The 288,358-nt window shown below is 43.8% G+C and overlaps 5 protein-coding genes and 1 long non-coding RNA gene across 19 annotated transcripts; 3 read left to right on the forward strand and 3 right to left on the reverse strand.

Annotated features, from left to right (window-relative positions):
* Positions 1-8,802: 8,802 nt before the first annotated feature.
* On the reverse strand, positions 8,803-21,849 carry SPRTN (SprT-like N-terminal domain). Of its 2 annotated transcripts, none has more exons than XM_086381295.1 (6): positions 21,737-21,849; positions 21,271-21,665; positions 19,940-20,039; positions 15,808-15,936; positions 12,235-12,502; positions 8,803-11,083 (listed from the first exon to the last, which is right to left on the reverse strand). In XM_086381295.1, exons 2-6 carry the CDS (start codon positions 21,489-21,491, stop codon positions 10,338-10,340), a joined length of 1,464 nt encoding a protein of 487 aa, XP_086237421.1. In that variant the 5' UTR covers positions 21,492-21,665; positions 21,737-21,849; the 3' UTR covers positions 8,803-10,337. The 2 variants fall into 2 exon arrangements, with proteins under 2 accessions (XP_086237421.1, XP_086237422.1); XM_086381296.1 differs by having other exon boundaries at positions 20,727-21,665.
* Positions 21,850-21,985: 136 nt separating this feature from the next.
* On the forward strand, positions 21,986-26,556 carry EXOC8 (exocyst complex component 8). The gene has a single exon (XM_086381294.1). It carries the CDS (start codon positions 22,087-22,089, stop codon positions 24,262-24,264), a length of 2,178 nt encoding a protein of 725 aa, XP_086237420.1. The 5' UTR covers positions 21,986-22,086; the 3' UTR covers positions 24,265-26,556.
* A 14,990-nt stretch (positions 26,557-41,546) lies between these two features.
* GNPAT (glyceronephosphate O-acyltransferase) lies at positions 41,547-82,217 on the reverse strand. Of its 10 annotated transcripts, XM_086381300.1 has the most exons (17): positions 81,969-82,217; positions 70,275-70,457; positions 69,485-69,587; positions 62,437-62,613; positions 60,138-60,267; positions 56,449-56,576; positions 56,061-56,136; positions 55,644-55,795; positions 55,395-55,525; positions 53,763-53,986; positions 50,301-50,543; positions 48,437-48,516; positions 47,423-47,563; positions 47,059-47,158; positions 46,882-46,975; positions 46,212-46,273; positions 41,547-41,842 (listed from the first exon to the last, which is right to left on the reverse strand). In XM_086381300.1, exons 4-17 carry the CDS (start codon positions 62,545-62,547, stop codon positions 41,799-41,801), a joined length of 1,716 nt encoding a protein of 571 aa, XP_086237426.1. In that variant the 5' UTR covers positions 62,548-62,613; positions 69,485-69,587; positions 70,275-70,457; positions 81,969-82,217; the 3' UTR covers positions 41,547-41,798. The 10 variants fall into 10 exon arrangements, with proteins under 10 accessions (XP_086237426.1, XP_086237424.1, XP_086237427.1 ...); XM_086381298.1 differs by lacking the exon at positions 69,485-69,587; XM_086381301.1 differs by lacking the exon at positions 69,485-69,587 and having other exon boundaries at positions 62,192-62,613.
* Positions 82,218-82,266: 49 nt separating this feature from the next.
* On the forward strand, positions 82,267-114,683 carry FSAF1 (40S small subunit processome assembly factor 1). 2 transcript variants are annotated; one of them, XM_086381311.1, is made up of 8 exons: positions 82,267-82,414; positions 86,962-87,305; positions 95,553-95,667; positions 102,364-102,429; positions 111,901-111,996; positions 112,127-112,213; positions 112,797-112,849; positions 114,047-114,683. In XM_086381311.1, the coding sequence occupies exons 3-8, from the start codon at positions 95,554-95,556 to the stop codon at positions 114,183-114,185; spliced, it is 555 nt and encodes a 184-aa protein (XP_086237437.1). In that variant the 5' UTR covers positions 82,267-82,414; positions 86,962-87,305; position 95,553; the 3' UTR covers positions 114,186-114,683. The 2 variants fall into 2 exon arrangements, with proteins under 2 accessions (XP_086237437.1, XP_086237436.1); XM_086381310.1 differs by lacking the exon at positions 95,553-95,667.
* A 4,365-nt stretch (positions 114,684-119,048) lies between these two features.
* Positions 119,049-137,470, forward strand: LOC147343207 (uncharacterized). 2 transcript variants are annotated; one of them, XR_015156619.1, is made up of 3 exons: positions 119,049-119,183; positions 128,253-128,350; positions 137,160-137,470. It is a non-coding gene; the product is annotated as an uncharacterized LOC147343207 (long non-coding RNA). The 2 variants fall into 2 exon arrangements; XR_015156620.1 differs by lacking the exon at positions 119,049-119,183 and adding an exon at positions 127,804-127,946.
* On the reverse strand, positions 122,326-184,534 carry TRIM67 (tripartite motif containing 67). Of its 2 annotated transcripts, none has more exons than XM_086381313.1 (10): positions 183,371-184,534; positions 146,149-146,244; positions 144,491-144,613; positions 143,448-143,558; positions 141,845-141,998; positions 139,064-139,209; positions 128,871-129,009; positions 127,224-127,527; positions 125,264-125,426; positions 122,326-123,676 (listed from the first exon to the last, which is right to left on the reverse strand). In XM_086381313.1, exons 1-10 carry the CDS (start codon positions 184,409-184,411, stop codon positions 123,611-123,613), a joined length of 2,343 nt encoding a protein of 780 aa, XP_086237439.1. In that variant the 5' UTR covers positions 184,412-184,534; the 3' UTR covers positions 122,326-123,610. The 2 variants fall into 2 exon arrangements, with proteins under 2 accessions (XP_086237439.1, XP_086237438.1); XM_086381312.1 differs by having other exon boundaries at positions 141,839-141,998.
* Between the last annotated feature and the right edge of the window lie 103,824 nt (positions 184,535-288,358).

The following is a 288,358-nucleotide window of genomic DNA, read 5'->3' on the forward strand; positions in this document are numbered from 1 at the left end:
TGTGTATATATGCAGAAAAGTATAATCGGTGTGGTCATGAACTAAAGAGCTGTTTACAACATGAGGTCAATATACATATTCATTTACCTCTTATTTAAAATATTTTTTGGTATGGTGTTTTTGTTATGTTTGAACCTATCTTAGGGCTTCCCTCAATAGCTCAGTTGGTAAAGAATCCGCCTGCAGTGCAAGAGACCCTGGTTTGATTCCTGGGTCAAGAAGATCCACTGGAGAAGGGAAAGGAACCCCACTCCAGTATTCTGGCCTGAAGAAGTCCATGGGGTCACAAAGAGTCAGACACAACTGATCGACTTTCCCTTAGGGCATTTGTAAAATTCTACTGAAATATAGCTGAATGGATTAAAGGGGAGGGCCAGTGTGAGTTAGGGATGAAAACTGATTATTTTTGGTGTTGTGGCAAAAAGAGCACAGACAGGATTGACAGATCTGTTTAGTTCTGATGCAACCACTGAATTGTGTGACCTTCGGAGCCTTTTGCATCTGAAAATAAACACAGTGGCTCCAGTCTTACAGAGAGTTAGTTGTGCACAACCCAAGTGAAACACAGAGTATTCTCAAGATGCAGAGGGTCTGAGAACGTGAGCTCTATCTTGGTTGTGGATGGCAATTATATGTAGTTATGCCATATATTTAATAATCGTACCTGGGTTTTTAGAAGTACCCAGTCTCCACTGCTTCAGGAATAGGCTCTTAGGCCTCTTACTGTCAAGAATGCACTCCCCAGATTCTGCTGTTGATTTTATGGCAGAGTCTTTTCATGATCAGTTCAGTTCAGTCGCTCAGTCATGTCCGACTCTTTGTGACTCCATGAACTGCAGCACTCCAGGCTTCCCTGTCCATCACCAACTCCCAGAGTTTACCTAGACTCATGTCCATTGAGTCAGTGATGCCATCTAACCATCTCATCCTCTGTCATCCCCTTCTCCTCCTGCCTTCAATCTTTACCAACATCAGGGTCTTTTCAAATGAGTCAGCTCTTCGCATCAGGTGGCCAAAGTATTGGAGTTTCAGCTTCAACGTCAGTCTTTACAATGAACACCCAGGACTGATTTCCTTTAGGATGGACTGGTTGGATCTCCTTGCAGTCCAAGGGACTCTCAAGAGTCTTCTCCAACACCACAGTTCAAAAGCATCAATTCTTTGGAGCTCAGCTTTCTTTATCGTCCAACCGTCACATCCATACATGACCACTGGGAACACCATCGCCTTGACTAGTTGGACCTTTGTTGACAAAGTAATGTCTCTGCTTTTTAATATGCTGTCTAGGTTGGTCAGAACTTTCCTTCCAAGGAGTAAGCGTCTTTTAATTTCATGGCTGCAGTCACCATCTGCAGTGATTTTGGAGCCCCCAAAATCAGCCACTGTTTCCACTGTTTCCCCATCTATTTCCCATGAAGTAATGGGACCAGATGTCATGATAGTTTTCTGAATGTTGAGCTTTAAGCCAACTTTTTCACTCTCCTCTTTCACTTTCATCAAGAGGCTCTTTAGTTTTTCACTTTCTGCCATAAGTGTAGTGTCTGCATATCTGAGGTTATTGATATTTCTCCAGGCAATCTTGATTCCAGCTTATGCTTCCTCCAGCCCAGCATTTCTCATGAGGTACTCTGCATATAAGTTAAATAAGCAGGGTGACAATATACAGCCTTGACATACTCCTTTTCCTATTTGGAACCAGTCTGTTGTTCCATGTCCAGTTCTAACTGTTGCTTCCTGACCTGCATACAGATTTCTCAAGAGGCAGCTCAGGTGGTCTGGTATTCCCATCTATTGAAGAATTTCCCACAGTTTATTGTGATCCACACAGTCAAAGGCTTTGGCATAGTCAATAAAGCAGAAATAGATGTTTCTCCGCCACTCTCTTGCTTTTTCATGATCACCAGAAAGTAAATTTCACCTGGAACATGGCAGTGCTCAAGGACACACCATTGGACCAATGATATGTATAAAGGGCCTGGCCTCATGAGCTGGGAAGAGTTTTACAAGTAGAAAACACTTAAATATAAACCAGGTCATAAGACACAGAGGGCCTGAACAGCTGCAGGCAGCTTCTTATCAAATGGATCATTTCTGAGCTCTGAACAGGTGTTATAGACGTTACTGGATAAGAAGTTACTGGATGAGGTCTATATTTATTGAGATAGGCCTTTTTCTGCCAAAATTGTCTTATTTCTATGGTCTTCTATAGAATAGCATTACAGTTTTTTTTAAGTCAAAGTTACAGTGCACTTGTAGGTTAAGTCAGCTTGTTTTATGTGAGGCTTGGTAAGAAAAACAGCCCCTTGTGTTCTTCCCCTGAGAAAAGATTTTAACTCTTTTAAGTGATTTTTTGGGTATGTGCCCAATTGCTGTGCTTAGTCACTCAGTGGTATCTGTCTCTTGTGACCACATGGACTGTAGCCCGCCAGCCTCCTGTGTCCATGGGATTTTTCAGACAAGAATAGTGGAGTGGGTTGCCATTTCCTTCTCCATTTGTGCCCAGTTAGTTCTAAATAACACAGTTGCATTGCCACATTCTAGATTATTCATTGTCTCTGAACTTCCATACGTGGGAGGTAAGAATACAGGTGTCTCTCCAGCCCTCCTCCTCTGCCTCTACCATACCTCCCTGACCTCCGTACATAACTATCTTGTAACTTTAGATCACATGAATAGTCCAAGACTATTTGGGACATCCCTGGTGATCCTTCCCTGGTGGTCCAGTGATGAAGAATCTGTGCTTCCGCTGCAGGGGGAAAGAGTTCCATTCCTGGTTTAGGAACTAGATCCCGCATGCCATGTGACACAGCCAAAGCAAAAGAAAAAAAGTATTTGTGCTATTCAAAGGTGAGATGTAGAATAAATCATGATGACTTTTATAGTTTACTTTTTTCTTAAAGTCTTGCATGATCTTCCGTTTCAAACCCCCAAGGCCTCCAACCTGCAGGAGCCTCGTGTGGTGGGGCTGTCTGCCTGGAGCACAGCTGTCTCCCCTGACCTCCTGCCACGTTGTTTTGGAGGTCCTGTCGCTCCTTTCTGTGGGGTCTTCGCTTCCTGGGTCCTGCGTCTTCTACTCTCTTGGCTTACTTCCTCAATCTGGTGTAGCATGTCCTTCAGTACTTTCTGTGAAAGAGTACCTGGGAGGTAAATTTTCTTTTTTTTAACTCTCACATTTAATTGGTAATTTGCCTGAGTTTAGAATTCCAGCTCGGAAATAATTATCCTTGAGAATTTTGAAGGCATTGCCTAGGTTCCACGTTGCAGTGTGGATGCTGAGAAATCTGAGCCATTCCTATTTCTGCTTTTCCTATGTGGACACTCACAGAATAGTTTCGTGTCCCCAGGGCTGTGACAGCATGCCTGTTCTCAGCCACTACGAGAGGCATGCGAACTGTAAACTCATGCCCTACATTTGGGGACATTTTCTTAAATTATTTCTCCCCTCCATCTTCTCTGCTCTTTCTGAACTCCTGTTGTCCAGACAGGGACAGGGAAGCCTGGTGTGCTGCAGTTTATGGGGTCGTGAAGAGTTGGACATGACTGAGCAACTGAACTGAACGGTTGTCCAAACAGTCCACCTCAGGTGTGAGCCTGCCGCTGTCAGCTACCACTGTGTGCCTTTGTCCTTTGCTTTGAAGATACTTCATTGCCAGTTCTCCAAGGGTTTCACATGTGCTGTCACATTTTTAATTTTCAAGAACTCTTTTTTCCTCGAAATTTTTAAAATATATGAAAACCTGTTCCATTTAGTAGATACAGTATTTAACATTTTTAAAATTTTTGTTTTAATTTTTTGTCAGGTTAGAAGTTTTCCTCCCAGGTCTGACCATTCTTGCTTGTGTGTTCATACTTAAGGGGAAGTACTTGAGCCTCTGGCTTTCCAAGGAATCTTAGTTGCTGCCTAATCTGAATCTCTTTCATTATCTTCCCAACAAAGTCACCCATAACCTGTAGCTATAGCTTAACTGTGAGACACAGAAAAAAGTTCAACTTATATGCAGAGAAATAAGCATCTGAAACTAGAGCCAACACCAGAATTCCTGCGTAGGCCAGGAGTCAGGTGGAAACTGTACGTTAAAGAGAAGGGCAGTGGGTGCCTAGTGGTGGCAGTGTCCGGGGGAAGCAGGGAGCCCAGCACAAGCGTTGGAAATGCCGATACATCACACCACTGCGTCACCAGTGCTGGCCGCTGGGGCATCAGGGGGAGGCTTAAAGTTCATGAGAGCGAAGGAGGCTGCTTGAGGGAGGCACCATGTCAGAGACGGGGAGATGGCTCCTGGAGGCTTGAAGGTAAAATGGAAGGAGGAGGGAAGCAAGGGTCTTAGAAAAATAAAATTATAGAATCAAATGAGATTGCAAATCCCTCCCATCTCACAAATATGTCCTCTCTGAGAAACACTGGTTTTCACTATTCCAGCAGAAGAAAACACTCTTGATTTAGAAGCCTCTCATCTTTGCCTATATTAAACCAACTGTTTTTGCAAGTCAAGGAAAATTATACCTTTGAAAATGAGCAGAATGGGGAAGAAAAATAGCTACAAACAGTACTATCTAAAAGGAAAAAACATGAGAATTATAGCTGAAGAAAATACTTAACCATAAGGCAACTGCAGTGTGAATGAAATATCTTTAAAAACAGGACTTTGCAGGAACAAAAATTAAAACCTGAAATTTGAAATTCAAAATCTCAGAACAAAAATGGACCAAAAGAAGAAATCCCTCAGGAAGCTGTGAAACAAGAATTGATGTAACTCCAGCAAAGAAACTGAAGATGACAGAATTATCTGAAATTAAGATTAAGTTGTAAGATACCCCAGGAAAAATAAAATCAACTGAAGATATAATCACTGTCATTGGGAAAAAAAAAAAAGTAGGAAAGCAGACCACAGTGCAATATAAAATAGTCAAAACGGGTTAGAAAGCAGAAGGGGACACACGAGCATATGTGTTGTTTAGTCGCTAAGTCATGTCCAACTGTTTTGTGACCCCATGGACTGTAACCCACCAGTCCCCCTGTCCATGGGGTTCTTCAAGCCAGAATACTGGAGTAGGTTTCCATTTCCTTCTCCAGGGGATCTTCCCAACCCAGTGATCAAACCCCTATCTCCTGCTTGGCAGGCTGATTTTTGACCAATGAGCCACCTGGAAAGCCCCTGTGTTGCAGTATGCTTACATGAAATAGCAACTAGAATGAACAGTTTACAAATAACAACATGGGTGACTCACAGACATGATAAGAAGCTAGACTCCATCCTACCATCAGGGATCCTGTGAAACTGAAAGTCACTCAGTTGTGTCCAACTCTTTGCGACCCCATGGACTATACAGTCCATGGAATTCTCCAGGCCAGAATACTGGAGTGGGTAGCCTTTCCCTTCTCCAGGGGTATCTTCCCAACCCAGGGGTTGAACCCAGGTGTTCCGCATTGCAGGCAGATTCTTTACCAGATGAGCCACAGAGGAAGTATTTGAATATCTTGATATTAAGAATGCAACTGAACAAGTGTCTGCATGTATCTTACTGAATTATTTTAAATGTATACAAATACATATGAGGAATCTTGTTAAAAAGGAAATCGTTTTCTTTCATGTTTAGTTTGCAAGAAATGCTTATAACCTGGAATGATTTGGGTCTCAAGAATATGTCTTGAAAATACACACATTTGATTCTTTGGAGAAGTATGGAGAAGAATCAGTATTAAGATGTTTTTGCAAAAGCAGGTAACAGTGAAAGTTGAGAAGTGCCTAGCCATTTGATGCACTTAACACAGAATTTAACAGGCTCCTCTTTGTTCTACTGGACCTCTGATACAGGGGCAAACGACATTACATCCTAGGAAGCTTTCAGACTAATCATAAGAGAGCAGAATAATAAGTACTAGACATTCAAAGGAAGAGTACTATGATTTTGAAAATAGTAGGAAATATAGGTCCCACCTTGTCTGGAAGACTTCCTGTTGGGGGTTACTGTGTTTTGTCATATTGGGTACTGGTGTCTTGCAGAAGACTGTACATTAGTGTTCAGTAAAAGGTGAAATATAAACAAGTTTAGGAAGATTAAGGTAGATCAGTAGATCTACCTTAGGTAGACCTGTAGATCAGTCTTTGTTTGAACAAGCACATTCTCTTGACCATGCTGTGTCCCCTCTCCCAGGACTTGAGATTATAACCTGTCTTTTCCCTTTATGTGTCAGAACTAGTGATTATTATTCCTGTTGCTGAAGTTCCTCTTTCTCTCTTTGGCTTTGCTTTGCCTTCAGTTTTTGAGAGAAATTTAATGTACTAAGGTGGTTCAGATGGTAAAGAATCTGCCTGCAATGCGAGAGACCTGGGTTCAGTCCCTGGGTCGGGAAGATCCCCTGGAGGAGGGCATGGCAACCCACTCTAGTATTCTTGCCTGGAGAACCCCCATGGACAGAGGAGCCTGGCGGGCTACCGCCATGGGGTCAGAGGCGGACATCAGTGAACAACTAAGCACAAGAGCGCCATCTGGTGTTCAGTAAGCAAGAGGGTAAATCTTTTGGTAGGTTTAGCACTAGAACCGAAGAAAGCAAACTTCAGCTTGTTTCTGTATTACAGTCTACAGCATTGTAAAGTTTGATAATGAGATGATTACTGAATCACTAAAGAACAAGTTTTTAACTTTTCATATCAAAAGATATGAGATGATGTGTATATAACTAACAGTGGAATGTTAGAAATAAAAAGCCAGAGAAAAAGCCAGAGCTAATCACCTGCCTACAATGCGGGAGACCTGGGTTCGTTCCCTGGGTCAGGACAATCCCCTGGAGAAGGAAATGGCAACCCACTCCAGCACTCTTGCCTGGAGAACCCCATGGACAGAGGAGCCTGGTAGGTTATAGTCCATGGAGTCACAAAGAGTCTGGACACGACTGAGTGACTTCACTTTCAGAGAATTTAATCTGTAATAATAATTGTCTAATAGAGTTTTACTTCATCTGGTGGATATGCTACTCATTTCAGTTCAGTTCAGTTGCTCAGTCGTGTCGGACTCTTTGTCACCCCATGAATTGCAGCACAAGAGGCCTCCCTGTCCATCACCAACTCCTGGAATCCACCCAAACCCATGTACTTTGAGTTGGTGATGCCATCCAGCCATCTCATCCTCTGTCGTCCCCTTCTCCTCCTGCCCTCAATCCCTTCCAGCATCAGAGTCTTTTCCAATGAGTCAACTCTTTGCATGAGGTGGCCAAAGTACTGGAGTTTCAGCTTTAGCATCATTCCTTCCAAAGAAATCCCAGGGCTGATCTCCTTCAGAATGGACTGGTTGCATCTCCTTGTAGTCCAAGGGACTCTCAAGAGTCTTCTCCAACACCACAGTTCAAAAGCATCAATTCTTCGGCGCTCAGCCTTCTTCACAGTCCAACTCTCACATCCATACATGACCACAGGAAAAACCATAGCCTTGACTAGACGGACCTTTGTTGGCAAAGTAATGTCTCTGCTTTTGAATATCTAGGTTGGTCATAACTTTCCTTCCAAGGAGTAAGCGTCTTTTAATTTCATTGCTAGTGATATGCTACTAGTCAACAACAAATACAACAAATTTCCAAAAAGGCATCAATAATCTCAAGGATAAAAAAACAACAGGAACCCACTGCCCCTCAATAAGGATTAACTGCAAAGAGCTCAGCTTCTTTTCAAGGCAGCCCAGTGAGGAGATCCTGCAGGTATCCCAGGTATAGGATCCCAGCTGGGTACTAAGTCTGAGGAAAGTTACAGCTCCTGCTTCTTTCACTGTGACGTTCTTATTTAAAACTCCCATAAACTTTGGAAAGAAATAAAATCTCAGAGCTTTTGGACCATGGGGTAAAGTGTGCTTCCCTTCTCTCCTTCCCCATTTCTTCAAATGAAGGGCAATAACATTTAAAAGTTGACCCCTGATTTTTAAAAGTGAAAAACCAACAGAACGTAAAACTGATTTTTTTTCCCTAATATAAAACAGCAGATTTGGGAGTATCAGAATTCTTAGATATTGACGTCTTAATTCCAAATTTTAAATTAACTTCAACTTTCTTGCCAGTTAACATATTCCCATCATGCCTTAAAACTGACCAATTCTTATTTTACAACCTAAATTATTTCTGGAAGCCATCTTCTCTCCATCCCAGCCATTGCCCTTCCCCCCTCTTGCCACCCCCACCCCCACCGTGAACCCCTCAAAACACTTCTCAGATGTTCTTGGCTGGTGTATAAGCCTTCCCGATCCCCATAGCCCCACCCCAACGTGAATCAACAGATGTGTATTAACAAGGACCATACAAACGATTTAAGTGGAGAATGCAATAGATGGGTTTTTCAGCCTCAAAGGTTTACTTGAATCTGTCCTATCTGCAGTCTTTCTCCTACCAGTTCACCCATCACATTTTACTCTGTTCATCTGGAAGAGCTCAGTTCTCCTAGTAGAATGTGCTGGGCTGCTGCCAGACCTTAGTGTTCCTTCTCTCTGGAAGGCCCTTTCTCTCCATCCTGCTCTGGACTAACTTGACTTGCCCTAGAACACCCAACTTTGGTATAGAGTTTGTCTCCTCCATCTCCTGAAGCCCTGGGCTGGGCTGATTGTCCTTTCCAGTTCCCACAGCACTTAACTATTTTGAAATTAATCTGCTTTTGTTTCACTCCCTGATAGGTTGTACTACTCCTTGAGGCCATGGGTGGGCTATCATATACTTCATAGAACCAGAGCTTTGTATGGTTTTGGCACACAAAAAAATGTTTCCTAAATATAATTTGTTAAATGATCTTGTATGAGTATAAATGTATATATTCAACATAATACACATTTTAAGTCATTTATAAATATTTATTAAATACTATGGTTTAACTTCATGCTTCAGAAGAATCAAAACTCATAAACACTCACTGAGATAGGCTAAAAATGAAAAGGACAGAACAATAATGTCTCATACATTGCTGGTAGGTAAACTGGCAGGATTTACTGAAGCTAAACAGAAGCTGGTGACCTGGTGACCCTGCATTTCCAGTCTGGGGATATGCTCAACAGAAACGAATAAGAATGTTCTTAGCAGCTCTGTTCACCAATGGCCAGCCCTGAACAGATGATGCCAATGTTCATTAATATTAGAATGATAAATTGGCATATTCATACAAGCAGTACAGAGCAATGAAAAGAAGGAACTTCTGCTACCCAAAGCAACAAAGATACGACTTCATGAAGTTCAAAAACTAACGAGGTGACAGATGAAAACAGTGGTTACTTGGGGGCTGTGGGTTTTGACTACAAGAGACGCCCATGAGGACACCTTCTAGGGTAACTTCTAGTGATCACATAGAGGGGAGCCCAGCTGCACCTATGTATGTAAAAGTCATGTTGCAACAAAGAAAAAGAAAAAACTTATGAACTAAGGCCTTGAAAATATGCCAACAGGCTGGCGTTATAGCCATGAGACAACAAAGTAAATTTCATCAAACTATCTTTGTCCCTTTGTTGTAACATAAAAAAGAATGTTTTTTAAAAGAAATACTTGGCGTAGGCAAAATGGTATTCCTAAATGGTTTCAACTTTGGCTTAAGGTTCATAATACTGTTTCCAGATGATGTTTCACTTGTACATAAACTAGGCAACTTTGTTATGTTAGCATCTAAAATTTTGAGAAAACAGCTAAGCTCTGGCCTACAGAATTACAGTAGCTATTTGTTACTAGCGATATTCCAAAAGAAATTTATTTTACTATACTTATCTATAAGTAGATACTATAAGTATCAATATATAGAATACATATCTATATAATATTTACTATAAATATCTATTTACTATAAAATCTGCCACCTTTTAGTGAAACAGAAAAATAAAAATCTTTATAATACAGAAAATGTTAAAATTTGGAAGAAAAAAACCCAAAAACCTTGAGTACCCTAAAACAACTAGTTTGTAATTTTGGTCAATATGTCTGACACTATGGATACTGGCAGTTCTGGGAATGAATTTTAATATTAATAATGAAATACTCAATCTAACCAAATACCTGACAGAATTCCTCACTGAATGTTTTAAGGAAAATAAATAAAAAGATTAACAGATTTACATACTTTTAAAAGCCAGAAAGAAGTATCTAAAAATTATACATGAATGCATCCAGAAGAAATTCTGGGCTCCAGTGTACATAAAACAAGAGTATAGCACCTCTAGGCAAAATACTTTTTAATTACAATCTCATATGTTTATATAAAGTAGAACATTTAATATTGATGAACTAGATTATAGCCTGCAAATCTTATTAATCAGGAATTCCTGAGTGTAGTAGTGAGGCAATAAAGGTGGACATTGGAGGCCCGTTCATTTTTCAGAGATTTTTTTCAGCTTTTGACTTGGGTGCTATCACGTTCAAGGCACCAGTCCAAGTGCTCATTAATCTGTGTCTCCGAAACCTCGTCCTGACACACGGGACAGTGCACCACCCTGCTCTGACCGGATGCACCGCTGGGACTCTGCGCTGCAGCTGGAGGATGCGAACTACTCGTCACATCACCACCACCACTCTGCGCTTGCTCCTTCTTGATAAAAAAGAGGTCAAAAAAAGTCTTGTCTTCTATCCTGGGTCGTTTACTTGGGAGTTTACCTTCAGGCCCACCTGCATCCTGGGGCACAGTGACATATGTCGATTCCATGGCTTTTAAGGAATTTCTTAGAGATGTCCTAGAAGATGTAACCCTCCTTTGAGAACCGGCAGAGACCGACTTTGTAGTGCTGTCGCCCACTGTGAGGCTCTTCACTGGAGACCCACTCACACTTCTGAAAGCCTTGCTGCTGGCAACGGACACTTTAGAGAAGTAGTTGCTTAAGACATTCTGATGACTGGTACTGAGAACAGGGGATGCTACGGAAGTCTTTTTACTTGGACCATTCTGTTCAAATTTCACCTCAGTTTTAGAATGAGGTCTCAGGGCATTTGCTGAATGGTCTTGACTTAAAGGCTCTTGGCTTTCATTAATAGCATGTGAAGTGATACATTTCCCAGATGAAAAATTGCTGGTTTCCCCTAGGACATAACCTTTCCCGGTAAAGGGGATTAACAGCTGTTTCTCCCCTCTGTTCGGTTTGTCTGCAAAAGAAGCAAGATTTTTCCTTGATTCAAAATTTATACCATAACAAGTATTAAGCTAATGGATAGTTTTTCCAAATGAAGAAATACTGTTTTGTTCTAACTTAGAACTATACTGTAATTCTCTATTAACAGGAGGACAACCTTCAGCAGTCAGACAGCTCTGATATCAAGAACACATAAAGGACAAAAACACCCTCTCTTCAAAACAAAACACCATCTCATACTTAGATAAGCATTTCTATCATGCAAATATCAATAGCACAATAACTTTTATCAAGAAAACCATGTCCCAGATGGGGAAAATCTGCTACTGCATTATCTTCCCAGCTCACAAAACAGGATATAATCTTTCGACATAAATTCTTCTATAGTTTCTCAACTTAGTAAACGTTTCAGATTTGAGAAAGCTTATGTCCATGAATCCTTATCACATCCAATCAACAACTTCCCAAGGGAAGAAACATTAACTTTAGTAACCTGGTTACCCCTTCAAAGGGCAGTAACTATGAACTGCAGAGCAAAGGGGTAAATCTTGAAGTGTTAGCATATACGTGCCATATCCTTTTCCCATTCTTCTAATGAAAATACATACATCAACAGAAGTTGCTTGGATGGACTCCAACTGATAGGAAGGGGTGTAGCTAGGACTTACATTCCGGGCATTGTTATTTGAATTACTGTTTTTACCTTGACAATCTTTTTTTTGCCTTCTGTTTCCTAATGACCCAGTGAGTCAGGAGAGGGAAAGGGACTTTACCCTTAAATTTTAGCAGTGGAAACTATTCCCACTTTTTCTCACAAATATATAGAGCAAAATATATTTTTCTACCACTGTTTTATGGACAATGGGATTTTTTTCCACTTTAAGTCCACACTTGAAAACATCTACACAAGAAACACTCTTTAAGCTTTATCTTTTTCTTTTCTTCAAAAAATGTTTGTGTCTTCAAAAAAGGGTTTTATGTCTAACGAGAAAAATAATTAAAAAAAAATTAAAATGGGCTTCAGTTGAAACCAAGTTTCTTGTTTTGCCTTTTTCTCTTTTGAATAAATTAATTTAAGCTTTATCTTAATGCCAGTTCTCTGAAGTGTCCTTCAGAGAACTAGCCACGGTAGTGGAAAAGCAGGAAGACTATAAGCAGACTTACCTTTATTCTCTGCTTCTGATACTGGCTGCTTTCTCAGTTTTGTCTTTCCTTTGCCCTTTTTTGAGTAGTTCTCTGGTTCCTTGATTTTGATGTAAGTGCCTCCACAGGTTTTCTGGTGTTCAGCCCACCAGTAGTCATGGGCGGAGGGTGCCCTGTTGGTGGCACGCTTCACATAGCCGTAATACGGCTTACTGTTCTGACACGGCCCGTTGCAGCGCCACCAGTGTCGACGGTACTCGTCTACCTCTTCATGGAAAGTATGGTACACCTGGGCCGAGACACAGTTCTTAGCATTAAGTAGGCGAGTTAACAATTTTAAGAAAATATATGTAATAAATAAGCAGCCACAACTTTTTTAAAACTTTCCAACTTCTCAAGGGTTTTCTGAAGTTATGTTTTGGGAAAGATAGTAACTATATTTAGCTTCTCTTCAAAAGTTCATTTTAATGGGAATTAGCAGATTCCCATAATTTAGTGCTACATAACCTATGTAAAGATAGAAAAATGTGAGACTAGAAGACAAATTTAAAAAAACAAAAAGCTTCTATACATGGTACAAGTCTTAGAAACCCACTTTCTAAATGATGAAAAACTAGGATAAAGATTTTATAGAATGTCATAATCAGTAAGTGTTCCCACTGCTTAGGTTGAAATTTCCCCTATAGGTAACCATACCAAAGGACTCCGGAGGACTCTTCCCTATCAACTCTGGGCCCACACACAAGCACCTGGTCTCAGGCTGCCTCTGCCAAATCCATTCTCCACATTCGCCCAGCTCTGCTCATTTCCTCACAACAAGCTTTCTGGGGTACCACTGTATCTGTTTATAGGTGAAAAGCTCTCCAGGGTTTGAATGTTCTCATCCTTGTATCCGTAGTGGTTATTACCAGCTTGGCATAAGGAAGGTGCTCAGTAAGTGTTTGGTGATTGAGTGAATGAGAAACTTCACTGAGACAAATTCTCTTTAAATGTGCTTTTCAGTCCTTAAACAGGATCCCTCTGTTTCACGCTCTAGATGAACTCTTACTTATAACCTAAGCAGCAGACAGACAGAGAAGAGTTCAGGCTGAAAGGAAGGTGAGCCCTCCCACATGGTGGCACTGAGGCTGGCACGGCACCATTTTACAAATGATACTTCCAAATGACTGAGGAACTTTTCCTCCTGTCCTCTCAGTGGAACGTTATTAGTTATATAAGGTAAGGAGCAACAGCAGCATATGAGGTTTGTTTTTTTTAAGCTCTTAATAAATTCCCCTTGTGGGAAACAATACTAAGCTTTTTGTAACTCTACAGATAGTTTTATATTCACTATCTCTCTACTATAAGCAAACAAATTCTATTATTTGGCAAGCATGCAAGCAATGCAAATTATAGTAAGTGCAGAAGAGACTGTGAGGACAGAGGTTTGGGAACAAGGAGGCTTTTAAGACCCTGCCTTCTCTCTTATGTTGAGAACACCTCGCCTAGTAATTCAGTGGTAAAAAAGACAGGGAATTGGATCTATTCTGATTCCAACTTCTGTAATTTCTATAGCCTGGGGCTGTAACTTTAACAATGTAGTTAACTAAAAACTGTCCTCAATGTGGATGCCCCATGGAGTCTGCTATAACAGAATGTAACCTGGGAAAGCAAGAGCTGTCTACCTGATAAAAACCTCCTGAATTCTCTTCCAACTGAACAACAGGAAGTACACTAGAATTTTGCTTAAAGTGTGAAAGTCTTTTATGCTAGCAACTGCGTAATTCCTTTGCTAATCTGGATTTTATGTGACTGTGTTAAAGCAAGCCACTTATTTGATGTTAAAGGACCTTAGTCCAGTAATGAAGTGAGCTCTCTAGAAAATTAAACTGACAGCTAGAAAATAATATATGGAGGGTGAGTACTCTCCCTTTCCATCACACTGGCTTTTACTGCTTTTTAAAATAAGGAAATTTCTAAACACTAAACACACCAAGGCATTTAATCTCTGTAGGAATTAATATTTGTTTTGGTTCAGTTAAATTCAGTACTTGCTAAGTGATCTAACCAGTCCATTCTAAAGGAGATCAGTCCTGGGTGTTCACTGGAAGGACTGATGCTAAAGCTGAAACTCCAATACTTTGGCCACCTCATGCAAAGAGTTGACTCGTTGGAAAAGACTGATGCTGGGAGGGATTCGGGCCAGGAGGAGAAGGGGACAACAGAGGATGAGATGGCTGGATGGCATCACCGACTCAATGGACATGAGTTTGGGTGAACTCCGGGGAGTTGGTGATGGACAGGGAGGCGGGGCCACTCCAGTACTCTTGCCTGGAAAATCCCATGGATGGAGGAGCCTGGTGGGCTGCAGACCATGGGGTCGCTAAGAGTCGGACACGACTGAGAGACTTCCCTTTCACTTTTCACTTTCATGCATTGGAGAAGGAAATGGCAACCCACTCCAGTGTTCTTGCCTGGAGAATCCCAGGGACGGGGGAGGCTGGTGGGCTGCCGTCTATGGGGTCGCACAGAGTCGGACACGACTGAAGCGACTTGGCGGCGGCGGCAGCAGCAGCAGCAGCAAAGAGGCTTGGCGTTCTGTGATTCACGGGGTAGCAAAGAGTCGGACACAACTGAGCAACTGAACTGAACTGAAGTGCTTGTAGAGGCACTATGTCACACATCTTGTGCAGGTGTGTATAAAGACACACAGGTGTGTATAGATAGGTAAGAGCCACCCTATTGGGGTATGAAAGCAGAATATAACATTGTAAAAGGCTACATATCTGCTGAGGAGGTTAAAAGGAGGGAGAAGTTATATCCCACTGTAAAGATGAAGATCATTTTGACAGAAAATAGAAGAGGCACATTTTAGGGAGAGACTATATGAGGAAAGGCAGAGATGAAAAGTTCCGTTAGAAACATAGGCAGGGGAGTTGTGGAAAGTAAAAAAAAAAAGGAACAGTAAGGTTACTGGATAAATGAATGTATAATAACAAAGACAACTAATATTTAATTAGTACCCAAACTGCACTAAAATGTTTTTGGTTGCGTTTTCTCTAGCCCTCACAAGGATCCAGTAGCCTAAGAATTGTTATCATCCTCCTTTTAGTGCGAGTAAACCAAAGCATGGAAGAGTTTAAGTAGGTCCCACCATCAGTGGCGCCAGCATCGGGAAGTAGGCAACCTGACTCTTCCTGCTTTCTGACCCCAGGCTCTCCCACCTCCCACATTATGCAGAAATGCAAGTCACAGACTTCTGATGAAGGGAGTAACATATAATAGCAGCAGAATATAGGACAGATTGAAGGAAGAGACAATGAGGAAACGTAATTAGGAGATGTTAGTAATAGTCCAGAAGAGAGGTACTCAGGCCTGCAATAACTCTGCACAAGCTGCTCCCAGAGGTTAGAGATCTCAGGGATGTCACTAGAACTGCTGTCTTCTACTATGGGGTCCCAGATAAGCCGGTCTGCTTCTCTGGGCCCCTCATTTGCCCTGGGAAATCCTCAAACACAGTATTTGTTTCTACCCAGTTCTCTATTTTTAATTAAATCCCAAGAAATACTGAATAAATAACTACTAAATATGATAAATGTGTGTGGCTTTATATACCGTTATATTGGCTCCTGTCAGGCGATTGATGCGATGCATATGCTTACAAAACTCTGGACCATGCCCTTCCCGATCTTTATCATTATTAGTGACAAATAAATAGGCATGTATCATTTCATGCAAGAGGGTCTGAAACAAAAAACAATCACATTAATTTGTTATGGTGCTTCTGAAAATAAAAATGCATTTTCTGACTCTACCTGGAGTCTTAACCTTCTTTGGATCACAGGCTCCTTTCACATACTGACAGAAGTCATGAACCATCTTTCTAGAAAAATTATATAAGCACACATTCCCAAAACTTCGCATATAATATCCAAAGTCCTGTAGATCACAGGTTAATTCCCTGTTCAAAGGAAGCCTTTTTAATTGTTAACCAAAATCCAGTAGAAAAGACTGATAAATTCAGCTACATGAAAATTTTAAAATTCTGTATGGGGAAAAAAATGTTATCAGTAAAGTGAAAAAAACAAACTCAGGAAAATATATGTGCAACTATCTCACAGGCTATTAACTCCTAAATTATAAAGCACTCCTAAAAATCAACAGGAAAATGATCAACAATCTGATTTTAAAATAGGCAAATGTCATGGACAGATCACAGAAGATGAAATATAAATGATCTATAAACATATGAAAAAATGCTCAACTTCATTCGTAAAAACAGATATGTGAGTTATTAGATAAGTATATAACTTCTTGCTTATTGAGACTGGTAAAACTAAAGTTTGACTCTATTAGTAAAGCTAAGGGAAAATAAGCATTCCCATATATCACTGATTGTTGTTGCTGTTGTTTAGTCAGGAAGTCATGTCTCACTCTTTGCAACCCCATGGACCACAGCCCGCCATGCTCCACTGTCTGTAGGATTTCCCAGGCAAGAATACTAGAGTGGCTTGCCATTTCCTCCTCCAGGGGATCTTCCCAACCCCAGTTGAACCCCAGTTTTTTGCACTGACAAGCAGATTCTTTACCAAAATCTGGTAGATTTAGCCAGATTTAGCCAGAATCTGGCTCAGTAGCCACCAGGGATCACTGGTAGGAATGCAAAATAGTACAACCCTTGTGGAAAATTTGGTAACATCTAACATATTTACAAACACATTTATTGTTAGACTCAGCAACACCTAGACTAAAATGAAAGGCCACGTGTGTGAGGTATTTCATTGTGGCACTGCTTACGATAGTGAAAGAGTGCAAACAATGTTCAGTAATAGGGGCCTCATTGAAAGAACTATGGCACAGCCACATAATGGAATTCTATGTAGCCATAAAAAAGAATGAAAAGTATCTCTATGAAATGATATGGAGGAGGCTATAGAATGTATTGTTTTAACAGAAAAAGGCAAGGTACAGAAGAGTGTACTCAGCATTTTATATAAGAAGTATGCTATGTGGTGGGGAGTAGATAAGAGTGGATATAAATACTGGCCAAAGAGAATGATAGGAAAAAAAACTAACAACAGTATCCTTTATAGGTGAAAAGGTCAGAATAGAGGCATGGGGGAGACCAAGATTTCTCTGTGTATAGTCTTCTGTAGTTTGAGGACTTTAAATCATGTAAAATTTTAAAACAAACAATAAAACTTACTGCTCATTCCATACCAAGGATGGAATAATTTAGGTATAAAGTTTACAAAAGCATTTATAGCTGATATTTCATAATCTATTCTAAAAAAAGTGAAAATCATAAAGGTCCTCAAAAGCATAGCTTTTTTCATAATCCTCCATAATTTTTTTTTAAATTTTCATCAGAAACACTAGATTGGCATTAATGAATTTTAGTTGTATAGAATTATATGAATAAAGAAATGCAAGAATCAAACATTTACCAATTCTCATCTTTTCAAGACAATGCCACTCTATTGAGACTCAAATTTAAAGGTCATTCTACATTTCAGATGTTTTTCAACATTCTAAAATAATAACTATTCTCATTAAAGAGAAACAACTTAGGTTCCTAATTTTTGGTTCAATTCAAACACATCTTAAAAATGGTACATGGCATTTTACTGAACATTTCCATTTTTATTTATCTACCATTTCCCACATTTAGGCTCTATCTATACATCATTGTCCCCAAACACCTCAATTTCCCACCACTGTAATATAAATGGTCAAAAACAACTACTTCTAGACCTAAATATGCCATAAGCCTAGTGGCCTCACTTTTGTCCACAGCATACCCATTCCTTCTGCCAAAAGTAGTCTCCTCTACTATGTCTACATGTCAGAATTCAATTCTGTCCTGTTAGGCTCGCCTCCTGGAGAAGGAAATGACAACCCACTCGTGTTCTTGCCTGGGAAATCCCATGGACAGAGGAGCCTGGAGGGCTGCAGTCACAAAGAGTTGGACATGACTTAGCAACTGAACAACAACAAACATCAAAAGCAAATTCTAGAATAACTAGATTAGTCTGGCACACAGTAGGTACTCAACACAGTGAGTGGTAGGCGTGCTGATGTTAGTAGTAATGAAATCCAGATCTGTAAAACTTTTCTTTACCTCCTTAACCAGTTAAAGTTTTTTCCTTTTCTGAATTCTATTCATTATAATTTAGGAAGCTACTTCAAATACAGACCAGTCCCTCTATTCTTCCTCCATCCATCTTATTCCTGATTTTACATTATAACTTTCTGCCAACAGCAAATGCTCACTTGAAGCATTACCACATAGTTCCCATTTTCTTCTTGCCTATTACCTTAAGAAAAAAATCATTCATGTGTTATTTAAGCCAACATTGTTTATGCAACAAATTCAGTTTTCAATTAGGGCTGTTCCAATTAGGGCTCCTTGTAAGGTTGATTTGGTTAATCATATTGTTTAATTTTTTTAAATGCTTTACTGTTTTTTTCCTGCTTCTTCACTGAATTACTAACTCAGTTGTGTTTTTATCTACAACTATGACTGTAGATTGCTTATTTCTCTTATTCATTTCTGCTGATTGATGCTTCATGTTTAAAGCTTAAACCTATGCTATTACTTTTACGGTCATTATGTGTCTGTATTTAATAGGTTATTTTATCATTTTAAAATGTCTCCCTTTTTTCTAGTAAAACTTCTTCCCTTAAAATCTTTATATTAATACTAGATAGCCGTAACAATTTTCTGTTGTCTAATATTTGGAAGATATGCTTTTTCTCATCCTTTTATATTTAACATATATGTGTCTTTGTTTTAATCACATCTCGGTTAATGTCATATGCCATTCCATGTCTTTAACTGGAATGTTTAGTCCATTTACATTTAATATAATAGCTGATATTGTTTTTATGTCCACCTTTCTATTTCATCTGGGTTTTGACCCTTTATTAGTTTCTTTTTTTATTGAGTATTTCTGTTGTACGACTTTAACATTTAGTAGTGTTTAAAAAAAAATTGTGATTACAAAAAAGTAACAAAAAATGTACCATCTTAACTATTTTAAGTGTACAGTTCAGTGGTGCTAAGTACATTCACATTGTTGTGAAACCCACTACTTTTTGTTATCCTTACACAACATATTTCCAGGCATATTTTAACTTATTTCCCATCCAACCTCTACCACCTATGCTCTCTTGTGCATACATTTCAAGTGATACAACTGAGGCAAGATAACTCACACCAGATATATCTTGAGGATTTCCAGGCAACTACTGGACTCAACTAAACACAGCTGAGGGCTCCTACTGCTTCATTCAGCTATTAGAAGTGATCACCATCTCTAGATATGAAGTGTGCCCTCACAGTGGTTTGTTCTGCCAGCTCAGCTATATGTCATGGGAGGACACCATGGTGGCTGAACAGAAGAGAATCAAAATTTGTGTGTCTCAATAAAAAGATCTGGATCTTAACTTTCTGGCTGCTTCTAAACCAACTACTTTGTCTATCTGAACCTTATTTATAAAAATAAGGATAACACATACTGAACATAAACAGGATTGTTGTAAAAATCAAAGTAGCTAACATACCTGAAAGCCTCCAACTTTGAAACACTGTAAGAATATAAGGTAATCATTATTTGCCCCACAATAAAAGTTTGCAGTGAGGGAAAACTGATTTTCCCCCCACATGTACAGGTTAATTTACAGCAGTCTAATAATAACTGTTTCTAAATTACTGAGCTAAGAATCAGGTTTATGCAAAGAATACCTCCACAAGATCTTTTCTTGGTCTCAGCTTTAAAAGGGGTTCACTGAGACGGATGGAACACATTCCACCCCTCCCTTCATAGCTGCATATCCCAGCACACCTGGAAAACAACCACCACAAAAATTGTTAATCACCAAATATACACAAAAGGAAAATAGAAACGAAAGCGCAAAATCCTTATTCACTGTTCTTGGACAGTTCAGACTGAGAGAACTCTATGAAGGATAGCTTTCTTGAGAGTATACCCACTCTGTTGGGAGATACTTGTATTTCATCCGAGTAGTGGCTTCCCTTACCCTTACCAGGCTATAACAGCTTGAAGAAGATAATCCTATTTTGCTGCTCCCTGTCTCCTCCCTACAAGCTATGCTCAATCAGTTATAGTGGTAATAGCAGGCCAGATCTCCATTAGCATATGTCCAAAATTATAATGGAATCCTATATGAAAGAGATCGATACTTTAAACACACAACTTTGTATCAGATCTTCTCTCTTATTTTAGATGCTTTGATATCAATTCAAAAACAAGTAGTGGTACACAACGACTTCTTAGACTTACTTGTTAACTCCGTTCATATACCGGGTACATTATCTCAAATCAGAATTTCTCAAACCTGGAGTGTCAGAAAGGGATCCTTTTAAAGGCATCCCTTTAGATCCCCTGGATCCAGAAATATGAGAAGATGAGCCCCTTCCCCACTCTGACTCCCGAGCTCACTGCTAAGTACACCAACACAGTGTGTCCCTGGCACTCTCTCTTGGGGCAGATTCTGGCTGTTTCTCTTACCTGGGTCCTAAAGCACACCCATAAGACAAATCAGATAAGCGTTAACTCGCTTTTTAGTAACCGTTAAGGGCCTTTGGACTGTGCTGTGTGCTTAGTCGCTCAGCTGTGTCCGACTCTGAGACCCCACGGACTGTATGTAGCCCTCCAGGCTCCTCTGTCCATGGGATTCTCCAGGCAAGAATACTGGAATGGGTTGCCATGCCCTCCTCCATGGGATCTTCCCGACCTAGGGATCAAACACAGGTCTCCCAGGTCTCAGGCGGATTCTTTAACGTCTGAGCCACCAGGGAAGCCCTTTCTAGTGAAGTGAGATTCAAAGAAACACACTTTTCTCTCACTGCGCCCCTTACAAGTCAAACCGTCGCGGGATGGGCCACGGGCTTTCTTAAAGTCGTTTAAGGTGAGAAGGGAAGGGGCTGGAAGGAAGATAATCCCTGTGGGGCCGCCTGCCCCAAATCCAGAGCCGGAGCTAACGCCGCCGGGACCGCGAGGGGAGACAGAAGGGCCGCCGGCGGCCCCGTCCCCAGCAGGGCTCGGGACTCACAGCGTCATCCGCACGCTCCACTTCACCTCGACCGCCTCCAGTTGGCCCCAGAAGAAACGGTCGTTGAACAGAACAAACAGGCCCTGTAAGTCAGGGGTAGGGTCCACCAACTCCCAAGACGCGTCCACCAGAGACAGGGGCTCCTGGGCGGGTTCGCGCTCCGAGACCTGCAAGTTCCACTCCTCCTGAAGCTGTAGTGCCAAAACCAGGTCCTCATCCATGGCTGCCGAGGTACAGAAGGGGTAACTCCACGTCCTGGGGGGTCTGAGGGCCCAGTCGCGCGCCTAGGAGATACCGGCTGTCTGGTCAGTTCGCCGATCTCGCGAGACTCAGGGAAAACGGGCTCGAGAACGAGAGCTTAGCTTGTTCCAAACGCCGAAGTCAAGATTCTGGGCCTTAAAAAAAAAAAGAACTCAGCATGACACCACCTAGTAGGCTCAAAACTAGGGTTGAAGGTTTCAGATACCTGGTTACCGTCCTCACGGTTCACGAATAACGTCAAACACCAACGACACACTCCGCCCAGGCGTAGCACCTCGTAGTACGTACATCGCTCTGCCCCGCGCTCCACTCACTTCCGCTGTAGCTTCTCCAGCGTAGGAGTCCTAGGCCTCTGAAGTTCCTGCGCAGGCGCATCGCCGGCACTCGGCCTCTTGCGCAGGCGCAGTGACTGAAGTTCAGACCGGGCGCAGGCGTATTCGTCTCTCTTCCATCCTGCTTCCTTAGCCCTGGAGTTTGTCCCGGCTTGGGTGGGCCTCCACAGCGGCGGCACCGGCCACGGCGGTAGTGACAGGGGCTGCGTGAGTCCGGGCGGCAATGGCGATGGCTATGTCAGACAGTGGGGCTAGCCGTCTGAGGCGGCAGCTCGAGTCGGGCGGCTTCGAGGCGCGGCTGTACGTGAAGCAGCTCTCACAGCAGTCGGACGGGGACCGGGACTTGCAGGAGCACCGACAGCGCATCCAGGCGCTGGCGGAGGAGACGGCGCAGAACCTGAAGCGCAACGTCTACCAGAACTACCGGCAGTTCATAGAGACGGCCCGTGAGATCTCCTACCTGGAGAGCGAGATGTATCAGCTCAGCCACCTGCTGACGGAGCAGAAGAGCAGCCTGGAGAGCATCCCGCTTACCCTGCTGCCTGCTGCCGCTGCCGCGGGCGCCGCCGCCGCCTCTGGAGGGGAGGAAGGAGGAGGTGGCGCGGGGGGCCGTGACCAGCTCCGGGGCCAGACCGGCTTTTTCCCCAGCCCCGGGGGCGCCTCCCGGGACGGTTCTGGGCCAGGCGAGGAAGGAAAGCAGCGAACCCTCACCACCCTGCTTGAGAAGGTGGAAGGCTGCAGGCACCTGCTGGAGACGCCGGGACAGTACCTAGTGTACAATGGTGACCTGGTGGAATACGAGGCGGACCACATGGCCCAGCTGCAGCGGGTGCACGGCTTTCTCATGAACGATTGTTTGCTGGTGGCCACCTGGCTGCCACAGCGGCGGGGAATGTATCGCTACAACGCCCTTTATCCCCTGGATGGTTTGGCTGTGGTCAATGTCAAGGACAACCCACCCATGAAGGACATGTTCAAGCTGTTAATGTTTCCCGAGAGCCGTATTTTTCAGGCAGAAAATGCAAAAATCAAACGGGAGTGGCTGGAAGTGCTGGAGGAAACCAAGAGGGCCCTCAGTGAAAAAAGACGCAGGGAACAGGAGGAGGCAGCGGCCCCTCGAGGGCCACCCCAAGTGACCCCCAAGGCCAGTAACCCGTTTGAGGACGAAGACGATGACGAACCAACTGTTCCCGAGATAGAAGAAGAGAAGGTGGACCTCTCAATGGAATGGATCCAAGAATTGCCTGAAGACCTGGATGTCTGTATTGCCCAGAGGGACTTTGAAGGTGCCGTTGACCTCCTGGATAAATTGAACCATTACCTAGAAGACAAGCCCAGCCCACCTCCTGTGAAAGAACTAAGGGCGAGAGTGGATGAGCGTGTCCGCCAGCTCACCGAGGTACTAGTTTTTGAACTCTCCCCGGATCGGTCCCTGAGAGGTGGTCCCAAGGCGACCCGCAGGGCAGTTTCTCAACTAATCCGGCTTGGCCAGTGCACGAAGGCTTGTGAGCTGTTTTTGAGAAACAGGGCGGCAGCTGTACACACTGCAATACGCCAGCTTCGCATTGAAGGGGCCACCTTACTCTACATTCATAAGCTGTGCCACGTCTTCTTTACCAGCCTTCTGGAGACGGCCAGGGAATTTGAGACCGACTTTGCAGGCACCGACAGTGGCTGCTACTCTGCCTTTGTCGTCTGGGCGAGGTCAGCCATGGGCATGTTCGTGGATGCTTTCAGCAAGCAGGTGTTCGACAGTAAGGAGAGCCTCTCCACGGCAGCCGAGTGCGTCAGAGTGGCGAAGGAGCATTGTCAACAGCTGGGCGACATCGGACTCGACCTCACCTTCATCGTCCACGCCCTTCTGGTGAAAGACATCCAAGGAGCCTTGCATAGTTACAAAGAAATCATCATCGAAGCCACTAAGCATCGCAACTCAGAGGAGATGTGGAGGAGGATGAATTTGATGACTCCGGAGGCCCTGGGGAAACTCAAAGAGGAAATGAAGAGCTGCGGGGTGAGTAACTTTGAGCAATACACGGGGGATGACTGCTGGGTGAACCTGAGTTACACGGTGGTTGCGTTCACCAAGCAGACCATGGGCTTCTTAGAAGAGGCACTGAAGCTGTATTTCCCAGAGCTGCACATGGTGCTTTTGGAGAGCCTGGTGGAGATCATTCTGGTTGCTGTTCAGCATGTGGATTACAGCCTTCGGTGTGAGCAAGATCCAGAGAAGAAGGCTTTTATCAGACAGAATGCATCTTTTCTGTATGAAACAGTCCTCCCCGTGGTGGAAAAAAGGTTTGAGGAGGGTGTGGGGAAACCTGCCAAGCAACTCCAGGACCTGAGAAATGCCTCCAGACTGATTCGAGTGAATCCCGAAAGTACAACGTCAGTGGTCTGACACCTGGACCTGTTTATGTGTAGCCGTATAGATTGCTTATATATTATTTATATTTATATTAAGTTGTATTAGCATATTCTTTATACTCTCAAGCACATCTTAAAAATAAAAGATGCTCTCTCAGATAGAAATGCAAAATCAAAAGAAAAGAAAAAAAAATGTTAAGCCCATACAACAAAAACAGTGGAATTACTAAAATAACTAATATGCCTTCCTTTTAAGTTATGCTAACTCTCTAGTGAATATATTGTCACAGTATAGCGTTTCAGCTTATCCTTTGACTCAACACACTTGCTCACAGTATAGATTATGCGGCGCAGATAGAACAGTACCTGTAAATACACAGAGTATGTGGCGAAAGTCTCCCAGTTCACTGAAATGTTAGGTTTCTGAAAGGATACAGTGCCATATAAAACACCCTGCTTCATATTCTTCTGGACCATAAAATGTGTTTGAACAATTTGGGGGAGAGGAAGGAGTTGAGAAAATTGGCTTTAGGGTAAACTTTGGTCAACAGAATTCCTTCATGAACGTAGCTAGTGTGTGGAGTCTAATACTCCAGTCCTTACAGTTCTCAAGAAGAAGCTTTTGTAAACACAGTTTAGCAAGCATTTACAACCTGATTTAAATGGTTCATTAGTTGTAGCTGCTAGTTAGCAGCTTGATAACACTTGATTTGGGTGCATTTACTTGAAAATCTAAAGAACTGTGTTAAAAAAATTTTTGTACATATTTCTGAGTTGTCTGAAGTTCAGCTGGAGCTTTTTTCCTTGTCATGTTAAGAATAATAAAGATAACAAGACACATTGTTAAGATAACCCACTTTTAGTGTGGGTTACATAAAGTGACTCAGACTTCATGCAAATGAGAGAAAAGTTTTCATTGAAATACTTACTTGGATTTCAGGGTCTGAGTGGTTAGGAAATTAGGGAAAATCATATGCAGACCCCATAGCATTCTCAAGTGTGACTGCTTTGAGCAGAGATTTGTTTTTTTGTGGCTAAGAGGGAAACAGAAAAGTGCCCATTAAACTATTGTATCTATTGTATATTGATTATATGGCCTTCCTCATACTTGGAGAGAAACTGCTAAGACCTGTTTTCCCTCAGCTTCTAGTTATCATTCTTGTCCATAAGTGTCATTTCTGATGTCAGTGACTTCAAAAGGTCATTTCTTTTATCTGAATGAAAATAGTGGTATTAAGACTGTGGAAATTATGTAAAACCTGAAATAGTTTCTAATAGCAGCTGAGGGTTGTAAAGCTCCTTGACGTTAATTACGCATATGCCAGACAAACCTCTTATTTTCTGTTTAGCTGTGCATATTTAAAAGGTTGAAAATCATTTCTTTGACTAAATTTTTTCACATAACATTAGCATTTTCTAGATAATAACTATGACTGGATATTTCAGTTGATCAAAAACAGTTGTAACCTGCCTTTTGTTTTTTTTAAAATCACTGGAAACTTGAATTTGATAAAAATTTTATGCCACTTGAAGTTTCTAAAATAATATTGTATGAAACATGTATTGTGTAAATATTTGATGCTGGGTTCATGAAATGATACTTCTGAAATCAAAACTTCTCTTACGGCACGAAGTTGCAGAAACCTCAGTGTGTATACTCAGATATTCAAATGGTTGCCTCCATAGAATTGTCTGCTTTTTAAAACTGGAAGTACAGAATGTTCTTCTGGTAAAAGTTGTGTGTTCCTCAAAGTTGTAGCTGGAGGAAGTATGCTGTTGGAGAATCAGTTAGCTGATTGATTGAAGAGCGTCAATGTTGTAACGTGCCTTGTGCCAAGACAAGGCAATTTCACTGCATTCCTCCAAGTGGGGTCAGAGCTCTAGTTCTTGTTTAATTAGACTCCAAAACAAGGTCTAAAAATTGAATGCAGTTAGAGATTGCCCCCAATTCTAGTACATACTGTATTATACCACTTACATGTTGATTGCCTTTTCTCAATTGCTTCAAACATAACACTGTCACTTGAGCTTGAAATCAGACTTGAATGAATTAATTACTGTTGAAAAAAGACGCCCTGTGGAATTAAGTCTCTTTTTGATTAAAGCCTCATTTCACTTAAGTGCTGAAAACTCATTTATTTTTGTTTCAAATACTACCTGTAGTTGTTATCAGCACTAGTATTCTGCAGCTTGCTTTCCTGGGATTGGGAATTCAGGACTTGACATGTAGTATAAAATCAGTATGTGTATGTTTTGCTTATTGGTATGCTGTGATCTGAGGGAATCTGAAATGTCTTACCAAAATAAAGCTTACATTTTTTTCTTACACTGGGTAAAATTGATTGATGTTACATTGTTATATATTCATTTCTTTAATGATTTAATATTCTTATGTTCATGTTACTAAAATGTTTTAAATGCCTAGGTTTTTATGTTTTGTTTTTCTATATGGGGATAATAGGTACAAAACCATTAGCTAATTTAAGTAAGTGGTCTGCTACTATCAGAACTGTGAATTGTCAAATCGCACATTTTTAGGATTCCCCTGAATGGGAGTCAGATATACATAATATGAATTTACTCAAAGTGGGTTTTGTAGCTTCTGCACATCTTTAAATGAAGAAAGTATAATGTGGGCTATATGACCTAAGAACTTGGGTCACAAATGACAAAAATCTCCTTTTTAAAAAAAATAATACGTGGATACTGCAGGAACTATCACATATAATTGACTTAACAGTATTTATCAAGTAACAAGTATTTGTTAAGTATTAAGTATTTATCAAATACTGTGCCTCACATTGACTAAAATATGGGGTGGGGAGGACAGGATAAAGTTAAGTGTGTTTTCTCTTAATGTGTTTAAAAACTGAAGAAAATAGAGAATAAAAACATTGAAACAATAAATTAGTAAATTAAAGGCAAAATTGTTGCAAGCTAAATTAAGCAAAATTAATTTGAATAATTGCAAACTGTTAAAAAAAGACTGAAAAACCTGTCTGTTGTAGTTTAAGTGCCATGGGAGTGCTAAGAAGGAAGAGTGCAGTGTTATTCTGAGGAGTCTGGAAAGGCCTCGTGGAGTCGTTGGCTTTAGAGTCGGTCCTGGAAGGGACAAGGTTTAGGTGTGCAAGGAAGATGGGCATGCAAGCATGAACAGAGACGGGCATGCAAGCATGAACAGAGACACACAGCGGACAGTCCTGTGAAGTAACGTGCCACCGCCATTGCAGACGGGCTAGATTCAAGGTGAGGAAAGCTGTGTCTGTAATTCACCCCTACTAACATCCCTGCAGAAGGTATGGAGTAAGAAGTCCACATCATCACGCCCGGACCCCTAGTGACCCTCCTCAGCAGAGGTGCCACCGCGTAAGAGTTTCTCCTAATGTTTTCCCCAGAAATTGGAGCATGCGGCACCTACTGTTTATCTTGCTCTCACGTGAGTGTTACCAGTTCAGTGCTTCTCAGATCTCAGTGCAGCTCTCCAGGTTGGGCTTTTCTGCGACTGAACAGCACTCTGTCACATGAATGGGTCTGTCAGGCTTGTGCATTTTCTGAGTACTGTGCTGTCTTCAGGGTATTTTCAGAATTACCAGAAATCCTGGAAAAAGCTCCCTGGGCATGTATCTTTGCTTACTTGTGTGATTATGTCTTAGGAAAGATTTATCGAAATTGCTCAGCCAAACCATACATTTTAAATTTAGGTAAAACTTGTCAGATTGCTGGTCAGGCAGCTCGCACCATTGTACCTTCTCAGCAGTGTGGGAGAACACCTGCTTCCCCAAATGTCACTATTTACTCACTACTTTTCGTCGTTCACTGTTTAATAAGATGATTCTGATTAGTAATAACATTTATTCTTTACTAATCTGTGAAAAATCTTACTGTGTTTTCTTTGTAATTTTTATGAGTGAGTTTCAGCAACCTTGTATATCTGTCTTTCTTAAGCTCTGTAAATGTCTTTTGCCATTCTTTTCTTTGATGATCTTTGTATTATGATTTTGTAGTTTATAGTATAGTGAAGAAATTAATTTTCATGTATACTGTGTTACAGATTTCCCCCTAGTTTGTCATTTATTCATCTATGTATTCATTCATGTATTTATTTTCAGAGTATAGTAAATGTTAATTTCTTATGAAGCCACATTTATCTGAGTTTTTTTCTGTGTGATTTGTAAGGTTTCTATTAGGTTTTGAAAGGCCTTACCCACTTTCAGATTCCAAAAACATTCATGCTTTTCTTTTAGTAATTATATTTTAATACTTGAAATTTTGCTCCATCTATCATTTGTTTTAGAGTGAAGAATGATGTAAGAATCCCATTTCCTCACAAATAATTAGCAAATTGTTGCAGTAATTTTGAATCATCCTTCTTTTCCCCCCACTTACCTGAAATGCTATTTTAATAACATATTACATTTATTAGATGTGGATCTGAGTATACTTTTAGGCTCTATATTCTGTTTTACTGATACAGTAAATTCACTTAATAAGTCAGTTAATAGCACTGATTTCTGTGCTATTAACAATCTTAATTGTAGATTTATAATTTGACAAAAAAGAATTTAACTGGTCTCATTCTTTTGCTGTTTCAGTTTTTTTCTAAGTATTCTCACATATTTATTATCCAATTTTAAGTAATTTAATAACATTCCTTATCATCCTGCCAAACAGTTGGCATTTTCATTGAAATAATCTCAAATGTAATTTAGGGAAGTCTGACATCTTTATAATTTTGAATCTTCCTATTTTTTATTTATTTATTTTATTCCTATTTTATTTATGCAAGGGTACTTTTATATCTCAGTAGCATTTTCAAATTTTCTTCAAGTAGATCTTGTACATTTGTTGGTGAATTTATTCCTTGGTACTTCATCTGTTAATACTTTTGTGAATGAATCCATTATGTTTTCTGATTGTAAGAAATGTACTGATTTTAGTTTCCTGGGGTTTCTTTTTTAGAGTTTTCCAGTGTGTAATCATATCACCCAAGATGTGATTCTAAAGATAATTTTGCCTCTTAAATTTTTATACATCTTATGTAGTTCTCTTAATATCCTGTATTAAATTGAACACCTAAAACTATATTAAATCATAGTTTTTGCTTGATGTTAATATAAAGGAATTAGGAATTATAGTAGATACGTATCTACTGAAAGTTTTTTTTTCCTGTTGTTCTCAAAGCATGATGTTGGCTTTTGGTCATTATGTTAAGGAAGTGATCATGTATTTCAGTGAACTAAGAGTTGCGGATTTTAATTTTTTAATGTCAAGAATGCATGTTGAATTATCAAATGAATCTCAGCATCTATTTAGAGTTTTTTTCTCCTTTTTCATATTAATTTGGTAAGTTTTTAGGAAGGATTTCCTAGCACTGAATCATACTTCACTCTATGAATTAATTCTATCCTGTTGTAACATAATTCTTTTAATATACTGCCTGATTCTAGTGAATATATCATTAGCATTTTTGCATTGATATCCAATGCTCACGTCATTCATGAGGTGAGTGCAGCATGATAATAATGATGGTGACATAATGAGACACATCCCCATTCCTTTTGATTCCTGAACAATAAGAATGAAAAATCATACAGTGTGACACAGTGAAGTGACATGTGAAGTGTGTCACTTCAAGTATGAGCCTCCCTAAGCTGCTGGGACGGTCAGAGCTCTTAAAAGGAGTAAAGGATCCCATTGAATCTCATCCCCATTTCCAACTGTGTCAGCAATATACAGGATATGTAAATATATGCATGTTAAAAACATTATATATTGAGAAACAGATATGTTTCATTTAGCACAGAATATTTGCATTTCATTTTTTTGCCATCAACTTGCCTAGAGCAGTGTTGGGCATAACATTAATGATAAAAGCTTAGTAAATAAATGCTATTGAGTGCATTCTTTAATAACTAATGACAGTTATAATTTATGAGGTTTCTAGTTTGCACAACCTTTTGTTACATGCTTGATCTCATTTGATCCTGACAATAACCTAGAAAATAGGTATCATTATACTGCTTGTACCGATGACTTAGGGATAGCCAGACACCTGGCCGAGGTGTTTCCCCACTGAGTGGCGGGCCATGCTCAAGACCAGGTCCCGGGCCCAGTTTTTTCATTCTGTCATGAACCAGACCATTACTTATAACAGAATCATTTCAAATTTGTATTTCTAAGTAAACTTTCGAAGACAAAATTATTTGAGGCATGTGTCTGAATCAATAAGAATGACAATATTTGTGTGAAAAAAATTCAAGTATGACAAGCAATGTGTGAACCTGCCTTTGGAGGACCATTGATCAACAATTACTATGTTCCAGGCTGTGTGGTAAGCCCCCTTAACAGATGATTTATTCTTCACATCAGTCTATGAAGGAATTTCAATTTTTTGAAGTTAAATAATTGGCAAGTAATCCACTCTACAAGGGGTTCCCTAACTAAGTGGGACTTGAACTCGGAGGACATTCCTCTAAGCTCTAAGTCAGAGGGCCCTGACTTTTTTGGCACCAGGGACTGTCTTCATGGAAGACAATTCCATGGACTAGAGTAGGGGCGTGGGGTAGCAGAGATGGTTTGGGAATGATTCAAGCTCGTTACATTTATTAAGCAGTTTATTTATTACATTGTGATATATAACGAAATAATTACACAACTCACTGTCATGCGGAATCAGTGCATCACTGCCTCAGCTCTACCTCCGATCGTCAGACATTAGATTCTCGTAAGACACATGCAACCTAGATCCCTCTCATGTGCAGTTTACAGTAGGGTCCGAGCTCCTATTAGAATCTAATGCCACCGCGAATCTGACAGGAGGCAGGATGCAGGCAGTAATGTGAGTAACGGGGAGCGACAGTGACAGGTGAAGAAGCTTCAGTTGCTCACCTGCCACTCATCCCCTACTATGCAGCCCAGTTCCTAAGAGGCCGGACCAGTACTGCTCTGTGGCCCAGGGGTTGGGGACCCCTGCGCTAAGTCATTGAGCTGTGTGATTGGATTCTGTCTGATGTTGACATCTCACCAGGATAGGTTGCCCTTTTTCCAAAGGCTTATCTGTACACATTTTGGGTACTCTGTTAAAATTATAGGTACTCCGTTATGTCAGAGGATATTTTTTTAACTTCCTTCAAAGAATTAAGTTGCAGGTTTGAGTTAATGAGATAGTTACAATAAGACTATTTCCACTAATCACAAAATGTACATTGTTAAGTTCTGAGTGAAAGAAAGTGAAGTCGCTCAGTCGTGTCCAACTCTTTGGGACCCCATGGACTGTAGCCTACAAGGCTCCTCCGTCCTTGGGATTTTCCAGGCAAGAGTACTGGAGTGGGTTGCCATTCCCTTCTCCAGGGGATCTTCCCAACCCAGGGATCGAACCCAGGTCTCCTGCACTATAAGCAGACGCTTGACCATCTGAGCCACCAAGGAAGTCCAAAAAGGTTGTAGGGGCACTCGTCCCTAGAGGAGGACTGGTCTTCAGTTAAGGGTATACGAGTAGCTGTGCTCCCCTGCTAGAACCTCCAAACAAGCTCTCAAGTTCTGAGTAAGAGTGATATTAAACAGTCTCAGACACACAGAAACTGTCTTGAGGATTAAAATGCTTGTGACTGCTCCCTGCAGAGGTGAGGGAAGCTCCTAAGCCACTGGGTAGGTGTCATTTAAGTAGGAAAGAGCTTCCCTTGTAGCTCAGTTGGTAAAGAAGCTGCCTGCAATATAGGAGAAGAAGAAGTGAAGTCGCTCAGTCATGTGTGACTCTTTGTGACCCCATGGACTGTAGCCTACCAGGCTCCTCCATCCATAGGATTTTCCAGGCAAGAGTATTGGAGTGGGTTGCCATTTCCTTCTCCAGGGGATCTTCCTGACCCAGGGATTGAACCCAGGTCTCCTGCATTGCTGGTAGATGCTTTACCATATGAGCCACAATACCTTCTCAATACAGGAGACCTGGGTTCAATTCCTGGGCAGGAAAATCCCTTGGAGAAGGAAATGGCAACCCACTCTAGTATTCTCGGCTGGAGAATCCCATGGACAGAGGAGCCTGGCGGGCTACAGTCAATGGGGTCTCAAAGAGCCGGACACGACTTAGGGACTAAACCTCCAAGTAGGAAAGTTGCAGGAAAAGAGCTGTATTTCTCATGTCACACTTCATTAGTTTTGCCTGATAAGTTGATTTCAGACTATTATACCAGCTAAACATATGAAGCAAAGTTACATAAGCCAAGCCAGAATTAATAATTACCATAAACTGATTCACTGGATAATTTGAAATTACAGAATTATTCCAGGGCTTCCCAGGTGTCTCAGTGGGTGAGGAATTTGCCTGTAACACAGGAGACACAGGAGACGCGGGTTCAATCCCTGTATTGGGAAGATCCCCCAGAGGAGGGCAAACCCACTCCAGTATTCTTGCCTGGAGAATCTCACGGACAGAGAGGCCTAGTGGGCTACAGTCCTAGGGTCACAAAGAGTCGGACACGACTGAGCAACTGAGTACGCATGCACGAGCCCTTTAACCTAGCAATAATACACTTCTTTGCCTACTTTCTGAAGCAGATTTACCCATTAAACAAATGTATGTGATTTATGAACTTTTTAAAATTTTTAATTGGAGGATAATTGCCTTAAATTGTTGTGTTGTTTTCTGCCATACATCAACATGAACCAATCACCATAGGCTTTTAGGATTGGAACCCTGAAAGTCAAAGAAAAACCAGAAATAAGAGAGGCTGTCAAGGGACAGAAGCTGAGGATGGACTCATCATAAACCATAGATGAAGGGGATTTGTGGTTGCTAGTTCCTCCAGTGAACAGCCAGAAGCAAATGCCAAGTCTTTCACTGAGGATATAAAATTCTCAAATAGTCTGTAACTTTTTTATATACAGTGTTCAGTCCTCAAATAAAAATAGTGAGATCTATGAAAGAGATTGTTTGATTAAAATGAAAGAGAAACAATAAACAATAGAAACAGACTTAACAGAGGATCCAGATAAAAGAGTTATCAGGCACAACTTTAATATGTTCTCAGAAATAAGTGACAAAATTCAGTTTCTCAGAACCGGAAATGAAAAAGCCAACACACAAAATAATGAAATGGAGAGCCTAGAGCTGTAACTCAAAACCTGAAATTGATAACCAATAGATTGAGTTAAGAGAAAATCAGATGCAGCATTATTGAACTGGAAGATAGGTTAAAGTGAAAGAAGGTGAAGTTGCTCAGTCGTGTCCGACTCTGCGACCCTGTGGACTGTAGCCTACCAGGCCCCTCTGTCCATGGGATTCTCCAGGCAAGAATACTGGAATGGATTTCCGTTCCCTTTTCCAGGGGATCTTCCTGACCCAGGGATCAAACCCAGGTCTCCTACACTTTAAGGCAGATGCCTTACCCTCTGAGCCACCAGGGAAGACAGATTAGAAGAAGGTATTGTGGCTCAGACAGTAAAGCGTCTACCCGCAATGTGGGAGACCTGGGTTCAATCCCTGGGTCAGGAAGATCCCCTGGAGAAGGAAATGGCAACCCACTCGAGTACTCTTGCCTGGAAAATCCCATGGATGGAGAAGCCTGGTAGGCTACAGTCCACGGGGTTGCAAAGAGTCGGACACGACTTAGCGACTTCACTTCAATTCAGACACAAGGTATTCAGCACTAAGGAAATTTTACAAGGGGGCATCAACAACATTTAGAATATGGATAATTAGAACCTCAGAGGGAAAGATTACTTTCCAATTTTCATCTTTGTATTTCTTTTTGCCCTAATTTATGAGAAATGTCTCATCTTCCAAACTTCTGCTGAGTTTTTGATTTCCAATCTGTTTTCATGTTTATTTTTCCTGAGCTTGCTTTTTGTCTGACTGTCCCTTTATATGGATTTCCCTGATGGCTCAGATGGTAAAGAATCTGCTTGCAATGTGGAAGACCTGGGTTCAATCCCTGGGTTGGGAAGACCATCTTTTACCTCACAGAGGACATTAAGGATATCAGGTTTTATTGTTACAGTGAACCCCAGGGTCTGGGTTCTCTGTGCCAACACTCCTCACCCTGCCCTGCTTGCTGCCCTCCCCATAACCCAGCACCCCACTGTTGATTTCTGGATTCAACAGTAGATTGAATCCTGTAGAACAAACCCCTCCCCACCCCACCAGCCCCAAGGCCATCTTTCTTTCTGAAGAACTCCGGGACCAGGTGGAGGAGACAAGAGGTGGTGGTCAGGGGGAGGTGTCTTTCCTTCTCACTTCTTTCTTGGAGCCTTGCTTCTTCCTGCAAAGCCTATCTTCTGCCTCAGGTTTATTTAATTTTTTTTAATGTTGATTTGTGTTTTATTTATAAATCTCAGCTGTTTTGGATTATGATGTGTTTACAAGGCTACACAGGTAATATGGAAGGGAAAATGGAAAAATACAAACGGCAGAAAATGTCTTACAGTAATAAATTTTTTTTTTGCAAGCAGCAACCTTTTCTCAGTCTTTTTTATGTATGTATATACATGTATTCTTTTAAAAATATTCTTTTCCATTAGAGTTTTATCATAGGATTTGTTTTTAAATTGGAGGATAATTGCTTTATAATGTTGTGTTAGTTTCTGCTGTACAACAATGTGAATCAGCTCTAAGTATATTATATATATATAATATACTTATGTATATGTCCCCTCCCTCTTGAAATGCCCTCCCACCCCACCCCGCACCCCACTCCCCTAGGTTGGCACACAACACCAAGCTGAGCCTCCTGTGTTATACAACAGCTTCCCGCTAGCTAGCTATTTTACACACGGTAGTTTATATACGTCAGGCTACTCTCTCAATTCATCCCAACCTTTCCTTCCGTGCTGTGTCCACAAGTCCATCCTCTACATCTGGTTTCTATGCCTTCCCTACACTAGCTTCATCAGTCTCATTTTTCTAGATTCCTTATATATGTGTATTCCTATATACGTATTCCTTATATATGATATTTGTTTTTCTCTTTATGACTTGACTTCACTCTGTGTGAAACAGACTCTAGGTTCATCCACCTCACTACAAATGACCTGATGCTGGGAAAGGCTGAGGGCAGGAGGAGAAGGGGACGACAGAGGATGAGATGGTTGGATGGGATTACCGACTCAGTGGACATGGGTTTGAGCAAACTCCAGGAGATAGCGAAGGCCAGGGAAGCCTGGTGTGCTGCAATCCATGGAGTCACAAACAGCTGGACACGACTTAGTAACTGATCGACAACAACAAATGACACAATTTTGTTCCTTTTTATGGCTGAGTAATGTTCCATTGTATATATGTACCACATCTTTATCCATTCATCTGTCAATGGCCATTTAGGTTGCTTCCATATCCTGGCTATTGTAAATCGTGCTCCAATGGACATGTGTCATCTTGAATTACGATTTTCTCAGGATAAATGCCCAGTAGTGGAATTGCTGAATCATATGGTAGTTTTATCCCTAGTTTCTTGAAAAGGAGAAGGCAATGGCACCCCACTCCAGTACTCTTGCCTGGAAAATCCCATGGACGGAGGAGCCTGGTGGGCTGAAGTCCATGGGGTCGCTGCGAGTCGGACACGACTGAGTGACTTCACTTTCACTTTTCACTTTCATGCACTGGAGAAGGAAATGGCAACCCACTCCAGTGCTCTTGCCTGGAGAATCCCAGGGATGGGGAGCCTGGTGGGCTGCTGTCTATGGGGTCGCACAGAGTCAGACACGACTGAAGAGACTTAGCAGCAGCAGCAGCAGCAGTTTCTTGAAAACAAGTCTAAAAGCCTAAGAGGGAAACATTTTGCTGGCAATTCTTTTTGCCTTCCATCCCACTGCTATTAATAATTTCCCCTAAGACAAAGAAAAGGAAGCTTAATTGAACTGTGAAAAAGGAAAAGAAAAAACAAAGAGAAAAGTGGAAACATCAAGAAAGAAATATTCATCCACATATTTGAATGGTGATTTTAAATAAAGAATTAGAGACAGAGAGAGAGGAAGGAGGTGGTGGGGCTCAGTGATGACAGCAAAGCTGATACCCCAGCAGGAAGACGTAGTGGCCTCAAGGTGGGAGCCTGTCTCCACTCCAGGAAGATTCTGTCCTCAGCTGAGTTCCAGGGCAGCTCAAGTGACCACCCCCACCCCTTGGACCGGCACTTTTGCTTCCCCAGGTCCTGCCCTGAACAGCTCTGGGCCATGGCCTGGGCTCCTGCAACTCCATCCCTTTGGCCTCTGGCCTGTGATTGAACATTATATAGTCCTGTTGGCAGTGGTTGTTTCACCAAAAGCATTCATGAAATGGAAACAGTAAATGGAAATAATTTAAATCATGTCATAGAACGTCCATGCAGCTCGATTTCTTGTGGATAAAAGGATTAACCTAAAGGTAACAACCTCACAGTTGTCCTGAGGATCAAATGAGCTATTAGGGCTCTTCTGAGGGCGCGTGGCACAGAGCTGGCCCCGTCTGGCCTTGGGTGCACCCTGGGAGACGGCCCACTGAGGCCTTGCCTGCATCCCCAACCTTAAGCTCTTTAGTTCAGAGGCTGCCACACCTGACAACTTGCACAATGGGAAGCTTCAGTTTTTCAGGCAGAGTGGTAACCTTCGATTTCAACTCATGAATTTTACATGTAAAGAGTGTAATTTCCTCCTCTCAAGCTAAGGACAGACTGAGCCAGTGGAGATCCCATGAGCATCCCACCACCAGGGTGACTGACACCCACCCCTGGGAAGTGATCTGTGGCCGCAAGGGCCACTACCCACAGGACAAGCTGGGGACTCGGGGCATGCAGCCTCTGCATGCCCATGTGTGAGGATGGGTAAGAGCCAGCGATGATCTGATCTTTACTGGATGCTTCCTGTGGGCTAAGTCGCTTCAGTGTTTGATTCTTTGCCACCCTATGGACTATAGCCCGCCAGGCTCCTCTGTCTATGGAATTCTCCAGGCAAGAATGCTGGAGTGGGTTATCATATCCCTCCAGGGGATCTTCCTAACCCAGGGATCAAACCAGGGTCTCATGTCTCCTGCATTGGCAGCAAGTTCTTTACCACTAGTGCCACCTGGGAAGCCCTAGTCTTAATAGCTGAGACATAAAAGCAACCTAAATGTCCATCAATAAATGAATGGATAGAGAAATTATGGTATTTATATACAGCAGAATACTTCTCAGTCATAAAAAAGGAAGGAAATCTTGCCATTTATGACAGTCTGGATGGACCCTGAGGGCATTATGTTAAGGGAAGTAAGTCACACAAGAAAAGATAAATACCATACAATCTCACTTACACGTGGAATCTAAAGGGAAAAAAAAAAATTGAGTTCCCGGATATAGAGAACAGATTGGTGGTTGCCTGAGGCAGCAGGTCTGGACGTGGATGAAATAGGTCCGGGGGTGGGGTGGGTCGAAAGGAACAAGCTTCCAGTTACAGAATGAGTTAAGTCCTAGGGATGTGATGTACAGGATGGTGACTCTAATTAATACTACTTGATTATTATTATAATACAATATACAATAATAATACAATAATACAATATTGCATACTTGACAGTTGTTGAGAATAGGTCTTAAAAGTTTCCATGACAGGAAAAAAGAATTCTGTAACCATATTTGGTGACAAATAATAACTGGACTTATTGTGGGGATCATTTTGCAATGTATACAAATACTGAATTACGACATTTATACCTGAAACTAATATAATGCTATTTCAATTATACCATTTTTTTTAAAAAGTGGAAAAGAGAGAGAAGAGAGAAGCAGGAAGAGGCAGTGTGAAGACTCAGCTGGACACCGTGGCTTTGAGGGGACCCAGGAGCTGAGGCACATGGTGGTCTTTGGAAGCTGGAAAAGGCGAGGAAATACACCCATGTCATACACCCATGACAGCCTCAGAAGGAAGGCTGCCCACTGAGATTCCCTTTCAGACTTCTGACCTAAACAGTAAGATAATAAATTTGCTTGAGCCACAAACAGAAACTCACTGAGAACAAAGCACATCACTTGAAATTTCAGAAGGGAGATCCTAAAGATTTTCTGACAAAGCAAATGTTCATATTCAGGAATCAGAATGTTCTAATCAACTTTAGAAAACAGAAGATAAAGGAGAAACGCTTTTCAAAATTCTGAAGGAAAATTATCTCTAACTTAGAACTCTATACCCAGCTAAGCCATCAGACAACTGTGACTGTGGAAAGATTTTTAGGCAGGTGAAACCTAAAATATTAACCCCTCATACCCCTGGAACATGTACTTCACTAAAATTAAACAGATAAAAGGAAAGATATGGGATCCAAGAGAGAGGGGAATCCAATGCAGAAAAGTGAAGGAAAATGTTAAGGTAACAGTTTCCCAGTGATGGGAAACCCCTGGTTGACAGCTACATGCAGGCCTAGAAAGCAACCAGTCCAGGGTGGGCTCTAGAAAAATGTGTTTGAACTTACTGAAGGGGGAGTCATACTTCTGTCAGAGTTGATAACTTTAATCAGGAAAAACAAAAAAGTAAAGATATGAACGGAGTCAAGTAACACATCAAAATCTGTTTTCTACCCCACACTGAAGGATTTGATCCCACTGGTGAGAGGAAGAAGGGATATCTGGAAAGCTGTGACTTCCACCATGGCCCAGCTGACCTTGGAGGATGGCAGGTGTCTGCGAGAGACAGCCCAGTGAGGCACATGTAACGCTCTTGGGCTAAACAGCTCAACTGAGGCTGGCTCCTAAGGTTGTCAGTCAGGGATGCAAGCGCCTATGGCCATACTGAGCACTCTGGAAGCGTCCAATCTCATTTACTCTGGAAGCCAAGCAGGGTGGGTCCCAGTCATTAGTCACAGTAACAGGTTATACTCACTGCCAAGGACTGGATCTAACATTTTACTGACACTATTTCTTACAACTCAAGAGGTACTCTCATCATCCCCATTTTATGGATAAGGAAGTTGAGGCTTTAAGATGTTAAGCAAATGACACAGGGCTCACGTATGGTTGCTGGACTTCACAGCCAGTTGGGCTTCAGACTCTGCATTCTTGGCTGCTACACTGTGTGGTGTTAGGATAGGAGACTATCCTGGAAAACCAGATGCTATGGGTCCTTCTTTTACTAACTTCAAAGCAAGGGCAGCTCCACAGTTTATAGATGGGATGGGGGGCAGGGGCAGTTTAGGGACAGCAGTGTGGCTTGTAACTGCAGGTGAGTGCAAGAGCTTGTGTGGGGCAGGGTACAGGATACCCACTTGAAGCCCCATCAGCATAGGAAGCACGCTGTCCTTTGACTAAGACTTCAGGTTGACTTGGGAGGGTCCGAGAAGACCGAGAGAGAAAAAGCCCCACCTACCCACTCACCCCCCACAGCTGCCCCTACACCAAGACCTCAACTGCTTGGGCTGCAGCCCATTTCCTGCCTCTCCACTATGGGCTTACCTGCCTGGCTCTAATGCCGGAACTGGCCGGGAGAGAAGTCTATAGCCATTTGCACCCAAGTAGCTTTGTCCCCAAACTGGAAATGCATTACAAACACATCAAAAAGTAAATAAAAGTCATCTTACTCAGTCTTCAACACATACATAGCAGGAGAAAACAAGTAACCAGATTGGGTGCACACCCACTCAGCAAGGACTGGCCAGGGCCCCAGCTTCCCCACTGCTCTGGACTACCTGGAGGGCAGCAGCTCAGTGCCGTTTAGCTGGCAAGCCATACGATCCATACAAGCCAAGAACTGTTCAACTGACTCCTCAGCTCTTAGTGAGTCTTCTCTGGCTTTCCAACAAGCAGAGCCACATAGAGGGCCCCTCTGCCCCCAGTGCACGGGCCAGGGGAGTGACTCTCCAATCCGGATGTGCAGCACAAACAGCTGGGCCTCTGGGGAATGAACACACATTCCAGGGATTTGGATACAGACAGTCCTACAAGCAAATGCTGAAACCACGTTTCAGCATTTCCCATGGGACTTATATTCCTATTCAAACGTTTTACAAGAAGTCTCTAAGGCACTGCAGAAATTGAGCCTTGTTGCTATGGACTGAATGGTGGTCCCCAAATTCAGACTGTTATTGTTGTTCAGTCGCTCAGTTGTGTCTGACTCTTTGCGACCCCATGGACTACAGCACACCAGGCTTCTCTGCCCTTCTCCCATCTCCCAGAGCTTGCTTAAACTCATGTCCATTGAGTTGATGATGCCTTCCAACCATCTCGTCCTCTGTTGCCCCCTTCTCCTCTTGCCCTCAATCTTTCCTAGTATCAGGATCTTTTCCAATAAGTCGGCTCTTCATACCAGGTGGCCAAAGTATTGGAGCTTTAGCCATCAGTCCCTCCAATGAATGTTCAGGATTGATTTCCTTTAGGATTGACTGGTTTGATTTCCCTGCTGTCCAAGGGACTCTCAACAGTCTTCTCCAGCACCACAGTTCGAAATTCAGATATTGATGCCCTAATTCCCAATGTGACATGTCTGGAGCCGTTGGCAGTAATCAGGGCTAGATTGGGCAAATGGGGTGGGGCCCTAGTCTGATGGGGTAACGCCCTTCTAAGAAGAGATACCAGAGACTGTTGTCTTCAGACGCATAGAGAAGTAAGGTGAGCACATTGCAAGATGGTGGCCTCCTACAAGCCCAGGAAAGAGGCTTCAGAATGAAACCTACCTTGCTGGCACCTTGGTCTTGGACTTTGAGCCTCCAGAGCTGTAAAAAACCAAATTTCTGCTGTTTAAGCTGCCCACTCTGTGGTATTTCATTATGGCAGCCCAAGCAGATGAATATACCTGCGTTTCTTTTTAATTTCATTTTCCATGGCTCTTGTTTCAGTTACATTGGTCTTCCAGGTCCTTCAGAACCAACCCCAGGACATTCTGATTACAGTTCTCTCTGCACACTCACCCCTTGCCCCCTCCTCTGTCACCTGAGCCCCACATTTCGAGGACTGGCTGATCTCATCCAAATTCTCAGCTTAAATGCCCTTCCAGAAGCGGCGAGAGGTTTGCTATTTGCCCATCTTATTTCAAACTTTTCTTCCTTTGAAATGTTAAGCCTATTTATGATACATCGCATAACTTCTCTCTGTCACATGTACTTTCTCTAATTCAGTTTTACTGATTAAGGCCCTTGGGTGGCAAAGTTTAATGGAAGCTAGCTACTTTATTATATATCTTTGTCAAATGTGTACTTGTTTGAGGCAACCTGAATTAAAGAAAGTCACGAGAAGCGTAAGACATGCCCTTTCTAGTAGTTCTCTTTTGATAGCCAGAGCCTTTATAAAGTTGATGCTGCATTTTAATTCAGAAGTCAACATAACAGTTAAATACATGTAGTAAGTTGAACGTGTTAGTGAAATAGGAGCTAGGCTTTGTATTTCCAAACATGTTTCCAAAAGCCTGTTTTATTTTAAAACACACACAGCGTTGGACACAAACGTCTTTTTAACCATTGTGGAGCAAATTTCACTGACTGCTTAAATTGATAGCTCTCCCTCTGTACTGAGTCCACTGTTCTCGAAGCCTTATAAAGGATGAGAAGATGGGTCGCTTCCTTTACTTCCCTCTTTGTTGTAATACGAGTCCATGAATGACAGAAATTACACGACCAATTTTTCCGTAACCATTTGGCAATCATTAAAGCTTCGCAGTTGCTGGTTTTCCTACTGGTGTTTTACAACCTAAGGTAAAAACAGAGAGATGGCTCATGAAATCATACAACACTTGGGCACTGGCGAAAGAAAAACACACGACATCTGTGCAGAGTTTTACAGACTGAAAAACAATCAGTGGAGACAGCAGCACCGTTAATAGAAGCAGCAGTGTCTCAAAGAGGCGATGGGCATGGCCATGGTGCCCCCAGCCACGTTTCCTGAACTTCAAGGCGAGCATGTTCCAGTATGTTCACTCTCACACCGTTGACTTCTGAGATTAAGAAATCAACTCCATCATCCTCAGAATGAGGGTTTTGGTGTCTATTTTAGCTTTATGCCTCTCTCACCAAATTCCGAAGAAGAGCAGGGAGATAAAAAAAAAAAACATCTTAAATGAACAATGCAAAGAAATAGCAGAAAACAAACGAATGGGAAAGACTAGAGATCTCCTCAAGAAAATTAGAGACACCAAGGGAATGTATCATGCAAAAGACAGACACAACAAAGGACAGGAGTGGTGTGGACCTAACAGAGCAGAAGATAGTAAGAGGTGGCAAGAGCACACAGAAGAACTGTACAAAAAAGGTCTTCAGTTCAGTTCAGTTGCTCAGTCGTGTCCGACTCTTTGCGACCCCATGAATTGCAGCACACCAGGCCTCCCTGTCCATCATCAACTCCCGGAGTTCACCCAAACCCATGTCCATCGAGTCGGTGATGCTATCCAGCCATCTCATCCTCTGTCGTCCCCTTCTCCTCCTGCCCCTAATCCCTCCCAGCATCAGAGTCTTTTCCAATGAGTCAACTTTTCACATGAGGTGGCCAAAGTACTGGAGTTTCAGCTTTAGCATCAGTCCTTCCAAAGAACACCCAGGACTGATCTCGGTTAGGATGGACTGGTTGGACCTCCTTACAGTCCAAGGGACTCTCAAGAGTCTTCTCCAACACCACAGTTCAAAAGCATCAATTCATCCCACCCTCTCCCTCTCCCACAGAGTCCACTGAAACATGTATAATATCATAGATGAAACGAGTCGCCAGTCCAGGTTCGATGCACGATACTGGATGCTTGGGGCTGGTGCACTGGGACAACCCAGAGGGATGGTACGGGGAGGGAGGAGGGAGGAGGGTTCAGGATGGGGAACATGTGTACACCTGTGGCGGATTCATGTTGATATATGGCAAAACCAATACAATATTGTAAAGTTAAAAAATAAAATAAATAAATAAATAAAAAGCATCAATTCTTAGGTGCTCAGCCTTCTTCACAGTCCAACTCTCACATCCATACGTGACCACTGGGAAAACCACAGCCTTGACTAGATGCACCTTTGTTGGCAAAGTAATGTCTCTGCTTCTGAATATGCTGTCTTGGTTGGTCATAACTTTCCTTCCAAGGAGTAAGCGTCTTTTAATTTCATGGCTGCAATCACCATCTGCAGTGATTTTGGAGCCCAAAAAAATAAAGTCTGACACTGTTTTCACTGTTTCCCCATCTATTTCCCATGAAGTGATGGGGCCAGATGCCATGATCTTCGTTTTCTAAATGTTGAGCTTTAAGCCAAATTTTTCACTCTCCTCTTTCACTTTCATCAAGAGGCTTTTTAGTTCCTCTTCACTTTCTGCCCTAAGGGTGGTATCATCTGCATATCTGATATTATTGATATTTCTCCCAGCAATCTTGATTCCAGCTTATGCTTCATCCAGCCCAGCGTTTCTCTTGATGTACTCTGCATATAAGTTAAATAAGCAGGGTGACAATATACAGCCTTGACATACTCCTTTTCCTATTTGGAACCAGTCTTTTGTTCCATGTCCAGTTCTAACTGTTGCTTCCTGACCTGCATATAGGTTTCTCAAGAGGCAGGTCAGGTGTTCTGGTATTCCCATCTCTTGAAGAATTTTCCACAGTTTATTGTGATCCACACAGTCAAAGGCTTTGGCATAGTCAACAAAGCAGAAATAGATGTTTTCTCTTGCTTTTTCGATGATCGAGTGGATGTTGGCAATTTGATCTCTGGTTCCTCTGCCTTTTCTAAAACCAGCTTGAATATCTGGAAGTTCACGATTCACATATTGCTGAAGTCTGGCTTGGAGAATTTTGAGCATTACTTTACTAGCATGTGAGATGAGTGCAATTGTGTGGTGGTTTGAGCATTCTTTGGCATTGCCTTTCTTTGGGATTGGAATGAAAAAAGGTCTTAATGACCCAGATAACCACAATGGTGTGGTCACTCACCTAGAGTCAGACATCCTACAGTGTGAAGTCAAGTGGGCCTTAGGAAGCATTACTATGAACAAAGCTAGTAGAGGTGACAGAATTCCAGTTGAGCTATTTCAAATCCTGAAAGATGATGCTGTTAAAGTGCTGCACTCAATATGCCAGCAAATTTGGGAATCTCAACAGTGGCCACAGGACTGGAAAAGGTCAGTTTTCATTCCAATCCCAAAGGAAGGCAATGCCAAAGAATGCTCAAACTACCATACAATTGCGTTCATTTCGCATGTTGGCAAGTTAATGCTCAAAATCCTTCAAGCTAGGCTTCAACAGTATGTGAACTGAGAACTTCCAGATGTAGACACTGGATTTAGAAAAGGCAGAGGAACCAGAGATCAAATTGCCAACATCCACTGTCTCAGAGAAAAAGCAAGAGAATTCCATGAACCATCTACTTCTGCTTCACTGACTATGCTAAAGCCTTTGACTTTGTGGATCATAACCAACTGTGGAAAATTCTTAAAGAGATGGGAATACTGGACCAACTTACCTGCCTCCTGAGAAACCTGTATGCAGGTCAAGAAGAAACAGAACCAGATATGGAATAAACATACAGGCTCAAAACTGGAAAAGGAGTACGTCAAGGCTGTATATTGTCACCCTGTTTATTTAACTTATATACAGTGTAGGTCATGCGAAATGCTGGGCTAGATGAAGCACCACTGGAATCAAGATTGCCAGGAGAAATATCAACAACCTCAAATATGCATACGATACCACCCTAATGGCAGAAAGCAAAGAGGAACTAAAGAGCCTCTTGATGAAGGTGAAAGAGGAGAGTGAAAAAGTTGGCTTAAAACTCAACATTCAGAAAGCTAAGATTATGGCACCTGGTCCCATCACTTCACAGCAAATAGCTGGGGAAACGATGGAAACAGTGACACACTTAATTTTAGTGGTCTCTGTGGATGGTGACTGCAGCTATGAAATTTTAAAAGACACTTGCTTCTTGGAAGAAAACCTATGAAAAATCTGGACAACATATTAAAAAGCAGAGATGTCACTTTGCTAACAAAGATCCACGTAGTCAAAGCTATAGTTTTTCCAGTAGCCATGGATGTGAGAGTTGGACCATAAAGAAGGCTGAGCGCCGCAGAACTGATGCTTTTGAATTGTGGTATTGGAAAAGACTGTTGAGAGTCCCTTGGACAGTAAGGAGATCAAACCAGTGAATCCTAAGGAAATCAACCCTAAATATTCATTGAAAGGACTGATGCTGAAGCTAAAGCTCCAATACTCTGGCCACCTGATGTGTAAAGTTGACTCACTGGAAAAGACCCTGATGCTGAGAAAGACTGAAGGCAGAAAGAGAAGGGGACGACTGAGGATGAGATGGTTGGATGGCATCACCAACTTAATGGACATGAGTTTGAGCAAACTCTGGGAGATGGTGAAAGACAGGGAAGCCTGGCATGCTGCAGTCCACGGGTCGCAGAGGCAGACACGACTTAGGAACTGAACACCACCACCACAAAATTCAAAATCGAATTTCAAGGTTATGTATTCTGAAATTTCAGACATACTATAAATAGAAGACTATTTTAGTCCTAAGCAGGCAGTCCAGTGGTTAGGACTCCATGCTTTCATTGCTAAGGCCTGGCTTCAGGCCCCATTCAAGAAACTAAGGTCCTTGGCAATGAAATGGGAGCTAATGAATCCAAACTAGAAGGAGAGGCATCTTCTTGATGTCACCAGGACTAGATCATGCACCCTGGTTAGTATGTTAGGAGCGGATCATTTTTATGCTGTATAAGACTGCCTATTTTATGCCTGGTGTGTTTTCTGTTAGTTTTCTTCTTAGTTCCTTAAGAAAACTCTAGATGATAGAAATAGTTCTTTGCCTAAAGGGAAGGACAAAATTCTGTTGTTTGATAAATTTTAACGCCTTTGGAAAAACTTTTTCCTAATTAACATCAACTCATTTTTATGTAGACATTGGAATAAAGCTTATCCATGAATATAAAAAAAAAAACAAAAATAAAACAAAAATAGTTCTTTGCGTGTATTAAAGCTTGACTGCTGTTCATTTTGATAAATTATTTAGTACCGTACTTTCCTGTTTTACTATATGTTGCTAAATGCAATGTGAAAACCCATCACATTTTATTAAATGGTACTTACCAAGCATTTCCTCTAACTTTGTTGTGGCAGGTTCGTTCACGTTAAATATATAATCATTATTTCTAGGAGAAAAAATAATAAGCTTTCTTACTGCATAAATTAGGACAAAAAGACAACATTCATTTTTTATATAGTAAGAATGTTTAAATAGTCTTCCTCAAGGGTAGTTTTAAATAGCTGAAAGTTGTGTGTATATTAACATATATGTAAGGATACACACACACACGACATGCCCCCCACTCGGATTTTCTTATAATTAACCAATATGTGTGCACGTGTACTCAATCGCTCGGTCGTGTCCAATTCTTTGCTCCCAATGGACTGCGCCCACCAGGCTCCTCTGTCCAGGGAATATTTCAGGCAATAAAGGAGTGGGTTGCCATTTCCTACTCCAGAATTAACCTATACATTTCAATAATTAGGTCAAAGCCAAAATGCTGGCCTAAAGCAAATTTTTTCTTTGCTTCAGTGTAATGTTTATTCATAGCCACATAAAATCTGCATGGGAACGCAGAGTGGCTTCACTACTCAGAACGTGCAGAAGTGAAGCATGACGTGATGCTTCCTAGACCACATGCATCTCCACAGCTCTCTCTATGGACTTGCTGTTCGACTGCTTTGAGCTGTCGCCGCCCCGAGCCCACCCTGGGCATCATGCTCTGTTACTTACACCTTCTTCTTCTCCACCACACCGAGCCTCACAAAAGCTGCTAAGGCATTTTTCTGTACGTCGGAGGATAATACATCGTAACACTGTGAGGCCCCTAAAACACAGGGATGAGGGAGTGAGTGACCTCCTGTTTGTTCTCAGCTGACAGAAAGCACCGCCTTCAGGGTTGTGACTCACCTTGATCGAGAAGCTGACTTGTGAATTTTCTAACTCTTATGAAGTACTGTTTCTCAGTGAAGTAGTCTTCTTCTTCATTCAAGAGGTATTTGCAAATTATCTGATTTTTAAGAGGGGGGATAAGAGGAACAGAAAGTGAAAAAGGGAAGCCAACTACAATAGAACAGTAAAAATTTTACACTGACCCTCTTAATTGTATTCTGCCCCTCTATGGCAGAATAAAGACCCCTCCCCTTGCAAAAAAAAAGTTCTCTTCCCTTGGGGAAGACACTTGCTCTTCAGACCGGAAATAAGTACAGGGTAGGACAGTCTCAGTTATATTTGTTATGGGAGGATGAAGGAGAACTTGCAAAGATTTACACACCTGATAAGATTCCACAAAAGGTTTAAAAAGTCCTATTAAAAACTCTAACACAGAATTTCCTTTTTCTGTAACTAGGATGTCCCTCGTCATCACTTGTATGGCCTCACTTTTACAAAGCAAGTAACAGCCTTCTTCAAAGTCCTGGAAGGGGAGGGGAAAAGACAGAATTCATCCACAAATTTATAATTTAGGTCAATGATCCACTGCTGGGCTCAGTGTATGCAGCCATGCACCCTTGAAACAAGAGAAACACTAGCTAATTCTGCAACCCTTCCCAGACCCATGGTTGTGGTTGTTAGGAGCCAGAGCAGCACTGTTTCGACGCTCAGAATATTGATCCTCAAATACAGTAAACACTGAAAACCTGATAAGCCTCAGAAACCATTACCTGGGCAACAGATCTTCTTTCACTTTGTATACAGCCATACTCTCCTCACATTTAAACAAAAGTGCATGCGGCAAGTCCGAAAAACACTGAGAATCATGTTATGCTCAAAATGGCTGCCCTCACTTCCTACTGAACAAAACCTGTGTCCCTCAGCGTAACGGACAGACCCGAGACCCACTTGCCAGTGCTGCTTCCACGCCTGCAAGCCAGCGGTCCAGCTCTGGGGGCCCGATCCTTCACCAGCTGTCCACACCACCAGGCAGGACCACTGTTCTCCACTGTCTCTAAGCAAAAGACCCTAATCATTCCAGTAAGTTGTGCTGGAAAACGCGTCCTGATTGGTAAATTTTCTAACAGAATAGTTGGCTATTAGTTATTTTTACAGTGGCTGCACTAACAGTTCAATGATTTGGTTCCTCTCACCAAATAATCCCCAAATTATTGATTAAATGTGAAGAATTAAAACCGAGTTTGTTGAACTATAAGTGTCCATGTTTCCCTTTTGCACGTCTCTTTCTCTGCTGCATGTAGCCTTGAAGGAAGGGAAGACACACCTGTGAATCCAAGCCTAATATTTTCAGAACTCACACCATAAACACACAGCTTTTCTGCAGTTAAGGATTTACCTTTAGTGCATTTCCTGGAAGAAAGATGAACTCATCTGAAAAAACACTGCATAGGAAGCGAAAGCAACTGTAGACATCCTCTGGAAATAAATTCATTACACAAAATTACAACTCAGCTTTTTAAACAGGCAGGGAGTACCAAGCAGTTCATGATACTCCAAAATGTAGTATTTTTTTTAATTTATTTATTTTTAATTGAAGAATAATTGCTTTACAATAGCTTTGGTTTCTGCCATGAGTCAGCCATAGGTATACATATGTCCTGTTCCTCTTGAAGCTCAAAATGTAGTATTTTAAAGGCATATTATTCATATTCCAGGGGCAAGGAAGCTATGCTGTGTGCTTAGTTGCTCAGTTGTGTCTAACTCTTGCGACCCCAAGGACTGTAGCCTGCCAGGCTCCTCTGCCCATGGGGATTCTACAGGCAAGAACACTGGAGTGGGTTGCCATGCTCTCCCTCTAGGGGATCTTCCCACCCAGGGATTGAACCCAGGTCTCCCACATTGCAGGCGGATTCTTTATCATCTGAGTCACCAGGGAAGCCCATGAATATTGGAGTGGGTAGCCTATCCCTTTTCCAGGGGACTTTCCCGACCCAGGAATAGAACTGGGGTCTCCTGCATTGCAGGCGGATTCTTTACCAGCTGAGCTACCGGGGAAGGAAGCTATAAACAATCTAAATTTTACCCACAAGTAAACTACAGTCTAGTATGATTTCAATGGTTGAAGCTGAATTACAATCAGGCTTCTAATCAGTCAGTGTGGAAATGAGCAAGTGGCCTTAAAGCCAGGGCACTTCACTTCACCTGTGCATGGTTTCCTAGCAGAGAAGGAAAGGAATGGCTTCCTCCCTTCCTTCCACATTAACATCTGCCGATGTCTCTATCCCATCTTTGGCACTAGAACACACTGGCACACAACACTAGAAACTACTGTCTTACCCCTCAGATGTGTGGGTCTTCCTGGCCCATCAAATACAGACATTGATCTTTCTGGCATGACTTTTCTCATCATAAAAATATACCTCCATGCGGACACAAACGGTCGCCTCCAATTTCACACTGAAATACTCCAGAAGACTACGTATGTGCCCCTCAGCTGTGGATGAATCCCAACGTGAGAAGCCTCAGGGAGAACTAGGATCAAGGTCTGAGTTTCCTTTGTCCTGAGCTAAGCTGTCTGACCCCTCTGGGCCCCAGTTTCCTCATTCACAAAATGACATTTCCTTCCAAGGCTAAAGGTCTGTAGCTGAGCCCAGTGTACCTCCACTCTGGCTTTTCCTTAAAATGATCTACAGAGCTCTGGATGACAAACACAAAGACAACCAACTGAATCAGAGGCCTTCGGGGAAGGAACTCAGCCTCCAAAAATTCTACAGTGCAGCCCTGACTACAGGTTTCTGTGAAAAACACGGCTCCACTTGTTGTTATACTCCTCGGTGCGACCAGCACGCTCCTGTATATGAGCACTCACACACCGCTGGGACTGTTCACCCACCCCGTCTGCTTCTGTCGGCTGAGGGAAGTGACATCAGAGAAAGCGCATCAGACCAGGCAATGGAGAGCTGTGCTCTCGTCCCATACCCTCAAGTAGTCAGAAATTTCTAGGCCTAGTGTTCCTCATTTATAAAAGGAGATGTTTAGATTAGATCATTTTTTTAGGTCCTTTGCAATTCCCGAGTTTTAGGCAGTTAGTCATGTATTTAGGAGGAAAACCTGACTAATTCTGAGTACAGGCCCTTCCCTTGCTGGGGTGTGGGCTGCACACACGTGGCACGGCATTTAAAGCTTCAAACGTTGCTCCCTACATGGGACTGAATGGCCAGGTCTCTTCCAGAATTCAAGACCATGGTACCAAAAGTTACCTTTCCTGAACCCAGGTGTCATCTGCAATGCCATAGCGACTAAGGACGGACGGACAAAAATGTTGAGCAGTTGGTTCCTGTATGCCAAGCACATGAGGAGGGTGATATGCTGGAAAATGAGTCCATCCACCAGTTCCGAGTCTCCGCACTCCATTTTCAGAATCACCCGGTCTTTGACGAGGCTGACGATGTTGGAATGCAGAAGAATGCTGGACTGGATAACTGCTTCAGCAGGTTCATTATCTACATAGGCAAGGACAATTCATTCAGGGAAATGGCAAAGAAACGGGCTGGGTCACTGCTGGGGGTCTTACCCCTAGTATGAATTAACGCTAGTGAAATGACACATTTACTGTGAAGTACAGGTACTGGTTTTAGACCCCACCAAATGAGGTAATGATACTACATGGGAAGGATATTTTAAAAGCAGTATATCATAAATCAACTCTTTTTAAGGACATATAACATACTTTTTCATCTACCCCAAATCTGTTAGCCATTCTGAAATGCACATCAACTCCCATTTTGAAAGCCAACACTTTCTCAGGAATCACATTTTTGTAATATCAAGTTACATGACAAGAAAATCACATATGTGAATCTAAGAATACTAAGACAAGAATACATGCTAGGGACTTCCCTGGGGAGGGGAGGGGGGTCCAGTGATTAAGAACATGCCTTCTAATGGGTGGTTCTACCCTTCTAACGTGGGTTCAACCCTGGTCAGGGAACTAAAATTCCACATACTACACGTCAGTTAAGCCTGCAGCCTCAACTAAGACCCAATGCAGCCAAAAATAAATAAATTAAATTTTTTTTTTTTTTTAAAGAAGATATGCGACACACCTAAATTCCAAGATGGCAAGAATATCACTTTACAACTTTGGAGGTAAACCAAAGGGCAACCCGAAAAGGCACCCTCCAAGCTTCACATCTCCCTGAGTACAAAGGGACACCAAGGAGACTTTTCTGGTTTTCCTGTATCAAAGGTAACTGAAGAAGTAGGTTCATAACAATTTCTGGTACGTCAGCACCCGACACTCCACCGGCCAAGAGATAGCTGAGGAGTTAGAATTATAAGCATGATAAAAGAGATGGGAGTATTTAACAATATTCTTAATAAGGGAACTCATTTTATTCTTACCCTGAGACAAAGAGCTGGCTGCTGCTGCTGCTAAGTCGCTTCAGTCGTGTCCGACTCTGTGCCACCCCATAGACGGAAGCCCACCAGCCTCCCCCGTCCCTGGGATTCTCCAGGCAAGAACACTGGAGTGGGTTGCCATTTCCTTCTCCAATGCATGAAAGTGAAAAGTGAAAGTGAAGTTGCTCAGTCATGTCTGACTCTTAGCGACCCCATGGACTGCAGCCCACCAGGCTCCTCCGTCCATGGGAGTTTCCAGGCAAGAGTACTGGAGTGGGGTGCCACTGCCTTCTCCGAAGAGCTGGCTGACAGGTGTGTAAAGGAGACACGCTGCTCAAGCGGGACAACAGGTTCTGAATGCTTCATGGAAGGGTCAAGTGGGAGGCGAAGTTTTTCCTTCCAGACTCAATCACATTCACTCTGGACTAATCTGCCTTGTCTCAGGTTGTTCATGTAATGATACAGTGCGTGACACTATATATACAATACAATACGATTTATTTTACATATATAATATAATAATATGCATATCATAGCCTAGGCATGAGAATGCTTAAGAATATGAAATAATCTGGGTAAAAAAGCAAAAAAGGAACCAAATATACACACCACGTTCTAAATTAGAAACTGTGTTTGATCATTTCTGGTACCTGACTTCTGGAACTTACCAACCGACTCTCACTTTGTATTAATGACAACTACAGCTGTCATGGTGGCTGCACAGATACTTTTAGCTATGGATTAGCCACATATTTATCCCCTCTGGAAAAAGCAAAACACCTCAGAAAGACAGGTGCCTCCATTTTCATATGTTTCTGGGTATTCCTCTTTCACAACTTTACGCCTTATATTACAATCAACATGTCCTGTGCCTCCTATCAGACCATTACAATACTGGGAAGAGATGTATGATTTATCCTTACTTCCCTACTGGTGATCAACACTCGGCTGACCAGCACTCCTGTGAGTAATGCCTCCAGGCCTCTGTCAGCCACGCTGCCCTCTGCGGCTGCCTGGCTCTGCTGCCTGAGTGCTCATCTCTGAATGGCAGTCTTCCTGCTTGTCTCCCTGACTCCAGTCCCTCCCCACCGTGGTCCATCTTTAAACTGAAATCTGGCTACTTCCCAAGGCCAATCCGCCATACTTCCCTGCCTAAATCCACGGCTGCATTCTGTGACCTCCAACTCTAGTCCAGACTCCAAGATAGCAGGCCTCTGGGATCCAGCCTTTGTCCACATGTCCATCTCCATCACTCCTTCCCCAAAGCCAGTGCTCTAACGTCACCCGTCACCAGCGGGTCAAGAGACGCCCAGTGCTGTCGCCCCCTCACTGCGTGTTCCTACTCCCTGCATTAGCCATGCTCCTCCCCAGCTGTCTTCCTGAAGGGCTCCTAGTGCCCTTCAAGGCTGGTTTACAAGTCACACCTTGCTGAGTGTGGGCCCTTTCCCACGCACTATTCTCAGTAACCTCAGCAGTCTGTCCATAGCTCTCTGTCTTTATGTCAACGAATGACTAGTTTACACGTCACCAACCACCCTGCCTTCTATCCAGAACAGGGTTTACATCTTGTTCATCTTTGTACCCCTGGTACTCCCCAGGTTTAATGAGTGAACAGTCAGTAAGTATCTGACTATATATAATTGTATGGTCTTAAAAAGACTGCATTCTGGGACTTCCCTAGAGGTCCAGTGGTTAAAACTCTACGCTTCCAATGTAGGGGCGTAGGTTTGATCCTCGGTTGGGGAACTAAGATCCTGTATGTTATGGGTGTGCCCCCCTCAAAAGATTGCATTTTCAATTGCAGTCTCTACAATTTTAAATCAAAGAGATTGAAAGTAACTTAAGCTAACTACTGTCATATATATTCCAAACTCTGAGCATAGTACTCACAACTCCAATGAGGTTTTCAAAGCTGTTATTATCAGAGAATTGTATACAGTTCTGCAAGACTAGCCCTTTAATCCTTACAATCCAGTAAGGCAAAGGGTTGCAAATATGTGATAAAAAGAGGTCGGTGTAGCGGGAAGAATATGTGGAGTACGAAGAGTCATAATTTATTCCCCACTCCACTGGATACAAAGGAGGGTGTTCTAGTCCTCTATCTACTTGGAGTCTCACAGTGAGACATGACATATAGACAATTATTCTCAAGTAATCAACAAGCTATGGTCAATGTCCTATAGTATAAAAACAGACTAAGCTTTCTTTCTCTGAGCAATGCTTTGCTCAAAGTCCGATATGGGTTTTTTTCATGTTTAGCTTTCCAAATTTAATAAATAAAAAAAGCAAGCATTCTCACCACATATGTCCCACATACGTACCAGGCCAAGTAAGAAACCCCCCGAAGGCCTGGGTTAAGCCTTTCAGCCATAAAGTTTTTTCCAACAGGGCATCAAAGTCCATGGATGGCCGGTTCTGAAGCAGGACAGCAACTATTAGCGGCCACGGGCTCAGGACCAGGTTTTGAATTTGGAGAAGCTGCATTTTATAGGCAACTTCGGTCACAAAGGTGTGCATCTCCTCTGACTGTTTCTGAGGAATATATCTAAAAGGAAGAATACAGAACAAGCAATCACAGTTCTGCTACTGAGACAACGTGAGAGGAGAAGGGAACGGGAGAAGACAGACCCTTTAGAGGATTCTCATGCTTTATGCCAACTGAATTCTCTCAGGTCACATTGAAAAAATATACCTGCACTTTACTAAAGTGTGATCTGTCTGTTCACCTTGAGAGCATGCTCTTGACAGGTGATTAAAAATACTCAAGCTAACAGGGTTCTATTATCCCTGATTTCAGGCAAAACAACACTTCTGCTGCTCTGTAAGTGGGACAGATCACTTCTTTTGTGAAAACTGATGCCTCCTCCACTGGACTGAACTACTATGCCTCGTTCAAATCCATAGTCTTTTGAACGTGTCTCTTGTAGAACACACCAATCAGGTTATGACAGGTATATGTTCTGTTGACAACTGCTCATGTCTGCATTGCTAGGCTGTACAGTGGGCCTGACTGCCACACCGTCCTTCTGAGAAGTTTCAGGGCACCTGCCCGGTGTTGCCAGGGTCCTCACCTTACACTCCTCATGCCTGGATCACTAAACACTGCACTGCATGATATCAGGAACCCACTCAGCTGGTTGGACCGTGGCTATGCATATGACCTGACAGCAGTCACATAATAACCCACAAAATAATGTGAAAGCTGTAGCCAATGAGAACTCCCTGGTAATGGATACAATTGGCCAATTTGAGACTGAAAGAGTGAAGCTTGTGGCCACAAAAATCTAACTATCTGCTTCTGATAGCTAATGAAGCTGGAGCTGCTGTGGGACCACTGGCACTGCAGATAAATTATGAACGATGCTGCAGTCACGTGAGGCCTGGCTGAGCAGGTGGTCTGTCTCCTTTACTCCCGCAGGTGTACTTCTCTGCATTAAGAAAACCCCCAAATGTGCGTTTGCAGCTGCATCCTGAGAGAACCTAACATGTTTCCTTGCCCATAAAACTATAACCTTCTTGAGAACAGGGACTCACTCGCATTCACTATTACTAAACAGTCCTTTTCAGGATCAAAAATAAATACTCTGGCTGGCCTACCAAAAGTGCTCAACAATTCCCACACACGTGCTTGTTAACACACTTTTCTCGTTTGTGCTTTTAAGTTTGTAGGTTACTGGGGAGGGAGCCTGGGGAGAGGGAATCAGAAGAAACATCTGTCACTTTGAGAGCAGGCAATGGCGTCTTGTGTTTGTTTTAGCACTGTCTGGCTTGGCACGTTTAATATGCACAATGCAGCTAACTGTCTGGAAAACACATTAATTGAAGCTTTCTCTTCTTATCATCTCAGAAAAGCGAGTTTCAGTTCTGCAAGTGGTCAACTCGAGAATTACAATTTACACTTTTAGATTTTTGTCCTTGTTTCTATGTCAGTTAGGAAAACACAGGCCTTGCACCTGGGAACCAAGTTATACGGGCTCCGCCCCATCCTCCCAGCGGCCAGAGATCGAAGCGACACAGGGTCTCCAAAGTACACATGAATGTTTCCAAACTTCTCAGAGAGGATTCTCCTGGCTTTCAACAATCCCTATGAATGTCACAACAGGGGGGAAAAATAGGAATAAATACAGAAATTAGTTGACATATAAACTAGCATTTTCTATAAATTCCAGTAAAGTCAAGCTTGGCTATCAAGCTTTACGTACAGTTGTAGATTCTTTTGGCTTAGGAACCCCTAGAAGCTCATATGCATACAGAGTTTCTTCCAATATCCTATCGTAACTGATGCTGATTGGAACAAGGTAGGTATCAAAAACTTCTCTTTTAAAAAATGGTTCCATCACAATATTTAGAAGACCTGTAAACACAGGGAGAAAGAGCTTTTCATACATATTGAAAAGGAGAGCAAACAAGGGCATGGAAAGATACTAAGAGTATACATTATATACCAAGCCCATAAATACAATATAGACAGTTGCACTTATAAAGAAACACTTGTACTTATAAGGTAAAGAATATCTTGAAAAAAAAAAAAAAGTGTCATGTTCTATTAAGCAGCTATGATAGCACCACACCTGAAGTCTTTGGGTTTGCATTTTTCCTTCAATCTGTAAGGAACCTACCAAATTTTGGAGTCAATGTCTTGGCAGAGCGGCTTCTTGTCCCTTCGAGGAAAAATTCAACAGGAGCATAACCATTCTTTAAAGAGAAAACACAAACAAACAAAACAAAACACAAAACCCGTTGCCTACTCTCAAAGTGATAAATGCTTCTTTTGATTCCTTTTCCCGAGTTCCCTCCCCAGCCCTCTGAGCAAACACTGCTCACAGTGAAACTTAAACAAGGGAGCCACGCAGAGTAAACAGATTGCTGAGGTTACACACATTCCTCAAGGGGAAAGAAACAGCTAAGTGGTCCACTCGGAAGTTAAGAATTTAAATAAGACCTTACAGCAAACGTCAGTGAAAAGAAAGCACAGCTTGAAAGTACTGGGTAGTTATCTGCATTTACCCGTAACATGGTTTTCACATATTCGGAGAACACGGCCCAGTAGAGCTTATTGCCACCAAAGGTGCGCCGCATGAAGAAAGCCCCCGACATCCGCAGCAGCTCACCAACCATCTTCATTCCCAGGAAGTCTACCAAAGAAAGGCTGGTTAATATTTATCCACAGAGTGCAACTTCCTATAAATACCTCAAGTCAAATTCTATTAAGACAGGTTTTATGTATGTAAGACACTCCTTATCTTAAGAAGAAACATGTAATGGGATTATGGGAAAGAACGGCCTCGGTGGGCAGGTGCTGGTAAGGGGGTTACCTTGTGCACCCTCCTTCCCATGCACCTCTGCTTTTACAACCAGACCAGCAAGAGACAGGGGCAGCAGCCTCAACTGTGGCATCATGCCAACCTTTTTAGTCAGTACTGCTGCTGACCTCAAGACGTGAGTGCTCAGTTGTTTGTGTCCAACTCTTTAAGACCCTATGGACTGTAGCTGGCCAGGTTCCTCTATCCATGGGATTCTCCAGGAAAGAATATTGGAGTGGGATGCCATGCCCTCCTCCAGGGGATCAAACCGGCATCTCCTGCATTGGCAGGCAGATTCTTTACCCACTGAGCCACCTGGGAAGCCTGGCCCTGACGACAGATCAACACATCCTTCATGCTCTGGACAAGCAGGCCAAACTCACTCACTCTCTCCTTTCCTTTTTACCCATCAGGTAAAAATATTGATATTCTTTTAGAAGCACAGATTAGAAAAGAAAATTCAACAATGAAAAGAAAGAGTTCACTATCAGTTTTTAAAAAGTTCTTTTCATTTTATCCTAATTTTCAAATAACTTTTTCACATGTCTATATAGATGGAAATGCTTTTAAAGTGCTTAGGTTCCTGGCAGTTTTAATTTTACTGTTAGTGCTCAGTTGTGTCTGACTCTTTGCGACCTCATGGACTGTAGCTCACCAGGCTCCTCTGTCCACGGAATTTTCCAGGCAAGAATACTGGAGTGGGTTGCCATTTCCTCTTCCAGGGGATCATCCCGGCCCAGGGATCAAACTCATATCTCTTTAGTCCCCTACTTTGGCAGGCAGATTATTGACCACTGTGCCACCTGGGTTTATTAACAAAGGTGTTGATTAAATCCAGGTGGCTCAGATGGTAAAGAATCTGCCTGCAATGCAGGAGACCCAGGTTTGATCCCTGGGTTGGGAAGATCCCCTGGAGAAGGAAATGGCAAATCACCCCTCCAGTATTTGTCTGGAGAATCCTAGAGACAGAGAAGCCTGGTGGGCTACAGTCCATGGGGTCACAAAGGGTCAGACATGACTGAGCACGCGCATACATGGTTGAATCCCAGCTTTCCTGGCTACCTATAAGGGAGATAAAAAACAATTTCTTCACCTTGGTAATCCTACTTCTTGGAATCAATTCTACAGAAATAAAAGCACTAATATGAAAATAAACTGAAGAGTTGTTTGTTACAGCAAAACTACTACATTATGATACATACACACTGCTGAATATTATGTAGCAATAAAAATCTTAGACATGAAGTTAGAATCTTACCAGAAAAGTCACACCACATACAAAGATTAAACCAAAACACATCAAGGACCTAAATACAAAACCTAAGTCTATAGAACTTTTAGAAGAAAATATAGGGAGAAAGCTTTATAACATTGGATTTGACAATGATTTCTTGGATATGAGACCAAAAGCACAGAAAATAAAAGAAACAACAGACAAACTGGACTACAGTTGTCCTTGGGTTGGGAGAAGTCCGTGGGGGACTGGTTCTGGGACTCTTTGTGGGTACCAAAACACTTGGATGTTCAAATCCCTTATATAAAAGGGCAGAGTATTTGCATACAACCTAGCACACCTTAGTACACTTTAAATCAGCTCCAGATTACTTATAATTCTTAATACAACTGCTTGTAAATAGTTGCAAGTATACTGTAAATGCTATGCAAATAGTTCCCTGTGGATGGCAAGTTCAATTATTGCTTTTTGGAACTTTCTGGAGTTTTTATTCCAAATATTTTTGATCTATGGCTGGTTAAATCCATGGATACAGAACTTGTGGATACAGACCACTGACTGTAAATCAAAATGAAAAACTTCCATTCATCAAAGGATACAATCAACAGAGTGAAAAGGGATAAAATATTTACAATCACATATCTGATACAGAATATATAAAAAATTCCTACAACTCATCAACAAAGAAAACAAACAATCCAAAAGACTTAAAATACTCCTCTGAAGAGGATATAGAACTGGCCAACAAGCATATGAAAAGATGCTTAACATAACTAATCACCAGGGAAATACAAATACTCATGACGAGATATCACTTCAAACCCATTATGAAGACTATTATTAACAACAAAAGAAAAAAATCTAAAAAACCAGAAAATAATCAGTGTTGGTTGGATGTGGAGAAAGTGAACCTGCATGCACTGCTGGGGTGCAGCCACTACAGAAAACAAAACGGCAGTTCCTCAAAAAATTAAAAATAAAATTACCATCTAACCCAGCAATTCTACTTCTGGGTACATATCTGGAAGAACTGAAAGCAGAGCCTCAAAGAGGTATTTATCCATCTACACTCACTGCAGCACCATTCACAACAGCCACAAAGTGGAAGCATCCCGAGTCTCCAGGGATAGATGAATGAGTAAACCAAATCCGGTCTATACAAACAGTGAAGGGCAGGGAAGCGTGGCATGCCGCAGGCCCTGGGGCTGCGAAGAGGTGGACACGACTTAGCAACCGCATAACAATACACTGGGTATTATTTAGCCTTAAAAAAAAAAAGAAAATTCTGACGGATACTACAATACGGATGAACCTCGAGAACACTATGCTGTGTGAAACAGGCTGGCAAGAGAAGGACAAATCCTGTGTAATTCCACTTGCAGAAGGTAGTGCATAGTCAAATTTGTACAGATAGAAAGCATTAACAGAACAGTGGCTGCCAGGGGATGCAGGGAGAATAGAATGAGAGGTTAAGTGTTAAATGAAGACAGAATTTCATTTTTGCAAGATGAGAATACTTCAGTGGATAGACTGTAGTACCACAGTGTGAACTTTATGTCACTGAAGTGTGCACTGAAAAATGATGAAGATGGCAAATTTTATGCTTTATGCATTTTAACACAATTGAAAAATAGTAAAAAGAGTTTAGACCTATTTTTTTTTTTTAGATTTAAAATATTTATTTTACGGCTGTACTGCATGGCATGTGGGATCTTAGTTCCCTGACCAGGGACTGAACCTGCATCCCTGCATTAGAAATGTGAAGTCTTAATCAACAGATCGCCATGAAGTCCCTTCAGATTTTTAAAAATTTTTTTACTTTTTTAAAAAAGTTTAGATCTATTTATTGACCTATAGAGATAGTCACCAATGCACCATCGGGGGGAAAAAAAAAACCACCAGTAGGGGAGTATACTCTCCTTTTTCAACCTAAACCAAAAGCCCTACGTGCACATACGCTTGCTTATGTCTGCCCAGGCCAGTAGAGCACAACACGGAGGACTCAATCCAACCATTACACCTGGAACCAGAAGGAAGGAGGGACAGGCTATTATATTTTCATCATTTTCTTCAACTTCCTTGGACTTGTTAAAATTGTTCCAGTGAACACTTTAATTTTTATAAGAACAAAAAAAAGAAAGTAGAAGACCGAAGCATACCCATTCCTGCTGCTATGACCGGCACGGGTAAGTCATAGTTGTACAAAAGGAAAGACAACATCAGAAAGTCGATGTAGCTCCGATGACTGGGCAGCAGGACAACTGGATGCTCCTGGATGGCTCGCTGGAGCTTTAAGACAAAGGTTACACTTGGAACACTTTCAGCTTTCACGCTTATTAAAACTGTACCTTATATCAGAAAGTGGAAGAATGTGCTACCGGGAGAACACTAACAATGTTTTTCTGCCTCTCTGACCACATACACAAAACTTATTTCTGAGTTCTAGCTAAATAATCTCACATAATGCAAGAATATTAAAAATTTAAAATTTACAGATCATAATAATAGTAATGGTGATGATCACTAACATACATTAGTTGAGCAGCAATTAAGCATTTTACATGCATTGTTTGATATTACACACATAAATTTGTAAATAAGGCCTAAGCCTTATTCAGCTTCCTTGGTTGTGACATAGTCATGCCACTAATGTTCACGGGGAACTGGGAACAAATCTGAAGTCAGATTGAGTTAAGAAGTCAACAGTTAGTTGTTGTACTAGACTGACTGGTGGTCTGTAGGAAGAGAGAGCAAGAAATTCTCTCTCAGAGATTTAAAAAAAAATTACACATTGTTAGGACCAAGAAAAGGAATGGTACTTTTCTATTTATACACTGGACTCAGGGGAGAGTGGATGCCCGGTAGTAGGGCACCCCACTCCAGTACTCTTGCCTGGAAAATCCCATGGATGGAGGAGCCTGGTAGGCTGCAGTCCATGGGGTCGCTAAGAGTCAGACACGACTGAGCGACTTCACTTTCACTTTTCACTTTCACGCATTGGAGAAGGAAATGGCAACCCACTCCAGTGTTCTTGCCTGGAGAATCCCAGGGACGGCGGAGCCTGATGGGCTGCCATCTATGGGGTCGCACAGAGTCGGACACGACTGAAGTGACTTAGCAGCAGCAGCAGCAGGGACAAATGCAAATGAACTTCCCAATACATTTCTCAGGCTAGCAACCTCAAAAATACCCAATGTGTCAACATACAGTCTGTTCTTCTGAAATCTAAGTACACAATCAACTGAGGTAAGGTAGTTTGTTATCAGTTAGGATCTAGCCAGCAACATCCCCTGCCCCAGCACTGTACCAAACACCCTCCCGCAGAGATCCAAATAGTAAGTCAGCAATTTAGAAATTAGTCACAGGAGGAAAAAGAAGAAATACTTGGAAGCAAAGTAGATGACTGAATAAAAACACAGCATTAAAAGGCATGAGCAGGAAGTCCAATGAAGGTAAGAGCTTTCAAGTAAATTAAAAAATGTATTAAAAAATAAATAGATAAAATAATCTTCATAGAGAAAGCTCTTGTTCCCAGAAAAAAAGTATTAAATGACAGGAGTGATGCAATTAGAAAAACCAGCATTTGGCAATCATAAGAGTAATAACTGGATTCAAGCAAAAATCATCAGTGGGTATAAAGACTAACAGAGGAAAGTATGATGAAAAACAGGAACCTGAAGCACTCCCCAAGACGTGTATTCATTACAAGGGGACAGAGAGTAACTGAGTGGAGAAACATGGCAGAGCGAGGTGACCAACTGGTGAGCGTGAACATTACCAGGAACAAGCACACAGAGGCCACGTGCTTGCAGGCTGACACACGGAGGACGCGGCCTTAGCCTGCGTGAGAAAGCAGCTCCAATCCAGATCAAGGGGCAGCGGGAAACACCTGGTCTGTTTCTTCAAAAGTAGTTTCATGAAACACAAACAAAGACTAAGGAATTGGTCTAGATTAAAATTCCAAAGAGATATGGAAGCTGACTGTGACATATGACATAGGGCTTTCCTTGCCTGTATGTGACAGAGCTGGGACAGCTGGTGAAACATGAAAAAGATCTGTATTACCAGCGTTGTGTCCATGTTAATTTGCTTATTTTGATAATTATACCACAAGAGAATGTCTTTGTTTACAGGAAAAACACGCCAGAAAGGTGTGTGAGTAACAAGAAAATGTTGTAGAACCTCGGAGAAACATACACAGAAACTCTCTTACTACTCAGTGAACATCTGACGTTAGCCTAGTCTGTCAAGTCTGTGAGTAAGTCGGTTTGTCTGAAGCCTGCAGGTCTGAAGGGAAGAGGGAGAAACACCCATCAGAGAGGCAGAGCTGCTTTCTGCTCAGGCTGGATGCCACTTGATAACCAGGAGCTGCTCATCCAGTGCAAAGTGGGACGCCTCTGAGTTGAAGAAACTGTGAGGGGTTGAAGAAGAGATTGTTTTTTAACAAGCAATACTCACTTTCTGAATCCCTTCTTCATTTACACGCACTTTTGAGAAAATCTGTTTAAATATTTTACTCAGGGCAAAGGCAAAAAACCGAATGGCTCCTAGACGCAGCTTGTGGCTCATTTCATCCAGGATCTCACAGGCTTCCTCTCGGAGGACCTCGACAGGTTGAAGGGATTCCTTGGAAAGCTAAAAGGGAAAGCAGGGATAAATCTCTGGGGAGGAAAAAAAAAAGTCCAAATTCTTTTTGCTCAAATCAGCAGGACCAGTTCCAAACGGACTAATGTTATATAACTCACAAATGGCATGTTTTCTTCCTAATTTAAATGGATATGATTTAAGCTTATATCCAAATTCTCTAAGTTGCTGCTCAAAATCTAGTGTCTGAGAGCATATACTTTGAGAGTTACTTTCAGTAGATTATTGTATCTCTTCATCTAATTGCTTAGTGCTATTACAAGGTAACAACATACAAGGTGAAAATATAAGATTCTATTGAAATAACCACTCACTGCATCAGATATGCAGGACACTGGTACAAAAATCTCTGAACTATCAAAGGATAACTAGTGAAATTCATGACCTCACAATGGAATGCTCTTCATTCATATGGCATGCCACATCTTTCTGTACAGAGAACAAAATGCTGGCTGTGTGCTGGGACTGTCAAGTGCCTGGAGACGAACAAGTCACAGCTTCTACCCTCAAAGAAGCCTAATCTGTTCCTTTAACTTCTCCCTAAAAAAGCACTTTGAAAAAGACTGAAATCTATGTAATAAATTATATTTGTTCTTACTAAAAGAGAATGCTCTTAAAGACAAGGATGGGATGTTAGAGCCCCAATCTCCCCAGTTACATGCAATGAAGGAGTTTCACTTTTTGAAAAAACTGAGGTGAATTTAACACACAAATTGCCATATCAAAGGAAATAAGTCAGTGGCATTTAGTACTTTCACAAGTGTATAATTATCCTCTACTTCGGAGAAGGCAATGGCACCCCACTCCAGTACTTTTGCCTGGAAAATCCCATGGATGGAGGAGCCTGGTAGGCTGCAGTCCATGGGGTCGCTGGGAGTTGGACATGACTGAGCGACTTCGCTTTCACTTTTCACTTTCATGCACTGGAGAGGGAAATGGCAACCCACTCCAGTGTTCTTGCCTGGAGAATCCCAGGGACGGGGGAGCCTGGTGGCTGCCGTCTATGGGGTCACACAGAGTCGGACACGACTGAAGTGACTTAGCATAGCATAGCATAGCTCCATATCTCAGCTTTTCTCTAACATTTTAAGATTTTTTTTAAATGTGTACCATTTTTAAAGTCTTCATCAATTTGTTACAATATTACTTTTGTTTTATGTTCTGGTTTTTGGCTGTGAGGCATATGGGATCTTAAGCCCTCAACCAGGGATCGTAGCCCCTGCACTGGATGGCAAAGTCTTAAGCACTGGATCACCAGCAAGTCCCTGTATCTGAGTTTTTGAGGAGCCAGTTCAACAGGCCCAAGACTGTGGGACCAAGATAAATTGCTTCCTCTTAACTGGCACTCCCTTATTTTACTCAGAGCTTATCCTTACACTATATCCTTATACTCAGAAAAGTGATGAAGCAAGAAAGGTTCAGTGATATGATCAGAACACAACCAACACTGAATATAAACAGGCCGGAGACTGAATGAACAGGAGGTGGGAAAGTGAAGACAGTGGCCACAGAGTGAATAACTGAAAAGTCTGAATGAGGAGAATAGAGAGGACAACAGTTACAGTAAAAATGTTTCCAAACTTGGAAAAGCCTTAGCCCTGTTTCTTGTCTTTATATCATCATTGCATTTAAAAAACTATGATAAAATATAATACCATGAAATTTACCATTTTAACTATTTTTAAGTGTAAAGTTTGGTGGCATTGGACCTGTTGTCAGATTAAGGGAAGAATCAACAGAGAAAGAAAGGCTGAAGATAGAGACAGGGAGAGGCTTCTGCTAGAAGTCTCAGAAGAGATTAACGTGTGCTCATCTTGGCCCGGAACACAGAGGCCTTGTCACCGAGCCCAGACTAAAGCACACATGGAGAGGGTGCAGATAGAGACACACCTCAAGATAAGGAACAGGAATTTGAGGAAAATAATTTCTAATCTTTTTCATTATTCCAAAGTAAAAATATGATTGTTTGCTAATGGCAAGAAGGGTAGAGTCTAATAAGAGCTTAAGGTTTGGCAGATTTAGGGGACGGGAAGGGACTGATGTAAGAAGGGATCTCAAGTCTGGAGATCACTGATGTGCACGACTCTGCCCATCCACCCAGGAGCAGCCCGGTACCTGGTGACATGAGAGAGCTACACTGACACAGATCCTGGGCAGTCTGGAAGGCAGACTGGGGTACATGAGAATTAAAGTTACTGGTGACATAATTAAGCACGTAATCCTAGGAAAGGCTAATGAGGACGAGAGGACAGAAAGGCAGAATTAGAAAAAGGGAAAAAGGAGGACTCAAGGATTTGGTGGGAGTGGATTTCAGGAAATGAGCCTAGGAAAGGGACTACACTTGGAAAACTATCAAGATAGTTCAGACCAGAGACAGAAGAGCCCCAAAGGTGATAATGGGTGCTGAAGAGAAGGGTGAGGGCAGTGTGACGCTCAGTTTTAGGCAAAAGAATGGGTAGTAGGGCCATCCTCTGAATAGAGGATGCAGACCGGGGACACTGCAGGGGTTAAAAAGGTAGATATACTGATTTTGAGGTATTTGTGAGACACAGAACTTAGATATCCAGCAGGGAATAGGGCTGTCGGAGATAAAATTCTGAATGCCAATAATATAGCCAAGGGTAGAGATATCGTTTGGATATCATCAGACTATAGATGAAAACTGAAATGATGAGAATGGATAAAATCGATCAGGGAGACTATAGACAGGAAGAGAAAGAGGTTGTTAAGATTCAATTCTGAGAAACATTGGCAGATGTAAAAACACATAAAATAGATTAACAAGGAAGATGTAAGAAGAGAACCATTTGTGTGATGTCACAGACGTCCAGGTAAGACAGCCTGAAGAAGAGTGTCCAACGACAGGGACACAGCAATAACTGACCAAGTGGGGACTAAGTGGGTCCCTGGGATCGGGTTACTTGGAGACTCAGAGTAACTTTTACTGGATGAATTTCAGCAAATGAACTTCTGAAACTGGGATGTGAGGAGGGCATCTGGTCCCATCACTTCATGGCAAATAGATGGGGAAACAATGGAAACAGTGACAGACTTTATTTTGGGGGGCTCCAAAATCACTGCAGATGGTGACTGAAGCCATGAAATTAAAAGACGCTTGCTCCTTGGGAGAAAAGTTATGACCAACCTAGACAGCATATTAAAAAGCAGAGACATTACTTTCAGTGACAAAGGTCTGTTTAGTCAAAGCTATGGTTTTTCCAGTAGTCATGTATGCATATGAGAGTTGGACTATAAAGAAAGCTGAGCACCAAAGAATTGATGCTTTTGAACTGTGGTGTTGGAGAAGACTCTTGTGAGTCCCTGCAAGGAGATCCAACCTTGCAAGGACTGCAAGGAGATCCAACCAGTCAGTCCTAAAGGAAATCAATCCTGAATATTCATTGGAAGGACTGATGCTGAAGCTGAAACTCCAGTACTTTGGCCACCTAAAGCAAAGAACCAACTCATTGGAAAAGACCCTGATGCTGAGAAAAATTGATGGCAGGAAGAGAAGGGGACAACAGAGGATGAGATGGTTAGATGGCATTACCAACCCGACGGACATGAGTTTGAGTAAGCTCCGGGAGTTGGTGATGGACAGGGAAGCCCGGCATGCCTCAGTCCATGAGGTCACAAAGAGTCAGACACAACTGAGCGACTGAACTGAACTGAAGAGGGCAGCCTATACTTCTAAGGAGTCAGGATAAGAGGGGAAAGAGAAATGGAGATTTAAAAGAAAGAATACAAGGCCAGGAGGGGACCTTCCTCCAGATAGGAAATGTACATGCCAGTTTGAGCCAGCAAAGAAAGCTGGGAGCAGGCAAGACAAGACACCTGGAGACAGGAAGGATGTGAATAGATGAAGAACACAAGTTAACAGGCTTGTTGTTCAGGAGGAATGACTTCTTGAAGGCACTGGAGGAAACCAGAGGAGCAGAGAATGACCTGCTCTCTTATTCTGTGCAGCTGTGCTTCTTATTTGCCCAACAGATATGCCATCCCGACAGAGCCCTCTTCCTGGAAACCTAAAAGAAGCTAGTCTTCCAACTGCTTGTGCCCAGTGTGGCCCCTCTTCAGTCTATTCTACATCTCACAAACCTGAATGGTCTCTTAAATGCAGACATAATCACTTCATGCTACCGCACTCTGTGAGATAAAGGGAGCCTGAGGTGGAGAAGTGGCAGCAGAGATGGAAAGAAAAGAGACAAGTGCTATTTTTAGGAGAGCACCTCACTGTTCGGAGAGCACATCAGCAGCTCTCAGTGACTGACAGCGTATGAGAGGAAAGAAAGAAGTGGAAGATGGCATCCAGAGTTTTGGTTTGCGCAACTAACACATGGTGGGGAGCATTCTTGGAGACAGGGTAATCTGGGGTGGGGGATGGGGTGGGAGCATATCCATGGCATGAGGGTGAGGTGGATCAAAGACTTTGATTTATACATCTTGAATACGAGGTGCTTTTGGAACTTCCAAGAGGATATCCAATAAACTACAAAAATACACATATGAAACTCCAGAGAGATCTGGGCTGAAGCAATAGATACTAATTATCTATATTATTTATAATATACTATTTTTATATAGTAATATTATAATCAAGATTGCTGGGAAAAATATCAATAACCTCAGATACACAGATGACACCACCCTTTTGGCAGAAAGAAAAGAAAAACTAAAGAGCTCTTGATGAAAGTGAAAGAGCAGAGTGAAAAAGTAGGCTTAAAACTCAACATTCAGAAAACTAAGATCATAGCATCAGGTCCCATCACTTCATGACAAATAGATGGGGAAACAATGGAAACAGTGACAGACTTTATTTTGGGGGGCTCCAAAATCACTGCAGATGGTGACTGAAGCCATGAAATTAAAAGATGCTTGCTTCTTGGAAGAAAAGCCATGACCAACTTCGACAGCATATTAAAAAGCAGAGACATTACTTTCAGTGACAAAGGTCTGTTTAGTCAAAGCTATGGTTTTTCCAGTAGTCATGTATGGCTGGGAGAGTTGGACTATAAAGAAAGCTGAGTACCGAAGAATTGATACTTTTGAACTGTGGTGTTGGAGAAGACTCTTGTGGTCCCTTGGACTGCAAGGAGATTCAACCAGTCAGTCCTAAAGGAAATCAGTCCTGAATATTCATTGGAACGATTGATGCTGAAGCTGAAGCTCCAATACTTTGGCCACCTGGTGCGAAGAACTGACTCACTGGAAAAGACCCTGATGCTAGGAAAGATAGAAGGCAGGAGGAGAAGGGGACGACAGAGGATGATATGGCTGGATGGCATCACTGACGCAACAGACATGAGTTTGAGTAAGCTCCGGAAGTTGGTGATGGACAGGGAAGCCTGGCATGCTGCAGTCCATGGGGTCGCAAAGAGTCGGACACGACTGAGCAACTAAACTGAACTGAACTGAATATTATAATATGGAGACATTAGTATAAGGAAGGTACTTAAAATTCTGGCAATAAATAAAACTGTCCAGTGAGTGAGTAGAATAAGAAGGGGAGAAAACAAAATCTTGAGGAACAGCAGTATTTAAAGAGATAGGTTAAAAAAAAAAAGAAGCCTGTAAAGACAACTGAGGAATAATAAAACAGATGCGGTGGGTAAGCGGAAGAGTATGGTGTCATGGAAAGAAAGAGAAAGCATGTGCCAAAAGTTAGCCAGGATTTGAACTAGGTTGATTTTAGTCACAAGGAAGGAAGTCATTCACAGCCTTGGGAAGAACTACTACAAGGGGTTGGAAGCCACTCCATGAAGGGTGAGAAAGTAGGGCAAGAGGCATAGAAACCAGCCAACTTCTTCAAAGGGGAGAGAAGTGGGAAAGGAAGGGAGGGGTACTAAGGAGAAAAGGAACGTGGTCAAAGGGGGTCTATTTAAGCTGGAAGAGCAGTGAGCATATTAAACGCTGATGGTAAAGAGCTGATAAAGAGGAAGAAGCTGAGACATCTGACTGGACAGGCAAGAGAGCCAAGTCCCTGAGGATGAGGAGGAGGAGGAGGAGGAGGAGGGATCCAGAGTGAAGGAGTAGGGTAGGGACTAAACTCAAACAGAAGGGGCTCCATTTAAGAAAATGATGTATATTAGGTGCAGGTAAATTAGAAGCCTGATCACAGCCAAGTTCAAAGAGTTCTCACATAATGGCTTAAATTTTCTTTGTGAAGTAGGAAGAAAAGTCATCTGTCGCGAGTATGTGGAGATAGATTTGGAGGTTCAAGGAGAATGGGGCAATTAAAAAGTGCCATTTAGGAGAAAGGGAGGAGACAAAGAAAAGAGAAGAACGCCTGGGTCCAAACCTAGACCAATTAGGCCAGAATCCCTATGGATGGGATCAAAGTATTTTTTTTCCATTAACTCAAGAAGTATTTATTGAACGTGCACTATGTGCTAGGTACCATATAGCAATTTAAAAAAGAGAAAGAGACAAAAAAATTCTTGCCTTCACAGAGTTTACATACGTGTGGAAAACTGTGTTTAACTTCTGCAGAAGTTCTCCAGGTGATTCTCACAAAGAGTCAGTATTGAGAACAATTGTCTTTATCTTCTAACAGATGAGGAAACCTGACTTCACTTACGTGAAGTGAGAGAAGATTAATAATTTCCCCAAGACAGATCACGCTAGATGAAAACAATATGATTAACAGCATAGGTCCTAAGTCTAAATCAGAGGAAAACAGACAGCAAAAAATAGATAATAAAGAGTTTTCCTAAGAATTCCCTGGCAGATCAGTGGTTAGGACTCTGTGGTTTCACTGCCATAGGCCCAGGTTCAATACCTTGGTCAGAGAATTAAGATTTCGCAAGCTATGTGGTGTAGCCAAAAAAAAAAAAATTAAGAATTTTCCATAAACCTGACTCACCTCCACTTAAATGTCAAAGAAGCAGGATCTCTCCATGAACATCAGGGTGTAGAAGCTCACTACCACGTGAAGGGCCGCCACAGTGAAGCTCCGATTGCGCCAGCTAGGACATCGACCTGGACAGCTCAAGTGACGCGTCCAGAGCAGGAGCACAGCCTCTCTCTCCAGCCCTCTTCTCACCCCTCCTCTAAGCCCCTAACTCATGAATGGCTCCATCAGCCTTGATTCTGCCTTCCCTTCACTTCATTCACCCAAATGTGAGATGTAGGTACAGGGACTTTTCAAGGCTCCCTGAATAATTTTGATGTGCCACGAGGTTTGAAAACCACAAGAAAGAAGTTATTTGTTCTGCTAGAACACTCTTCTTCATCCATTTCACATGGCAAGTCCCTACACATCTTTCGAGCCTCATTTAAAAAATAACTTCTCTTACTCCCTGCACAAAATTAATTGCCCTCACGCTTAATTAACGTCCTGTACACTGGCCTCCCACTGGCATGTCTTGTGTATGTATTTCACTGTAACTGACTGCACACCGGTCATCATTTCCTATGAGACTAAACACTCAGGAGGTCAAGGACTCTGCTCAACTAGCTCACTATTAGACACAATGTCTAGCAAAGAGGCTAGCATGCATTATAGGTAAAAAAATATTGGATGAATGTGCTGAATATAGTGAAATCCAAAAAGATACATTAAAAATAGCAAAATAAATTCACAGAATCAAGAAGAGAAAGAAACTTGTACACAATGAATGAATCTGGCTATGGCTGAAGATGGACTCACTTACCTGTTTAATGACATAATGAATCTCTTCAGAATTGAGAACACTACATTTAATATCACTTGGCTTACAAGGAGTAATTCCCTTATAGACAAGAGGTGTGTAGCATTTCATTGCAAACTTCAAGTCACTGACATGCCTCCTCTCCTCTAAAACATCTTCAAACTCATCCCACTTTTTGAGCTCTTTCTGTAGACAAGGCAAAGGAAAGAAAGTCATGCACATGCTGTAAAATAAGTTAAGACAGGTTAGGAACTACATTGGTAAGGTTTCATCTTTGTCAAAATTTTTATTCTGACATAGAGTAAGAACAGAATGCCCTGGAGAAGGAAATGGCAACTCACTCCAGTATTCTTGCCTGGGACATCCCATGGACAGGGGAGCCTGGCTGCAGTTCATGGAGTTGAAAGAGTTCGAAACAATTTAGTGACTAAACTGTTACCACCACCACCCTCACCACCATATGTATCTGAGAAAATTCCATACATGAAATGAGTGGGTCTAAATAAATTTTTGCCTAAAAAAGAAAAGCAAAAAAAAGAACAGGGTGTTCTGATTAGATTTTCACATAGTAAGAAAAAAAAATGTAGCTATTATTAGGATCAATGAATTGATATTAAACTGTAATATTTTATTTTTGATTGCTATCTTTATACAGCCAGTGTCCCTATGCCAAAGTTAACAGGTACAGTCACAGTGGGGCACTAAGGTCTAAAGCAAATCTGATCTATTTCACAGGTTTCATCCATCACCCTTGTTTTGTCTGCCTCTTTTAGTTGTTTAAAAAATTTTTCATTTAAAATTTGGCTGTGCCAGGCTTTACTTGCAGCATGCAAACTCAGTTGTGGCATGTGGAATCTAGTTCCCTGACCAGGGATCCAACCTGGGCCCCCTGCATTGGGAGCGCAGAGTCCTAGCCACTGGACTACCGGGGAAGTCCCTTCACTTAGTCTTAAAAATTAAATCAGAGCATACATTAGAAAGTTACCATTGTGTCAAATAAATTAAGAGTACAAGGGCGCAAACTCAAGACACAAGTGCTCCCATATAAGCTCTCTGGGGCAGTTCATATTTTGTTGTACTAATTTCTTATCTCCTTTCAACCACTGCAAATCAGCTTCTAGCCAACCCACCCCCGAAACTGCTTGTTATTAGGCTTCTAAATCGTTAAATGACTTCTAAATTGTTAATTCTTAAAAGTTTGTTTTTCTGATGATAAAATAGTAGTAACAGTCAGTACAGCTAACATGCATCACTGCTTCTTAAGTGTCAGGCAGTGTTCTAAGAACTTTACCTCCAAGAAGGGGCAGTCCTCACAACAACCCTGTAAGGGAGTCAGCAGCACTACCCCGTTCCACAGCGGGGAGCCTGAGGCACAGAGAAGTGAAGTCACTTAGCCAGGGCTCCACAGCTCTCCAAGGGCAGAGACAGGACTCAAGCTTGAGCCTTATCTAGGCACAGACCTTGTTTCTAACCACTATCCTACACTACTCAGCATGTTAATTATGGAAAATTTGGAAACACAGAAACACACAAGCAAAGACAAACTGCCCACTACTCTTAACTTTTACTCAAACTACTCTCAACTTTTACTACTAGTTTCCTTATTTGTTTCATTCATAGATAAAAAAGTACATATTTTTAAATTTAAAGCACAGACCATACCAAATATGGTTTATCTTGGTTTAAACCAAATATGGTTTACCTTATCAACTGTATTCTGAGTACTTCTTTACATTATTAATAAATATTGTTTTAAAATATTTTAGGGGCTGCATAATCACCTTTATATTCCTTAATTTCTTAATATATTTTGTTCTAATTACCAAAGTGATACATGTTCATTATAAAAATTCAGAGGATACAAAAAAGCACAAAGAAAACTAAAATCGACACCCAATAAGCCAGATACTATTTCAGCGAATGCTTGTCTCTATGCCTGTGGACTTGGTCTCTTCCTCAATCACACACATATTTTTGTCACCTGATTTTTAAAAACTTAATGTTAAAAACACTCTTCCATGTCAATTTAAGTTTCTCCCATATAACTTCAAATGCCGGACGTTTGCACTATTTTTCATTCCTTGCTACTATAAAAGGTGTAACAAACACTAATATTTCTTTCCAATCTAACGACTAGACCTGGCCTCTTTCCAGTCTTCCTCCTCCTAAACCTCCGCACAGTGTGACACCACTCTCAAGCATGCCCTCCTGTCCTTAGCTACAATTCTGAAACGTTCCTACTTTGGTTTTTAATTCTCAATTCTTGTCAAGTAGAAAATTCATCTCATTTCTCTAATTCAGAGATTCTCAACCTGGGGGAAATTTTCTCCCTAAACTACAAATACGTCTTTTTCCCTCCCACTTCCTTTAGTATGTGTTAACCTCTCCAGCCCTCTTCTCCTCACTCCACACAGCATTGAGCACTCTCACCTACTCAACTGCTTTCAAATATTTGTTGCTGAATCCCCTGCACTGTCCTCTCTCTTCTTCAATTTGGCCTTTCCAAAAGTGAATTCGCTTCTCCTCTGAACAATCCTACAACTGATCATTTTCGTGAAATATCAATCAATAACCTCCGTGCCATCTTCACTCCTCTGTTTAGATCATTCTAGACCTCTCCTCCCTCACCCTTTACATCCAATCCATTTCATCCTGTTAACAAGGCCTTTAAGAATCAATCCTGTCTTCTCATTCATGTATAGCCCATGCTCTTTATCACAACAGCTTCCTCACTGGTCTCCCTGCCTGTGTTTTGCCCCTTTGAATCAGTCTTCCATGCCACTACATGCCTTTTTTATTTTCTATTTAGCCGTGCCAGGTCTTAGTTGCAGCATGTGGGATCCAGTTTCCTGGCCAGGGATTGCACCCAGGCCTGCCTGCGTTGGGAACACTGAGTCCCAGCCACTGGAGCAATGGGGAAGGCCCCACTCCACGCCCTTTTTAAAACACAATTCTGGCCAAATTCTGGTTTAAAATATGACTCCCCCCCCCCCCCATCTCCTTCAGAATAAGACCTCAGCCACTCCTGGTGTCATACAAGAACCTCTGAGACCTGGCTTTTCCTTCTCACCACACTCATGGTCCACTTAACAGTGAGTGATTCGATTTCCCCAACACAGTCCATTGCTGACATGCCTCTGGGCCTCTGCACGTGTCCATCGGCCTGGAATGCCCTTCTGTTCCTATCCTTGCTCAGGTATTACTCTTCTGTGAAAACTCTCAAGATCCCCTGATGGAATCACTCTGCCTTCCTCATTAGGACTTCTTTCTACATACAACTATTATGGTATGTATCACATGACATGTGATCATTTGCACATCTGCCTCCCTACTAAAATGCAAGTACCTTGAGGGCGTCTTAGTATTTTGCATCTTTGTATTTCCAACATCTAGCTGTGTTTGGAATATATATATTCTGAATTACAAAGGCCCGTCTAGTCAAGGCTATGGTTTTTCCAGTGGTCATGTATGGATGTGAGAGTTGGACTGTGAAGAAAGCTGAGCGCCGAAGAATTGATGCTTTTGAACTGTGGTGTTGGAGAAGATTCTTGAGAGTCCCTTGGACTGCAAGGAGATCCAACCAGTCCATTCTGAAGGAGATCAGCCCTGGGATTTCTTTGGAAGGAATGATGCTAAAGCTGAAACTTCAGTACTTTGGCCACCTCATGCGAAGAGTTGACTCATTGGAAAAGACTCTGATGCTGGGAGGGATTTGGGGCAGGAGAAGGGGACGACAGAGGATGAGATGGCTGGATGGCATCACTGACTCGATGGACGTGAGTCTGAGTGAACTCCGGGAGTTAGTGATGGACAGGGAGGACTGGTGTGCTGCGATTCACGGGGTCGCAAAGAGTCGGACACGACTGAGTGACTGAACTGAACTGAACTGAAGGTAATTAAAAAAAAAATCCAGAATTTTAAACTGAGACCACCATTAGGCACAACAAGAATATAAACAGAAGCAAAAAAGCATTGATGGGGAGCTTAAGTATGAAAGGGTAGCATGTATAACATGTGAAATATGCAAACATGAGCATTTTTATGTTCATATATAAAGAAAATATATGAGGGGAAAATATTGTAACTGTTGGAATTCTGGTGTAAAACTGCAGTCATTGTAACATATCACAGACTCCTGCTGAAGAACCTTAAATCTCACATTTCTCATTAATAAAGTAACAGTATAAGTTATATAGGCTCAGACTGGGTAGAATGCCACAAATTACCATTATAAATGATATAATTTTCAGGGACAAAAAGAGACTTAAGAGACTTCCCATTTAGTGTGGGAAGAGAAAATGATCAGAATCAGCTGGGGAGGTGTGTTTAGGGTTGGGGGGTGCAGAGAGAGAGGACGGGGGAGTGGGGAGAAAGGGAGTCCTCAGAACAAGAATGCACCAGGCAGAGCAGCAGGTATGTGTACTCTGCAAACTTCCAAGATATGTTCACCTACGGTCCTTCCATGGTTCTGTTAACTGCAGGATCAAACTCACACCTCTTAACACTTGACCTGGCTACATAAAGACCTAGTTACCTAAACAAGCTATGACATCCCATGGCTCCTACAGCTTTGTTCAAGTTACCTCCAGGAGCAGCATTCCTTATCAAACATTTGGCACCTGTTATTAACATTCTTGGCATTGTGGTGTATGTCAGGGATGTGAGTTGTGTGACCCAGAGAGCCACAGCTTCTTTTGTTGGTAACCAGGTGCACGGTGGTACCAGTTGTTGAGACAGGGCACTTACAGATGGTCCTCCCCCACTGTTCACCTTGACAGTGCTCAGCCTTCAACCATAGTTTCTGTACACCTCCTCTGTGTACTATTTCTAGATTCTGCTTTAACCTAGGACTGAAACGGTCATCTTCTCCTTTGAGTTTGTAGGGAGTTCTCATTACATTTTCATCTAGAAAACTTCAATAAACTTGTATTTGGTGTTTCCCCTACAAGACTGTGAACTTCTTGTCATGTGTCTTTTAAAAAAAATGTGTTCTTTCTTTTTGGATGTGTTGGGTCTTCGCTGCTGTGAGGGCTTTTCTCTAGTTGCAGTGCACAGGCTTCTCATAGATGTGGCTTCTCCTGTTGTAGAGCACGGGCTCCAGGGTGCACAGGATTTGGTAGTTGTGGCTCCCAGGCTCTCAAGCACAGGCCCAGTAGTTGTGGAGCATTGGCTTAGCTGTTCCACGGCATGTGCGATCTTCCCAGATCAGGGATTGAACCTGTGTCTCCTGCACTGGCAGGCAGGTTCTTTACCACTGAGCCACCAGGGAAGCTCCTTGTCATCTGTCATACATTTTTGTATTTCTAGTCCCTAGTAGGAACCCAATCATTGTTTGTAGAATGTTAACAAATTACTAAATGAAGCCACTTCTTGAGCCCTATTGATGACAGCTCTCCAATATTTAGTCTAAAGCTCAAACTTCTCCCAATCTGGTCTAACTCAATGTCTAATACAGTGGTTTTAACACAGGCTGCATATTAAAATTAACTCAGGGAACTTAAAAAAGGAAATGGCAACCCACTCCAGTACTCTTGCCTGGAGAATCCCATGGAGGGAGGAACCTGGTAGGCTACAGTCCATGGGGTCGCAGACAGTCGGAAACGACTGAGAGACTTCACGACACGACACGACTTAAAAAAAATTCTGATACCCAGGCCCTCCCAAAGATTCCTGATTACTTTGGTCTGTGAATGCTACCTGTGTATCAGAAGTATTTTTGAAAGTACTTTAAATATTTCCAACACGCAGCCAGGGTTGAGTGTTACCGCTCCTTAACTGGCCTTCCCCACGTCTTGCTGGACAAGTATTTACCATCCTAAAATAAATACTCACAGGACCAAAATACAATGAGGAGTCCAAGTCAGAAGACTGAGGTGAAGTGTTTTTCCGCTACTGTCTTCCCTATCTTACTTTGTACAGCAAGCCTCTACCTGTATCTCCCTTACAACTGCTCTGGTGGGCCCATTCACTCAACAGTGACTGAGAGCCCCAAATATACCCGGCACTGTTCTACAGGCTAAGAATACAGCCTGAACAAGGCAGACAGGAAATGTGCCCTGAGGGGGCTGACTGTGCCTGCCCTTAAGGAGATAAACAACAAAGAAGCAAGATAGGTTCACGTAGGAAGTCCACCAGGAACATGCTGGTAAAGGTGCATCTATGGGAGAGCCTTGATTTATAGCATGTGCCAGTGTCTGTGGTCTATACCCTCCCACCGTGGCAAGTTTCAAGCTACCAATGCCTGTATGCGTGCTAAGGTGCTTCATCGTATCTGACTCTGTGCGGCCCTACAGACTTATGTGTCATGGGATTCTCTGTCCACGGGATTCTCCAGGCAAGAGTACTGGAGTGGGTTGCCATGCCCTCCTCCAGGGGGTCTTCCCGACCCAGGAATCGAACCTCTGTCTCTTATCTCTCCTGCATTGGCAGGCGGGTCCTTTACCACTAGCGCTACCTGGGAAGCCTCAAGCTACCAACACAACCTTACTAAACACAGAGTTAGGAGGACATGGAAGGAGCCACTGTACTTTAGGATTTCCACCTTACAGTGTGACATAAATAACTTCAAGAGCATAACAGTGAAATTTAGTAAACTAATGAGGAAGTGCTGAGTTGTATTAACTATTTTTAACAGAATTTATTTAATGGAAATTTATATAATAATCTTTAATTTTTAATAACAGCAGTGTTTTAACCATAGGGTTGCAAACTTCATACAAGTTAATGAGCTTTGAAAGTCAGGATAAGACTGTTGTAGCATAACACTGAAGACAGAATATAAAGAAAATAAAACAGTAGCTAATGAAGAGTGATTGGAGAGCTACTTTAGACTGAGTGTGTGGTGGGGGTAAGGTCTCTTTGAGGAGATGATGCTTGAGCTGGGATCTCAATAATAATAATAATAATAATAATAAAAGGCCAGCAATGCAAAGTTCTGGGAAAACACAGCATGTTGTACAGAGAGGACTTTAAGTACTCTGAGGAGGGAGCATGCTTACTTCTGAGAAACAGAAGGCCAGTGTGGCTGAATACCAGCGAGCAAGATGAGTCAAATAAGAGACAGAGCAGTTGCCCGACTGTGTAGTCTTGTAGGACACTGTAAAAGGACTAGACTTTTCATTCAGACTCTAATAGGAAGTTCTAACTTGGGTTATGGGTACACCCAGTAATTACCCAGTCCCAGTCTGCTTTTCATCTGTGGTATCACTGGAAGATTCCAAGCAGACCTATGGCTTCAGATACAACCTACTTGCGGATGGCTGTCATATCCATGTATTAAGGCCAGATCATCCTCTTTCACTCTGGTATCATATTTAAATATCATATGAAATATATTTATAGATCATATCATTAGAAATATCATATTTCTAACTGTATTTGGATGTTTCCCCAATACTTTGTGATGTATTAGGTCCATAACAAGATAATTCACAAGTTAAAAATCATGATGTTGCCTCTTACATCTCCAACTCCCCACATCCTAAACTGAAATTACTATTGTATAACCCCAACTAAACCTGTTCCTCTTCCTCTTTCTTATCAGTGAAAGGTGGCATCATCTGTCCAGGTGCCCTATCGCAGAAATCGGGAGTCAGCTTCAGCCTCTTAGCCGCCACATGTAACTATCCCGAGCACCAGACAAACTCACCCATCTCCCTTCTCCACAGACTCACTGCCACTGCCTGACTTCAGGCTTTCATCAATCACTTCCCTGAACTGTGGCAATAGAGTCCTAACTGATCTTCATGCTTCCAGATCAGATTCCTTCCCTAACCAGATTCTAATTCTACAGTCTTTGCTTAAGTAAAAGAGATCATCCACACAAGCATTTGAGAAACCTAGTAGTCTTCTTCACTTTCACTTTTCACTTTCATGCATTGGAGAAGGAAATGGCAACCCACTCCAGTATTCTTGCCTGGAGAATCCCAGGGACAGAGGAGCCTGTTGGGCTGTTGTCTATGGGGTCGAACAGAGTCGGACACGACTGATGTGATTTAGCAGCAGCAGCAGCAGCAGTAGTTCTCTTGGACTTTGAAAAATACAAATCCGATCATCCTTAAATGATGCCCTGTAGGGACTTCCCTGGCGATCTGGGGGTTAAAACTGCACAGGGGGAACAGGTTCAATCCCTAGTCAGGAAACCAAGGTCCCACATGGCGCAGCCAAAAAAATAAACAAATGGTTGCCTCATAAAGTTTAAGATTTATCCTTAAGGACATTTAAACATATAAACTTCCTTTAGGAAATATCCTCTGCCTATCGTTTAGCAGTGCTTCTCAATTCAGTTCAGTTCAGTCGCTCAGTCATGTCTGACTCTTTAGAACCCCATGAATCGCAGCACGCCAGGCCTCCCTGTCCATCACCAACTCCCGGAGTTCACTCAGACTCACGTCCATCAAGCCTGTGATGCCATCCAGCCATCTCATCCTCTGTCGTTCCCTTCTCCTCCTGCCCCCAATCCCTCCCAGCATCAGGGTCTTTTCCAATGAGTCAACTCTTTGCATGAGGTGGCCAAAGTACTGGAGTTTCAGCTTTAGCATCATTCCTTCCAAAGAAATCCCAGGGCTGATCTCCTTTAGAATGGACTGGTTGGATCTCCTTGCAGTTGAAGGGACTCTCAAGAGTCTTCTCCAACACCACAGTTCAAAAGCATCAATTCTTCGGTGCTCAGCCTTTTTCACAGTCCAACTCTCACATCCATACATGACCACAGGAAAAACCATAGCCTTGACTAGACGGACCTTTGTTGGCAAAGTTATGTCTCTGCTTTTGAATATGATATCTAGGTTAGTCATAACTTTCCTTCCAAAGGAGTAAGCGTCTTTTAATTTCATGGCTGCAGTCACCATCTGCAGTGATTTTGAAGCCCCAAAAAATAAAGTCTGACACAGTTTCCACTGTTTCCCCATCTATTTCCCATGAAGTGATGGGACCGGATGCCATGATCTTTGTTTTCTGAATGTTGAGTTTTAAGCCAACTTTTTCACTCTCCTGTTTCACTGTTATCAAGAGGCTTTTGAGTTCCTCTTCACTTTCTGCCATAAGGGTGGTGTCATCTGCATATCTGAGGTTAATGATATTTCTCCCGGCAATCTTGATTCCAGCTTGTGTTTCTTCCAGTCCAGCATTTCTCATGATGTACTCTGCATATAAGTTAAATAAGCAGGGTGACAATATACAGCCTTGACGTACTCCTTTTCTTATTGGGAACCAGTCTGTTGTTCCATGTCCAGTTCTAACTGTTGCTTCCTGACCTGCATACAGATTTCTCAAGAGGCAGGTCAGGTGGTCTGGTATTCCCATCTCTTTGAGAATTTTCCTCAGTTTATTGTGATCCACACAGTCAAAGGTTTTGGCATAGTCAATAAAGCAGAAATAGATGTTTTTCTGGAACTCTTGCTTTTTCCATGATCCCGCGGTGCTTCTCATATTCCGTTTATTCTACCCTTGTCTATTTTGGTTCCCCCAAACATGCTAGGATGTGGTTTTCTTACACTGGCATCTAGGGTAGTCTTCCTCTTCCTCATCTACCATTCATATTTTAAAATCTCATTTCAGGTGTCATATTTTCTTAGAAGCCTTCTCCAAGTTCCCAGACAGAGGTTGGGTGCTCCTCCTTATCCCTCCCACAGCATACTCAGCATACTTCAATCACTGCGCTTATCTCACTTGCCTAGGTACTAAGTTGATTCAGTTGTGTCTGACTCTTCATGACCCCATGGATGAACTGTAACCCACCAGTCCATGGGGTTCTGCAGGCAAGAACATTGGAATGGGCTGTCATGCCCTCCTCCAGGGTATCTTCCTAACCCAGGGATTCAACTCACATCTCTATGTCTCCTGCATTGGCAGGCATGTTCTTTACTACTAACGCCACCTGGGAAGCCCTTATCTCACTTAATTATGATTATTTATTTTCATGATCTCCTGTGAAGTCCCTAAAGGCAAGAGGTGGATCTTTAACTTCCATATCTTGGACACTGTCAATGCTGACTAGAACACTGTAGGTACCTACTACTGCAACATCTGCTGCAATTAGTGGTTTCTAAAACATCTCTTAAGATCAGAGTGTTGCACAATTAAGAGCCTGGCAACGAAATATATAAGGGCGGTCTGAACCAGTAAGAAAAACTTCAGGTTAATAAGAAACTAAAGACTGTAGTCTTAAGAGTAGTGAGGGTTGCTGTCTAGCTTCAAAAGTAGTAACAGTGTACATGCAATTGCTTTAGTTTTTCACGTGAAAAAGTGGACCAAAGTCTTACCTTTGGTGAGCGGAGGAAATAAAAATTCAATTACTTCCTTTAATACACATGCGGAAAATTGCTGTTAATTCATAAACCAGTTTAGGGCTGAAAAAGCTACCTATAGGGAGTCAGAGCTATACAGTAACCCTCTTCACTACATTCCAAGGTTGAAATATTTCACTGAACTATGAAGTGAGGTCAATGAAGAGAGAGGTCAAGTGATAAACCTTAGGAGAGTGGACAATTAGCAGCAATTATAAGTCCAGGCTCTTCACAGCAAGGGAACAGACGTTTTCCCATGTTCCACTGATTTCCCAATTTGAAGGTAGAGGTGGGTTTTGTTGTTGTTGTTGTTCAGTCACTAAGTCATGTCCAATTCTGTGCAACCCCATAGACTAGCCTGCCAGGCTCCTGTGTCCATGCGATTTCCCAGGCAAGAACACTGCAGAGGGTTGCCAATCCTGTCCCTAGGGGATCTTCCAGACCCAGGGATCCAACCCGGGTCACCTGCATTGCAGGTTGATTCTTTATCATATGTACATTCTTTTCTGAAACTGAGTTTCTTGTTTACTTTGCTCTTTCATGTTTTCCCTGTTACCACGTTCCTACATAAATTAACCTTAGATTTAAGCCAGAACATAGATAACATGACTTTAAAATATGCACTTTTATTTCTTCCTATGGTAAATAAAAATTAATTTTTTTTAAAGTCAATTGCCCCAGGGTAGTGCAATATTGAGAGCTACAAATTTCTGCCTCAAAATTTCTTCATGAAACAGTGAGTTACCAACATTCCGTTGGCAAAAAAGTTAAAATCAGGAGAAGGGGTTTAGGCGGTGAAAAGGCCAATTGTAGGGAGGTCGGGTGCCATTAGCTGTCTTTCAAAATGACTTGTGGGAAAAGTACAATGATGGACAGAGACAGAAACACAATAAAAATTTCCAGAAGCTCCAAATCTTCTTAGATTAGAAGTCTTAGAAACTCGATGCACACATACAAGCCAAATACTTTTTCTCCCAGGAATATCACACCTGCAAAAGAGCGGGATGGGGAACCACAGGCTACCTCAGGTTGGGTCAGACCCGCAGGATTCTCCGGTTCGAGAAATCAACCAAAAGGTAGTTCGACACGCCCTCGCTAGAGAGGGAGATTCCCAACTCTACTCCCTCGTTTTTGTGTCAGAGGCTTCCTGAAGGCCCCATGCCTGGTGGAGTGAAAGGGAAGGAACAAGCGGGCAGGAACCATCACCAAGACAAACTTCTAAAAGCATACTGACGTTCACACACACCGAGATACACCGTCGCCCTGGAAACCAAATCAATCACCTAGTCTCTCCTCTGGGGATCTCGGACCCACTCCTTCGGACCTAGGGTCGCAGCCCGGAGGAACCCGGGACCAAGAGAAGCGGGTCCTCTCGCAGCCCCGCCCCGGCCTCGCTCCCCTGGGCGCATACCGAGTAGAGAAGCACGACAGCCCCGGGACTGGTGGAGCCAACGGAGAAACAAGAGTTGGATGAACTGGAATGATCCATGCTGCGGCTGTTGTCCCGGGCGTGGCCTGCGATTCTTTGCTAAGCGGTGGTGGTGGTGCTGCTGTGGGCGGTTCTTCCGCGCGGGGCGGCCCGACCTCGCCTAGGGCGGCAGCACCCTCTACGGCCGCTCCACAGGACCCCGGGCGCCGCCATCTTAACCAGGACGGAAGCCGCGCAGGGACTTGCGGCGCGCGCAGCCCGTCGGAAACCGGAAGCGGACGCCGAGCGGCGGGAGGTCCGCAAGATCTGCCCTGTCTTTCCGCGGCCCGCTGGCCTCACCATGGCTCAGGAGACCCGGTTGGCGATTTCTGGGCCTCCCGGTTCTCAGGCCCTTCTGGACTCTTTGCTCCAGAACCTCTACGACTTTGGTGAGTGCGGGGCCTCGGAGCCCACGTGGAGAGCCGACTTGAGGACCCCGTACCTGGCTGGCCTCAGGCTCCTGGAGCACCCCTCGGCTCGTACAACCTGGTTCAGATAATGGGTCCTGCACCCTCCCCTCGCCTACGACCGGGATTTGTGAGTCTTTCTATGAATCAGATGTCCCAACTCGTTCCTGAGTGTGGGGGCCAACCGGCTTGCTTGTCGAAAGCATTAAGGCTTTCAGACTTAACGAGGAGATGTGCACAGGACCTCATGCTCTGGAAATAGCGTCCTTTCTCACTCCCGACCTCTGGCAAGCCCCTTTCCCCCACGCACCCCCAGATCCGCCTGACCCTCGGGCATTGGTGGCACCTTGTCGCGTTGGGACCCAGTCTTTTAGTGACTTCAGAGAACGGTTTCACATGAAGCTTTTCACGACCTTTCAGCCTTGAGTTGGCTGACTTATGCTCGCCTTCCTTCATCTTGATTGCGGAAAAGGAAACTTATTATTAAAGGCTGGGAACTCCTGGCACTTCAGCAAGGAGCCAGTTCTACACACTCTGAAGAATTTGCCCCAGGGAAGATGACACTCCTTCATGCACCAGAAATCATTAGGCATTAGTGCCGTATAGGTCAAACACATTTCTTCGATTTGTAGTGTGATGTTGCTGTTTTATTTTGGAGTCAGTTGCTCCAAATTCTAAGCTCATTACATAGCTTGGAATAAAAATAATAGCTAAAAAAGCATTGCGGTTTTACCATATACTCCATACTTTACATGTATATACTCATTTAATTATCACAACAATTCTATGAAATAGATATTGTCATTGATACTATTATTACAAGACAAATAGCATTATTGTAGAAATAAGCACTAGAAGTTAAAAAACTTGTAAGTTCACCCAGCTAGTAACTTGAAGAGCTTGGGTTCTAAGCCCCACACTGTCTGTCTCCACCTCCCTCACTTGTATTGACTTGTACTGTGGACAGAGTATCTCTGGGCCTTTGGAAATGTTGGAAGACAGAGAAGACTTAGTCTCTGACCTTGAGAAGTCCTGGAGAAGACTGTATCTGCAGAATCCTAAATATAGTTTGTATTAACACAGGCTGGAACTTACACTTGGAGCTCTGAAGACACGGGCAGTATCTACTTGTTTTTATATCCCTAAAGCCAAAGTTTAGTTGGCTCTTTTTTTAATGTGTGTATTTTATTGAAATATAGTTGACTTACACTGTTTCAGGTGCACAGCAAGGTTATTTATACAAATACACATATTATTTTTCGAAATTATTTTCCATCATAGGTTATTACAAAATATTGACTATAGTTCTATGTGCTATACAGTAAACCTTTGTTGCTTGTGCATATCTATTTTTTAATTAGAAATCTAGCATTCTGTTTATACTAAGTCAAACAAGTGGAATCAAAATGTAATTTTTTTAGTTAGGCAAAAACTCAAGTTTTCTTAAATATATATATTATACATATCTATACAAAAGTTTTTTAGAAGGAAAGAAATGGAGAAATTGGAGAACATAAACTAAATGAAACGGGAGCACTGACTATGAAGTAGAAAAAGTGAAACTAGGTGAAAAGTAAAAGATCATCTATAGTCTTATTGTTTTTAAACATGAGTGCTCATTAGAAACATATCTGGAGCTCTGAAGAAAAAAACTACCTGAGCATTTGTATTTTTCAAAAAAATTCAAGATAATTCTGATATGCATCTGGATTTTAAAAAGTGATTACAGGTTTTTCTACTAGATCCTAGTTTTGGTGATACAGAGTTCTATTATTTTTCTGTTGACCAATCATGATACAATAGTGTTAAGTGAGTAGTAGTTACATAATTACAAAGTAAAAGATGTTTATCAGTTTTCACAGTCAATAGCCAGACAAAAAGTAAAAGATAATTACAATTGCAAGTCGTAATGGGAACATGATTAACAATATAAAATAATTACATAGAATTTAGGGGGGATCAAGTAGAGTGATGTGATAAGTGGAAGTGCATACATGCACATTTTTCACCCACCCAGTGTCTTTTGGTTGGTGCATTTAATCCATTTACATCGAAGGATCTATATGTATGATCATATTATTTTATTACTGTATATAATATAATAATATCCTCCTATATTATTACCATTGTCTTAATTGTATAGGTCTTTCCCTTTTCTTGTGTTTCCTGCCGAAAGTTCATTTAGCATTTGTTGTAAAGCTGGTTCCATAGTGCTGAATTCTCTTACCTTTTACTTGTCTGGAAAGCTTTTAATTTCTCCATCATATCTGAAGGAGAGTCTTACTGGATAGAGTATTCTTGGTTGTAGGCTCTTCTCTTTCATCACTTTAAATATGTCATGCCATTCCCTTCTGGCTTGTAGAGTTTCTGTTGAGAAATCAGCTTATAGCCTGATGGCAGTTCCCTTGTATATTATTTGTCATTTTTATTATGACAAAATGGGGTTGCAAAGAGTCAAACACAACTGAGCAACTGTCTCTTACTCAAGCTTTTGTTGATAGGAGGGACTAGGTCTGGCTCTGATGGGCAGGGCCTTGCTCAGTAAAGCTTTGATCCAATTGTCTACTGATGGGTGGGGTTGCACTGCCTCCCTGGTAGTTGGCCTGAGGCATCCCAGCCCTGGGGTCTGAGGGCTCTACTGTAGGGTTAATGGCAAACTCCAGGAGGGTTTACTCTAAGGGAGACTTTCCAGTGCCCCCGTCCCTGTGGTGAGCCCCTGCCAACCCGCACCTCCCGAGGAGGCCCTCCCACACTAGCAGGTACTTTAGGTTCAGTATGCTTTGAAGTCATTGCTCCTCTCCTCTGGGTCTTGGTATGTACAAAATTTTGTTTGTGACCTCCAAAGACTGGAGTCTCTGTTTCTTTCAGTCCTTTGGAAGGCCTGTAATCAAATCCCACTGGCCCTCAAGGCCAGATTCCCTGGGGATTCCAAGTTCTTGTGTTATATCCTCAGGCTGGGAAGCCTGACGTGGGGTTCAGAACCTTCACAGCAGTGTGAGAACTTCTTTGGTTTTATTGTTCTCCAGTCTGTGGGTCACCCACCCAGCGGGTATGGGTTTTGATTTTATTGTGTTTGCACCCCTCCTACATCTGGCTGTGGCTTCTTCTTTGTCTTTGGACATGGGGTGTCTTTTTTTTTTTGGTGAGTTCCAGCATCTTCCTGTCAATGATTGTTCAACAGCTAGTTGCAATTTTGGTACTCTTGCAGGAGGAGATGAGCATACATCCTTCTACTCCACATCTTGACCAAGGTTTTCTCATCGACTCTAAATACATATATTTTCTTATTAAAGGTTTGTATTTTAAATTTAAGTTTTGGCTGCACTGGGTCTTCAATGCTGCACCTACCTGGGCTTTTCTCTAGTTGCGGTGAGCATGAGCAAGAGCTCTTCTCTAGTGGTGGTGCTCTGGCTTCTCCTTGTGGGGACTTCTCTTGTTGCAGAACACAGGCTCTAGATGCACAGGCGTCAGTAGTCGCAGTTTGTGGGCTCAGTCGTTGTGGCCCACAAGCTTAGTTGCCCCACAGCATGTGGAATCTTCCAGAAGCAGGTATCAAGTATGTGTCCCCTACATTGCAAGGTGCATTCTTTACCACTGACCACTGGGGTCGGGTCCAGTGGTAAAGAAGTCTGATACACATTTACTGAATAAAAATCTGAGAAAATACAAACAAGCATAAATACTCAGCTAATATTTAGAGAGCCCTGTGATATTCATACTGTCAGTCAGTAGTGAGGCCTAGAGTTCTTGTCCGAACCTTCAGGTGACTGGTCAGAGTTTAAACAGTTAAAATAAAGGGGAGGTATATTAGTTGCAAATAAAGGGATTCAAATTTAGCTAATTGTCTTAGGTTGATCTTGGGCTTCCCTGGTGGCTCAGATGGTAAAGAATCTGCCTGCAATGCAAGAGACCCGGATTTGATCCCTGGGTCAGGAAGATCCCCTACAGAAGGAAATGACTGCCCACTCCAGTGTTCTTGCCTGAAAATTCCACAGACAGAGGAGTCCATGGTGTCACAAAGAGTCGGACACAACTGAGCGGCTTTCACTTTTTCACTTTCAAAGCCTTTCAAATTAAGCTAGTTGTCTTAGATTCATTTTAGTTTATAACCATGAAAGGAAATAGGAAGACTATGGTACCCACCTGTAACCCTAGAGAGTGTTAAAAAGAAGCAGTGGTGGATGTACTTACATTTTTGGTACAGACTGTGAGCCAGCTAGGATTACCAGTTCCTGGGGTGTTGTCATGATGACGCTTTTAGTCAGGACCAAGGTAAGGACTAGGTAATTGTACTAAGAGTCAAAGACATGAATGTAATTACCTTGGGAAAAGATGACTAAGTGCTTTGGAGTCTCTGAATTGTGCAGATATTGAATACGACCCTCCGAAGAAAAACAAATATCTTCTTTGTGTGTATTTCTGGGTGTTTGTAAACTGTGACATATGGATGTGTGCATTCATATGATTTGATATTGGTGACAGCTGAAGCACAAAATATTTATTTTTCCTTTTTGTGTTCAAACAAACAGGAGAGACAGAAGATGAAACAGAAGAGAAAAGAGTCAGAAAAAAGAGAGAGAAGAAGAGAGGTACGGGGACCCTGGCATCCTTGGCAACAGAGCCAGCTCCCCAACCCGAATCTCTTGTCAGAGGCCAGAGGAAGAATGCTGCCAGCTTCTTCCAGGAGCTCCAGGAAGAGCTGCAGGGCGCTCCTGCTGTGACCCCCAGTGGTTCTCCTGTAGGACCTGTAGTCTCTGGAGCTGCAGCAGCCTGCTCTCCCCCAAGGAACGACAGGGAGCTGGTAGAAGTGGTACAGTTTCACAGCCGAAGTAAAAAAAGAAAACAGAAGCCAGATCAAGACGAGAACACAAAGGTAATGAATTGGCTCATATGGTGAAAACCCTGATGTTGTCCTGCCACAGTTCTAGGCACTGGGATGTAGCAGTGAACAAAACAGGCAAAAACTGCCCTTCTCTCAAGGAACTTCCATTCTGATGGGAAGCAGAGGGATTCTGCTGAGCAGCAGTCTCAGGCTGCATTTGTAACTCTGGCCCAGAATTCAGTCCACGAGAGAGGTGTGGTTGCTTATCCAAACTTTTTCACAAGTTTTTGTCAAGGTCATTGCAGAAATCCAGATGTTTACATTTCTGTTGCTTTCCGCATGTCCTGTAAACTTTTGTCTGTCAGCAAAAGAAAAAGAGGATTATCTTAGTTTCTTGGGGCTCCTGTAGGGAAATTAATTCTCTCACAGTTCTGGAGGCCCAAAATCCAAATTATGGTGTTGGCTGGGCCCTACTCCCTTCTTCAGAGGGTGAGTTCTTCCTCGCTTCTTCCATCTTCTGACAGTTACAGAACTCTGAACTCTGTCTGTACATGGCCTTCTTCCTGGTGCCTGAGTCTCAAATCTCTTGCCTTTCTTTTAGAACGACACCCATCATTGGATGTGTTGTTGTTCAGTCGCTAAGTCGTGTTCAGCTCTTTACGCAGTGGACTGCAGCATGACAGGCTCCTCTGTTATCCATTATCTCTTGGAGTTGGCTCAGAGTCATGTCCATTGAGTTGGTGATGCTATCTAAACATCTCATTCTCTGCTGTCTCCTTCTTTTGCCTTCAGTCTTTTTGAGCATTAGAGTCTTTTCCAAGAAAAATCAGCTCTTCGCATCAGGCGGTCCAAGTATTGGAGCTTCAGCTTCAGCGTCAGTCCTTCCAGTGAATATTCAGGGTTGATTTCCTTTAAGATTGACTGGTTTGATCTCTTTGCTGTCCAAGGGACTCTCCAGAGTCTTCTCCAGCACCACAGTTTGAAAGCATCAATTTTTCGGTGCTCAGCCTTCTTTACAGTCCATCTCTCACATCAATACATGACCGCTGGAAAAAAACGTAGCTTTGACTAAACAGACCTTTGTTAGGCAAAATGATGTCTCTGCTTTTTAATACATCATTGGATGTAGGGCCACCCTAAATCTGGGATGGATCTCATCATGAAATCCTTAACTTGATAACGCTACAGAGATTCTTTTTCCAGAGAAGGTCACATTCACAGATTCCTGGCATTAGTGCATGGTCATATCTGTTTGAAGACCATGTTTCAATCCACTGCAAAGACAGCTAGGCTTGCATATTCTTGATGAACGTGTGAACACAGGCTAGGATGTAGCCATATCTCCTTTGATCCTAGGTCAGCTTTCCAATTCTTATAGTATCCAAGTACTGGGGCAATGGGAATTCTTACAGGCACATAAGAAATGGATTCTTTTGGCCCTTGTAGCCAGAGCTCCCAAGCTGGCCAACCAGGGAGCTTCCAAAGACTGGTATTCTTTACCATAGGGTACTACAGTGGGCCAGACAAATATTAGTATTTTCTGTGTGTGCCATGATATGAAGAAGGTTGGAGAACAGTGCTGTGAAATACAGTACTGCCTTTGGGGAATTTAACTGACACTAAGCACCTAGATACCCTCGTTTCCTGGAATGTCTCGGTCTTTAGTTTCCTCTTATATCGACTTGTGTTCATCCTTCTGGAATAGAGTTTTATTTTGTTTTTTCTAATTTTTTTTTCTAATTTAAGAACAAAATTTAAAAATTAAAAAAAAACAAAATGTTTTTTCTAATTTTAAAACAAAACAATTTTGTTTTGTCCTTTCTAGGACAAAAAAAGTTGTCATTGAATGAGTCTGTATCTCCCTGTCTCTTAATAATAGAACACGTACAGCGGCCTTTTCCTTTCTGCTCTACAGAATCCCCTTTTCACTGTAGTTGGCTTTTCTCAGGAACCTCAGCTCGTTTTACCTGTGGATGTGGACCTTTGCGTTCCTTTGTTTATCCTGGGCTGTGCTGAGTCTTCGTTGCCGCGAGGGCTCTTCTCTACAGTGGTGGGTGGGGCTGTCCTCCAGCTGCGCTGTGTGGGCTTCTCGTTGCCGTGGATTCTCCTGTCGCAGAGCACGTGAGCTTCAGTAGTTGTGGTGCACGGGCTTAGTTGCCCTGCGACGTGTGGGATCTTCCTGGACCAGGGACTGAACCGGGGTCCCCTGCGTTGGCAGGTGGATTCGTAACCACTGAACAAGCAGGGAAGTCCTCGTTTTACATTTTGGACTTCCTCATCTTGATGAAATTTTTTAGCTTTTCTTGGTGTTCTGCCCTTTTCTTCTTTTAAAAATTTATCTTCTGAAGATGTAAATGTGTCTGGCTAAGGAGACAGTATGTGAACACAATGAAAATACATATGCCCATAAAAAGACTTTAGAATGTTGATATTCAATATATAAATAACTGCAAATTAATATAGTGCTAGTCATTATGGCATATCCTGGGTATAAGGCACACCAGGCAAAGGCCAGTTCTTTGGAGTAATTAGGACACATAATACTATGCTAAGAGTTTGCAGAACATGGGAAAATGTACATGTTGTGGCTCCTGCTCTCTGAAAACTTACAAGTCACCATCAGACAGTCAAACAGACATGGAAACAGACATGATAAAATAATGGTGGCTTCCACTGACCAGTCACAGGAACAGCTGGTCATCTTTGAAGTATTCCGTTTGTTTTTTATTCCTGTTTTCCTTTTATTTCTCCATTTATGTGGTCCCCCCCACTAGTTGATTCTCCATGTGAGTTCCTGTTGCCGTCTGTTGTCTGAAGTACTCTTGTGAACACAAGAGGTACTGGCAAGTAAGTGACCCCCTTTCCCCAGAATTTAGGTTGTGCCATCAAAAATGATCCAACTACACAGTGTATTGAAACAGATATTCTTGGGTGTGATATGGTGATTTATAATAAGAAATATCACATTAAACATAGCCCCTGTTTCTAGCATAGAACTCCTAAAACTCTTAGAATTTCTTCAAAGATGAGAGAAATAAAGGTGTCTTTTCTGTTAGTGAAGTGACTTGGAAAGCATCCTTGAGTGGGAACTAGTTGCCAGGAGAACCAACCTTGTGATTAGAGGACTGGATAGTTCAGTCCTATCTCCTGACCTCTGGAGAGGGCAGTCAGTCAGTCAGTTCAGTTGCTCAGTCGTGTCTGACTCTTTACAACCCCATGAATCGCAGCACGCCAGGTTCCCTGTCCATCACCAACTCCCGGAGTTTACCCAAACTCATGTCCATCAAGTCGGTGATGCCATCCAGCCATCTCATCCTCTGTCGTCCCTTTCTCCTCCTGCCCCCAATCCCTCCCAGCATCAGGGTCTTTTCACTGAGTCAACCCTTCGCATGAGGTGGCCAAAGTACTGGAGTTTCAGCTTTAGCATCAGTACTTCCAATGAACACCCAGGACTGATCTCCTTTAGGATAGACTGGTTGGATCTCCTTGTAGTCCAAGGGACTCTCAAGTCTTCTCCAACACCACCGTTCAAAAGCATCAATTCTTCGGCGCTCAGCTTTCTTCACAGTCCAGCTCTCGCATCCATACATGACTACTGGAAAAACCATAGCCTTGACCTAACGGACCTTTGTTGGCAAAATAATGTCTCTGGTTTTTAAAATGCTATCTAGGTTGGTCATAACTTTCCTTCCAAGAAGTAAGTATCTTTTAATTTCATGGCTGCAATCACCATCTGCAGTGATTTTGGAGCCCAAAAAAATCAAGTCTGGCACTGTTTCCGCTGTTTCCTGATCTGTTCCCATGAAGTGTTTGGACCAGATGCCATGATCTTCGTTTTCTGAATGTTGAGCTTTAAGCCAACTTTTTCACTCTCCTCTTTCACTTTGATCAAGAGGCTTTTTAGTTCCTCTTCACTTTCTGCCATAAGGATGGTGTCATCTGCATATCTGAGGTGATTGATACTTCTCCCGGCAGTCTTGATTCCAGCTTATGCTTCTTCCAGCCCAGCATTTCTCATGATGTACTCTGTATATAAGTTAAATAAGCAGGGTGACAATATACAGCCTTGATGTACTCCTTTTCCTATTTGGAACCAGTCTGTTGTTCCATGTCCAGTTCTAACTGTTGCTTCCTAACCTGCATACAAATTTCTCAAGAGGCAGGTCAGGTGGTCTGGTATTCCCATCTCTTTCAGAATTTTCCACAGTTTATTGTGATCCACACAGTCAAAGGCTTTGGCGTAGTCAATAAAGCAGAAATAGATGTTTTTCTGGAACTCTCTTGCTTTTTCGATGATCCAGCAAATGTTGGCAATTTGGTCTCTGGTTCCTCTGCCTTTTCTAAAACCAACTTGAACATCTGAAAGTTCATGGTTCACATATTGCTGAAGCCTGGCTTGGAGAATTTTGAACATTACTAGCATGTGAGATGAATGCAATTGTGTGGTAGTTTGAGCATTCTTTGGCATTGCCTTTCTTTGGGATTGGAATGAAAACTGACCTTTTCCAGTCCTGTGGCCACTGCTGAGTTTCCCAAATTTGCTGGCATATTGAGTGCAGCACTTTCACAGCATCATCTTTCAGGATTTGGAAGAGCTCAACTGGAATTCCATCACCTGCACTAGCTTTGTTCATAGTGATGCTTTCTAAGGCCCACTTGACTTCACATTCCGGGATGTCTGGCCCTAGATAAGTGATCACACCATCATGATTATCTGGGTCGTGAAGCTCTCTTTTGTACAGTTCTTCTGTGTATTCTTGCCACCTCTTCTTAATATCTTCTGCTTCTGTTAGGTCCATACCATTTCTGTCCTTTATTGAGTCCATCTTTGCATGAAATGTTCCCTTGGTATCTCTAATTTTCTTGAAGAGATCTTTAGTCTTTCCCATTCTGTTGTTTTCCTCTATTTCTTTCATTGATCACCGAGGAAGGCTTTCTTATCTCTCCTTGCTATTCTTTGGAACTCTGCATTCAGATGCTTATATCTTTCCTTTCTCCTTTGCTTTTGGCTTCGCTTCTTTTCACAGCTGGAAAGGGCAGATGTACTCAATTATGCCTGTGTGAGGAAACCTTTGAAACTCCACAGAGGAGCGGTTTGGTTTGGAGAGCTTCTGGGTTGGTGAGCATGTGGAGGTGCTGCAAGAGTGGGGCCCAGAGAGGGGGTGCAGGGTCCTCTCTGCTTCCCACATGCCTTGCCCTCTGCATGTCCTCCATCTGACTGTTCCCGAGTTACAACCTTTTAGAATAAACTGGTGATCTAGGAAGTAAACGGGTTTTTTGAGTTCCATGAGCCACTTGAGCAAATTAGTTGAACACAAGAAGGGGCTCAGGAGAACTTGCAGTCTGTAGGTGGTGGGTCAGATGTGCTACATGTAACAATCTGGGCTTGTAGCTGGTCTGAAGTGGGGATGGTATTGTCAGACTGAGCCCTTTGCCTGTGGAATCTGTGTTGTCTCCAGTACGTAGTGTCGGAATTGCACTGAGCTGTGAACACACAGCCGTGTGTTCTGTGTGTGTATTCTAATCTACAGTACACGCTTTATTGTACACTGGCTCCCACACGTGAAGCAACCTTCTTCCCTACATTGGAGTTGGTGATCAGAACCCCTTTTAATGGACTCATCTGGGAACTTGGCCACCATTGGTCAGAGAAGGCAATGGCACCCCACTCCAGTACTCTTGCCTGGAAAATCCCATGAGTGGAGGAGCCTGGTAGGCTGTAGTCCATGGGGTCGAGAAGAGTCTGACACGACTGAGCGACTTCACTTTCACTTTTCACTTTCATGCATTGGAGAAGGAAATGGCAACCCAGTCCAGTATTCTTGCCTGGAGAATCCCAGGGACGGGGGAGCCTGGTGGGCTGCCGTCTATGGGGTCGCACAGAGTCGGACACGACTGAAGCAACTTAGCAGCAACAGCAGCAGCCACCATTTGTATATTTAACCCATTCCAGATATCTGACCTGTAAGTAAACTTCCTGATCATGTCCCATTTGTAAAGTTCTGATTACAAAAGTAATTTGATAAGAAATAGTAGGTCAGAGGTCACCTTTACATTGATTTGTTCATTCATTTATTCCGTAAGTAATTGGGTACCTACTATTTGCCAGACCCAGGAGATGCCACAGTAAACAAGATAATAGTCCTCGGCTTTCATGGAGTATATTGTTTGTTAGTGCAGTCAGGCAAACCCTGCATAAATTAATAATATACTTTAAAAGTGTTTTAAATACTCTGAAGGAAAGATGCAGGGTCCTGAGAGTAACAGGCAGAACCTCCATTGGAGTAGGTGGTTGGAAGTGTCCGAGGAGGTGACTCTAGGCTGACACTGTGTTGAAGGGTGCCAGGGATGGGAGAGAAGAGAGCAGTGTAGGCAGAAGATGGCTCTGCTGATGTCCTGAGCTGTATTGAGGTCTGTAAGGTTCTAGGAGCTGGGAGACTAGCAGGAGGAGGACAGTGGGGAGAAGGTGTGAGCTGGTGGAGAGACAGGCTGGGGCCAGACACACCAGGCCCCAGAGGCTTGGGGCCTTCAGATTTAAAGTGCATGGAGAACCACATGGAAGAATTTAAGCAGGGGCGTGAAGTGATCTGATTTATATTTTAAAAGATTGCTGTGTCTCCTGCATGGTAAATGGATTATAGGTAAAGCAGTAGCCAGAGGCATGAGGGGACTGGGTGAGGTGTTTACTGCAGGGTCCAGGATCAAAATGGGGTGGCCTAGACTTCTGATTTGAGAGTGGAGTGGATGAGCCCACTCTTTAATGAGTGAAAGGCTGCCTGTGAGGAAGAAAGTTCCTATGCTCTTAAGAAAGGGTCAGGTGTAGCTTAAATGATCCAAGTATTATTCAGCTGTCAGGGCTGTATCTGATAAGCCTATTTCTCCACCCTTAAGCGGGTCCATCTCATGAACCTTAGCCTCCTCTGTGGCCTCTGTAGAAAAGAGACAAGAAAGACATAGTAAAAACAATAGAGCAGTGTACCGTAGATCAGAAGGAACGCGTGGATCCTATGGCATGGGCTGTTGGTACACATAGACTGCTTCTGAGCATGTAATGCATTGCTGAGTAAAGATTTGCCAGTATTTCCTGAAAGCTTACTGTGTATATTTGTTGCTCAGTCATGTCGAACTCATTGCAGTCCCATGACTGTAGCCCACCAGGCTCCTCTGTCTATGGGATTCTCCAGGCAAGATACTGGAGTGGGTAGTCATTCCCTTCTCCAGGGGCTCTTCATGACCCAGGGATCGAACCCAGGTCTCCCACATTGCAGGAGATTCTTTACCATCTAAGTCCCTAGGGAAGCCCCATTTCCTGAGTGGTTGCTGTGTACTAAAAGTGATTATTTATGTTCCTTAACTAGTTCAGTATTTCATTGAATCTTCACAATTCATGTGACCTGTTTTCCTTTTGCAGAGGGGATTGATGCCTAGAGAGATTTAATGATTTGCTTGCATATAAACAGTCACCCTACCATCCCATATAAACAACTCTAATACCCTAGAGCTTTGGAAAGCACAAGTTTAGGTGTTTTTTTTTTTTTTTGTATGTTTGGTACAGATTTATTTGGCAGCAAAACTGACCTGAACTGATGTGAGGCTTAAGAGTTACTTTTGTTGGTTCCATTTGACATAAATATTTATAGGCGTTGCTACAGAAATGTGACTGTGCTTAATTATGAGCTGCTGTCTTAGATCCCACTGGAAATAGTAAACAATATCCCATTGTGTACCATTGAATGTGAAAGATTACAGAGATCTCTTCAAGAAAGTTAGAGATACAAAGGGAACATTTCATGCAAAGATGGGCAAAATAAAGGACGGAAATGTACACAGTATTCAGTATATTCACAATATTTCCTTCTGAGTTTTCTTAGGATTCCAGATGAAGGGTTGTGGATATGAAAAAAGTGCTCAAGTTCTGACCCTAGGCTTTCTGGCTTAAAAGCTGTTTGCCTAACTACGACACTAGTGAGAGGAGTGTAGGTTAGTTAGGCTGTTTGTCCCTTGAGGAACACGAGTGCACTGCGCCAGAAGTGTCATTAGCCCTACAGACATTCTGTCCGGTTATTGCCCCCGCTTCTTACTGCCCTCATAGTCTCTGTAGTATGCCAGCCTGCGTGCATGCTCAGTTGCTGCAGTCATGTCCGACTCTTTGCAACCTTGTGGACTATAGCCTGCCAAGCTCTTCTGTTCATGGGATTCTCCAGGCAAGAATATTGGATTGGGTTGCCATGCCCTCCTCTAGGGGATTTTCCTGACCCAGGGATCAAACCGTAGTCGTCTCTGTCTCCTGTGTTGCAGGATGATTCTCTTTCTGCTGAGCCACCTGGGAAGCCTGCAGTATTCCAGGGCTACCTTGAGCATCACCCTTCAGCTGTACCAAGTCCCCTGCTCTTTAGTGGATCCAGTCAGAGAGGTATTAGGAAGAAACTAATCTAGTTGAAATAATAATTTTTTGAATTAATTTATTTTAATTGGAGGCTGATTACAATATTGTGGTTTTTGCCATACATTGACATGAATCAGCCGTGGGTGTACACGTGTTCCCCATCCTGAACCCGTTCTCACCTCCCTCCCCACACCCTCCCTCTGGGTTGTCCCAGTGCACCGGCTTTGAGTGCCCTGTTTCATGCATCCAACGTGGATTGGTCATCTGTTTCATGTATGGTAATATACATGTTTCAGTGCTATTCTCTCAAATCATCGCACCCTTGCCTTCTCCCCAAGAGTCCAAAAGTCTGTTTTTTATATCTGTGTCTGTTTTGCTGCCTCGCATATAGGGTCGTCGTTACCATCTTTCTAAATTCCATATATTTGCGTTAATATACAGTATTGGCGTTTCTCTTTCTGACTTACTTCACTCTGTATAATATGCTCCAGTTTCATCCACATCATTAGAACTGATTCAAATGCGTTCTTTTTTTAATAGCTGAGTAATATTCCCTTCTGTATATGTACCACAACTTTCTTATCCACTCATCTGCCAATGGACATCTAGGTTCCTTCCATGTCCTGGCTATTATAAACAGTGCTGCAATGAACATTGGGGTACATGTGTCTCTTTCAATTCTGGTTTCCTCAGTGTGTATGCCCAGCAGTGGGATTGCTGGGTCATTTGGCAGTTCTATTTCCAGGTTTTAAGGAATCTCCACACTGTTCTCCATAGTGGCTGTACTAGTTTGCATTCCTACCAACAGTGTAAGAGGGTTCCCTTTTCTCCACACCCTCTCCAGCATTTATTGCTTGTAGACTTTTGGATGGCAGCCATTGTGACTGGCGTGAGATGGTACCTCATTGTGGTTTTGATTTGCATTTCTCTGATCATGAGTGATGTTGAGCATCTTTTCATGTGTTTGTTAGCCATCTGTATGTCTTCTTCGGAGAAATGTCTGTTTAGTTCTTTGGCCCATTTTTTGATTGGGTCATTTATTTTTCTGGTATTGAGCTGCATGAGCTGCTTGTATATTTTTGAGATTAATTCTTTGTCAGTTGCTTCATTTGCAGTGATTTTCTCCCATTCTGAAGGCTGTCTTTTCACCTTGCTTATAGTTTCCTTCATTGTGCAAAAGCTTTTAAATTTAATTAGGTCCCATTTGTTTATTTTTGCTTTTATTTCCATTACTCTGGGAGGTGGGTCATTGAGGATCTTGCTGTGATTTATGTCAGAGAGTGTTTGCCTGTGTTTTCCTCTAGGAGTTTTATAGTTTCAGGTCTTAGATTTAGATCTTTAATCCATTTTGAGTTTATTTCTGTGTATGGTGTTAGAAAGTGTTCTAGTTTCATTCTTTTGCAGGTGGTTGACCAATCTTTTAATGCTCAGGGCTGTGTTCCTGCTTTGCTGGAGATTTGCATGGAATGTCTTGCTCTGAAACTTGTTGGCTCTTTGGTGGAGCTTGGTTTCAGTGTAGGTATGGAGGCTTTTGGGTGAGCTCTGGTCTATTAATGTTCCCTGGAATCAGCAGTTCTCTGGTGCTCTCAAGTTTTGGAGATAAGCTCCTGCCTCTGGCTTTCAGTCTTATTCTTACAGTAGCGTCAAGATGTCTCCATTCATATGGCACAGATGATAAAACATCTAGGTTAATGGTGAAACAATTCACAGTGAGGGACACCCAGAGAGGTTCACAGAGTTACATGAAGAAGAGAAGAGGGAGGAGGGAGATAGAGGTGACCAGGAGGAGAAGAGGGGGAGTCAAAAGGGGAGAGAGCAATCAAGCCAGTAATCACACCCTTAAGTGAAAATGAATACTGAACATTAGATTCTTAAATTTAGGTACAAAATTGATAACAAATACCAAAAGCAAAGATTAAAAATCTGGAGTAGAGGTTAGACTCTCAAAAATACAATATTAAAAATACAAAACAAGATCAATCACAAAAATTATAAAAATATATATATGAAATTTGCTTTAAAAATAGGGTCTTTTTTTGCAAGGTAATAGTAGGTTATGCTAATGAAAATTAAAGTTGTAATAAAGGACTTAAATTAAAAAAAAAATTAAAAAGTGATAATAGTAAAAGTATACCTATGAGTTTCTCTGGAGCTGTTGTGGGCAGTGTGGGGTCAGTTCCATTTCAGATAGTTCCTTGTTCCAGCTTGTACTTGTTCTTAAGGTCTGTAGGCCCCCTCCAATGCATGCTGCTGCTGCTGCTGCTATGTCAGTCGTGCCTGACTCTGTGTGACCCCATAGACGGCAGCCCACCAGGCTCCCCCGTCCCTGGGATTCTCCAGGCAAGAACACTGGAGTGGGTTGCCATTTCCTTCTCCAATGCATGAAAGTGAAAAGTGAAAGTGAAGTCGCTCAGTCGTGTCTGACTCTTAGCGGCCCCATGGACTGCAGCCTACCAGGCTCCTCCGTCCATGGGATTTCCCAGGCAAGAGTACTGGAGTGGGTGCCATTGCCTTCTCCCCTCCAATGCATAGTCAGTGTTAATTAACTACAGGGTTTTCATTTGTTGCGCCTGTCACTTCCAGAGCGGGTTCCCTCTTTGTTTCTTTTGGCTTCCTCTGGAAGTCTCTTCAGTATCTAATTTCCACCCTGACACAAGGGGGTGAAGGTGGTCACTTATTTAGGCTCACTTGTTCAGTTGTGTTGTGGGGAGGGAGGAACACAGCAAACAAATATCACTGGCGTGTGTGGGGAGTGCTCGCAGTGTGTGGACCACAGTGGGTCTGCCGCAGCTCCAGGTTGCTCAGCAGGGGCACTGTCCAAAGCGGGCCCTGTGTTTCATGTACTTCCCAGGTCTGAGCTGCTCAGGTTCAGGTTCTCGGGTACTCCACAGGAGCACACACTCGGTTGGGTGTGTGTTTTGTGCCCTTCCCAGGTCCGAGCAGCTCAGGCAACTGGGTGCGTGGCGAGCGCACTGCCCCAGGTGGGCCGTGCATCTTAATCACCTTCCCGGTCCCACCCACTGGTTTCCAGGGTGTGCTGTGAGATCACGGTCTCAGGTGTGCTGTGTGTCTCCTCTGGGGAGCAGATCTCAGGCTGCGACCCTCCTGGCAGATGTCAACCATCCAGGATCCCAGGAAGACGTGGTTAGCAACTAGGAGCCTGCTCACAGTTTGGTGGAAGATTCTGGTCTCTGGGGCTGAGAATGGAGCAGCCCCTTGCCTTCCGGCTCTGGCTGTCACCCGCCTGCATCTCTGCCTCTGGCAGCGGGGAGGGGCCGGGTCGAAGCCAGCCAGCTCTCCTTTGGTATTTGCTCAATCCTTTGTTGTGTGAGTTGTGTCCTTTGTCAGGCTGCAAGTTATAGCCTTTTGCAGGGAAGTTATCTCACGTTAGCTCCCTCAGATTGTCCTCAGGCCATTCAAGCCCAGTCCTTACCCTAAGCACCAATTACGCAGCCCGCACCTCCCTGTCCAGCCCCCGCCGCTGGTGGTGGATGTGAGCCTCTGGGCTACTTGCCCACTGGCAGTTGCAGTTAGGCGCATATTCTGTGGGGTTTTTTTTCTCCCAGTTATGTTGCCCTCTGAGTTTCCAAAACTCCCCACAGACCCACCTGTGAGAGGATTTCCTACAGTTTGGAAATTTCTCCTCCTTCACAACTTCCTCCCCAGGGACAGGTCTCCATCCCTAATTCTTTTGTCTTTCTTTCTTTCTCTTATATTTTGTTCTACCTCCTTTCGAAGAGATGGGCTGCCTTTCTGGGTGCCTGGTGTCCTCTGCCAGCATTCAGAAGTTGTTTTGTGGAAGTTGCTCAGCATTCAGATGAACTTTTGATCAATTTGTTGGGGAGAAAGTGGTCTCCCTGTCCTATTCCTCCACCATCTTGGGACCGCCCCCCACCCCCCGAAATAATAATTTACACTCAAGAAGACGTGAAGAAAATTCTCAATATTCCCAGAAATGCTGGCATATTAAAGAGAGAGTGTTTATTTACCCAGCTCTTCTCTAATTGGACAAAGATTGGACAGTGTAACTAATAGATAAAAATCTCACCAGTGCAGGAGAAAATACTTTTGGTCAGCCCATCAGAAAGATCACTGAGCCTGGTAACCTGCTTGCCTTCCCCCCTCACCCCACGCATTCCTCCCAAACTGCTCCTCCTCTTTTTTCTTTTTTTTTTTTTAACATGGACCAGTTTTAAAGTTTTTATTGAATTTGTTACAATATTGCTTCTGTTTTATGTTTTGAGTTTTTGGAGGCCAGGGTAAGGGATCTTAGTTTCCTTAATTCCCTGAACAAGGATTATACTTGCAGCCCCTGCATTGAAAGGCAAAGTCTTAACAACTGCACTGCCAGGGAAGTCCCAGCTTCTTTTTATAGCTTGCTGTCTTCTTCATAACCTCACATACAAGTTCTCAGAATCTCCAAACGTTTCTCTCTCTTGTGTGTGGGACAGGGAAGCTTTATCAGTGAGCATAGGTGAGATGGTGGTTCTGTAACAAGTAGTCCCTTACACATCAGTGGTTTAAAGGCAGAAGTTAATTTTATTCTCACGTCATGCATTCATCTGGAGAAGGCAATGGCAACCCACTCCAGTACTCTTGCCTGGAAAATCCCATGGACGGAGGGGCCTGGTGGGCTGCAGTTCATGGGGTCACTAGGAGTCAGACACGACTGAGTGACTTCACTTTATTTTTTCACTTTCATGCATTGGAGAAGGAAATGGCAACCCACTCCAGTGTTCTTGCTTGGAGAATTCCAGGGACGGGGGAGCCTGGTGGGCTGCTGTCTGTGGGGTCGCACAGAGTTGGACACGACTGAAGTGACTCAGCAGCAGCAGTAGCAGCATGTGTTCATCAGGATTGTCAGGGCAGAACGCCGTGGTCCACACCATCCTAATCTAGGGACCCAGGGTGATAGGGGCTCCACCATTTGCTGAAGAAGGTAAGTCGATAAAGGCTCTTAAAGGTTCTCTGTGGAAGGGATATGGTTCCTTCTGCTCTCATGTCTTTGGCTAAAACAAGTCAAGTCAGCATGCCTAACTCCAGGTAGGGAGCAAAGTCTAGTTCTCCTGTGAGCCTAGAGGTAGAGGAGGACTGAGTGTTGCTTGCAGACAGTAGGGCCTCCTACCACAGTGAGGATAGGGGCAAAGAAAACAGGGGAGACCACTGATTAATGTGCTAAAGTGGTTTTAAAGCTAAAAATAGAAACAAAAGTTAAGGTAGTGGTGGGGTCATGCTGATAGACTCAGCATCATGAAATAATTAGCCAAGAATTTTTCCCAGATGTTTGTTTTTACTATGAAGAAGGATCTGTTACCGAACCAGGTCCATTTGCCCAACATGCAACAAAGCCAGACACTGAGATCCTGCGATGTACGATTTATTCACCAGGCAGCCAAGTGAGGAGATGGGAGGACAAGTCTCAGTCTGCCTCTCAAAAGTGAGGGGGTTGGGGTCTTGATGGGATAAGCACGATGATCTTAGGCATGGCGAGAGGTTATTGGAGGAAGGGGGAAAGGTGAGGTAATCCGTGTTCTGTGCAGGTGTGTCTGGGTTACAGGCTACAGTGTGTTCAAAATTGAGGTGCTCAACTTGATCTGAGGGTTGAGTTTTCTGCACCTGACCCCGAAAGGCCCTTCCTTGGGCCCTGTGCAGGCCTAGTAGGGCCCAGTTTGGGGCTGGTGATCCCAGCTAGCCTCAGCCACCTCTCACAGGGCAGGAGCTGACACTACATGCCTGTGGAACAGCTGGGCTACGAGAAGCTGGGAAGGTGTGCAGTTAAAGAGGAAAAAGGGAGGAGTAACTAAAGTGAGCCTACTCCATTAAGGCAGGTGACCAGCAGAGGGGTTTTAACAAGCCGCTCCCCTGTCCATTGCTGTCCATACAAGACAGCTGTCTTCTGCACAGGCCCCGCCCTGTGGAGCCAGAGGCCAGAACTGCTTTTCAAGATGCTGCATGGCTAGGATGGCCTGGGGTTGAATAGTGACCGCTGTCCTTGGCCAGATTGACAAGAGAGTTTCCTTGAAGTCTCAAACGTCTGGTTAATTCCACGGATTGGTAACCATAACCAGGGGGTATATTGATGTAAAGAGTCACATATCTTGATGGCATTTGCAGTATCATTATATTCTATTGGGAATTATGCATCCCCATCTCCATCATTTCTAGATTTCTGATGTTCCTGAAAGAAATTTGTTCCTTTATGCCTTTTTTCCTTCCTTCCTTCCTTCCTCCCTTTCCTTCCCTTCCAACCCACCACCCCCCTTCCTCCCTTTCCCTCATGGCTTGTGGGATCTTATTTCCTCAACCAGAGATTGAACCCCCGGCCACAGCAATGAAAGCACCAAGTCCTGAGTCCTGAGAATTATTTAAATATGACTTTTTACCCTCTAGAATTCCTGCTCAGCAGTTATCCCTTTTTAAACCCCTCACTATGCAGAGCTTCCCACATACACTGCATGAGATACAGATATTGGTCTGTCCCTTACTCACGTCTCTTTTTTCTTAGTTTCTCATCAATCCTTTCTTAAACTTTGAAACCTTAAATTTATGTTCTCCATTTTTCTTCCATTCGCTGTTAATTAGGCTTTGTGCCACAAGCATATGTTATTGTTTGTTATCTAGGCATCTGGGCCAGATTCACAGCTTTTAAAAACATGACTACTCTCTTGGAGGATGGATACTGTAAAGAACAGATGACCTTAATAATTATTTTTTTCTTTTCAGACCAAAACTAAAGACCAAAATGATCTTGATAAAGATGTGGATATACAAGAATTTAACTTAGAAAAGGTAGGTGTTTTGAAATTATTTTTTAAGCTTTTAATACCAAAAATGCATGTGTTTCTATGTTGTCCAATGGTTAGGGAACGGTGACGTAGGGCACACTGCATTTACTGGGTTGAACATTGTGTAGTTGTTTAAAACATGCTGGTTTTATGATTATAGTGTCCATGATATAGTGGCAGGAAAAACAGGGATGTTTGTGTTCTGTGGTTGTAACTTGGTTTTAAAAATGTGTGAGAAGGGGGGCGGTCCTAAGATGGCAGAGGAATAGGACGGGGAGACCACTTTCTCCCCCACAAATTCATTGAAAGATCATTTGAACGCTGAGCAAATACTGCAAAACAACTTCTGAATGCTGGCGGAGGACACCAGGCACCCAGAAAGGCAGCCCATTGTCTTCAAAAGGAGGTAGGACAAAATATAAAAGATAAAAAGAGAGACAAAAGAGTTAGGGATGGAGACCTGTCCCAGGGAGGGAGTTGTAAGAGAAGATGTTTCCAAACACCAGTAAACCCTCTCACCTGCAGGTCTGTGGGGAGTTTTGGAATCTCAGAGGACAACATAACCAGGAGGAAAAAATAAATAAAACTCACAGGTTACGCGCCTAACTGCAATTCCCAGTGGAGAGGTAGCCCAGACGCTCCTGTCTGCCACCAGCAAGCGGGGGCTAACAGGGAGGCCCGGGCTGCATTGCTTAGGGTAAGGTCCGGGCCTGAATGCCCTGAGGGCAATCTGAGGGAGCTGATGTGAGACAGCAGCCCAAACTGTGGGATAGCCAGAGAGAGAAAGAGGAAAATAAAAAAGAGGAAAGAGAGAGAGAACTTTCCTGCGAAAAGCTGTAACCTAAGGCACTGCCAGACCCACTCACAGAACAAAGTACTGAATGAATACCAGAGGAGAGCTAGCTGGCTGCGGACTGGCCCATCCCCCGCAGGAGGCAGGAAGGCAGGCAGGCGACAGCCAGAGCCAGAAAGGGGCAAACTCAGCCCCAAGAGACGGCATCCTCTACCAAACTGCAAGCAGGCTCCCAGTTGCTAACCAAGTCTTCCTGGGATCCTAGATGGTTGACATCCACCAGGAGGGTCTCAGACAGAGATTAGCTCCCCAGAGGAGACACACAGCACACCTGAGACGGCACTCCTGAGTGGCTGGGACCAGGGAGGTGATAAGATGCACCCCCACCTGGGGAGAATGCGCTCGCCAAGCACCTTGTCGCCTGAGCTGCTAGGACCTTGGAAGGGCACAAAACGCAGGCCCAACCAAGTCTGTGCCCTTGCGGAGTACCTGAGAACATGAACCTGATCGGCTTATACCTGGGAAGTGCACACATCCCAGGGCCTGCCTTAGATGGTTCTCCAGCAGAACAACCTGGAGCCTGAGCAGTGTAGACCAGGAAAGCACACACGCCGTGAGCAGGGGCAAACCCAGTGTGGCCCAGACACTGCAAGCACTCCCCACATACGCCAGTGATATTTGTTTGCAGTGTTCCTCCCTCCCCGCAGCACAACTGAACAAGTGAGCCTAAATAAATGACCACCTTCGCCCCCTTGTGTCAAGGCGGAAGTTAGATACTGAAGAGACTTGCAAACAGAGGAAGCCAAAATAAACGAAGAAGAGGGAACCACTTTGGAAGTGACAGGTGCAACAGATTAAAACCCTGTTAGCATTGGCTACAGGAGAAGGCGATGGCACCCCACTCCAGTAACTCTTGCCTGGAAAATCCCATGGACGGAGGAGCCTGGTAGGCTGCAGTCCATGGGGTTTCGAAGAGTCCGACACGACTGATCGACTTCACTTTCAGTTTTCACTTTCATGCATTGGAGAAGGAAATGGGAACCCACTCCAGTGTTCTTGCCTGGAGAATCCCAGGGATGGGGGAACCTTGTGGGCTGCCGTCTATGGGGTCCCACAGAGTTGGACACAACTGAAGCAACTTAGCAGCAGCAGCAGCAGCATTGGCTACATTGGAAGGGGCCTGTAGACCTTGAGAAGAAGTATATGCTGGAACAGAACTGACCCCACATTGCCCTCAACAGCTCCAGAGAAATTCCTATATATTTTTTTCTATTATCACTTACAATTTTTTTTAAAATTTTAAGTTCTTTATTACTCCTTTAATTTTCATTTTTAAAACCTACTCTTACTTTGCAAAAAAAAGACCCTATTTTTAAAGCAAATTTCATATATTTTTTTATAACCTTCATGACTTTGTTTTGTTTTTTTAATATATTTTTGAGAGTCTAACCTCTACTCTAGATTTTTAATCTTTGCTTTTTTGGTATTTGTTATCAATTCTGTACTTTAAAGAATCCAATCTTCAGTACCCGTTTTTACTTAGGAGTGTGATTAGTGGCTTGAGTGCTCTCTCCCCTTTTGACTCCTTTTTCTCCCCCAGGTCACCTCTATCTCCTCCCTCCCACTTCTCTTCTCTGCTTAACTCTTGTGAATCTCTTTGGGTGTCCCAGGCTGTGGAGAACACTTAGGGAACTGATCACAGGCTAGATTGGTCTCTCTCCTTTTGACTCCTCCTCTTCTCTTCCTGGTCACCTCTATCTCCCTCCTCCCTCTTCTCTTCTCCATGTAACTCTGTGAACCTCTCTGGGTGTCCCTCGCTGTGGAGAATCTTTTCACCATTAATCTAGATGTTTGATCATCAGTGCTGTATAGACGGAGAAGTCTTGAGGCTACTGTAAGAATAAGACTGAAAGCCAGAGGCAGGAGGCTTAAATACAAAACTTGAGAACATCAGAAAACTCCTGACTCCAGGGAACATTAATCGACAAGAGCTCATCCAAAAGCCTTGATACCTACACTGAAACCAAGCTCCACCCAAGAGCCAACAAGTTTCAGAACAAGACTTACCAAGCTAATTCTCCAACAACCCAGGAACATAAACCTGAGCACAGAAATACAGGTGGCCAAAAGTCACACCAAACCCATAGACATCTCAAAACTCACTACATCATTGCACTCCAGAGAGAAGAGATCCAGCTCCACCCACCAGAACACCAACACAAGCTTCCCTAACCAGGAAACCTTGACAAGCCACTCGTCCAACCCCACCCACAGGAAGGATCCTCCACAATAAAGAGGAGCCACAAACTTAAGCATACGGAAAGGCCACCCCAAACACAGCAACCTAAACAAGATGAAAAGGCAGAGAAATATTCAGCAGGTAAAGGAACATGATAAAAGCCCATCAAACCAAACAAAAGAGGAGGAAGAGATAGGGAGCCTACCTGAAAAAAAAATTCAGAATAATGATAGTAAAAATGATCCAAAATCTTGAAAACAAAATGGAGTTACAGATAAATAGTCTGGAGACAAGGATTGAGAAGATGCAAGAAACATTTAACAAGGACCTAGAAGAAATAAAAAAGAGTCAAATCAATAATGAATAATGCAATAATAGATCAAAAGCTCTCTGGAGGGAACCAACAGTAGAATAACTGAGGCAGAAGATAGGATAAGTGAGGTGGAAGATAGAATGGTGGAAATAAACAAAGAGAGGAAAAAAGAAAAAAGAATTAAATGAGGACAACCTCAGAGACCTCTGGACAATGTTAAATGCCCCAACATTTGAATCATAGGAGTTCCAGAAGAAGACAAAAAGAAAGGCCATGAGAAAATACGTGAGGAGATAATAGTCAAAAACTTCCCTAAAATGGGAAAGGAAATAGCCACCCAAGTTCAAGAAACCCAGAGAGTTCCAAACAGGATAAACCCAAGGCAAAACACCCCAAGACACATATTAATCAAATTAACGAGGATCAAACACAACAAATATTAAAAGCAGCAAGGGAAAAACAACAAATAACTCACAAGGGGATCCCTATAAGGATAACAACAGCTGGTCATTCAACAGAAACTCCTCAAGCCAGGAGGGAATGGCAGGATGTACTTAAAATGATGAAAGAGAAAAACCTACAGCCCAGATTACTGTACCTAGCAAGGATCTCATTCACATATGAAGGAGAAATCAAAAGCTTTACAGACAAGCAAAAGCTGAGAGAATTCAGCACCACCAAATTAGCTCTTCAACAAATGCCAAAAGATCTTCTCTAGACAGGAAATACAGAAAAGGTTTATAAATTCAAACCCCAAACAACAAAGTAAATGGCAATGGGATCATATTTATCAATAATTACCTTAAATGTAAATGGGTTGAATGCCCCAACCAAAAGACAAAGACTGGCTGAATGGATACAAAAGCAAGACCCCTATATATGTTGTCTACAAGAGACCCACCTCGAAACAAGGGACATGTACAGACTAAAAGTGAAGGGCTGGAAAAAGATATTTCATGCAAATTTGGAGACCAAAAGAAAGCAGGAGTAGCAATACTCATATCAGATAAAATAGACTTTGAAATATAGGCCATGAAAAGAGACAAAGAAGGACACTACATAATGATCAAAGGATCAATCCAAGAAGAAGATATAACAGTTATAAACATATATGCACCCAACATAGGAGCACAATAATATGTAAGGGAAATGCTAAGAAGTATGAAAGGGGAAATTAACAGTAACACAATAATAGTGGGAGACTTTAACACCCTCCAGTACTTTGACCACCTCATGCGAAGAGTTAACTCATTGGAAAAGACTCTTGATGCTGAGAGGGATTGGGGGCAGGAGGAGAAGGGGACGACAGAGGATGAGATGGCTGGATGGCATCACTGACTCGATGGATGTGAGTCTGGGTGAACTTCAGGAGTTGGTGACGGACAGGGAGGCCTGGCGTCCTGCGATTCATGGGGTCGCAAAGAGTCAGACACAACTCAGCAACTGAACTGAACTGAACTGAACTGACTGACACCTATGGATAGATCAACTAAACAGAAAATTAGCAAGGAAATACAAACTTTAAATGATACAATAGAGTTAGACCTAACTGATATCTATAGGACTTTTCACCCAAAACAATGAATTTCACCTTCTCCATGATAGATCACATCCTGGGCCATAAATCTAGCCTTGGTAAATTCAAAAAAATTGAAATCATTCCAAGCATCTTTTCTGATCACAATGCAGTAAGATTAGATCTCAATTACAGGAGAAAAACTATTAAAAATTCCAACACATGGAGGCTGAACAACACGCTTCTGAATAACCAACAAATCACAGAAGAAATCAAAAAAGAAATCAAAATATGCGTAGAAACGAATGAAAATGAAAACACAACAACCCAAAACCTGTGGGACACTGTAAAAGCAGTGCTAAGGGGAAGGTTCATAGCAATACAGGCATACCTCAAGAAACAAGAAAAAAGTAAAAAAAAAGTAACCTAACTCTACACCTAAAGCAACTAGAAAAGGAAGAAATGAAGAACCCCAGGGTTAGTAGAAGGAAAGAAATCTTAAAAATTAGGGCAGAAATAAATGCAAAAGAAACAACGGAGACCATAGCAAAAAGCAGCAAAGCCAAACACTTGTTCTTTGAGAGGATAAATAAAATTGACAGACCATTAGCCAGACTCATCAAGAAACAAAGGGAGAAAAATCAAATCAATAACATTAGAAATGAAAATGGAGAGATCACAACAGACAACACAGAAATACAAAGGATCATAAGAGACTACTATCAGCAATTATATGCCAATAAAATGGACAACGTGGAAGAAATGGACAAATTCTTAGAAAAGTACAGCTTTCCAAAACTGAACCAGGAAGAAATAGAAAATCTTAACAGACCCATCACAAGCACAGAAATTGAAACTGTAATCAGAAATCTTCCAGCAAACAAAAGCCCAGGTCCAGATGGCTTCACAGCTGAATGCTACCAAAAATTTAGAGACAAGATAACACCTATCCTACTCAAACTCTTCCAGAAAATTGCAGAGGAAGGTAAACTTCCAAACTCATTCTATGAGGCCACCATCACCCTAATACCAAAACCTGACAAAGATGCCACAAAAAAAAAAGAAAACTACAGACCAGTATCACTGATGAACATAGATATAAAAATCCTTAATAAAATTCTAGCAAACAGAATCCAACAACATATTAAAAAGATCATACATCATGACCAAGTGGGCCTTATCCCAGGGATGCAAGGATTCTTCAGTATTCACAAATTAATCAATGTGATATACCACATTAACAAATTGAAAGATAAAAACCATATGATTATCTCAATAGATGGGAGAGAAAGCCTTTGACAAAATTCAACATCCATTTATGATAAAAACCCTCCAGAATGCAGGCATAGAAGGAACATACTTCAACATAATAAAAGCCATATTTGATAAACCCACAGCAAACATTATCCTCAATGGTGAAAAGTTGAAAGCATTTCCCCTAAAATCAGTAACAAGACAAGGGTGCCCACTCTCACTGCTGCTATTCAACATAGTTTTGGAAGTTTTAGCCACAGCAATCAGAGAAGAAAAAGAAAGAAAAGGAATCCAGATTGGAAAAGAAGAAGTAAAACTCTCACTGTTTGCAGATAATGTGATCCTCTACATAGAAAACCCTAAAGACTCCAGCAGAAAATTACTAGAGCTAATCAATTAATATAGTAAAGTTGCAAGATATAAAATTAACACACAGAAATCCCTTGCATTCCTATATTACTAACAATGAGAAAACAGAGAAATTAAGGAAACAATTTCATTCACCATTGCAAAGAGAAGAATCAAATACTTAGGAATAAATCTACCTAAAGAAACAGAAGACCTATATATAGAAAACTATAAAACACTGATGAAAGAAATCAAAGAGGACACAAATAGATGGAGAAATATACCATGTTTGTGGATCAGAAGAATCAATATAGTGAAAATGAGTATACTACCCATAGCAATCTATAGATTCAGTATAGTCCCTATCAAGCTACCCATGGTATTTCTCAGAGAGAACTAGAACAAATAATTTCACAATTTGTATGGAAATACAAAAAACCTCGAATAGCCAAAGCAATCTTGAGAAAGAAGAATGGAACTGGAAGAATCAACCTGCCTGACTTCAGGCTATACTACAAAGCCACAGTCATCAAGACAGTATGGTACTGGCACAAAGACAGAAACATAGATCAATGGAACAAAATAGAAAGCCCAGAGATAAATCCATGCACCTATGGACACCTTATCTTTGACAAAGGAGGAAAGAATATACAATTGAGAAAAGACAATCTCTTTAACAAGTGGGGCTGGGAAAACTGGTCAACGACTTGTAAAAGAATGAAACTAGAACACTTTCTAACACCATACACAGAAATAAACTCAAAATAGATTAAAGATCTAAACGTAAGACCAGATGCTATAAAACTCCTAGAGGAAAACATAGGCAAAATGCTCTCTGATGTAAATCACAGCAGGATCCTCTATGATCCACCTCCCAGAGTATGGAAATAAAAAAAATAAACAAATGGGACCTAATTATACTTAAAAGGTTACACAATGAAGGAAACTATAAGCAAGGTGAAAAGACAGCCTTCAGAATGGGAGAAAATAATAGCAAATGAAGCAACTGACAATGAATTAATCTCAAAAATAAACAAGCAGCTCATGCAGCTCAATACCAGAAAAATAAATGACCCAATCAAAAAATGGGCCAAAGAACTAAACAGACATTTCGCCAAAGAAGACATACAGATAGCTAACAAACACATGAAAAGATGCTCAACATCACTCATGATCAGAGAAATGCAAATCAAAACCACAATGAGGTACCATCTCACGCCAGTCACAATGGCTGCTGTCAAAAAGTCTACAAACAATAAATGCTGGAGAGGATGTGGAGAAAACGGAAGCCTCTTACACTGTTGGTGCGAATGCAAACTAGTACAGCCACTATGGAGAACAGTGTGGAGATTCCTTAAAAAACTGGAAATAGAACTGCCATATGACCCAGCAATCCCACTGCTGGGCATACACACCAAGGAAACCAGAATCGAAAGAGACATGTGTACCCCAATGTTCATCACAGCACTGTTTACAATAGCCAGGACATGGAAGCAACCTAGATGTTCATCAGCAGATGAATGGATAAGAAAGCTGTGGTACCTATACACGATGGAATATTACTCAGCCATTAAAAAGAATACATTTGAATCAGTTCTAATGAGGTGGATGAAACTGGAGCCTATTGTACAGAGTGAAGTAAGCCAGAAAGAGAAACACCAATACCGTATATTAACACATACATATGGAATTTAGATAGATGATAATGATGACCCTATATGCGAGACAGCAAAAGAGACACAGATATAAAGAACAGACTTTTGGACTCTGTGGGAGAAGACGAGGGTGGGATGATTTGAGAGAATAGCATTGAAACATGTATATTATCATATTTGAAACAGATCACCAGTCCAGGTTCAATGCATGAGACAGGGCTTGTGCACTGGGATGACCCTGAGGGATAGGATGGCGGGGGGGGGGGAGGTTCAGAATTGGGAACACATGTACAACCATGGCTGATTCATGTGAATGTATGGCAAAAACCACTATAATATTGTAAAGTAATTGGCCTCCAATTAAAAAAAAAAATGTGTGAGAAAAAAGATAGGAAGTAGTTCAGCTGCCATGAGTGGATATTGGTGTCTTTTTCTGTTTTACAATATGTTTTTTATATATAATGTATTTTTTTTAAGTTGTTTTTTTTTAATGTATTTATTTATTTGGCTGCACTGAATCTTAATTGTGTTGTGTGGGATCTTTGGTTGTGGTGCACAGGCTACAGCGTGCTCAGGCTCATAGCTCCTTGGCCTGTGGGATTTTAGTTCCCTGACTAGGGATCAGACCCATATCCCCTGCATTGCAAGGCAGATTTTTTAACCACTGCACCAGGGAAGTTCCAACAATGTTTTTAAAGAAAATGGACCTGTGTTTGAAGCTGCTGTGATAAAGGGTTTCTTGGTGTGAGTAGATATGTCTGGGGAGGTGCTTTGTTGCCTTTGTGGGTAACAGCTTGTTTTAGGGCACATCTAAAACACCACAAGGACTTCCCTGGTGGCTCAGACGGTAAAGCATCTGTCTAAAATGCGGGAGACCTGGGTTCGATCCCTGGGTCGGGAAGATTCCCTGGAGAAGGAAACAGCAACCCACTCTAGTACTCTTGCCTAGAAAATCCTATGGACGGAGGAGCTTGGTGCAGGCTACTGTCCATGGGGTCACAAAGAGTTGGGCACGACTGAGCGACTTCACTTCACTTCACTTCAAAGCACCACAGAGCTCTGTGGGTCATCCTCATTTTATCACTGATTTGTATGCAGAGAAATCTCAGCTTCAGCTGTGTGCGTTAAATGTGGGAGAATGGTGTGGGGAATTCATGAACCTTCATGAGAGCTCCCCAAAGCTGCTTACCTGCCACCATGACAGAACTCTTACGCGGTGTAGCCAGCCACTGCAGGTCACACATAATAGCACTGGGGGTGTAGCGCGTCGTGTCTGATGGGCAGTACCTCTCCGGCTGTGTTCCCTTTGTGGAGTCTTTGGAAGGCACTTGAGTCTGACTGTGCTTTGTGTCTGCAGGCTCGCTTGGAAGTGCACCGGTTTGGGATCACAGGCTATGGAAAAGGAAAGGAGAGAGTCCTGGAACAAGAACGTGCCATTATGCTGGGTGCTCGGGTGAGTGGCTGCCTCTGCCTTCCACCCCCATCCGGGTTACGGCAGAGGGGAACACCTGACCAAGGCAGGATGGGGGATGCTGGGAAGTGTTTGCAAGATAAAAAATGATAAGTGTACTTTCTCGTTTCAGCCTCCCAAAAATAGTTATGTGAATTACAAGGTTTTGCAGGAGCACATCAAAGAAAAGAAGGCAGCAAAGGAAGAAGAAAAGAGAATGGTAGGTGTCATAGCCTCTTTATTAAACTAGAATGGAAAGATGGTGTCAGTCTGCCGCAGCGCAATGCTGGACCCCTCTGCTTGGAAAGCAGTCTAGGCAACAACAAGCCTAGGGTTAAATAACTGTTCTGTCTACTTCTTTGAGTCAGCTGCATTTTGTGATACCAGCCACGTAATCTGACTCATTTACATGAAAGGTTTGCTTTGAAATGGCCGACTCCTGTTCAGGTACTATGAGCTACTTTGATCCTTTCGCTATATCAAGTTGTTTCTTTTGCCTTTTGTGTTGTATAGAACACACGGACTTATGACAAACCACAAGGGTATGTGGATGTTATGTTCCCTCCCTTTTGCTTAAAATGGAAGGTTTGACCTTTCTGCTGTTCATTTTCTCTGAATGGCCTTTCACAGTCCTGAAAGGGTTTTAGGATAAAACTTTGAGTCAGTTACGTTTAATGTGCCTACCTGAAAAAATATTAAAAATAAATGGTATCTCTGTGGCTTTTGGTGACAAGTCTCTTGCCTTTTTTTGAATCTCCATTATCCATTATGGATACATATTTTTTCTTTGATTCTGAAATCAGGCCAAGGACACAGATATTTTCAAGAAAAAGAAGAGGAAAGGGCAGGAAGACAGGTAAGTGATAATTAGGCACTGGGGTGGAATGATTTGGATAAACCTTTTGGTTAGTTCTGAAGGTGATACCTTGAATGGATGTGGTGTTTCTAGCCTGGTGCAGCGCTGCACTTTTATCCTAAATCAGGCCCTTGAGGGCGGAATACAGGATTTAGTGAATTGTCCAAGATGAGGTGACTCCCTCAGAATTGAATAAGGAACCTGTTTTCAAGCACCAGACATGTGCAGTGACTGATGGAAAAGCTGGGAAGACCTCTCTTCTCTCCTAAGAGAGGTACTGCTGGGTCAGCATGGCCGGCCGGGGTCTGTGCTGCCTGCCTGTCCACAGCCACACAAGGGAGAGCACTGGGGTTTGAGTAGTAGAACCTTGATTTTCTGCCATTCTGCTTATTTCCTAGCTTTCATTCAAGTACCTCTTTCTCTCTTCTGAAATTACTGTTTCAAAATCTACTTTTGTCTACAGCTGGAAGCTGATCAGTTGTTTCTGGCTGTGTGGTCTGTCTTCTGTGTGCTGGGCACATAGATGTGAGGGGTACAGCCATGAGCACATTGAGGGTCCCTGCCCTGGAGGAGCTTACATTTTAGGGCAGGAGACACATTAAAACCTATAAACAGATACATAGGGCTTGTCAAGTCTGGGCAGGCTTCTTGAAAGTGTTAGTCTCTCAGCTGTGTCGATTCTTTGCAGACCCCATGGACTGTAGTCCACCAGACTCTTCTGTCCATGGGATTCTCCAGGCAAGAATACTGGAATGGGTTGCCATGCCCTCTTCCAGGGGATCTTCCCAACCAGGGATCGAACCCAGTTGCAAGCAGATTCTTTACCATCTGAGCCACCAGGGAAGCTGGCAGTCTTTGTGAGGAGGTTGAAGTTTAGCACAGTATGAGGGAATGTCACTGAGGGTGGGCTGGTGTGTTGTTCTAAGGAAGCCACATCTGAGTCTTGAGAACTGAATAAAGAGGACGATCTGGAAAGACCTGGTAGCAGATTATTCAGGGTAGAAGAAACCAGTGGAAAGGCCCTGAGGCAGGAGGCAGTTCAGGGACCGCAAGAAGGAGGTGGTACTACATTGGGTCGGGGGCCGTGCCTGGGAAGAGCTGAGAGTTCACAGGAACAGACCCAAGTGGCCTGGTTGTGGTGCTGGAATCATTTGTTTAAAGCTTGATTACAGTAATTTTCTCTCACTTTAAATGTAGGAAATCAAAAAAGAAGAAGTCTGCTCCAAGTATTTTGTCAAGTGGACGGATTGGACAGGTTGGAAAATTCAAAAATGGGACATTGATTCTGAGCCAAGTTGATATCAAGAAAATAAATTCTTCCAGAGTGGCTAAATGACGTTATTTTATAAAATAGAGAAATGGGAAAGTGCCAAATGGACCGAAACTGGACCCTACAAGACTTCCAGATTATTCTTATTTATTTTGTATTTCACAGACTTTTTTATCTTAAGGAAAAGAAATAATTAATTTCTAGCTACTAAAGTATCTTTTTTTATGATAACCACATTGGGCCAACTGCAACATGAATCTGAAGTCGAATTATTGAGAAGAATGTTTAATATTCTCCAGCGAGGTTCACTCAAGTTTCACTTTCACTGGTGCCTTGTGCGTTTACTTGTAGATATTTCATAATTTTACAGATTTGTAGGTGCTAATAATTGGCTTAAAATTGGTTTATAATTTTCTAAAAATGTTTAATCATGAAAGAATTAAGAATGTGATAATTTGTCAGTTGTTTTGTGGGAAAAGCAGTTCACATTTTCAGCCTACCTAAGGTGTATAAAATCTACTTTATAAGAAGCTGTATAAATAAAACACAACTTTTTGATAAAAATGAACATGACTGTTAAAAAACACAACCAGTAAGTTAAATGTTATCTCCTTCAAAGTCATCACTTGGGGCAGCCATACACATATTTTTAAATAGTATTGCCCTTATTGAAAGTATTGGAACTTCCTAAAGCTTGTGACACTTAAAAAAAAAAGGTCTTCATTTTTGGTTGTTTTTCTTCTCCCCACTGTCCAAAAATTCAGATCTAAACCTAATAAATAATAAAGTTTTGGGGAAAACAGAGGGGTACTTTTCACCACTGGCTGACTCTCTTAAGTGACTCATAAGTTGACTTGGAAGGCATTTACATTGTTCAAAATATATTTTCAATTGAAGCAAAATTGGAAATGTTTTATTAAATTAAAACACTGGAAGTTTTTGTTTTTTCCGGTTTATTTTGAAAGGCAGTATTCATTAGGGTCTATATTTTGGCAGACTTATTTTAATTAGCTCATTTTGGGCTGAGCTGAGTCTTTTGTCCCTGCATCGTCGCATGTGGGCTGCTCTGGTTGTGGCACAAGGGTTTCTCGTTGTGCTGGCTTCTTGTCGCAGAGCACGGGCTCTAGGTGCATGGGTTCAGCAGTTACGGAGTGCAGCCTTAGTTGTTCGACTGCCTGTGGGGTCTTCCCGGACCAGGGATGGAACCATTGGCAGGTGGATTCCTAACCACTAGGACCACCAGTGAAGTCCTTGGCAGTTTTTAAGTGTTTTTTTTTTTTTTCTTTTCTTTTTTTTTTAAGAAGGCGTGAAACAGTTGTGTCCGACTCTTTGCGACCCCATGGACTTTGGCCCACCAGGCTCCTCCGTCCATGGGATTTTCCAGGCAAGAGTGCTGGACTGGGTTGACATTTCCTTCTCCAGGGGATCTTCCCGACCCAGGGATCGAACCCGGGTCTCCCTCATTGCAGGCGGACGCTTTACTGACTGAGCTACCAGGGAAGTTCACCAAACATGACAAAGCCCTAGGAAAAATCTGAGGAGCTGGAAATGACCTACTGGAGTGGGTACCCGGTCAGTTTAACTCCTTGTCTTATTGACAGGGAGCCAGGAAACCCAGCAGTCCCACCTCACCCCACCTCCCATGAGCCTTTGTGGCTCAGATAACTGAGCACTTGGCCCAACTCTCGACCAGAGTCCCAGGCTAGTCAATTCTGGAAAAGCATGCAAGCTCCTAGTGTAAATTGCTTTCCTTGTTTCTTGTTTCACCTTTTAATTTATGGAGTAAATACAGAGGAGCCATGTAACCACTGGGCGCTCTGGAAATAGTCAGGTCTAAGGGTGACAAGCAAGCCTGCATGACCAGCACTGATGGTCACGTGTAAGACCATGCTGTTTATTCCCCGTTCACGAGGCTTCCTCCAGCAAGGCTGGCAGCAGAGAGAAGTGATGGTGGAGAGCAGTGCTGCCGCGGGAGGAGCCCACGCTCGGGGGAGCTTAAGTGCTTCCTTGCTGTGTCTTGCATACTCAGCGCCCCTCCCCCTCGCAGGGCATCTCCCTGATCATGGATACACCTGGGTGGATCGGTCCTGGTGCCATACAACACTACCATCTGCTCTTAATCCCAGGCACCCGCTTAGGGAATTCTTGATTCCCGTCCCCACAGCGCTTGGCCTTGTGGTCAAAGAAGGAAGTAGAGAGCGCAGCTGTGTTTCACTGAACCAAGGCTCTTGCCCGGGCAACAGTGGGCACCAGCTTGCAGAGGTAACTGACCCTGACCGGCAAGTGGAGGCAGGGCTACAGTCACCCAGGGGGCGGGCAGGCAGGAGTCTGTTCCCAGGTGGTTACCCAGATGTCTCCAGTGCTCCACGTCCCCAGTGTTGGTGGTAAGTCGACAAGCGCGGGAATCCTGGGCTGAGAAGGGCCTTGGCAACCTGAAGCTCAGGTCTTCCGTGCTCCCGCCCCCCAGGGGATGGGAGTCTGGAGCAGGGATGCTGGGGTGGGGGGGGTGTTGACAGAGTCCAGGCAAACGGTGAGGGTCTGTGCAGCTCCAGGACCAGCCAGCCTGGCTCGTCTCAGCTTCCCTCTCCATGACTCTGGAGGAGCCTCTCCCTAAACTTGAGGGGAAACCTGTGTGTGGCATGGGGCGTGGACTGGTGGGCCCTGCCGTGTCCCTGCAGACCCTCTGCCAAGAGCGCTGAGGTACCTGCTTCAGCAGTGAGCTCTTCTCAGGGATGCCCGCCCCCTGTAATGTCCCAGGCAGTGATGACTGACGTCCCAGCTCTGGGTAACTGAGCTGAATGGCCGAGGCCTTTGCTGGGTCTCCCTTGGCCAGATTCTGCTTCCTTCTCTTGGTGTTGATGCCAAGAGCTCCCTCTAAGGGATGTCCTCCCCTCTGCTCTCAGAGTCTGCAACTGGCCCTGAAACCTGGCTAAACCACTCGGTGGTCCGGCAGGTGACAGAAGGCTGAGCAGGTCGCCAGCTGTGGGGGCATGGGAGACAGCTGTTCTTGGGAAGCACAATTTGAGAAAAGACAGTTTTCAGTCAGACACCAGGCTCAGTCTGTGGGTGAAGGGGCTGGTCAGTCTCCTTCATCCTCCCAGGTCAATTAGGACATTTTCCCCAAATCTTAGTTAGCTTCCACTTGCAGTCCATGATCCACTTTTCATTCATGAATTTATCTCAACTATGTGTTAACTCTTACCAATTACTTGCAAAAATGAGTTTCATGAACTGTTTGAGATGGTACCTTATAATTGAGAGTCATTTGGTGCTAGTGGTAAAGAACCCACCTGCCAACGCAGGAGACAGAAGTGAGTTCGTTCCCTGGGTCAGGAAGATCCCCTGGAGAAGGGCATGGCAACCCACTCTAGTATTCTTGCCTGGAGAATCCCATGGACAGAGGACCCTGGCAGGCTACAGTCCATGGGGTCACAAAGGGTCGGACCCGGCTGAAGCGACTTAGCACACAGCATATTTACTTCATGATTTCCTGAGCACATTGACCTTGGGCCTCCCCGGGCCCCCACCCCATCCCACTGCAGCCTCTGTCCCATCCATCTGGCACTTAGGCAACTTTGAAGAGAGGCAGACCTTGCTGCTGATCAGTAAGCACAGATCAGACCTTGTCTTTCAGCTGTTGGCAGTGTCAAAAGAATTTATTTCAAATCTGCTTAAGGTTGTGGTAAAACTCAAGTTTTCCAAAAGGCTATACACAAAGTCCAACCAACCCCCGAAGACCAGAAAGCACAGTGTTTGCAATTCAAAAAATACAAACGCTTGGCATACCAATACAAAAATTAGAAAAAAGTTGCATACCGTCCCCCCACCTCCCTCCTCCGGGTTTCCAGTGGAATGTGAACACCAATGGGACCAAGGGCTGCCACCCTATGGCAGCAGCTCCCGACAGACAGTGGCGCAGTGGGGGAGGAGCGGGGGAGGGGGAAAGCAGGGTAAAGAAAGACAGGAAGATGGAGCTTCCGTCATCGACAGCTAAAACAAGGACACAAAGCTTTTTGCTACTTTGAAAGTTCCTTTGCCAACATTAAACACACATCTCTCATGCTTAATACAACAGCTGAGTGCGAAAGCAGCAATTCTACATCATGCATTTAATGTTTTCTGCTTTGCTCACTCTGCACTTCCTCTTGGTGCTGAGAAAACCCTGGGGCCTGGGACGTCCAGTCACCACTGAGAAGTTGGAAGGGCCCTTCCCCAGCTGCAGCCTCACCCAGGAAACACCCACTGCGCTCCTGTGTCCACAACTGCCAGCAGTCACTTTTCCAGACCCGAAGCCTGTCTTGGATTCTCTCCTTGGAGGCTTCCTGAGGTCCTAGTCTGGGGAGTGGCGCCCAGGAGCTCCCTGGGTCTCCCAGCACCCGGGCCAGGCAGCCCTCCGCTCCCGTTGAGAGAAAGCGATGCCTCCCGGCTTAAGAACTTGGCTGCAGTCTCAGCTCCCAGCTACTCTGACTCGAGTCAACATCATTCATCAAGAAACCCATGAACCCCACCCCCCCCAACAGATGGTGCAGGCGAGTCCCAGCCCGTGGGGACACCGGGCCCCCCCCACCTTTTAGGCCAACCTGCCTTCCAGATAGTAGCTCGGTTGTATGCCTTCTCATGCTTAGATGTTGGTTTTCAAAGCCGTTCCTTCTGTGGAGATCTTTGAAAACAAGAGAAACATCGTCAGCTGAAGGTCCCCTTAAAAGAGAGCTAAGATAACTGCAAAGGCAGGAAGGCGGTCACTCTTTCCATGTTTCAAGGCAGCTTCTGCAGGCAGATGCAGTGCTTCACACCGTGCCATCAAAGCAGGCCGTTCTGAGAACAGGAGCGGTTGTCCTGTCTCCTCCGTGCTCAGGTGAATCTGGTTTTACGCACTCCTGGCCAGGCAGCTGTGTAATCAACATGTGCTCCTGGATGGAAGACATGTCAGACGAGGCTCAGGAAAGTCACCGCGCAGGCTCTGTCCTCCAAGTGTGAACCGTTGGCCTGGACTCAGTAGATGCAAGTCTCCACTTTGTTCTTGAAGAAGCGTTACTCTACGATCATCACAACACACCAGATGAGGTAGGTTAGTGTGACCGCGCCCACATGCAGGTGGGGAGACTGAGGCACAGAGAGACTGAAGAGGTTTGGCCCCACCCGTACTGGGTTGAAAGAGAGGCATTTCTGATGGCTGAGCCTGGCATTCTCCCCCAAACCCACTCTTCTCTGTTTTATAGTCCATTTAAAGTTCAAGCTGTGGATCAATGAATGTGACCGATGAATAGCCAGGAGCTCCTGGCTTGCTTGAGAAAGAAACACTGTGGTTTCCAGGATTTGCATAGGCCTTGAGTAGCTTCCTGATGATGCCTGATTTGACGTTTTGACCCGTTGAAGGCCACACACCTACTAAGACGTTCCTGCAGCTTCTAGTCAGAAGTGGGCCGGGAAGAACGCAGATGCAGTGTGTGGCTTTCTGGGAATGGTGGTGGGTTGGAGACCCTTCAGGAATACAAAGTGAGACCTGACGGGCTGGCTTCGGTGAGAGGCTCCCCCATTTTCCTGCCCTGTCCTTTCTGGCAGGACACTGCAGACTTGGGAAGGCCTGGTCATGGGTGTTAGGATGAAGCCCACAGGTTTGTGGTTCAGGCTTTCTGGGGACCACAGCGTGGACGCCCCACACACCACTCTGTGTGTTGACCCATGACCAACTGCTAGCATAACCCAGTGGTTCGCAGCCAGGGAGTCCCCTGGGCATACTTGGCAACGTCTGTAGATCCTTTTAAAGCTTTTTTTTTATTAGTTGTTTTTTAAAAATATATTTTATTATGTATTTTTGGCTGCACTGGGTCTTTGTTGCTGTGTGCAAACTTTCTCTGGTTGTAGCGAGTGGGGGCTGCTCTCTAGCTGTGGGGCGCAGGCTTCTCACTACACTGGCTTCTCTTGTTGCAGAGCATGGGTTCTAGGGTGTGTAGGCTTCTTGGGCTTAGTTGCCCTGTGGCATGTGGGATCTTCCCAGACCAGGGATTGAACCCGTGTCCCCTGCATTGGCAGGTGAATTCTTAACCACTGGACCACCAGGGAAGTCCTGTAGACACTTGTAGGTGTCACAGCTAATTTGGGGCACTACTGGCATCTACTGAGGGGAGGTCAAGGATGCGTCTAAACAGCCTATGATGCATAGGACAGGCCCCCGCTGTGCCAAATGTCAAGAGTGCTGAGACTGAGAACTCCTGGCATCACCCACAGCCTTGCAATAGTTTTTCAGTGTTGACGTGCTGAGTGCTTTGGGGATTGTATGTGGATACGATACCTCACAGCCGGCAGCAGCTTCATCTATAAGCAACCTACTCACCTGTTCTGAAATGCGCCTTCTCAGGGGACCAAGCCTTTCAACTGAGGCTTGGATGCAAATATCCCTGGAAGAAGTACACATGGCTCCTGCATCCTGGTCCCTTCCTGAGAATGCTCTGGTAGGCAGAGGGCAGGGGCACCAGAGGGGCAGGGGGCCATGGGGCGCCTGAGGGCACTGTCGAAACGACAGAGTACGTATAGTGCTGAAGACTCATCCTGGACTATGTACAGTTTGATGGGTTTCAGGTTGGTTACTCTGTGCGGCAGGTGGGATCGTTATTTTCCCAAATAGGACAGAGCAGGAAAAGCGGCTGTGTGTGATGTCTTACCTTGCTTTGAATTAGGAGCTTGGGTGCTACTCAGTGAGATGCTATTGGATAATTTTTAAGGAGATTAATTCTAAAAGAAAAGGCATACTCTTTGACCAAACCTGCTCACTAGCAAAGAACAAACTGCAGATCTACGTGGCTGGGGCATTATTTACAATGAAATGGAACTTGACATCTTAAATTAGTTTGAATTCCTTTCTCACTGAAACTGCTCAATAGACAAACACCAAGTTATCCTTCAACCAAAGCATCCTCTTGATACCACCTTATGTACAGAGATGACACCACGTTGTAAAGGAAAGGGAATCCGATGGCAGATGAGAAGCCCTGCAGTGGCTCTGAACCGCAGGCTTCTTGAGAGCATAACACGAACCATGAGTTGTTGTTGAGTCCCTCCTTCATGCTGTTGGTCCCTCAAGAACACGTGGACCTGCCTTCTCCCTGTGGTCCATTCTTGCTCCTAGAAGTTGTTTTGTGCTGAGGACAGGAGAGTGGCTGTCGGACCACCTGAGCAGTGCTCGGTTTCAGCTGTATTGCTTCTGGCCCCGGAGGAGCCGGGAAAGGCAGGTGCTCGCCTGCTCCTGCACTCATAGGGCCTTGGGGCCGCTGCTGCTGCTGGTGGGAAGGAAGTCATGTTATTCCTCAGGAGACCTTCCTCCTCCCTTGCCCATCTCCCTCTGACCCAGATACTGCTCTCCCAAGGGTGCCACCAAGTGCAGGCTGATCCCAAGGAGCTCCTCCCCGAAGACGCAGAGCCTGGGTTGCAGGGTCACCCAGCTTCGATGATCCTGGGAGCTCCCAGCCTCTCACCCAGACTCCACTGCAAGGAGCCACTTCTGCCGGGCCGTCTGTGGCTGCCTTCCCAGCCGTACCTCGCTCCCAGCTCACTGGGCTTGTCTTTCCCCAAAGATACTCCCGGTGCCGACGCCTCTGGACCTGCTGGCCTTGGCTTCCTGCCCCGGGAAGGCAGGGGCTCCTCTGGGGCCTCCAGTCTTCAAGAACTTTACCCACCCTCCACGTGGAGTCCCACAGAGCCGTGGCCCCGGAGTGAGATGAAAGGATGCTGGGGGCGGAGAAGAGAGGCAGCTGCGAGGATGCGGATGCCGTGCGCGTCGCTTGCTGGGCTCTGGCTGGAGCTTTGCGGGGTGCGGGGCACCTCCGTGTGCGCTGGGAACCACCTGCTGGATGGAAGGAGGAGGCTGGACCTCGACTGAGTGGGTGGCTGCCGGGACCTGGGCAGCAGGGGCTTAGACAGCACCAGAAGACTCCTGCAGACGTGGGCGGCCAGTCTCCCTGGCCACCTTGGTGGGCACAGTTGGGCCGGCAGTCTTCGTCTGGGAGCAGGGGCTTGAGGTAGGATTGTCGCATCTGCTGAATAGAGGCTAGTAGGATCTGCACAGCGCTGGCTGGGCTGACTCCGAAAGCAAGTGCAGCGTCTAAACAAGCAGGTAGGACCAAGTAGACACAGTCAGTGCCGGTTTACGGGCTAAGTTTTATAAAAATCCAAGCCAGCAAATAGACAAGTTACTCCTCAACCTCAAAAATAATGCTTGATAAAATATATTCTTTTAAAAAGGAGAGAGAAAGGCTTACTACCAGTTGGACAGGGAGGTGGCAGGCAACAAGGAAGAAGAGACGGGGAGGAGAGCAGAGGGGCGCAGCTGGGTTCAGACCCCGGAGCAGGCTCTTTTCGAGAGGCGGACTGCAGGGAGAAGGTTAGCGTTCCCAGCAGGGAGGGGCGGGCTCATCCCGGAGCCCACGGCAGCCACGTGGAGCCCTCACACCGAGGAATGGTGAAGGCCAGCAACACGGCAGCGTCCACTGTTTCCTGCCTTCTGCAGAGTCCTGCCCGCCCCAGGGCACAGCCTCCCCTGCCATCGGGCCACTCCTTGTTATCACGATGCTGTCATGGTGGCCGTGGATGGTCTCAAGTGATGGTGGACTGAGTATAAGAGGCTTCCCCAGGGCCTCATGTCTCAGGAATCTGAGAGCCTCGCAGCTCGGAAGAGTAACTCAGGTTTGCAGCTAACTTCTGGGGGAGCCATCTCCCGAAAAAAGCCATCACCAGGTGGAGACTCGGCACACAGTGATTCAGATTCCAGGGTTTTGTGTTTAAGAACTGAGTGAATGAATTTTAGGAGACTGGTGTGTGTATGCGCACGTGTGTGTGAGGGGGTGGGGAGGGGAGAGAGACTGGTTGATTAATGAAGGACCTAAGGAAACTGTTTGAAAAAGTTCTCAACAGTTCAATGGGAGCGGCAAAGAGCAAGATGAATAATTAACGTCCCTCTCTGTGCATCCTGGCTTCGCCTGCAAGTGGCGTAACACACTGAATATGCCAGAACTGAAAACCTGAAGGATGACACTTCCTGGCAGAGATGGGAGCCGGCACCCTTTGTTCTCTGAAGTGGTGCGTCCAGCAAAGACTTGACACCAAGGATACAGGATTCCCGAGTGTCCCCCGACTCCTGCTCTCAGAATGCTCGTCACAGGGTCTGCTCTCCCCTTGCCCGCCTCCCTGCCCCCTGCAAAAGACAAGCATTGAAAACAGAAGGCAGGAAACCAAACGAAACCCCAAATACTTCCTCGCTGTCTTGACAAATGTCCTTCTTCGTGTCTGTAATGCCCGGTGGAATGACAGGAAGCACCCATGTTCACCACCCTCTGTGGCCTCAGTGAGCATGGCCTGCAGACATTCTCCGTCCCTCAAAGAAAGCAGGTCTCTAAGATGCTCAGCGGCTGCTGGGTTGCACCCGGGATGTGGCTGTGCTCCCTCAGGGGTTATGTGAGTGCAGTGAGGGACGGCCACGCAGAGCGGGACCTGGCAGGCTAGTTGCCTGACAGCTTTGGCCGCCCCAGGTTCGTTGGCACTTCCAGTCCCGTGTGCAGAGTGACCTGGAAAAGAAGATGTGGTGATCAGGGGCAGAGCGGCCCCGCGAGCCCTCAACGCACACAGCGCAGCAGCTGTGCCCTGCCCTCTGCTCCAGGATCCCCACGGGCAGCGGCCTGGCTTCTCTGTGTTGTGGAATCTGCTATTTATCATGCTTGGCATCACTACCATCAGGCCCAGGAGCTTGCTCCGAGGAGCTCTTCACAGCTCTTTCCTCACAGTGAGAACCGCGTACTGCCTGGTTCCTACGCTGCTCCAGCCTCCATGAGCCTCGAGCCTCGGCAAGCCTGAGGTTCTTTGTTGCAGGAGGAATTTGGCTCAGGATTTATATTTGTTTCTGATTTATTTCCATGGCCGTCTTTCCTTTCCTACATTTATTTTCTTAACCCTGTGTAAGAACAGCTCATACTTTAGGTTGCCTCAGAGCTCTTTTGCAAATGAATGGAGGTACAAATCAATCAAGAGCTTCCCAGGTGGCACTAGTGGTAAAGAACCCATCTGCCAATGCAGGAGACAGAAGAGATGTGGGTTTGATCCCTGGATTGGGAAGATCCCCTGGAGAAGGGCATGGTAAGCCACTCCACTATTCTTGCCTGGAGAATCCCCATGGACAGAGGAGCCTGGCAGACTATATCCCATAGAGTCTCAAAGAGTCAGACAGCTCAGAGACTGAGCACACACATGCACTGATTGATTTGTGCGTGAGTGGATGCTAGGTTCCTTCTGTCGTGTCTAACTCCTTGCAACGCCATGGACTATAGCCAGCCAGGCTCCTCCTCTGACCATGGGGATTCTCCAGGCAAGAATACTGGAGCGGGCTGCTCACTTCTTCTCCAAGGGATCTTCCTGACCCAGGGATTGAACCTACATCTCCTGCATTGGCAGGTGGATTCTCTACCACTGCGCCACCCCACAAATCAATCAATAAAGGATAATACTCAGAGTCAGTGGACACCTTGAAACAGAGCTTTGCCCCAAACCCCATACTTCCCAGGGGAGGAGCCGTGTGTGGGAAACAAAGGCTGGCACACTACCCATGCTTTCCACGCTCCTCTCTGTCCTTCACACCCTCATGGGGCTCCTGAGCAGGTGTCCCCCCAGGACTAGACTCGGCCCTGGGAGGATGCTGGCTTTCTGAGGGAACGAGAGGGGCAGGGATGGGATGGGGGTAAATCCTTAGGCGTGGTCTCTCCCCAGCTATCCCTCCTCTTGGAGGAAAGCCACATGAGGCCCAGCACACACCTGGGCACCAGGGCCCTGCAGGACAGGAGGCACAGACTTTCTGGTCTGGCAGCTTTCCCAGAACATGTTGTCAGGACTTGCCCACCTCCTGCACCCTCGCTGCCCCTCCGTCCCCCTGCTTGTGCACAAACAGCCACGTTAGAGCCTCTGCTGCTTTCAAGGGGCCAAGTAAGGATTCATCACGCCGGAGGAGACTGTCTCCAGGCGAGGCCCGGGTGGGCAGTAGGTAAGCTCCTGGCTGGGCAGCCATCAGCTTCTTTAGAGCCCTCTTTGTCCAGCACACTGTGGAGGCCCGCGGGCAGTGGGGGTTGGGGCCAGCAAGGGGCCCTGGCCCGAAAGGTGTGCGGTACCTGAACGTTCCGGTTGAGGCTGAGGGCTGGCATGAAGACTCCGTCCACGTGGCTGAAGGCCGTGGGGCCCTGCTGCTGCCCGTTGATGAAGAAGGTCAGAGTGTGCTTATTCAGGTCCAGCAGCACGCCCACGGTGGCCCCCTTGCACACGCCGCCTTCCGTCCTGGGGAGAGAAGCCGGGGTGGAGGTGAGGACAGGAGGATCAGCTGAAGGCTGCTGGGGACCCGACCCCCTCGCCTGGAAACACAGTGGAGCAGGGAGCCGGTCATCCCCCAGAACCCGCCGTAGAGCAAAGGACTACAATCGGGACCCTCGTGGTGAATGTTGTGACACTGCATCTCATGGTGGTTTGGATTCGCATCCACTGGGTGGGGCGAGTCTCTGGGTGGGCGTCACCCTCACCTGTCTCCTTCCCGGGGGTGGGCGGGCCGAGTCCGTTAGACTCTCTCCTCCCTTAGCTGACGTGGAGGTCCGCCTTGACACAGGCGGCTCTGCTCTGATCAGAAAACCGCTATTGTCCTTTCCTGATGGGGAACGAGCTGGTCAGCTGGAGAGCTGATCAGCGGATGGTGGGCTGAGAGCACGGGAAACGGCGAGGAGTGCTGGGTGGGTGTCGTCAGAGGGCAGAGCAGGACCCGGGGCCGGACACTGCTGGTGGGAGTGGGACTTGCGAGTGGGCCTGTGGTGCTGTTCAGACACCTACCAACAGGTGGCGGTAAGGACCTGCCTGAGGCACAGGAAGGAGGCCCACCCAGCGCCTCCCCCGGGTCTCCTGGCCCAGCCCAGCCCCCTCTCCACCCTTCCCCTAGAACTGGAGCCTGGGTCCTGAGTTAAACCCTGACACCATGCCTAATTAGCCCCAAGACTTGGACATTAACCTTGAGCCCTGATCTCATAATCTGCCAAATGGTGATAACAATCAAACTTTGCTGAGGCCCAAACGAAATCCCATGAGCCAGGTGCTTCCCACAGCACAAAGTAGGCTGTTGATAGATGCTCCTTGTCAGTCTCACCCCAGGGTATCTAGGCCCCCGCTTGGCCTGAGCAAGCAGAGAGGGCGCTGCTGGGCCTGGACCCAGTCCCCAGGTGGCATGGGAGTAGACCGCCGGGCAGGCACAGGGCCAGACCGCCCAGCCCCCGGGGAGGAGCTGCCTGCTGTCACCCCAGGCCTGTGGAGAGGGGGTCACAGCTGCTGAAAAGGCTGACAGTAGGAGTCCCATCTGCCTTCAGCCCCCGGGGACCCTCCGGCAAGTCCCTGTCCCAGGCCAGGACTCCTGGGGCCATCAGCAGGAGCACTGAGGTGGGCCGGGAGCTCTGAGAGCCCCTGGAGTTGACCCAGCCCAGCACTGCAGTCCAGGGGAGTTGGTTCCTCGGCGCCTCTCGCCTCTCCCAGCAGGGGTGACGGCCCTCAGCAGACTGGGAAGGAGACCCCACAGTGAGGAGGTGGCTAGGAGGGCCACAACCCTCCGGTACTGGGGCCAGGTTCTCCCCCGGGATTCGAGTTTCCCGTGTCTGGCTTGGTGACCCCACTCTCCCAGGCCAGCCTCAGGGCAAGGCAGTGCTGGGGCTGCCCGGGTCAGAGCCGGCCACAGTGAATGCCCCGGGGGCGCTGCACCCCCTCCCTGCCTGTTTCAAGCCGCTGCGGTTGTGTGTGGGGAGCTCCGTGGTGACTCAGGCTGGGCTGAGGGGTGTGGAGGAGAGTGGAGCAGAGCCTGGAGGAGACTGGAGCCCAGGGCTGGTGAGCTTGGCCTCGGGGCTCGCTGAGCGGCCTGCACACCCACCAGCTCCACACTCCATCATATGCTCCCATTTGGGCTGCAGGCCAGCGGTCACGTCTCCCTGGGAACTGGACACCAAAGTGGTCAAGGACACTGCCCCCCACCACGTCCTGATGAATTTGGAAAGGGCAGGAGGACCCGGACCCCAAGCCTCACGTTGGGGGAGAGCAGGGGGCACGCACCTGTTGGTGTGAGAGTTGCAGTGCATGAACCAGCTGCGGTTGTTGTCCACGTACATGGCCCAGGCCTTGTCATCCTTGCCCAGCATCATGTCCTTGACCACGCTGGCCCTGGCCACCCCAAAGGCGGGGTCCGGGTGGTTGTCATACCGGTCCACGTGCAGCTCCCAGTAGTGCGCGCCCTTGGAGAAGGCCGCCGTGCCCAGCACCACCCGGTCGTCGTAGCTGCTGCAGGTGGCCGTCTGATTGTCGTTGGACAAAATGATGTCCCGGTGCCCAGAGTTGGGGTCAAATGTGAACCAGGCCACTGGAAAGGAAGGGGCGGGCGAGAGGGTCAGGGTTGGGGTGAGCTTGCCAGCAGCCTCTGACCTGGGCTCGCAGACGGACTCACTGACATCTCTCAGGAAGCGGGCACACGGCGTTGAGTGTTCTTCCCTGCTCAAGTCACACACGCACGCATGCACATACACATTCATGCTCTCTCCTCTCATCCAAGTGCCCAATCCCATGACCCCAGCTGGGCCAAGTACACAGACACCCAGGCCCCCACCTACATGCTCTCATGGAATCTTGGTTTCTACAGCACTCACGCACATTTTGGGTGCTAATAAGAGTGAGGATATGCATCCAGCCCCATGTCATGGAAGAGAGACTCGAGAGGCAGAGAGGTGAAGTGGGGTCACCAAAGCTCCCGCGCTCTGTCATCCACCTACAGCCTGCTGGCAGGTGAGGGCTTCTAGGGGCACACAGCTGGGGAGCCCACTCCTGGGACAGCACCATCTGCTCATCCCTGGGGGGCGGTTCAGGCTGTCCTGTGTTCCTCAGGGCAGCCAGAGGATGGGCTGGGATAAGTGAAAGTGCTAGTTGCTCAGTCACATCCAATTCTTCGTGACAGTATGGACTGTAGCCCACCAGCCTCCTCTGTCCATGGGCTTCTCCAGGCAAGACTACTGCAGTGGGCATGCCCTCCCTCCAGGCAATCTTCCTGACCCAGGGATCGAAACTGCATCTCTTGTGTCTCTTGCATTGCAGGTGGATTCTTTACCTGCTGAGCCATCAGGGAAGCCCTGGGACAAACGTTGACAGTAACACAGGGCTGGTACCCTCCAGGGACCCCTGAGGCCTGATAGGTACGTGTTCGATGTAGCAGATCAGACCCTACATCACCCCTCGACGCTTAGGATTCACATGATCAAAATCCAGCAGAGTGTGGATGTGCTCTGATTGCCTGCATCCTGAAAGGACACAGCGAGGTCTGCAGCACTCAGATCTGAGCTCTGGTACGGGGTGCTCGAGGGGCAAGTTCCTCCTGGCAGCCTCCTGCCTTCTTGTCTCTGGGACATCCCACCCACTCTTGGCCCCTTGGAAGTGAGACTACACAGGGAGTGTAATCTCCCTGTGCCTCTCAGCCTCCAGTCTCACTTTCCAGATCCAGCAAGTGGGGTGAAGGAATGTCTCCTTCCTTTGTGATGGGCGGGCGGGGAGCAAGGTGAGCAGATCAGGGGCAGGGCTGGAGGAGATGGATTAACCCAGCTGCCACCTCTTTCCTTTACCCCTGATGCCTCCCTCACCAGCAACTCAGATATTCCCTGCCCATCTGTCACGTGGGCTGGGCCTGAATCTGTTTCCCCTGAGACACCCAGTACTCACCGTCGGATGTCTGCAGGACCACAGTCTTACTGTAGGGCCCAACGCCAGAGGAGTTGAAAGCCTTAACCCTGGCATTGTATGTGCTGTTGAAGTGAAGGCCGTCGATGGTGCACAGGGTCTCCTTGCCAACATACACCTCCTGGAAGAGACACAGACCACTCATCAGGTGCCCCTGTTATGCAGAAAATTTCGCTTAGCCACATGTTGCATCGAAAGTGCTATCATCCCAAGAGTGCTATTTTTAAAATTAATTAATTTTAATTGGAGATAATTACTTTACACTATTGTGGTGGTTTTTGCCATACACTGACATGAATCAGCCACGGGTATACATGTGTCTCCCTGTCCTGAACCCCGCTTCCGCCTCCCTCCCCATCCCATCCTTCTGGGGTGTCCCAGTGCACCAGCACTGAGTGTCTGGTTTCATGCATCAAACTTGGACTGGACATATATTTCACATGTGGTAATATGCATGCTTCAATGCTCTTCTCTCAAATCATCCCACCCTGTCTTCCACAGATTGCAAAAGTCTGTTCTTTATATCTATTTCTCTTTTGCTGTCTTGCATACAGGATTATCATTACTATCTTTCTAAACCCTATATATATGCACTCAGTTCAGTTCAGTCACTCAGTCATGTCTGACTCTTTGAAACCCCATTAACTGCGGCACGCCAGGCCTCCCTGTCCATCACCAACTCCCAGAGTTTACTCAAACTCATGTCCATTAAGTCGCTGATGCCATCCAGCCATCTCATCCTCTGTCGTCCCCTTCTCTTCCCACCTTCAATCTTTCCCAGCATCAGGATCTTTCCAAATGAGTCAGTTCTTCCAATCAGGTGGCCAAAGTATTGGAGTTTCAGCGGCAGCATCAGTCCTTCCAATGAATATTCAGGAGTGATCTTCTTTAGGATGGACTGGTTGGATCTCCTTGCAGTCCAAGGGACTCTCAAGAGTCTTCTCCAACACCACAGTTCAAAACCATCAATTCTTCAGCACTCAGCTTTCTTTATAGTCCAATTCTCACATCCACACATGACTACTAGAAAAACCATAGCCTTGACTAGATGAACCTTTGTTGGCAAAGTAATGCTTCTGTTTTTTAATAAGCTGTCTAGGTTGGTCATAACTTTTCTTCCAAGGAGTAAGCGTCTTTTAATTTCATGGCTGCAGTCACCATCTACATTGATTTTGGAGCCCCCCAAAATAAAGGCTGTCACTGTTTCCACTTTTTCCTCATCTATTTGCTGTGAAGTGATGGGACCAGATGCCATGATCTTAGTTTTCTGAATGTTGAATTTTAAGCCAACTTTTTCACTCTCCTCTCTCACTTTGATCAAGAGGCTCTTTAGTTCTTCACTTTCTGCCATAAGGGTGTATGGTATTCTCTTTCTAACTCATTTCATGCTATATAATAAGCACCGACCAGTAATGTTGAAGAAGCTGGAGCTGAACAGTTCTTTGAAGACCTACAAGACCTTCTAGAACTAACACCCAAAAAAGATGTCCTTTTCATTATAGGGGACTGGAATGCAAATGTAGAAAGTCAAGAAATACCTGGAGTAAAAGGCGAATTTGGCCTTGAAGTACGGAATGAAGCAGGGCAAAGGCTAATAGAGTTTTGCCAAGAGAACACACTGGTCATAGCAAACACCCTCTTCCAACAACAAAAGAGATGACTCTACACATGGACATCACCAGATGGTCAACAGCAAAATCAGATTGATTATATTATTTGCAGCCAAAGATGGAGAAGCTCTATACAGTCAGCAAAAACAAGACTGGGAGCTGACTGTGGCTCAGATCATGAACTTCTTATTGCCAAATTCAGACTGAAATTGAAGAAAGTGGGGAAAACCACTAGACCATTCAAGTATGAACTAAATCAAATTCCTTACAATTATACAGTAGAAGTGACAAATAGATTCAAGGGATTAGGTCTGATAGACAGAGTGCCTGAAGAACTACGGATGGAGGTTCATGACATTATACAGGAGACAGGGATCAAGACCATCCCCATGGAAAATAAATGTAAAAAGACAAAATGGTTGTCTGAGGAGGCCTTACAAATAGCTGTGAAAAGGAGAGAAGTGAAACGCAAAGGAGAAAAGGAAAGATATACCCATTTGAATACAAGTAGAGATAAGAAAGCCTTCCTCAGTGATCAATGCAAAGAAATAGAGGAAAACAATAGAATGGGACTAGAGATATCTCTAAGAAAATTAGAGATACCAAGGGAACATTTCATGCAAAGATGGGCTCAATAAAAGACAGAAATGGTATGAACCTAACAGAAGCAGAAGATATTAAGAAGAGGTAGCAAGAGCACACAGAAGAACTATACTAAAAAGATCTTCATGACACAGATAACCACGATGGTGTGATCACTCACCTAGAACCAGATATCCTGGAATGTGAAGTCAAGTGGGCTTTTAGGAAGCATCACTATGAACAAAGCTAGTGGAGGTGATGGAATTCCAGTTGAGCTATTTCAAATCCTAAAAGATGATACTGTGAGAGTGCTGCACTCACTATGCCAGCAAATTTGGAAAACAGCAGTGGCCATAACACTGGAAAAGATCAGTTTTCATTCCAGTCCTAAAGAAGGGCAATGCCAAAGAATGTTCAAACTACTGTACAATTGCATTCATCTCACACGCTAGCAAAGTAATGCTCAAAATTCTTCAAGCCAGGCTTCAACGGTACATGAACTTCCAGATGTTCAAGCTGGATTTAGAAAAGGCAGAGGAACCAGAGATCAAATTGCCAAATCTGCTGGATCATCTAAAAGGCAAGAGAGTTCCAGGAAAACATCTATTTCTGCTTTATTGACTATGCCAAAGCCTTTGACTGTGTGGATCACAATAAACTGGAAAATTCTTCAAGAGATAGGAATACCAGACCGTCTGATCTGCCTCCTGAGAAATCTGTATGCAGGTCAAGAAGCAACAGTTAGAACTGGACATGGAACAACAGACTGGTTCCAAACTGGGAAAGAGTACATCAAGGCTGTATACTATCACCCTGCTTATTTAACTTATATGCAGACTACATCATGAGAAATGCTGGACTGGCTGAAGCACAAGCTGGAATCAAGATTCCTGGGAGAAATATCAATAACCTCAGATATGCAGATGACACCACCCTTATGACAGAAAGTGAAGAAGAACCAAAGAGTCTCTTGATCAAAGTGAAAGAGGAGAGTGAATAAGTTGGCTTAAAACTCAACATTCAGAAAACTAAGATCATGGCATCTGGTCTCATCACTTCATGGAAAATAAATGGGGAAACAATGGAAACAGTGACAGACTTTATTTTGGGGGGCTCCAAAATCACTGCAGATGGTGACTACAGCCATGAAAATAAAAGACGCTCGCTCCTTGGAAGAAAAGTTATGATCATCCTAGACAGCATGTTAAAAAGCAGAGACATTACTTTGCTGACAAAACTCCGGCTAGTCAAAGCAATGGTTTTTCCAGTGGTCATTTATGGATGTGAGAGTTGGACTATAAAGAAAGCTGAGCACCAAATAATTGATGGTTTTGAACTGTGGTGTTGGAGAGGACTCTTGAGAGTCCCTTGGACTGCAAGGAGATCCAACCAGTCCATCCTAAAGGAAATCAGTCCTGAATATTCATTGGAAGGACTGATGCTGAAGCTGAAACTCCAATACTTTGGCCACTTGATGCAAAGAACTGACTCATTTGAAAAGACCCTGATTGAAGATTGAAGGTGGGAGGAGAAGGGGATGACAGAGGATGAGATGGTTGGATGGCATCACTTACTCAGTGGACATGAGTTTGAGTAAGCTCCAGGAGTTGGTGATGGACAGGGAAGCCTGCCATCCTGCAGTCCATGGGCTCACAAAGAGTTGGACGTGACTGAGCAGCTGAACTGAACGGAATAGGCTCCAGTTTCATCCACCTCATTAGAACTGACTCAAATGAGTTCTTTTTAATAGCTGAGTAATATTCCAATATGCTACTGGAGATCAGTGGAGAAATAACTCTAGAAAGAATGAAGGGATGGAGCCAAAGCAAAAAAAATACCCAGCTATGAATGTGACTGGTGAAAGAAGCAAGGGCCGATGCTGTAAAGAGCAATATTGCATAGGAACCTGGAATGTCAGGTCCATGAATCAAGGCAAACTGGAAGTGTTCAAACAAGAGATGGCAAGAGTGAATGTCAACATTCTAGGAATCAGCGAACTGAAATGGACTGGAATGGGTGAATTTAACTCAGATGACCATTATATCTACTACTGCAGGCAGGAATCCCTCAGAAGAAATGGAGTGGCCATCATGGTCAACAAAAGAGTCTGAAATTCAGTACTTGGATGCAATGTCAAAAACAACAGAATGATCTCTGTTCGTTTCCAAGGCAAACCATTCAGTATCACAGTAATCCAAGTCTATGCCCCAACCAGTAACGCTGAAGAAGCTGAAGTTGAACGGTTCTATGAAGACCTACAAGACCTTTTAGAACTAACACCCCAAAAAGATGTCCTTTTCATTATAGGGGACTGGAATGCAACAGTAGGAAGTCAAGAAACACCTGGAGTAACAGGTAAATTTGGCCTTGGAATACAGAATGAAGCAGAGCAAAGACTAATAGAGTTTTGCCAAGAAAATGCACTGGTCATAACAAACACCCTCTTCCAACAACACAAGAGAAGACTCTATACATGGACATCACCAGATGGTCAACACCAAAATCAGACTGATTATATTATTTGCAGCCAAAGATGGAGAAGCTCTATACAGTCAGCAAAAACAAGACCAGGAGCTGACTGTGGCTCAGACAATGAACTCCTTATTGCCAAATTCAGACTTAAATTGAAGAAAGTAGGGAAAACCACTAGACCATTCAGGTATGACCTAAATCAAATCCCTTATGATTATACAGTGGAAGTGAGAAACAGATTTAAGGGCCTAGATCTGATAGATAGAGTGCCTGATGAACTATGGAATGAGGTTCGTGACATTGGACAGGAGACAGGGATCAAGACCATCCCCATGGAAAAGAAATGCAAAAAAGCAAAATGGCTGTCTGGGGAGGCCTTACAAATAGCTGTGAAAAGAAGAGAAGCAAAAAGCAAAGGAGAAAAGGAAAGATATAAACATCTGAATGCAGAGTTCCAAAGAAGAGCAAGAAGAGATAAGAAAGCCTTCTTCAGCGATCAGTGCAAAGAAATAGAGGAAAACAACAGAATGGGTAAGACTAGAGATCTCTTCAAGAAAATCAGAGATACCAAAGGAACATTTCATGCAAAGATGGGCTCAATAAAGGACAGAAATGGTATGGACCTAACAGAAGCAGAAGATATTAAGAAGAGGTGGCAAGAATACATAGAAGAACTGAAAAAAAAAGATCTTCACGACCCAGATAATCACGATGGTGTGATCACTCACCTAGAGCCAGACATCCTGGAATGTGAAGTCAAGTGGGCCTTAGAAAGCATCACTACGAACAAAGCTAGCTCAGGTGATGGAATTCCAGTTGAGCTATTTCAAATCCTGAAAGATGATGCTGTGAAAGTGCTGCACTCAATATGCCAGCAAATTTGGAAAACTCAGCAGTGGCCACAGGACTGGAAAAGGGCAGTTTTCATTCCAATCCCAAAGAAAGGCAATGCCAAAGAATGCTCAAACTACCGCACAATTGCACTCATCTCACACGCTAGTAAAGTAATGCTCAAAATTCTCCAAGCCAGGCTTAAGCAATATGTGAACCGTGAACTTCCAGATGTTCAAGCTGGTTTTAGAAAAGGCAGAGGAACCAGAGATCAAATTGCCAACATCTGCTGGATCATCAAAAAAGCAAGAGAGTTCCAGAAAAGCATCTATTTCTGCTTTATTGACTATGCCAAAGCCTTTGACTGTGTGGATCACAATAAACTGGAAAATTCTGAAAGAGATGGGAATACCAGACCACCTGATCTGCCCCTTGAGAAATTTGTATGCAGGTCAGGAAGCAACAGTTAGAACTGGGCATGGAACAACAGACTGGTTCCAAATAGGAAAAGGAGTTCGTCAAGGCTGTATATTGTCACCCTGCTTATTTAACTTATATGCAGAGTACATCATGAGAAATGCTGGACTGGAAGAAACACAAGCTAGAATCAAGATTGCTGGGAGAAATATCAATAACCTCAGATATGCAGATGACACCACCCTTATGGCAGAAAGTGAAGAGGAACTAAAAAGCCTCTTGATGAAAGTGAAAGTGGAGAGTGAAAAAGTTGGCTTAAAGCTCAACATTCAGAAAACGAAGATCATGGCATCCGGTCCAATCACTTCATGGGAATAGTTGGGGAAACAGTGGAAATAGTGTCAGATTTTATTTTTTTGGGCTCCAAAATCACTGCAGATGGTGACTGCAGCCATGAAATGAAAAGACGCTTACTCCTTGGAAGGAAAGTTATGACCAACCTAGATAGCGTATTCAAAAGCAGAGACATTACTTTGCCAACAAAGGTTCGTCTAGTCAAGGCTATGGTTTTTCCAGTGGTCATATATGGATGTGAGAGTTGGACTATGAAGAAGGCTGAGCACCGAAGAATTGATGCTTTTGAACTGTGGTGTTGGAGAAGACTCTTGGGAGTCCCTTGGACTGCAAGGAGATCCAACCAGTCCATTCTGAAGGACATCAGCCCTGGGTTTCTTTGGAAGGAATGATGCTAAAGCTGAAACTCCAGTACTTTGGCCACCTCATGTGAAGAGTTGACTCATTGGAAAAGACTCTGATGCTGGGAGGGATTGGGGGCAAGAGGACAAGGGGATGACAGAGGATGAGATGGCTAGATGGCATCACTGACTCGATGGACGTGAGTCTGAGTGAACTCCGGGAGTTGGTGATGGACAGGGAGGCCTGGCATGCTTCGAATCATGGGGTGGCAAAGAGTCGGACATGACTGAGCGACTGATCTGATCTGATCTGATCTGAATATTCCATTGTGTATATGTACCACAGCTTTCTTATCCATTCATCTGCCAGTGGACATCTAGGTTGCTTCCATATCCTATCTATTGTAAGCAGTTCTGCGATGAACACTGGAGTACACAAGTCTCTTTCAATTCTGGTTTCCTCGGTGTGTATGCCCAGCAGTGGGATTGCTGGGTCGTTTGGCAGTTCTATTTCCAGTTTTTTAAGGAATCTCCACACTGTTCTCCATAGTGGTTGTACTAGTTTGCATTCCCACCAACAGTGTAAGAGACTTCCCTTTTTTCCACACCCTCTCCAGGATTTATTGTTTGTAGGCTTTTGGATAGCAGCCATTCTGACTGGCGTGAGATGGTACCTCATTGTGGTTTTGATTTGCATTTCTCTGATCATGAGTGATGTTGAGCATCTTTTCATGTGTTTGTTAGCCATCTGTATATCTTCTTTGGAGAAATGTCTGTTTAGTTCTTTGACCCATTTTTTGATTGGGTCATTTATTTTTCTGGTATTGAGCTGCATGAGCTGCTTGTATATTTTTGAGATTAATTAATTCTTTGCCAGTTGTTTCATTTGCAATGATTTTCTCCCATTCTGAAGGCTGTCTTTTCACCTTACTTATAGTTTCCTTTGTTGTGCCAAAGCTTTGAACTTCAATTAGGTCCCATTTGTTTATTTTTGCTTTTTATTTCCATTACCCAAGAGTGATATTAATAAGTAGATTTGGGGTGAGTGGTGGCTGGATTTCAGGGCACGTCCAAGTTGAACACAAACCCTTAGTGGTAGCTGATGGGCCCCTCTGCTGTGAAGGTATGGGGTGCAGTAGCTGTGATGCTGCCTGAGAATGTCCTGCCTCTTCAGAGGGTGGTTCTCATGGGTAGGACTCTGGAGCCCAAAGATGGGGGTGCACAAAACGGTTGGAGCAAGAGGAGATCATCAGTTTTCAATGGGAATTTAAGCTGGAAAACATGAACTAAGCATCGAAGTAGACAAAATAAACAATATTTGAAAAGGAAGCATCATCACACATGATGGAAAAAGCAGACGGAGGAAGGGCGTGCTCAAGCACAGGTGGTTCAAGTTGATTTGGCCACTTCTGGAGTGAGAGGGCCACTCCACCTCCTCCCACCTCTCCCACTGCTGAGGCTGGCATCTTCCAACTCCTTGGGCCTCCTGGAGCTGCTTTTCTCCTGGTTTCCCAGAGGGTGGGGCATTTCTGCATCGGACCCCAAAGGTCCTTTTCTAGAGCATTTACTTCAAACTTAATTTGTCCCGTTAACTGCCCCCAAATACATAGTCTTACACCTCACTTTTGTCATTACATAAAATGTCATTCCTGGGCTTCCCTTAGGCTCAGGGATGAAGAATCTGCCTGCCAATGTAGGAAACACGAGTCCGACCACTGGTCTGGGAAGATCCCACACGCCGTGGAACAGCTAAACCCATGTGCTGCAATTACTGAGCCTGTGCTCTCTAGAGCCTATGTGTTGCAACTCCTGAGCCACGTGCCTCAGAGCCTGTGCTCTGCAACAACAGAAGCCACTGCAGTGAGAGCTGGTGTACCACAACTAGAGAGAAGCCTCTGCTCACCACAACTAGAGAATGCCCGTGCCGAAAGGAAGACCCAGCACAGCCTGATTAAATAAAGTTGTAAAACACTATTCCTGCTTGTTTACTTGGGGGTGTTAGTCTTCGTTTGTTTTTTTGAGTTATTGATAATAATAGCTGTGTGCCAGCTATCATTGTATAAGGCATCTTAATCCTTACACAACCCTGGGACATTGCTATTATTTTTTATGTTTTACTCACAAGGACACTCAGAGAGGGCAGGAAACTTGCCCAAGATCACAGTCAATCCATTTAGAAGCCAGGGTTTAAATCCAGGTCTGTCTGCGTTAAGTCCACGATTTTCCCACCATGACACACTGTCCCTCCGAAACTCGAGCCCTTGGCTCCAGCTTCTATTAATGGTCACGTCTCAAAGGGGAGAAGCCACTGAGCTCTGCGGCTTCTTCTTTTTTGGGGGTAAATATTTATTTACTTATTTGGTTTCACTGGGTGTCAATTGTGGCACATGGGATCTTCAGCTGTGGCTCACGGGCTTAGCTACTCCTCAGCACGTGGGATCTAGTTTCCCATGTCCCCTGCAGATTCCTAACCACTGACTACCAGGGAAGTACTGGTGGCTTCTTTTCCTTCATCCCATTTCAAAACCATAAACTGTCTTCCTGGTTTCTGGTTAGTCAAGGAACTCTGTTAGTTCCTCGCTCATTTGCATGACCAGACAGTGTATGACCTGCTCTTCCTGACCAATGTGACATCAGCTTCTCTCTTCCCTAAAGAGCCCATATTCCCAGGGACTCAATTTTCCCTCATGGAGTACTACAACTCTGGCATTCACAAAACAAAAAAATGAAAAGACACAGGCGTAAATCCTGTTGAGGAAAACAAAAGGAACACTGACTCTGGTAAGATTCCTTGAATGGGTACCAGTTCCAGGAGAAGAAGTATGAGAATTGTTATGATTGCTCTGGTTTGATAGAATGAGTCTTTATTTAGTCTCTTGGGGACAGAAAGGTGAAGCTCTAAGAAGAGCCAGAGTTTGTGCTTCCTGGAGTTCATTGTCAACAAAATTACTGGACAGGGGTCTGAACTCCACTGTGATGTCTCGGTAGAGCTCTGTTGGGGGGATGGGGTGGGGAGCTGTCAGGGTTCCCACCACAGGGTGAGACTGGAAGATACATTTCTGACTCACTAAGGGTCTGTACTCTCCCCATGTATTTCATCACTGGGGACCTGAACGTAGATCATCACCCAAACCCTACAACCGTTTTTGATGTGTCTTCCCGTGCAGATCACCTTGCCAGATGAGCTAATTAGTGAACGGGGCAGGGCAGTTGTGTGGGAACACTGAGGGAGTAGGAGGCTGCTTGGGGGGGATGTGTGGGAGGGCATTGACGAGATACTGCTGGGTCAGCTGGGAAACAGGTCTGTGTGGGGGACACCTTTTCTGAGCTCTGCCTTGGCCTCCGACCTGCGTCAGTCTTCACAGAAAAGCCATCCTGAACTTTCTCTGCCTGCCCAGACCTAGCTCTCGGTAGAGAGACCCCCTGCGTGTCCCATGAGCCCAGGCCCACCAGTCCTGCGTTCTTGGGACTGATAACTCTGTTATCAGAGTTAGGGGCAGCCACACGGAGTGGCCCAGAGGCTGGGACAGTGCGAGCCTCGCCCCCCGCCCCCCGCAGCAGGCCTCACCCGGAACTGCCCCCCGTCGCCGTCGTCTAGCTCCAGGATGTAGCCGTCCACGGGGCTGTGGGTGAAGGGCGGTGTCCTCCAGGCCAGCGTGACGCTGTTGTTCCGGGTGCAGCACTTCTCCAGCTGCAACAGGGGCACGGGCGGCACTGTGACGGGACAGGCGGGCTTCAGTGTGCACACCCTGCAGGGCACCCCAGAGGGAAGGCGACCACCTGCGCCACTCCCTGCTGCTTGTATGCACACTCTGTGGGCCTCCTAGCCTGGGAGGGGGGTCCTGGGATTTGAGGCCAGGAGAGACTCAGAGACGTGGCAGTTGCTGCTACCCCTCTGAGTCTGGAGCCCTGAGGACAAGGTGTCCTCTCCCCACTGGCCCACTGAGTATCACTGGTTTTGATTCTGACCCACGAGCGGCTCCCTAGGACTTGCAGCAGAGCCTGACCGCCTGTGCCTCCCAGCACGGCAAGGCCTCTGCATACCCTCTGCATGGAGTCACGTGCAGCTCACACCTGGGGCCCGTGAAGTTGTGGTTGGGGGTGGGCAACAGGCAAAACACAGAGACACATTGAAACCTTTGTCTGGGAGTGTTTTAAAGGCCTAGGGAACTAGATCCTGGAAGGTGAGGCAATCTTAGAGTATGGGACAATCTACCCATGGAATTAGGGATTCAAGTCAAGTGTATCATCAGTTCTATCAAGGTGAGCTCGGGAGTATCTTTTTATTCTCTAGTTGTCTTCAGGCTCAAGAGATTTTAGAAATATAGTCTATGCTGGGGCTTCCCAGGTGACGTTAGTGATAAAGAACTTGCCTGCCAATGCAGGAGACATAAGAGACTTGGGTTCCATCCCTGGGTTGGGAAGTTCCCCTGGAAGGGGGCACGGCAACCCACTTTAGTATTCTTGCCTGGAGAATCCTATGGACAGAGGAGCCTGGTGGGCTATGGTCCATAGGGTTGCAAAGAGGTGGACATAACTGAAGCGATTTAGCATGCATGCATGCATAGTCCCTGCTGACATTTTTCAAAGGGAACACTGCAACATGAGTTTTTGTAAAAACTACAGATTTCCATTTGGGTCCAGATGTTAGGGCACCATCTTCCACATTTTGGTGGACAGTTTAGTGGGGTGTGAGCACTGTCTGTTATGGATGTCATCTCAGGGCTGGCTCCATGCAGACTGGCCCCAGGACCCTGGGTTATCAGTGTGGAAGGAGTCCTCTCTGCATCCCTGGGCACTGCTTCTCGCTTTTCCACTTCCTCTGTGAATTCCACCACCCCACCCTGTCAGGAGCAGCTCCAAGCGGCCTCTTTCAGCAACCCCACCTTCCAGAGCCCCAACTCCTGCCAGGCTTATTCTGTTCCCAGAACCACGCCTCATTCACACCTGGGGCAGATGACATTTCCAAACCTTACCTCAGGTGCAAACTGAGTGTGGGAGTGAGCACAGAGATTGGGTGTCTTCGGTTTAAAAATGGCCACATACTTTGCAAGTGAGCATTTTCCTGAGTTCACAGCTTCTGAACTGTGGTGCTCAGCTCTTTGATATATTGGTTAAAAAAAACAAACCCCCAAAGAGTTTTATTCCCTCCACTGCTGCTGCTTCTGCTAAGTCGCTTCAGTCGTGTCCGACTCTGTGTGACCCCATAGATGGCAGCCCACCAGGCTCCCCCGTCCCAGGGATTCTCCAGGCAAGAACACTGGAGTGGGTTGCCATTTCCTTCAATGCATGAAAGTGAAAAGTGAAAGTGAAGTCACTCAGTCGTGTCCGACCCTCAGCGACCCCATGGACTGCAGCCCACCAGGCTCCTCCATCCATGGGATTTTCCAGGCAAGAGTACTGGAGTGGGGTGCCATCGCCTTCTCCTGAATGTACCCTTAATGTCTCTGGAGAGGCAGGGTGACCTCACATGCTAATTTTGTAACCTGGGGAAAGTTATGCAAACTTTTCTTAACTCATAGCCTGTGTCCCCCCGGCTCTCTGAACTCACCTCTACCACCCATCACCTTCTCACACTGCTGTCACCTCCAGCCTTGCTCTGCTTGGAACACAGCAAACTTATACCTGCCCTCTGCCGCCTGGAACCTTCTTCCTTTATACTGCATCTCTTTCCTTCTCACCTCGAAACACTACCCCCATACTAATGCCTTCTTCTCAAAAAATGGCTTCCCTCGTGGCTCAGATGGTTAAGAATCAGCTTGTAATCCAGGAGACTCAGGTTTGATCCCTAATTGGAAAGATCTCCTGGAGAAGGGAATGGTTACGCACTCCAGTATGCTTGTCTGGAGAATTCCATGGACAGAAGAGCCTGGCAGGCTACAGTCCATGGGGTCAGAAAGGGTCAGACATGACTGAGCAACTAACACTTTCACTTCTCAAAAAGCACCTTGTCGGTCACACCCGCCACCATCAGGGTATATCTGTTGTATCACTGCCTATTTCCTTCTCTAGATGCCAGCTCAGTCTTGTGAGGGAGTCTGTGGACTTGTTCATGGCTGTGTCCCGAACACTGAGGATGGTGATAAACACTCAATAGGTGTCTCTGGACGAACAAACGATCCTCTTTCATACATGCGAAAACTGTGGCTCAGGCTGGGGGCTACCCGCAGAGGTCACCAGCTCGAGAACACTGAACTGGAACCTGAACCCAGGTCTGTGCTGCAGAAGTCCCTCCCTCCCAATCTGGGCCAGGGTCACAAGTCTTCCGATGCATGAGCTGCCCTGCAGAGTGGATGCCTCTTCCAGAAGAAGCAACAACTGAACTGGGCCAACCACGGCTCACCCCTACATTTCATCTGAATGAAGTCCAGCTGGTGGATGGCTTGCAGCAGCGGCTCGCTGTCCAAGGTCAGCTCAAACTCCGCGGACACTTTGGGCTCCAGGGCGCCTTTGACCCACTGCTCTTGAGACACCTGGACACGCTTGATCAGGGCATCTGAGATCTTAAAGGAAGCACAGAGTTTAGGGTGTCCATGTGCAAAGGAAAAATAACACAGCAGGTGGTGAGGAAAGGATAGGGGCTTCATCTCCATGGGCTCAGGGGGTGGCTGTGTTAAGAATGCCCTCTCAAGCCCTGGCAGAGATGTCAGGACCCATGCTGGTATGGGGGTAAATAAAAATGCATTGTATTGTTTAAATCATCTGCATAGGTCAGGCATATTCCTTGTAAAGAAGCACTTGCTGTTTTAGGCTAAACCCTTTTGTAAAGCAAATGATACTTTTTATTTATTTTTTCAAACTTCTTATTTTGTACTGGGGGATGGCCTATTAACAATGTTGTGATAGTTTCAAGTTAACAGCCAAGGAACTTGGCCATATATACACATGTATCCATTCTTCATAAATCCCCCCTCCCATCCAGGCTGCCACATAACACTGAGCAGAGTTCCCTGTGCTCTATAGTAGGTCCTTGTTGGTTATCCATTTTGTATGTAACAGTGTGTCCATGAACTTGCCAAATTCCCTACCTATCCATTCCCCTCAGCAACCACTGGTTCATTTTCTAAGTCTGTGAGTCTCTTTCTGTTTTGTAACTAAGTTTGTTTGGAAGCAAACGGTACTTATAAAATATACAGAAACACTCTGCATATTCTTCTTTTGCTAGATCCCGCACTTTGCAAAGTGAAACTCACTAGTGGTTTGTCCTAGCATGTGAAAGCATCTCCTTCAGCCCAGGACTGGACCACTTCCTCCCTCCCACTGTCTTTCCCCCATGTTGTTCTGCAGCTTCTGCTCCAAACTCTCACTGTATCAAACCCACAGCTCTGTTCTCTGCTGGAGAAAGTCTTGCTCATTCAGAACATTTGCACGTGTCCCTGTAGAGCTATGATGCCCATGCACCCTTCCTGCGGACCAATCAAGGAGATTCATCATTTTCCCCACAGACGGAGGACTGGGCTTTCGTTTGAGTCACAGAAGTGTTCCCGAGAGATGCTCGTGACCCGGATTAGCCTAGCTGCTGGGGGTTGCCCAGCAAGGCAGCCCGGGCTTTCTGGGCTGCAGTATTCTGTCCAGACCTGTGGGACTCTGCCCACTGGGGGTCATGTGGATTCTACTAACTCACTTCTTCCAGTGCAATCTTTCCAGCTTTACTGGCAGACTGTCTTCTTTCATCTGTGGGGAAAATGTTGCACTGGTGTTCTAGGAAGTCGAGCCACGAGAGTGTGGCACTGCAGGCCTAGAGACTGTGATGTTTGATCTCCTCATTTAATGATGACCCAGAGCGAGGTCAGAGCTTGTGAGAACAGCCAAGATGAGATTTCAGGTATTCTGGACTCACTGAGCACAGGAGAATCTGCTCAACTCCAAGCCATGGGGAGGGACTTTCCTAGAACCTTGGCTGGTGTGGGACGTGGCCATGGAGTTGGAAGAAGGACCGCCAGCCCGCTCACCTGCAGGAACCCGGCGGGGTCGTTCTCTTTGATCACCTCCAGGCAGTACTCCATCAGCCCAGTGGACTGGCGCAGCTTCAGTGTGCAGTGATTGATCTGGTCCCAAACCATCTGCCATGAAAAGGACCCCTGGTAACCGTCTCGTGGATGAACAGCTCGGCTGCAGCAGGAGGCAACACTGTTCTCGACTCCCTTGTACCCTCTCCTGCCACTGCTCTGATCCTGAGCTCCACGTGCCCTCGTTACAGGGGAGTAATTGGACACATTGCCCCATGAGAAGGCCTGCCACACCCAACAGAGCACACTTCCTGAACTCTGGATAAAAAGCAGAGAACGTACACAATCTGAACCCTCCCAAGTGACCAGTCCATGCCCCCCACTCTCACTTGCTGGGTGATCATTTGAGGGGCTCAACTGCTTTGCATGTAAACCATGGACCACCCCCAACACGCATTCCTTCTCGCCCTTCAGTAATATTTCTGGTTCAGTTGAGAAATGTCTATGAAATAGATCGAGCCCAGACCCTGAAGTGAGTAGTTTTCATCAAGGCAGGATGTTCACGGGGCAGCTGCCTGGACCGGGGGCCCGGTGCGAGTGAGGGAAGTCTTGCCTTTCCACGGTGGTCACTGGCCACCATGCTGACCACGCGAGCACCAAACACCAGAGAACCTGACGGACGGGCCGAGCCGGGGCCCTGAGCACAGCCCTCGTCATCCAAGGAGGCCATCTCCGCTCTGCAAGATGGGAGCAGGGAGTGTGTCTTCCACAGAAAGCAAGGGCCCAGCAGATGGGAGAGGGGGGCTTCTGACTGAAAGCAGCAGGATTCAGGGGTTTCATCCCCGCTTTGGAGGGAGAGTAGGCATGGCGATTACTACAGGCAAAGCGGCAAGTAGGTCCCAGGGAACCTGCTCAGTGCTTCCTCCCCTCACTCGTTCATTCATTCATACCCTCAGCTAACACTGACCCTGTGTCTACACCGCGTGTTCCCAACCCTGGCCAGGGAGGGGGATGGGACTGGGTGCACTGGCTGCCCGGGCACCCACCTTCAGCTTGTGCTCCCTCTCTTTGGTGACCTTGGTGAGCAGCTTGGCTTTCTGCCGGGTCAGAGCATCGACCAGCGCATCACACTGAGCCACCAGGCAGGCCTCGTAGTCCAGGCCATTCTCCTGTGGGACGCAGAGAGCTTTAGGGAGGAGACACACAGAGACATGGCCGGTGCTAGAGACACAGCCACGTCAGCAAGTGGGCCCCAGAGAGAGTGGTCCTGCTTCCAGATTGGAGACCGTGCACGTGAGTCTCAGCACATCGGAGGACGGAACGAATATTCAACGTCACCTGAGCCGTGCGGGTTTGTGAGGGTTCTCAGTGTCATGGGAAACACTCATGAGAGACTTAACAAGAAAAAAAAGCAGCTACAAGTGTGCAGCATAATTGCACACTGCGTGTGTGTGTGTGTGTGTGTGTGTGTGTGTGAACGAATGGAAGAGAGTGTCAAAATAGTGGGGTGGCCACTTAAAGGGGTGAGATATTGGTGAACTTCTGGTACTTTTGTCTGCTATTTTCTACTTTTCACAGTTTCTAGAACATATTTTTACTTTTCATAATCAGATAACAGTAAAACGAACAAAACCCAGTGGTCTGGCTGTAGGATCTGTCTTTCTCAGTTGTGAAAAAGAATCCTTCAACACCTCTCAGACCAGCCTGGATTCAGACCTCGTGTCATGGGCTAATGTGTTTTCTCCCACCCCTGTCCCAAGCTCCTATGATGAAGTCCGAACCCGCATGACCTCAGAACAAGACTGTGTTTGGAGAAACGGCCTTGAAAGAAGTAACTTAAATGAGGTCCTTAGGCTGGGCTCTGATTCAACATGACTGTGTCCTTAGAAGAGGTGGTCAGGACACAGACAGGCACAGAGGGAGGGCCCCCTGAGGACGCAGTGGGGTGGTGGCTGTCTGCCAGCCCAGGAGAGAGCCCTCAGGAGGAACCACCCCTGCCCACGCTTCGATCTTGAACTTCTAGCCTCCATAACTGTGAGAAAATAGGTTACTGGGGTTGAAGCCACTCAGTCTGTGGTGCTTTGTTATAGCAACCCCACCAAATAGCTGGTGTTCTGAAACATTAGAAACAGGAAAGGAAATGCCTGGTGGCTGAACTCGTTGCTTTAGCTTATTGGGAAGGGTGGTTTCTATAGGCGGGTTTAGAGTTCAATGCCCTCAGTCCCCCTTTTCCACCCAGACACCAGGAAGTTCGTGATCTGTGTGAAAGTTCCTCCCTGCGTGCATTTATACACTCTCTCCCTGACAGACAGAGCTCCTGGGGGCACAGACTGCACCTTATCGATCAGTGTCGGGCTTGTACATGACACAGCGTGGGTGCTCAGTAAATACATTTATTTAGTAACTGATGCTTTTCTATTATGATGCATTTGGTATGAAAGCACTGTATACAGACACTGGTAGCACTGTATGGCCCTGCATTATTTCTATCTGGCTCTCTTTCTATGATTCTTTCTGAGTTCAAGCGAAATCCCTTTCCTACCGGATGGCTCATGGGTGCCAGTGGGTTGGGTGCAACACCCGAGGCTGTGCAGCGGAGCAGTTGGGCCTCCTGTGTTCAACACTGAGAAGTGCTGTCAGGGGCCTTCCCTTGCCTCATCCGTGTCTCACATCCCTTCTGCAGAGGGGTGGGGTCTGGGCTTACCTGGATCTGCTGCAGAATGTTCTTCAGCTGAACCAGAAACTCCTTTGCTTCTTTTGCCTTATCGGAAACTCCATTTAAGGCCTGAGACAGCTGGGCCTAAAAGATATTACAGGTTGAAAAGGAAAATTAGGTGTTAAAGGCATTTGGTCTGCCCTTCACTCTGAAAGCTGTGTTTATAACAGGGTATAACCAAGAGCTTTCCTCTATGGAGGGAGCCCGGTCATTGCAGCATGGGCTTGTCTTTCCAGCAATGGCTGATAAAGTGTTGGCTGACTTGCTCTCTTCTGTCTGCACTCCAAAGCTGGATAGAAGTAAGGAGCATTCAGCTAATTGGTTGGGGCTGACAGGACCCAGGACAAGAAGCAAGTATAGACTTGACCGGGTCTGGCCCCCGCCCCTCCCACAGCAGCTCTACCCCCATCAGTAGGACTCTCAGACGCCAATGTGTGGACACCCCAGGTGCCAGGCCACACTCTGCCCACCTCATTTGTACACAGTTGCATTTTGGCCTAAGTGGGATGGGTGGGAAAGAGACCTGGAAATGAGCTTGAGCCATGTGGATGGAGGGTCCCAAGTCACCATGTAGAAGGGATGGTGGTGGCCTCCTTGGCAATCGACACCCTAACTCTGCTCGGTTGCTGGGACCCAAAGGCAGAGCTGCAAGCTGGTCTCAAATCTATGGCCTTTAGCCTCAGGCTTCTTTTCAATGAAACATATGCCCACACAATCGAATCTGTCTTCAAAACTTCACTATTGAATAGACTGATGCCCTTTGTTTTTAAATTTTATTTATCTATATTTTGATCATGCCCTGCAGCCTGTGGGATCTTAGTTTCCCAACCAAGGATTGAACCCATATCCCCTACAGTGGAAGTGTGGAGTCTTAGCCACTGGACCGCCAGGGAAATCTCCTGATGCCCTTGATTTTTAACGGTACTCTCATGTTTCAAATTAAAAAGCTGAGGGCAGAGGAAAAAAATGGGGCCAGAAAAGCTGGGTCATACCTGCTCTCCACTGTCTTTAGGTCTCTCTGCTCAAATATGATCTGTCTGAGAGGCCTCTTCCCTTGCCCTGCTTTATGCTTCTTCACAATGTTCATTACCACCCAACACAGGTTTGTTTGCTGTGCGTCTCTCCTCCCAAGAATGTAAGTTCTCTGGTTGCTCACATCCAGAAAGAGCACCAGGCACAAGGCAGCATTAAACAGTGTCGATATTTGTGGAATGAACGGGTCAATTGATGTGGTTCTTTGGACCATATCCACGGTGTTCCAAGTGTGGTTCCTGGACGCTCAACATCAGCATCACCTAGGAATTTGCTAGAAATCCAAATTCTATGGCCTCACCCCAGTCTTACTGCTCAGAACCTAGGGGTGAAGCCCAGGAATCTTTCTTTTAACAAGCTATCCAGGGATGTCTGATGCACTTTGAGATCCATTGGATGGTACAAACATAGCCACGGAGTGGATGAGAAGACGTGGGAACATGAAGGTGACCAGGTCACCAATGTTCAAGGTGAGGTCTGAGCTGTGTCCTGCTCTGGGAGATGGCTGGGAGCCTCGGGTGTGGCTCAGCTGAGAGGTGGCTCCTGGAGAAGCTCTTCCTGCCTCCAATGGCTTCCCAATTCCACTCCCCATCCCACACACACTTCAGCTGGTGTAAGCCCTTCCCTCCATGCTTACCCACTATGGACAATTCTGTTGCAATTATCTATGCAGGAAGACTAGCCAATAGAAATCGCAAGAATAGCAGAGTGTTCTGCATCTGCTCTGTCTCATACAGCTGCCAGCAGTATGGGTGGCTCTGAGCCCTTGAAATTTTACTTCATTTTCAGCCACCATGGGTGGCCAGTGGCTGCTGTCCTGGGCAGCACAGATCTTTGTACTCATCCTTAGCAGCTCAGCCTGTGTTTGATAACTTCACTCAGGAGGAGCTGGAGAGGTCAGCATCACTCAGACTCATCATCTGTGTCCAGAAAAGGGGTGCCTCCCTCCCTACCACACTCAATGCAAGAAGAGGACCCTCGGAGGCTGCACCCCTTTTCTCTTCAAGGGGAGGCCCCTTCCTGGGAACCTATGCACTCCTTCATGGTGGGGACTTTGTCTTTGTCTTTCTAGCCAGGCACAAAATAGGGGCTCAAAAACCGCTCACTGGCTGAATAGAAAGCAAAGCAATTGCTCCACTAGAAGCGGATGCTAACCAAGACAGATCCCTGTAGATCCACAGGCAGCACACTTGTCCACAAGAAGCCACATTAGTGAGTGTCCCCCTCCTTCCACCTGGGAAACTGGAGCCAGCATGGCTCTGCCCCCACCAGCCCCGGCCTCCCCACAGCCCAGCCCTGCTCTCGACCTACATCCCACTTGGCAAATAGATCCTGGAGCTCGGCAATGAGCCCAGAACAAGTGATTTTTGAAAGGTTCCAGTGGCCTTAGGCAGACACCCAGCTGAAAGGGGAATGGACTCACAGCTCACTAGACACTGCTCCAGGCTCATCAGACTTGCCTGTGACCCCGGCCCAGCAGGGTGCAGCAAAGGCCTGACGGAAGAGCCCGGGCTCCCATGTGAGAGCTGGTCTCCCTTGAAGGATGTCCTGACCCAACAAGCACACACTTATATTAATACTTTTCTTGACCCCAGTTCCTTCCCATTGGGTGGGGCCACAAGTCAGCTCTCCTTGCCCAGGTGACAGCACTGTGGAAACTGGTCCTTGTTGTTCTACTGGCAAAGGAGCCAGGGATTGGGTGGCAAAGGTGGAAACCATTTCTCAAGGGACAAATTACTTATTGGCAACATGTTACAGGTTCACAGCATATTGTATTTGGCTGCAGTTTTCTGAGACATGCTCTTCCTCTTTTCCACAAGGACTGTCTAGGGGGGCCAGCAGGGGACACGGAAAACTGTGTTCTTCTGGTCCTAGAGAAGGGCTTCCCTGGTGGCTCAGATGGTGAAGAATCTGTCTGCAATGCAGGAGACCCAGATTTGATCCCTGGGTCAGGAAGATTCCCTGGAGAACAGAAGGGCAATCCGCTCCAGTATCCTGAACTCCATGGTCAGAGGAAGGCCCTGCCCTCTGTGAAATGAGAATGGGTTGTTCAGTCTCTGTGACCATACTATACTCTTGGAAAGAAAGGAAATATCCAGACAGAAGATAAATATTTTTAAATGACTGAACAGATTTTTAACTTGAATCAAACATTGTATTTTATGCCTTCCTATTTCTTAAAGGTTAGAATTACTTTGCTATAGAGTCTCTGAGTTTAGACAGCTTAAAAATGTCAGTATTTCCAACAGGGCCAAACCACCTGCTTCCTGGCCTAGCATCATGTCTTTGCCTGCAGCCTGAAGGAGTAGCTTCTAGATACACGGTGTAGTTTTCTGCCTCCACCCCCGCCTCCTTCTAGATGGTGTTATAGGGCCTCATAATGCATTAAGCTGGTTTCCCTGGTGGCTGGGATGGTAAAGAATCTGCCCAGGAGACCTAGGAGACCTAGGTTCAATCCCTGGGTTGGAAAGATCCCCTGGAGAAGGAAATGTCTACCCACTCCAAGATTCTTGCCTGGAGAATTCCATGATCAGAAAAGCCTGGAGCGCTACAGTCCGTAAGGTCACAAAGAGTCAGACACGACTGAGCGACTACTGCAATGCATTAAGCAAGAGGACTCTGGGGCATATAGCCAAATCTTGGCTCTGTCATCTGTTAGCTGTGAGTCTCAGAAAGATTCTTCATCTCTTTGTTATACAGGGTCCTCTCCTCATATGAGTTTGCACTATTATACTTGGAAATATAACTTGAGCTTTCCCCAAATCCTCTTTTGCTACTTTTTAAATCTGATCACACCAAAACAGGACATTTTAAATGTTCTTCTTTAGTGAATGTTTGGGAGATAATAATGCAATGATACTTATCTAACAGGATGCTTTCAGTTTGATTTCTGGGTTGTGAGAAGTGCTGAACCAATTTAAACAGTCTAATTTTTTGTGCAAATTTTTCTAGTTTTTTAAACTTACATCCGTTCTTTTAAAATAATAACAACTGTTTGTATTGCTTTGAAAGTGCAAATTGTAAAATAATTTAACTATTGTTTTCATGGTAACTTTATTAATAATATCACTGTTTAAAATATTTAACCATCCTAATTAATAACGATAACTATCCTTTTAGATTACTCATGCTATTACTTTCTTAAGCAAAAGAAACCTGTAAATTAGAAAGAATTTATTTATCTATCTATTTTTGGCCGTGCTGTGTCTTCATTGCTGCACAGGCTTTTCTCTAGTTGCGGAAGTGGGGGCTGCTCTCTGGTTGTGGAGCATGGACTCTAGGTGCTCAGGCTTCAGTAGATGGAACACGGTGGGTTCAGTAGTGGTGGCACATGGGTTGAGTTGTTCCACAGCATGTGGGATCTTCCCGGACCAGGGATTGAACCCATGTCCCCTGCATTGGCACATGGATTCTTAACCGCTGGATCACCAAGGAAGTCCCCCAAAGTCCTCTTCATTGTTTGATCTGGGTCTATAATATATGGGTGGTTATGGACTGAATGTTTATGTCTTCCAAAAATCCATATATGGAGGCCTTAACCTCTGGTATGGAGGTATTAGGAGATAGGAACTTTGGAATGTGATTAGGAATTGAGGGTGGAGCCCTCATGATGGGATTAGTGTCCTTAAAAGACAAGATCTTACTCTCTCCTCCCACATGCACTGAGGAAAGGCCATGTAAAGACTCAATAAGGTCCAGGCTTCAGAACTGTGAGAGATAAATCTCTGTTGTTTAAGCCACCTAGTCTGTGGTATGGTTCAGTTCAGTTCAGTTGCTCAGTCGTGTCTGACTGTTTGCAACCCCATGGACTGCAGCACGCCAGGCCTCCCTGTCCATCACCAACTCCTGGAATTTACTCAAACTCATGCCCATTGAGTTGGTGATGCATCCCACCATCTCATCCTCTATCGTCCCCTTCTCCTCCTGTCTTCAATCTTTCCCAGCATCAGGGTCTTTTCAAATGAGTCAGCGCTTTGCATCAGGTGGCCAAACTATTAGAGTTTTAGCTTCAACATCAGTCCTTCCAGTGAACACCCAGGACTGATCTCCTTTAGGATGGACTGGTTGGATCTCCTTGCAGTCCAAGGGACTCTCAAGAGTCTTCCCCAACACCATAGTTCAAAAGCATCAATTCTTTGGCGCTCAGCTTTCTTTATAGTTCAACTCTCACATCCATACATGACCACTGGAAAAACCATAGCCTTGACTAGATGGACCTTTGTTCACAAAGTAATGTCTCTGCTTTTCAATATGCTGTCTAGGTTGGTCATAACTTTCCTTTCAAGGAGTAAGCGTCTTTTAATTTCATGGCTGCAGTCACCATCTGCAGTGATTTTGGACCTCAGAAAAATAAAGTCTGCCATTCTTTCCACTGTTTCCCCATCTATTTCCCATGAAGTGGTGGGACCAGATGCCATGGTTTCAGTTTTCTGAATGTTGAGTTTTAAGCCAACTTTTTCACTCTTCTTTTTCACTTTCATCTAGAGGCTCTTTAGTTCCTCACTTTCTGCTGTAAAGGTGGTGTCATCTGCATATCTGAGGTTATTGATATTTCTCCCGGCAATCTTGGTTCCAGCTTGTGCTTCATCCAGCCCAGGGTTTCTCGTGATGTACTCTGCATATAAGTTAAATAAGCAGGGTGTCAATATACAGCCTTGATGGACTCCTTTTCCTATTTGGAACCAGTCTGTTGTTCCATGTCCAGTTCTAACTGTTGTTTCCTGACCTGCATACAGGTTTCTCAAGAGGCAGGTCAGGTGGTCTGGTATTCCCATCTCTTTCAGAATTTTCCACAGTTTATTGTGATCCACACAGTCAAAGGCTTTGGCATAGTCACTAAAGCAGAAATAGATGTTTTTCTGGACTCTTTTGCTTTTTTGATATCCAACAGATGTTGGCAATTTGGTCTCTGGTTCCTCTGCCTTTTCTAAAATCAGCTTGAACATCTGGAAGTTCACGGTTCACGTACTGTTGAAGCCTGGTTTGGAGAATTTTGAGCATTACTTTACTAGCATGTGAGATGAGTGCAATTGTGCGGTAGTTTGAGCATTCTTTGGCATTGCCTTTCTTTGGGATTGGAATGAAAACTGCCCTTTTCCAGTCCTGTGGCCACTGCTGAGTTTTCCAAATTCACTGGCATGTTGAGAACAGTACTTTCACAGCATCATCTTTTAGGATTTGAAATAGCTCAACTGGAATTCCATCACTTCCACTAACTTTGTTCGTAGTGATGCTTTCTAAGGCCCACTTGACTTCACATTCCAGGATGTCTGGCTCTGGGTGAGTGATCACACCATCGTGATTATCTGGATCATGAAGATCTTTTTTGTACAGTTCTTTTGTGTATTCTTGCCACCTCTTCTTAATAGCTTCTGCTTCTGTTAGGTTCATACCATTTCTGTCCTTAATCGAGCCCATCTTTGCATGAAATGTTCCCTTGGTATCTCTGATTTTCTTGAAGAGATCCCTAGTCTTTCCCATTCTGTTGTTTTCCTCTATTTCTTTGCATTGATCACTGAGGAAGGCTTCCTTATCTCTCCTTGCTATTCTTTGGAACTCTGCATTCAAATGGGCATATCTTTCCTTTTCTCCTTTGCTTTTGGCTCTCTTCTTTTCACAGCTATTTGTAAGGCCTCCCCAGACAGCCATTTTGCTTTTTTGCATTTCTTTTTCTTGGGGATGGTCTTGATCCCTGTCTCCTGTACAATGTCACGAACCTCCATCCATAGTTCATCAGGCACTCTGTCTATCAGATCTAGTCCCTTAAATCTATTTCTCACTTCCACTGTATTATCATAAGGGATTTGATTTAGGTCATACCTGAATGGTCTAATGGTTTTCCCTACTTTCTTCAATTTCAGCCTGAATTTGGCAATAAGAAATTCATGATCTGAGCCACAGTCAGCTCCTGGTCTTGCTTTTGCTGACTTCTCCATCTTTGGCTGCAAAGAATGTAATCAATCTGATTTCAGTGTTGACCATCTGGTGATGTCCATGTGTAGAGGCTTCTCTTGCATTGTTGGAAGAGGGTGTTTGCTATGACCTGTGCATTCTCTTAGCAAAACTCTATTAGCCTTTGCCCTGCTTCATTCTGTACTCCAAGGCCAAATTTGCCTGTTACTCCAGGTGTTCTTGACTTTTTACTTTTGCATTCCAGTCCCCTATAATATAATAATCACTTTTTGGGGGGTGTTAGTTCTGGAAGGTCTTGTAAGTCTTCATAGAACCATTTAGCTTCAGCTTCTTCAGCATTATTGGTCGGGGCATAGACTTGGATTACTGTGGTATTGAATGGTTTGCCTTGGAAATGAACAGAGATCATTCTGTTGTTTTTGAGATTGCATCCAAGTACTGCATTTCATTGACTGTGATGGCTACCCCATTTCTTTTAAGGGATTCCTGCCCACAGTAGTAGATATAATGGTCATCTGAGTTAAATTCACCCATTTCAGTCCATTTTACTTTGCTGATTCCTAAAACGTCGACATTCACTCTTGCCATCTACTGTTTGACCATTTCCAGTTTGCCTTGATTATATGGTATGGTTATAGAAGCCCAAACAGACTAAGACATGAATTATCTAAATTACCCTGCTAGGACCTATTTACACTTTTAGTTCACACAGCCTCAGGGATAATTCTCATGTTTGCCACAGTCTCTGTGGAGAAGCCCCTAAGTTGCCACCTTTTAAACTAGGTGTTTTTTGTCTGATATCAGGATTACCTGGTAGAAGTGCAGGAAGTTAGACACCAAGGATCCAGACACGGCTCCTAAACGCCCCCTATAGATCATTTGCTTCCCTCCCCAAATGGAATGTGTCCTTGGAACTACTTCCGGGGTGCATCTCACTCTCTGTGAGATGGGAAACCCTTGGGAAATGCATCGGCTCCCTGTGGCATCCCCGGGCCCAGCTCCTGCTGCCCCGCAGGCCTGTCCTTTGCTACTCTGTGTGGGCGGCACAGGGCCACCCACGTAGAAAGTGCTCCACAGAGACCAGTCAGTGAGGAGATTCTGTCCTGGATTCCGTCTGACAAGCTGCCCCCAGCTACTCCTTGTGTCTCAGCCCTCTCCAACTGGGCTTAATTAAAGCAGCCATGTGGCCACTCTGAACTCGCTGTTTCTAGGGCACAAAGCCCCATCTGGTCCTGGGCACTGGCAGTCAAACCCTGCCCTCTTTTTGTGACTTTTCACGTCACCCCTTCCCCACTTCACCCTCAGACTTTCCTTTCTTTTCCTCCCTAAGTGCCTCCATAATGGGTGGGTGGGATGCAGGTGGTCCCGGGAATGGAAGGCTCCTTCTTCACAGGAGTTTCAGATTATGAATATGTGAATCCTGACAATGGGGGAGATGGGTCAGGATAGGATGTAGTGCAACTACACTATGGCTGGTTTGACATTGTCCCCACCCCAACCCGGAGCCAGCCACTGAGGCCTTGGCGGACCAGAGGCAGTGATGGAGGCTCTGCTCCCCAGAAGCTCAGCTCACAGCTCAGCCCTGCACTAACCAGGCTTGAGAGTGGCCTAAGCTCCTGGATCTGCCAGCCATGTAGCTGGAAGCCCTGCTGTATCCACCCAGGGACCCCAGAACTGGACTTTGGGGTCAGGGTCTGAACTCAAACCCTCATTTTATGTGACCAGGTTTCTTTGTGAGCCTTTGGGTCCTCACTTTGGAATGGGGGTAATGATACACTCTCCAAGAGCTAGCTCAAGATTTAAGAGAGAGCCTACATGGACAGCCCTGGGTTCACGGGCTGGCACTCTAGTGACGGTGGTTCTGTGCATAATGGGACTGTTGCAGGCACTGCTGCTTCCTGCCATTGGCCGTCTGCTATCCTTCCTAACAGCAGTTTTATTTTGCTTTGAGAACTTGCCTCTTTCCCTACCAGGTCCCACCCGGTAGGACTGGAATCCTGACCCCAGCACTACTGTCATCACCCGACAAGGGGCAGGCACATGCCCTGTTCTAGTTGGGAATGTGCCAGCTCCTTGGAGTTCAAAATTGAGCAAAAGGCCCAAGAAATGTAGAAATAGAGGAATTTGCTCTGTAGCAGGGGTCCCAACTTCCGGGATCGAATGCCTGATGATCTGAGGTGGCATCACTGACTTGATGAGTTTGAGCAAGCTCCAGGAGTTGGTGATGGACAGGGAAGCCTGGCGTGCTGCAGTCCATGGGGTCACAAAGAGTGGGACACATCTGAGCGACTGAACCAAACTGACTGATCTGAGGTGGAGCTGATGTAATAATAATAGAAATAAAGTGCGCAGGCCCCTGCCTGGATAACAGCCTTGTTGTGGCACAGGGGCTTCTGTAACTCAGTGAAGCTATGAGCCATGCTGTGTAAGCCCCCCCAAGATGGACAAGCCATAGTGAAGAGTTCTGACAAAACACAGTCCACTGGAGGAGGAAATGGCAACCCACTTCAGTATTCTTCCCTCGAGAACCCCATGAATAGTGTGAAAAAGCAAAAAGATATGCCACCAGAAAATGAGCTCCCTCACCAAGTCAGAAGGTGTCCATTATGCTACTGGGGAAGAACAGAGGGCAATTACTAATAACTCTAGAAAGAATGAAGTGGAAAAGCCAAAGAGGAAACTGTGCTCAGTTGTGGATGTGTCTGGTGGTGAATGTAAAGTCCAGTGCTGTAAAGAACAGTATTGCACAGGACCTGGAATGTTAGGTTCGTGAGATTGGAAGTGGTCAAACAGGAGATGGCAAGAGTAAACATTGACATCTTAGGAATCAGTGAAGTAAAATGGACTGGAATGGGTGAATTTAATTCAGATGAATATTATCTACTACTGTGGACAAGAATCTCATAGAAGAAATGGAGTAGGCTTTATAGTCAACTAAAGAGTCTGAAATCCAGTACTTAGGTGCAATCTCAAAAATGACAGAATGATCACAGTTCATTTCCAAGGCAAACCATTCAACTCCACAGTAATCCAAGTCTATGCCCCAACTGAAGTTAACTGGTTCTATGAAGACCTACAAGACCCTCTAGAACTAATACACAAAAAAGGATATCCTTTCATCTCAGGGGATTGGGATACAAAAGTAGGAAGTCAAGAAATACCTGGAACAACAGGTAAATTTGGCCTTGGAGTAAAAAATGAAGCAGGGCAAAGACTAGCTGAGTTTTGTCACCAGAACACACTGGTCATAGCAAACACCCTCTTCCAACAACACAAGAGACGACTCTACACATGGACATCACCAGATGGTCAATACTGAAATCAGATTGATAATATTCTTTGCACCCAAAGATGGAAAGGCTCTATACAGTCAGCAAAAACAAGACCTGGAGCTGACTGTGGCTCACTCAGATCATGAACTCCTTATCACAAAATTTAGACTTAAATTGAAGAAAGTAGGAAAAACCAGTAGGCCAGTCAGATATGATCCAAATCAAATCCCTTATGATTATACAGCAGAGGTGATGAATAGATTCAAGGGATTAGACCTGGTAGACAGAGTGCCTGAAGAACTATACACAAAGGTTCAAAGACTTATACAAGAGGCAGTGACCAAAACCATCCCCAAGAAAAAGCAATGCAAGAAGGCAAAGTGGTTGTCTGAGGAGGCTTTACAAATACCTGAAGAAAGAAGAGAAGTGAAAGGCAAGGGATAAAGGAAAAGATATACCCAACTGAATGCAGAGCTCCAGAGAATAGCAAGGAGAGATAAGAAAGCCTTCTTAAATGAACAATGCAAAAACAACAACAACGACAACAACAACAACAAAACAAAAACAATATGAATGGGAAAGACTACAGGTCTCTTCAAGAAAATTGGAGATACCAAGGGAACATTTCATGGAAGGAAGGGCACAGTAAAGGATAGGAATGGTATGGACCTAATAGAAGCAGAAGATATTCAGAAGAGGTGACAAGAATATACAGATGAGCTATACAAGAAAAGGTCTTAATGACCCGAATAACCACAATGGTGTGTTCACTCACCTAGAGAGGGACATCTTAGAATGTGAAGTCAAATGGGTCTTAGGACCCATTTGTTCATTACTATGAACAAAGCTAGTGGAGGTGATGGAATTTCTGCTGAGCTATTTAAAACCCTAGATGATGATGATGTTAAAGTGTTGCACTCAGTATGTCGGTAAATTTGGAAAACTCAGCAGTGGCCACAGGACTGGAAAAGGTGTTTTCATTCTAATCCCAAAGAAGGGTGATGCCAAAGAATATTCAAACTACCACACAATTGCACTCATTTCACATTCAGGTCATTAAGATCTTTTCTTGTATAGTTCATCTGTGTATTCTTGTCACCTCTCCTTGATATCTTCTGCTTCTGTTAGGTCCATACCATTTCTATCCTTTATTGTGCCCATCCTCCCATGAAATATGTTCCCTTGATATCTCCAATTTTCTTGAAGAGATCTGTAGTCTTTCCCATTCCTATTGCTTTTCTGTTTTGTTTTTTTTTCCCATTGTTCATTTAAGAAGGCTTTCTTATCTCTCCTTGCTATTCTCTGGAACTCTACATTCAGTTGGGTATATCTTTTCCTTTATCCCTTGCCTTTCACTTCTCTTCTTTCTTCAGGTATTTGTAAAGCCTCCTCAGACAACCACTTTGCCTTCTTGCTTTTCTTTTTCTTGGGGATGGTTTTGGTCACTGCCTCCTGAACAAGTTTATGAACCTTTGTGCATAGTTCTTTACGCACTCTGTCTACCAGGTCTAAGCCCTTGAATCTATTCATTACCTCCACTGTATAATCATCTAACAATCAAGCTAACCTTGAGCTAGCAAGGTTACGCTCAAAATCCTTCAAGCTAGGCTTCAGCAGTATGTGAACTATGAACTTCCAGAGGTACAAGCTGTTTTTAGAAAAGTCAGAGGAACCAGAGATCAAATTGCCAGCATTTGTTGGATCATAGAAAAAGCAAGGGAATTCCAGGAAAATGTCTACTTCTGCCTCATTAGGTACACTAAAGCCTTTGGCTGTGTAGATCACTACAAACTGTAGAAAATTTCTAAGGAGATGAGAATACCAGACCATCTTGCCTGCCTCCTGAGAAACCTGTATGAGGGTCAAGAAGCAACAATTATAACTTATATAACAATTATAATAGTTGTACATGGACAACTGACTGGTTCAAAATTGGGAAAGGAGTACATCAAGACTGTATATTGTCACCCTGCTTATTTAACTTATATGCAGAGTACATCATGCAAAATGCTGGGCTGGATGAATCACAAGCTGGAATCAAGATTGTCAGGAGAAATATTAACAGCCTCAAATATGCAGATGATACCAGATGGCAGAAAGTGAAGAGACACTAAAGAGCCTCTTGATGAAAGTGATAGAGGAGAGTGAAAAAGCTGGTTTGAAACTCAAGATTAAAAATACTACAATCATGGTATCTGGTCCCAACATGTCATGGTAAATAGAAGGGGTAAAAGTGGAAACAGTGACAGATTTTCTTTACTTGAGCTCCAAAATCACTGCAGCTGGTGACTGAAGCCACAGAATTAAAAGATGTTTGCTCCTTGGAAGAAAATCTATGACAAACCTATTAAAAAGCAGAGATACCACTTTGCCACCAAAGGTCCCTATAGTCAGAGGTATGGTTTTTCCAGTAATGTATGGATGTTTTCTTTGCAGCCAAAGATGGAGAAGCTCTATACAGTCAACAAAAACAAGACCAGGAGCTGACTATCACTCAGATCATGAACTCCTTATTGCCAAATTCAGACTGAAATTGAAGAAAGTAGGGAAAACCACTAGACCATTCAGGTATGACCTAAATCAAATCCCTTACAATTATACAGTGGAAGGGAGAAATAGATTTAAGGGACTAGATCTGATAGATAGAGTGCCTGATGAACTATGGACTGAGGTTCGTGACATTGTACAGGAGACAGGGATCAAGACCATCCCCAAGAAAAAGAAATGCAAAAAAGCAAAATGGTTGTCTGGGGAGGTGTTACAAATAGCTGTGAAAAGAAGAGAAGCCAAAAGCAAAGGAGAAAAGGAAAGATATACCCATTTGAATGCAGAGTTCCAAAGAATAGCAAGAAAAAATAAGAAAGCCTTCTTCAGTGATCAATGCAAAGAAATAGAGGAAAATAACAGAATGGGAAAGACTAGGGATCTCTTCAAGAAAATTAGAGATACCAAGAGAACATTTCATGCAAAGATGGGCTCGATAAAGGACAGAAATGGTATGGACCTAACAGAAGCAGAAGATATTAAGAAGAGGTGACAAGAATACACAGAAGAATTGTACAAAAAAGATCTTCATGACCCAGATAATCACGATGGTGTGATCACTGACCTAGAGCCAGATATCCTGGAATGTGAAGTCAAGTGGGCCTTAGAAAGTATCACTACGAACAAAGCTAGTGGAGGTGATGGAATTCCAGTTGAGCTATTTCAAACCCTGAAAGATGATGCTGTGAAAGTGCTGCACTCAATATGCCAGCAAATTTGGAAAACTCAGCAGTGGCCCCAGGACTGGAAAAGGTCAGTTTTCATTTCAATCCCAAAGAAAGGCAATGCCAAAGAATGCTCAAACTACCGCACAATTGCACTCATCTCACACGCTAGCAAAGTAATGCTCAAAATTCTCCAAGCCAGGCTTTAGCAATACGTGAACTGTGAACTTCCAGATGTTCAAGCTGGTTTTAGAAAAGGCAGAGGAACCAGAGACCAAATTGCAAACATCCACTGGATCATGGAAAAAGCAAAAGAGTTCCATAGAAATATCTATTTCTGCTTTAGTGACTATGCCAAAGCCTTTGACTGGGTGGATCACAATAAACTGTGGAAAATTCTGAAAGAGATGGGAATACCAGACCACCTGACCTGCCTCTTGAGAAATTTGTATGCAGGTCAGGAAGCAACAGTTAGAACTGGGCATGGAACAACAGACTGGTTCCAAATAGGAAAAGGAGTATGTCAAGGCTGTATATTGTCACCCTGCTTATTTAACTTATGTGCAGAGTACATCATGAGAAACGCTGGGCTGAAAGAAGCACAAGCTGGAATCAAGATTGCCGGGAGAAATATCAATAACCTCAGATATGCAGATGACACCACCCTTATGGCAGAAAGTGAAGAGGAACTAAAAAGCCTCTTGATGGAGGTGAAAGAGGAGAGTGAAAAAGTTGGCTTAAAACTCAACATTCAGAAAACGAAGATCATGGCATCTGGTCCCATCACTTCATGGGAAATAGATGGGGAAACAGTGGAAACAGTGTCAGATTTTATTTTTTTGGGCTCCAAAATCACTGCAGATGGTAACTGCAGCCATGAAATGAAAAGATGCTTACTCCTTGGAAGGAAAGTTATGACCAACCTAGACAGCATATTGAAAAGCAGAGACATTACTTTGCCAACAAAGGTCCATCTAGTCAAGGCTATGGTTTTTCTAGTGGTCATGTATGGATGTGAGAGTTGGACTGTGAAGAAAGCTGAGTGCCGAAGAGTTGATGCTTTTGAATTGTGGTGTTGGAGAAGACTCTTGAGAGTCCCTTGGACTGCAAGGAGATCCAACTAGTCCATTTTGAAGGAGATCAGCCCTGGGATTTCTTTGGAAGGAATGATGGTAAAGCTGAAACTCCAGTACTTTGGCCACCTCATGGGAAGAGTTGACTCATTGGAAAAGACTCATGCTGGGAGGGATTGGGGGCAGGAGGAGAAGGGGACGACAGAGGATGAGATGGCTGGATGGCATCACTGACTCGATGGATGTGAGTGTGAGTAAACTCTGGGAGTTGGTGATGGACAAGGAGGACTGGCATGCTGCAATTCATGGGGTCGCAAAGAGTCGGACACAACTGAGCGACTGAACTGAACTGATGGATGTGAGAGTTAGCCCATAAAGAAGGCTGAGCACAAAAGAATTGGAGCTTTTGAATTGTGGTGCTAGAGAAGACTCGAGAATCCCTTAGACAGCAAGGAGATCAAACCAGTTAATCCTAAAGGAAATCAAGATGCTGCAGCTCCAATACTTTGGCTACCTGATGCAAAGAGCTGACTCATTGAAAAAGATCCTGATGCTGGACAAGACTGAAGGCAAAAGGAGAAGGAGGCAGCAGAGGATGAGATGGTTAGACAGCATCACCAATTCAATGGCCATGAGTTTGTGCAAACTCTGGGAGACAGTGAAGGACAGAGAAGCCTGGCATGCTGCAGTCCATGGGGCCACAAGAAGTTGGGCACAACTTAGAAACTGAACAACAATGAAGTGCATGAAAAATGTAATGTGCTTGAATCATCCAGAAATTATCCCTCCTGACCCCGATTCATGGGGAAAGTGTCTTCCTCAAAACCAGTCCCCAGTGCTAAAAAGATTGGGAATTGCGTTTCTATTTGCAGAAGTCCCCTGACCAGACTCCTGCAAGTAGACCATTCTTGTAGCTCCTGTGTCTTAGGTTTTGAGGAAGACTTTGGAATCAAAATGCCAGGTATGGATTCCAACTCACAACCTCTGTGTCCTTGGGTGAATTGTTTAATCTCTTCCTGCCCCTGTTTTCCTCCACGGTATAAAGGGGGATAGTGGCAGGAGGAAACTTGTGATGCTGTTGTGGGCTTAAGTGAATTGCTGCTTGTCAGTGTTGCGAGCACAGGCTGGCACACATGCAGTGCTGTGTGTAGTCCCTGTCATGACTTTGAACCTGGCTCTCAAAGCTCCCTTGGATTGTGAGTGCTTAGGAAAAAGTGTAATTTTTCCAATAAATCTTCAGTTCAACTGAGCCATAGTTGGTTTCTTTTGCTCACAACAAGTAGGTCTAACTGGCTGGGAGGTCAAACAAACACAAAGATATCTATGCTGTAATCAGCGATTCATGCTGTACTTGGGTAAGTTGAGTCCCTCTGGAGATGGGGATGGTGGGAACTATTTCTCCTTCCCAACCACAGCTCAGCTTCAGAGTCCAACTCCCCAAAATGCTGACAGCTTATGAGTTCTTGATGAGCTCCTGCCCCAGTCGTGCAGGGGGAGCAGTTCAACTTGTCAACAGGTATCTTCAAGCTGCCGACATTGATTTGTCAGAGACACCGGCCAAACTTCCTTGGCTAGGCCTTAATGCTGGTGAGGTCAAAAATAAGAAGAAGCAGGCCTGAGGGGAACTCGCTACATCACTACATGTACCCCTGGGCACACACGGTCACTTCCTATTCTGATAAAAGGGTCAGTTAGTGCCAAGTGACCCTCAAGAGCTCACTTGTGCAGAAACCAGACCCAGATTAATTGGAAATTCTATGTCCCCCTAGGGACATAGGCTTGTCAGTTCATGTAGGAGTTAACAGGCAAGACCAGCAGCCAGACACAGAGAACCTCAGCACACCTGCCAGGCTGCTCCGTCTCGCTCCATCATGCATCCCTGTATGCCTGCCTGATATGGTCTCCCCCTTGCTTTGCCAGTGCCCACCCTCATCATCCAAAACTCAGCTCAGGGCTTCCCTGGTGGTTCAGTGGTTAAGAATCCCCCTGCCAAGACAGGGGTGTGGGTTCGATCCCTGGTCTGGGAAGATCCCACGTGCCTCAGGGCCACTAAACCATTGTGCCACAACTACTGAGCCCATGCACTGCAAGCACTGAAGTTCGAGTGCGTGATCTCCTTCCCTGGCAAGTGTAGAGTTCTAAGATAGTTGTCTCTAAAACAAACTTTCAGGGCTTCCCTGGTGGTCCAGCGGTTAAGAACCCACCTACCAATGCAGGGGACACAGGTTCAATCCCTGATCCGAGAAGATCCCATGTGCTTCAGGGCAATTAAGCCCATGTGCCACAACTTCTGAGCCTGAGCTCTAGAGCCTGTGAGCTGCAGCTACTGAAGCCCTCACTCCCTAGAGCCTGAGCTCCACAATAAAAGAAGCCACTGCAGTGAGGAAGCCTGGCACAGCAATGAAGACCCAGCACAGCCAAGAAATAAATAAAAAATAATAAAAATAAATAAATCTTAAAAAAAAAAAGCTCAGCTCAAACGTCCCTCCCTCATACTGTCTCCTCTCTCCACCACCCCTTCATGGCTGTTGGAAAGGCTACTTTTCTGGGCTCCTGTACGGGCCCACATCTCATTATACTGTAGCCAGCATGCATTTACCTTTTCTTCTGCTCAACTGTGTGGTCTTAGAGGATGGAAACTCTGTCTGCTTCATCTCTGTATGACTTACCAGTGTATAGTCAATAAGTATTTGCTGAACAGATGAATTGAATAGTTTTTTTTTTTTTTGGACGTTATGGCAGAGAAGTTTATAAAATGAACCAAAGATCAGAAGCAAGGACCAGGACTTCCCTGGTGGTCCAGCGGTTAAGAACCTGCCTGTCAATGCAGGGGACATGGGTTCGATCCCTGGTCTGGGAAGATCCCACCTGCTGTGGAGCAACTAAGCCCGGCACCACAACTACTGACCCTGTGTGCCACAGCCCAGGAGCCACAGCTACTGAAGCCCGCAAGCCCTGCAGCCCATGCTCTGCAACAAGAGAAGCCACAGCAAGGAGAAGCTTGCACAGCACAGGACGAGTAGCTCCCACTTGCCACAACTAGAGAAAACCCTAGCCCAGCAATGAAGGCCCAGCACAACCAAAAATAAATAAATACAATTTCAAAATAGTAAAAATTCATACGCAACCTTAAATATCCAGGAGTAATGGTTAAATCAATGTGGCATACATATGTATGTTATTATGTATGTGGTCACTATTAAGGTAATTATATGTGTGTGTGTAACACATATGTAAGAATGTTAAGAGTACACATGAATTTTCACATTTTTCTTTGCATCTTGTCTGTATTGCCTAAATATTTAAAAATGAGTATCATCTTATGTAATTGAAAAAACAGTAGGGTTATTTTCACTAAAAAATTCATGTTACTAAGGTCTCATTTGAAATTTCTACCCTGAGCAGTTAAGCAATTTTACAACTGAAAACAGTCACGTGCTCTTTCCCTAGATGTCCTCTGATTCAGGACATTTAGACTTCAGAACAGTGTCTTGATGCAACATACCATTGCTTATGATAAACCTGGATGGCTAATATTTTCAATATAATCAATTTGGGCGATCACCACAAGGGCTCAGAGGAAAGCTGAAGGATGACACGGCTCCCCTTGAAAGCCCTTCTCTCCTGCACCCCACTCCTGCCCAGAGTCTACAGGGTCCTCGCTGCCACCCAACACCCACAGCCCCTCTCCCATCTCAAAGCCTTCATTCTCCCTGACCCACCACAAGGATCTGAACTCCCACTTGCCTTAATGTGCCTAGTCTCTGCTAGAAAACCGTTCAAATCCATCCTGGCCAAATATTTTTATAGGGTATGAGGAGACAACTTCCCTGATGGCTCAGATTGTAAAGAATTTGCCTGCAATGCAAAGTTTGATCCCTGGGTCAGGAAGATCCCCTGGAGAAGGGGAAATCTACCCACTCCAGTATTCTCGCCTGGAGAATTCCATGGACAGAGGAGCCTGGTGGGGCTACAGTCCATGGAGTTGCAAAGAGTCGGACACGACTTAGTGGCTAACACTTCTACTTTTTTTCATGAGGAGACAACTGGCTCTCTCTGCCTGGTTAGTAACTTAAAATAGTTTTTCACTGTCCTGATCCTCAGTGCCACCAAATGTGATATAGAGGGTCACTGCAGGTGTACTCAGTTAAGATGAGGTTGTAGAGGGGTAGAGTGGCCCCTTATCCCATAGGAATGAAGTCTTTAGAAAAAGGAAGATTTTCCCTGGTGGTCCAGTGGTTAACAATATGGCTGCCAATGCAGAAGACACAGGTTCAGGCCCTGGTATGGGAAGATTTCACATGTTCCAGGCCACTAAGCCCATGTGCCACAACTACTGATCCCTCGCTCTAGAGCCCATGCTCCCCAACAAGAGAAGCACTGCAGTGAGACGGCCGAGCACTGCAACCAAGAGCAGGCCCCTCCACAACTAGAGAAAGCCACGCACAGCAACAAGACCCAGTGCAGTCAAAGTTAACCAATTAATTAAAAAAAGAAAAAGAGGAATCTGGAGACAGACACACACAGCAGGAAGATTGGAGTTACGCAGCCACAAGCCAAGGAGCTGCCTGAAGTCAGGAGAGAGGCCTGAATCAACCTGTCCCAGAGCCTTCAGAGGGAGCCTGGTCCTGTGACACCCTGATCTCTGACTTCCAGTCTTCTGAGCTGTGAGACAAGAAATTTTGCTTGTGTTAAGCCACCCGGTTTGTGATAATTTGTTGTGGTAGCCTTAGCAAACTAGTATACTTTCCCCTATTCTAACATGCGTGCTAAGTAGCTTCAGTCATGTCTGACCTTTTGCAACTCTATGACTATTGGTAGCCCGCCAGGCTCCTCTGTCAGTGGGATCCTCCAGGCAAGAATACTGGAGTGGGCTGCCATTTCTTCCTCAAGGGGATATAAAAAATGTTTTTTCATATATATTCATTGAAAGTGAAAGTGTTAATCGCTCAGCTGTGTCTGACTCTTTGCAACCTCATGGATTGTAGCCCACCAGGCTCCTCTGTCCATGGGATTCTCCAGGCAAGAATACTGGAGTGAGTTGCTATTCCCTTCTCCAGGGGATCTTCCTGACCCAGGGATCAAACTTGGTTCTCCTGAATTGCAGGTGGATTCTTTACCGTCTGAGTCACCAGGGAAGCCCACATAATCGCTGAATGGAATCATACTACACATACTCTTTCTCTAGACCATAACATGGGCTTTAATTTCTTTAGAGAAGAGGGGACATAGCCAAGTTGCTTGTACCTTCAGGAAAGAAGCAGGGGCTACAATGGACTGAGCACCCTGCAGTTACCATTGGTACCTTTCTTTACTTCATCTCACTTCATCCTCACACCTTTCAAGTGTGAAAACTGAGGCTGAGGGGCATTAAGAAACTTATCTCAACACACAGCTCTAAACTGAACCCAGAGCTCTTGATTTCAACCCAAATCCTCCCCATTATATCAGTGAGGACCAGAAGGTTGGTCCAGGTAGTACTAGGATAGATCATCTCTCCAGCACATATTCATGTAGGGTTGTGAAAAGGCCCCACCAAGGAGACAACTGCATCATTAGGGTGATGGCTGCTTCTCAGGCCTCCTGCAATATCTCGGACCCTGAAACAGTTCCCCCTTCTTTCCCACTGTGTTTGGCCTTGACACTCACAATGATCATGATCATGGTGGTGACACTGGCTCTTCTTTTCCTAGCACTTACTGTGAGGTGTGCACTGCTTAAAATGCACGATCTCATTCCCTGAAAAGTGGTAGAGTTTTAGGATAGTTATCGCTAAAACAAAACTTCAGGGCTGCCCTGGTGGTCTAGAGATTAAGAATCTGCCTGCCAACGCAGGGGACTTGTGTTCAATCCCTGCTCTGGGAAGAAACCACATACTTTGGGGCAACTAAGCCCGTGGGCTACAACTACTGAGCCTGAGCTCTAGAGCCTGTGAGCTGCAACTGCTGAAGCCCTCATGCTCTAGAGCGCATGCTCCACAACAAGAAAAGCCACTGCAATGAGAGGCATGTGCACTGCAGCTAGAGAGCCGTCCCCACTCCCTGCAACCAGAGAAAGCCTGCGTGCAGCAGTGAAGACCCAGTGCAGCCAAAAACAAATAAACAAACAAAATTTTAAAAAAATATTAAAAAAACACAACGAACTTTATTTATTCTGTTTCTGCTACTTCTGGAGCACTAAAGAGTTCAGGAATCAGAGTCTAGTAAACAGACTCAGTCTGTTCTCTGGACAAGAGGTAAGAGCTAACATTTGGGAGCTAACATTTGGGAAAAGTCTCAACCACTTTTCTAGTTAGTTTCTGTCATCCCACGAGATCAATGGATTGTTTCCAAAACCACTAGCGAATATAATGGGGGAGGGGTGTGCCATGCTAATGAATGCAAATGCTTCTCTCCATCAGGGGCCAAGAAAAACCGCATAATTCTTCCTGCCCTCATTTCCGCACTGTTCCCTGGACTGCCCCTCCTGCATGAATCACACTGTTCCAAGAGTCACCATGAAGCTAGAAGGGACCCCACTGAAACAGTCATTTACTGTGTTGATATTAGAACGCATTTTGGTGTTGAGTCACCATTCACATATTAAATAGATGTTTCTCTGGCCTCCTGGGTGCCAACTTCTCTCCTGGGCACTGGGGGTACCCTTGCTGCCAAGATGTCCCAAATACAGCATTGTTTATGCATGTGATGTATTGTTGTTGTTTAAAGCAGAGACATTACTTTGCCAACAAAGGTCCATCTAGTCAAGGCTGTGTTTTTTCCAGTAGTCATGTATGGATGTGAGAGTTGCATTATAAAGAAAGCTGAGCGCCAAAGAATTGATGCTTTTGAACTGTGGTGTTGGAGAAGACTCTTGAGAGTCCCTTGGACTGCAAGGAAATCCAACCAGGAAATTTCCTAAAGGAAATCAGTTCTGAATATTCATTGGAAGGACTGATGCTGAAGCTGAAACTCGAATACCTTGGCCACTTGATGCAAAGAACTGACTCATATGAAAAGACGCTGATGCTGGAAAAGACTGAGGGCAGGAGAAGGGGACGACAGAGGATGAGATGCTTGGATGGCATCACCGACTCAATGGACATGAGTTTGAATAAACTTCAGGAGTTGGTGATGGACAGGGAGGCCTGGTGTGCTGCAGTCCATGGGGTCGAAAGAGTGGGACACGACTGAGCGACTGAACTGAACTGAGTCACTAAGTTGTTTCCGACTCTTTGTGACCCCATGGACTGTAGCCCTCCAGGCTCATTGGAATACTGGAATGTGTTGTCATTTCCTTCTCCAGGGGATCTTCCTGACCCAGCAATCAAACCCGCGTCTTCTGCGTCTCCCGCACTGTGGGTGGATTCTTTACCACTGAGCCACCTGGGAAACCCATGCATGTGATGTACAAAGTTGATTAAATAAAGAGAACTGGTAAGTCTCTGTCACCCACAAAACAGCACTGACAGGTGTAAATAAGAAAAGTCTGGTTAGGTGGGATTTTTACATTTAAAGCTGTTTAGCACATGAGACACCCCACTCCAGTACTCTTGCCTGGAAAATCCCATGGATGGAGGAGCCTGGTGGGCTACAGTCCATGGGGTTGCTAAGAGTCGGACACAACTGAACAACTTCCCTTTCACTTTTCACTTTTATGCATTGGAGAAGGAAATGGCAACCCACTCCAGTGTTCTTGCCTGGAGAATCCCAGGGACGGGGGAGCCTGGTGGGCTGCCGTCTATGGGGTCACACAGAGTTGGACATGACTGAAGCAACTTAGCAGCAGCAGCAGCAGCACATGAGAATGAGTGTCATGGAGACTCTGAGAAAACCCAGTTGGTAGAAAAGTAGACCAGGGCACAGCAAGATTCTGCTTGCCTGAAGAAAGGCCAGAGACTAAAGAGATCATGTTCCAGTGGTAGCATATCAGCCTGGGACAGGATGGTGGGTGCACAAACCCCTGGGTCAGAATTCTGACTTTGTCTTTGTACAAAGGCCATTGCACAGCAAAGCCAGGTGATTTTTTTTTTTTTAATCACCTATGGCCCAAACTACCTCTTTATTGGGATCAGGCCAGCCCCAGTCACTGGCAACCATAACAGAATGGTTTTGGGGACAATCATGTCTGATGAGGACTTATCTTAGAGTTTTCTATTCATGGTTGGGCTTCTGTGGTGGCTCAGACAGTAAAGAATCTGCCTACAAGCAGAAGACCCAGGTTTGATCCCTAGGTTGGGAAGATCCCCTGGAGCAGGGAATAGCAACCCACTCCAGTATTTTTGCCTGGAAAATCCCACAGACAAAGGAGCCTGGCTGGCTACAGTCCATAGGGTCACAAAGAGTTGGACACGACTGAGAGACTTTCATTATCCATGGTCAAATTATTAAAAAAAAAAAAAAGAGAGCACTTTCTTTTCATTTGGATATCTCCTTCCTTTCAGCTCTCCAAATCCTCCCAACACTTTGAAACCCAACTCAGCTCCAATCCCCTCTGTGCAGCCTCCCCTGCCATCTGCTGTTGACCTGACTCTGCTCTGCACCCATTCACACTTAGGGTTTAGTGCCAATTATCTGCACTCTGGGTTCCCAGGTGGCACTAGTGGTAAAGAACCCACCTGCCGGTGCAGGAGACACAAGAAACTCAGGTTTGATCCCTGGGTTGGGAAGATCCCCTGTAGTAGGAAACGGAAACATGCTCTTGTACTCTTGCCTGGAGAATCCCATGGGCAGAGGAGCCTGGTGGGCCACAGTCCACGGGGTCGCAAAGAGTCTGACATGACTAAGTGACTGAGCACAATGACACATCTGTGCTCTGGTGCTGTTCTTTATTTCTTGTGCACAAGTGGAGAGACGGGCCCTTCTGTCCATCTAAAAGACTAATGACCAGTGCAAAATCGACTCCTTTATCAACCTTTTCCCAAGTTCCTTTCGCTGCCGCCTTGCTCCTGCAAGTCTTTTGTCTCATAGTTTCCTCACTTCTTTTTTTGCCCCCTCTCTCCTCTTAACTCAGCAAAGCTAATTGAGATGTTCAAAAGGGTTTTGCTGCCAAGTTTTACTAGCAAACTGGATAAATATAACAACCCAGGGAAAATAATGAAAATTTACAAGAACCTTCAAAAGGATTGTAGCCAGGCTATTTCTACTCTTCACTGAAATTTAAATGAAGCCAACAGCTAATCTTTCTTAGGCTCCCAAAGTAGCTGTCCCCTTAAATGCTACTTCTGGAATCCATGTATCCCATCATTCTCTCACCACTGTCTCGAGACCCAGAATGTTTTCTGAGTCTCAGATGCTGTGTGGGTAATTTAAGTTCCCTGACTTTTATCAGAAGCAGTGTCATAGGTCTCTGTGCCCCTCGTATGTGAATATATGTTCATCCCTGGTGTTTGAAAGTAGAAACTTGACTTTCAATATCTTTGTTAACACCTCACACAATGTTGTATATTCAAGTCTCTCCTTTCGATCCCTGGGTAGGGAAGATCCCCTGGAGGAGGGCATGGTGACCCACTCCAGTATTCTTGCCTGGAGAATTCCAGGGACTGAGGAGCCTGGAGGGCTATAGTCCATGGGGATGCAAAGAATCGGACATGACTAACACTTTCACTATTTCTTTCCCTGCTGAAAAAACTCCTGCTCATCATTCATGACTGCAGCTCAAACACCATTTTCTCTTCAATCTCCTACTTGCTACCCTTCCCCTTCCCAATCTCCAGGCAAAATTAACTGCCTTTCCCCCATCTCTTCTCTCATCAGTTTATTCACTTGACAAATATGGCACTTATTCTACTTTTTAATATCAGTTGTACAAATATTACAGGGGAGTAAAATTATCCTCTGCTCCAGTTGACTGTGAGCTCCCTGTAGCCTGTTTCAAGTGTATCCACAACCCTCAGCACAGCCTGTGGGTTACGTAGGTGCCCAGTGAATGCCTATCCAATGGAATGTTTCAGTTGCAAAATGCGAAGCTGTGAGATGGTGTTTGTCCTTCCCATGCTGGAGGAGACACAAATGCACCCAGGAATGAGTCACCCTAACTACTCATACGTCCTGTGGGCCGCACCACAGGCATTCCGCCACCATCACCACCACCATCACTATCACAGCACCCAGAAAACCCTGAAGCCTGTGTACCCCAAGTGAAACAAGATGTTCTGAGAACCAGAGGAGCTTGGAGAAGTTACCCATAATGCACACAAGCAGAAATCACTTGAGGAACTACCTGAATTTTGATTTAATCTTCCTGTTGGAAGGTAATTTTGCTCTCTTGTGTCTCTCTGAGTGTTGTCAGTGAGGCAGTGGTTGCTCTTTGTCCTGGGCGGTCCTTCCAAGGATGTTTGCATAGACAACAACCTCGGAAGCTAGACTTACTGTCTCCCTCTGGAGCAAAGAGCCCTGTGCTTAATTAATGCCTTTTACCAAAGATTCAGCTTCCCTAAGCTCATGTTTCTCTTCTATAAGGCAATTGACTGTGTGTGCCAATGTCATCTGGCTATCTTCACATCACCTTGGGGGAACTGGGCTCACAGAAATGGCACAAACATGCGAATACTATGACTGTGAGTATACCATGCTATATTACTGCTGTGAGTAATAAACTGTCTTCAGTTCTCACCCAGGAGTGTCGCGTCTCCTGTGCACATCTATGAACTGTGGCAAATGCATGTGTAAGCTTGTACACAGGCTAAAATCTCAAATCTCTCATGGTTCCTGACAGCCTCTCAGCGAGGCCTTCTGGCCCTAATGGGCCCTGATTTCCCCTCTGAGCATCTTCCCCTCCAAACAAGCTACAGAAGTGGAACCCTGCTGAGCTATGTGGAAGACAAATATTCATCAGGAAGAAGCTGCAAATACTTGTACAGGAAGCCAACTTGAGAGGTGATACTCACACCCTCTAAACAAGCTGAGATATGTGGTGATATTCACAGGAAAGTTGTAAAACAGGACAAATGATCCTGCAGTCAAGACCAGGCATAGTCATTCTGGAGTTTCTTTATTGTAAGGGACTAAAAGGGAGAAGGGGAAGGCAATGGCAACCCACTCCAGTACTCTTGCCTGGAAAATCCCATGGACGGAGGAGCCTGGTAGGCTGCAGTCCATGGGGTCGCTAGGAGTCAGACACGACTGAGAGACTTCACTTTCACTTTTCACTTTCATGCGCTGGAGAAGGAAATGGCAACCCACTCCAGTATTCTTGCCTGGAGAATCCCAGGGACGGGGGAGCCTGGTGGGCTTCCGTCTATGGGGTCGCACAGAGTCGGACACGACTGAAGCAACTTAGCAGCAAAAGGGAGAAGGGAGCAGTCATGCATCCCAGTGACTGGGAGGGTCCCTATTTCTTGTTCTGAACATTTTCAAACAATATTTTGCTTTTGTAACAGTGACTGGGCACCGTTCAAAAGTAGAGGACTTTCTTAACAAGATTTTCCAGAAGTTTCTGTTTCTTTTTTGCTTTATTCAAGCAAGCCACTTGCTTGATTATTCACTAATCTATTTAGTTCAAAGGGGATTTAAGACAGTTTCAAGGGTTTATAGAATTCAAGATGGCATTACTTAAAGAAAAACAAAGGATGCAGCATAAAATGAAGCTGGAAATGAGGTTCCAAATTTATAACATAAATTTCACACCAAATTGTATCCATTGTGTACACACCAAATATTTGGCTCTAAGCATTTTGGCAACCAAGGAGAAAAGTGAAATCTGACTATTTGCATAATCTAAAGGATCTATTAGATTTTAAAGAGAGACATCTGCACCTCAGAGCTGGCTTGAAGGAGAGATATGACAGTCACCACAGGAAAATACAAAGCCCTACCAGGACCCTTGTTATCTCCCTCCAAATAAAAACCTTAAGCCAGTGGGAACAAAGAGCAAAACCTGTCCCTTTCCCCTACCACCCCAAGCAAAATGAAGACCCCACAGGGCTGGAGACAGGGAAAAGAAAAATACCAATCCTCCTGGAGAAGATGCAGGAGACAGCCATGGGTCCAGATCATTCAAGGCTTCCTACTGCTGGGGAAAGGCAGGACAACTGAGAAGATGCAGAGGAAAGATAAAAAGGGACTAGTCTGTTGACTTGACACAGCCTAGGAAAGAATCAGTGAACTTAAAGACAGATCAATAGAAACTAAGAAACTGTAACACAGAGACAAAAAGAATGATTAAAGGGAAAAGAACAGAGCATTCAAGAACTGTGGAACAATATCAAACAGTGTAACATACATGTAATTGGAATACCAGCAGTAAAAGAGAGAGACAGAGAGCAGAGCAAAAGAATAATCTGAAGATAATAGATGAAAATTTTCCAAAAATAATAAGACATCAAACCATGAATCAAAGAAGCTCAGAGGATACTAAGCAGCATTCAGTTCAGTCGCTCAGTCGTGTCCGACTCTTTGCAACCCCATGGACTGCAGCACGCCAGGTTTCCCTGTCCTTCACCATCTCCCAGAGCTTGCTCAAACTCATGTCCATTGAGTCGACGATGCCATCCAACCATCTCATCCTCTGCCATCCCCTTCTCTTCCTGCCTTCAATCTTTCCCAGCAACAGGGTCTTTTCCAATGAGCTAAGTGGCATATGAATGTATAAACTTCTCTCCATTTCTGGACTTTCCTGGTGGTCCAGTGGTTAAGAATCCACCTGCCAATGCAGGGGACGTGGGTTCGATCCCTGGTCAGGGAAGAGTCCACATGCTGTGGGGCAACTAAGCCCATGCACCACAACTGTAAACCCATTGCACTGCAACTACTGAAGCCCATGTGCCTAGAGCCCGTGCTCCTAGAGCCTGTGCTCCACAACGAGAGAAGCCACCACAACGAGAAGCCTGCACGCCACCACTAGAGAGTAACCCCCACTCGCCACAACTAGAGAAAGCCCATGCACAGCAATGAATATCAAGTACAAACAACAACAGAAAATAACTTCTCCCCATTTCTGCTGCCTTCCTCCTAGTTCAAGTCCATATTTATAGTCCAAGTGACTCCCATGGCCTCTAAGTGGTCTTCCTTCCTCTACTCTTATCCCCTTACCACACATTTTCCAACTGCAGTAAAAAGAATCTTTAAAAAAATAAACATCACTCCTCAGCTTAAAGTCCCCCAGTCATCTCCCTTTGCATTTAACATAAAATCGCATGTGTTCCCTGCACCCTCTGGATCCTGTCTGTGTCTGCTCCAGCCACTTATCCACTTTCTTCATGTACTCTAAAGGTTCTTGGGTCTTGCTTTCCCTGTGAAGTGAACTGTCTTCAGAACTGTGCTGGGCTGGTTACTTCTCAGCCAATCTTCAAATCTTGCTTTTTCCAACTTTCCCCATGAACAGGTCTGCCTAACTGCTTTTTATCACATTTTTTACTTCCATTGTAGTACTTATTATTATCAAAAATTATCCAGTGTATTTACTTGTTTATGCACATGTTGATTTTCTCTCTCCTGTGACTAGATCTCTGCTCTTGGGAGGAAAAAACATGCCCTTCCATAGCCTTGGTGCTTACAATGGTCCCTGGCATGATACTGGCATTGAAGATTTCAGGGTTGATTGAATAAGCAATTAGGTCATTTGAAGAATAAATAGGCATTAGTGGCTTAGGTTCAGAGGAAGGAATTACAGGTCAAGAGGTATCATCAACTTTTAAGTTATCCTCAGTGAGTGCTAGAGATGAATTTTAGTCATGTGGGTACACAGCTCAGCTAAGAGGTAGCCAGACATTTGATAACACATGATTATGGCAGAAAGTGAAGAGGAACTAAAAAGCCTCTTGATGAAAGTGAAAGAGGAGAGTGAAAAATTGACTTAAAGCTCAACATTCAGAAAATGAAGATCATGGCATCTAGTCCCATCACTTCATGGGAAATAGATGGGGAAACAGTGGAAACAGTGTCAGACTTTATTTCTGGGGGCTCCAAAATCACTGCAGATGGTGACTGCAGCCACGAAATGAAAAGACGCTTACTCCTTAGAAGGAAAGTTATGACCAACCTGGATAGCATATTAAAAAGCAGAGACATTACTTTGCCAACAAAGGTCCAGCTAGTCAAGGCTATGGTTTTTCCAGTAGTCATGTATGGATGTGAGAGTTGGACTGTGAAGAAAACTGAGCGCCGAAGGATTGATGTTTTTGAACTGTGGTGTTGGAGAAGACTCTTGGGAGTCCCTTGGACTGCAAGGAGATCCAACCAGTCCATTCTGAAGGAGATCAGCCCTGGGATTTCTTTGGAAGGAATGATGCTAAAGCTGAAACTCCAGTACTTTGGCCACCTCATGGGAAGAGTTGACTCATTGGAAAAGACTCTGATGCTGGGAGGGATTTGGGGGAGGAGGAGAAGGGTATGATAGAGGATGAGATGACTGGATGGCATCACCGACTCGATGGACGTGAGTCTGCGTGAACTCCGGGAGTTGGTGATGGACAGGGAGGCCTGGTGTGCTGCGATTCATGGGGTCGCAAAGAGTCGGACACGACTGAGCGACTGAACTGAACTGATTTATGGAGTGATGTTAGCCACAATTCTCTGCCTCAAAAAGGACTGTCATTTCTGATTATTCATATTTTATTGGTTTTCTGGTTTTATAGATATCACCCAGAATATATAGATAAATTATAAGGAAGAATTTGGAGACTGGACAAGTACAAATACTTGCCTAAATTTCCTAACACAACCTTGACCTATTTTTTAAAACGATGCACTGTCTGGACACGTTTTTCAGATGCCATGTGACTAAGGCCCAAATCCTCCTGCTGGATGAGTGCTGGAGGGGTCGATTCCAGTTTCTTACACCTGTCATTTAGACTCCCGCACCTCACTGGTTCCTGTCTCTTGTGGATCCTCCCCTATTCTCTATTTTCTGCAAACCTCTTCTTCCTTCCGTAGCCACATGAGAAATGAGGAGACAGAGCTATTTGATCTTCTAGATTTCCTCCAGCCCTCAAATTCTTTTATCCTATTTGTTCTAAAGAGGACGCACTGTCTCCTTCTCACCCTTTCATCTCCCTTTTCTGTAGCCCATTGCAGTCAAATGAGGGAGGGATTGTGCCCCACATGCTGCTCCACTTTCTAGACTAGGTGTCCGCCAATCCTTTATTTTTTCCCATTCCTAATGACTCTTTGGGGGTGCCGTATGCCACCTGTTTTCGTTCAGATACACAGAGTATTCTGTTACATTTTTGTAGTCAATAGAAAGGTACAAAGGAGGAAACTTGATCATCATTTTACAAATTGCTGTGCAACTGTGACAATCCCCGCAACCTCACTGTTCCTCATCTGCAAAGGAGGAGGCTGGAGTTATGATCTCTGCTAGGAAACAGCCTACCCTAGAAAATGGAAATTCTAAGCAGGGAGGCGTGAATTCATGAGAGCCCCACAATATGTGCCTGGATTTTCTCCTGCTCCTTTGGGTTTCATGATTCTGAGAGTTCCAACCACCCTCATTCTCTGGGCAGGCCCTTCAAAACTGCCTAAAGAGTGGATAAAGCACCCTCTTTGCTTCTTTATAGAAGGACTAAGACACAAACCCAAAGGAAACCCAGATACACAAACAGCAGTGAACATGTTTCTGTTCAGACCAGGGAAGCAGCGAAGAGCATCTGTCTGAAGTTCCCTTTGCAGGAGACACCTATGCTCTGGCCCAGGAGGGCTCAGACAGCACCAACGCCCCTCTGAGCTTCCTGCCTATCTCTGGGTCAGGGGGTTTTTGAGCACCATACTGCCTCCCTCCTAGCACCCAGAATCTGGTGAGCTTGAAGATTCCCAGAGTAATTAAGACTCTGGTTCAAACCTCTCAGCTTCCCCTAGAGTCCCCTTCACACTGCTTCTCAGATGATGTGCCAGAGTGTTGGGCCCAGTGCCCTTGAGCCCCCAAAGTATTCCCATCAGGGCTTCTCAAACGTTAACATCTGTCTGGACCAACTAGGGATGTTGCTGAATTCAAATCATGAGTCAGTGGCTGTGGCGGGTCTCAAGATTCCATGTTTTCAAAAAGCTCCCAATGCTGCTGCTGCTCTGCAGACCACTCTTCGAGTCACGAGATACTAGTCTAGAAGTTGGCACATTTTCCCCCCATAAAGAGCCAGACAGTATATATTTTTGGCTTTGCAGGCTATAGATCTCTGGTCACAACTACCTAAATCTACCAAAAACAACCATCACCCAAAGAAGCCATGGGCAGAATGTAGGCAAATGAGGATGGCTATGTCCCAGGAAAACTTTATTTACAGAAACAGACAGTATGCCAGCATGTCAGCCCCTCTAATCCATCTCAGAGATTAGGAGATCTCTCCTTTCTAAAACAATCTATCTCACTGGCATCTACAAGCAAGGTCCCATCTCCACCAGTGTAGACCCAGATACAGGACATCCCACTGCAGGCTAAAAATAGAACACCTTAGCCATGGAGTGACCACCAGTACTATACTAGGAAACACATTCTTCTGCAGTAATCTGGGGTTTTCCTTTCACAGTCTCTAAGGTCCTTCTCAATTCTCCTGAACCCCTATCCTCCGTAAATAGTCTTCAAAGAGAAGAGAAAGCAATTCAAGTTTATGGATTCTTGCTTTCTCTCAAACACACTTTTTGTTTTTCAGATGTATGGAATGATGAGGAAAGAAGGTACTTCAAAGCTTGTAACACAGGGGTTCTTTCTAATAGTTGTTCCTGAATTACTGACCTGCCTGGAATTAAATCCAAGCATGAGGCAGGCTACAGCCCTGATGGCTTTAAAGACAGTGGTGATGTTAACACAGAGGGCGGTTTCAGAAGACGGTGCAGCTTCTGCTTATCAGAGTTAGCTCGTGTTCCCAGGTGTCTAAGCAGTTTTGCCACTGGTTCTTAGCCAGTCTGGGACCGATGGAACAGAAGCCAGCCTATGCAATTCACTTCCCAGAGCTCCAGAGTTGGTGAAAGATTCAACATTTCAAACAATCCATGTTTCCACTCAGATTGTGTATATTTCCATGCTACATGTTCTGACAGCTCTGAGAGATTTCTGTTAAGTAACTCTCAGCTTGCAGTAATTAGCCAGAAAGCTGGAAACTTCAGACCTCCCAGAAGATTTTTGCCAAACACTTCTCTTTACCTAAATCTCTTTTCCCCTTTCAATCCTACTCAAAAATGCCTTAGATGGGCCCTGAAACGTTGGTCTTTTCATGGGCCTTAATTCAAGAGGGGATAGGTGGTGCTATTGGTAAAGAACCCGCCTGCTGATGCAGGAGACCTAAGAGGCTTGGGTTCGATCCCTAGGTTGGGAAGATCCCCTGGAGGAAGGCATGGCAATCCACTCCAGTATTCTTGCCTGGAAAACTCCATGGACAGAGGAGCCTGGTGGGCTATGGTCCATAGGGTTACAAAGAGTTGGACACTACTGAAGTGACTTAGCATACACGCACATATTTAAGCAATAGTTATACATATTAAACCAGTTTTTGAGGCCAGACAGATCACAGGCAGGTAGTTATAAAAATCTAGATACTGTGATCCTCTTTAAACATAGTTCTAATAATAATGTAATGAAAATAGCAAGCAATGGTTACTAGAAATAAGACAATCCATCTATTTGTTTTCCTCCATGGTCCTTGTCAACTTGGACTCTGTGGGAGAGGGAGAGGGTGGGATGATTTGGGAGAATGGCATTGAAACATATAAAATATCATATATGAAATGAGTCTCCAGTCCAGGTTCGATGCATGATACTGGATGCTTGGGGCTAGTGCACTGGGATGACCCAGAGGGATGGTACAGGGAGGGAGGAGGGAGGAGGGTTCAGGATGGGGAACACATGTATACCTGTGGCGGATGCATGTTGATATATGGCAAAACCAATACAATATTGTAAACTTAAAAAATTAAATTAAATTAAATTTAAAAAAATAAAAATTTTAATATAGTTTTGCTATAGGGAGAATAGATAGGTATGAACTTTATGGAAAGCAATTTGGCAACATTAATCAGATGTCTGAAAGCCAGATCTCCTTTGATATAGCAACTCCATATTTAGAAATTTAACTTAAGGTGATTATTAAGGATATAGGCATAAATTTAACTTGAAAAATGTTCCTATTGGCAAAAGACTGAAAACACCTAGATAAAGTCCAGCATCAAGATGTGGATAAATCCTTACAATGGAATAACATGCAGCCATCCAAAATGATGTACATTAACTGACAGGAAAGATATTCATATTGTACTGTTAAAGAAAAAAAAAGACAATTATAAAATAAATATATAATAGAATTCTAGAAGGAAAAAACTCCAAAATGTTAGAATTTGTTTTTCTCAGCAAATTGAAATTTGAGGATGATATTTAATTTCTACATCTCTACACCTGTAATTCTAATGCTTAACAAAGAGCATTTATTCCCTGTGTTATAATGTACCACAAATATTCTAATAAATATATTTATGATCATATACAATTATGATTACATGTTCTGCTTTTGTCATTTATGTGTTATCTTTTAATGGAGAAAGTCTTTCCTCTGAGACTTTAAAGATTAAATCCCATTCTTCATCTCTTCTGTAAAAATAAGGTAGGACCAGGCTGCTGAGAAGCCTGACAGATCCTTGGGACATGGCAGTAACCTGAAGTCCCGTCTTTCCTGTGATTTTTAGACCTTACTGTCTCCTTTGCTCTTGTGAAATGCTGACTCATTGGGAACAGTATTCCTGGGGTACAATGAGATTTTGTTTTGATTCTCTTCTATTGTTCATGGTTCTCAAAAGATTTCTGAAGAAGGGCTTATCCAGCAGTCCCTACCTCAGTTCAAGAATCAACTTCTAACCATTTTAATTCAGAGTCCTGCACTCAGAGGAATTTCAGTGGTTGCTGACGTTCTGCGACATCACATACTAGGAAGAGGTCCATCCCACAGTGACCCTCTCCTTCTAGTTTCAGGAAAGTTAGAATTCCACCCAATAGCAAAAAGACAGAAGCTCTCATGGAAAGCCTCCCTTCTTTGTCCTATCTTTTGGACTGTATTGCTTCTTCACATCAAATTCTTTGAAATGATTAAGGCTCTTCCAGGAGAATCATTCAAAAATGTGTTTGGCCAAGACCTGAAGTGTTTTCACTGTTTTTGAGAGGTGATAATCAACCTTGTTTCAAAATAGATTTCAGTGTCACTTACATGTCTCTTTGCCTAAGAATCACTAATTAGATGGCAAGCTCCAGTCGCACTAGAGAGGAATTAAAGCTTTGATTAAGGCTTCTCCAGTCATGGGGATATGAGAGAAATATTTCTGCCCTGATTCTAGTTCTGGTAGTATATCAAGATTGTCATGGCACCTGGGATTTTCAGACTATGACAGTGATGATGATGACAACAAAATCCAGAGACTTTAGTAAGTTTTACAAAAGAACTCAAACAGCCACGGTGGGAGTGTGAAATTGAGTTTATCTTTCAAAAGTAGTCATCTAGGGACTTCCCTGGCAGTCCAGTGGTTAAGACTTCACCTTCCAGAGCATGGGGTTCTATCCCTGGTCAGGGATCCCACATGCCTCAGGGCCAAAAAACCAAAACATAAACAGAAGCAATATCATAACAAATAATAACTTTAAAAATGCTCCATATAAGAAAATAATCTTAAAAACAAACAAACAAAAGTAGCCACCTTCACAGCTCAAAATGGTGGTCTAGATGCCTGCTCACAAAGCAAGATCAAACTTTCTATCAGGGCTCCCTCTGTTATCTTTTCTTTAGATTTCCAACCCCTAGTTGAGATGATAAGGAGCGCTTAATGATTTCCTGTTCTGTAGAAAAACAGCAGCTGGTGAAAGAGAATAGCAGAACTTCTTCTCATTCTTGAAAAGAACTTTTCACAAAAGTATCTCATAGAATTCCTTCTTTACTTAGGAGTATGTCTTAGTTCCCTGAAGACATGATATTAAATTGAGACACTTAGGTTCTGCATAGCTATGTTTTCTTCAGATAACTGTCCCACTCTATTGAGCAAATATTATGTATTCTTTTCATATTTCCTCAGATAGAAATGTTGTAAAACTGCTGTTGACACCAAATCAAGATGACCAGTGTTTTCCCTGCATGATCTTGGTTATTGAAACCATTGATCATTATCCAACTCACTTTTCCAGGTAAGAGACTTAATCTTTTAAAATTGCAGATTCACCTCAACTCATTTTGGTTTCTACTCTACACTAAGCCTAAAAATTTGGGTGGCAATGTCTGAAATTAGTTCTAGCTATCTAAGCTGTGAAAATTTACCAGTTTGTAAATCTGAATGTGAACCTTGTCTTGATAATTGATCACAACTTCTTTGCAGAAGATTTCTTTATTTGTAAAATAATGTCTCTTCACTTGAAAGATAAAATAAACAAGGCAGCTACAGAAAGTGATATGCAACAAAATGTCATATGAACGACAGCTCACTGGAGCGGATATTCTCATTTAGCTTAAAGCTATTTTAGGACTCAACATGCTACCAGTTCATGTTTTCTCTAGATTACCAAGTGACTGCGGTCAAATAAGAACTCTTTGCTGTTGCCCTATAGCTTTCTGCAAGTTTAGTGCTTTTAAGGATTAAGATTATAATTCGCTCAGCCGTGTCTGACTCTTTGCAACCCTATGGATTGTAGCCTGCCAGACTCCTCCATGGAATTCTCCAGACAAGAATACTGGAGTGGGTAGCCTTTCCCTTCTCCAGGGGATCTTCACAAGCCAGGGTTCAAACCTGGATCTCCTGCATTGCAACCAGATTCTTTACCATGTGAGCCACCAGGGAAGGCAATAATAATAATAAATATATATTGGTTACTGTGAGTCAGATACTGTGCTAGAGGGTAAACATACACTATTATACTTACCCTAACAACAACTATCTGAGTTAGACATTATTCAGTGGGTTTAAAACTGTGCCTAAATGTTTATAGAAAGTGAATTACAAACCCTGAGAGTTGGATCTAGGTCTGTGTAACTTACAACATGGTTTCTCTCAAAGACATGAGAAATAGAATATTTCAGCATACAAAGATGTCACGGTCACCAGCAACTGCAGCCACCATAGATGGTGAGCTGGTCAACTCCGAGGGAACTCAGGAAGGAAAGAATACCAGCCATCTAGTAGCCATCACTGCCGCCACTCCCTATGGTGAGCCCTGAGGAAACTAAGGATGTGAAGAAAACACAGGATATTGGCCCCAATAGCTGAGGTGCATATCAAAGAAATGATTTCAGTGAGCCCAGACTCTTGAATCTTCCCATATACAGAAAAGCCCTAAATTCCTCAACTTGGGTTATCTGTCCTTTAATTAATGATAATCTTCTGATGTTCAGACTTGCCCTTATTTGCAAAATTTCTGTATAACCTTGTTCCTCCCGTCACCTCCTCGGAGCAGTTCTCTCAAGATTTCTTGAGCTGCTGCCTCCCGGGCATGAAGTTCTAAAAATTTCCACTAAATAAAACAAAACTCTCAACTTTTAGGTTGTGAATATTTTCAAGTCCGCAGACAGTGTTGATATTTTGGGGGTTATTGTTTTGATGGAGGTTGTCTGTGCACTATAGGCTATTTCACAGCTTCTTGGCCTCTAACCCAGATGCCAGGGGCAACTTCCTAAGTGTGACAACCAAAACTGTCTCCAGACATTAGCAGTGTCCTATAAGGAGAGTGAAATTGTTCCCAAATGAGAATCACTGCTCTAGAATTAGAGATTTGACTCCAGATTTCTCTTTTCTGGCCTATGATGCAGATTTCTCTCTCCAAGGTGGATTTCTGAAGTGTTCGTAATTTTTTTTTCTTTGAAAATGTTGAGTTACAGAAATAACTGGCACACTGTAGCAGAAATTGTATAGCAACTGCATGTAATAAATCTATAGTATAAATGATTGGCCCCTTCTTCTCTCCCCCCTGTGCTCTCCTTTTTGTCCATTTCCCGTTGGATGATATGAAGAGAGAAGCATGGCAAGTTGCCTTATTTTCCTGTGTCTTTCCTCCTCAATCAGAATACATACTTCCTGTTGGGCACTTTGGAGACCTCCTGCTTCTCTGTGGGGCAAGAGTTTACTGGAAAGAGGACGTTGAATGATAAACATACAAATTTGCAGTTGGACTCTTTGAACAAGGAACCTGGATCACTGACCTTAGCAGTGAGTCCAGTTGCTCAGCCTGGCCTTTGATTAGGAAATTAAGGTGAATGTTTGTTAGAAAAACTGACCTCACTCATGCCTTGGGGTCTGATCAAGGGCCTCACCTGATTTTGCAGGCTTTTCTCCTTCTGTGTCAGATATGAAGATACACTGGCAGCCACAAGTGTATGCAAGTTACCTATTAGAGGCTGTTCCTTCCCACTAGGGAGGTGGCATCCCCAGGCAAGTCCCTGGGAAGATGGCTTAAAGCAGCCTGAAGATGAGTGTGGCTTTCTGTCTTCCTAAGAGCTTACTCTGCAACCCTGCCACACTTTCATCACCCAGAGTCCCAGTAAGAGAAAGTCTCTCTATAAATCCAGGTGCCATAAATCCAGAGGGGTCATCAATGTAACTTATTAGTCAACTTTGGGAGTGAAAGAGTCCTGCGACCTGCTTCTGCATTCTGGATGACTTTTGGGTAGAATCAAAACAGCCTCAAGGGGGAGGGGACCTAGTATGTCAACTTTCCATTCCCTTCCCATTTCCAACACCAACTCAGAGTACTTGTTCATTTAACCAACGGGGGGGGGGGGGGCGGGGGGGGGAGGCGCCCTTTTCTTTGCACCCGTGTCCCCGTGCCCCGCCAAGCGGGCGCTCACCTTGTGCTGTTTCCACATGGCCCCCAGCGGCTTCACCTCGTGCTTGCCGTGCCGGCCTTCCTCCAGGCACAGATAGCACACCGGGGTTCGGCAGCTTAAGCAGTACATGCTGTAGTTCTCCATTTCGTGTTCGGGGCACGTAGGGTACTTGCGGGCGGTGTTGCCCCCCGCCGCTCCGGCCCCGGTGGCTCCCGGGCTCTTGCAGCCGCCACTTCCGCTGGGGGCACCCTGGACAGCGCCCGGGGACCCGGAGGCGACCTCGGAGGGCGCGGGCGGCGGCGGCGGCTGCACCAGGCGATGCTTAGCGAAGGGTCCCCGGGATGGATGGCACTTGAGCTGGCAGGCAGCGCAGTAGAGCACGTCACACTGCTCGCAGAGCGTAGCGGCCGGCTCCGGCGGGGTGCGGTCGCACAACTGGCAGATGGCCACCGCAGTCGCTGCGGACGTCCCCGGCGCCGCCCCGCGGCCCTGCTGATACCGCTGCACGATGGCCTCAAGCAGTCGGTTGCGCTGGAAGCCGCGCAGGCCGCGGTGGTCCAGGGAAGCGCTGCGGTGGCACTGCGGGCACGTGATGGAGCTTGAGGACGAGGACAGCGAGGAGCAGGCGGCGCCCCGGGCAGCAGCGGCGGAGGAGCCGGGAGGCGCGGGCACCATGGGCAGCACTCGAACCCCGTTTGGGGACTTGAGGCTCGGGGTGTAAGAGCCATAACCGCTGTCTGTTTCACTGTACAAGCTCAGCTTGTCCGCGTGGTCGCTGCCGCCTCCCGCACCGCCGCCCAGGCCGCCAGCTGCGCTTCCGCCCGCGCCGCTGCAAGCCGGGCCAGCCGCCGCCTCCTGGTCTAGAGGGGGCGCGGCGGCGGCGCCTGAGGACAGCGCTGAGCCTCGAGAGTGCAGAAGCGGCGGGGGCAGGTGTTGCTCACCGTCCGGGGTCTGCACCGCGATGGTACGAGCACAAGGCAGGCAGACATTGTGGGAACACGGCAAGATGATGGGCTCCCGAAACAGGGAGCCGCACACTGGGCACTTCAGCTCCTCCTCCATCGCTGAGCCGGTGGAGAACTGCTCAGGGTGGAAGGTGGAATGGCCCAAGCTCCGCAGACGGGCAGAGAAGAATAAGTGAGGTTAGCACCAGTGAGATGGGAGGAGGGAGCATCACACGGGCATGACTACTTTGCAACCCATGGGCACGCCCCTCTCTCTGTCCTGGGGCCACCGCCCATAGACGATTAGGTGAGGGGGAAGAGGTAAAAGAGGGTCCTCACCTCCTGCCCGCGAGGCTCCTGCACCAGAGGCTTCAACCTGCGGCCAGAGTCCGGGGCCGGTCGGCTGCCCCCGCGGTGGCCTGCGAGATGCTTTAGGTGATGAATCAGCACTAGCGCCGCCGCCGGCAGTAGCGGGCGTCTCCTCTCCACATCAGGACCAGCTGCTGGGTTGCGGATCGCTAGCTCTCCCGTTTCAGCCCTTCGGTTCCAGATTCCAGTGGGCAGCTGTCCGGGGGCCCCCTTTGCCCTCGCCCCGCCCCTAGTCCGGGTGATCTTTGAGAAGGAGGGCGAGCAGGCCGCTTGGCCTTGGGGTTGGGTTCAGCACCACGAGGCGACGGACAGCGCCTGGGAACCGAAGGTGCAGCTCGAGCTTCTCTCGCGCGGATCCGAGGGCCGCCACCTGCCGGGTCTCCGCGCCAGCGACTACCTCCGGCGGCCGTGCCGGCCCGGAGACCTTCTCTCACCTCTCTCTCCGGCTGCTGCTGTCGCGGGCCGAGCGCGCCCTGGGGCTTTCTCCCCGAGGGCAGGATTGACCCTCCGCTTCGGTTCGCAGCCTCTTCTGCGGCGCCTCTGACCTTGGCCGCTCGACGCTGCAGCCAGCGGGCGGAGGGCGAGCGCCCGGCTGGCTCGGGAATCCCCTCTTGTCTCCCTCCCCGCGCAGCCTCCTCCCGACGCCGCGCGCCCAGGAGTTGTAATTTCCAGAGCCGGGAGTAGTGATGGGGAGGAGGGGAGGAGGGGAGGAGGAGGGAGGCGGAGTCTGCTCGGCGAATGAGAGCTCGCCTCTTGCTGCTAGGGGAGGCAAGGGGCAATTTTAAGGGTTCGCAGAGAGGATCATTGTTAATAACAATCTATTATTTGGATGGAAATTGCATCCTGAATTAGTACGACGACCCGTCCCGTCCCTGCCATCATCTCCCCTGCCCATTCCCCCTTACTCCCACCCGCCACCATAAAAGGGTAAAAACAGGATCCTAGAAAGCCAGTTGTTTACAAATGCAGCGATAGCACGGTTGACAGTCGCTTCCTAAATCTGATAGACCGAAAAATGCAGCAGCAAGATGTCGGACAACCTGGAGTCAAAGGGTGAGGTTTTATTTATGGATCAAAACCACAAGCCATCTTGTCTCTTCAATCGAGAGGGCTCCTGCACGATCGATGTCAGTCGTCTAATAGAGAGAGGACCCCGCACGGGATTTATGAAATGGGACTTCCTGGAGAAACGCAAAGACGAGCCACCTATGCCCGTTGGCCCTCGTAACCCATTCCCTGGACCCAGGCCTACCCTGCCGCCGAGCGGGCGGCGAGGGGCAGGCGGGAACGCAGCGACCATGGCTGCTAGTTTTATGAATGAAAAAATCTCCACATTGTGCCTCGCCAGCCGCCAGGAGAGCCTCCCACCGGCTGCCAGGCTGCTCTTCTGCGTAGCTGTTGTCTCTCCGCCGCCGGGAAGGATGGGTGGGGAGGCCCCCCGGGAACGCGGGGGCTGGGGGCTGGCAGGAGCAAGTGCTCGCGGCGCAGCCGGCTCTGCCTACCGACGCTTCACGCTGGCCTGAAACAGACACAAATTAGGAGATCGTTTGTTTAAAAACGACAAGAATATTGAAGTCAGGCCTCCTCCTGTTCTCTGGTTCTCCCGCGCTCCAAACAAAGGCATGAGAGGCGCCGCAGCGCCGGGCGGGGAGCCTCGGTGTCTGCCAGTCACCGGGCGAGGAGCGCGCCCACCGGGGCGGGGGCGGCCGCGGGAGAAAGCCGCCACCCTGGGGAGACCGGTGTCTGGAGTTAGGGGTTGGGGGCGGCGGAGGTAGACCCCCGACGGAGAGGCGTGCAGAGGTTTTCCTGACCGAACTCTGCGAGTCAGGATCCTAGGTGGGACTCCTTCGCTGATCAGTCGCTTCCACCCTGAGCGGTCTACTCATGCTTTCCTAGTCTCTGAGCCTGCATAGAATGGCAATAATACTTGTGTGTGAGAACTAAACGAAGTTGTCCTAAATACAGATTGCATATCTTACTTCCTGCTCTAAAATCTTGTGACTTTTCAGTTCGGCTTTGGCTACTGTTGAACAGCCAGCTTCCAGTTTGTCTTAAAGTTGAAGAGCAGGCCCACAGCGTGGAGTACACAGAGCAGCACAGAGTTAAAAGGCCTGACCGGAATTCTCAGCAGCAGGGAGCTTAGAAGGAGGATTCAACCAGGCCCAGTATTCCCAGATGGGGCCCGGTGACCACCCTGTTTTAATCTCCCTTCTATAATAAAGTCACCATGTGCTGCATCTTGCCTGCAATGCTTTGATAAGCCTTCAAGAAAGTTTCTAGAGTGTTACTACTGCTGTGGGGTGGGGTGGGGTGAGGGGATTCGGGTGTGGGTGTATAGGTGTAGGTATGTCATGTGATCGAATCATTCAAAGATGCATTTGCTGTGATGCTAGCAGTATCATCACTCACCCCAGCCCATTCCAGCCACCTGGTGACTGCAGAGGAAATAATAATCTCTTATGATTCTACTGTGAACAGGCCTGCTTGCCAACCGCCCCCCTCCATCCTCAACCAGTGCATATGTCTGAAAGACACACTCTACTTCGTCATTTTCAGACCAAGGTAAACTGCTGGGAGGGCAGGCTGAGCATTGGGAGCTCTTGAGGGGGAATGGAAATATGCCTGATCAGGACTAAATTCCAATGATTCTGTCACTCAAACTGAGCATGATTTTGTTTTCCATGGGAAGGAAGCTCAGAATTTTCCACCTGTGCCTTTCCCACCAGCCCCCTTCCATTCCCTCAATCCCATGATCTAAATCAGCTTAACCTTGTACAGCTGTTGCCAAGGCATTGCTCACTGTGGGGATTGGCATCCTTCAGCTGCTATGTAGGAGCTGGGGTTACACAGTGGTTCCAATAGCTTACTGTACATAACCATAATCACTAATAGTTGTCAACATTACTCTAAAAAGCCTTCTTTCTGTCCCGAGTCATGTACCATACATATATAGGAAAATAATCCTACTTCTCTGATCCTCAGTTTTTTTCTATTATAAAATTTCAGGATAGAATTCATTGGTTCTAAAAGTGTCTGTATATTATTGATAATTGTTAAGAATGGAATCCCAGAGTCAGACACAACTTAGCCACCAAACAACAACAACAAGAATGATAGAGCTTACCTGGTGGTTCAGTGGTTAAGAATCTGCCTGCCAAAGCAGGGGCCGTGGGATCAATCCCTGGTCCAGGAAGGGCCCACATGCCTCGGGGCAAGAGACCACATGTGCCACACCTACTGAGCCAGCAAGCGCCACTACTGCAGCCCACTCGCCTAGAGCCTGTGCTCTGCAACGTGAAAAGCCACCGCAGTGAGAAGCCTGCATAGCTCCCACTCACCTCAACTAGAGAATGCCCATGCTTAGCACTGAAAGCTCAGTGTAGCCAGAATACACTGAGTGGTGCTCAGTCATGTCCGACTCTTTGCCACCCTGTGGGATTTCTTTCAGGAAGAATACTGGAGTGGGTTGCCATTTCCTCCTCCAGGGATCTTCTTGACCCAGGGGTTGAACCTGTGTCTCCTGCGCTGGCAGATGGATTCTTTACTACTAGCGTCACCTGAGAAGCCCCAGTAAGTAAATAAGTAAATAAAAATTAAAAAAAAGAATGATATATCTTCCTTAATAAAAATGACTCTCATGAAGACATTTGATCCCAAGATTGAATGGCATATCCATTTTTTCAAGTCAAAATCTGGGCCTTATTTAGATAGTGAGGAAAATAATAATATTTCCATTGTAGCACTTGACAGTGTGTCCTTGACTGTTAAGCCTTCTATAAAAAAATGTCATAGACTGAGTGGTTTAAACAACTAAATTCACCGCTCACAGTTCCAGAGGCTGAGAAGTCAATGATCAAAGCACTGGCAGTGCTTTGTCTGGTGAAGATATCCCACCTCGATGCCAGACCTGCCTTCTTTATGGATCTTTACATAGAGAAAGGGAGAGCCCAGCAAGCTCTCATATCTCTTCTTTGCTGCTGCTGCTGCTGCTGCTAAGTCACTTCAGTCGTGTCGGACTCTGTGCGACCCCATGGACCGCAGCCTACCAGGCTCTGCCATCCCTGGGATTCTCCAGGCAAGAACACTGGAGTGGGTTGCCATTTCCTTTTCCATTGCTTTAGAGTGAAAAGTGAAAATGAAGTCGCTCAGTTGTGTCCGACTCTTAGCGACCCCATGGACTGCAGCCTACCAGGTTCCTCCATCCATGGGATTTTCCAGGCAAGAATGCTGGAGTGGGGTGCCATCACCTTCTTACAAACATACTGTTTCCACTCACAAGGGAGCCACCCTCATGACCTAATTACCTCCGAAAGGCCCCTCTTCCAAATATATTATGATGATAGTTAGGATTTCAACATATGAATTTTGAGTGATGTACACATTTAGTTCACAGTACAGTGTGAAATTATATAATTAAATTTTTTAATTTTGTTTTTTAATTTATTTTTGGCTGTGCTGGGTGGATCGCAGCTTTGCCTAACTCAATGAAACTATAAATCATGCCATGTAGGGCCACTGAAGATGGACGGGTCATGGTGAGAGTTCTGACAGAATGTGCTCCACTGGAGGACCGAATGGCAAACCGCTTCTGCAGTCTTGCCTTGAGAACCCCATGAACAGTACGAAAAGGCTAAAAAAATATGACACTGAAAGTTGAACTCCCCAGGTTGGTAGGTGCTCAATATGCTACTGGAGAAGAGCGGAGGAAAAGCTCCAGAAGGAATGAAGAGGCTGAGCCAAAGCGGGAACAGCTCTCAGTTGTGGATGCATCAGGCAGTGAAAGTAAAGTCCGATGCTGTAAAGAACAATATTGCATAGGAACCTGGAATGTTAGGTCCATGAATCAAGGCAGATTGGAAGTGGTCAAACAGGAGATGGCAAGAGTGAACATCGACATTTTAGGAATCAGTGAACTAAAATGGACTAGAATGGGAGAATTTAATTCAGATGACCATAATATCTCCTACTGTGGGCAAAAATTCCTTAGAAGAAATGGAGTAGCCCTCACAGTCAACAGGAGTCTGAAATGCTGTACTTGGGTGCAATCTAAAAAATGGCAGAATGATCTCGGTTTGCTTCCAAGGCAAACCATTCAATATCACAGTAATCCAAGTCTGTCCCAACCACTGGGCTTCCCAGGTGGCACTGGTGGTAAAGAACCTGCCTGTCAATGCAGAAGATATAAGAGATGTGGGTTTGATCCCTGGGTCAGAAAGATCCCCTGGAGGAGGGCAGGGCACGCTAATATTCTTGCCTGGAGAATCCCATGGATAGGGGAACCTGGCAGGTCCATGGGGTCTCAGAGTCGGATAGGACTGAAGCGACTTAGAGTACGCGGGCGCGGGTGCGCGCGCACACACACACACACACACACACACGCTGCTGCTGCTGCTAAGTCGCTTCAGTCATGTCCAACTCTGTGCGACCCCATAGACGGCAGCCCACCAGGCTCCCCTGTCCCTGGGATTCTCCAGGCAAGAATACTGGAGTGGGTTGCCATTTCCTTCTCCAGTGCATGAAAGTGAAAAGTGAAAGTGAAGTCACTCAGTCGTGTCCGACTCTTAGCGACTCCATGGACTGCAGCCCACCAGGCTCCTCCATCCATGGGATTTTCCAGGCAAGAGTACTGGAGTGGGGTGCCATTTCCTTCTCCAGTGCATGAAAGTGAAAAGTGAAAGTGAAGTCACTCAGTCGTGTCCGACTCCTAGTGACCCCATGGACTGCAGCCTACCAGACTCCTCGATCAGAACTAACATCAAAAAAAGATGTCCTTTTCATCATAGGGGACTGGAATGCAAAAGTAGGAAGAGCTACCTGGAGTAACAGGAAAATTTGACCTTGGAGTACAAAATGAAACAGGGCGAAGGCTAACAGAGTTTTGCCAAGAAAAGAAACTGGTCACCCCTTTCTAAAAACACAAGAGATGACTCTACACGTGAACATCACCAAATGGTCAATACCAAAATCAGATTGATTATATTCTTTGCAGCTGAAGATGGAGAAGCTTTATACACTCAGCAAAAACAAGACCTGGCGTTGACTGTGGCTCGGATCATGATCATTTGAATATTGCAAAATTCAGACTTAAATTGGAGAAAGTAGGAAAACCACTAGGCCATTCAGGTATGACCTAAATCAAATCCCTTACAATTATACAGTGGAAGTGGCAAATAGATTCAAGGGATTAGATCTTATAGACAGAGCGCCTGAAGAACTATAGATGGAGGTTTGAAATTTTGTACAGGAGACAGTGATCAAAACCATTCCCAAGAAAATAAATGCAAAAATGCAAAATGGTTGTCTGAGGAGGCCTTACAAATAGCTGTGAAAAGAAGAGAAGTGAAAAGCAAAGGAGAACAGAAAAGATAAACCCATCTGAATGAAGAGTTCCAAAGAATAGCAAGGAGAGATGAGGAAGCCTTCCTAAGTGAACAATGCAAAGAAATGGAGGAAAACACAATAGAATGGGAAAGACTAGAGATCTCTTCAAGAAAATTAGAGATACCAAGGGAACATTTCATGCAAAGATGGGCACAATAAAAGAAATGGTATGGACCTAACAGAAGCAGATGATATTAAGAAGAGGTTGCAAGAATACACAAAAGATATACAAAAAAAATCTTAATGACTGTGATAATCACAATGGTGTGATCACTCACCTAGAGCCAGACATCCTGGAGTATGAAGTAGAGTGGGTCTTAGGAAACATAAGTACAAACAAAGCTAGTGGAGGTGATGGAATTCTAGCTGAACTACTTCAAATCGTAAAACATGAAGTTGTTAAAGTGCTGTACTCAATATGCCAGCAAATTTGGAAAGCTCAGCAGTGGCCACAAGACTGGAAAAGGTCAGTTTTCATTCCAGTCCCAAAGAAGGGCAATGCCAAAGAATGTTCAAACTACTGCACATTTGCACTGATCTCACACGCTAGCAAGGTAATGCTCAAAAATCCTTCAAGGCTTCAACAGTATGTGAAATGAGAACTTCCAGATGCCCAAGTTGGATTAGAAAAAGGCAGAGGAACCAGAGATCAAACTGCTAACATCTGCTGGATCATAGAAAAAGCAAGAGAATTCTAGAAAACCTCTACTTCTGTTTCACTGACTATGCCAAAGCCTTTGACTTTTGCTGTGTGGATCACAGCAAACTGTGGAAAATTCTTTAAAAGATGGGAATACCAGACCACCTGACCTGCCTCCTGTGAAACCTGTATGCAGGTCAAGAAGCAACAGTTAGAACCAGACATGGAACAATGGACTGGTTTCAAATTGGGAAAGAAGTAGGTCAAGGTGGTATATTGTCACCCTGCTTATTTAACATATATGCAAAATACATCATGAGAAATGCCAGGCTCGATGAAGCACAAGCTGGAATCAAGATTGCTGGGAGAAATATCAATAACCTCAAGTATGCAGATGGCACTACCCTTATGTTAGAAAGTGAAGAACTAGAGAGCCTCTTGATGAAAGTGAAAGAGGAGAGTCAAAAAGCTGGTTTAAAACTCAGCATTCAAAAAATTAAGATTATGGCATCCAGTCTCATCACTTTATGGCAAATAGATGTGGGAACAATGGAAACAGTGACATACTTTATTTTCTTGAGCTCCAAAATCACTGCGGATGGTGACTATAGCCATGAAATTAAAAGAAGATTGATGCTTGGAAGAAAAGCTATGACAAACCTAGATAGCATATTAAAAAGCAGAGACATCACTTTGCCCACAAAGGTCCGTATAGCCAAAGCTATAGTTTTTCCAGTAGTCATGTACGAATGTGAGAGTTGGACCATAAAGAAGGCTGAGCGCCAAAGAATTGATGCTTTTGAACTGTGGTGTTGGAGAACACTCTTGAGAATCCCTTGGACTGCAAGGAGATCCAACCAGGAAATTTCCTAAAGGAAATCAGTTCTGAATATTCATTGGGAGGACTGATGCTGAAGCTGAAGCTCCAATACTTTGGCCACTTGATGTGAAGAACTGCGTCATTAGAAAAGACCTTGATGCTGGGATAGATTGAAGGCAGGAGGAGAAGGGTACGACAGAGGAGGAGATGATTGGATGGTATCACCGACTTGATGGACATGAGTTTGATCAAGCTCCAGGAGTTGGTGAGGAACAGGGAAGCCTGGCATTCTGCAGTCCGTGGGGTTGCAAAGAGTCGGACATGACTGAGTGACAGAACTGAACTGGACTTTGTTGCTTTGCATGAGCTTCCTTTAGTTGCAGTGCTCGGGCTTCTCATTGTGGTGGCTTCTCTTGTTGCAGCTTGTGGGCTCCAGAAAATAGCCTCAGCAGAGGTAGAACACAAGTTTAGTTGACCTGCTGTATGTGGAATCTTCCCGGACCAGGGATTCAATCTGTGTCCTTTGCACTGGCAGGCAGATTCTTTATCACTGGGCCACCAGGGATGTCTGGAAATTATATTCTTGTATATAATCTCATTTAATCCTCACAACAAGTCTGGAAAATCAACACATTGTCTTAATTTTAGGATGAATATATCTTTACATTTTAATGTTGCTGAAATCAGTAAGCATATTACAACTGACACTTCTCTCTCCACGCTTACCTTGAAAATTTCTTATTAAATTGATAGTGCATCTTCCAGTCACTTAGAATCATGGAAATATTTTATTATTTCCATTTTACAGGCAAGGAAACTGAGATGAGGACACTCAAGGTCTTACTATGGCTTTTAATGGTGGATCTAAAACTGGTCGGACTTCAAGTTCAAAGCATTTTCCTTTCAACCAGAGTTGCCAGTGAAGACTTGTGTCACAGTTACTGATGGACAGTCAAGGGGAGGTCAGGAATACTGGCGTCCATGCTCCCTTTCCTCACTTGGTCCATTGAACATGCAGCTCTCTGCCTTCCCAGGCTCCCCCACCCTCCAGGTCAAGTGTTAGTCGCTCAGTTGTGTCTGACTCTTTGTGACCCCATGGATGGTAGCCCACCAGGCTCCTCTGTCCATGGAATTCTCCAGGCAAGAATACTCAAGTGGGTAGCCATTCCCTTCTCCAGGGGATCTTCCCAACGCAGGGATTGAACCCGGTCTCCTGCATTGCAGGCAAATTCATTACCATCTGAGCCACTAGGGAAGCCCCCTCCAGGTTAGGTGCATCTCTAACAAGCTCCTAGAAGTATTCTGTCTTATTCTTTGTATCTCTATCTTTGCCTGTCATTTTTGTTTGTATATCTCTCTCCTCGAGACAAGAAGCTTCTCAAGGATGGTATCCGTATCTATGTTTCCCAAGTGTGTTTCCTCTGCTATTTTCTGGCTCTGACTAAGCTTTCCATTTTTGTAGACCAACTGACTGGCTGTCAGTTTGAGAATATCCATTCCCTTAACCTTCCCTGAAAACCTTTGGCGGAAATAATTTTTTTTCCCTGTGGAAAATATCAACAGATCCACAAGGAAATTTTCTCTGTTTAATTCTGAAGTTCAAATCGGTTACTGAGTTTTTCCTTTGGGGTGTGTGTGTGCATATATGCTCTCCTGTACATATGCATCTTTTCTTAAAATTCTTTATTTATCCTAATCTTCTTAGTGTTTAACCTGATTATTCCTACTTGGTTCTTTCCTCCTTGACCATCTTCTCCTCGGTTCTAAATTACTTACCCTGGTGGGCCAGTGGTAAGAGTCTGTCTGCCAATGCAGAGGACACTGGCTTTGATTCCTGGTCTGGGAAGATTGCACATGCCTTGGCGCAACTAAGCCAGTGCAGCATGGCCGCTGAGCCTGGGCGCCGAGAACCTGTGCTCTGCGAGAGGCCACAGCCGAGAGAGGCCGGTTCAACACAACTGGAGAGTAGCCTCAGGCTGCCAAAAGTCTGAGAGCAGCAATGAAGACCCAGCTCAGACAAAAATAAATAAATAAAATTTAAAAAGATAATTATCCCTCTAAAAAATTACTGAACTACTTACTGGTCTCAGAAAGGTGGCCCTATATTTAATTTCTAGTGTCATCGCAGTTGCTCCATTTTTCACGGCCCTTTTTATTTTAAAAGGGAAGCATTTGGACACATCTGAACAGCACATTAATAATTAAAATTCCGTGATGCACTGTCTTCAAGGCAGAGAAAAAGCACTCTGCTGAGTTACTTTATGTTCCAGCATGACTTTTATGCTTAAAATCCCAGAAACACTCAAGACAAGACAGAGGGTATTACTTCTCCTCAAAAAGCACAAATCAGTTACATAATTTACTCTGGGTAACACAGCAAGTTACAGGTAAAACAGTCAATCTGCTTTGCCCTTTGAATTTTAAGTATAAAATAGAATGGAATTTAAGGCTGTATCAGATAAAAATAGATGCTACAATCTCAAGTATAACAATCCCTGAAATATATCCTTAATGAAAACTTATGATATATTTTACTTTAAAAGGTAACTTTTAAGTTACCTTTTGTTTGTTTGTTTTTGACAGTGTAAGAGAAGTCAGGAAATTTAATAAAAATCTACAGCTCAAGAACCATCTGGTCTACAATAATTAGCATTTAATGAGAAGAAAGCAGCTACATCCACCTCTATGCCCCACACACCAAAGCTTCTTTATGGCAAAGTTAATGAGGAGCAATTATCTCTAGCAACACAAAGCATCCTCTCCAGGGTTTACAACTGGCTTCTTTTCCTGAAGGTAGACTCTATAGAGGAAACTTAAAACCCACCCACTTTCCCCTTCAAACATCCTTGACTGGTGCTTAACAGCTTCCTGTGTTACCTTTTTGGATGCCAAATATTGACTGTCTCTCCCCCTACCCCCCCAATCCTGAGCATCTTCTTCTCTATAGATCAGAAGACCCATTCTTGGAAAGTCTTCCCTTCTCTCATGGCATCCTTTGCAAGCAAAGTGTTTAGAATAAAGTCTCAGATGAAGCAAATTCACTCCAATTTACAAGACTCTATATATCCAGGGTATCTTTATAATGCGTGGAAACTAATATTACCACAAAAGCAATTTGAGCTTCAAATACTTACAGCTACACATTTCAGCCATGAAAACTGGAGTGCTTTTCATTTTCATGGGACCTTTTCATATATTTTCTCTAATCTGATCCTTAGCAACACAGACTGGCCTAAGAGACGGTAAGACTGAGGGAGGGGCCCCCAACCCCCTGGTAGGTTCTCACCAGCCATGCTACTACAACTTGACCCAAACTTGGGCACAGGTGTTTAGTCCAAGGGTGGTTCCAGGCCAGACTAGGCTGATCAGAATCTTTTTGTCCTAAAACTGAAATCCAGAGAAAGAGTCTAGATGGGCCTCTAACACCCAAGTTAAGGAGCTGTCCTAGAAAAAGCCTAGAAACAGAGAGTGAAGAATAAAGCAGAAATACAGAGACAGCAAAGAGAGAGGGGGCCTCTGAGGGTCCCACAGTCTGGCATGTTTCTGAGACCCAGCTATATTCCTGTCCTTGGGTTCCATAAAACATCCCTCTAATCTAATGATATTATGACACTCTATTTTCCTTTCAGAAAGGATAGGGGCTCAAACATGTACCAGCTCTCACGCACACGGGCTTCAGTAATTGTGGGGCAAAGGCTCAGTTGCCCTGTGGCATGTGGGATCTTAGTTCCCAAACTAGGGGTTGAACCTGGGTCCCCTGCATTGGCAGGTGGAGTCTTAACACTGGACCACCAAGGAATTCCTTTATTTTTCTTCATTCGATATTTTAGCTGCCTCTTTTGGGGTGCTGGAATTGTTCTGCTCTCATTCTACTGGATTCTGGCTTTGACTATTCATTGATTTGGGCTTTCCTGGTGGCTAAGACAGTAAACAATCTGCTGTAGTGCAAGAGTAAAAGTGAAAATGAAAGTCCCTCAGTCGTGTCTGATTCTTTGCGACCCCATGGACTATACAGTCCATGGGATTTTCCAGGCCAGAATACTGGACTGGGTAGCCTTTCCCTTTTCCAGGGGAATCTTCCCACCCCAGGGTTGGAACCCAGATCTCCCACATTGCAGGCAAATTCTTTACCAGCTGAGTCACAAGGGAAGCCCATGCAGAAAGCAATGCAGGAGACCTGGGTTCAATCTCTGGGTCGGGAAGATCCCCTGGAAAAGGGAATGGCTACCCACTCCAGTATTCTTACCTGAAGAAGTCCATGGTTTTGCTCATTTCATCCCTGGATGCTATTTTCTTCCAAAGGCTTGACCTTTCTAGTCTGCTAAGCTTCAGCTCCCTCTTTTCTCTCAGTCTGACCACAACTGTATTGGGTGTTGCCTTCCCTTTGGGGAGCTCCCTGCTTCCTCTTCCTGACCACAGTCAGAGTCATGGCTCCATGGTGGTGTTATTCTCTCCAGTTGATATTTTCTTAGACAGGGAATCAATGGGGTGTTAGAATGTACTTGTAGTCACTGTAAATCCAAAAGCCTCCCATATTAAGACAGAGAACAAACCCCTAAGGTTTGTAAACTGTTCAGTGTCTATATGAAATAGTAAGTTGGTTACTTGGTAGGAATAAGATCAGAAGAAGCTATGGAATGCTGTGCGTAAGTGATTTCAAGTCCTGACAGTTTTATTTACCCAATGCCCCTGCAAGGACACACCACCAAGGACAAGAAACTCATAGCCCCCAGGCAGGGCAGCTTCCATGTGGAGAGAGCTGAAGACAACCAAAACAATATCATGGTCCAGTTCACTCACCAAAAGCATTACTTTTATCAGGGAAGTCACTAGACAACTTAAGTAGCTTTGTAACATCAGTGGTGTTTGACTTAGTTCTATGAAAGAATCCCCCAAATTTTGGTAGAAATTTGACAAAACTTCTGGGGTCTGGAGTGGTATGGAGGTGAGGAATGTGGGCTTTGGAGCTGAACTGGATGGGCTTGGAACCACGGCTCTAGCCAGGGGAACTCTGGCAAGATGCCTAACTTCTCAGAGACTCATATCCCTCAGCTGTAAAATGGAGATAATAACTGTGAGCATGCTCAATTGCTAAGTCATGTCTGACTCTTTGTGACCCCATGGACTGTAGCCCACCAGTCTCCTCTGTCCACAGGATTTCCCAGGCAAGAATACTTGAGTGGGCTGCCATTTCCACCTCCAGGGGATCTTTCTCACCTAGAGATCGAACCTGTGTCTCCTGCATTGGTAGGAGGATTCTTTACCACTGAGCCACCTGGGCAGTCCACAGAGAGCTGGGACAACTTAGTGAAATCACACATACAAAGCATCAGGAAAAGTGGGCAATACAGAGTGCTCAACAAACAGGATGTATTATTACACTACTACTTTTCTGCCCTCCAACAAGGTCATATGGTTGAGTCCCAATAGATATTTGTGAATGAATGAACTACAAGTAGACTATTTTGGCTAGAGTATAGGGCTATACTTGGGGATAGTGAGAAAAATGAGCGCATATCTTGCAGGAGCTACAGGAGGAGATGGGAGGGCTGTCAGATCTAATCTATCAGGAAATGAGTATAGTTCCTGGGAAAATATAGTCTGTGCTCCTGAGGAGCTTAATGTCTAAGGCAGATGTCACAGCAAGTCAGAGCAAACACAGAACTAATAAACTTGCTAAAAATAAACAACAAGGTTTTTAAAGTACAAAAGAAACAAGGGGAGATTTTAAATATTTATACTATTCATAGGTTAAGGGCTGAACATTGACTTTAAAACTTTTAGTGAGGGACTTCCCTGGTAGTTAGTCCAATGGCTAAGACCCCAAAGTAGGTGTCCTGGGGTCGATCCCTGGTAAAGGAATGAGATCCCTCATGCCACAACCAAGAGTTCATGTGCCGTAACTAAAACATTGAAGATCCTGCCTGTCACAACTAAGACCCGGCATAGCCAAACAAATCAACAAATAAAAATGAATATTAAAAAATCTTTTAGTGAAACAATGCTAAATATAGAAATTATAACCAGCTTTTATACTTGCCCATCTTTTGGATACATGTAACTGAATAGTCGGAGAAGGCAATGGCACCCCACTCCAGTACTCTTGCCTGGAAAATCCCATGGACGGAGGAGCCTGGTAGGCTGCAGTCCATGGGGTCTCGAAGGGTCGGACACGACTGAGCGACTTCACTTTCACTTTTCACTTTCATACATTGGAAAAGGAAATGGCAACCCACTCCAGTGTTCTTGCCTGGAGAATCCCAGGGATGGGGGAGCCTGATGGGCTGCCGTCTATGGGGTCGCACAGAGTCGGACATGACTGAAGTGACTTAGCAGCAGCAGCAGCAGCAGCAACTGGATAGTATTTCAACATAGTAATCAAAACAATCAATAATTTTTTATTCACTCATTTCTCTTTATCTCAAGATCCTCTTACTGGAACTCTACACCCACTGCAAAGTAATGATTGTCATAGTAGAATCAGAGAGTAAGAAAAGAGATAGTTCTTAGCATGTGATTCTCAAATAAGGTTTTTGAACTCAGGGCAAATACAATGTTTTAAGAGAAAAAAATTAACTTTCAGATATTGAATATAAAAATAATTCTGAGTTCTAAATAGCTCGGGACATATACTCTATGTAATAAATAATGGTTTTAGAAACTGTAAGATTGGTTAGAATCAGTTTTTCCTGCATCAGGAGAAAATAAAAACCAACCAAAAAAGCACCCCTTAAGAGAAGAAGGGACATGTTAGAAGGAGAGCTGAGATGCTGGTTTGTCACCAGGAAGATGTCACAGTCCCAGTTCTTATACTGGCCATGGGGGAAGGGATAAGGGGTCACAGATGCTTCGTGCAGGTCAGGGGGCCTGAGAGCAGAGAGTGCGCTGACTCCTGGGAGTGGAGAGAACGCTGCCAGCGTCACACAGAGGGCTGGTGGGTGAAAAGGCAGTGGAGCTGAAATGTGTCCAGACAGACAGGCTAAGGCAGCCCAGCTGGGTCCTGTACTCCCTGCAAGCGCCCCAGAAGCATAAAATGTTTTTTGTACAGCTTATTACGACTCATGTTCACCCTGGAACACTGGCAAAGCTAAAGCCACCTTGTAGCCAGAATCTACAAGAACCATATGACCAGAAGCGAAGCTGGAAATCTGCTTGACATCCCAACTGATGTCAATGTGTGTGAGAATGACAGTTATGTGAGACTAGATGCTTATGCCCTTGTGCAGACATACGCTATCACAATGGAAAGTGCTCCAGAACTCAAGCACACCCCAGGGATGGGAGGAGGTGGGGAAGGGTGTTTGCCTAGAAATAACTGCCAGAGCATCTAATAGACAGAAAACAAATTTCCATCATCAGAAGAATCGTAGCTGAAATAAAAACTGAATTCACTCAGAGAGACAATAAAACATTACATTTCTTGTTCCCCTAAGTTTTTTGGCATGAGACTCATGGTTGTGGTGGTTTAGTCGCTAAGTCGTGTTCGACTCTTGTGATCCCATAGACTGTGCCCGCCAGGCTCCTCTGTCCATGGGATTCTCCAGGCAGAAATACTGGAGTGGGTTGTCATTTCCTTCTCCAGGGGATCTTCCCAACCCAGGAATTGAACCTGGGTCTCCTGCATTGCAGGCAGATGATTTACCAACTAAGCCATGAAGGAAGCCCATGAGATTCATACCTGATTCCTATATTCCCCAGTTTAACCATCACAGCAACATTGTGAAGTGGGATTATGACCAATTTCTAGATGAGAGTGTAAAGAGTGGAAAACATTAAGTATCAATAACTGCTGCAGAGTGGTGGGACTGAAATTTAACCCACACTGTCTGATTGCATCATTTCTTTGAAAATGTTTGCATACTTGCTGTATATCGAGCACACCTGATGAAGACGTTATTCCTGTTTTCATAATACATCTATGAAAATATGGCCACAGCACACACATAGGCCATGTAGAAGAGATGGTAAATTAAAATGTGTAACAGATATAATCTGGGGCATTCTTGTTCCTTGAAATCTAGATATTTTGATCCAAATTGGTGATTCCACACCTCTTCATAGAGCTTTTAAGAACTTGCAGGGTGCCAACAATCTCAATGTCATCTCTGCCTGTGACCATCTGCTATAACACAAGGCATTCTTATTCTTTACCATGTCAAATTGGAGAGGATACCCAGCTCTTTTTGAGTTTCCTAAATGCTCACCCTCTTCTGTCTCCAACTCTGTCCTAAGAGTTTGATCCAAGACTTGAATTGTTTGGATCTGAGCTTTGCAGTCTGGCTAAACATCTACTCTGAGCTTCTGACCTGCCCTCAATTGTCAAATGCTGGTGTTACCATGGCTGGACTGATCCTTTCATCTGTGTTCACTCTATGTAAACAAGCTTGCCAAAGAGTCTGAAAGTAGGTGATGTGGCTCTAAGAACTATGGGGTAAAGTCAAGTGATCTAACATACAGGTATTTAGAGTTGTAGGAGGAGGAGCATGTGTTTGTGAGAGAGAATAGGACAGAGGGTGATAACTTGGTAGCTCAGCTGGTAAAGAGTCCGCCTTTGATGCAAGAGACCCTGGTTCAATTCCTGGGTTGGGAAGATCCCCTGGAGAAGGGACAGGCTACCCACTCTAGTTTTCTTGAACTTTCCTTGTGGCTCAGCTGGTAAAGCATCTGCCTGCAATGGGGGAGACCTGGGTTCAATCCCTGGGTTGGGAAGATCCCCTGGTGAAAGGAAAGGCTGCCCACTCCAGTGTTTTGGCCTGGAGAATTCCATGGACTGTCCATTGGGTTGCAAAGAGTAGGACACGACTGAGCGACTTTCACTTCACTTCAGCTAGGGCAATCATTAAAAGTGGAATAGATAAGTCACTAGTGGAGGTGAATGGAATTATTTTTTAAATTCTCAATTCAAAAGAAGACAATACTAGACCAAAAAAAAGGATTAAAGAGCAGATTTGATAAATTGAAAACATACGAAGATTGTAGATCTAACTCCAATCATATTAACAATTACATTAAATGTCAATAATCTAATCACTTCAGTTAAAAAGCAAAGATTGAATTTTAAAAAGCAAGAAATCTACTTTAAATGTAAAGACACAAATAGGTGAAAATGTAAAATTATGTAAAAAGTTACTCTGTGTTAATATTTATAAAAGAAAGCTAGAGGGACTATACATCCAAAGTACATTAAAAATGAGACATGTTGGCAGAAATAAAGAGGACTATTATATAACTATGAAGGGGCAAATTTTTGGAGGGGGCAGTACTTTGCTACATGTGGGATCTTAGTTCCCCAGAGACTGAACCCCTGTGCCCTGTATTGAGAGCACAGAGTCTTAGTCATGGACTGCCAGGGAAGTCCCAGAAAGAGGTAAACTTAAGAACACAGCAATCCTAAATTTGTTTGCTGTGTGTATTAATAATAGCTTCAAAATATATAAAGAAAAAACTGGAAAGAAATGAAAATAGTCAAGTCTAATTATAGTTGGAAGCTTCATTACTTCCCTCCAATGACAAATAGGCAAAAAAAAAAAAAAAAAAAATTAGACACTATATAAGACATGAACAATACCATTAACCAACTTGATCTAATTGACATTTACAGAACATTCCATCCAACAACAGCATAATACACAGTTTTTTCAATTGCACATAAAACATTTAGTAAAGTAATCCATACTCTGGGCTACAGAAAATAAAACACAAATTAAAAAACACCTTTAATAAATTTAAAAGTATTCTCATCATAAAAACTATGTCTTTGACAATAATTAAAGAGCAAAACAAAACCAAAGTAGCATAAGAAAGGAAATAATGATGACCAGAGCAGAAATCAGTGAAATAGAATACAAAAAAATAACAGAGGAAATTAATAAATCAAAAAGTTGGTTATTTACAGCTCAATAAAGTTAATAAAGTCCTAGTGAGACTAATCAACAAAAAAGAGAAAAAATGAATTACCAATATCAAGAATTAAAAGGGATCTTCATTATAGAGCCCTAGTCACTAAAAAAAAAGGAAGAAAGAAAGAAAAAGAAATAAGAACAATTTTATGACAATAAATTGTATAACTTTAGATGAAATGGATAAATTCTTTAAAAGACTCAAGCTACTCAAGAGGAAACAGATAAGCTGATTAGTCCTAAATAAAATTGAAAAAATGAAAAAAAAAATGAACTCTTAGTTAAAAACCTTCTCACAAAGGCTACTCCAAACCCCTGTGGCTTCACTGGTAAATTCTACCAAAAATTTAAGAAATTTTACCAAAAATTGAAAAAATAATAGCAATTTTGGGTAATTCCCTTGTGATCCAGTGAATAGGACTCTACACTTTCATTGCTACTGCTAAGTCACTTCAGTCGTGTCCGACTCTGTGCGACCCCATAGACGGCAGCCCACCAGGCTCCCCCGTCCCTGGGATTCTCCAGGCAAGAACACTGGAGTGGGTTGCCATTTCCTTCTCCAATGCATGAAAGTGAAAAGTGAAAGTGAAGTCACTCAGTCGTGTCCGACTCCTACCGACCCCATGGACTGCAGCCTACAAGGCTCCTCCATCCATGGGATTTTCCAGGCAAGAGTACTGAAGTGGGGTGCCATCGCCTTCTCTGACACTTTCATTACCACGTCCCAAGTTCAATTTCTGGTCAGGGAACTAAGATCCCACAAGCCACATGGTACAACCAAACAGGGTACAATCAATACAATAGAAAGAGTTCAAATAAGGATACTGACTTTTAAAAATAGCAATTTTATATAAGCTTTTTACCCTGATGTAAAAACAAGGCAAGGATCTTACAGAAAAAGAAATATACAGACCAATACCCCTTATAAACACAATAGCTAAAAATCTCTTAACAAAATTTTAACTTGAATCTTTCCATATATAAAAAGGACACTACTTCATGACCAATTGGTGTGCATGCATGCTTAGTCGCTCAGTTGTGTCCAACTCTTTGTGACCCCATGGACTGTAGCCCCCTCACTCCCCAGGCTCTTCTGGCCATGGAATTCTCCAGGTAATAATACTGGGCATTGTTAAGGCATCATTTCTTCCCAAATTAGTCTATAGGTTCAGTGCAAACTCAAACTCCAGCTTGTCATAGAAATTGACAAGCTGAGTGGTGCAACTGTCTGGAGAGTGATCTGACAGTACTTAGTAAAGTTAAGAATGCACACTCCCAATATTGCCCTAGTGGGCCAGGAGTTAAGATGGCTGTGCTTCTGCTGCAGGGGGAGTGGGTCCAATCCCTGGTTGGGGAACTAAGAGCCCACATGTTGCATGGCATGGTCAAAAAAAAAAAAGGATGAAAGAAAAAAGGAATACACACTTCTGGGGGAAGGGATAGTTAGGGAGTTTGGGATTGACATGGTACATTTCAATATGCATGCTGTTTTTAAAATGGATGACCAACAAGGACCTACTGTATAGCGCAGGGAACTCTGCTCAATATTATGTAACAACCTAAATGGGAAAAGAATTTGAAAGAGAATAGACATATATATGTACAACTGAATCACTTTGTTGTACACTAGAAACTATCATGGCAGTGTTACTCAACTATACTCCAATATAAAATAAAAAGGTTTAAAAAAAAAAAAAAAGAAATTGACAAGCTGACTCTAAAGTTCACATAGAAATGCAAAGGATCTAGAACAGCCAAAAGGATTTTAGGGGAAAAACAAAAACACTTGAAAGACTCAAACTACATTATTTCAAGACTGACTATAACACTATAGTAACCAAGATAATAGGTGTGGCTTTAAAGATATGTATGTAGGCAAACAGAATAGAATAGATTCATATATACACGGTCAGTTGATTTTTTATAAAGCTACAAAAGCAATTCAGTGCAGAAAGGACACTTACTAGGTGTGGTTCTGGAACAATTGGCTATTCATATGCAAAAACCAAGCTATTACCTTGTATCATATATAATACATTAATTTCAAAGTGATCATATAAGAGTTACTGTGATAAAACTATAAGAAGAAAAGCTTTGTGACCTTTATTTAGGCAAAAAAATTTTTTAGATATGACAAAGAACAAACCATTCAAAAAGTTAATAAATTGGGCTTCTTTGAAATTAAAAATTTCTGCCCTTCAAATGACACTGTTAAGGAAATGAAAAGACAAACCACAGACTGGGAAAAAATATTTGCAAAATGCATAGCTGATAGAAGATTGATATCTAGAACATCCACCCCCCCTCAAAAAAAAATATGGGCAAATGATTTGCACAGACCCTTTACCAATGAAGATACACAGATGGCAAATAAGCACATAAAAAAGAAGCTTCATATTGGTCATTAGGAAAATACAAATTAAAATCTCATGAGATACTATTGCATACTCACACAAATGGTTAAAATTTAAAAGTCTGACAATATGAAACACTGATGAGGATGTGAGCCAACTGAAACCTGTATCTGTTTCTGATGAGAATGAAATGGAACAGGCACTTAGGAATAGATTTCTGCCGTTTCTCGTAAGTTAAACACAAATATAGCACACAGTCCATTCTTAGATATTTATTAAGAGAAATAAAAATCTATTGTCTAGGACTTCCCCGGTGGTACAGTAGATAAGAATCTGCCTACCAATTCAGGGGACACAAGTTTGATCCCTGGCCCAGGAAGATTCTACATGTGGCAGAGCAACTAAGCCCGTGTGTCCAAGCTCTAGAGCCCATGCTCTGCAACAAGAGAAGACACAGCAGTGAGAAGCTGATGTTCTGCAACCAAGCGTAGCCCCTACCTGCCACAACTAGAGAAAACTGTGCATAGCAGCAAAGACCTAGAACAGCCAAATAAATAAATACTACATTGTTTACACAGAGACATATTTCAAGGAAGTATTCAGAGAATTTTTATTTACAATGACCAACAACTGAAAACAATCCAAACCTACATTAACAGGTGAAGAGATAAATAATGATATATACCTACAATGGAGTATTACTCAGCAATAAAAGAATGACTTAATGCAACAACACCACATTGCATTGAGTGAAATAAATACAAAAGCTATCTACTTTACCATTCCATTTGCATGGCATTCCACAAAAGGCAAAAAAAAAAAAAAAAAAAGATCAGGAACTGGGGACCAAGGAGAATTGAATGCAGAGGAAGCTTTGGGAAAAGCTCTATATGGAAATGTTCTATATGTTGATTATGGTGGTAGTTGCATGACTTAAAATTTATCAAAACTCACTGAGCTGACCACTTAAAAATTAATTTATTTATGCAGGTTATATCTGTTAGTTTTATATTGCTGACCAATCAGCAGAAACTCACCCTCTGAACTCAACAGTTATGTGTTTTGATCTAGGGTGCGCTGTGGCTGGTTTCCCAGCTCAGAGTGTCACAAGGCTGAAACCAAGGAGGCAGCCACTGAGTTCCTGTCTGGATGCTCTGGAAAAAAATCTGTTTCCAAGCTCGTTCTTGGCATTGACAGAATTTAATTCCTTGAAGCTGTAGGAATGAGGTCCTTATTTCCTTGCTGGCAGTCAGGCGGGTCATCTCTTGGGTCCGAGAGGTCACCTGTTCTCTTTGCAGCACGAAGTCTTCATCTTCAAGCCAGCAGGGGCATGCCAACCCTCTGAATTCTTCTGCCACCAGCCAGAGAAAATTCTCCCCTTCAAAAAGCTTATGTGCAAAGGGCAAGTCCACTTGCATAATGTTCCTATTTTAAGATCCCTATTTTAAGGAATTCCTGGGGGCCATCATGGAATTTTGCCTGCCATCATACCTAAATAAATCTTTCTTTAAAAAATTAAATTTCATGTAATTATACATTCAATGTTACCTTTTTGAAAATAATTAAATGATAAGTTTGGGACTGTCCCAAAAAATATGGTATATGTTGCTGCCATATGATTAAGTTATTTTCCTGCCACATATGTTAGGATAGCACAAAAAGGGACTAAGTAAGCTATCATATCCTGAAGCCTACCAAGTGCCAGACACATGCTAGGCATTTTATATAAATAAAGCAACAGGAGGACAAGATGGCAGAGGAGTAGGTGGATGTAGAGTACATCTCTCCATGGATACATCAGGAATAAACCTTCAGACACAGACGTGCATGCAGAACACCGAGAGCGGACAGGAGTACCTGACCAGAGGAAAGAATATATAGAACCACACAAAACTCAGTAGGACGAAGGAACAAGGGGAAAAAACAGGAGTGTTGATAGGACTGGACCTGCCCTCAGCCAGTGACAGGACTGAAGCAGGGGTCTGATTTCTGCAGCGGTGCAATTGTCTGAGTCAGAGGAGAAACATTTAAGGCTGAGAGTGAAACAGCTGATCTGAGGCAGCCTAAATGGAACAAGAATCAGAGAGTCCTTGCCACAGCCATACATACCCTGGACAGTGATGCAGGTCCCCTGGAAGGCATAGGAGCTGGAAGCTGGAGTTTAGGGATTATGGAGAAATCCCAGGGCAAGGGCTGCTGTTGATGGCAGAGAGACAGATCAAGGGGATGTGAAGGAGGAGACTGTGGTGGGAAATGCCTGTGGAGGAAAGCCAGGCAGCCATGGAAGCAAGACAATACTGCTGAGTCACTCATAGAGGGTGGGGCCATCACCATAGCCTCTCTAGCCCCACTACCAGCATCAGCAGCTGAACAATAGGGAGGCTGGCCTAGCAAATGCCTGAGGCACTGAACTACAGAGTAGGACCCAACCCAGGGTGCTCCTTTAAGTGCCTGACACACTGATCTACAGAATAAGACCCCAGCCAAGGGGGCCCCTCTATATGCCTGACGTGCAGAACAACAGAGAAGGACCTCAGGCAAGGGAGCCCTCTAAATGCCTGAATGGGTGGAGCTACGGAGAAAGACTGGCCAAAGAGGCCTTCTGATCGCCAGCTACAAGAGGCTCGAAAAAAGACTCTGATAGGGCCATAACTCCTGTGGCAGAGGTAGTCCATGTCCCTGCACACTAGATACCGCCAGGGTCCTGCAAGCCAAGCAGCTGCACCACCTTCGCGCTCATGTCTCACTGGGGCAGAGCTGCCACAGGCCAAAAAAGCCATACATCTATGCAAGCAGGATTGCTTCAGGAGTGTCCAACTCTTTGCGACCCTGTAGACCGTGGTCTGCTAGGCTTCTCTGTCAGGGAAGGGGGTTCTCCACACAAGAATACTGGAGCATATTGGTCAATACTGGTTGCCATACCCTTCTAGAGTGATATGTTTCCTGCTTCCCTAGCTGCCAACCCCTCAGAGTACCTGGTGCTGCCCAAGCAACCCAAGCAGCTGCACCTCCTCCACACCTGGCCCTCACAGGGGCAAACCCAAGTCCTCCAGGGCAACCTCAGGAGCAAACCCCAGTGGACAACCCACATGCAGAGCTAGAAATAAAACCACAGTTGAAACCCGGGGGCAGTGTGGCTAAGGAAGAAGACCCAAGAGATTCCCACCAGCTGTACAAGCTGCAGATTAAATCCACACAATCAACTAGGCACACTCTGTGTCTATGGAATATATAAAAGGCCATTGAGAGCTCCCACAAAAGAAAACACACTGGTTCTGATAACTGTGGACACTGGAGGCAAGAACGCACAGGAGTAGGACCAGATTAGAATCAGAGCTGCCGCCACAGCAGGTCCAGAGATGTGGGATGGCATCCTAGGGAGGTGAGGTGGACTGTGACTCCCAGTGAGGGGAAGGACTCTGACGGCAGTGACTCAAGAAAAACATTTACTATTCTTATGTTTTGACTTGTTCATAGATTCTCTTGGATTCCCCCCCTCCCCATTGTAGTTGTTGATTTTCTTGGCATTATTAAATCTAATTAAGCTTTTGAGCTGCCTCCCACCCCCCAGTCACACTTTTTATTGTTGTTATAAACCTCTGCCTCTACATTGGGCTTTTGCAGTTCTGTGAAGTTGTTGTTTTTTTTTTTTTTCTCTTTTTTATAATTTTAATTTTTAGGCCTATTATATTTTTTCTACATTTATTCCTTTGTGTGCCTTTCCTACTATTCTTTTCCCCTTGCAGTAAATCTTTAATGTATATAAATCTTCTTTATCTACCTCTATTTAACTTTGCATATCTATTCTTTCTTTCCTTTCCTCTCAACATATTTGTTAGTTTTGTTTTCATTGCTTTATTCCCCACTTGGCACCTTGCTTTAGTTTTGTTTTCCAGTTTGTGCTTTAGTTCTGTTCTTAACTGATAAATATAACTTTTGATTTCCTTTGTTCACCAGGTCAATCTACTGTATTTTATTTTTGTTGGAGTGTTTTGACTTTGCTCATGGGTGTATATGTATAAATGTATATTCTATTATTTTCATTATTATTTGCCTGATTTTGTAACTGCCATTTGTCTGGGGTTCATCTTTGGTTTCTCATTAGATATTTGTTTTAATCTCACTAATGCCATAACAAGACACTTGTGGAATCTTCGTTCCTGACCAGAGATCAAGCCCTGAGCCTTTGGAGTGGGAGCACTGACTCCAGAACCCTAGACTACCAGAGAACTAACCCTAGGAAGTGTCAGATAGTGAGAAGTCAGACAAAGAAACCACTAGAATACAAGACTCAGCATCACCCAACCACCAGTAGCACTCTGTGCAGGACGCCTCATCTAAACAACAAACAAAACAAAAATACAGACCCAGTCATCAGCAGACAGGATTACCACTTCTCTCAGCCTTGCCCATCAGAGGAAAAACGAACAAAAACTCAGCACAAATCTCACCCCATAGGAAGCTTACATAAACCACTGGACCAACCTTAGGAGGGCAAAAACCAAAAGGAAGGAAGAATTCAACCTTGAAGCCTGGGAAAAGGAGACCTCAAAGACAATAAGTTTTAAAAAAAAATGGAAAGGCAGAGAAATACTACACAAATGAAGGAACAAACTAGAAACACAGAAGTCCAAATAAATAAAGTGGAAACAGACAAACTACCTGAAAAAGAATTCAGAATAATGATAGTAAAGATGACTAGAAACCTTGAAAACAAAATGGAGAAAATGCAAGAATCAATTAACAAAGACCTAGAAGAGTTAAAGAATAAACATATAGAGACAAACAACACAATTACTGAAATTAAAAATACTCTAGAAGGAATCAACAGCACAATATCTGAAGCAGAAGAATGAATCAGTGAGCTGGAACATAAAATGGTGGAAATAACTTCTGAAGAGCAGAATAAAGTAAAAAGAATCACAAGAACTGAGGATACTCTCAGGGACCTCTAGAACAATATCAAATTCACCAACATTTGAATTATAGGGGTCCCAGAAGAAGAATAGAAAAAGAAAGGATATGAGAAAATTTTTGAAGAGATTATAGTTGAAAATTCCCCCAACTTGAAAAAGGAAATAGTCAATCAAGTCCAAGAGGCACAGAGTCCCATACAGGATAAACCCAAGGAGAAACATGCCAAGACACATACTAATCAAACTAACAAAGACAAAGAAAGAATATTAAAAGCAGCAAGGGAGAAGCAACAAGTAACATACAAGGGAAACCCAATATGCTTAAGAGCTGATCTTTCAGCAGAAACCCTGCAGCCCAGAAGGTAATGGCAGGATATATTTAAACTACTGGAAGGGGAAAAATCTACAACCAAGATTACTATACCTGGCAAGGATCTCATTCAAAATTGATGAAGAAATAAAAAGTTTTCAGACAAGCGAAAGTTAAGAGAATTCAGTACCACCAAAGCAGCTTTACAACAAAAGTTAAAGGGACTAATATAGTCAATAAATACGAGAAGAAAAAAGATCTACAAAATCAACCCCAAATAATTAAGAAAATGGCAATAGGAACATATATATCAATAATTACCTTAAATGTAAATGGATTAAATGCTCCAACCAAAAGACAGACTGGCTAAATGGATACAAAAACAAGACCTACATATATGCTGTAGGTAGAAACCCACTTCAGACCTAAAGACACATATAGACTGAAAGTGAGAGGATGGAAAAATGTAATCCATGCAAATGGGAAGCAAAAGAAAGCTGGAGTAGCAATCCTCATATCAGACAAAATAGACCTTAAAATAAAGATTACAAGAGATAAGGAAGACATAACAATTGTAAATATCTATGCACCCCACATAGGAGCGCATCAATACATAAGTCAAACACAGACATAAAAGGAGAAACTGACAGTAACACAATAATAGTGAGAGAGTCATTTCCTAGGCAGGTTGATAAGAAGTCTAGGGGTCCCCAAGGAGAGAGGGATCTGGAATTCTCAAGGAGGAAGAAAGGACAAACTTTTTTCCGTCTACCTTCCTTGAAAGTGGAAAGTGAAAGTGAAGTTCCTCAGTTGTGTCCGACTCTTAGCGACCCCACGGACTGCAGCCTACCAGGCTCCTCCGTCCATGGGATTTTCCAGGCAAGAGTACTGGAATGGGGTGCCATTGCCTTCTCCAAAGTATACTGGAGTGGGTTGCCATTCCCTTCTCCAGGAGATCTTCCCGACCCAGGGATTGGACGCAGGTCTCCTGCATTGTAGGCAGACGCTTTACCATCTGAGCCACCAGGGAAGTTCTACTCTCCTTAGGATTATATAACAATAATGTATCCTGCCTGAGGACAGTCTCTGGATTAAACCTTCTGGCTAATCCTGTTATCTTAAAATGTAAATTATGGGAGTAGGTCTGGTGAGGGCTTTACAACCTCCAGACATTCTTTTGATTCATTGGAGAGTATGTAGCTCCACTGCTAACACTAGCAAGGGGGTACTCTTTCTACCCCCTTTTGATGTCTATGTCAGAAGCTTTCTCTATCTCCTTTATACTTTTATAAAACTTTATTGCACAAAGCTCTGAGTGATCAAGCCTCGTCTCTGGCCTTGGATTGAATTCTTCTCCTCCAGAGGCCAAGAATCCCAGCATCTTTTCTGTGGTTCAGCAACAACCTTTCAATAGTAGGAGACTTGAACACCCCTACAGATAATCAAAACAGAAAATTGATAAGGAAACACAAGTCTTACATGATACATTAGATGAGATGGATCTCATTGATATTTTCAGTACATTCCATCCAAATGCAGAAGAATACACCTTCTTCTCAAATGTACATGGAACGTTCTTCAGGACAGACCACATCTTGGGTCATAAATAAAGCCTCAGTAAGTTTAAGAAAATTGAAATCATATCAATTACAAGAAAAAACTGTAAGAAATACAGACACATGGAGATTAAACAACACGTTTCTAAATAACTAACAGGTTACTGAAGAAATCAAAACGGAAATCAAAAAATTTCTAGAAACAAGTGACAATCAAAACATGACAACTTAAAACCTATGGGATGCAGTAAAAGCAGTTCTAAGAGGGAAGTTTATAGCAATACAATCCTACCTCAAGAAACAAGGAAAACATCGAATAGACAACCTAACTTTACACCTAAAGCAAGGAAAAAGAAGAACCACCCCCCTCCCCCCATAATAAGTAGAAGGAAAGAAATCATAAAAAACCAGCGCAGAAATAAATGAAAAAGAAATGAAAGAAACAATAGCAAAGATTAATAAAACTAAAAGCTGGTTCTTTGAGAAGATAAAATTGACAAACCTTTATCCAGACTCATCAAGAAAAAAAGAGACAAGAATCAAATGAACAAAATTAGAAATGAAAAAGGAGAGATTACAATGGACAATGCCAAAATACAAAGGAGTATAAGAGACTGTTATGAACAACTATATGGCAATAAAATGGATAACCTGGAAGAAATGGATAGATTCTTAGAAAAGTTCAATCTTCCAATACTGAACCAGGAAGAAATAGAAATTATGAACAACCCAGTTACAAGCACTGAAATTGAAGCTGTGATCAAAAGTCTCCCAAAAAACAAAAGATCAGGACCAGAATGCTTCACAGGAGAATTGTATCAAATATTTAGAGAAGAGCTAATGCCTATCCTTCTAAAACTCTTTCAAAAAATTGCAGAGGAAGGAGTACTTCCAATCTCATTCTATGAGGCCACCATCACCCTGATACCAAAACCAGACAAAGACAACACAAAAAAAGAAAACGACAGGCCAATATCACTGATGAACATAGATGCAAAAATCCTCAACAAAATTTTAGCACACAGAATTCAGCAACACATCAAAAATCTCATACACCATGATCAAGTTGGGTTTATTCCAGGTATGCAAGGATTCTTCAGTATACGCAAATCAATCAATGTGATACACCATATTAACAAACTGAAAGAAAAAAGCCATATGATCATCTCAATAGATGCAGAAAAGGCGTTTGACAAAATTCAGCACCCATTTATAATTAAAGCTCTTCAAAAAATGGGCATAGAAGGAACCTACCTCAACATAATAAAGGCCATATATGACAAGCCTACAGCAAACATTATTCTCAATTGAGAAAAACAATGCATTTCCCCTAAGATCAGGAGCAAGACAAGGGTGTTCACTTTCACCACTATTATTCAACATCGTTCTGGAAATTCTAGCTACAGCAATCAGAAAAGGAAAAGAAATGAAATGAATCCAGATCAGAAAAGAAGCTCTCACTGTTTTCAGATGACATAATTCTGTACATAGAAAACTCTAAAGATGGTATCAAAAAATTACTAGCGCTAATCAGTGAATTTAGCAAAGTTGCAGGATACAAAATCAGTACACAGAAATCACTTGCATTTGTATATGCTAACAATGAAAAATCAGAAAGAGAAATAAAGGAATCAATTCCATTCACCATTGCAACAAGAAGAATTAAATGTCTAGGAATAAACTGACCTAAGGAGACAAACTCTCACCCTGCTTATTTAACTTATATGCAGAGTACATCATGAGAAACGCTGGGCTGGAAGAAGCACAAGCTGGAATCAAGATTTCCAGAAGAAATATCAATAACCTCAGATATGCAGATGATACCACCCTTATGGCAGAAAGTGAAAGAAAGAAAGTGAAGTCGCTCAGTCGTGTCTGACTCTTTGCGACCCCATGGACTGTAGCCTACCAGGCTTCTCAGTCCATGGGATTTTCCAGGCAATAGTAATGGAGTGGATTGCCATTTCCTTCTCCAGGGGATCTTCCCAACCCAGGGCTCGTACCCAGGTCTGCCACATTGTAGACAGACGCTTAACCATCTGAACCACCAGGGAAGAGGAGCTAAAAAGCCTCTTGATGAAAGAGGAGAGTGAAAAGGTTGGCTTAAAGATTAACATTCAGAAAACGAAGATCATGGCATCTGGTCCCATCACTTCATGGGAAATAGACAGGGAAACAGTGGAAACAGTGTCAGACTTTATTTTGGGAGGCTCCAAAATCACTGCAGATGGTGATTGCAGCCATGAAATTAAAACATGCTTATGCCTTGGAAGGAAAGTTATGAACAACCTGGATAGCATATTAAAAAGCAGAGACATTACTTTGCCAACAAAGGTCTGTCTAGTCAGGGCTATGGTTTTTCCAGTAGTCGTGCGTAGATGTGAGAGTTGGACTGTGAAGAAAGCTGAGCGCCGAAGGATTGATGCTTTTGAACTGTGGTGTTGGAGAAGACTCTTGAGAGTCCCTTGGACTGCAAGGAGATGCAACCAGTCCATTCTGAAGGAGATCAGCCCCGGGATTTCTTTGGAAGGAATGATGCTAAAGCTGAAACTCCAGTACTTTGGCCACCTCATGCGAAGAGTTGATTCATTGGAAAAGACTCTGATGCTGGGAGGGATTGGGGGCAGGAGGAGAAGGGGACAACAGAGGATGAGATGGCTGGATGGCATCACTGACTCGATGGACGTGTTTGAGTGAACTCCAGGAGCTGGTGATGGACAGGGAGGCCTGGTGTGCATGGGGTTGCAAAGAGTCAGACATGACTGAGCAACTGGACTGAACTGAAGGAGACAAAAGAACTGTACACAGAAAATTGTAAGACACTGATGAAAGAAATCAAAGGCAACATAAATGGGTGGCAACATAAACATTCCATGTTCCTGGGTAGGAAGAATCAATATTGAGAAAATGACATTACTACCAAATGCAATCTACAGATTCAGTGCAATCCCTATCAAATTACCAATGGCATTTTTCACAGAACTAGAACAAAAATTTTCACAGTTCATAGCGAAACACAAAAGGCTTCTGAATAGCCAAAGCAGTCTTTAGAAAGATGAATGGAGCTGGAGAAATCAACCTTCCTGACTTCAGATTATACTACAAAGCTACAGTCATCAAGACAGTATGGTACCGGCACAAAAACAAAACTATAGACCAATGGAACAAGATAGAATGCCCAGAAATAAACCCATGCACTTATGGGTACCTTATTTTTAACAAAGGAGGAAAGAATATACAATGGGGCAAAGACAGCCTCTTCAATAAATGGTGGTGGGAAAACTTGACTGGTACATGTAAAAGGATGAAATTAGAATGCTTCCTAACATCAAACACAAAGATAAACTCAAAATGGATTAAAGACCTAAAATGTAAGACCAGAAACTATAAAACTCTTAGAGGAAAACATAGGCAGAACACTAGATGACATAAATCAAAGCAAGATCCTCATCACTCATTATTAGAGAAATGCAAATCAAAACCACAATGAGGTGCCATTTCATGCCAGTCAGAATGGCTGCGATCCAAAAGTCTACAAGCAATAAATGCTGGAGAGGGTGTGGAGAAAAGGGAACCCTCTTACACTGTTGGTGGGAATGCAAACTAGGTCAGCCACTATGGAGAACAGTGTGGAGATTCCTTAAAAAACTGGAAATAGAACTGCCTTATGACCCAGCAATCCCACTGCTGGGCATACACACCAAGGAAACCAGAATTGAAAGAGACACGTGTACCCCAATGTTCATCGAAGCACTGTTTATAATAGCCAGGACATGGAAGCAACCTAGATGTCCATCAGCAGATGAATGGATAAGAAAGCTGTGGTACATATACACAATGGAGTATTACGCAGCCATTAAAAAGAATACATTTGAATCAGTTCTAATGAGGTGGATGAAACTGGAGCCTATTATACAGAGTGAGGTAAGCCAGAAACAAAAACACCAATACAGTATACTAACGCATATATATGGAATTTAGAAAGATGGTAACGATAACCCTGTATGTGAGACAGCAAAAGAGACACTGATGTATAGAACAGTCTTTTGGACTCTGTGGGAGAGGGAAAAGGTGGGATGATTTGGGAGAATGGCATTGAAATATGTATAATATCATGTATGAAATGAGTCGCCAGTCCAGGTTCGATGCACGATACTGGATGCTTGGGGCTGGTGCACTGGGACAACTCAGAGGGATGGTATGGGGAGGGAGGAGGGAGGAGGGTTCAGGATGGGGAACACATGTATACCTGTGGCAGATTCATTTTGACATATGGCAAAACCAATACAATATAGTAAAGTTAAATAAAATAAAATTAAAAAACAAAAGACACATATATCCCATTGTTCATTGCAGCACTATTTACAATAGCTGGAACATGGAAACAACCTAGATGTCCATCTACAGATGAATGGATAAAGAAGTTGTGGTACATATGCACAATGGAATATTACTCAGCCATAAAAATGAATGCATTTGAGTCAGTTCTGATGAGGTGGATGAACCTGGAACCTATTATACAGAATGAAGTGAGTCAGAAAGAAAAAGATAAATATCGTATTCTAACACATGTATACAGAATCTAGAAGAATAGTACTGAAGAACTTCATTACAGGGCAGCAATGGAGAAACAGATATAGAGAATAGATTTATGGACAGGGAAGAGGGGAGGAGAAGGTGAGATGTATGGAGAGAGTAACATGGAAACTTACATTACCATATGCAAAATAGATAGCCAATGGGAATTTGTTGTATGGCTCAGGAAACTCAAACAGGGGCTCTGTATCAACCTAGAGGGGTGGGATGGAGAGGGAGACAGAAGGGAGGTTCAAAAGGGAGGGGATATATGTATACCTATGGCTGATTCATGTTGAGGTTTGACAGAAAACAACAAAACTCTGTAAAGCAAGTATCCTTCAATAAAAAAAATAAATTAAAAAGAAAAAAATACTATGTCATTGAGGTTTACCAAACATCTAAAGAAAAAAAAAAAAAAACTAAAATCAGTGTACACAAGTTTTTCTATACAGTACAAAATTAGAAAACTTTGCCATCATTTTATTAGGCTTGAATAAGCTAGATTCCAAAACCTGCCAAAAATATACTAATAAGTAAAATTCTGTAAAAAAAACAACAACATAATTTTAATAAGATAAATTATTAAAAGAATAGATGATCACTTCAAACTATTCTATAGATGTATAATACAGCAGAGTTAACTTCTTTAATTCCAAGAATAAAAGTTATTTGACTTTTATACCAAGTTATCAAATAAGTGATCAAAATTGATTTTAAAATGAAGGCAAATTGGTACACCACTATTAGGAACAGCATGGAGGTTCTTTAAAAACTAAAAGTAGAGCTACCATATAATCCAGCAATCCCACTTCCGGGCATATATCCAGGGAAAACCATAATTTGCAAGGATACTTGCACCCCAATGTTCACCACAGCACTATTTACAATCACGAAGACACGGAAGCAACCTAGCGATCCATCAGTGTATGAAGGGATAAAGATGTGGTAAATACGTAAATGGAATACTACTCAGCCATAAAAAGAATGAACGAGTTGTCATCTGAGTGAAGAGAGTCAGACAGAGAAAAAGATAAATATCATATAATATTGCTTATATGTGAAAATTTTAAAAAGTGGTACAAATGAATGTATTTATAAGACAGAAATAAAGCCACAGATGTTGAAAAAAAAAATTATGCTTTTTTTTCAATGGGAAAAGGGGGGAAAGATAAATTGGGAGAGATAACTACTAAGAACCTACTATGTAGCACAGGGAACTCTACTCAATGTTCTGTAACCACTTATATGGGAAAAAATGTAAAAAAGAGTAGATGTATGTATATGTATAACTGACTCACTGTGATGTTTGAAAGTTTGAAAACAGTATGGAGCTTCTCAAAAAACTAAAAATAGAACTACTGTATGACACAGCAATTCCACTCCTTGGTACACATTTGAAAAACAAAACAAGAACACTAATTTGAAAAGATCCACATATCCCAGTGTTCACAGTAACCCTATTTACAACTGCCATGATATCGGGAAGAAAACCAGCCCAACTGTCCATCAGCGGATGAGTGGATAAGGCAGATGTGGTCCTCTGCTCAGCCAAAAAAGAAGCGTCTATTGCCATTTGCAGGAATATAGACAGACTTGGAAGGCGTTACACTAAGTGAAATGTCAGATAGAGAAAGGTAAATACTGTATTGTATCACTTATGTGTGAAATCCAAAACAACAGCAACAACAAACTGGAAAGTATATCAAAAAACGAAGCAGAATCACAGATAAAGAGAAAAAACTAGTGGTTATTACTCGTTTTATGAAGGGGCAACATAGGGGTGTGGTAGTTGAAAGATACAAACTGTTGTGTATAAGATAGGCTACAAAGATATACTGTAAGACCCAAGGAACATACCAATACTTTGTAATAACAGTAAATGGAGTATAGACCTTAAGAGTATATAAAAAATAAAATTAAAATGTCATATGATCATCTCAAAATAAAAAGAGTGACAAAGGGCCTCTGAATCAAAGAGAATAGTGTGTGTGGGTGTGTGTGTAGGGGGAGGCGGGAGGGTGAGATTGGACATGGTTTCCAATCAGAGAGCTGTGAGAGTGAAAATGTCAGAATGGAAGGCCAGGTCATTCTGGGATTCTGTCCTCAATAAGGCTGAGAAGAAGGGAACACAGGTGAAGGTGTGGTAGACAAGCAGCGCTCATCTAGGTGTCTTGAGGGTCAGAGTTTCCCAGTGGAGGGTCTCTCTCTATCTTTTTTTTCAATTTTGGCTGCACAGGCTCTCTTTTTATGGTGAGCAGCCTTAGTTGCTCTGTGCATGTGGTATCTTTCCGGGGATCAAACCCTTGTCCTCTGCATTGGAAGGTGAATTCTTAAACCGAACCACCAGAGAAGTCTCCCAGTGGAGAGTCTTGAATGGGTTATACATGTCAGGAGCTGGGGAAACCAGAACAGCCTTCTCAGTTTACCTGCTAGATATACCAATTTCACCATTTTTAAAATGTGCTATCAAGTTAAAAACAAAAACAAAACACAGCTTGAGAAGCACTGGTCTCTTGAAGATGAGATTTCTAAAGAAGACGAGATTCCTAAAGAGAAGGAACACAGAGGACTTAGGCAGAACAGAATCAAGGACGCGTTCTGGGGTGGGATCAATCCTTCAAACCCTCAGACGTGCTGGCACAGCAGAGGTGTTGGAGGACCAAATGTTATTGATGCTCCCCCATTGCAGACCACAGAGGAAGGAACAGGACAGGCACTGCGGGCCGCCTGGGGTGCAGGTTCAATAGTCAGCTGCCTGCTACTGCTGCTACCCAGTCACTGTCCCTAAGGGCCCCAAAGTATGGCCTCAGCATATACCATGAGTCTGGCCCAGTCCTGAGCTAAGCCGACCCAGGTGAGGGGCTGTGGTGGACAGGCCAAGGATTCTAAAGGGAGACTCATGTCTCTTCCTGATTCCACCTCTTCCCAGCTTGGAGCCCCAACAAAGTCTACCACTGCTCTAAGGCTGTGTCCACATCTACACACAGAAAGAGGCTCACGGGTTGATGAGCATGGGGCCAAGCTGCGGTGTACCTCAACACCTGGCAAGTGGTAGGCACGCTGAGAACAGGAGCTCGGTTCTGCCTGATGGAGAGGCCTGGCATTATTGTGGCCTGGGGGTGTGGCACATTTTGCAGATGGGAGAGACCACATACCTGTCCTCTGTTGGGTTGGCCTAATCTGTTTGTCCGGACTTTCTTCCCTGTCCAACTCTTGCTTGCCTCTTTTCCTCTCCCCGTGGGAGTCGGACCCCATCTCTCGTCCTTGTGACTGCTCATCAGTGTTCTTCCAATAGGACCATTGTTCAGATCCAAAAGGGTGCTGCACCTTGACTTTACTCCATCACTGGTTTATACCTGCAGTTCTAAGACTAGGCTCTGCCATACCTCTTGGGGCTCACGGACTCTGCTGGTGGCTGCACATTTGGGGGTCTTTCCTATGGAGCAGCTGTGCTGTGCTTAGTTGTTCATTCCTGTCTGACTCTTTGTGATCCCCTGGACTATAGCCTGCCAGGCTCCTCTGTCTGTGGGATTCTCCAGGCAAGAACACTGGAGTGGGTTGCATGTGCTTCTCCAGTGGATCTTCCCAACCCAGTGATCGAACCCATGTCTCCCGTATTGCAGGCAGATTCTTTACCGACTGAGCCCCCAGGGAAGCTCAAGAATACTGGAGTGGGTAGCCTATCCCTTCTCCAGGGGATCTTCCCAACCCAGGAATCAACCTGGGGTCTCCTGCATTGCAGGCGGATTATTTACCAGCTGAGCTACCAGGGAAGCCCCCTACAGAGTGGAAGGGGACTCCCAAATTTGGAATCCCCCAGATTTTTGGCACCAGGAATCGGTTTAGAGGAAGATAATTTTTCCACCAAATGGGGGAGGGCAGAGGCGAGGGGATGGTTCAGGCGGTAAGGTGAGTGATAGGGAGTGGCAGATGAAACTTTGCTCACTGCCTGCTGCTCATCTCCTGCCTTGCAGCCAAAGTCCACATCTGTACCAGCCCATGGCCTGGGAGTTCTGGACCCCTGCTACACAGGATTAGCTCCCCTGGCCCCAGTTTCTTCCCCCTTTTCTCCAACCTGCACTGCCAGATCTCAGAATGGTTTAGTCTGTCTGTGTGCTAACAGCTGAGGGTCAGGAAGCAAGTGAAGTGACACTAATGTGCTTGGCTACCAATAGGTTCCCTCCTCACCCTGGACAGAGAGCGGGCTGAGAAGCAGCACTGGGCAGTGAAGAGGGAGGGAAGAGGTTTTCCTGGGCTGGAGCTCCTCAGGCAAGTGCCTGGGAGAATGGGAAGCTTTGGGTTGGAGTGAGTAGAGATACCCACCCCAGAGAACCACTGCTGACTTTTATCTTTTCTCCCCAAAGCTGTCCTGTCCCCAGTTTCTGCTTTGCTGAAATATATTCCTAACTCTATCCCCCACCCCCGCCAAGGTTTTCCACATCAGAAGAAAGCTTTGTGCACCCAGCTGCCTAAGGAAAAGGGCTTCCCAGGTAGCACTAGTGGTAAAGAACCCGCCTGCCAATGCAGGAGACATAAGAGATTGGGGTTTGATCTCTGAGTCAGGAAGATCCCCTGGAAGAGGGCGTGGCAACCCACTCCAGTATTCTTGCCTGGAGAATCCCATGGACATTGGAGCCTAGTGGGCTATAGTCCAGGATTACAAAGAGTCCTACATGACCAGAAGCAACTGAGCATGCACACACACCTAAGAAAAAAACCCAGCATTCACCTGGGATTCTCACCTTTATCTCACATCTCAATTCACCACCAAGTCCTGTTCGTTCTACTTGTAAAACTGATCCACAAACAGCCCTCTATCCCTCATTTCCACCCTCACTTCTATAGTCTCTAGGTGTGTTAAGTTGCTTCAGTCGTGTCTGACTCTTTGTGACCCTATGGACTGTAGCCTTCCAGGCTCCACTGTTCACATGATTCTCCAGACAAGAATACTAGAGTGGGTTGCCATGCCCTTTTCCAGGGAATCTTTCCATCTCAGGGATGGAACCAGCGTCTCTTATGTCTCCTTCATTGGCAGGCGGGTTCTTTACCACTAGCGCCACCTGAAGCCACCATCAACTTTCCCCTGGACTAGTCTAGTACCTTCTTAGCTGCTGTTTAGTTTAGTCTTGCTCCTTAATCCAATTCAGTAGCTACAGTGATTTAAAGCACACACACTCACATACTGTGTCACTCTTCTCACTGCTTGAAATCCTTCTATTGCTTCCTCTGCTGTTGTGATAAATTCCAACTTCTTATCAGGGTCACAGCCTGGTGAGGACACAGCCCTGCTGACTCACTTTGTATTTCCAGTCCTTTTCCCCTTTGCTCACCAGCTCCTGCCCCACTGGCCTCCTTGGGGCTCCCAGGACACTGCAAGCCCTTCCTGCCTCCTGCCTAGCATGGAGGGGGCCCCTTCTAGGAAATCCCTACCCCAACCTGGCTTTTGAGGAGCCTTCTCTGACCAGTCCCTCTTTTAAACTATTTATCTTGTTTTGTGTGTGTGTGTGTGTGTGTGTATTTTGTTTGTCTTGAAAAGCAAGTGAAAGTGTTAATCCCTCAGTCGTGTTTGACTGTCTACCATCCAATGACTGTAGCCCACCAGGCTCCTCTGTCCATTAAATTTTCCAGGCAAGAATGCTGGAGTTTTTTGCCATTCCAGGGGATCGTACCCACCCAGGCACCTAACCCAAGTCTCCTGCATTGCAGGCAGATTCTTTACCTCTAACCCTGATCCTGACCCTAACCTTTTGGTTTTGTTTTATTGTTTATTTTCTGTGTCAGTGTGGGTGTGTGGTGGTGGTGGTGGTGGGCGGCGGGTTGTTTGTTTTTCTTTTCATTTAAAGAGGTTTTCACAATCTGCAGTTATCTGCTTTCTATTTATTGACTTTTCTGTGGTTTGTCCCTGACTGAAATTCTGGTCTGGAGGGCAGGGTCCTATTTACTGTTCTCTGTGCTGAGTCTAGCACAGCGTTTGGCTCACAGTGGGTCCTAAATGGCATTTGCTATTGAAGGAGCAGTGAATTAGGACAGATGAGTAAGTGGGAAGAAGTGCTGGGCCTGCGGTCTTGCTCAAGCTACGTGTCATCTACATTCTTGAACACAAGCTGGAGGCTGGGGCATGGTCTAGGAGGAAGGGAAGCCCACTCAGGTTTGGGAGGGTGCCCGGCAAGCATCAGGGCTGTGCGTGCCCAACCGTCATGGGGGCACAGTGCTCCCTCACCTCACTCCCACAAAGCGGTCCCCTCCCCCATGCCACACTTCCCGGCTGTGGAGACGCTGTGGAGGTTGAGGGAGCCAGCAGCCTGCAGACCCACACATGGCGGGGATTAGAACTGAGCCCTTCGGGGCCTACTAAGCAGCTTAACCCCCAAATCTGCCTCTGTTGTTTGCCAGACATTCCAGAACATTCCTCTCACCCTTCTCTTCAGCCTCCAGCAGAGGCAAACTCATAAAGGCCTCTTTCACCACACACATATGCATTGTGTGTGCCAGCTTCAGGCTATTTAAGCAAGACCTAGAACTGGCTGTAGTTCAAAGATGAAGGGATTCTGGTATTTATAGCTTTAGTGAGGCCTTTGGGCCTTTAGGGGTGGGAAGCATAAGTAAACTTCAGCTCTCGGGAGTTGAGTTTTCTATGAGGTTACTGCATAAAAAGCTCAGTTTAACAGCAGTTCTGACTGCAGTCCTTGTAGAAAATGTTGTAACTTGCTCCCTGGGGTCAGCACACAGCTCCCTCTCCAAGACACACTGTAAGGGCATTCTCAAGATTCATGCTTTATGCTCTTTATTTCCAAGAAAAGGGGAAAATTCCTGCTAAGTGGAAGAATGTGTAGCCCAAAACCAAGAGTAGAATTTGTGGATTTCCTGCTGTCTTCTTCCTTTTTCCTGTAGGGCATTTGGAAAAATTTCATCACCACTACAAATCCTAAGTTACTCTGTCAACATGCTGGGTCCAAAAATGACCTGCCTGGAGCTATTGTGAAAAATGGGAGAAAACACTCCAAAAAATGCTAAGTATCTCCACCAGCAATGCTTTGGTCACATCCAAAAAAAAGAAGAAAATGAAGAAAAAGAATTCAGGACATGAGTTGAGGCCACTGAAGAAGAGCTAAAAGACAAGGATACTTGAAATGTCGGTGTCCCAAGGTATTTAGAAGCTAGCTGCAGAAAGGAACAGATGAGTCGCAAGGGGAATGAAAATTCCTTATGGGCCAGAAATGTAAAGTCATACTACAACTCACTGATGGTTTTAATGCTTCTAGAATATTTATAGTAAAGAAACGAAATTGGTAATCGGGTCAACGGCTGCATGTGAAGCCTCTGTCTAAGGTTGAGGAGCAAGCTGTTTTTAAGACAGAAGACTAAACTAGGGGGCAGAAGGCCATCCATGCTACCATTAATAAAAAGCTCAGGCTGCCCTGGGAGTGTTACATCTGTTATCTTCATCTAAACATTGAAAATATGCCTGGAAAGTGGACATCATCATTCACATATTACAGATGTACAAATTGAGGTTTAGTAATGACTAAATCTCTTTTGTGTATAAAGTTACAGAGCTCATGTTAGGTAGCCCACATTTTCCCTTCTTGACCTTGCTATTGTCACGCGAGTGTATTTTCCTCGGTTCTTTGTCTCGTCACAACAAAGATTTGGAGCAACCGACATTAAAGCCCTCGGCGCATCACAGCTCTCGGGTCTTGGAAAAACCATGTTACAGCTCTTAAGCAAATCAGTGTTACAGCTCTATTTTATTTAGAAGATAGCAGGAGAGAGAGAGAGAGAAAGAGAGAGAGAGAAAAGAGCGCACGCACGCGGGAGAGAGTCCGAGAGAAAGCGCTTTGGCTCTTCCTTTTATATGTTTTTTTCCTCCATCTGGGCCTTCCCTATGCAAATTGGGCTTAGCCAGGAGTGCTGTTTGTTCTGCCTGAAGTTTTCACTCTGGTCCTCGGACTTTCCTTTGACCTTCCTTGTCTTTTAGCCACCGCCATTTTGGACTCCTTTTCCGTATTCTACCTACCTAACACTATGGAATAAGAAGAGGCAGTCTGGCATAGTGAATATGTCATGGATTCTGGAATCAAATAGGCTGAGGTTTAAACCCCAACTCTAAACACCTACTAAATGAGTAGCTATGGAGAAACTGTCTCACCTCTTCAGAGTTCAATTTCTTTCTCTGTAAAAGTTGGGGAAGTTTCAACACTAGCTATCAGAGTTCAACAACACATTGAAAAGATTATACCCTAAAACGAATTGGAATTTCTTTCCGGAATGTAGGAACTGTTCAACATACAAAAGTCAATCAACATACCACAGTAATAGAATGAAGGCGGGGGCGGGGGTGGGGGGGACATGATTATCTCACTGGATGAGGAAAAAGCGTTAGACAAAATTCAAATACCCTTTTGTGTATTGAAAACGCTCAGCAAACTAGGAATATAAAGAAACTATGTCAACGTAATAATGGTCATATGTGAAAAGCCCATGGCTAACTTCGTACTCAATAGTGAAAGACTGAAAGATTTTCCTTTAAGATCCAGACAATAATGCCCACGTCTGAGTCTCAAGGGAGAACTCCATGTTGAGGAATGGCAGGATGTGCAGATGACAGCTGAGGCCACCCGGACTCTGCTCGCAGCATGTGGGTGTTGAGTGGCACCCACTGGACTAGAGATGCTGCCACTGATATGAAAGCCAAGTTGGCAGTAGCCAAGCCTGGTGCTTCTCAGCCAAGGTTGTGCTGGCAGGCCAAAAATATTCAGGTGAAGCAGAGGTGAGGTAATTAGGAGAGGCAGAATTGCCTAGATCAAAGTCCAGAGATCTAGTTGTTTATCTTTCTGCTGGAGGAGGGCTTTGGTGTTGTGGTGCCTGAGCCTGAAGTCTCGGCCAGCACTAGAGGTAATCTCCCTACAAGAGGAATAGAGGTCATCAAGAGAGGCCAAGAGAAATCTTTTCTCATGAGATTTTCTTGGGTGTGTTTTCCAGGAGTACTGGACAAAGGAATGTTCTTTTTGGTCATATTGCTTTTATTAGTAGATGAGGCTGCCATGACAAAGTACTGTAGACTGAGGGGCTTCACCAACAGACATTTGTCTCTCACGGTTCTAGAGCCAAGAAGTCCAAGATCAACGTGGGTTCATTTTGAGGCTTCTTCTCTTGGTTTGGAGGTGGCTGCTATTTCACCATGAGCTCACATGACCTATTCTTTGTGCACGTGCTGAGAAAGTGAGGGAGCAAGACAGTGGTGTTCTTCTTCAGTTCAGTTCAGTCGTTCAGTCGTGTCCGACTCTTTGCGACCCCATGAATTGCCAGGCCTCCCTGTCCATCACCAACTCCTGGAGTTCACTCAGACTCACGTCCATCGAGTCAGTGATGCCATCCAGCCATCTTATCCTCTGTCGTCTGCCGGGGTCCAGCCCCGGTGGATCCAGGGAATTCGAAGCGGGGACGGTGTCGGCGAGGATCAGGAAACAACTGCTTAATTAAATGTTAATTAAGGATATAAAGAGTAATAGAATAAGGATAGCTCAGTGAGGAAATTCAGTGGAGAAAAGAGGCTGAATAATTCAGCCAGAAGGTAAGAGAAAGAACAACATGGGGAGACCAAGTTTCGGTGAACAAGGCCCACACTTTATTTTCCAAAGTAGTTTTTATACCTTAAATTATGCATAGAGGATAATGGGGGAAGGGGTAGAGTCATGCAGTAAGCCAGGCTTTCTTCCTGCAGACTTATCATATGCAAAAGTTTAAGTGATTTGCATCATCTTCTGGCCTGGAGGCCTGTTAATATTTTAAGACCCTTTCTTCAGAAAACTTACTTTTCTCTAAAGGTGATTGGTCAGGAGCCACCCTCCAAAAGCATTAGATAAAGTTGCATTCCTACAGAGCAAATGTGTGGTGGGCTGTAACAAGAAAATGAATTAACTCAAGGGTCCCAGGTTACAAACATTAAAGCTACTACTTACACCAATTATATTAATCAATACACTGCCAGGGACACAGCAGGTAAGGGATATGGAAACTTAGCAGCAAACATTGGCCCAACAAGTGAAAATCCCTTCACCAATACAATTTCTAATCAATCTTTTAACTGCTCAAAGGAATCTGTATTTAGACAGTTTAGAACATCTCATGCCTCTCACAGTTGGGAGGCTCTGAGCAATCACATGTGGCCGGAAAAACCTATTCAGGCAGGCTAGAGGACTTCCAAAGGAGTTTGTAGGTTGAAACACTGTCACACCCAGGAATTATTAACTGGAGCTGTAAGCTAATTCTTTTTTCAGAGAGAGGTAGTGGGGGACAGCCCCCCATAAAGTCAGAGGTGTAGGTGAAAGCACAAAGCAGAAAGTAGGCAGACTCTGGTTTGGGGGGTAGATGCTCGAGAATTTCCAGGGGAACTCCTGAGGCTCGATCCCACCTTTGCGTATGCCAAGCCTCCTTCCTCATGACCTTTGCCACGGGCGGAGCTCGCTCCCAGCAGTCGTCCCCTTCTCCTCCTACCCCCAATCCCTCCCAGCATCAGAGTCTTTTCCAATGAGTCAACTCTTCGCGTGAGGTGGCCAAAGTACTGGAGTTTCAGCTTTAGCATCATTCCTTCCAAAGAAATCCCAGGGCTGATCTCCTTCAGAATGGACTGGTTGCATCTCCTTGCAGTCCAAGGGACTCCCAAGAGTCTTCTCCAACACCACAGTTCAAAAGCATCAATTCTTCAGTGCTCAGTTTTCTTCACAGTTCAACTCTCACATCCATACATGACCACAGGAAAAACCATAGCCTTGACTAGATGGACCTTTGTTGGCAAAGTAATGTCTCTGCTTTTGAATATGCTGTCTAGGTTGGTCATAACTTTCCTTCCAAGGAGTAAGCATCTTTTCATTTCTTGGCTGCAGTCACCATCTGCAGTGATTTTGGAGCTCAAAAAAATAAAGTCTGACACTGTTTCCCCATCTATTTGCCATGAAGTAATGGGAATGCCATGATCTTCATTTTCTGAATGTTGAGCTTTAAGCCAACTTTTTCACTCTCCACTTTCACTTTCATCAAGAGGCTTTTTAGTTCCTCTTCACTTTCTACCATAATTAATTGATGCTGAGAGAAGCAGCAGAAAAAGCTTGGAATTCAGAGTCAGATTTTAATCACTTTTAAGTATATAATCACTTGTATTTTAATCACTTGTAAGTATATAATTTAGAGGCGTTAAGTACATCCATCCATATTGTTCTGAAACCATCACCACTGTTTTTCCTAGAACTTTCTCATCATTGCAAACTGAAACTGTATCCTTTAAACACTAATTCCCCATTTCCTCTTCCTCCCAAATTCTGGCAGCAACCATTCTACATTTTGTCTCTATACAAATGACTACTCTAGATATTTCATGTATTTGTATTTGTCTTTTCATGACTGGCTTATATCACATAGTGTAACATCTTCAGGGTAGCATGTGTCAGAATTCCTTTCCATTTTATGGCTGAATAATATTCCATTATAAGGATGTATCAACACCACATTTTGTTTATCTATTCACCTGTCAATGGGCACGAGAGTAGTTCTTACCTTTTGACTATTGTGAATAATGCTGTCATGAACAAAGGTATACACATATCTGTTTGAGTTCTTGCTTACAACTTTTTGGGGTATGTATTTAAGAATGGAATTACTAGCTCATAAGGTAGTTCTATGCTTAATATTTTGAAGAATCATCATACTGTTTTCCAAAGAAACTACAATATTTTACATTCCTACCAACATGCAAGGGTTCCAGTTTCTCCACATCATCTTCCACACTACTTTTTTCCAGTTTTTTTTTGTTTTGTTTTTGGTCAAAGCCATCCTAAAGGGTGTGAGATGATATCTCATTGTGGTTTTGATTTGCATTTCCCTGATATCTAATATGTTGAGCATCTTTTCATGTGTTTACTGAAACACATGTATTTCTTTTTGGAGAAATGCCTTTTCAAGTCCTTTGCCCATTTTTAAATTGGGTTGCTTGTTACTGTTGTTGATTTTAGGCATTTTGAAATTCAACGAATGCTTACCACGCAAGAACCTACTTAAGTCAGTGGGGAATACAAGGATGAATGAGACAGTGGCTCCCGTGCAGCCTACCACTGTGGTCCACTTTGTGTGAGGAAATGCAGGTGAATAGCTCATTCAAGACAGAGAGTGCTGAATAATATGGTACTCCCAAGGCAAGGGGGAGCAGGCAGGTTCCAATTAAAAGAAGATGGCATTGGACCTGGTGGTGAAAGTAACTGGGATTTCAGCAGACAGAGAAGGAGCAGGGGAACAGAGCCCAGATTTCATGAGATTCACAATGGTTTTGGGATGAGTTCTTAAAAATCACTGCTTGGTTGTGCAGGATGAGATTACAGCTGCTGCTGCTGCTGCTAAGTCACCTCAGTCATGTCCGACTCTGCGCAACCCCATAGACGGGAGCCCACCAGGCTCCGCCATCCCTGGGATTTTCCAGGCAAGCGTACTGGAGTGGGGTGCCATACAGCAGTTGTTTGTCTAACTGGTCATCCTCCATTCTCTCCAGTGACTCGGTGATCCTCCAAGTCCCTGTAATCAACCCTTCATTCCTGCATACATGGAAGGTTCTGTTTCCTTGACCCAGCCTCAGCTTTTTCCCATCATGTGTGATGATGCTTCCTTTTCAAATATTGTTTATTTTGGGGATGACCTCTCCCTAATGGACCAAGGGCACCAATCCTAGCCAGAGGAGAACCCATCTTCTCTTTCCTTGGAATTTGCAATTGGATCACAAAGATTCCTAGTAGTTGGTAGAACAGAAATGAGAGAACATTGAGAGGACTGAATGAACTTTGTTCTTCTGGTAGGAAAGAAATGGAGTTTGTGGAGAGAAAAATCAGGTAGATGCTTAGAGAGAAGTAGAGATGAGGGGCTAAAAACTTCCAAAAAGAAACATAAAGGAATTTTTTCTGGCTCTCCAAATGCTGGTTCCAGTCCTATGTAAAGTCCAGCATCTTGCACTTGGTTCTGTGAATATTCTTGCATCTTTTCACTCAATTCCCTTCTTTTCATTTAAGCTAATTTGAGTGAATTTCCATGACTGGCAATCAAAATAGCTTTGACTAAAACTATAGGAGGTGCAGGGCTATTCTTTTGGATCATGAGTTGACACAGTCCCTGGCATATGAGTGCCTTTAAAAATATCAATTGATTATTTAATTAAAGGCCAACCACATTCCTGGACAAAGCACAATAACTGAAATAGTTATCTTTGGGAAGTAGCCTGTGAGGTAAACGCCTATTGCCAAAAATTTTTTTAAAGAGAACTCACTGTCATGAATAGAACTTCCTTCAAAGGCATAATACATCACACAATGGCACAGTTGTGGGAATAGAAGCAAGAGGGTTACAATTAACTTGGATTGGAACCTTTGCAGTTAGAGTGAATAATGTTCATGAATAGCACAGGCTAATAAAACTGTCGTAATTGGGGTGGCGGCTTGTCATCTGTGTGCTCCCAAGGCCTCAGGATGGGTTCCATCTCTGGGTTGGGAAGATCCCCTAGAGGAGGGCATGGCAACCCATTCCAGTATTCTTGCCTGGAGAATCCCCATGGACAGAGGAGCTTGTTGGGCTACAGTCCACGGGATCACAAAAAGTCCTATATGACTAAGTAACTGAGCATGAACATGAACTGGTGCAGCTGTCCAAGCTGAACAAGGACCTCTTCTCTCAGAGTTCCAAATGGGACCCTGGGCATATCCCCTCTGCTTTCTGCTGGAGCCTACTTCCCCACTCTGGGACTTTGCCCAGGAAAGGAAGCTGAGACACACATGTCTCCACACACTGCTGCGGGCTCCACACTCTTCCTTCTCCCCCAGTCCGTGGAGCAAAACCAATGCTACCTCATCTTTCCTTTCTGTTGTGTCAGGACAGCCCCTGCGTTATAGTCTCCTTTCTGAAATGCTAGCTACCCTCCCACTTTCACCGGAGACAGAGTAGAGGGCAGAGTGCCTAGACAGAAAAACTGCTCACTGATAAGAACACTTCAAAGAGTGGAACATGAGTTAGCAACTAAAACAACAACAAAATGCACACACAGGATTCCATGTAAACTGGTGAAATCTAAGTGCTAATGAATTGGGTACGTATCAGTTTCCTGGTTGTGATGTTGTGCAAGGTGTTATCATTGGGGGAAACTAGGTGAAGGGTAAAGGAATATCTCTATATTATTTCTTTTTTTCTTAATTGGAGAATAATTGCTTTACAATGTTGTGTTTGTTTCTGCCGTACAACAACATGATTCAACCATGAATATACACATATCCCCTTGCTCTTGAACCTCCCTCCCACCCCCTTCTGTATTATTTCTTACAACTGCATGTGAATCAAAATTAAAAGTTTATTTTTTTTTTAAAAAGAAAGATGATTAAGTGGTTAGCCTTGTGGAGAATACTCCAGGCAAAGTGAGTCACTTGGCTGGAGGTAAGGAAAGGGCTTGAAAAGTTAAGGGAGCTAAATGAGATAGTGGTCGGAGCTCAGGCAGCAAGCAGGCATGTGGTCAGTGATGAGACACATGGGGAGGAAGACAGGGCTCAGCACTTGGGCTTTAGAGTGCTGTCAGCTATTTTGAATTTTAAGTGCAACAGAAGTATTTGAAGCAGGACAGTGATGTGATCAGATCTATCCTTTAGAGACACCTCTGACTTCATGACGAATGGCTGGGAAGTAGATGAGAGTGGAAGAGGGGAGACTTCTGCAGAGGTCCAGGTCAACTAGGATGCTGTAATAGTTGGGGGTGATTTGGGGAGATATGGGCAACTTTCTGATGTAGAATTTGCAAGTAGAAGATTGGCACAGTATATAGTTATGAAATGTATGGTGAGGGATAAAGAGTAGGAACATGTCAAAGAAAATCTTTATGCTTCTGAAATGAGCAACAGAGTAAATAGACGTGCTTTACCAAGAGGAGGAAGGATGAAGAAGTGTGTTCAAAGGGACACTAAAGTGGATTGATTCTCACACCAATACTGCACAGTTCTAAATACAGAACTTCTAAATATGTTTGGTATCTGTGGGACAAGTTTCCACAACTTCACTTTTGTTTTTATAGACTTTCCCTGGCTTTCATTAACTTTTTGTTATTCTATGTGATTAGAATCAGTTTATCTAGTTAAAAAAAAATCATGTTAGCATTTTTATGGGGATCACAGTAAATATGTAAATTAATTTAGAGGTAATTGGTTTCTTCTTGGGCTCCAAAATCACTGTGGACAGTGACTGTAGCCATGAGATTAAAAGACTCTTGCTCCTTGGAAGAAAAGCTATTACAAACCTAGAGAGCACATTAAAAAGCAGAAACATCACTTTGCCCACAAAGGTCTGAATAGTCAAAGTTACGGGGTTTTTTTTTTTTTTTGTACGGTTGTGGGAGTTGGACCATAAAGAAGGTTGAGTGCCAAAGAATTGATGTTTTCCAACTATGGTGCTGGATAAGACTCTTGAGAATCCCTTGGACCGCAAGGAGATCAGACCAGTCAATTCTAAAGGAAATCAGTCCTGAATATTCATTGGAAGGACTGATGCTGAAGCTGAAGCTCCAATACTTTGGCCAGCTCCTGCGAAGAACTGACTCATTGGAAAAGACTGTGATGCTGGGAAGATTGAAGGCAGGAGGAGAAGGAGGTGACAGAGGATGAGATGGTTAGATGGCATCACTGACTCAATGGACATGAGTTTGAGCAAGCTCTGGGAGATAGTGAGGGACAGGGAAGCCCAATGTGCTGCACTTTATGAGGTCACAAAAAGTAGGACAAGACTGAGGGACTGAACAACAACAATTGGTACCTTTATGAGGTTAACTTCCTCTTCAGAGACATAATACACCTTGCTGCTGCTGCTGCTAAGTCACTTCAGTTGTGTCCAACTCTATGTGACCCCATAGACGGCAGCCCACCAGGCTCCCCCGTCCCTGGGATTCTCCAGGCAAGAACACTGGAGTGGGTTGCCATTTCCTTCTCCAATAATACACCTTGCCATGTCTAAGTCTTCTTTGGAGGGATAATATTTTCAAGTTTTCTGTAGTTCTGGTACATTTTGTATTTGGCTTATTTAATTCATCTTTTTTGTCATTGTAATCAAGGTCTTTTCTTTCATTATATCTTCTAACTGGATATTATTTGTACCTTTGAAGACTGTTACTTTATTTTTACGGTTTTCTATCTACCTTACTGATTTCTCTGATTGATCTAGTTTTTAGATTATTCTTTGAGGTTTCCTGGGAGATGGCAATGGCACCCCATTCCAGTACTCTTGCCTGGAAAATCCCATGGACGGAGGAGCCTGGTAGGCTGCAGTCCATGGGGTCGAGAAGAGTTGGACACGACTGAACGACTTCACTTTCACTTTTCCCTTTCATGCATTGGAGAAGGAAATGGCAACCCACTCCAGTGTTCTTGCCTGGAGAATCCCAGGGATGGGGGAGCCTGGTGGGCCACCGTCTATGGGGTCGCATAGAGTTGGACACGACTGAAGCGACTTAGCAGCAGCAGCAGCAGGTATAAAGTACCTCTTGAAAATAATTTTATTTTCTCTTTCCTCATTTTTATACCTCTTATTTCTTCTGCTAATATCTTGGCCTCAGCTCATATCTCTAAATATTGTTAAATAGCAGAAAACATGATGGACCTTTCTGGCTTGCTCCTGATTTTAATAGAACATTTTTAGGTTTTTTCCTCCATAAACTTGATAATTTGGGTGAGACAGATACTTTTTAAAAATCATGGTAAAAAATTAATCTGTAATTTTTAATCTATTCAAAATCTGTATTAAGAATGGATGTTTATAAATGGATGAATCATAATCATATTACTTTTCTTTTGGGGGTATTGCTTTAATATTGAATATCTTTATTGAACTATCCTTGCATTCCCCAAATAAATTCCAGTTGGTTAAAAGATTACTCTTTCAACATTTGCAGAGTTTTGTTTTTAATATTTTATTCACAATTTTTATATCAGTGTTTATTTAAATAAATTTAAATTTAGTCTGTAGTTTTCTTTTTGTGCTACAGTTGTCAGGCTTGAGTTTGCTACCTTTACACAAAGAATTTAAAAGGTTTTCTTCTTGTCTATGCACTGAAACATTAGAAATTGTATTGGAGTCATCTGCTCCTTAGAGGTTTGGTAGAATTGCCTGTAAAATCGTTGAGCCTGGTTCTTTGGGGGTTATGAGTGTTAGAAACAAAACAATAGGCCCAGAATGGGGTTGCTTATGCCAAGTCCCATGCCACCAAACCAAGACTTAGTTACAACTTTTTTTCCAGAAATGGACTCTTAAACTAATCAGAAATCACCTGACCAGTACTAGGAGGTCATCTGCCCAATAGACCCCTGCCCTCTCCTAAAGGAAAGCAATCTTGCAATAACTAATTGCATTTTTTGCCTAGAATAATTTCCTTGTTCCTGCTCCCTTCTGCCTGTAAAAGTCTTTATACAGGAGCTTGGAGCTTCTTTCTATCTGCTTGGAGTTTCTCTCTATCTGCTTGGTTGAATGTTGTCCAACTCACAAATTGTAGAATAAAGTCAATAAGATATTTAAAATTTATTCACTTGAATTTTATTTTTTAACAGGGGGGAGAGATGATAGTTAGCAAGAAGCTCCTGGACAAATTCCTATTCCTTCTGTGATGATTGATCTGCTTATATTTACTTTCTTTCCTAAGATCAATTTCATCTTCCTGGGGAACAGTCCACTTTATCTAGAAATTCAGATTTATTTGCATATAATTAAGAAAAGTAATTTTTTATTCTTTTAATTTCCTCTGTAACTGTGACTATTTCTCCTTTTTCATTTCTTATTTTGTGAATTTGTATTTTCTCTTCTTTTCACAATTAGTGTAGCTATTTCTCTATTTTGTTGATTTTTTAAAAAAACTATTATTTATGTATTGTTTTCCTTTTTCTGTTTTAATTCCTACATTATCAACTTCCTTTGGCTTTATTTTATTGTTCTTTATCTAACTTACTGAGCAGATACTTTATTAATTAGTTTTTATGTATTTCAGGCTATAAATTTTATGCTAAAATGTGATATTTTCACAGTCATTGTTTCACTTAGTTTCAGCTCTAATTTCCTCTTTGATCTAAGACTTATCTGAAACATAATTTTAAAATTTCTAAGTGGAAGAGTATTTTGCTTGCTTTGCTTACTTTTGTCATATACTTTATTTTGCATTATGATTAGAGATTTTATTAGTTATATATTTTAGAATTTATTGAGATTTTCCTTGTGGTTTAATATATAGTTAGTTTGTGTGAATACTCCATGGGCATTTGAAAAATAAGATGAATGTCTCTTCTCAGGTGGACTTGTATATCTTCACTTTTTTAAAATATATATTTATTAACTTATTTATTTTGACTATGCTGGGTCTTAGTTTTTGCATGCAGGCTTTCTCTAGTTGCAGTGAGTGGGGGCTGCTCTCTAGTCGCACTGCACAGGCTTGTCATGTGGTGGCTTCTCTTGCTGCAGAGCACCAGCCCCCGGTGCACGCCAGCTTCAGCAGCTGTGGTTAACAGGTTTAGTTACCATATGGAACCTTCCCAGACCAGGGATCGAACCTGTGTCTCCTGCATTGGCAGGTGGATTCTTAATCACTAGACCACCAGGGAAGTGCATATCATCACTTATTTTTAATCCATTTGATCTGTTAGAATCTAAAAGAGATGAGGTAAGTTTTCCAACTTCTAATGTGTTTCTATTTCTCTTTGTAGTTCCTGAAGTTCTTCCTTTATGAATATTGACAAAAGTATTTGGTATATAGATATTTTAAATTATTACATTTTCACTGTAGATTGCATCATCTATCATTAATAATAGGTCTTTATTTTCTCCTTTCTTTTTTTTTTTGCCCTAACTTCAATCTTTTGTTATATTTGAGGTTATGAGTTCTTTCTTTTGATTGGCCTGATATTCTTTTATCTATGTCTGATTTTGAAAATCATTTAAAAAAATTCTGAGTGCTTTGTTTTGGGTTTATCTTTTTGATACAGAAAATGTTATGTTTTGCCTTGTGATACAACATTACTGTCCACTTTAATAGGTGAGTTTCATCCCTTTACATTGATTGATGTTACAGATGTGGTTGGCCTAACCTTGGCATCTCTATTAATCCTGGGTTTTCTGTCTTCATTGCCTTTAAAATATCTTCTACTACATGATTTGTCTTTGCTTATTGTAGGTAGGAGTTTTATCTGATAATTTGGAAATGTTAAATGTTTGTCCTGGTGAGTTTCTTTATAACTTTATAGAATATATTTAGCCCTCTAGGTCCTAAGACAATATATTCTAACTCACAGCTGTGAGTAAAGCAAGTATATTCTATATGTCCCACTTTTTCTTCTTCTTCTCTATCAGCCAATATATTTTTTTAAATTACATTTTAATGTGTTTTACTTTTGTGTTTTTACATTTATTTATACTTCTGTTATCTTTCATTTGTTTTTGGCCATGCCACCCAGTTTCTGGGATCTTAGTTCCTCAACCAGGAATTGAACCTGGGACCTCAGCAGTGAAAGCACCCAGTCCTAACCAAGGGACTGCCAGGGAATTCTCACTTTTGTTATTTATTTATTTTTTTTAAGCCTTATTTTTATTTTATTTTTTTTTCACTTTATATTTTTATTTTATTTTTAAACTTTACAATATTGTATTAGTTTTGCCAAACATCGAAATGAATCCGCCACAGGTATACCCGCACTCCCCATCCTGAACCCTCCTCCCTCCTCCCCCCCACCCTCCCTCTGGGTCGTCCCAGTGTACCAGCCCCAAGCATCCAGTACCGTGCATCGAACCTGGACTGGCGACTCGTTTCATACATGATATTATACAGGTTTCAATGCTATTCTCCCAAATCTCCCCACCCTCTCCCTCTCCCACAGAGTCCATAAGACTGATCTATACATCAGTGTCTCTTTTGCTGTCTCGTACACAGGGTTATTGTTACCATCTTTCTAAATTCCATATATATGCGTTAGTATACTGTATTGGTGTTTTTCTTTCTGGCTTACTTCACTCTGTATAATAGGCTCCAGTTTCATCCACCTCATTAGAACTGATTCAAAGGTATTCTTTTTAATGGCTGAGTAATACTCCATTGTGTATATGTACCACTGCTTTCTTATCCATTCATCTGCTGATGGGCATCTAGGTTGCTTCCATGTCCTGGCTATTATAAACAGTGCTGCGATGAACATTGGGGTACACGTGTCTCTTTCCCTTCTGGTTTCCTCAGTGTGTATGCCCAGCAGTGGGATTGCTGGATCATAAGGCAGTTCTATTTCCAGTTTTTTAAGGAATCTCCACACTGTTCTCCATAGTGGCTGTACTAGTTTGCATTCCCACCAACAGTGTAAGAGGGTTCCCTTTTCTCCACACCCTCTCCAGCATTTATTGCTTGTAGACTTATGGATTGCAGCCATTCTGACTGGCGTGAAATGGTACCTCATTGTGGTTTTGATTTGCATTTCTCTGATAATGAGTGATGTTGAGCATCTTTTCATGTGTTTGTTAGCCATCTCTATGTCTTCTTTGGAGAAATGTCTATTTAGTTCTTTGGCCCATTTTTTTGATTGGGTCATTTATTTTTCTGGAGTTGAGCTGTAGGAGTTGCTTGTATATTTTTGAGATTAGTTGTTTGTCCATTGCTTCATTTGCTATTATTTTCTCCCATTCTGAAGGCTGCCTTTTCACCTTGCTAATAGTTTCCTTTGATGTGAAGAAGCTTTTAAGTTTAATTAGGTCCCATTTGTTTATTTTTGCTTTTATTTCCAATATTCTGGGAGGTGGGTCATAGAGGGTCCTGCTGTGATGTATGTCGGAGAGTGTTTTGCCTATGTTCTCCTCTAGGAGTTTTATAGTTTCTGGTCTTACATTGAGATCTTTAATCCATTTTGAGTTTATTTTTGTGTATGGTGTTAGAAAGTGTTCTAGTTTCATTCTTTTACAAGTGGTTGACCAGTTTTCCCAGCACCACTTGTTAAAGAGATTGTCTTTAATCCATTGTATGTTCTTGCCTCCTTTGTCAAAGATAAGGTGTCCATATGTGCGTGGATTTATCTCTGGGCTTTCTATTTTGTTCCATTGATCAATATTTCTGTCTTTGTGCCAGTACCATACTGTCTTGATAACTGTGGCTTTGTAGTAGAGCCTGAAGTCAGGTAGGTTGATTCCTCCAGTTCCATTCTTCTTTCTCAAGATAGCTCTGGCTATTCGAGGTTTTTTGTATTTCCATACAAATTGTGAAATTATTTGTTCTAGCTCTGTGAAGAATACCATTGGTAGCTTGATAGGGATTGCATTGAATCTATAAATTGCTTTGGGTAGTATACTCATTTTCACTATATTGATTCTTCCAATCCATGAACATGGTATATTTCTCCATCTATTAGTGTCCTCTTTGATTTCTTTCACCAGTGTTTTATAGTTTTCTATATATAAGTCTTTAGTTTATTTAGGTAGATCTATTCCTAAGTATTTTATTCTTTCTGTTGCCATGGTGAATGGAATTGTTTCCTTAATTTCTCTTTCAGTTTTCTCATTATTAGTGTATAGGAATGCAAGGGATTTCTGTATGTTGATTTTATATCCTGCAACTTTACTATAATCATTGATTAGTTCTAGTAACTTTCTGGTGGAGTCTTTAGGGTTTTCTATGTAAAGGATCATGTCATCTGCAAACAGTGAGAGTTTTACTTCTTCTTTTCCAATTTGGATTCCTTTTATTTCTTTTTCTGCTCTGATTGCTGTGGCCAAAACTTCCAAAACTATGTTGAATAGTAATGGTGAAAGTGGGCACCCTTGTCTTGTTCCTGACTTTAGAGGAAATGCTTTCAATTTTTCACCATTGAGGATAATGTTTGCTGTGGGTTTGTCATATATAGCTTTTATTATGTTGAGGTATGTTCCTTCTATTCCTGCTTTCTGGAGAGTTTTTATCATAAATGGATGTTGAATTTTGTCAAAGGCTTTCTCTGCATCTATTGAGATAATCATATGGTTTTTATTTTTCAATTTGTTAATGTGGTGTATTACATTGATTTGCGGATACTGAAGAATCCTTGCATCCCTGGGATAAAGCCCACTTGGTCATGGTGTAGCACTTTTGTTATTTAATGTGTCAGCTTTACATGGTTCTTTTGACTTTCTGCTAAGAAACTGTCTAACTTACATGATCTCTATATGCAGATAGAAATATCTTTCTTTGTTGATAATAATACTCTTGATCTTGAAATCATTCTTGTCTGATATTAATATGGCCACTCCAGTTTTCTTTTGATTAGAACTCTCATGAAATATCTTTTCCCATTATTTTAACTTTACTCTGTGTCTCTGAATTTTAAGTGTGACATGCATAGCATTATAGTTGGCTCTTGGTTTTTGTTGTTTTCAATTTTTTAACACAATCTGACTATTTCTACCTTTTGATTAATGTGCTTAGTCCATTTATATTTAGCATGATGCTTGATAAAGTTGGATTTGATTTGCCACTTTGTTTTTTGTTTTCTATTTATCTTATCTGATTTTTTTTTTTATTTTAGTTCTTCCTTTTGTGCCTTCTTTTTTTAATCAGATATTTCTTAGTCCAAATTTTAATTTTCCCATTGGCTTATTAAGGTATATAATTTTGCGTTATTTTTTTTAGGTGTTTCTCTAGGGGCTATCCTTATGCTGAACATATACCAGTACGTTGTTTTTCAGTCGCTGAGTCATGTCTGACTTTGCAAGCCCATGAACTGCAGCACTCCAGGCTTCCTTATCCTTCACTCTCTCCCTGATTTTGTTCAAACTCATGTCCATTGAGTCAGTGATGCCATCCAACCATCTCATCCTCTGTCGTCCCCTTCTCCTCCTGCCCTCAATCTTTCCCAGCATCAACGTCTTCTCCAGTGAGTCGGCTCTTTGCATCAGGTGGCCAAAGTACTGGAGTTTTACTTCAGCACAAGTCCTTCCAATGAATATTCAGAGTTGGTTTCCTTTAGGATTGACTGGTTTGATCTCCCTGCTGTCCAAGGGACTCTCAAGAGTGTTCTCCAGCACCACAGTTTGAAAGCATCAGTTCTTTGGTGGTCAACCTTGTTTATGGTTCAGCTTTCACATCCATACATGACAACTGGAAAAACCATAGCTTTGACTATATGGACCTTTGTGGGCAAAGTGATGTCTCTGCTTTTTAATATGCTGTCTAGGTTTGTCATAGCTATTCTTCCAAGGAGCAAGCATCTTTTAATTTCATGGCTGCAGTCATAGTCCACAGTGATTTTGGAGCCCAGGAAAATGAAGTCTGACATCGTTTCCACATTTTCCCTGTCTATTTGCCATGAAGTGATAGGACCAGATGCCATGATCTTAGTTTTTTGAATGCTGTTTTAAGCCAGCTTTTTCATTTTCCTCTTTCACTTTCATCAAGAGGCTCTTTCCTCCATGAGAGTGGAGGAAAGTGATTCTAGCTTGTGTTTCATCCAGCCCAGCATTTTGCATGACGTACTCTGCATGTAAAGTGAAAGACTTATTATAAAGTGAAAGACTTTATATAAAGTGAAAGATTTTGCATAAAGTGAAAGACTTTTATGCAGAGTACATCATGTGAAATGCTGGGCTAGATGAGTCAAAAGCTGGAATCAAGATTGCCAGAAAAAATAACAACAACCTCAGATATGCAGATGATACCACTCTAATCACAGAAAGTGAAGAGGAACAACAGTATACTTAATGTCAAATTACTTAACACCAAAATGGGGGTGTTTTAAATGCAAAAATAAAAAAGTGTGAATAATGATCCTCTATAAGCTGTATACAGTCAGCAAAAACAAGACCAGGAGCTGACTGTGGCTCAGACCATGAACTCCTTATTGCCAAATTCAGATTTAAATTGAAGAAAGTAGGGAAAACCACTAGACCATTCAGGTATGACCTAAATCAAATCCCTTATGATTATACAGTGGAAGTGAGAAATAGATTTAAGGGCCTAGATCTGATAGATAGAGTGCCTGATGAACTACAGAATGAGGTTCATGACATTGTACAGGAGACAGGGATCAAGACCATTCCCATAGAAAAGAAATGCAAAAAAGCAAAATGGCTGCCTGGGGAGGCCTTACAAATAGCTGTGAAAAGAAGAGAAGTGAAAAGCAAAGGAGAAAAGGAAAGATATAAACATCTGAATGCAGAGTTCCAAAGAATAGCAAGAAGAGATAAGAAAGCCTTCCTCAGTGATCAATGCAAAGATAGAGGAAAACAACAGAATGGGAAAGACTAGGTATCTCTTCAAGAAAATTAGAGATACCAAAGGAACATTTCATGCAAAGATGGGCTCGATAAAGGACAGAAATGGTATGGACCTAACAGAAGCAGAAGACATTAAGAAGAAGTGGCAAGAATACACAGAAGAACTGTACAAAAAAGATCTTCACGACCCAGATAATCACGATGGTGTGATCACTGACCTAGAGCCAGACATCCTGGAATGTGAAGTCAAGTGGGCCTTAGAAAGCATCACTACGAACAAAGCTAGTGGAGGTGATGGAATTCCAGTTGAGCTATTCCAAATCCTGAAAGATGATGCTGTGAAAGTGCTGCACTCAATATGCCAGCAAATTTGGAAAACTCAGCAGTGGCCACAGGACTGGAAAAGGTCAGTTTTCATTCCAATCCCAAAGAAAGGCAATGCCAAAGAATGCTCAAACTACCACACAATTGCACTCATCTCACACGCTAGTAAAGTAATGCTCAAAATTCTCCAATCCAGGCTTCAGCAATACATGAACCGTGAACTTCCAGATGTTCAAGCTGGTTTTAGAAAAGGCAGAGGAACCAGAGATCAAATTGCCAACATCTGCTGGATCATCAAAAAAGCAAGAGAGTTCCAGAAAAACATCTATTTCTGCTTTATTGACTATGCCAAAGCCTTTGACTGTGTGGATCACAATAAACTGTGGGAAATTCTGAAAGAGATGGGAATACCAGACCACCTGATCTGCCTCTTGAGAAATTTGTATGCAGGTCAGGAAGCAACAGTTAGAACTGGACATGGAACAACAGACTGGTTCCAAATAGGAAAAGGAGTTCGTCAAGGCTGTATATTGTCACCCTGCTTATTTAACTTATATGCAGAGTACATCATGAGAAATGCTGGACTGGAAGAAACACAAGCTGGAATCAAGATTGCTGGGAGAAATCTCAGTAACCTCAGATATGCAGATGACACCACCTTTATTGCAGAAAGTGAAGAGGAACTCAAAAGCCTCTTGATGAAAGTGAAAGTGGAGAGTGAAAAAGTTGGCTTAAAGCTTAACATTCAGAAAACGAAAATCATGGCATCCGGTCCCACCACTTCATGGGAAATAGATGGGGAAATAGTGGAAACAGTGTCAGACTTTATTTTTCTGGGCTCCAAAATCACTACAGATGGTGACTGCAGCCATGAAATTAAAAGACGCTTACTCCTTGGAAGGAAAGTTATGACCAACCTAGATAGCATATTCAAAAGCAGAGACATTAATTTGCCAACAAAGGTTCGTCTAGTCAAGGCTATGGTTTTTCCTTTGGTCACGTATGGATGTGAGAGTTGGACTGTGAAGAAGGCTGAGCGCCGAAGAATTGATGCTTTTGAACTGTTGTGTTGGAGAAGACTCTTGAGAGTCCCTTGGACTGCAAGGAGATCCAACCAGTCCATTGTGAAGGAGATCAGCCCTGGGATTTCTTTGGAGGGAATGATGCTAAAGCTGAAACTCCAGTACTTTGGCCACCTCATGCGAAGAGTTGGCTCATTGGAAAAGACTCTGATGCTGGGAGGGATTGGGGGCAGGAGGAGAAGGGGACGACATGAGATGCATGAGAGCATGAGATGGGTGGATGGCATCCCTGACTCGATGGACGTGAGTCTGAGTGAACTCCGGGAGTTGGTGATGGACAGGGAGGCCTGGTGTGCTGCGGTTCATGGGGTCGCAAAGAGTCGGACACGACTGAGCAACTGATCTGATCTGATAAAAGTGTAGGAGTATTACAGATGATTCTTGTGAATATCTTAACATAGGCCTTGAAGCCTTTGGAAACTTTCATACAATAAATTTTTCTTAAGAGGAAAACAATCTGAATCTGATGTTGATGCTTGTTTTGTCTCTTCATACTTACTTTGTGTGGTGCTAATTTTTTTTTTTTAATTTTTTGCGTGCCTTGGTTGGAAGCTGGACGTAGTAAGAATTGAGGCAGAGAAGCATTTAATGTGAGGCTTATATTAATCTAACTAGAAGGTGGGCTGTGTTTGATGTTTGCTGTAGCTGCAGGAGCCAGAGACTTGAAATTTTTCTAGTGTTCTTGTTTACGTCTCCTCTTTTGACTTCAAGTTTCATAACTGTGCTGCCTTGAGAGAGTTTGCATCTTTCAGCTATAATGCACTCTTATTGTACTGGTCCCCACTGATGTGTGATAATGTGTAGAGGAGGGAAAACATTTTATACTCTTATGATTAAATCTTAGTCCTTTGTGGGTCTGTGCTTTTAGGCTGTGAGTTTCACAAGTATTTCTTAGTTCTCTCTTCCTCCACCCTTGAATGAGGTAAGAAGTCTAAGGGGCTGGAGTGGAAGAAATGCTCTTTCTTTATACCAGGTGGGATAGGCTCTGGTAAAGCTTTTTCCCCTGGAGAATGGGCTTTGTTATGGAAAATACTCTGTGCATATTTCACAATGTTCACGCCATCCCTACCCCTGCCAGAGCCATATAGGGACTTTTCTTGGCTCTTCACCATGAGAACTCTGGAGTTTCCAGAGAAATAATGAAAGGGTAGGGCCCTCTCCCAAGACTGTGGCCCCCACACTCAGCCTCCAGCAATTTGTCAAAATTATTGTTTAAGTTTATGACTTCATTGGCTTCAGCTCCAGGAAGCAGATTTCTGTACTCTCTGGATTCCCCTATCTCTATGGATTTGCGGGAGCCAGTTTTCTCTGCAAACTCATTTCTCTGATGAGTCCAAGAAAGATCATTAAGTTTTAGTTGGTTTAACTTTTTCTTGTTGTAAAGATGGAAGTGATGACTTCCAAGCACTTCACACGTCAGAGTGAACCTGAACGTCATTTACCCTTATTTTTCTTTTTTTCTCTTGCTGCTTTCAATTTTTTCTATTTATCATTGATTTTCTGCAGTGTGAATGTCTGTGCCAGAGCATGGTATTCTTTGTGTTTGTTCAACTTGGAGACTGTGGAGCTTTACCGGATATTTCCTTTTGCTTTTAAACTTTGGCTGTACTGGGTTTTCATTGCTGCGTATGGGTTCACTTGCTCTGCAGCATGTGGGATCTTAGTTTCCTAACCAGGGATTGAACCCACATTTCCTGCATTGGAAGGCAGATTCTTAACCATTGGACCGCCAGGAAAGGCCCTTTACCAGATTTTTTTTTTTACAAGCTATTACTCATATTTTGCCAGATATGAGCAATTAGTAATTTTTCTCTTGTATTTTCTCTCTCTGTCTCTCTTCTTACTTTGAGATTGAAATTTAGTATTATGTTGGACTGCTTGATACTGTTCTATAGGCCTCTGGGGATCTGTCTTTTTCTCACTTGCTTTTCTTTCTGCTCTTTAGGTTGGATAATTTCTGTTTATCTTCCATCAACTTTATTGATTTCTTATTCTGTCATCTCTAATCTTCTGTTGAGCCTATTCAACAATTTTTTGTTTAAGTTATTGTACTTTTAGCTTTGTAATTTTATTTGGTTTTCTTTAATAATTTTAATGTCTCTGTTGACATCCCCATTCTGTTCACTCACTGAACTCATGCTGCTTTTAATTCTTTAACCATGATTGTAACAGCTGCTTTAAAATCTTAATGTACTAAATATAACATCTAAATCAATTTCAGCAAGGGCTCATAAACTGTCTTTTGTCCTAAATGTGGGCTATGCTTTCCTGTGTCTTTACATATTTGATAATTTGGGGATGAAAATTGAACATTATGAATGATACGTTATGGAGACTGCATTCTGTTACATTCATCTGATGATTGTTGGATTTTGTTCTGTTAACTCCTTGACTTGCCTGAATCCTAGCTGTGGACTTTATCTCCCTTGTAGAGGGCAGCAGCTGAAATCTCTGCTCAGACTTATCAGCTGGCTGCCTTGCTCCTGGGGGTGTTCTCTACCCATGTTGCTGCTTCTGCTAAGTATCTTCAGTCGTGTCCGACTCTGTGCGACCCCATAGACGGCAGCTCACCAGGCTCCCCCGTCCCTGGGATTCTCCAGGCAAGAACACTGGAGTGGGTTGCCATTTCCTTCTCCAATGCAGGAAAGTGAAAAGTGAAAGCAAAGTCGTTCAGTCGTGTCTGACTCTTAGCGACCCCATGGACTGTCGCCCACCAGGCTCCTCCGTCCATGGGATTTTCCAGGCAAGAGTACTGGAGTGGGGCGCCATTGCCTTAATGTAGTTAAGCCAAAAGTTCAGAAAGAGTTTACACTCAGATTTAGGGTCTCATTCTCTCTGAGCTTTCCTTGCTTCCAGCTGATCTGCCAGGCCCAGCTCTGGCAGATACCACAGGCCATTATGGCTTCAGCTTTATGCCACATGAGCTCTTCATGAGTTGGAAACACTTACAGTCAAGGGTAACAAATGTCCTAGTTCTGCCTGTCCTTTGTTTTGTCCAGGAGAAAGCCTGCTTGTCAAGGCTTACCTCCCCAGGCTCCACAAAACAAACCCAGCCAGATTCTCCTGGACCAGAGACTACCCACCCATGGTCGATGGGGTTCCCACCTGCTGTCCCCTGACCCAGTCACACATACCACCCAGGCTGCCCTGCATGGGGCTCCAGCATCTCCTCTGTGTTGCGTGCTATGCACATGAGTGCTGAGTCCCTTCAGTCGTGTCCAACTCTTTGTGACCCTATGGACTGTAGCCAGTCAGGCCCCTCTGTCTATGGGATTCTCCAGGCAAGAATACTGGGGTGGGTTCCCATGCCCTCCTCCAGGGGATCTTTCTGATCCAGGGATCTAACCCGCGTCTCTTTAAGTCTCCACATAGGCAGGAAGGCTCTTTAGCACTAGCACCACCTGGGTAATAAACGCTTTTTTAAAAAAGAACATTAAAACACATACTGTGCCTGATGCAGTTCTGGCTTTTGAGAACATATTCCTCTCTCACATCTGCCTTCTTTTTCTTTGAGGCCCTTGGGGTCTCTCTCAAACATGCATAGGTTAGCAGTCAGCCAAGGATGTGGAAAGAATTTATACTCATATTTGGTTACCTACCCTCTCTGTGGTTATTTCACTTCCAGCGTTTCCCACTACATTTCCAGGTACTCTGCAATCCTCAGTCCCATCCCCTGACTCTTTAGACCAGGAAGCCTTCAACTTTTTGCTGTTTAAGCTGAAAACAAGTTGGAGGATTCACAGAGTCAAAAGAACAGTGAATAACAAATCTTACCTGGTTCAGTTTTATCTTTCAAATGTAGATTCCTCTCTTGATTCTGCCTGTCATTTTCCTAGACAACTGCCCGACCCCAACCCCCTATTACCGCCATACACACACAGTTTATTAACCAGGGGTTTGGGCAAAGTTTATATTCATATTTTGAGTTCATTCCTTCTGAAACTCTCTTAATTTAAGATATCCTAAACCCCGTATTCTGCCACTTTCAGCCAGTTGAAGCTGTAATTTTCTGGAGTAAGATTTTGGACTTGGAATAGAAAATGCTCCCAGGCACAGTAAGCCACAAACTTGTAAATTTTACTCTTACAGTCATCTTTTAAGAGTAAATTCCCCTGCAGTTTCTACCTGTTTCAGCCACTTTCCAATGCCTTCAGATGGTTAAAAAAAAAATTTTTTTTAACAGTTTTTGTAATAACTTCCCTGGGAAGGCTTGCTGGAGGTAGCTCAGATGGTAAAGAATCTGCCTGTGATGCACCCCAGGTTCAATTGCTGGGTTGGGAAGATGCCCTGAAAAAGGGAATGGCTACCCACCCCAGTCGGAGAAGGCAATGGCACCTCACTCCAGTACTCTTGCCTGGAAAATCCCAGGGACAGAGGAGCCTGGTAGGCTGCAGTCTATGGGGTCGTGAAGAGTCAGATACGACTGAGCGACTTCACTTTCACTTTTCACTTTCATCCATCGGAGAAGGACATGGCACCCCGCTCCAGTACTCTTGCCTGGAATATCCCATGGACGGAGGAGTCTGGTAGTCTGCAGTCCATGGGGTCGCGAAGAGTCCGACACGACTGAGCGACTTCACTTCACTTTCACTTCACCCACCCCAGTATTCTTGCCTGGAGAATTCCATGGACAGAGGAGCCTGGCGGGTTATGGTCCATGACTGAGCAGCTAACACTTTCACATTCTTCACTTGCGGAAACTCCTCACGCCACAGTCGTTAGTGAAAGTCCCAAAGGGTTTTTTTAAAAAACGTGTTTATTTTTATTTGGCTGCCCTGGGTCTTCGTTCTTGCGCTTGGTCTTCCTCTAGCTTCACCCAGTGGGGCCACTCTCTAGTTATAGCACGTGGGCTCCGTAGTTGTGGCGAACGGCTTAGTTGCTCTGCAGCATGTGGAAACTTCCCCGGACCGGGAATCTAACCCATGTCCCCTGCATTGAAATGCAGGTGGATTCTTAGCCACTGTATCACCAGGGAAGTTCCTAAAGAGGTTTTTTTTTGGTCTGGTTTTGTTTGCTATTGTTTTTATATAACTTCCTGTTTTGTTTTGGTAATGTCTTTTTTGGGGGGGGAGCTTTAAAAATTATTTATTTATTTATTTTATTATTGTTATTTTTTTTACTTCCCTGGTGGCTCAGACGGTTAAGCGTCTGTCAACAGTGTGGGAAACCCGGGCTCGGTCCCTGTGTTGGGAAGATCCCCTGGAGAAGGAAATGGCAATCCACTCCAGTACAGTATTGTATTGGTTTTGCCATACATTGACATGAATCCGCCACGGCTGTACGTGTGTTCCCCATCCTGAACCCCAACCCCCCACCTCCCTCCCCATCCCATCCCTCTGGGTCATGCCAGTACACCAGCTCCGAGCACCCTGTATCATTCATCAACCCTGGACTGGTGATCCATTTCACATATGATAATATACATGTTTCAATGCCATTCTCCCAAACCATCCCACCCTCGCCCTCTCCCACAGAGTCCAAAAGACTGTTCTATACATCTGTGTCTCTTTTGCCGTCTCGTATACAGGGTTATTGTTACCATCTTTCTAAATTCCATATATATGCATTAGCATACTGTATTAGTGTTTTTCTTTCTGGCTTACTTCACTCTGTATAATAGGCTCCAGTTTCATCCACCTCATTAGAACTGATTCAAAGGTATTCTTTTTAATGGCTGAGTAATACTCCATTGTGTATATGTACCACAGCTTTCTTATCCATTCGTCTGCTGATGGACATCTAGGTTGCTTCCATGTCCTGGCTATTGTAAACAGTGCTGTAATGAACAATGGGGTACACGTGTCTCTTTCAATTCCGGTTTCCTTGGTGTGTATGCCCAGTAGTGGGATTGCTGGCTCATATGGCCGTTCTATTTACAGTTTTTAAAGGAATCTCCATAGTGTTCTCCGTAGTGGCTATACTAGTTTGCATTCCCACCAACAGTGTAAGAGGGTTCCCTTTTCTCCACACCCTCTCCAGCATTTATTGCTTGTAGACTTTTGGATAGAAGCCATTCTTACTGGCGTGAAGTGGTACCTCATTGTGGTTTTGATTTGCATTTCTCTAATAAAGAGTGATGATGAGCATCTTTTCATGTGTTTGTTAGCCATCTCTATGTCTTCTTTGGAGAAATGTCTGTTTAGTTCTTTGGCCCATTTTTTGATTGGATCATTTATTTTTCTGGTATTGAGCTGCAGGAGTTGCTTGTATATTTTTGAGATTAATTCTTTGTCAGTTGCTTCATTTGCTATTATTTTCTCCCATTCTGAATGCTGTCTTTTCACCTTGCTTATAGTTTCCTTTGTTGTGCAGAAGCTTTTAATTTTAATTAGGTCCCATTTGTTTATTTTTGCTTTTATTTCCAATATTCTGGAGGTGGGTCATAGAGGATCCTGCTGTGATGTATGTCGGAGAGTGTTTTGCCTATGTTCTCCTCTAGGAGTTTTATAGTTTCTGACTTTATGTTTAGATCTTTAATCCATTTTGAGTTTATTTTTGTGTATGGTGTTAGAAAGTGTTAGAAACTAGAAAGTTAGAAACTAGAAAGTGTTCTAGTTTCATTTTTTTACAAGTCGTTGACCAGTTTTCCCAGCACCACTTGTTAAAGAGATTGTCTTTTTCTCCATTGTATATTCTTGCCTAGTTTGTTGAAGATAAGGTGACCATAGATGCGTGGATTTATCTCTGGGCTTTCTATTTTGTTCCGGTGATCTATATTTCTGTCTTTGTGCCAGTACCATACTGTCTTGATGACTGTGGCTTTGTAGTAGAGCCTGAAGTCAGGCAGGTTGATTCCTCCAGTTCCATTCTTCTTTCTCAAGATTGCTTTGGATATTTGAGTTTTTTTTTTTATTTCCATAAAAATTGTGAAATTATTTGATCTAGTTCTGTGAAAAATACCAACGGTAGCTTGATAAGGATTGCACTGAAACTATAGATTGCTTTGGGTAGTATACTCATTTTCACTATATTAATTCTTCTGATCCATGAACACGGTATATTTCTCCATCTATTTGTGTCCTCTTTGACTTCTTTCACCAGTGTTTTATAGTTTTCTATATATAGGTCTTTTGTTTCTTTAGATATATTCCTAAGTATTTTATTCTTTTTGTTGCAATGGTGAATGGAATTGTTTCCTTAATTTCTCTTTCTATTTTCTCATTATTAGTGTATAGGAATGCAAGGGATTTCTGTGTGTTGATTTTATATCCTGCAACTTTACTATATTCATTAATTAGCTCTAGTAATTTTCTGGTGGAGTCTTTAGGGTTTTCTATGTAGAGGATCATGTCATCTGCAAACAGTGAGAGTTTTACTTCTTCTTTTCCAATATGGATTCCTTTTATTTCTTTTTCTGCTCTGATTGGTGTCTTGATTGGCTTCCCTGGTGGCTCAGCAGTAAAGAATCTGCCTGACAATGCAGGAGATGCTGGTTCAATCCCTGGGTCAAGAAGATGTCTGGGAGAAGGAAATGGCAATCCACTCCAGTATTCTTTCCTGGAAAATCTCATGGACAGAGGAGCCTGGTGGGCTATACAGTTTGTGAGGTTGTAGAGTCAGACACAACTGAGCGTGCACACACAGGCACTATTATAACTTTTGCTTCTGCTATCAAACATAATATAGAAAACTCAAGAGAAGAAAGAATTATATTGCATTTACTCATATTTTTGCTTTTATTCTGTCCTCCTTCCTAATGTCTGAAGATTCCTTCTTATATAATTTCCTTTCTCTTTAGAGAAACTTCTTTAGCCATTCTTTAAGGGTAGATCTGCTGGTGTCAGATTCTCTTAGTCTTCCTTCATCTCAAAATGTCTTGATTTTTCCTTCTTTCTTGAAATATATTTTCACTGGAGATAGGATTCTAGGTTGAATTCTTTTATTTCAGTACTTTAAAATACTGTGTCAATCCTTTACCCATGGTTTCTGATGAGGAATCCTATGAGTTTGTTTTTCACTTAAGGTAAAGTCTCATGCTGTTTTTAAGACTTCTCTTTGTCTTTAGTTTTCAGAAGTTTGACCACGATGTGTCTCTGCATGGATTACTTTGGGTTTATCCTGTTTGGTTTTAGCTTAGCTTCTTGAATCTGCAGATTTATACCTTTTACCAAATTTGGGTCAACTCTGTTGTTCTCCTCTCCTGAGATTATGGTGATATATACATTAGACTTTTTGTTATTAGTCTCACATGTACCTTTGGCTCTATTCCTTCCCACTCCCTACCTCCAATTTTTCAGGTTGGATAATTTCTGTTATTCTACCTTCCAGTTCACTGATTCTTTCCTTTGTCCCATGCGTGCTTCTGGTGAGCCCATCCACTGAGTTTTTCTATATTAGTCATTGTATTTTTAACTTCTAAAATTTCCATTTGGTTCTTCTCTGTATCTTGTATTCTTTGCTAAAAATTTCCATTTTTTCCATTTCAAACTTGTTTGTAATTGCTTGTAATTTTTATGATAACTGCTGTCAAAAGTCTTTGTCAAGTAATTCTAATATCTCTGTTAGATGTTATCATGCCAGATGTGCTGGCATCTATGGATAATTTACTTTCATTGAATTTGGGATCTTCTTGGGACTTGGTATGCTGAGTGATTTCCTATTGAAAACCAAACATTTAAAAATGCATTATGACTCTAAACCTTATTTAAATCTGTTTATCTGGCTTCGTCTGACATTATTATGACAGGGATAAGGGAGAATGTCAGGTTGCCCAGTTAGCTTCTGTTGAAATCTGAACGTTTATTCTGGGCTGTGCTGGGAGTCCCAGCTCCCCACTGAACCTCTACTGCTACCTGTGTGGGTGAGAGGGTTGTTGCTTCTCTCCATGTGGCCTCCAGTGACACCATGAGGAGGGGAAGCTTTCTAAGGCCCTTCAGGGATGCCAGGAATGAAATCCTGCTTCCTTCTCAGCCTTCGTTTATACAACCCCAGTGTGGAAACTGGGTGCTTCATTATAGGCGGGTGAAGGTCGAGGTCTAAGCTCCCCATTTGGCCTTTGTTGGCATGGGTATATGTGTGGCCATAGTTTTTTTCAATGGAGATTGGCTGAAGTAGAGCTGTGATTGTCTAAAAATTTTCTGTCTTGTTAGTCTGTCCCCTTCCTTGTCTTGTGCCTGGAGAGAGCAGGCTTCTGCTAGGTGTTTTGTCTTTTTAATCTGCATTCATTCGTGTTTTCAGGTTGCCGACTTTCCCCAAGTCTAGAATATATGAGGCAAAAAGAAAACTCAAGGAACTCAGCAGTGTGTAATTCCTTGGTACATTAGTTTGTCGGGGCTGCAATGAGAAGCACCACAGACTGAGTGAGATACACAGTAAAATTAATTTGCTTGCAATTTTGGAAGCTAGAAGTCCAAGACCAAGGTGTCTAAAGGGTTAGTTTCTTCTATGTTCTCCTTCCTTGGCCTGTAGATAACCACCTTTTAGTTGTGTCTTTATGTGTGCACACGTCCCCCTGGGGTGTGTGGGTCCAAATTTTCTCTTCTTATAGAGACGCTAGTCATATTGGATTACAGCCTGTCCTGATCACCTCATTTGACCTGAATTGCATCTCTGAAGATCCTGTCTCCAAATATAGTCACATTTGGAGGAAGTGGGGGTTAAGATTTCAACATTTGAGTTTTGGGGATTCAGCCAGTGACATGTGGATCCCAAGGTTCCTGGCCTATCTTCCTTCTCTGTACCTTTCTAAGTCCTTTATGTTTGTTTTATATATAATATCCAGGGTTTTTAGCTATCCTTAGTGGGAGGAATAGGGAATAGTCAGTCCCCCATTTAGTTGTCAGACCATTAAAACATAGTTGGTGACTGAGGTAGGGTCTGGACTAAGGCCATGGAGCAGAGCGCCTATCATTGGAGCGCTTAGTGCTCAGGCAGTGGAGCCCCTGGGAGAGTACCTGGTAGAAAGGGAGAGACAGACAGAAAAACAAAAATCAGAACTAAGATCCAAGAGCCCAGGGAGCATTTTAGTAACAGTGTTGTAAAAAGTGAGGTACCAGATGGCTTAGGAGATAAAACAGAAGGTTTTCAACTAGCTAGAGAATGAAGAAAGTCTTAGTTCTAAGTGTAGTACTAGAACTTCTTCAAGACACCCATCCCAACGTTGTGGGCTCACCTTGGGAAATGGCTCTAGAGTGAATCTGAATAATCATAACTTTTGCTGAGGATGGGCACCCCAATATAGAGTGTGACACAGAGAGGAAACCACCTCCCATCTGATTGCATGGTTGTTGCCTTGGCAAGCTGACCAGCAGGGTTCATGCAGCAACACCTATGACGATGGCAGATGTCCTGCTGCATTGGCCAAAGGGACTGCAGGTGTCTACCACAGTAGACGCAGCCCTGGTGCTCATGAAGCTGAGATCGGCAGACATGAGACGCTGCACTGGAGTGAAGTTCCAGGCCGCCCCCACCCCACACCCTCGCTTCACTCCTCACCAGGCAGCCAGCCGCAGACTCCTCTGAGTATGCCTGGGATTTCTCACACATCTCTGAGAGAATATCCCCTGGAAAAAGCTGCTTTTCTTACTGGTCATGTAAGTGGCTACAGAAGCATCAAGATTTGTGATTTGATGTAGGAATGACCTGACTTGTAGTTAGCGGGTACATTAAGGGAAGCACATTAGTCATTATTATAGCTCTTGTCTGAGTCTCTGGGCTGCAGCCAAGAGGGGAAATGTGGGTTTTAAAAATGAAAACATCATTTTTATGCAGGAAGTACTCCAACACCTCCTGTTTCCTCACAGTCCTTCAGCTTGTCTGGTTTCTGCCTTGTCATCCCATTTGAGTTAGGATCATGCAGCAGGCTAGAGAAAAGGGAAAGCCTGTCTGGAGCTGAAAGAGCATCACTGGGGTTGGCAACACATAGCATGATTCCTACCTTCATTTTCTGGGAGCAAAAGGAGAGCGGGGTCTTCAAATGCTCTGCAGACATTCTGGTCACTGACTCTGCAGCATGCATGTCTCATATCCATGAACATCAGCCCTATAGTCCCTGATTTCTACTTAGCACTTAATAGAGGTCAGGAGGAGAATTCCTTCTTCCTTTATTGCTTCAAAAAGGCCCTCATCAGGGAATTACACTTTATGGATCCAAGACCTCTAACAAGATGAAAAGAAGCAACACAATCACTTCCCACTATCTTGGACAGATTCCTTAGGAAGAGGAAAGTGTGCCATTTTGGCGGGAGTAGACAGGAGCCATATGTCATTATAAAGTAACATCTTTGATTTTATATAGAACTCAGGTTCATTTTTAAATCTTATTTTCTCTCCAAAGAGCTTTCTCTTTCGGTTACTGCCTACAGCTTGAAGCTAGGACTCCATGGAGGAGACCTACAATCCTGCACTCCATTTTGCAATAATTATGTTATGTTCAAGCAATGATGTCTTTAGTTTTAAAGTGATCTTTCTTCAGTGCAAATCTGATCTTGTCAGTCAGAGTTGGATGCCTGATCTCGGTGTCCTTGTGATGTCTGTACCTTTATTAGCACTCATCACACTGTATTAAAATCCTGATGTACTTATCTGTCTTTCTTACTTGGCTGTGAACTTAACAAGTAGGGGAACTGCCTATTGCTCATCTTACAATCCTGGAATGTGGCCAAAACCCTGAAACATAGGTGGCCTTAGATAAATACCTGTTAGTTAAGCGAAGGGCTGACAAAATGAAAGAGTGAATGACTAATCCATTTCTTTTTATTCTGAAGGACAGGTCAACTTGGCATCACTTGCTTACTTCCTAAGTGTTCAGTGTTCAGTTGCTAAGTCTTATCCGATATTTGCAAGTCCATGGACTGTAGCACACCAGGCTTCCCTGTCCTTCACTATCTCCCGGAGTTTGCTCAAATTCATCACCTTTGAGAGTGTAATGCCACCTAACCATCACATTGTCTGCCACCCTCTCCTCTGTTTGCCTTCAATCTTTCCCAGCATCAGGGTCTTTTCCAATGAGTCAGCTCATTGGGCCACTATGGGTGGTCAAAGTATTGGAGCTTCAGTTTCAGCATCCGTCCTTTCAATGAATAATCAAGGTTGATTTCCTTTAGGATTGACTGGCTTGATCTCCTTGCTGTCCAAGGGACTTTCAAGAGTCTTCTCCAGCACCACAATTCAGGCATACATGTTCAGTAAACTCAGTAAACATTTATAGGCCACTCACCTATGTGCCAGCCCAGCACTGGAGGTACAAAGACTCCAGTCTAGAAGCTACGTAAGACTTCTGCAGAAGTCTATGTAGCTTCTAGTCTGGAAAGTAGTACTGCCACTGGTCCTACAGTAGATAAATACCACAGGCTAAAATAGCCTTACAACAGGCCAGGTCCATTCTTCCTCCAGTAAGATTCAGGTCTGGTTATCCTGCCAAATAAATGAGTTATGAAAACAGCAGCCAGCCTTTTCCGGTCATGCTCCCAGATCAGGAAACAGGTCTGCATTTAATAACGCAGCTGTGTGTCCTGCCACAGAGGTGCAATGACCCTGGGACAAATTGTTGCAGGAAGGTGGACCCCTTCTAGGGCCTGAGAGTGGACTCTCATCTAACACTTGGAAATGAATTGTCCGATGAGACACACATGCTGATAAAGCAAGAGACTTTATTGGGAAGGTGTGCCTGGGTGGAGAGCAGCAGGAGAACCCCTCTATCTTGTGGCTTGCAGTCTCAGGTTTTATGGTGATGGGGTGAGTTTCTGGGTTGTCTCTGGCCAGTCATCTTGCCCGGCCCATCTTTGGTGACTCAGAGTCTTTCCTGCTGGTGCACATGTCTCTCAGCCAAGATGGATTCAAGTGTGAGGGTTTCTGGGAGGTTGGCAAGACTCCTCCCTCCTCCTTTTGGCCCCTCTTGAACTCTCCCACTTAGATTTCGGTGGCAGCACCTCATTCTTTGTAGTGATCTCCTGTGTGAGACAACTCAGGCAAGTGGTTGTCCTCAAGCCTGGCCAAAGTGGGCGGGTTTTGTCGATGGTTCCCTAACAATCTGACTGGAAGGGATGGGGGAGGGCTGGTGGAAAGGATAGGATTTGTGAAGCTGCTTTTCCCTCCAAGCTCTAACTTAGTGTGGATATTAAAAAGGACTTTTGGTGAATCTTTTAGAAGGGTATTGACAGACTCGTGGGAATGCCAAAACCTCCAAAGTCACCAACAGTGCCACCACTGAATGAAGCTTTTGTCCTTTACTGGGTCTTCCCTGGAGGTTCAGATGATAAAGAACCTGCCTGCAATGCAGAAGACCCAGGTTTGATCCCTGAGTCGGGAAGATCCCCTAGAGAGGGACATGGCAACCCATTCCAGTATTCTTGCCTGGAAAGTCCCACGGACAGAGGAGCCAGGTGGTCTACAGACCATGGGGTCACAAAGAGTCAGACACAACTGAGCAAGTAATGCTCACAAAGTATCACCCTGTGCCCGTCACAGAGGTGGACAGGGAGGATTTGGAGACATAGACCCTTCCTGGCATCTTGAAAACCACAAGTGAAAGGATACTGACTATAAGCGTCTTTTTCATTTTTGTCATTCCTTTAGAAGCTAGTAAAAGCTATTACAGGATTAGGCTTAATAAGGAAGATGGGAAAGCTATTAGCTCACTCAGTCACTTTCAATGCTTTAGTGTTATAAGGCAGCCCTATTCATCTGTCACTGCTTCTCAATTCCTCATCAACAGTTACAAAGTTCAGGAAAGATGGTCATATCCTTATTTTGAAGAGCCAGACATAAGCCCAGCTCTGGTTGGGACATTTAGTCCTAGATGGGAAAGTGGCAGGGGGAGACCAAATGTCTGGCCTGAACATGGCAGAAGCTCCTCACTGTCTTCCCTTTGCAAGAGGTTTTGGCAGAGCAAGTGCACATATGATGAAAGAGAGGGAGAGGCAGTGGAGGAGGGGTGAGCGCAAGGGAGTTCTTGGGAAGCCTGGTATGATTCTGTCATGTTTCATCACCATCTCGGAGAGACCAAATCCGAAGTAAAAAAATGGCAAAGACCCAAAGAAAATAAGTCATGCAGACTGGGTAATGACCTAATTAAAAAGCTACTCTATCTGCTGCCATGTTCTATTTATAGCTGAAATATGAACATTTCTGACAGGAAATAGAAAGCATAGCAAACCTAAGATTTTAAGGTGGTAGATTCAGGTTTGCTTAACAAATCATTCCTGTGTTCATGAGGTTGGATATTTTTATTCATATGCTTTTTCTATTTGAATGAAATTGTTAGTTCATTCTCTTTTCTGTATGAGATGACATTCATGGGATTTACTTGCTATTCAGGGATGGTGGAGAGAGCAGGAAAAGGATCTTTTTGTTTAAAGTGCTTTGCTAAATGCACAAGAACTTCATGCACACACCATTACCCTCAATATACCCTAATGCCTATTCTCAGTGCTGGTTTTTTAGGTTATATTGCAGCAGCTGTTTTTCCCCCCAGAAATGACCATAAATAATTGTATTATGTTTTACTGAAATCATTACAAAAATAAAACCAATAAGAAAAACAAAATCTTTTATCAAGAAGTAGCTAGACCTTTATACTAAATGTTAAGAGAAAAAAGTAGAACACATGCTGTGTAAGTAATCAGGCCCACATTTCTGAAGCCCTGGTATCCAGGACCTATGGACGTGCCAGCAAATCCGTCACTGGCAGAATTAATCTTTCATGAAAGAGTGTTTTTCAGTTTTGGGGAAAAAAAAAAATCTTTACTAGGCCTTTCAATTCTACAAACAGTGTTATTAAATCTGAGGGTAATTCAGAATTTTTTGAAAGAAAAAAATGTACATACCCTTCCCCACTCCCCAGAGCTGATGTAAAGTATTTTTTTTTCAGTACTATAAAAGGATATATTTAAAACAAGTTTTAAAATCTTGATCTTTGTGGCTGTTGTATAAGTGCAAAGCCAAAACAAGTTGTGATGTTTAATTTCATTTGTCAACTTGGTGAGGCTACAATGTCTACATATTTAGTCAAATTCCAGGCTTCATGTCCTGTGAAAGAATTTTTAGATGAGATTAGTACTTAGATCAGTAAGCTGAATACAGTAGATTACACTCCATAATCTGGGTGGGCCTCATCTAATCAGTTGAAGGCCTTAGAAGACTGAGGTGCCCTAAGAAAAAGGGAATTCTGCCTGCAGATAATCTCTGGGCTCAAACTGCAGCATCAGCTCTTCCCTGAGTCTCCAGCATTCCAGCCCATCCTGCAGATTTTGGATGCCAGCTCCTATAACCTCATGAATTTATTACAATTTTCTCTCTGTTTCTATCTGTATTCTCCTCTCTCTCTCTCTTACTCTCTACACACACACACATACACATGTCCTGTTGGTTCTGTTTCTCTGGAGAACTTTAATACACAGATCCACAAATTAAGTAACTATAAAGCATTAAACCAATAAAAGTTGAAATTAACAACTCTAATATACTGTGACAGATATTGTCAGTTTACTAGTGTCTAATGTTGAATTTCATGGTGGAAATACGGTTTCTTGGAATTATTTCAATTTTTTCATCTGTTTCTATTTTGACTTTAAAAATATTAATGCCAAGAAACATTGTTTAAATAAATGCATTGTAGAAAATAACATAAATAACTTTGCTCAGTAGCTTCAGTCATGTCTGACTCTCTGCAACCCTATGAATCTTAGCCCATTTTAGCCTGCCAGGCTCCTCTGTCCATGGAACTTTCTCGGAAACAATACTGGAATGGGTTGCCTTCCTCCAGGGGGTCTTCCCAACCCAGGGAACAAACCTGCATCTCCTGCATTGCAGGCGGATTCTTTACCCCTGAACCACCAGGTTTTAAGATTTTATTTTTGCAAGTCCTGGAAAATTAGACCTTACATTTAATTAAAATTTTAACAATAAGCAATCTACAACTAATTCTATAAAGTTGCTTAATTCACTGGCATGCATGCATGCTCAGTCACTTCCAACTCTTTGCAATCCATGGACTGTAGCCCATCAGACTCCTCTGTCCATGAAATTTTCCAGGCAAGAATACTGGAGCAAGTTGCCATTTCCTACTCTAAGGTATCTTCCCAACCCAGGGATCAAACTTGTGTCTCTTGAATCTCTTGAATTGGCAGGTGAATTCTGTCCCACTGTACCCCCTGGAAAGCCCTTAATTCATTGGAGGGTAACATAAAAACCCTCCTGAAAGTGGGCGTAGAGGGCACATAATAAAGGCCACATATGACAAACCCACAGATAACATTATACTCAACAATGCAAAGCTGAAAGCATTTCCTCTGAGATCAGGAACCACAAGGATGTCCTCTCTTACCACTTTTATTCAACACAGCTTTGGAAGTCCTAGCCACAACAATCAAAGAAGAAGAAGAAATAAAAGGAATCTGAATTAGAAAATAACAAGTAAAACTGTGATGGTCTGCAGATGACAAGATATTACACATAGAAAACCCTTAAGATACTACCAGATGTCTACTAAATCTTAAATAAATAAATAAAAATAAAAAGCCAAATAAATAAAAATTTTAAAAATTGCCAAGAGGAATATCAACAACCTCAAATATACAGATGGTACTACTCTAATGGTAGAAAGTGAAGAGGAACTAAAGAGCCTCTTGATGAGGGTAGAAGACGGGAGTGAAAAAGCTGACTTGAAACTCAACATTAAAAAATTAAATAAAAAACTAAGATCATGGGATGGGAGCATCTGGTCCCATCACTTCGGCAAATAGAAGGGAAAAAAGTCGACGCCGTGACAGATTTTACTTTCTTGGGTTCTAAAATCACTGTGGACAGTGAGTGCAGCCATGCAACTAAAGGACTCTTGTGTCTTGGAAGGAAAGCTATGACAAACCTAGAGAGAATATTAAAAAATAGAGACATAACTGACAAAGGTATGATTTTTCCAATAGTCATGTATGGATGTGAGAGTTGGACCATAAAGAAGGCTGAATGCCGAAGAAGTGATGCTTTTGAACCATGGTGTTGGAGAAGACTCTTGAGAGTCCCTCGGACAGCAAGGAGATCAAACCAGTCAATCCTAAAGGAAATCAACCCAGAATATTCATCGGAAGAACTTTGCTAAAACTCCAATACTTTGACCACCTGATGCAAAAAGCCAACTCATTGGAAAAGACCCTGATGCTGGGAAAGATCAAAGGCAAAAAGATAAGGGGTCAGCAGAGGATGAAATGATTAGATAGTATCACCAACTCAATGAACTTGAATTTGAGCAACTCCGGGAGATAGTGAAGGACAGAAGAGCCTGACGTGCTGCAGTCCATGGGGTTGCAAACAGGCAGATAGGACTGAATAACAACTATAAAAATTTCTTAAGTCTACAGTATTATCTAACTCAATGATTGATGGAACTGGGAAGAAAAAAAATTCTTCTTTGTAAATAAACTGCTTCTGTTGATGCATATAAATACTGGGCACCCAATGCAACTGCTTTTAAATATGAATGTGGAAGCAGAATCTTTGTAAGCAGCATGCTCGCATCATCATATGCACAAGCTGATTCTATTCTTCTAGCAATCTCTTCAAGCTGTTACAAAAATCCTTCATGGTACAGTGTGCCATGATAGCATGTGGGCTTCAGCTCACAAACTTCTCAAGTGCAAATGCAAGCACTAAACATTCTTGCCAGTCCTCATTTACAATCTAGTTCACCAGATAATCCAGAATATACTTTTATTATTTAGGTTATCATTGAGAGAAAGGTAAAATGTGTCTAAAATAATCATATCTCTTTATATGAAGAGCTCTGAAATATTAGCGAAGAAAGGTAAGTAATCTTATTGACAAATAGAGGAAGCATATGAATAACAGCAATGAAATTAAAATGGCATGTAACGAATGGAAAGACTTCTGCTTAAGCATGGCAAATTAAACATACGTATTTCCCCTTGCTTCCTTCTATACTCTGTTAAAATTGCAAAAAGTAATGAAAAAGCACAACTCACAGGGAAAGGCATGAAAGCAGATGAGTTACATGGATGTCATTTTGAAAACTGGGAAGCGAATGGACGAGCAACACTTACTTAGCAGCCAGAATGGAACCTGAGACCACAAGAGTGGGGAGTAAGGACAGCACAGGAGCAAGAAGAAGGAAGTCAGTGTACACTGCAATCCTCTGAGGGCACAGGGATTGCTTATTAAAGCTTGGTTATAATGTTGTAGTTTTTAAGCCATACATGTGTGTGTTATTGGTCCTTGCCCCTTGGTTTCATGGCCTTGTGTAGTCTCCCACACTAAATGAGGTGGAGAAGTAATAGGACATTGTGGAAAGGACAAAGTGTGACCTCAGAGGCTAGGTCACAAAGCTTCTGTCGTTCTGCTCTCCTTTCTGTCATGGAGAGCTGCTCTCGAATAACTCACGTTATCAGGACATGGGAGTGGCCCTATGGAGAGGTCTGTGCGTGCTGACAGTCAGCCTTGCTAACCGTGAGAGCAAACGAGCCGTTTGGAAGCAGCTCCTCCAGCACAGGTCAAGCCTTCAGATGACTGCAGCCCCTGCCAACACCCTGGCTTCAATCTCACGAGAGACACTAAGCCAGAAACACCCACATAAGCTGCTCCAGAATGCCTGAAGCATAGAAATTGAAATGGTAAAATTTTTCTAGCCACTAAGTTTTGGTGAAATTTTGTTACACAGAACAGACAGCTACGGTAAGCAACCACAGACTAGAAACGCTGAAGAAGAAGGGGCAGGAGGTGACTGGAGAGCCTGGAGTCGCCGTAGGTCAGACTGAATGCGACTGGCCACCAGGACAGAAGACCCCAGGATGGGCATGTGAGACATAGACATCTCTTGGAAACTCCCAGAATTTTATGGAGTAAAGGCACCGTGAGAATAGTAGTGGGAAGGCTGTTTACTCCGTTACTCAGTCGTGTCTGATTATTTGTGATCCCATGGACTCTAGCCCACCTAGCTTCTCTGTCCATGGGATTCTCCAGGTAAGAATACTGGAGTGGGTTGCTGTGTCCTCTTCCAGGGAATCTTCCCGACCCAGGGATAAAATCTGTGTCTCTTGCATCTCCTGCATTGGCAGGTGGGTTCTTTACCACTGGGAAGCCCCATGGGAAGCCCAGTCTCCTGTTAATGGGGAATGGGAAGTTCAGGTTGTTCAGCAGTCTGGTAGCACTGTCCCAGGGCACGGTTGACTCTCTAAGCCAGCAGTGATGTACATATGTTGTTATGCAGTTACTAAGTCGTGTCCAACTTCTTGTGACCCCATGGACCGCAGCACACCAGGCTTCCCTGTCCTTCACTATCTCTCAGAGTTGGTTCAGATTCTTGTTCATTGAACAGATGATACTATCTAACCATCTCATCCTCTGCCAGGTTATGTATAAAATAGCTGGAAGGAAATTTCAATAATGAAGGTATCTGGATGGTGAGACTGTAAGTAAACATTTACCTGTTTCCTTAGTCTGTTTTAAACCTTCCACATTTTCTGCAGTGAGCATGTGTTGGGTTAAAATTTGTTTTAATTGTGGTAAAATACACATAACATAAATTTTATAATTTAAGTGTACAGTTCAGTAGTATCAACTCCATTCACATTGTTGTACAACCATCACTGCTATCCATCTCCAGAATTTCTTTTCATCTTGCAAAACTGAAACTCTGAACCCATGAAACAACTCTCCATTCCTGCCTCCCCAAACCCCTGTTAACCATGACTCTACTTTCTATCTCTATGGAGTTGACTATCCTGGGGATCTGTGTAACTATTGCATGGGATTCATGCAATAGTCCTTTAATGTCTGGTTTATTTCACTTAGCATAATGCCCTCAAGTTTCAACCATATTATATACCATATTATAGCATATGTCAAATTTTCCTCCTTTTTAGAGGCTGAATAATATTCCATTGCATGTACATACCACATTTCATTTATCCATTTATCTGTTGATGGGTGCTTGGGCTGTGCATTAGTCTGCTCAGGCAGCTAGAACAAAATACTCAGACTGGGTGGCTAAAACAACAAAAATTTGTTTCCTCACAGTTCTTCAGGCTGAAAGTCCTACATCACAGTTTGGACTGATTCAGTTTCTGGTGAGGGCTCTCTTCCCAACTTGCAGGTGACTGCTTCCTTCCTGGGTCCTCATATGACCTCTCCTGTGTGTGTACACACGGGAGAGAGGGTGCTTTCTCTACTAGCTCTTCTTTTTTGTTGTTGTTTAGCCACTCAGTTGTGTCTGACTCTTTGCAACCCCATGGATGGCAGCATGCCAGGCTTCCCTGTCCTTCAGTATCTCTCAGAGTTTGCTCATCTCATTGAGGCGATGATAATATCCAACTATCTCGTCCTCTGTTGGACCATAAATAAGGCTGAGCGCCAAAGAATTGATGCTTTTGAACTGTGGTGCTGGAGAAGACTTGAGAGTCCCTTAGACTGCAAGGAGATCAAACCGGTCCATCCTAAAGGAAATCAGTCCTGAATATTTGTTGGAAGGACTGATGCTGAAGCTCCAGTACTCTGGCTACCTGATGCAAAGAGCTGACTCAGTGGAAAATATTCTGATGCTGGGAAAGATTGAGGGCAGGAGCAGAAGAGGGCAACAGAGGATCTCTTCTTATAAGGGAACTAATCCTATTGGTTCCCTGGTGGCTCAGACGGTAAAGCGTCTGTCTACAATGCAAGAGACCCAGGTTCGATCCCTGAGTTGGGAAGATCTCCTGGAGAAGGAAATGGCAATCCACTCCAGGACTATTGCCTGGAAAATCCCATGGACAGAGGAGCCTGGTAGGCTACAGCCCATGGGGGTCACAAAGAGTCAGACACGACTGAGCGACTTCACTTTCACCTCTGGAATTAGGATGCCCTCCCCTGCAGGAGATCAGAAAACCTGCACTCTGACATTTTTCCTCCCCAGTTTCTCAGAGTCCGTGTGAAGATCACTTCTTGTGTTAACAGGTCTTGTGGTCAAATATGGGAAAAACAGAGATGTTAAGGGTACAGGTTAGAAGTCACTCCAGTCCTGAGGACGTGAGCTGCTCACCCTCTTGGTGGGGTGCATTTCAGTAATGCAGAAAACTTCTTCCAGAGTTTTGCATTAATGGGTTAGTTATCCACTCATTTCTCTCTCAAAAGAAACTTCGTCTAAGCCCCAAGAGTTGCTCCTTATGAGGTCAGCACCTGTGAGATCTGGTGCTAGGTAGGGCTGTGCAGAGCATGGCATCCTCAGTGGAGGAGGCAAAGCATGGACATTAATAACATGGAACTCACAGCAGCCAGAAAGGTGTATGGGCTGGGAAAAGCCTGCCGCATGTCCTCACATCTTTCTTTTTTTAAATCTTTGTTTTATTTATGCTTTATTTATTTGGCTGTGCCAGGCCTCACCTGAGGCATGCATGATCTTTTAGTTGCATCATGTGGGATCTAGTTCCCTGACCAGGGATCGAACCCAGACCCCCTGTATTGGGAACCCAGAGTCCCAGCCACCACATCACCAGGGAAGTCCCCCTCACGTCTTTCTTATTCCAAAAGAAACGCCAAAGTCCGATGTGAAAGGATATGATTAGACTACTCAGAACCATGTGCCTTTATAAGATAGACTTTCCTGAAGCAAACACTTGAACTGGCTGAGCTGATTACCAGCGGGTTTGTGTCTAATGGCTGGGTCACTGGATCATACAGGTGCAACATTCCCAGAGAGTCCTGGCCTCACGGCTGTTGTTTAGACTGTGGAATTCTAGAATCACTGAGCCTTACCTTCTGGCATAGCCAGGCACAGGTGCGGAGTTACATTTTTTTGTCTGATGTCCCATAGGGTATTTTTTAACACTCGCCTGGAGGTGAGTGAGCTTCTGAAGTTGGAAACACTCTGCGGCATCATAAAATTTTGCTAAACGTGCTTATTTTGAAACAGTATTTGATTCCATGTAAAATTAAGAGTACCTTTAGCAAGTACTTTTGCCTAGAAAATCCCATGGATGGAGGAGCCTGGTAGGCTGCAGTCCATGGGGTTGCTAGAGTCAGATACGACTGAGCAACTTCACTTTCACTTTTCACTTTCATGCACTGGAGAAAGAAATGGCAACCCACTCCAGTGTTCTTGCCTGGAGAATCCCAGGGACAGGGAAGCCGTCTATGGGGTCGCACAGAGTCGGACACGACTGAAGCGACTTAGCAGGAGCAGCAAGCTTTAGGATGGAAAGACCTGGATCACCCCTCCATTAAAAGTCCAGAGAGGTGGAGTTTTCTTCTTTTCCTTTTAAGATTCCCAAAATGAATTCAGACTCAGTTCAGTTCAGTTCAGTCGCTCAGTCGTGTCCAACTCTTTGCAACCCCATGAATCGCAGCACGCCAGGCCTCCCTGTCCATCACCAACTCCCGGAGTTCACTCAGACTCACGTCCATCGAGTCAGTGATGCCATCCAGCCATCTCATCCTCTGTCGTCCCCTTCTCCTCCTGCGAATTCAATTAGATTCAATGGATATTGTACTTGGAGACTAATTTTTTTTAAAGAAACAGTACGATACTAGTGATGATACACGTATATACATACACATATGCACATACATGAGAAAAAGAATCTGGATAGATACACAGAATCAAACTCAATTCTTTTTTTAAAAAATAATTTTATTTTTGGTTGCACTGGATCTTCATCGCTGGGAAGATCTCTAGTTGGGGTGAGCAGGAGCTACTGTTGAGTTGAGGCATGTGGGCTTCTCATTGCAGTGGCCTCTCTTGTCGTGGAGCACAGGCTTAGCTGCCCCACAGCATGTGGGATCTTCCCGGACCAGGGATCGAACCCGTGTTCCCTGCACTGGCAGGTGGATTCCTAACCACTAGAACACCAAGGAAGTTACCCACGTGAACACATACACACAGCCAATGTGATTTTCCAAACTGCATTTCCAAAGGAAATCGAGTTTTAAAGGCTCTCATTCAGACTCACATTAATCAAAATGCCACAGAGCAACTGGGCCAGTTCAGCTGAGCACAATACTTCCCATGAGGTCCTATGTTCCGCTGGAGTCTATTGGGCATTTCTGCCTGAATGGGAGCCTGGGACAGGCAGCGTGAGGTCACCAGTCGCCCGGAGCAGCCCAGGAATACATGGAGCAGGCTCCATCTTCAGGAAGCCAGCAGACTCCTGGCAAAACAAGGGGGCAGGAGAGAAGGGTGGGGGTTTGTAAAACCAGGAGGCCCAGGAGAATTCCTTGGGTTTTTTTCCTTCTAGAATGAAGTGCATTCCCTGTGTCTTCTTTATGACAGACCTAGAAGGCTGGTGGTGAAATCTGCTGCTCCACGGTGAAACGCCCACCAGCATTGCTTTGCTGGGTGCCTTTTCCCTTGCTCTGGGGGTGAGAGCACCCACTTAGGAGCTTTTCCGGGGAGAGAGGGAAAGGAGATCATGTTTTATTTCTGCAGCACTTGCCCCCAGGACGAGGGAACAGAGCTGAGAGACTGATCCCCTAGGGCCGTGGGAGCAGAGCGCCTGCATGAATGGCAGTGTCCAGAACTTAATCTGTCAGGGGGTGCTTAGCTGCCTTTGTGTTGGAGGTGACCAGTTAACTGGGCACTTCAGCTTCCTTCCTTTGGTAATATTCAGCTATTAATTCACACACTGTGACCAAATCAGCCTTTTTCGTTTTCTTTTCTTCTTGAGGAAACATGGGTAAGAGACAAAATGAGACTTCCCTAGTGGCACGGTGGATAAGAATCTGCCTGCCAATACAGGGGACATGGGTTCGATCCCCGGTCCAGGAAGATTCCACATGCCTCAGGGCAATTAAGCGCATGTGCCACACCTAGTGAGCCCCCATGCCTACAGCCCGTGCGAGAGAAGTCACTGCAGCAAGACGCCCGCACACCGCAATGAAGAGGAGTCCCCAGGCTCCGCAGCTAGAACGCCCGAGTGCAGGAGTGAAGACCCAGCGCAGCCAAAAAGAAAGAAATAAACTTTTTTAAAAGATTGAATAAACCCACACTGAAAAGGAAGGAAAGACAAAATGATTTCTGCCAAGCATCTTCTTTCCTTCATTTTGGCAGCTAAACTGGTTTTTAAACAATACGTACCTATGTTTCTGTCTCTAAAACTGTATTTTGATGTTACAACTGTTCTGATAGTGATAACTATCGCTAATGGAGAGACTGCTGACCAACTGTGGCTGCATCCTCTCATGTAATTTCCACACCACAAATGACGCATTACTAGTTCCATTTTATATATGGTGATTTTATAGATGGCATTTTATAGAAAAGCAAGGTAATGAATGGGGAAATTCATTAATGAATGAAAGAATTATGAATTAATGAATGGAACAATTAACCAAGGAGCAATTAAATAACTTCCAGTTTATATAGCTAGTAACTCAGGAAGCCAGAGTTTGACCTCAGCAAATCCTCCTCCACCCACCATGCACCTTCCTTTTGGCCCACCATCTCCACAAAATCTGCAAGATTTATTTTCTGTATAACTGACTTCACTCATACCTGCACTCTGTTGCGTTTTAAATAAGATCCCTTCAAGATCCCAAATAGTCTGGGAAATATGTCCGTTGTAGGTTCAGCTCTCCAGCGAGTCCAAAGCAGTGTGGTACCTGTCGTTGAGGAAGGGGTATTTGTGCAAAATTTGGTTTTGTGACCATAAGCTGGCTGTAGGGCTGACACGCCATCTTTTCAGGCCCCATGAAACCGCAGCAGAGGACGCTGACAAGCTTCTCCCTGTGGTTTGAGTCAGGATTTCACAGACAACGAACACAAAGACCTGTCACCCCTGCAGAAGGAAGAGCAATGCTCTCCTTCATTCTGGTTCATGACAGCCAGGCCCCAGGCAGGCCCAGAGTGGGCCCTGTAGGGTGGTGGGCTGCCCAGTGCCTGGACCACCCTCCTGGGCCCCTTGGGTCACATGGAGGCTGACGCTCAGACGACGCTCTTCTGAGTCAGATCTTCCTCACGGAGTGGAATTTAAGCATGTTTTCCAATATTTCGAACCCCTGCCTCCCCCACACTGCCTGCCTCATGGAGCTGACATGGCAGCTGCAGCAACTAATGGGGTGTTGCTGCTGCTGCTGCTAAGTGGCTTCAGTCGTGTCCGACTCTGTGCGACCCCATAGACGGCAGCCCACCAGGCTCCCCCGTCCCTGGGATTCTCCAGGCAAGAACACTGGAGTGGGTGGAAATCAGTAAGTACCTCACACCAAGAAACTGTTGTCATTGTTGTTTAGTTGCTAGATCGTGTCCAATTCTTTGTGATCCCATGGACTATAACCCACTAGGCTCCTCTGTCCATGGGAGTTCCCAGGTAAGAATATTGGAGTGGGTTGCCATTTCCTTCTCCAGGGGATCTTCTTGACTCAGGGATTAAACCTGAGTCTTCTGCATTGGCAGGTGATTTCTTTACCACTGAGCCACCAGGGAAGCCCAGACCAGCGAATAGTATTTTCAAAAATAAACATACAAAATCCTAAAGTGAAAAAGAAATGGATGATAAGCACAGGCTCACTGTATGTGCGGGTGATATTGGGTGAAATGTGGCTTAGAAAACAGTCCTCATCCCCAACCCCTCTTTCCAAGCTCCACATCACTGTCCCAGCAATCCATGACCAATTCCAGGGTAACTGTGCCCATCTGAAGATGGCCTGAGAAGAGGCCTTTCTAACCTTCTAAATGATGTCACCTGTGTGTGAGATATAAATCATATACACACAAATCCCTTTGTTTCACAGGGGAGTGTTAAACACACTGCCCATACATAATAATGTCTGTCATTATTCAAGAAGCAGTTGTTGAGGATCTACTATTAATATGTGCCAGGCATTGGAAGAGACCAATATCTCAAAAAATGTAAGTGCTGTTTCTCACGGGGTATTGAAATTAGAAAATAATAGTGGATTATATACAAAGTAATACAGGATCCCATAAAGGAAGCAGGTAAATCTGTCTGGTAGAGCTGAGGAACATGTCACAGAAGTTGAACTTCGAGCTTTGTTTTAGGAATTCACAGGTAGAGCATTTGTAGGTTACGTTAGGCAAATGTTGTTGTTGTTGTTCTGTCCCTAAGTCACATCCAACTCTTTTGTGACCCCATGAACTGTAGCCGCCAGGCTCCTCTGGCCATGGGATTCTCCAGACAAGAATACTGGAGTGGGTTGCCGTTTCCTCTTCCAGGAGATCTTCCTGACCCAGAGATCAAACCCGTGTCTCCTGCATTGCAGGAGATTCTTTACCCACTGAGCCATATATTCATTAATTGGGCTTCCCTGATGACTCAAATGATAAAGAACTTGCCTGCAATGTAGGAGACCTGGATTCCATCCCTGGCTCGGGAAGACCCCCTGAAGAAGGGAAAGGCTACCAACTCTAGTATTCTGGTCTGGAGGATTCCATGGACTGTATACTCCATGGGGTCACAAAGAGTCGGACACAACTGAGTGGCTTTCACTTTCCCTTTTTAGCTTTGCTAAGCAGCATGATGAGTTTGTGATTGCAAATTTGAGAGTGAAAAGCCAGAGAGAACTGAATTTGTATGATTTAGCATAACTTTTGGAGAAGGCAATGGCACCCCACTCCAGTACTCTTGCCTGGAAAATCCCATGGATGGAGGAGCCTGGTAGGCTACAGTCCATGGGGTCGCTAAGAGTCAGACACGACTGAGCGACTTCACTTTCACTTTTCACTTTCATGCACTGGAGAAGGAAATGGCAACCCACTCCAGTGTTCTTGCCTGGAGAATCCCAGGGACAGGGGAGCCTGGTGGGCTGCCGTCTATGGGGTCACACAGAGTCAGACACGACTGAAGCAACTTAGCAGCAGCAGCAGCAGCATAACTTTGAGAGCTAAGGTGGAATGTGGGTAGGAGAAAGAAAAATCTAGGGCCTGGTTTGGGGGAGGATCACAAAGAACAAACATTATTCATTAATTCATTTATTCCAAAAATATATATTGAGCTCTTGTCATATCCAGAAACTGGAGCTAATAGTAGTGAATCTCAACAGGACTTAAGGAGAACAGAAATATCTACTACCATGCAGATTTCTAATCCCTGTCATCCATCTCTCCTTCTAAATTTTCAGGAAAGTTTGTGTTCTTGTTAGTCTTTTTGTCTAGGGCAGGAAACTGGAGGCTGTATTTTCTAGTCCAAGGATGCAATGAATCATGGAGACCACTTCAGAGATGAAGATGCTAGGTGTCAAATGCAGCCAGAAGAGAATTAGTTCTTGGAATTTGCAGACTTTGTACAGGATGCAGGAATTTGGAGGTCCAAAGCAATTCTGTCTAGATCTCTAAGGCCAGGGAGTCTCAACCCCAAATCTGGTTTTTTCTTTGTTGCATCATCTTTTCCCACCACGTCCTAAATACTGGTATTTAACAATGTTCTCATCTTACTCCCCTCTTTTCTCAGTCTGTATGTTTTTCCAAGGAATTGTCATCCAGGTCTGTAGCATCAGCAATCACTTCTATAATTATGACTCATAAATCTCTCTGGTTCCTGCCTCTCTTCTGAGCTCCAATCCCCTATTTTTTAGTTTGATACTGGACATCTCTTTTTGAACATCCCCATGTAGTCAAAAATGAAAAACCAAAAGCATCATCTTCATCTTTAGTTGTGTTTGCCTATGTTCCCTGTGTTGGTTAATGTCTCCACAAACTGCTGAGGATGTCTTTTAATACTTCTCCTTCCAGTCAGGCTCTGAGTCCCATTAATTCCTAAGCATTCCCTAAATTCATCTTGTTCTCTCTACCTGCTGTGTGATCGCTGTTGGAATCCATCATCTCTTACCCTGTCAGTTACAAAAGAGCCCTATTGGCCTCCCCTGTCTCCCTGATTGAATCCATCTTTCATACTTATAACAGAATGGAAAATACAATTACTGGTTTTGTACCCAAGATCCATTAGCTTATTTTTCCTTCCCAATGACTTAACTCACTTCTTCCTTCTTAACGGAACCTCAGTTTTGTTCGGGCATCCTCCCCTCCCCATATAAGCTCTGTGCCTTGGGGGACGCTGACCCCAGTCCTAGTTCTAGGAATTAGTCCAGTTATATAGGAGGTATCCTCCTCATTGTCAGCAATGAGTTAAAAATTAGTATGAAATCAATTCTGCCAAATGAGACAGGAAGAGAGATTTGTTGGAAGCCACTAGGAAATTGCTTCTTAGTCTTCTTAGAGGGCGGAAGCCACTCAGCAGACGTGAACAAGGAAACATTTAGTCTCAGTTGCTACTGGCAGCTGTTCTCCAACGAGTGGAAGAGCCAGCTTTAAAATGACGCCAGCACTGTGGACAGCAGAGTGGAGAGACGGATGGGCATCACCAGCTTCTGTAGTGACAGACCTCTATCACCTCCAGACTGATTAGGTGAGGCAATTGCCGTTATGTCAGTTAATTTAGGGGCTTCCCCAGTGGCTCAGCACTAAAGAACCACCTGCAATGCAGGAGATGTGGGTTCGATCACTGGGTTGGGAAGATCCTCTGGAGGAGGAAATGGCAACCCACTCCAGTATTCTTGCTTGGGAACTCCCATAGACAGAGGAGCCTTGTGGGCTACAGTCCATGGAGTCACAAAGAGTTAGACATGACTGAGTGACTAAGCATGTATGCAGTTAGTTTAACCCTATTTTACTTGGCTCTTCTGTTCAGTTCAGTTCAGTTCAGTCGCTCAGTCATGTCCGACTCTTTGCGACCCCATGAATCACAGCATGCCAGGCCTCCCTGTCCATCACTAACTCCCGGAGTTCACTCAGACTCACATCCATCGAGTCAGTGATGCCATCCAGCCATCTCATCCTCTGTCGTCCCCTTCTCCTCCTGCCCCCAATCCCTCCCAGCATCACAGTCTTTTCCAATGAGTCAGCTCTTCACATGAGGTGGCCAAAGTACTGGAGTTTCAGCTTTAGCATCCTTCCTTCCAAAGAAATCCCAGGGCTGATCTCCTTCAGAATGGACTGGTTGGATCTCCTTGCAGTCCAAGGGACTCTCAAGAGTCTTCTCCAACACCACAGTTCAAAAGCATCAATTCTTCAGCGCTCGGCCTTCTTCACAGTCCAACTCTCACATCCATACATGACCACTGGAAAAACCATAGCCTTGACTAGACGGACCTTTGTTGGCAAAGTAATGTCTCTGCTTTTCAATATGCTATCTAGGTTGGTCATAACTTTCCTTCCAAGGAGTAAGCGTCTTTTAATTTCATGGCTGCAGTCACCATCTGCAGTGATTTTGGAGCCCAAAAAAATAAAGTCTGACACTGTTTCCACTGTTTCCCTATCTATTTCCCATGAAGTGATGGGACCAGATGCCATGATCTTTGTTTTCTGAATGTTGAGCTTTAAGCCAACTTTTTCACTCTCCTCTTTCACCTTCATCAAGGGGCTTTTTAGTTCCTCTTCACTTTCTGCCATAACAGTGATGTCATCTGCATATCTGAGGTGATTGATATTTCTCCCGACAATCTTGATTCCAGCTTGTGCTTCTTCCAGCCCAGTGTTTCTCATGATGTACACTGCATATGAGTTAAATAAGCAGGGTGACAATATACAGCCTTGATGTACTCCTTTTCCTATTTGGAACCAGTCTGTTGTTCCATGTCCAGTTCTAACTATTGCTTCCTGACCTGCATACAAATTTCTCAAGAGGCAGGTCAGGTGGTCTGGTATTCCCATCTCTTTCAGAATTTTGCACAGTTTATTGTGATCCACACAGTCAAAGGCTTTGGCATAGTCAATAAAGCAGAAATAGATGTTTTTCTGGAACTCTCTTGCTTTTTTGATGATCCAGCAGATGTTGGCAATTTGGTCTCTGGTTCTTCTGCCTTTTCTAAAACCAGCTTGAACATCTGGAAGTTCACAGTTCACATATTGCTGAAGCCTGGATTGGAGAATTTTGAGCATTACTTTACTAGCGTGTGAGATGAGTGCAATTGTGTGGTACTTTGAGCATTCTTTGGCATTGCCTTTCTTTGGGATTGAAATGAAAACTGACCTTTTCCAGTCCTGGGGCCACTGCTGAGTTTTCCAAATTTGCTGGCATATTGAGTGCAGCACTTTCACAGCATCATCTTTCAGGATTTGAAATAGCTCAACTGGAATTCCATCACCTCCACTAGCTTTGTTCAGAGTGATGCTTTCTAAGGCCCACTTGAGTTCACATTCCAGGATATCTGGCTCTAGGTGAGTGATCACACCATCTGATTATCTGGGTTGTGAAGATCTTTTTTGTACAGTTCTTCTGTGTATTCTTGCCACCTCTTCTTAATATCTCCTGCTTTTGTTAGGTCCATGCCATTTCTGTCCTTTATCGAGCCCATCTTTGCATGAAATGTTCCCTTGGTATCTCTAATTTTCTTACTTACAGCCAAATGTATTCTATCAGAGAACACAGAATGATTCTCAGAATCACAGAGTGATTTAACATAAAGATCATGCTATATAAATCTACTTGAAGGCTCTCCACTCCTAGAGACAAAATCCCTTCTCACTGCTTCAGGGCAGAATGCACTGGAGGCCACCTGCATGACTTCCAACAGCTGATGGCAAATATCCCTTCTCAGATCTGCATTTGGTGATGCCATGGTACACCTTGAAGTTGGCCACTGTAGGAGTATTTATACTCAGGAAGTTGGAAAATACTGCCAATCAGGGCTTTTCTCCAGAGAGCTGGTTGTTAAGCATTTGCCAGCACAGCACTGCCTTGGTGTAACATTCCAGACCTTTCTTAGTTGGCTCAGGTCTGCCTCTTCAGCTTCTTCTCCTTCCCTTAGTGTCCCTGTAGCTCTAGCCGGATTGAACTTGTCATTTTGAGTTCTTACTTAGAATGCCTTTTCCTTCATCCTCAGGGCTGACTTCCCCACCAGGCACATGAGTTACTGTGCATGGAGTCCATGGAACTTTCAGGGACCCATAAAAATGTCTTAACTTCTTTTAAAATCGAAAGAGAAAAATGAACTTTTAGATAAAAGTGCTTTACAGAGAAGGAGAAATATCATATGACAACCCTTATATGTGGAATTTAAAAAGAAATGATACAAATAAGCTTACTTGTAAAACAGAAACTCACAGACTTAGAAAATGAACCTATGGTTGCCTGAATTTAAAATGCGTAACCAAAAAGGACTTACTGTGTAGCAAAGGGAACTCTGCTGGGTGTTATGTGGCAGTCTGGATGGAAGGGGAGTTTGCAGGAGAATGGATACATGTATATGTGTGGCTGAGTCTGCTGAGCCTGGATGGAAGGGCAGTTTGCAGGAGAATGGATACATGTGTATGTGTGGCTGAGTCCGCTGGCTACCTGAAACTGTCACAACATTGTTATTTATACCCCAATACAAAATAAAAAGTTTAAAACATGGAATTAAAAAAAGAAAGTGCTTTAATATGTAATATTATATATTTGTCTTCCACCTGTTCCATCAGTAAAATGTAATTTTAAGTTATTTCTTAGGAGGAGAAAGCTCGCAAGAGCAAGTGTCCAGATCTCATGAAAGTTACAGTGTGGCCCTAGCTCATCTATCTATCAAATTCATCCCAGTGAAGTTTTTCTTAACTCCTCCAAATTAATTATCCTACCCATCACAATACTGTTTATACTTTTGAAATAATTCTCAGAATAAGGTGTGATGTAAATATATAAAATTTCTGTATAATAACATATTATAATAACACTCATAGGTATGTAAATATCTACCCTCTTCACAAACCTACGAGTGTTTTTGAAAACAGCCATTCTATTTTATTCTACTCTGTAGCTCCAGGATCTTGAATAGGGCTTTCACAACAGGTGCTATACATCTTTTTTTTGAATGAATGAATGAGTGGATGAAAACCTATGTGTATTAGTTTGCTTAGTTCAGTTCAGTTCAGTTCAGTTGCTCAGTCGTGTCTGACTCTTTGCGACCCCATGAATCGCAGCACGCCAGGCCTCCCTGTCCATCACCAACTCCCAGAGTTCACTCAGGCTCACATCCATCGAGTCAGTGATGCCATCCAGCCATCTCATCCTCTGTTGTCCCCTTCTCCTCCTGCCCCCAATCCCTCCCAGCATCAGAGTCTTTTCCAATGAGTCAACTCTTCGCATGAGGTGGCCAAAGTACTGGAGTTTCAGCTTTAGCATCATTCCTTCCAAAGAAATCCCAGGGTTGATCTCCTTCAGAATGGACTGGTTGGATCTCCTTGCAGTCCAAGGGACTTTCAAGAGTCTTCTCCAACACCACAGTTCAAAAGCATCAATTCTTCGGCACTCAGCCTTCTTCACAGTCCAACTCTCACATCCATATATGACCACAGGAAAAGGTGGTCTTGACTAGACGGACTTTGTTGGCAAAGTAATGTCTCTGCTTTTCAATATGCTATCTAGGTTGGTCATAACTTTTCTTCCAAGGAGTAAGCGTCTTTTAATTTCGTAGCTGCAGTCACCATCTGCAGTGATTTTGGAGCCCAAAAAATAAAGTCTGACACTGCTTCCACTGTTTCCCCATCTATTTCCCATGAAGTGATGGGACTGGAAAAAGTTAAGCCAACTTTTTCACTCTCCTCTTTCACTTTCATCAAGAGGCTTTTGAGTTCCTCTTCACTTTCTGCCATAAGGGTGGTGTCATCTGCATATCTGAGGTTATTGATATTTCTCCCAGCAATCTTGATTCCAGCTTGTGTTTCTTCCAGTCCAGCATTTCTCATGACATACTCTGCATATAAGTTAAATAATATAATTAGTATAATAATAATATAATTGTGCCAAAGTACCACCCACCAGGGGCTTCAATAACAATTTATTTTTTACAGTTTTGGAGGCTGAAAATCCCAGACCAAGATGTTAGGGCATCCCTGGTGGCTCAGTGGTAAAGAATCTGGCTGCCAATGCAGGAGACACAGGTTTGATCCCCAATCTGGGAAGGTCCCACTTGCTGCGAAGTAACTAACCCCGTGTACTACAGCTATGAGCCTCAGCTCTAGAGCCCAGGAACTGCAACTGTTGAACCCATTGCCGAACCTGCTGAAACCCACTCACCCTAGAGCCCGTGCTCTGCAACCAGAGGAGCCACGGGAATGAGCAGTCCCCACACTGCAACTAGAGTAGCCCCTACTCTCCACAACTAGAGAAAAGCCCTCACAGCAATGAAGACCCAGCACAGCCAAAGGTAAATAAAAAACTTGGAAAAATCACACTGGTTTAAAAAACATTAGATGTCAGCAGGGTCAATTCTCCTGAGGCCTCGCTCCTTGACTGGTGGATGGCCACCTTCTCCCTGTGTCTCCACAGGGTCTTTCCTCTGTGTGTGTCTATGCCCTAATCTCTTCTTTTTAACTCCATTATTCCTTTAGACACTTTCCCCAAATACAGTCATGTTCTGAGCTACTAACAGGACTTTAGCATAGGTATTTGGGGAGACACAGTAGAGCCTGTAGCACTATGCTATAACATCTTATATTATTTGTTTTCATTTTGGCTTCCTCACTGGGCTAGACTGTGAAGTCATGAAAGGCAGAAACTCTTGAGTGCTTCCTGTCTCCGTTACCTAGTGGAGCGGTGCAGCCTCACCTGAGTGCATGGGTGGAAAGTATCATGGGAATGTTGCGCGCGGCCAGGAAGGAGGCACACATCATGAGGCAAACCCTTTGGTCACAGGAGACTGCAGCGGCTTCTGGGAGCCAACAGCACTGGGAGAGTACTGAGAGCGGGAGCTTGACCATTCTGCCTTGAGCTGGAGTAGCTTGTGTTGCACTGCTTTACACTTGACTTTGATGGATGCTCTAGAGACAGGCCTTAAAAAGCAAACACAGACTTCCCTGGTGGTCTAGCAGCTAAGAATCTGCCTGCCAGTGCAAGGGACACGAGTTCAATCCCTGGTCTGGGACGATCCCACATGCCAAGGGGCAACTAAGCCCATGTGCCACAAATTCTAAGCTGATGCTCTGCGACAAGAGAAGCCACCGCAATGAGACACCCCAGCATCCCAACTAGAGAGTAGCCTTTTCTCCTGACTGGCGAAAGCCCCAGTGTGACAAAGAGGACCCAGTGCATCCAAAAAGAAAAAAATGCTTCTGGGTTTTTATTTTTTGTTGTTCTTTTTTTAAATTTTATTTTTAAACTTTACAATATTGTATTGGTTTTGCCAAATATCAAAATGAATCCGCCACAGGTATACATGTGTTCCCCATCCTGAACCCTCCTCCCTCCTCCCTCCCCATACCATCCCTCTGCGTCATCCCAGTGCACCAGCCCCAAGCATCCAGTATCGTGCATCGAACCTGGACTGGCGACTCGTTTCATACATGATATTATACTTGTTTCAATGCCATTCTCCCAAATCTTCCCACCCTCTCCCTCTCCCACAGAGTCCATAAGACTGTTCTATACATCAGTGTCTCTTTTGCTGTCTTGTATACAGGGTTATTGTTACCATCTTTCTAGATTCCATATATATGCGTTAGTATACTGTATTGGTGTTTTGCTTCTGGGTTTTTAAAAGCTTATTTATTCACAGTGATTTGCATAAAATAGTTTTGTAAAACGGGGAGCTGTTTTCTTTTTTCCAACAGGTTTATTAGGACATCATGAATCACAGGAATACTCTCTGATTATACCATCCCCAAAAGATGATGTATATACTGCTGCTACTGCTAAGTCGCTTCAGTCGTGTCCGACTCTGTGTGACCCCAGAGACGGCAGCCCACCTGTCCCTGTGATTCTCCAGGCAAGAACACTGGAGTGGGTTGCCATTTCCTTCTCCAATGCATGAAAGTGAAAAATGAAAGTGAAGTCGCACAGTCGTGTCCGACTCTTAGCGACCCCATGGACTGCAGCCTACCAGGCTCCTCGGTCCATGGGATTTTCCAGGCAGGAGTACTGGAGTGGGGTGCCAAGGTGAGGGTAATAAGAATGTTTTTGATGGGACGATGGGTTAAAGTCCCAAGCCATATCTTTCCACTCAAGCCATATCTTTCCACTGCATTTCTATCCTTTAGAAAACTGGAACCTATTCTAAGCTTCTAAGATGTCAAAAGGCCCTGCCATGTGATACACGTTCCTCGGGTTATGTCCCATTTTTCATTCTGGTCATTTTGGCTTCTCATCTCAGATCACTGAATGTTGGAGCTGAAAATCCATTTCCTTGTGTTCCAGCTGAGGAAACAGAAGGTCACAGAGTGGGTGAGGGGTTGAGTGTGATCTGAGTTTCTACCTCACAGCCTAGGATTATTTCCACATGCTCTGTGTCGTCTACCACCCAGTTCTCAGGCTTTGCTTTCAATCCCTTCTGAAACAGAAGTGGACTTGGAGTATGTGAGTAAGAGGTCAAGTATCCAGTAGATGGATGAATGGCTCTGCATGCGTGTGAAGTGCTTCAGTCACGTCCAACTCTTTGTGACCTCATGGACTGTAGCCTGCCAGGCTGTTCTGTCCATGGGATTTCCCAGGCAAGAATACTGGAGTGGGTTGCCATTTCCTCCTCCAGGGGATCTTCTCAACCCAGGGATCAAACCCCAGTCTCTTGTGTCTCCTGCACTGGCAGGTAGATTGTTTACCACTGTGCCACCTGGGAAGCCTGAGGCCTGAGGGTTAGAAACAAACCTGGGGGACCTTCCCTGGTGGTCCAGTGATTAAGAATCCACCTGCCTAATGCAAGGGATGTGGGTTCAATTCCTGGTCAGGAAGCTAAGATCCCACGTGCCTTGGGGCCAAAAATCAAAACATAAAACAGAAGCAATGTTGTAACAAATTCAATAAAGACTTTAACAATGGTCCACATCCAAAAAATCTTTAAAAAAGCAAACACAAACCAAACCTGGGTGGAGACAATCATGCGTGGAAAACAACATTGCTGTTCCACTGTTCAGTCCTCAACACGCCACGAGCTCCTCCTGCATGCAGATGCTGCTGGGAGCAGCAGGCACACGTCCCCAAGTCACCCAGGATCCACAGCAATGGCTTGCAGAGACACTGCCACTGTTTGAATCATACTCTGTGTCAGTTTCTAGGTGTGCTGTGGAAAGTCACTTAGGGACCAGACTGTGGTTTTTCTGTCCCCGGTTCAGCGTGAGTTGTCATGCATTTGCACATCAGACTGTCTGCCACAACTGCCAGGCTTCCTAATATGTGCTCAAGAAGATTTTAACAATCACTGCAATTGAGGTTCCTAGACAAACCTGAATGGACCAGCAATGAATACTAAATGAGCCTAGAAATCAGGGAGTTCTCTAAGTGGAATTACAGCAGTTCCTCTCACTTCCAGAGAGATACAGAAACACCATCCCCAGTTCCTGCCCAATGACAGGGTGCCTGGAGAGGCGTTTAATTGTTGTTGTTCAGTCATTCAGTCACGTCCTACTCTTTGTGACCCCATGCACTGCAGCATGCTAGTCTTCCCTGTCCATCACTATCTCCCAGAGTGTTCAAACTCACATCCATTGAGCCATTGATGCCATTCAACCATCTCATCCTTTTTCATCCCCTTTTCCTTATTCCCTTATCTTTCCCAGCATCAGTATCTTTTCCGGTGAGTTGGCTCTTCGCATCAGGTGGCCAAAGCAGTGGAGCTTCAGCTTCAGCATCAGTCCTTTCAATGAATATTCAGGGTTAATTTTCTTTAGGAGGGACTGATTTGATCTCCTCGCTGTCCAAGTGACTCTCAAATCTTCTCTAGCACCACAGTTCCAAAGCATCAGTTCAGTGTTCAGGCTTCATCATGGTCCAACTCTCACAACTGTACGTAACTACTGGGAAAACCATAGCTTTGACTATATTAATCTTTGTTGGCCAAATGATGTCTCTGCTTTTTAATATGCTATCTAGGTTTGTCATAGTTTTTCTTCCAAAGAGCAAGCTCTTGGTAAAGTTTGGTTAAATGAGGGAACTTCCTGGCAGTCCAGTGGTTAAAATTCCACATTTCCACTGCAGGGGGCTTGGATTTGATCCTTGGTGCTGCAGGTGTGACCATAAAAAGGAGGATTATTTCATTAAAATGAGGCAGATTCTGCTGAGAGCCTTGCAATCTTGTCTCTGGCCAGAGCTTACCCCGAGCCCACAGAATGCAGGCTGTGAAGCTTGCCTGGACACACCCCCTCCACTCTCCAGGTGTTTTAGCCACAGTTGGCTTCATCTTCACAGTGTTCTGGGTCTTTCCTGACTCTGTAGGGTGTCCATACACCTTCAGGGAAGCCAGAGTCATGCTTCAGCATTTGTCATGACACTTTCCGCAGTCGGTAATGACTCTGAAACAGGAGGGAAGGGGCAAAGGGGCAGGGCACAACCTTTGAAAGAATGACATAGCCTGAGGACACAACAAAAACAGATTAGAGTCAAATGGGTCCGAGATGGCAGACAAGTCCACTTCAACTAGACCTTGATCCTCATTATATGCTCCTTGTATCATATCCGCAAGCTAAATCACACACCCAAAGGATCCATAACAGTTCCAAAGCCGACCATCAAAGACCAAAAGGTGGTTGTTGTTATTGTTCAGTCATAAAGTTATGTCTGACTCTCTGCAACCCCATGGACAACAGCATGCCAGGCTCCTTTGACCCCCACTATTTCCTGGAGTTGCTCAAATTTATGCCCATTGAGTTGGTGATGATACCTAACTATCTCATCTTCTGCCACTCCTTCTCGGTGGCCCTATTCCTGGAAATCTCTGCTCTTTCCCCCAAATAGTTGGAATAATCCTCCCACTCACTAGCCTATGAAATTACCCAGCCCATGAAAGCTAACCACACCACATTTTGAGGCTGCACTTGCCCTCTGTGATGGCTCAAGCGCTTGTATATGGAGTGTGTTTCTCCCAAGGCCTCTATTGCCTTCTGAGATAGCCCACACTCTGTGTGTGGAGTGAGTTTCTTCTAAAAAAATCCATTTCTTACCTACCATTTTGAATCTCACTGAATTCTTTCTGCAATGAGACATCAAGAACCTGAGCTTCATAGGTCCTGAAACCAGGTGTGTGATCTCAGTTAGAGTTTCAAAGAATAGTAAGGAGAGATAAGAAAGCCTTTTTAAGTGAACAATGCAAAGAAATAGAGGAAAACAATAGAATGGGAAAGACTAGAGATCTCTTCAAGAAAATTAGAGGTACCAAGGGAACATTTCATACAAAGATGGGCATGAAACAGAAAGATATTATGCTCTAACAGAAGCAGAAGATATTATGAAAAGGTGGCAAGAATACACAGAAGAGCTGTACAAAAAAGGCCTTAATGACCTGGAAAACCACAATGGTGTGATCTCTTGCCTAAAGCCAGATGTCCTGGAGAGTGAAGTCAATGGACCTTAGGAAGCATTACTGTGAACAAAGCTAATGGATGTGATGGAATTCCAGCTGGGCTATTTCAAATCCTAAAAGACATGTTGTTAAAGTGCTGCACTCAAGGAGGCATGCCTGGGGGAATGCCGGGAGGAATGCCTGGGGGCTTCCCTGGTGGTGGAGCTCCTCCCTCAGGTGGTGCCTCCTCTGGACCCACCATTGAAGAGGTTGATTAAGCCAGCCTAGCATAGATTTAGCATTGTTCCACACAAAACATGGAAGGACCCGAATTGTAGCAAATCCCGTGGCAGTTACGAAGTTGAGCTGCTATAGTAAATAAACTGGGCATTCTTGATACTTGAGCATGGAATGTGTGTGCACATGGAAAAACATTGCACTTTACAAGCACTGTATTGTAAGTGGAAAAATGCAATGTCTTAAATAAAATTGTATTTAAAATTGGCACCAAAAAAAATAAAAAATAAAAAAATAAAGTGCTGCACTCAATATATCAACAAATTTGAAAAACTCAGCAGTGGCCACAGGACTGGAAAAGGTCAGTTTTTTCCCCAATCCCAAAGAAGGGCAATGCCAAAGAATGTTCAAACTACTGCACAATTGCACTCAATTCACATGCTAGCAAGATAATGCTCAAAATCCTTCAAGCTAGGCTTCAACAGTACAAGAACTAAGAAATTCCAGATGTACAAGCTGGATTTAGAAAAGGCAGAGGAGCCAGAGATCAAATTGCTAACATCCATTGGATCATAGAAAAAGCAAGAGAATTCCAGAAAAACATCTACTTCTGTTTCATTGACTATGCTAAAGCCTTTGACTGTGTGGATCACAACAAACTGTGGAAAATTCTTTAAGAGATGAGAATACCAGACCACCTTACCTGCCTCCTAAGAAATCTGTATGCAGGTCAAGAAGCAACAGTTAGAACCGGACACAGAAAAGCGAGCTGGTTCAAAATTGGGAAAGGAATACATCAAGGTTGTATATTGTCACCCTGCTTATTTAACTTATATGCAGAGTACATCATGCAAAATGCCGGGCTAGATGAGACACAAGCTGGAATCAAGATTGCTGCGAGAAATATTGATAACCTCAGATATGCATATGACACCACCCTAATGGCAGAAAGCAAAGAGGAACTAAAGAGCCTCTTGATGAAGGTGTAAGAGGACAGTGAAAAAGATGGCTAAAACTCAACATTCAGAAAACTAAGATCATGGCATCTGGTCCCATCACTTCATGCCAACTAGATGTGGAAAGATTAGAAACAGTGACAGACTTTATTTTCTTGGGCTCCAAAACCACTGGAGATGGTGACTGCAGCCATGAAATCAAAAGATGCTTGCTCTGTGGAAGAAAAGCTATGACAAACCCAGTGTGTGTGTGCATGCTAAGTCACTTCATTCATTTCTGACTCTTTGTGACCCTATGGACTGTAGCCCACCAGGCTCCTCTGTCTATGGAATTCTCCAGCCAAGAATACTGGAGTGGGTTGCCATTTCCTACTCCAGGGGATCTTCCTGACCCAGGGATTGAACCCACATGTGTTACGTCTCCTGCATTGGTAGGCTGTTTATTTACCACTAGTGCCACCTGGGAAGCCCCAACAAAACTAGACAGCATATTAAAAAGCAGAGCCATCACTTTGCTGACAAAAGTCCATATAGTCAAAGCTATGGTTTTTCCAGCAGTCATGTACAGATGTGCAAGTTGGACCATAAAGAAGGTTGAGCACCAAAGAACTGATGTTTTTGAACTGTGATGTTGGAGAAGACTCTTCAGAGTCCCTTGGATAGCAAGGAAATCAAACCAGTCAATCCTAAAGGAAATGAACCCTGTATATGCACTGGAAGGACTGATGCTGAAACTGAAGCTCCAACACTTTGGCCATCTGATACAAAGAACTGACTCATTGGAAAAGACCTTGATGATGGGAAAGATTGAAGGCAGGAGGAGAAGGGGACGACAGAGGATGAGATGGTTGGATGGCATCACCAACTCAATGGACACGAGTTTGAGCAAGCTCTGGGAGTTGGTGATGGACAGGGAAGCCTGACATTGTGGCAGTTCATGGGGTTGCAAAGAGTTGGACACGACTGAGCGACTGAACAACAACAACCTGCTACTCACAAGCATGTAGTCTACAGATTTGTTGGATCCAGAAGTTCGATGGTGTTGACTCCCAATTACCTCACTACCAACCAATAAGAAGAATGTCAATGAGCTGATCACACACCCCACAACTCCATCTCCTTACCATGTCCTTCCCTGAAAACCATTAGGGAGTTTGGGCCTTTTGAGCACCAGCTACTTGGACTCCTTGCTTGATGCCTGCAATAAATGCGGCATTTTTGTTTACCACTGTGGTAGGAAAAGACTCCTCCATCAAGGGGACTTGGGGTCCTAATCACTGAGGTCCTCCTAGCCTCTAAGGCCCAGAAAGCAGACATGAAGCTACAAGTAAGGGCTATAACATCAGCTTCACTACAAGGGCAAAGAGAAGGTCTTTCTGTGGCTTTCAAATCTCATCATGCCCCTACCAGCCCACTCTGTGAAGAAGGATCCTAAGCCTGAAACTTCTCTGGTTTGGTTCAACAGCAAATAAGCTGAACAATCCCCCAAACTATGTTCTCTGTCTGTTGGGGAAGCCTTGATGGTGAGGAACTTGCTGCCACTGATGCCACACAGGGTTCTGTGTGCTCCTGGGCATGGAGGCTTTTTGTCTCCCATTTCTTATAGGCAAGACTCCAGCCTCTATGGCCTTCTCTGAATCCCAAAGGGCAGAACAGTTACTAATCAAAGGAAAAGGAGCCATGAAACCACCTGAGGTGAGATTTAAGGGATGAGAAATGTTCATCAAGATTAGAAGAGGACCACATGAGACCCTGCACATACCCATATCTTGTCAGCAACCCCACCCTTTTGAAACTTTGCAGAAGAAAGAATACAAGACTGTTACTGCCTTGATCCTTATCATCTCTCCCTACTCACCAGAGAGGGGCACAGTTCTTGAGGCACAACCCTAATGTGTTCCCCCTTCACCTGGCAAAGTTATAAAGCCACACTTTCCTTCTCCTCCATAACTCTGATCCGATATTTATGTCTGGCATTGGTGCACAGAAAGCCAAGATTTTGGCAACACCATCAGGGGTTCCAGCTTCTGTGCTGGGAGGTGGGCATCCTATTCAGCTCCAGCCTCTTCCTAACTCACCTGGGCAACTACCTTAGACATCCTGGTGTCCTCCCCTGCAAGCAGACCCGCCACTGCTCCTAGCTCTGTGTGCACACATGGCTGTACATGCTGCCACGCATGTCAGACAACCTGCCCTTGACAGCCCGGTGGAGAGAGGAGGCTCCTCTGTCCATGGGATTTCCCCAGCAAGAACACTGAAGTGGGCTGCCATTTCTTTCTCCAGAGGATCTTCCTGACCCGGGGATTGAACCGAAGTCTCCTGCAGTAGGAAATGGATTCTTTGCCATTGAGCCACCACTAAAGGCTTCTTTTGAAGCCCAGTTCCTCCAGGAAAACAGACCATAGCCCCTGAGAACTGCCAACCCGCTCCCTCCCTCCCTCAGGAGCTGTTTTCTTTGTTCTCAGGCACAATGGGTGACCAACACCCTTTCCTCCGAGGTCCCCTCCCCACGTCTCCAGAGATTTTCTTTTATAACAAGGTTCACTTGTGTGTGCTTCAGGGAGCTTGGGGCGGGTGGTCCCTGGGGCTTTTTCTCTGCAACTGGCCCCTTGTCTTGTTAAAGGAATAGGGACTTCCCAACAATCTCTGGTGGTACTTCAGGGGAGCCTAGGATAGGCTGACATGCCTGGGTCCAAACAGAAGAATAGGTTGGTCTCAGAAATCATTTAACAGCATTAGCCCAGATTAGCACAGAATACCACCTAGGACAGTAGCTGGTAAAGGATGTGAAGACACAGTAGTCAGAGCAGGAGAAAGGGGACCCTTGATAAATATTCCTTAGCAGCCGCCCTCTCCAGCTCCCTTGCTCCTTTACCAATCCATGGGTACATGATTTCTGTGACTTTGGCGGTGGGGGCGGTGGGGGGGGGGGCGGTGGCGGGGGGTGCCAGGACAACATCTTCCCTGGTGGTTCAGATGGTAAAGAATCTGTCTGCAATGCAGGAGACCTGGGTTCAATCCCTGGGTTGGGAAGATCCCCTGGAGAAGGGAATGGCTACCCATGCCAATATTCTTGCCTGGAGAATTCCATGGACAGAGGCGCCTGGTGGGCTACAGTCCATGGGGTTGCAAAGAATCAGATACGACTGAGTGAGTGACTTTCACTTTACTTCACAGGATAACATCAGAGACCCCCACCTCCAGACAGAGTCTATGGGCAAAACTGGGATTAGCAGATGATGTGGCAAGATGCTGAGGGAGGTAGTATATCTTGTGTCTGTTGATAGGCATGTTAAAAAGAGCTCTGGCTTAAAGAGAAAGGAAGGAAGGGAAAGGGAGTAGGGGGGAGAGAGGAAGGAAGGGGAAAAACAAGAAAAAGGAAAAAAGAACTCGGTCCAAAATTACACACCATGAAGAGGAGAAAATATATTACAATCCAGAGAACCACAATTGCATACGTCTTTTTAAAAATCAGCTCACCAGATTTTTCTGTAAAAAAATTTTAAAAAAAGAGCAAGCAAATTAAAATTCCTTCCTGCTTACTTCTGAAAGAGTCTTAATCTCACAAGGGCAGACGATAAACAGAGCTCTCTTTCAGCAAACACTGATCCATTGATACAGAAATTGTCTCCTTTTCAAACAAAGGCAGATAGATAGGCCAGCAATGATCCCTTATGTACCATCCTGTATGCCCCCTGCACCCGCCTGCCTTGGATACCTGCCTTGACCTGTTGCCAGCAATTGCTTACAAATGGCATAATGGGATTGTGCCAAGTTACTGAGCTTTGACCAAAGAAAATTCAGGCAGAAGGCAGGGTATGTTGCAGACACATCTGCTTTTATTTGTGGACCTCGTACAGATGGAGTTTCAGGTTCCCATTCCTTGCCTTTCTCTGAAAGCAGCTTTGTCTTTTTCCTGGACTGACGCATTGTATTTGCTGTAATCACTCCAACATGTAAAGCAGCCATTTCTAAGGTGGCATCCGCTTTTACGGCTCACACCATGAAAGCATTGCAGGCTGGAACTCCCCACCCATATCTAGCTATGTGTTCGTTTATAGTCATGGGGAGAGAGAATGCTGGTTATTTGGTGTATTAGTATGCCAGCCCTACCAGAACCAAGTGCTGCAGACTGGTGGCTTAAACAACATTTATTTCTCCCAGTTCTAGAGGCTAAAAGTCTGAGATCAAGGGGTCAGGAGGTTTGGTTGCTCCTGAGGCCTCTTTTCTTGGCTTGCAGATAGCCACCTTCTCTCTGTGTTTTCATTAGGTCTTCTCCGTGTGTGTGTGTGTGTGGCAACGGTGGGGAGGGCGGGGCGGGGTGGGGTGTACTCAAATTTGCTCTTCTTATTGGATTTGGGCCCATCCCAATGACCTCATTTTACCTTAATTACCTATTTAAAAACCAATCTCCAACTACAGTTACATTCTGGGTTCCTTGGGGGTTCAGTCTTCCATGTATGAATTTTAGGATACACAATCCAGCCCATTCAGTTCAAATCAGTTCAGTGGCTCAGTCAAGTCTGACTCTTTGCAACCCCAGAGACTGCCCTATGCCAGGCTTCCCTGTCCATCACCAACTTCCGGAGCTTGCTCAAACTCATGTCCATCAAGTCGATGATGCCATCAAACCATCTCATCCTCTATCGTCCCCTTCTCCTCCTGCCTTCAATATTTCCCAGCATCAGGGACTTTTCCAATGAGTCAGTTCTTCATATCAGGTGTTTGAAGTATTGGAGCATCAGCTTCAGCATCAGTCCTTCCAATGAATATTCAGGATTGATTACCTTTAGGACTTCCTTTGATTTCCTTGCAGTCCAGGGAACTCTCAAGAGTCTTCTCCAATACCACAGTTCAAAAGCATCAATTCTTCAGCACTCAGCTTTCTTTATAGTCCAACTCTCACACCCATACATGACTACTGGAAAAACCATATCTTTGACTAGACAGACCTTTGTCGGCAAAGTAATGTCTCTGCTTTTTTAATATGTTGTCTAGGTTGGTCATAGCTTTTCTTCCAAAGAGCAAAAATCTTGTAATTTCATTGCTGTAGTCACCATCTGCAGTGATTTTGGAGCCCAAGAAAATAAAGTCTGTCACTGTTTCCATTGTTTCTCCATCTATTTGCCAAGGAGTGGTGGGACCAGACGCCATGATCTTAGTTTTCTGAATGTTGAGCTTTAAGCCAAACTTTTCACTCTGCTCTTTCACTTTCATCAAGAAGCTCTTTAGTTCTTGTTCGCTTTCTGCCATAAGGGTGGTGTCATCTGCATATCTGAGGTTATTGATATTTCTCCTGGCAATCTTAATTCCAGCTTGTGCTTCATCCAGCCCGGCATTTCACATGATGTACTCTGCATATAAGTTAAATAAGCAGAGTGACAATATACAGCCTTGATGTACTCCTTTCCCAATTTGAAACCAGTCTGTTGTTCCATGTCCAGTTCTAACTGTTGCCTCTTGACCTGCATATAGATTTCTCAGGAGTCAGATTGAAATTGAAGACTTAAATTTAGACTTAAATTGAAGAAAGTAGAGAAAACCACTAGATCATTCAGGTATGACCTAAATAAAATCCCTTACAATTATATAGTGGAAGTGAGAAATAGATTCAAGGGATTAGATCTGATAGACAGAGTGCCTGAAGAACTATGCACAGAGGTTCGTGACATTGTACAGGAGGCAGGGATCAAAACCATCCCTAAGAAAAAGAAATGCAAAAAGGCAAATTGGTTGTCTGAGGAGGACTTACCAGTAGCTGTGAAAAGAAGAGAAGCAAAAGGCAAAGGAGAACAGGAAAGATATGCTTCTTTGAATGCAGAGTTCCAAAGAACAACAAGGAGAGATAAGAAAGCCTTCCTCAGTGATCAATGCAAAGAAACAGAGGAAAACAATAGAATAGGAAAGACTAGAGATCTCTTCAAGAAAATTAGAGATACATTTCATGCAAAGGGAACATTTCATGCAAAGATGGGCACAATAAAGGACGGAAATGGTATGGACCTAACAGAAGCAGAAGATATTATGAAGAGATGGGAAGAATACACAGAAGAACCATACAGAAAAGATCTTCATGACACAGATAACCACAATGGTGTGATCACCCACCTAGAGCCAGACATCCTGGAACGCAAGGTCAAGTGGGCCTTAGGAAGCATCACTACGAACAAACTTAGTGGAGATGATGGAATTCCAGTTAAGCTATTTCAAATCCTGAAAGATGATGCTGTGAAAGTGCTGCACTCAACATGCCAGCAATTTGGAAAACTCAGCAGTGGCCACAGGACTGGAAAAGGTCACTTCTCATTCCAATCCCAAAGAAAGGCAATGCCAAAGAATGCTCAAACTACCACACGATTGCTAGCATCATCTCACATGCTAGCAAAGTAATGCTCAAAATTCTCCAAGCCAGGTTTCAATAGTACCTGAACCGTGAACTTCCAGATGTTCAAGCTGGATTTCGAAAAAGCAGAGGAACCAGAGATCAAATTGCCAACATCTGTTGGATCATACAAAAAGGAAGAGAGTTCCAGAAAAACATCTATTTCTGCTTTATTGATTATGCCAAAGCCTTTGTGTAGATCACAACAAACTGTGGAAAATTCTTCAAGAGATGGGAATCCAGCCCATAACATTTGGTAAAAATTATACTGTTATTTTGACTTTAACCCTTTCTCATATAGAGAACAGCCTAGAAACAAAAACAAAATAAAACAAAACTGCTGTTTGACTACATCTGCAGATGCCAGTTGAGGACTCTGGCCTATTCAAAGGGAACTTGCCATTTTAAGTATCATGTTGTGGGAAACTCTGTCTATGGTAAATCATGAGATGAGTTTTTTCATCTGATACTTATTTGGTGACCTCAGAGGACTTGATCAATTAATACACCAAAGTGATGGATAAATAGATCCCTTAAGCACGCAAGACTTCCATTAAGAGAAATGTATGGAGCAGACCATTTAATGGGCTTTTGGGCTCAGAACTTGCCACTTGTGAGTCTAAATCGAATGCCTGTCTTTGATCAGCACATTTTCCCTTGTTGGGGGCTGTTAATTTTTTTTTTTCTTTCTAGATGATATTGTTCCATTTAGGTTTATTAGGCCTTTCAAACATAGGCTTTAAATCAGTCACATCATGTAATATTATGACATAAGAATTTCTTGTGTGATCAATCCTAGGAAAAAAGAAATTCTTAATTTTATTGAAGAAAAGACATGTGATTCACCTCTGCACATGCTAGATCAATTCCTTAGACTAGTGTCTAGGAAATCAATAA

This window comes from Bos grunniens, chromosome 28 (assembly GCF_055505025.1).
Source record: "Bos grunniens cultivar Pamir isolate PY7600 chromosome 28, Bosgru_T2T1.0, whole genome shotgun sequence".
NCBI lineage: Eukaryota > Metazoa > Chordata > Mammalia > Artiodactyla > Bovidae > Bos > Bos grunniens.

What these genes read in the sequence shown, in the direction of transcription:
- EXOC8 (XM_086381294.1), top strand. Translation starts at nt 22,087, where the DNA reads ATGGCGATGGCTATGTCAGACAGTGGGGCTAGCCGTCTGAGGCGGCAG.
- TRIM67 (XM_086381312.1), bottom strand. Translation starts at nt 184,411, where the DNA reads ATGGAGGAGGAGCTGAAGTGCCCAGTGTGCGGCTCCCTGTTTCGGGAG. An exon ending in CATTCAGATGAAATGTAGGG is followed by an intron (nt 139,210 to 141,838) that starts GTGAGCCGTGGT and finishes GTCCCGTCACAG; the next exon opens with TGCCGCCCGTGCCCCTGTTG. An exon ending in GGTCCTGCAGACATCCGACG is followed by an intron (nt 127,528 to 128,870) that starts GTGAGTACTGGG and finishes CTTCCTTTCCAG; the next exon opens with TGGCCTGGTTCACATTTGAC.
- FSAF1 (XM_086381310.1), top strand. Translation starts at nt 82,327, where the DNA reads ATGGCTCAGGAGACCCGGTTGGCGATTTCTGGGCCTCCCGGTTCTCAG. An exon ending in ATCAAGACGAGAACACAAAG is followed by an intron (nt 87,306 to 102,363) that starts GTAATGAATTGG and finishes TTTTCTTTTCAG; the next exon opens with ACCAAAACTAAAGACCAAAA. An exon ending in CCATTATGCTGGGTGCTCGG is followed by an intron (nt 111,997 to 112,126) that starts GTGAGTGGCTGC and finishes TTCTCGTTTCAG; the next exon opens with CCTCCCAAAAATAGTTATGT.
- SPRTN (XM_086381295.1), bottom strand. Translation starts at nt 21,491, where the DNA reads ATGGATGAGGACCTGGTTTTGGCACTACAGCTTCAGGAGGAGTGGAAC. An exon ending in CAAGAAAAGATCTTGTGGAG is followed by an intron (nt 15,937 to 19,939) that starts GTATTCTTTGCA and finishes TTTTTGTTTCAG; the next exon opens with ACCCTCTTGCATGAAATGAT. An exon ending in ATCAGAAGCAGAGAATAAAG is followed by an intron (nt 11,084 to 12,234) that starts GTAAGTCTGCTT and finishes CTTCTTTTGCAG; the next exon opens with ACAAACCGAACAGAGGGGAG.
- GNPAT (XM_086381298.1), bottom strand. Translation starts at nt 82,046, where the DNA reads ATGGATCATTCCAGTTCATCCAACTCTTGTTTCTCCGTTGGCTCCACC. An exon ending in CTGTCGTGCTTCTCTACTCG is followed by an intron (nt 70,458 to 81,968) that starts GTATGCGCCCAG and finishes CCTTGTCTACAG; the next exon opens with AAAGAGCTCAAAAAGTGGGA. An exon ending in ATGTGAAAACCATGTTACGG is followed by an intron (nt 56,137 to 56,448) that starts GTAAATGCAGAT and finishes TTCTCTTTAAAG; the next exon opens with AATGGTTATGCTCCTGTTGA.